General features: G+C 41.9%; 3 protein-coding genes and 1 pseudogene across 53 annotated transcripts in view; 2 read left to right on the plus strand and 2 right to left on the minus strand.

Annotated features, from left to right (window-relative positions):
- Positions 1-16,419: 16,419 nt before the first annotated feature.
- On the plus strand, positions 16,420-117,382 carry DPYS (dihydropyrimidinase). Of its 2 annotated transcripts, none has more exons than XM_040261896.1 (10): positions 16,420-16,706; positions 46,285-46,443; positions 51,886-52,065; positions 53,512-53,701; positions 68,071-68,227; positions 69,032-69,173; positions 72,144-72,286; positions 103,955-104,162; positions 115,444-115,565; positions 116,952-117,382. In XM_040261896.1, exons 1-9 carry the CDS (start codon positions 16,443-16,445, stop codon positions 115,549-115,551), a joined length of 1,551 nt encoding a protein of 516 aa, XP_040117830.1. In that variant the 5' UTR covers positions 16,420-16,442; the 3' UTR covers positions 115,552-115,565; positions 116,952-117,382. The 2 variants fall into 2 exon arrangements, with proteins under 2 accessions (XP_040117830.1, XP_040117831.1); XM_040261897.1 differs by lacking the exon at positions 16,420-16,706 and adding an exon at positions 16,912-17,888.
- On the plus strand, positions 54,956-55,921 carry LOC120879107 (annotated as a pseudogene).
- A 28,396-nt stretch (positions 117,383-145,778) lies between the features above and the next one.
- LOC120878958 (dendrocyte expressed seven transmembrane protein) lies at positions 145,779-152,821 on the minus strand. Its single transcript, XM_040261899.1, has 3 exons — positions 151,786-152,821; positions 147,117-147,425; positions 145,779-146,034 (listed from the first exon to the last, which is right to left on the minus strand). The coding sequence occupies exons 1-3, from the start codon at positions 152,812-152,814 to the stop codon at positions 145,840-145,842; spliced, it is 1,533 nt and encodes a 510-aa protein (XP_040117833.1). The 5' UTR covers positions 152,815-152,821; the 3' UTR covers positions 145,779-145,839.
- A 74,876-nt stretch (positions 152,822-227,697) lies between these two features.
- The window catches only part of RIMS2 (regulating synaptic membrane exocytosis 2), a 592,497-nt gene continuing 531,836 nt past the window's right edge, over positions 227,698-288,358 (minus strand). For 26 of the 50 annotated variants that reach the window (XM_040261916.1, XM_040261900.1, XM_040261912.1 and 23 more), the window contains 5 exons: positions 237,442-237,583; positions 233,251-233,363; positions 232,831-232,932; positions 231,328-231,467; positions 230,298-230,564 (listed from right to left, as the gene is read on the minus strand). In XM_040261916.1, coding sequence (XP_040117850.1) covers positions 230,346-230,564; positions 231,328-231,467; positions 232,831-232,932; positions 233,251-233,363; positions 237,442-237,583 — 716 coding nt within the window. In that variant the 3' untranslated portion in view covers positions 230,298-230,345. Of the gene's footprint in view, positions 230,565-231,327; positions 231,468-232,830; positions 232,933-233,250; positions 233,364-237,441; positions 237,584-288,358 lie in introns of all 50 variants that reach the window. The other 24 variants (XM_040261950.1, XM_040261948.1, XM_040261945.1 and 21 more) reach the window with 1 other exon arrangement.

Here is a 288,358-nt window from a genome sequence, read left to right on the forward strand (position 1 = left end):
CTTGGCCGTTCCCTCACCCTTCCTCCTGAATTCCAGGGAGAAAAGGACCACAACTCGACCCATTTTACTCAAGTGGGCCCCTGTTTAAAAACAGATGGACATCTCTGCACAAGCTTCTTAGGACCTACTCTCAGAAGGGCCAAAATATCACTTCTACCGTGTGCTGTTGGTCAAACAAACCACTAAAGCCAACCCAGATTCCACAGAAAGACAAATAGACTCCACTCCATAGTAGACCTAGCAAAGAATTTGTGACATCTATAATCCATCTCAGGAGAGTACCTGATGCGTAAGAAACACCAAATTGCCAGAATTAATATCTTAAGCAGAAAAACAGTGCGACAGTCCCAGTAAGAGGGTCACTTGTGAACTTCCCTGGTGGTCCAGTGGCTGGGAGACTGCCAGTGCCAGGGACACGCGTCTGATCCCTGGTCCAGGAAGATCCCACATGCTGCAGAGCAACTAAGCCCGCTCGCCACAACTACTGAGCCCACACACCGCCACTACTGAATCCCATGCTCCAAAACAAGCCACTGCAGTGAGAAGCCCACACTCCAAAACCCAGAGTAGTCTCCACTCACTGCAACGAGAGAAAGCCCATGTGCAGCAAGGAACACCCAGGGCAGCCAAAAATAAATCATTTTTTTTTTAAAAAAGAAACTCATTTGCTAAAAGGATATCACATTAACTCAGCTCCTCTGTCATACATCAAGTACATTAATCGTGCATATCTTGGTTATTAGAAATACAACAGTGTAACAATTAGCCTTAGTATATTTGGATGAGAAATCAGAGCATTGATGCAAATTTAGATAAGCATATTTAGGCAGTATGAATGTTAAGGTTAATAATATTTTTCAACTAAGTTTATATGTTATTGTAACCTACAGGCTTCCTTCATAGCTCAGTCGGTAAAGATTCCACCTGCAATGCAGGAGACCCAGGTTCAGTTCCTGGGTCGGGAAGATCCCCTGGAGAAGGAAATGGCAACCCACTCCAGTATTCTTGCCTGGAGAATTCCATAAGCAGGATCGTGGCGGGCTACAGTCCATGGACTTGCAAGAGTCTATAAAATATTTTTAAATTTTGAGAGGCAATGTCGTGGATAAAAACAGAGCCGCATTGCCTGCCCTACTTCCTATCATGCAATCTTCAGTAAGTCCCTTAATCACTCTGCACTTTAGATCTTCATCTATCAGTGGAGATGACGGGCCTCTTGGAATATTACTGTATGTAAAGCTCTTGAAGCAGTGCCTGGCTCATCGTAAGGACTACATCTTTGCTATTACTGTCATTGAATATTAAACAGAAAACGTCTCTGAAGCTTGAGTTAGATGAGATCTTGTATGTGAAAAGTCCAGAAATATTCATGGTTTCTGAAACCATGAAGATGTGCTTCCTGGGTGCTTCTGAGGGCAACCACTTCCCCTGGGATCATCATGGACAAGAACCAGCAACCCACAATAAATGTCAGAATGGAGCAAGAAAAGGGGAAAAGAACCTAGCAGCCCATTTGTGATGAGTTCAAGGGAGTTCCAAGACCCAAGAGCCAGGACCTTGCTGAGCCTGGGATCTGAGGAAATTGCCATAGTGACTGAATCTGAAGAAGGGTCTTCTCGGGTCTCCTAGAACAGCAGTAATATTTTGATCACTTAGTCTCCTGTAGAAGGATCATTAGGGGCTTCCCTGATGGCTCAGGTGGTAGAGAATCTGCAATGCAGGAGACCTAGGTTTGATCCCTAGGTCCCTCCTCCCTGGAGGAGGGCATGGCAACCCACTTCAGTATTCTTGCCTGGAGAATCCCATGGACAGAGGAGCAAGGCGGGCTACAGGTCATGGAGGTCGAAGAGAATCAGACACGACTGAGCGACTAACTCTTTCACTTCACTTTCAGTCCCCTCACTGGAGCAAATGTGTGTACTCAACATCCAGAAGGAGAGAAGCCTCCTTCTGAGGGTTTGGGGAAGGAATAAAACAGGCCGCTTGTCTCTGAGCAACTGCACCAACCTTGGCCTGACTCCTTTGACTTCCTTTTCCGAGAGGCAAGTGTGGTAGGAGTCTCACTCACCCATGGGGTGGGACATTCCTAACTCCTCCACAGGCTCTTAAGTTGAGAATCACAGCAGTGGTTGGGAGGATTAAGTGAGACAATATATGTAAAAGCCAGTTAGAAGAGTGACTGTGAAGTGCAGCGTGAGTGCCCCACAAACAATAAAGGCGGCTACATGACCGTGTTATCAGTGCACTGCTCACCCTGCTGTCTTCCAGCACCAACTGTCCATATCTTGGACTTTCCCATAAGCTTTTGTTTGAAAAAAGTGGTTTGAGAATTAATAAATTTTGGAAACCAGTGCTAGAACATGACAAGACTAAGTTGCCCTAATTTAGGGCATGCATGGTTTGTTGTTATCGTTCAGTCACTAAATCGTGCCCGACTCTTTGCAACCCCATGGACGACAGCACACCAGGCTTCCCTATCCGTCACTGTCTCCCAGAGTTTGCTCGGATTCATGTCCACTGAGTCGCTGAGATATCTAACACATCATCCTCTGCCACCCCCTTCTCCTTTTGCCTTCAATCTTTCCCAGCATCAGGGTCTTTTCCAGTGAGCTGGCTCTTTACATCAGGTGGCCAAAGTATTGGAGCTTCAGCTTCAGCATCAATCCTTCCAATGAATATTCAGGGTTGATTTCCTTTAGGATTGTCTGGTTTGATCTGTTTACTGTCCAAAGGAATCTCAAGAGTCGTCACCAACACCACAATTCAAAAGCATCAGTTCTTTGGCACTCAGCCTTCTTTATGGTCCAACTCTCACATCTGTACATGACTACTAGAAAAACCACAGTTTTGACCATAAGGACCTTTGTTGGCAAAGTAATGTTTCTGCTTTTTAATACGCTGTCTAGGTTTGTCATTGTTTTTCTTCCAAGAAGCAAGTGTCTTTTAATTTCATGACTGCAGTCACCATCCACAGTGACATTGGAGTCCAAGAAAAGAAAGTCTGTTGCTGCTTCCAATTTTTCTCCATTTTTGCCGTGAATTGATAGGACCAGATACCATGATCTTAGTTTTTGAATGTTGAGTTTCAAGCCAGCTTTTTCACTCTTCTCTTTCACTTTCATCAAGAGACTCTTTAGTTCCCTCTTTGCTTTCTGCTATTAGGGTGGTGTCATCTGCATATCTGAGGTTATTGATATTTCTCCCAGCAATCTTTATTCCAGCTTGTGCTTCATCTAGCCCAGCGTTTCTCATGATGTACTCTATATATAAGTTAAATAAGCAGGGTGACAATATACAACCTTGATATACTCCTTTCCAATTTTGAACCAGTCCATTGTTCTATGTTCAGTCCTACCTGTTGCTTCTTAACCTGCATATGTGCCTTGGAAGGAATATTCCCACGTGGTCAAGGGAGGGTAAAACCCAAAGAAGCTTAATAGCCTCCCAGAAAGGAACATGTAAGCTTTACTAAGGAAAAATAATAGAGTGTAATGGGAAAGCAGGAGCTTTGGAGTCAGACACATTACAGTTTGAATCCTGGTTCTGCTACTTTAGATGTTTTAGAACTGAATGAATTACTTGATCTCACTAAATCTTATTATGCCATCTGGAAAGTGGGATAACATACATGCTTAAGGATTAAATTAAAGAAATAAGAGGTTGAAATAAATTTTAATTGTCATTATTACAGACTCATTATCCAAATTAAAATGATCTTTTTTTCCCAAACTCCCCTCCACTGAGTGTTATGCGTTTTGTATATTAGTAGAGTTTTAAGAGCATATTTCGTATAGTAAGAAATATGTCCTGTTTTTCTTGATTACATGGCTGTATCTCAATGAAAGGTAGATTCACTAAACAAAAGAGTGACATTTTAGCATAGACCTCTTTATTATATTATAAAAAAGGCCAAAATTATGAACTTCCATAGAACCCAGACCAAGCAATATATGGTTACATGCTATGGACTTAGAACATGTGTTGAGCAGGTATAAATAAAAGAAATAGAAAGAAGCTATTTCTATTAAAAAATTATGGTAACAAGCAATTTTCAAAAACTTTTCCCCATTTCACTACAGTATCAAGTTTTACTTGAATATTTATATTTCTCTCATAGCACCTCTATACACCTAGGTCAAGAAGATCCCCTGGAGGAGGGCATGGCAACCCACTCCAGTATTCTTGCCAGGAGAATCCCATGGACAGAAGAGCCTGGCGGGCTACAGTCCATAGGGTCACAATGAGTCTGACTTAACTGAAGCAACTTAGCACTCACAAGCGATTACTCTACAAATAATCTTCCTTATTTTTCAGAAAAGTAGTTGTTTTATTAAATTAGAGACAAAACGTATCATCTTCATCTACTTAGTGGTATAATGAAGTGGTTGGGGGCACCACTGGCTTTGAGATCTGAGTAACTAACTATATTACTTTGGCAATGAATCTCTCCGAGCCATAGTTTTTACATCTGTAAAACAACAGTAATATTGCCTACCTCATGGAGTTCTGTAGAGATGAGATGTCGTATACAAGAGCCTTGCTTAGCCCAGTACCAAGTGTATTAAAATTCAACAAATAGTCCATAAATATTTATGGAGAGAGTATTGTACACTCAGTAATCATGCTCTTTAAATCATAATGTGAAAACTTGGTTAATGTGAAGAATATATTTGATAACTCTAGAAAGTTATCATTTCATAATATGAAATTATACATTAGAGATGTCTATCAAGGATGCATTAGTCGTATTCAAGAGAACAAAGTAGCAAGCTATTTGCCTTTCCAACTTTAAAGGATAACAGCTGTCTATCACAGAGATAAAAGGTCACCAGGAATGGCTTGAAAGAAGTGAAAGTGTTAGGCAGTCGGTTGTGTCCAACTCTTTGTGACCCCATGGACTGTAGCCCACCAGTCTCCTCTGTCCATGAATTCTCCAGGCAGGAATATGGGTTGCCATTCCCATCTCTAGGAGATCTTCCCATCCCAGGGACTGAACACGGATCTCCCACATTGCAGGTGTATTCTTTCTTGTCTGAGTCACCTGGAAAGGAGTGGCTTACTGTTTATTTATAACAAATTGCTGAGCAGACCAAAGAAATAGTTGGTCTTTACAAGAAACCACCTTAGTGGTTTATTTCAGCATTACAGTTATTTATTTTGCAACAGATAATTGATATGTTTTCATAACACTCAAAGGAACTTTGAATTCTTATTGATACAAACCAAGTGCTAAAAAGTCCCTGCATAGAGTCTTGCATGTGATGTTGACAAGGTGAAAATGAAGTTAGTGAACCCCTTATGCACCACTGTGGTCTTGATAGGTCTTGGAATACAAAGATAAATACCATGCAGTTTTCACTTTCCAGAAACTCACAGATTAGTGCTCTTAGGTACACAGTTATGCAACAGATGGGTAGTTGGTATTATCCTTGACCTTAAACCACATTTTCACTGTGTTTGCCTTGTCTGATGCTCAATATCTCTCACGGAAAAACAGTAACTTTTCTCCTGAGATGTCTTTAAGATGAATAAAAGTTTTAATACAGAAGGGAGATTTCACCATACAACCTAATTTCCCTTCCAGTTACATCAGAGAAATAAAGTATAAAATAAGATGGCATAGACAGGACAGACAGGCTCTATTTTAGAGGCCGTGGGCCTGGGTGGGACTGCCACTGTTGTTCAGTCACTAAGTCGTGTCTGACTCTTTGCGACCCCATGGACTGCAGCACGCCAGGCATCTCTGTCCTTCACCATCTCCTGGAGTTGGCACAAACCCATGTCCACTGAGTCAGTGATACCACCCACCCATCTCATCCTCTGTTGCCCCTTCTCCTGGGTGAGACGTGTGCGGGTAAAAGGAGCTGCACCTTGACTACTGTCTCTCTATATCTCATGCTCTTCCTTGAACCCTGATTCCTTCAACATCCAGGGCATCAGTCCATCTACACAACTGGAGACAGTGTCCTGAGGACTCCAGAACCAAACCTACTATCCCTGCTTCAGCTGTGCTCTTCCTTTGAACCCTGATTCCTTCAACATCCAGGGCATCAGTCCATCTACACAACTGGAGACAGTGTCCTGAGGACTCCAGAACCGAACCTACTATCCCTGCTTCAGCTGCAACTGAGGTCACACCCAGGACCCCCCAGGATTCCTGGGAAAGTTGAGGTAAATGCTAGTAAGGGTCACCTTGAATCTCTTTAGCTTTAGACCTTGACAGCATCAAGAGCTGGGCATAGGAAGAGTTTTATACCAAGTTGCAGAACCAAAGAAGGTGAACTTTCCTGAAGATACCCTGCAGCTTACTTTGTATCCAAGTCTCAAGTCAACAAAATACAAAGGACTGAAAGCAGATCCTTGTTGCCAGGGGCCAAGGCTGGAGAGAGAGGACTGACTGCAAAGAAGCCGCTGGAAACTTGGGGTGATGGAAATATTTTCTATCTTGATTGTGGTGCAGGATTACATGAGTGTATGTCTCTCTCAGAATTCATAGCACTGTACACATTAAAAGATGGATTTTACTCTCTATGCTGTATTGTTTGTTAAGAAATTAAATATATGAAGTGCAATATTCAAACCCTATTTGGTCTATGTAGCAAAGTCCAAATACCTTTTAAAAATGATTTCCTCTTGCTTCTTAAAAAAACTTTTTAAAAATGAAATTTCAAAGGTAGTGATTTCTACACCCTCGTGTTCATTGCAGCATTGTTTATAATAGTCAAGACATCAACACACAAATGGATAAAACAATTTGGCATATACTTGTTGTTGTTGTTCAGCTGCTAAGTCTGACTCTTTGTAACCCATGTGTGTGTGTGTGTGTGTCATATACTAAGTCTGACTGAGCATATACCAAGTTGCCATGAGCAAGTATAAATGTGTGAAGACAGTCAAAAGGTACAAACTTCCAGTTATAAGATGAATAAGTTCTGCGGACTTAATGTACCCTAACTATAGCATGGTGACCATGGTTAACGATATTGTGTTGTGCGCTTGAAAGTTGCTAAGAGAGTTCATTTTAAATGTTCTCACCATATACACATACACAAAGCTGTAACTGTGGTGGGGGTGATCGATGCGTTAACTCACTTTATTGTGGTAAACATTCTGCAACAGGTACATACATCAAATCATTCTGTGTAGCCCTTAGACTTATACAATGGTTATATGTCAATTATATTTCAATATAAAAATATAAAATTTTTCATATTGAAAAAATTCTCCTCAAGATCAGTATTGTGGATCTCACATTTTAAAAAGCAAAGCTATGGGGCTTCTCTGGTGGTCTAGTGGTAAAGAATCCACGTCCAAATTCAGGGGACATGGGTTTGAGCCCTGGTCTGGGAAGATCCCACATGCCGAGGGGCAATTAAGCCCATGTGCCACAACGACTGAGCTCACGCCCCACAATTACTGAAACCTGCACCCCGAGAGCCCATGTTCTATAAGAGAAACCACCGAAATGAGAAGCCTGAGCATCGCAAAGAACAGTAGCCCCCTCTTGCCGCAACCAGAGAAAGCCAAGGCAGCAGTGGAGACCGAGCACAATCAAAAATAAATAAATAAACCTTTTTTAAAGTAAAACTATTAATAAGAAGAAAATGCTAGAATAGAAATGAAACTGTTGGCTAAAAATAAAATCTGACAAGCACAATGCTACAGACTTTACATGAACTACCTAATTTAACGTGTACAACACTTATAGGTTGCTACCGCTATTCAAAAAAAAAAAAAAAAAAAAAATCAAGAGGCAAGGTTAACCAAGAATCCACAGATGACAGATGATAAAGCCAGAACTCAAATCTAGAGCAGTCTGGCTCCAAAGTACAAGCTTTTTAATCTTACTTTATTATATTCTTTCCTGGTGGCTCAGACGGTAAAGAATCTTCCTGCAATGCAGGAGACCCAGCTTCAATCCCTGGGTCAGAAAGATCCTCTGGAGATGGAAATGGCAACCCACTCCAGTGTTCTTGCCTGGAGAATCCCATGGACAGAGGAGCCTGGTGGGCTACAATCCATGGGGTCACAAAGAGTCAGACACGACTGAGCAACTAACACACACTCATATTTTTTCTAATCAAGGGGGCACTTCCTTTATTTCCTTAAATATTATTATATTGCTGAAAAATATTTTGCTAAGAAAGCTCAAAATAACTTGGAAGCCATAGCACTGTATGAGTGAGGTCAAAGGGCAGGAGTTTCTGGATGTACATATTAGTGTTGCTGGCAAAAGAAACCTCTGAGCTGTGGCATCTTTTTGTTCAAGGGGGAAAATGATAGGCACTGTCATTAGCTGAATTATGGGCCCCAGAGATACCTGGATGTCCTTCTAGTCCCTGGAATGTTGCTTTCTATGGCAAAAGGGACTTTGCAGAGGTGGCAAAGTGAAGGATTTACTGAAATGGAAAGATTATCTTGCATTATCTCAGTGGCACGTCCTGCAAGTTTCCCCCCAGGGCAGGTCAATGTTGATGTGTTGGACCTGGACCGCCCCCACTCCAAATTTCTTAACTTGTTAGGGGAAGGAGCTTTTTATTCAAGCTCATGCCATTAGCTATCTGAGAAAAAACGGATGACTCCCCAATATTCAGCTAACAGTCTGAATGAGCTTTGTAGCCCCCAGTCAGAAGTGCTAGAGGTGTAAAGAGTGATGGATGTAGGAATTTTGTGATCGTAGGAGTCAACGCTCATCTATTTGTGTAACCTGAAGCCCAAGTGTGGCCAGGATTTGAACTTGGCATTAGAGTTTGGTCTCACATGAGTAAGTTGTGTGTGTGCTTGTTTGCTCAGTCGTGTCCAACTCTTTTCGACCCCCTGGACTGTACCCTGCCAGGCTCCTCTGTCTGTGGGATTCTGCAGGCAAGATTACTGGAGTGGGTTGCCATTTCATTCTCCAGGGGATCTTCCTGACCCAGGGATTGAACCTGAGTCTCCTGTGTCTCCTGCATTGCAGGCAGATTCTTTACCTGCTGAGCCATCGGGGAAACCCAGGCTCCAGAATAAGAGGTTTACCTCCAGCATTTACTGTTATATGACCTTGAGCAGGTCAGTTCAGTTCAGTTCAGTCATTTTACCTCAAAAAGTCCATCTGTTCAAGGGGAAAACAGTACTTACTTCAGAGAGGTGTTGTGGAGGACAAAGTAAAATAATGCACGTGAAGCATTTGGCTCAGGACTGACTTGATTCCAGTACTCAGTAAACCTCAGCTTCCTCTGTTGGTATTTCCTCCCTCTGCCCAGGAAGTTCAGGGAAGAGCTCCCTCTAGAGGTGAGCAGTGGTTAGCTCTCTTTCTCTGGCCCTGCAGAGTCTAGGGACCACGCCAGCTGTCATGCCTATTACTGCTGAGCAGAAAGATGTTGTCCCTGCTTATAGATGTCCCTGTCACAAAGATGTTGGTCCCTGTCACCAAAAGTTCCCACCAATAACCTACAACTGGATTTACACTCTCTATGTGGAACTCTTTCCAAGAAGATCCCCTCTGCCTCAGCAGAGGCCCCAGAAATAAAGTGAAGTCACTCAGTCGTGTCCGACTCTTTGCAACCCCATGGACTGTAGATCCACCAGGCTCCTCCATCCAAGGGATTCTCCAGGCAAGAGTACTGGAGTGGGTTGCCATTTCCTTCTCCAGGGGAATGTTCCTCACCCAGGGATCGAACCCAGGTCTCCCGCATTGTAGGCAGATGCTTTACCGTCTGAGCCACCAAAACCTTGCTCTTTACCATTAAAAATTATGACTCTCCTTGAATGGAATGATCAACACTTAAATCACTATGCTAAATGGTAAAAGTGAACACTCCTCTCTGAAACAAAAATCCTTTGCAAAGCAATACCAAGAGCATAAGACAGCTTCCAGTTACCACCAAAGACTGCAAGAGTAATTCACCACCTGATTAAGTGCACGTGCTGAAGACACAAACACTAGCGGTTGAGGTACAGTCTTAAATACACATGCAAAAACCTCACTAATTTGCATACAGTGTTGAAAAAGGGCTTTCGACATCACCTTAGTTTAAGAGATGGGTTTTGTAAATATGGTTATTACTGAGGTCTCTATCTCTTTGGGAAATAAAGGATCGACATATTTTTTAGAAAGAACAAATATGTAAATCACAATAATAAAACTATAATATTATTCATTTATAACTATGGCTTCCTTGAACCTTTAAAACAATTTTTCCTGAAAAAAATTCATCTGAAACACACTGAACTACATGTTTTCAACATATTCTGATCTTTATCATGAATTAAATCCTTCCATTGTAACTGTACTTCTAAGGCAGACATTTCAGGAATGGTATGCAACAAATCCTATTAGAAATAAAGACGATATTCAATGAATAATAAGCCATCATCACTAAGATCTGATTAATTTTTAGTGCCTTTTTTATCCTGACACTTTTCACTGGGAGTTCAGTAGTAAATTCTAGAGCATATGGATGTCCATAAAGACTGACCTTGTTTGTTGATCTTGGTTAGCTATTCCATAAATTCCTACAGACTTTAAACATCATCAAATATTCTGCTGCGAGACATTGAGAGGTATCGTCCACCAGGCTGATATCTGAAAGGTGGATAAAGAAATGATCTTCCTGATTTAGATTCAAGAGGCTCATCAGTGAACGTTTCTCCATTAAAAACAAAGCAGCCCCAAATGTAGAAGGCAAGTGCTTCTTGGTCTATGATTCACTTACCTAGACCTGAGAAGAGTTTACCTCAGACCTATCCCTGGCACTCTCTGGATGGGTGACTTGTCCCTGTTTGCAGAATCACAGGACTGTAACAGTACATGTAGTAGTAGGATAAGTTGCTCAGTCATGTCTGATTCTCCGTGACGCAGGGACTGTAACCCACCAGGGACTGTAACCCACCAGGCTGCTCTGTCCATGGCGTTTCTCAGGCAAGAATACTGGAGTGGGTAGCCATTCCCTTCTCCAGGGGATCTTCCCAACCCAGAGACTGAGCCTGGGTCTCCTGCTTTGCCGGCAGATTCTTTACTGTCTGAGTCACCAGGGAAGCCTTACAAGCTCTTGTCAACCTAGCTCCTCATTTTTCAGTTGAGGAGCCTGAGAGTGGCTTGCCTAGACTCACACCAGAAGCTGGCATCAGAGCTGGACTAGACTCCTGATTCCCTTCCATGCCACCTACCCACGTTTCTATCGCTGATTCAGGTTTAACCTCATTCCTCTGCCTGGGACTTTGATGCCAGTGAGGGCCAGGAAACCAGGGCTGCCCACAGCTCCCAGCTGGGGCATACTGGAGACGCCCAGCTCTGCTCCACTCTCTCCTTGTTCACTCTGGCTCACACACCCTCATCGTCTCCTCTTTCTGCCCCATGGACAACTTTTCCTCGAACTGGAAACAATGCCCTGAAAACCCCCACTCATAGCCACAGGGGCCTGGAGCAGGAGCAAGGATGGCTGAGGAGAACAGGGAAAGCAAACTCAGGTCCTCCAGGGTTGTAGAAGACCTAAATATGCCTGGACCTGGAAGGTTTGTTTCCCCCAAAACCTGAGCTGCTCAGAGAAGGAAGTCACTCTTTGCTGCTCAGCCTTTCTGTCCCTTGAGACCATCAGTCAGCTGGGAAGGCCTTCCTTTCCAACTGCTCTCACCTACACACTGGAGAAGATCCTGATATTGGAAAGACTGAGGGCAAGAGAAGAAGGAGACAACAGAGGATGAGATGGCTGGATGGTATCACCAACTCAATGGACTTGAACTTGCGCAAACTCCAGGCGATGCTGAGGGACAGGGAGGCCTGGCGCGCTGCCATCCACGGGGTCACAAAGTGTCAGACACGGCTGAATGACTGAATAACAACATGTTTCTGTGGGTTAAGCATCCACAATCCTTGTAACCTCCTTTAAAGTGAGTCCTCTGAGGAGTAATGTTTCCTCAGACACACTTTGGTATATTAGTCAGTCAAACTGATTCTCCAAAAAGAAGAAGGCAAAACAGCAGGATACTTGCTTCCTGCTGTCCTCCAGTGACAATGCCATCAAGTCTGGGGTTGCAGTTTCCTGTCCACTGGGGGCCCGCAGGTCTGGGTGCAGAGGTAGCTGAGTAGGGCAGAGAAAAGGGAGGTAAGGAGTCTCTGAGGACAAGCTCCCCTTCTGAGAACACCTTCTCAGACTCAGCCTCCACCAGGCAAGATGGCGGATATGGTCTAGCATCTGGACAGCGGTGAGCAGAAAGGGGCAAGACCCCTGCTGCGAGCTGGCTTTTTTCCTTAAAATCACCCTCCCTTCTGTGCGGTCAGTGGCTCTCTATGAGCTATTTCCTCCTGCTTCAATGACATTCTACAAATCCCCTTTTCTGATATAAGTTTGAGTTAATTAAATCTGCGTTGGGTTGTGTTACAGGGCGCTTTGTGATATCAAGTGTCTGAGATAAAGAAACCTTTGAAGTCATTCATCTGAGTAGTTTCATAAAGGATGTCATAACTACCCTGACACCAACCAATCTTATCTTCCTAGAGTGTTGTTATGTGTGTAGCTTGGTGGAGTTTCATTATATTTGTAATCATTCTTTTCACCTTTCCACAATGGCCTTTTGATAAAAATCGCATTACCTTCTTGGGTTTCTTGTTCCTGGCTTGACTGCCAAAATCTATGGCACTTCATTGATGTTTCCTAATTTCTAATCATTTTGAGGTTTGTATAATCTGAGACTTAAGGGAAAATGCATTCCATTATTAAAAATGCCATCTCTGAGGTCACATGTGACTACTTAGTCCCCAAACTTGAAGGGTCTTCCCTTTCTCTGTCAGCTGATGGTTGAAAATGGCAAAAAATCCAAAGGAAGCCCACTGAAGCAACCACTGGAGAGTCTGAAAGAGGGGTCATCAGACATGGTTGGTTTCAGGAGTGCCAGTGCGTCATGAGAACGCAGCCCTTCTCCATCTCTCCTTCCTGTTGTCTCTGCTGCTTTTGTTCGTGGGACTATTCCCTGTTGTAGTTGACTCCCTCCAGGATTCAAATCCAACAGGAAAGAAAAATCTTCCCCTCTGCTCAACAAAAACAAGTTAGGATCTGTTCTCACTGAGCACAGTTAGTCTTCTTGGGACCAACGTCATCTCTGAGCACATCACTGTGGCTGTGATGACGTCCTGCCGTGTCGGGAGCGCTGAGGTAAGTAGATCAGTCCCAGAGCCCGAGGCACCATCAGTTCCACCAAGACAAGTGTTCTGAGAATGCACGTGGAGGATTTCCTGCCAAAGAAACTCCACTGACTACCGGCAGAAGGAAGATGAGAATAGACGCTGGAACAGCGCACGTCCTCTACTCTCCACCGCTTCCTTTACAAGGGCGCTTGATCTTGGTGCCCTTGAAAAAATCCCACGTTGCTGTCTTTCCTCACACAGGGCTCCCTGAATTCCCTTCTCTCTGACTGTCCCTCTTTGGTCCCCTCTTCCTGCTCCTCCCTTGAGAAGAAAGGGCTGGTCCGCGATTGTCCAACCCTAACCCCTCAGCTTAACCACATGGGGGTCAGACTCAGCTTGCCATCATCTCCTCTGTGCCTTTTCACCTAGAAAGCCACCCCTCTCCCCTCGCCTCCTCTCTCCACATTCACGTCCTCTATGCTAGAGTTCAGGCTTGCCTGGTAGCTCAGCCGGTAAAGAGTCTACTTGCAGTGTAGGAGACCCCAGTTCAATTCCTGGGTCGGGAAGATCCCCTGGAGAAGGAATAGGCTACCCACTCCAGTATTCTTGGGCTTCCCTGGTGGCTCAGCTGGTAAAGAATCTGCCTGCAACACGGGAGACCCGGGTTTAATCCCTGGGTTGGGAAGGGCCCCTGGAGGAGGGCATGGCAACCCACTCTAGTATTCTTAACTGGAGAATCCCCATGGACAGAGGAACCTGGTGGGCTACAGCCCATGGGGTCACAAAGAGTCAGACATGACTGAGCGACTAAGCATAGCACAGTACATGCCCCAAGTCAAATACTCTTTGCGAATCTTCCATCTCTAATTTTCAAGGCAGAAATAAACTCTCCCTTTCCTCTAAACTCATATATTTACCCTCTCTCAAAAGTAGAAACTTCTGGTTTATGTAGTTATAAATCAAAATATGTGTGTGTGTTACTGTTGTCTCTTAGTTCCCTGAGGGAGAGGATATCATTGATCATTGTTCCTCACATAATTAAGAATATTCAAAACGAAATCCAGATCAAGTGGCCCTTCCAGGCATGGGTATCTTCACTGTTGCAGAGATGTCTGTCTGTCTGTTTCCCTTCCTCCCTCCTTCTGCCTCTGTCTGTGTTTTGGTACAGACACATTTTTCATGAAGAGAAGAGATGAGGTGAATTTCTTTCCCAAAAGTGCCTTTTCTTATAAAGGAAAACAAATATTCCTCACCTTTAAAACTACCTCCATGAAAAGGAAACCCTCCTACACTCCATGAAAAGGAAACCCTCCTTACATTCCTACACTTGGTAGGAATGAAAACTGGTACTGTCACTATGGGGAACAGTATGGAGGTTCCTTGAAAAACTAAAAATAGAGCTACCATATGATCCAGCAATCCCACTCCTGGGCATACAGCCAGAGAAAACCATAATTCAAAAAGATAGATGTACCCCAATTCATTGGAACACTGTTTACAACAGCCATGGCATGGAAGCCACCTAAATGTCCACCAACAGAAGAACAGATAAAGATGTGGTATATACATATATACAGTGGAATATTACTCAGCCATAAAAAAGAATGCAGCAATATGGATGGATCTAGAGATTGTCACACTGAGTGAAGTCAGAGAAAGACAAACATGTGATGTCATTAATATGTGGAATCTAAAAAAAAATGATACAAATGAACTCCTTCAGCTCAGTTCAGTCGCTCGGTCGTGTCTGACTCTTTGCGACCCCATGAATCACAGCACGACAGGCCTCCTTGTCCATCACCAGCTCCCGGAGTTCACTCAAACTCATGGCCATCGAGTCAGTGATGCCATCCAGCCATCTCATCCTCTGTCATCCCCTTCTCCTCCTGCCCCCAATCTCTCCCAGCATCAGGGGCTTTTCAAATGAGTCAACTCTTCGCATCAGGTGGCCAAAGTACTGGAGTTTCAGCTTTAGCGTCAGTCCTTCCAGTGAACACCCAGGACTGATCTCCTTAAGAATGGGACTGGTTGGATCTCCTTGCAGTCCAAGGGACTCTCAAGAGTCTTCTCCAACACCACAGTTCAAAAGCATCAATTCTTCAGCACTCAGCCTTCTTAACAGTCCAACTCTCACATCCATACCTGACCACTGGAAAAACTATAGCCTTGACTAGACGGACCTTTGTTGGCAAAGTAATTTCTCTGCTTCTTAATATGCTGTCTAGGTTGGTCGTAACTTTCCTTCCAAGGAATAAGCGTCTTTTAATTTCATGGCTGCAATCACCATCTGCAGTGATTTGGAGCCCCCCCCAAAATAAAGTCTGACACTGTTTCCACTGTTTCCCCATCTATTTCCCATGAAGTGATGGTGGGAATACCAGACCACCTGACCTGCCTCTTGAGAAACTGAGAAACACTGGGCTAGAAGAAGCACAAGCTGGAATCAAGATTGCTGGGAGAAATATCAATAACCTCAGATATGCAGATAACACCACCCTTATGGCAGAAAGTGAAGAGGAACTAAAAAGCCTCTTGATGAAAGTGAAAGTGGAGAGTGAAAAGGTTGGCTTAAAGCTCAACATTCAAAAAACGAAAATCATGGCATCTGGTCTCATCAATTCATGGCAAATAGATGGGGAAACAATGGAAACAGTGTCAGACTTTATTTTGGGGGGCTCCAAAATCACTGCAGATGGTGATTGCAGCCGTGAACTTATTATCAAAACAGAAAGGGACTCAGAGTTAGAAAATAACAGAGTTACCAAAGTGGGGAGGGAGGATCAGAAGACTGGGATTAACATATACAGACTATTATATATAAAACAAATAACCAAAAAGAGCCTACTGTGCAGCACAGGGGACACAACTCAGCACTGTGTAATAACCTACATGGGAACAGAATCTCAAAGCGTGGATACATGTATAACTGACCCACCTCACTGTAGAGCGGAAACTAATACAACATTGTAAATATCTTACACCCCAATAAAAGTTCATATAAATATGTTAATATAAATACTTTTATATTAAATAAAAGTATCCAATAAAAGTTCATATAAATAAACTTTTAAAAATAAATTAATAAAACTACCCTCAAGATGTTTCCCTTCTAATGACCAAGACCTACACATACACCAGGATTCAGAGCAGCAGAGTCTGAGTTGCACTGACCTTTGGCCCATCCTTTGGGTGCAGGCCCGGCCCCGGGTTGGCGGGACTGTGGTTGGAGGTGGATACGTCCCTTCTCTCCGCCCCACCCCGCCCCGCGGCCGAGTTGATAAACCCGGACGCGGGGCCCTGGGGCTGTCCCCAGGCACCGAGGAGGAGCGCGCCCCTCGCCATGGCTGCGCGGTCGCTCCTCCTGATCCGCGGAGGGCGCGTTGTGAACGACGACTCCTCGCTGGAGGCCGACGTGCTGGTGGAGGACGGCGTGGTGCGGGCGGTGGGGCGCCACGTGCTGCCGCCCGGGGACGCGCCAGCCGGGCTGCGGGTCCTCGACGCCGCCGGCAAGCTGGTCCTGCCCGGCGGCATCGACACGCACACACACATGCAGTTCCCCTTCATGGGCTCGCGCTCCGTGGACGACTTCCATCTGGGCACCAAGGTACCCGGCCCCCGCGCGCCCTTACACCCTGGACGCCCGCCCAGCTCTCGGCCACCTCTCCTGCGGTCCCCGGACCCCGAGGAGCGAGCCGGGGCGACCCCGCAGGATGCCGGCCCCCAAGCTGAGCTCCCTTCTTCTGGGTGGTCCTCCTCGGGGGGTTATCAGCTCAGCTTCGGCCGAGCCAGACACCCCCCTGATCCTCTCTTTGGGTAATCTGACTCGTTTAAAGCAACCTATTCCTTCACCCTCGTTTCTCTACCCCCCTCTCCCAAACCCTTCCTTTTCGCTGGGTGTTCTGTGAAACTCCGGAAGTCCTCCTTAATATCTATACTCTTTATAGTCGACGCTCTCAGCCAAAACCAAGTGAAAAATCCATTCACCCAGTAGTTACCGCCTTGACTCAAAAGTTAGCAGCGCACGGCGGGTGATGGTGATGAGCCCAGGACATCCACATATCTTTGCTGCCACCCGCCAAAAATCCCATGGACGGAGGAGCCTGGTAGGCTCCTAAAGGATGCAGTGCATGGGGCCTCTAGGAGTCGGACACGACTGAGCGACTTCACTTTCACTTTTCACTCTAATGCATTGGTGAAGGAAATGGCAAACCACTCCAGTGTTCTTGCCTGGAGAATCCCAGGGACGGAGGAGCCTGGTGGGATGCCATTTCTGGGGTCGCACAGAGTCGGACACGACTGAAGCGACTTAGCAGCAGCAGCAGCAGCAAGCAGAAAAAGTATTCATGCAAGGCCGACTAGGGTTTCCAAGAGCGCTGTTGCAGAAACGGTCTCCCAGCGCTAGCTCTCGACCTGACCCCGCCCGTCTCCGACCTGCTTGCCTGGGACATCAAATTCAGACCCTGATTCTTGCTGATTGAGCACCAGCGGCTTTCACAGCGGGGTCGAAGCATCAGATTACAGATCTCCCCCGGTGAGGGAGGCCTGGGTTTCTCTAGACACAAAGGCCTAAAAACTCAGCCTATGAAAAGAACTGAAACCAATCTCCAAAGCTCCCGGAAGAAAAAAAAAAAATCAGTAGATGAAGAGGGTAGTTTATAGGAACCTGAAGTTAAAACTGCACGCAGCTTCTTTGGCTAGAGCCTGACCTGCAGCCTTCTCGAGGCTCTGTTGGGGCTGTGGTGGGAGAGCCGGCTCCTTGCAAAATGCAAGGAGCGATACCCTGAAGGTCTGAGCTCTCTGTGCGGGTTATTTCTCATTGACCATGCTCTGATGTGTACGAAGCAAATCGGGCAGTTAGTCCAAGTACAGGCTGTGCAGTTACAAAGCAGTTTTGAGGATTTATCCATTACCCTACCGATTTCTAACAGCTTTACTCTCTCTACACCTCTCTTCCTCCACGTTCCCAGTCCTCTATGATTGACCAAAATGTTTAAGAAAAAAAAAACTATCTGACCCAGAGAGAAGGTCTGGGGCAGGCTGCTGACTCCAACGTTTGCAAAGCTTCCTCTTAGTTACTAATTATCAGGACAACGGTCAAGGTCTTTTATAGGAAAGATCAGTATCTGTTGAAGAGTATTCACTTTTCTCTTTTGCTAAAATGTGAAATTTGCTAACTTTCAACAACATGTAAAATACATTTTTTCAGATATCCAAGCAATTCACGATTGTAGAAAGTTGGGGGAAAAAAGTAGGAAAGTAGAAAAAGGAACAATATTACCCATAATCTCTCACTCAGTGACAATGTTTTGGTTTAATGTCTTTATGGTTTTCATATGCTTTATTTTACATAACTGAGGTGGTATTGTATGTGTGTGTATAAGTGTGTGTACCTGTATGTAGAAATCGCTCACCCTGTTGTATTCAGTTATCGTACATGAACTTTCTGTTGTCACGGACTCACCATTCACTCGGTGCATTGCTGATGGCAGGGCATTTCATTGACACCTCCATTAACCACATAGGGAAATGCTGTTGCCGATCATCCGTCACCAGGCCCACTAGCATCATTCCCCTTCATTATTTCCCTTTCTCTCATCCCAGATGAAGCAGCCAAGAAGGGTTAGGATGCTGTGGGGAAGGCACATTCTTTCTTTCTCAAGATGATTGGTGCATGCCCAAAGATCCAAGGAGGTGGTTCTCAGCTTTCTACATGTTCTTGCCCATTCTGGGATTCCAGTTTGGAGAGGTTTATGATTCCATTATGGTAAAGAATCCGCCTGCAATGTAGGAGACCTGGGCTCGAAAGATCCCCTGGAGAAGGGAAAGGCTACCCACTCCAGTATTCTGGCCCGTAGAATTCCATGGACTGTATAGTCCATGGGGTCGCAAAGAGTTGGACACGACTGAGCGATTTGCACTTTCACTTCACTTCACGCTTCCATACTTAGAAGACAGCTTTTTGTAGCATATTATTTGAAGAACTTACTGGTTGATTCTTTAGGCATTTCTCACTTAAAGGTTGTCAAAACATTAAAGGAAAACATGTTTTTCATGAGCTTAGAATTGGGAGCAGAAAACGATATGGTCAGAGATAAGGTCAAAGATTGAGCAAAGACTGAATGCATGTTGAACATTAAACAGGACTCACAAAAGGGCAAAGTTGCAAAAGTTTACTTCGAAATCCATTGGTTGGATCCCAGGAGATACCCACCCTCCCACCTCCACTCCCTAAACAGATGAGACTCCATAACAGGGAACCAAACAGGTAAATATAGATAAACATGAGCATTAAAGTATTGGCCTGAGTTCTGAAAGAAGGCCATTATGAAGTTATTTTGTCCTCTTTTCTAGAGTCTTCACGATAATTCCCAATGCAGGGTTGGTGGTTTTGGGTTTGGGGAAATAGGGACAAAGAAGTCTTTTGTAAATGCTGGTCATATTTTATACTAAACTTGAAACACACGAGTACTGTTGAGCAGCCTTTGCTTCATCAATCTGTGCGATGTTTTAGGCACCGTGCTAAGCTGTGCTTTGTCTTCCAACAATCCCAGGCGCCACTGTCTACCCTTTGCAGTCAACGAAGCTGAAACATAAGTCACGTGGCCATGGCTGCACACCGAGTAAGTGGCAGAGTGGTTCTTCACATTCAGGACCACCTGCCTTCTATGCTAGATTCTCTTCCTTTCTGAAATGATGACTTTAACAAAAATCTAATGTTTAAATTCACCAAAGTGGCAGTAGGTCGGTGAAAAACCTATATAACTAAGGGGTATGTTATTGTGAGATGTCTTTTGTCAAAGACAGAGCAAAGTCAACCTTAAGATATACAGTAGCCCTTCACCTTCCCAGTGCTGGAGGCAGTTAAGGTTGTCAAAATAAATATATACCGCAGGGAGTGGGTTTGTGAAACCTTTGTACTTGCGTTTATCGCCACAACATCTCTAAGGGTACCTTAAGTACAGAAAGCCATAAAGTAAGAATGATATATCATGCTTTCAGGAGATGGGCCCAAAAGGTTAGACCAATGTGCGCTTCCTGCAAGCACCAGGCTGATCATTTATAATATCTGACAAACAGAAGGGATACTGTTTGTGGTGTTCTATGTATTGATCACTAGGTTGTGATGGAGCCAAATTTAAAAACTGAAATATAGGTCAACCAAAGGTTACATATGTTGGAATCTAATTCATGTCAGAGGTAGGTTTAAAGCTTATAATTGTTGTGGGGAGGGGGGTGGGAGGGGGGCTCATGTTTGGGAACGCATGTACACCTGTGGTGGATTCATGTCAATCTATGCCAAAACCAATACAGAATTGTAAAGTAAAAATTAAAAATAAATAAATTAATTTAAAAAAAATAAAAAAATAAATAAATAAAGCTTATAATTGATTTACTTAGTTACAGGTAAAAGCCTTCCATCCGATATAACTAATGGTAATAGCATTCTGCTTTAAAGAAATCACATTTCATCTTGTTATCCTGTACTAGATATACAGTAGTCTTCCAATAATTTAATATCTGTTGTGAAAAACAATGGGATTCTTTATTCAAATGGGTATTGTAAATTAGATAAACTTGAAGGAACTATGACTGCTTTTACAACATCCTGTGATAAGACAGTGAATTAAAAGAACTCAGTCAGTTTTCAAATATATATCTATTTGTATTCAGACATAGACACAGCTTGGAGTGGGTGGACTCACATTAAAAACATGGCAGCATCAGTAGCTGGCAAAAATATCATTTTTTTTTAAACTGAGAGAATGTAGAATACTTTTTATGTGAAGGACAAAAAGTCCTCAAAATGATCAAGAGAGAAAATTATACTTTGCTCTGGAACTTTTTGGTAAAATGCCATGACGGTGATTACTTATAATAAGAGAGTGGAAGGTATATGATTAAGCACACTTTACGGTTGTATTTATAGAGCTTCCTCACCTTGTAGAAGAGCTGTGATTCAGAGAGTTTGGTTGCAAACCAAACCTCTTTTCTGTTGCCTCTCTTTCGGAGCTCCAGGATGGGTTTCAGAAGCTGTGCGGGCAAGTCAGTTCTTGTCTTGGTGTTGTCGATGTTTCCTTACCTGCAAAACAAGGCAATAATAGTGAGCGCATCTTTGATTAAAAAAAATTATTTAAGTAATGAAAAATATATATTCATCATTCAGGAAAAGGCTGGAAATTATAGTCACTTAATATATATCAGTTGAATGAAGAAACTGCTCTTTTTCTTAAAAAAAAAAAGGAAAATACAGAAGAGTATAAAGAAAAATAATAGCTAGATGGCCTACAGTTTCAACATTTTGCTTTTAACATTTTCCTTTCAGATTTTTCTTTTTTGGGAGGGACATATGAACTTTTTCCCTTGTACTGAATTGTGCGTGTGCTTTGGGATCAGCCTTATTCATGAAACCTTTCCCCAGGATCTTCACTGTTGTCAGAGAATTTGATTTCTGTGCCCCGTTGTCTTGTCCAAGACTGAGTCCCAGGTCTTTCTCTCTGGTCTTCTATCTCTTCTGCATCAGGCTTCCATTTCTGCCCATCTGAATATGTCCCATAAGCGCCTCAGACTTCAAGTCCTCAAATTTATCCTTCTCTTCTAGTGCTTGATCTGTTTTTCTTCCTGTTTCCCCTACTGTTAACTCCACTCTCAGCTTGTTCCTGTTGGACATTTTGGTGGTATCCAGCTTTTTTTTGGCTTGTGTATAACAATGTAACGTAATTCGTTGCTCAGATGCTTGATAATTGACGTGGAAATCACCCCTCAGGGTGAAATGCCTGGGCCAGCATTGGATCCATCTTAAGAGAGTCTAACACCTACATCCAGATTGTCTTTCAGTTTATGCCCCAATCCCCACCCACCTCTACAGCAATACATCCTAATTCCCATCTCACTGCATCCTAGCTAACTGTGGATGTTGACTTTTACAAAATTGATGCTAATTTAACAGGAAAAGCATAGAATTTCTTACTGTTTTTAAACAAGCATTTCTTTAATTGCTGGTAAGGATGAGCTTTGAACATGCTTGTGTTACTAGCTTCCATATTCCAGCTGTAAAAGTGTGTAATTCCATGATTTCCATTAGTGGCTATTTACTGATTACAAATTTGATCTTTGTACTAATCAGAAAACAAAAATAAAACCATCTCAAAGGTTAATTTGAAGCCACTCAGTGTGAAGTAGGGCTTTGGCTCTATTGAGAGTGTTGTGTGTTTGGAAGCCTTTCATTGAATTTTATAGAATCCGGGACTTGCCTTCTTTCAGTTTTCATATTTGTGTTTTGCATGCTTTTCACTTCCACTTGTTTTTTCCTTCATTTATCTGGACCACATGTCTTCAGTGTCTGTCAGAGGTAGTCAGGAATCACGGTTTCCTTGATACTGCTATCAGGAAGGAAAACTTTTCCTCTAGCCACTTACGTTTAGTTTGGTGGGTAGCTCAGTCGGTAAAGAATCTGCCAGCAGTACAGGAGACTCAAGTTTGATCCCTGGGTTGGGATGATCCCCTGGGGAAAGAAACCAAGGCAAACTACTCCAGTACTCCTGCCTGGAAAATCCCATGGACAGAGGAGCCTGGTGGGCTGCAGTCCATGGAATCAGAAGAGTCAGACATGACTTAGCGACTAAAACCATCCCTACGAAATGAACTGACAAAAGATAGATTCGAAAGAGGAAAGATAGATTTTTAAAATTCATGTACATTTAGGCCAAGTTCACAGAAAAATGTGATTCAAGAAGGCAAGTTAGAATTAGGGACTTCCATATCACCTTGGGGCTTCCCCAGGACTCAGTGGTAAAGAATCCATCTGCCAGCGCAGGAGACACAGGAGATGCAGGTTCGATCCCTGGGTCGGAAAGATCACTTGGAGGAGGAAGTAGCAACCCACTCGTATTCCAGCCTGAAAACCTCCATGGACAGAGGAGCATGGCCCGCTAGAGTCCAAAAGGTCACAAAGAGTCAGACATGACTGAGCACAGGCATGCCTATCACCTTAACACGGGAAGGGCACCTATGGGAAGACAAATGGCTTTTAGGAGAGACCGATGGCCTCTTAGGAGAATAGATGGAGATACGATATTTCATGACAAGATCTATTTAGGTGTGGTGCAAGCTTCTAGTCTCAGGTCGTAAGAGTCATTTTCCTGGAAGGGGATTTATGACAATTCAATTCGTTTTTGAAAGGCTCTGCTTTCAGGCAGATAAAGGAGTTCGGGGGAGGCGGCGGGGGGAAGGCATCTATTCTCAGATGCCTTCAGCTCAAAATGATTTTTATGCCACAATGGAATATTCTGGACCTCATCACTGCCATTTAATATGGAATAATCTTAAGCGATGGATTTTTAAAGTTCATAATTAGGTTCCATGAATTCAGGCAGCAAATAATTCTCGGAAACCCCCTAAGTGCCAGGCATTGTGGTTAGGGTTATAGAGATGAAACCGTGATCTTTGTTCTCAATGGCAGACAGACTGGAGGTATACGGGGCTCTAATTTTTCCTGGCTTTGGTAATAAATTATACGCAGTGAGCTTTTGGATGTGTAGGCTTAACTTGAATTTTGTGTGACTGTTTTTGAGTGAACACTTGCAATCTGGCATTTTCCCTTGTGCTTAGTAACCAGTCATAATTGCTGACATCACTGGGCTACATTTCTGATAAGTGAGCTTCAGCACCTGCCCAGAGCCTTCCCCTCAACACTGCTTTGTCCTCTTCTTTTCAGATGTCAAGTAACAATCGAGGAAGGACACCTCACTTTTTCTGTTACATTTCATTGCCTTCAATACAGAAATTGTGTGTTACAGTGATAGTAGTCGTGAGTTCCTGAGTCCTGAGGATCTGTTTAACCATAAATGCTTAAAATAAAGCAAATCATAATCTTTAAAAAAAAAACACACAGGAAATTATTGGAAGCATAGATATAAAAATAGACTAATTCTGTTTTGTTAAAAGTCCTATTTAACACTGATTAAGTAATACGCTTGGGACAAAACTGAGCATTCAGCTTTCAAATGTGTTTAGAGTCTACATTCCATGTTAACAGTTTCATAGAAGGATCTTGGAGACAACGCAGCCAGAGCTAGCAATTTTTTTTGAGAAACGCAATTGCATGTGAGTATGCAATCTGCACAACTTTCCCACTTTGCTATTGAAGAAGTGAATCATCCTAATTATTCTACCTCATAATTTCTGGGAGAAATTCATTGGTCTCTCTTCCTTTCTCCCTTAAACATTTAAAGAATATTTATGTACTGTAACAGGCATGAGGCATATGGTGATGAAACTACATCAACTATATAAAAAAAATCTCTGGAGGATGGGATAAAAGTTCCCTAAAGCAGGCCAGTAGGCAGCCAGGGCTAAGACTCACAGAACTGGGGACTTCCCTGACAATCCAGTGGTTAAGACTTCACCTTTCAAGGCAGCAGGTGCAGGTTTGATCCCTAATCAGGGAGCTAAGATTCCACATGCTTCACAGTCAAAAAACCAAAACATAAAACAGAAGCAATATTGTAACAAATTCAGTAAAGACTTTAAAAATGGTCCACATCCAAAAAAAAAAAATTCTTAAGAAAAAAAGAGTCACTGGATTAGAGAAGAGACAAGGAGAAAAGAATGTGGGTGGCTTGACTCTCTGATATGGAAAGGAACTCAGATCATGCAGAGCTTTATGAAGCTGTGTGATGTCTGTTTTCCTTCATCCTAACAGCATAGGGAAGTCAGTAAAAGATGGGAAGTGTCTAGCGTGGCTGGGGACAAGGTGACAGCACAGAGGCTCACTGCTCTAGTCTGGTCAGGAGATGCAGGTCGCACTCTGAGCAGTGCGGGAAGTATGGTGACTCAGGGTGTATGTCGGGGAGGGGATACGTTCGCTGGCGGATTGGACTTGGTGATACCAGTGAAGAAGAGAGGTAGATATCAAGGGTACCTCCTGAGTCTGTGGTTTGCCCAGCTGGATGAGTGACGGTGTGATTAATATTTCACACCTGGGGAGGCAAGGAGTATGGCAAGGTACTTTGGGGCATCTCTTTTAAAGTATTTTTATTTATTTTTAATTTCATTTATCTATGTTTTATTTTTGGCCTTGCTGGATCTCCATTGCTTCGTTCGGGCTTCCTCTAGTTGTGGTGCGTGGGTTCTCACGGTGGCGGCTTCTCCTGTCGCGGAGCACCGGCTCTAGAGTGCACGGGTTCTGTTGCCCCTCAGCATGAGGGATCTTCCAGGACCAGGGATCAAACCCATGTGCCCCGTACTGGCAGGTGGACTCCCACCCACTGGACCACCAGGGAAGTCCCTGTGGAGGACATCTTTTTACAAAGCTGGTTATGCATCTGAAGTTAGAGTATAGACTAGAATCATGAAATCTGCTTTCCTAAGTCTTAGTGACTATGAGAATGTTGAAAATTCAGCCAAGTGGTTTTCTCCCTAAGGCTCAAATGTCCTGTTGGATTTCTTTTTGATTCATTTGAGTTGAGCAAGTCCTGTGATAAATTTTAATGCAACAAAGTCACTTGTTCCAAGATGAGCTTAGAAATGAAAATTCAGCAAGCCCATAAAAGAAAACACTTGAGATGCTTTCAATAATTATTTACAATCTAATACAGTCTTAAGTAAAATCTTGTGTTATGTAATATCATAACCCTACTGTTGGTTAGAGTTTATCCCAATTTATGTTCAGTCACAGAAAGGAGATCAAACCAGTCAATCCTAAATGAAATCAACCCTGAATATTCATTGGAAGGACTGATGCTGAAGCTGAAGGTCCAATACTTTGGCTAGCTAATGTGAATAGCCAACTCTTTGGAGAAGACCCTGATGCTGGGAAAGACTGAATGCAAAAGGATAAGAGAGAGGCAGAGGATGAGATAGGTAGTATCGCTAACTCAATGGACATGAATCTGAGCAAACTCCAGGAGATGGTGAAGGACAGAGAAGCCTGCTGTGCTGCAGTCCATGGGGTGTCAAAGCGTCAGACATGACTTAGAGACTGAACAATAAGGTTTGCACATAAGATAGCAAGTACATGCTCTTTTCTCCCTAAGAGAAGGTTTTAGACAAATTAGAACATTTTCAAGGGAGAACAGCCAAAGTAATTAGGAGCTGAAGGAACTGATTTATGAGCCAAGATTAGAAGAGGTAAATGCATTTCGTTTGGCTAACTGACAAATAAAGGTGACATCAATCAGCAATAAATATAAAGGAAACAATTAGGTTTTGTATGAAAATATGAAAGGAATTTTCCCTCTTTCCTGGTTCTCCCTCCCCTAAACTCTCTTTATTCGTCAAATGTTGATCCTGGTGAACATGTCGTGAAATGAATGTAAAGCATCTGATGTTAAAAGCAATTCAGTGAATACTGAAAATCTACAAGGTGAGCTAGGAATGCAATGTTCTGATGAGTTTTTTTTTTTTTTTTTTTTGATGAGTTTATCTGCTGAATAAAGTTAATTATCCTATGAATAGTAGCTGTGTGGAGGCAAAAAGCATCAAGATAGGGCTTTTCCTTGTAACTCTTTCAGGAGCACATTACTTCAATGGCATTTCTCAAAATGATGAACATGACATGAGCTTAATAAAATTTCATTTCCTTTGTGAATTTATAATTCATAGTTCAATGGGATTTGTTTTGTTTTGGTATGGTCTTGGGTTTCCTAAATGGTTGATTTATTTTACCAACCTATGCATTTCTCCAAGTAAGGATTCACTGATGAACTGGGACAATAGGCTGGAAACTGTCATACTAAATTGAAGGCTGGGTAAGGGGACAAGGCCTGCATGGGGTTGAGGCCCAGAGTAGGTAGAATATAAGACCTCCTGGCCAAAGCTGCAGCCTCCTCCATGTTCCCAATGAGAATTGCCAACTGTGTGACCCTGGAGAGCCATTTGACATCTCTGAGCCTCAGTATCCTCAACTGTAAAATAAGAAGAGCAATTTCTATCTCTCAAGACTGTAGCAAGGCATCATTCAATGAGTTAATGTACATAAGATGCTTAACATAGAAAGAACAAGATGGCGGAGGAGTAGGTGGACGTGGAGTACATCTCTCTTCACGGATACATCAGGGATATGCCTTCAGACACAGAAGTGCATACAGAACACCAGCTGAGAGCAGACAGGAGTACCTGACCAGTGGAAAAGAAGATACAGGACCACGCAAAACTCAGTAGGATGAAGGAACTAGGGGGAAAAACAGGAGTATTGGCAGGACTGCCCTCGGTGGGTGGGGGAACTGAAGCAGGGGTCCGATCCCCACAGCAGGGCAGTTGTCTGAGTCAGAGGAGAAACGTTTAAGGCTGAGAGTGAAACAGCTGATCTGTGGCAGCCTAAGCGGAATGAGAATCAGACAGCTCCTGCCACAGCCATACATACCCCAGACAGGAACACTGGTCTCCCAGAAGGTGCAGCAGCTGGGAGCTGGAGTTTGGGGATTATGGAGCAATCCCAGGGTGAGGGCTGCTGTTAACTGCAGAGAGACAGGTTGAGGGGATGTGAGGGAGGAGACCGTGTTGGGAAATGCCAGTGGAGGAAAGCCAGGCAGCCATGGAATCAAGGCGATACTGCTGAGTCATGTGTCAGGGCTGGAGCCACCACCATAGCCTCTCTCTTCCCATACGCCAGCATCAGCAGCTGAACAATAGGGAGGCTGGCCCATCAAATGCCTGACACACTCAACTATACAGTAGGACCCCACCCAGGATGCCCCTTTAAGTGCCTTATGAGCCGATCTACGGAGTAGGACCCCAGCCCGGGGGGGTGGGGCTCTATGTGCCTGACATGCCAAACAACAGAGAAGGGCCCCAGACCAGTTCAATTCAGTTCAGTTGCTCAGTTGTGTCCAACTCTTTGTGACCCCATGGACTGCAGCACGCCAGGCTTCCCTGTCCATCATCCACTCCCAGAACTTGCTCAAACTCATGTCCATTGAGTCAGTGATGCCATCCAACCATCTCATCCTCTCTCGACCCCTTCTACTCCCACCTTCAATCTTTCCCAGCATCAGGGTCTTTCCTAGTGATTCAGTTCTTCTAATCAGGTGGCCAAAGTATTGGAGCTTCAGCTTTCGCATCAGTCTTTCCAATGAATATTCAGGGTTGATTTCCTTTAGGCTAGACTGGTTGGATCTCTTTGCAATCCAAGGGACTCTCAAGAGTCTTCTGCAACACCACAGTTCACAAGCATCAATTCTTCGGCGCTCAGCTTTCTTTATAGTCCAACTCTCACATCCATACATGACTACTGGAAAAACCATAGCTTTGACTAGACGGCCATTTGTTGGCAAAGTAATGTCTCTGCTTTTTAATATGCTGTCTAGGTTGATCATAGCTTTCCTTCCAAGGAGCAAGCATCTTTTAATTTCATGGCTGCAGTCACCATCTGCAGTGATTTTGGAGCCCCCCAAAAATAAAGTCTCTAATGGTTTCCATTGATTTCCCCATCTATTTGCCATGAAGTGATAGGACCAGATGCCATGATCTTAGTTTTCTAAATGTTGAGTTTTAAGCCAGCTTTATCACTTTCCTCTTTCACTTTCATCAAGAGGCTCTTTAGTTCTTCTTTGCTTTTTGCCATAAGAGTGGTGTCATCAGCTGAGGTTATTGATATTTCTCCTGGCAATATTAATTCCAGCTTGTGCTTCATCCAGCCTGGCATTTCTCATGATGTACTCTGCATATAAGTTAAATAAGCAGGGTGACAATATACAGCCTTGACGTACTCCTTTTCCTATTTGGAACCAGTCTGTTGTTCCATGTCCAGTTCTAACTATGGCTTCTTGACCTGCACACAGATTTCTCAGGAGGCAGGTCAGGTGGTCTGGTATTCCCATCTCTTTAAGAATTTTCCAAAGTTTGTTTTGATCCACACAGTCAAAAGCTTTGGCATAGTCAATAAAGTGGAAGTAGGTGGTTTTCTGGAACTCTCTTGCTTTTTTGATAATCCAGCAGATGTTGGCAATTTGAACTCTGGTTCCTCTGCCTTTTCTAAATCCAGCTTGAACATCTGTAAGTTCATGGTTCATGTACTGTTGAAGCGTGGCTTGGAGAATTTTGAGCATTACTTTGCTAGCATGTGAGATGAGTGCAATTGTGCATTAGTTTGAGCATTCTTTGGCATTGCCTTTCTTTGGGATTGGAATAAAAACTGACCTTTTTCAGTCCTGTGGCCACTGCTGAGTTTTCCAAATTTGCTGGCATATTGAATGCAGCACTTTCACAGCATCATCTTATAGGATTTGAAATAGCTCACCTGGAATTCCATCACCTCCACTAGCTTTGTTCGTGGTGATGTTTCCTAAGGCCCACTTGACTTTGCATTCCAGGATATCTGGCTGTAGGTGGGTGATCACACCATCATGGTTATCTGGGTCATGAAGATTTTTCTTGTATAGTTCTTCTGTGTATTCTTGCCATCTCTTCTTAATATCTTCTGCTTCTGTTAGGTCCATACCATTTCTGTCCTTTATTGTGCCCATCTTTGCATGAAATGTTCCCTTGGTATCTCTAATTTTCTTGAAGAGATTTCTAGTCTTTCCCATTCTCTTGTTTTCCTCTATTTCTTTGCATTGATCACTGAGGAAGGCTTTCTTATCTCTTCTTGCTACTTTTTGGAACTGTGCATTCAAATGGGTATATCTTTCTTTTTCTCCTTTGCCTTTAGCTTCTTTTCTTTTCTCAGTAAGGCCTCTTCAGACAACCATTTTGCCTTTTTGCATTTCTTTTTATTGGGGATGGTCTTGATCACTGCCTCCTGTACAATGTCATGAACCTCCATTCATAGTTCTTCAGACACTCTGTCAAATCTAATCCCTTGAATCTATTTGTCACATACCTGAGTGGTCTGGTAGTTTTCCCTACTTTCTTCAATTTAAGTCTGAATTTTGCAATAAGGAGTTCTTGATCTGAGCCACAGTCAGCTCCCAGTCTTGTTTTTGCTGACTGTCCAGAGTTTCTCCATCTTTGGCTGCAAAGAATATAATCAATCTGATTTTAGCATTGACCATCTGGTGATGTCCATGTGTAGAGTGTTCTCTCATGTTGTTGGAAGAAGGTGTTTGCTATGATCAGTGCATTCTCTAGCAAAACTCTGTTAGCCTTTGCCCTGCTTCATTTTGTACTCCAAGGCCAAATGTGCCTGTTACTCCAGGTATCTCTTGACTTCCTACTTTTGCATTCCAGTCCCCTATGATGAAAAGGACATCTTTATTGGGTGTTAGTTCTAAAAAGTCTTGTAGGTCTTCATAGAACCATTTGATTTCAGCTTCTTCAGCACTCCCCAGGAAAGGGAGCCCTCTAAGAGCCCTCTAAGTGAACAGGTGGAGCTACAGAGAAAAACTGACCAAAGAGGCCTTCTGATTGCCAACTACAAGAGGCTCGAAAAAAGACTCTGATAGGGCCATAACTTCTGCAGCAGAGGCAGTCTGTGTCCCTACACACTTGATGCCACCAGGGTCCCTGCAAGCCAACTAGCTGCACCATCTTAATGCTCAACTCTCACTGGGGCAGAGCTGCCACAGGCAAAAAATAAGTCTTGCATCTATGCTCACAGGGTCACTTTGGTCATATCCAACTCTGCTACCCTGTAGACTGTGGCCTGCCAGGATTCTCTGTCAGAGAAGGGGGAGTCTCCAGGCAAGAATACTGGAGCATATTGGCCAATACTGGTTGCCATTCCCTTCTCAGTTCAGTTCAGTTCAGTCGCTCAGTTGTGTCTGACTCTTTGCAACTCCATGAATCGCAGCACGCCAGGCCTCCCTGTCCATCACCAGCTCCTGGAGTTCTCTCAGACTCATGTCCATCGAGTCAGTGATGCCATCCAGCCATCTCATCCTCTGTCGTCCCCTTCTCCTCCTGCCCCCAATCCCTCGCAGCATCAGAGTCTTTTCCAATGAGTCAACTCTTCGCATGAGGTGGCCAAAGTACTGGAGTTTCCACTTTAGCATCATTCCTACCAAAGAAATCCCAGGGCTGATCTCCTTCAGAATGGACTGGTTGGATCTCCTTGCAGTCCAAGGGACTCTCAAGAGTCTTCTCCAACACCACACTTCAAAAGCATCAATTCTTCGGTGCTCAGCCTTCTTCACAGTCCAACTCTCACATCCATACATGACCACAGGAAAAACCGTAGCCTTGACTAGACGGACCTTAGTCGGCAAAATAATGTCTCTGCTTTTGAATATGCTATCTAGGTTGGTCATCACTTTTCTTCCAAGGAGTAAGTGTCTTTTAATTTCATGGCTGCTGCTATCCTAGCCACCAACACCCTGAGTACCTGGTGCTGCCAGAACCCCTGGGACCCAAGCAGCTGCACCAAGCTGCACCACCTCCACACCTGGCCCTCACAGGGGCAAACCCAAGCCCTTCAGGGCAGCCTCAGGAGCAAACCCCAGGGTATGACCCACATGCAGAGGTGGAAATAAAACCACAATTGAAACCCAGGGGCAATGTGTCTAAGGAAGAAGATCCAAAATCTTCCCACCAGCTATACAAGCTGCAAATTAAGTCCACATGATCAACTAAGCAGACTCTGTGTCTATGGAATATATAAAAGACCATTGAGAGCTCCCACAAAAGAAAATGCACTAACTCTGATAGCTGTGTGCCAGGGTCCAGCCCCCGCAGGATCCAGGGGAACCTGAAGGAAAAACGGCGTCAGTGGATGATTTAGAGAGGGATAAGGAAAGAATATTATAGATGAGAAAATAGAGGAGAGAAAGAGGCTGATATTCCTTGGTTTACATAGAAAGCCAATAAAACTTCGAGACAAGAAGTTTGCCCTGTTTACGGAGGCCACAGGTGCCTTCCCGGTCTCCCGAGGGAGTGAAGATGCAGAATGTCTTCCCGTTCAGGTCTTAGAAACCAGGGCAGATAAGTGAACGCAGGGAGCCTCTATGCTCCAAGGGATCAGCCTGAAAAAAGAGGGAGGGAGAGAGAGAGGGAGAAAATGATTGACACGGGGTGACCAAGCTTCTTCAAGCGAGGTCCATTGTTTTTATTTTCAAAAGGGTCTTTTATACCTTTACTTGTACATAGAGGGAAATGAAAGATGCAAAGTCATACAGAGTCAGCCCAAACATTATATCTGTTTTGTCTTTATCGAAACCAGGATTTTTCTGCAAACCTTTCCCATGAACAATATTGTGTACATTATCTTCTGTCCTTAGAGGCCTGTGAACATTTTATGACCCTCTTTTGATAAAGGCTTTTCAACCAGAAAACTTATTTTCCCTTGAAATGTTTTTTCCTTATATTTCTAATCTATGTCAGCCTCAAAAAGTATTAAACAGAGTTACATTCTCACGAAACAAAGGTGCAGTGAGTTACAAGAAAGAACCAATTAGCTCAAAAGTCTGATGTGGTTAATTTCAAAGCTACACTTGTTTTTCTTACTTTTCAACTATGTTAACTAATGCACCAGGTGCACAATGGATAAGAGATATGGGAACTTAGCAACAAGCATTGGCCCAATAATGAAATTCTACATTAGCACTACTCTAATGACTTTTAACTCTTTGAAAGGCTCTATGTTTTAGGCTTTTTGTGCCTCTCACAGTTGGGAGGATGTAAATAATCATATGCGTAGCTGCAAGGGTCTGGATATACCTGCTAAGCAAGCTATAATGCTAACAGAGGGGGTTTGATTTGAAATATTTCTCTCATGTCCAGGAGACTTATTAGCTATAGCCCTAAGTTGATTTTCTCCAGAGAGAGGTGGTCAGAAATAGCCCCCTGTTAATATCAGAGGAGTTGGTGAAAGTCATGAAATAGTAAAACAGACAGATTCTGGTTTTGGGGTAGATGCTCGAGAAAGCCTAGGGAGCCCATTGAGTTCTGAAGCCTTGCTTAACAGTTCTCTTCCACATGACCTTGTCATGGGTGGGATCTCCTGTGGTGGCTCCTGGCAGCTGTGGACATTGGAGGCAAAAACACACAGGAGTAGAACCAGATTAGAATCTGTCCCACAGGAGATCCAGAGATCAGCACAGTGTTGAGGGACATCCTAGGGAGAGATCAAGCCCTGAGGATTTGGAGTCAGAGCACTGACTCCAAGACCCTAGACTAGCAAAAAACTACCTGTCGTGAGTATCAAATAGTGGGAGCTGACGCAAAGGAAACCACTTGAATACAAGATCTGGCATCACGCAACCACAAGTAGCACCCTGTGCAGGATGCCTCATCTAAACAACAAACAAAACAAAGATATAATCCCAGTCATCAGCAGACAGGATTACCACCTCACTCAGCCTTGCCCATCAGAGGAAAAACAAACAAATAAAAACTCAGCACAAATCTTATCTTATACAAAGCTCACACAAACCACTGGACCAACCATACGAGAGCAGAAACCAAAAGGAAAAAAGAATTCAACTTTTCTTGAAGCCTCGGAAAAGGAGACCTCAAATACAATAGCTTTAAAAAAATAATGAAAATACAGAGAAATACTGCACAAATGAAGGAACAAACTAGAAACATGGAAGACCAAATAAATGAAGACTAAATAGGCAAACTACTTGAAAAAGAATTCAGAATAATGATAGTAAAGATGATTGAAACCTTGAAAACAAAATGGAGAAAATGTAAGAATCAATTTTAAAAGACCTAGAAAAATTAAAGAATAAACATACAAAGACAAACTACAGAATTACTGATATTAAAAATACTCTAGAAGGAATCAATAGCAGAATATCTGAAGCAGAAGAATGAATTAGTGAGATGGAAAATAAAATGGTGGAAATAACTTCTAAAGAGCAGAATAAAAAGAATGAAAAGAGTTGAGGACAGTCTCAGAGACCTCTGGGACCATATCAAACACACCAACATTCAAATTATAGGGCTTGCAGAAGAAGAAGAGAAAAAAAAAAGGGTATGAGAAAATTTTTGAAGAGATTATAGTTGAAAATTTCCCAACATGGAAAAGGAAATAGTCAATCAGGTCTAAGGGACACAAAGAGTCCCATACAGGATAAACCCAAGGAGAAACATGCCAAGACACATACTAATCAAACTAACAAAGACTAAACACAAAGAAAGAATATTAAAAGCAGCAAGGGAGAAGCAACAAGTAACATACAAGGGAAACCCCATACACTTAACAGCTTATCTTTCAGCAGAAATTGTGCAGGCCAGAAGGGAATGGCAGGATATATTTACAGTACTGAAAGGGAAAAATCTACCACCAAGATTACTGTACCCGGCAAGGATCTCATTCAAAACTGATGGAGAAATAAAAAGCTTTTCAGACAAGCAAAAGTTAAGAGAATTCAGTACCACCAAACCAGCTTTACAACAAATGTTAAAGGGACTTATATAGTCAAGAAATACAACGGAAGAAAAAAAGATCTACAAAATCAAACCCAAACAATTAAGAAAGTGGCAATAGGAACATATATACCAATAAGGTAAGGTAGCAGAGACATTACTCTGCCGACTAAGGTCCGTCTAGTCAAGGCTATGGTTTTTCCTGTGGTCATGTATGGATGTGAGAGTTGGACTGTGAAGAAGGCTGAGCACCGAAGAATTGATACTTTTAAACTGTGGTGTTGGAGAATACTCTTGAGAGTCCCTTGGGCTGCAAGGAGATCCAACCAATCCATTCTGAAGAAGATCAACCCTGGGATTTCTTTGGAAGGAATGATGCTAAAGCTGAAACTCCAGTACTTTGGCCACCTCATGCGAAGAGTTGACTCATTGGAAAAGACTCTGATGCTAGGAGGCATTGGGGGCAGGAGGAGAAAGGGACGACCGTGGATGAGATGGCTGGATGGCATCATGGACTCGATGGATGTGAGTCTGAGTGAACTCTGGGAGTTGGTGATGGACAGGGAGGCCTGGTGTGCTGCGATTCATGGGGTCGCAAAGAGTTGGACACGACTGAGCGACTGAACTGAACTGAACTGAAGGTAAGGTGAAGTTGCTCAGTCATGTCCGACTCTTTGCGACCCCATGGACTGTAACCTACTAGGCTTCTCCATCCATGGGATTCTCCAAGCAAGAATACTGGAGTGGATTGCAATTTCCTTCTCCAGGGGATCTTCCCGACCCAGGGATCAAACCCGGGTCTCCCACATTGGAGGCAGACGCTTTAACCTCTGAGCCTTTAAATGTAAGTGGATTAAATGCTTCAACCAAAAGACATAGACTGGCTGAATGGATACAAAAACAAGACCCATATATATGCTGTCTACAAGAAACCCACTTCAGACCTCAAGACACATATAGACTGAAAGTGAGAGAATGGAAAAATATATTCCATGCAGATGGGAAGCAAAAGAAAGCTGGAGTAGCAATCCTCATATCAGACAAAATAGACCTTAAAATAAAGAAGATTAACAAGAGATAAGGAAGGACACTACATAATGATCAAGGGATCAATCCAAGATGAAGACATAACAATTGTAAATATCTATGCATCCAATGTAGGCACACCTCCATACTAACAGACATAAAAGGAGAAATTAACAGTGACACAATAATAGGAGACTTTAACACCCCACTCACACCAATAGACTGATCATCAAAACAGAAAATTAATACAGAACACAAGCTTTAAATGATACCTGAGATGAGATGGATCTCATTGATATCTTTAGGACATTCCATCCAAATGCAGAAGAATACATCTTCTTCTCAAGTGCACATGGAACATTCTCCAGGATAGACCACATCTTGGGTCACAAATCAAACCTCAGTAAATTTAAGAAAATTGAAATTGTATCAAACATCTTCTTGACCAGAACACTATGAGACTAGATATCAATTACAAGAAAAAAACTGTAAGAAGCACAAACACATGGAGATTAAACAACAGGTTTCTAAATAACCAACAGGTTACTGAGGAAATCAAAAAGGAAATTAGAAAAATTTCTAGAAACAATGACAATGAAAACACAACTCAAAACCTATGGGATGCAGCAAAAGTAGTTCTAAGAGGAAAGTTTATAGCAATACAATCCTACCTCAAGAAGCAGGAAAAGCACCAAACAGAGAGCCTAACTTTACACCTAAAACAACTGGAAAAAGAAGAAGAAGAACAACAACAACAAAAAAAAAATTAGTAGAAGAAAAGAAATCATGAAGATCCTAGCAGAAATAAATGAAAAAGAAGTGAAAGAAACAATGGTGAAGATTAATAAAATTAAAAGTTGGTTCTTTGAGATGATAAACAAAATTGACAAACTTTTAGCTAGACTCAACAGAAAAAAAGAGAGAAGAATCTAATCAACAAAATTAGAAATGAAAAAGGAGAGGTTACAACAGACAGTGCAGAAATACAAAGGATTATAAGAGACTATTATGATCAACTATATGGCAATAAAATAGATAACCTGGAAGATATGGACAGATTCTTAGAAAAGTTCAATCTTCCAAGATTGAACCAGGAAGAAATAGAAATTATGAGCACTGAAATTACAAGCACTGAAATTGAAGCTGTGATCAAAAATCTCCCAAAAAACAAAAGCCAGGACCAGATGGCTTCACAAGAGAATTCTATCAAACATTTAGAGAAGAGCTAATGTCTATCCTTCTAAAACTCTTTCAAAAAATTGCAGAGGAAGGAACACTTTCAAACTCATTCTATGAGGCCACCATCTGGTTTTGATACCAAAACCACAAAGACAACACACAAAAAGAAAACTACAGGCCAATATCACTGATGAACGTAGATGCAAAAATCCTCAACAAAATTTTAGCCAACGGAATTCAGCAACACATCAAGAAGCTCATACACCATGATCAAGTCGGGTTTATTCCAGGGGTGCGAGGATTCTTCAGTATACACAAATCAATCAGTGTGATACACCATATTAACAAATTGAAAGATAAAAGCCATATGATAATCTCAATAGATGCATAAAAAGCCTTTGACAAAATTCAGCACCCATTTATGATTACAACTCTTCAAAAAATGGGCATAGAAGGAACCTACCTCAACATAGTAAAGTCCATATATGATAAGCCTACAGCAAACAGTATTCTCAATGGTGAAAACTGAAAGCATCCCCCCTAACGTCAGGAACAAAACAAGAGTGTCCATTTTTGCCACTATTATTCAACATAGTTCTGGAATTCCTAGCTGCAGCAATCAGAGAAGAAAAAGAAATAAAAGGAATCCGGATTGGAAAAGAAGTAAAGCTCTCACTGTTTGCAGATGACATGATACTGTACATTGAAAACTCTAAAGATAGTATCAAAAATTGCTAGAGCTAACCAGTGAATTTAGCAAAGTTGCAGAATACAAAATCAATACACAGAAATCACTTGCATTTCTATATACTAACAATGAAACATCAGAAAGAGAAATTAAGGAATCAATGCCATTCACCATTGCTACAAAAAAATTAAGTATCTAGGAATAAACTTACTTAAGGAGACAAAAAAAACTGTACTCAGAAAATTATAAGATAATGAAAGAAATTAAAGATGACATAAACAGATGGAGAGATATTCCATGTTCCTGGGTAGGAAGAAACAACACTGTGAAAATGACTATACTACCAAATGCAATCTACAGATTTAATGTGATCCTTATCAAATTACCAATGGCATTTTTCACAGAACTAGAACAAAAAAATCTCACACTTCATCTGGAAACACAAAAGACCCTGAATAGCCAAGACAATCTTGAGAAAGAAGAATGGAGCTGGAAGAATCAACCTTCTTGACTTCAGATTATACTACAAAGCTACAGTCATCAAGTATGGTACTAGCACAAAAACAGAAATATAGACCAATGGAACAAGACGGAAAGCCCAGAAATAAGCCCATGCACCTACGGGTACCTTATTTTTGACAAAAGTGGAAAGAATATACAATGGGGAAAAGACAGCCTCTTCAATAAATGGTGTTTGGAAAACTGGACAGCTACATGTAAAATAATGAAATTAGAACACTTCCTAACACCATACACAAAGATAAACTCAAAATGGATTAAAGATCTAAATGTAAGACCAGAAACTATACAACTCTTAGAGGAAAACATAGGCAGAACACTTGATGACATAAATCAAAGCAAGATAATCAAAGAAAAAATAGCAAATGAAACAACTGACAAAGGATTAATTTCAAAAATATACAAGCACCTCATACAGCTCAATACCAGAAAAACAAACAACCCAATCAAAAAGTGGGAAAATACCTAAATAGACATTTCTCTAAAGAAGACACACAGATGGCTAACAAACACATGAAAAGATGCTCAATATCTCTCATTATTAGAGAAATGCGAATCAAAACTACAATGAGATATTACCTCACACCAGTCAAAATGGCCCTCATCAAAAAGTCTACAAACAATAAATGCTGCAGAGGATGTGAAGAAAGGGGAACACTCTTGCATTGTTGGCGGGAATGTAAATTGATACAGCCACTGTGGAAGACTGTATGGAGATTCCTTAAAAAACTAGGAATAAAACCACCATATGGCCCAGCAATCCCACTCCTAGGCATATACCCTGAGGAAACCAAAATTGAAGGAGACGTATGTATACCATTGTTCACTGCAGCACTATTTACAATAGCTAGAACATGGAAGCAACCTGTATATCCATTGACAAATGAATGGATAAAGAAGTTGTGGTACATATACACAATGGAATACTACTCAACCATAAAAAGGAATGCATTTGAGTCGGTTCTAATGAGGTGGATGGACCTAGAGCCTATTATCAGAGTGAAGTGAGTCAGAAAGAGAATGATAAACACCATATTCTAGTGCATATAGATGGAGTCTATAAAAATGGTACTGAAGAATTTATTTACAGGGCAACAACGGACAAACAGACATAGAGAATAGACTTACGGACATGGGGAGAGGGGAGGAGAGGGTGAGACGTATGGAAAGAATAACATGGAAACTTACGTTACCATGTGTAAAATAGCCAACGGGAATTTGCTGTATGGCTCAAGAAACTCAAACAGGGGCTCTGTATCAACCTAGAGGGGTGGGATGGGGAGGGAGATGGGAGGCAGGTTCAAAGGGGAGGAGATAGATGTATACCTATGGTTGATTCATGTCAAAGTATGACAGAAAACAACAAAATTCTGTAAAGCAATTATCCTTCAATAAAAAATAAATTAAAAAACAAATAAAAGGGATTACAGTTCAGTTCAGTCACTCAGTCGTGTCTTTTTGCGACCCCATGAACCACAGCACTCCAGGCCTCCCTGTCCATCACCAACTCCCGGAGTCCACCCAAACCCATGTCCATCGAGTCGGTGATGCCATCCAACCATCTCATCCTCTGTCATTCCCTTCTCCTCCTGCCCTAAATCTTTCCCAGCATCAGGGCCTTTTCAAATGAGTCAGCTCTTCGCATCAGGTGGCCAAAGTATTGGAGTTTCAGCTTCAACATCAGTCCTTCCAATGAACACTCAGGACTGATCTCTTTTAGGATGGACTGGTTGGATCTCCTTGCAGTCCAAGGGACTCTCAAGAGTCTTCTCCAACACCACAGTTCACAAGCATCAATTCTTCAGTGCTCAGCTTTCTTTATGTCCAATTCTCACATCCATACCTGACCACTGGAAAAACCATAGTCTTGACTAGATGGAACTTTGTTGGCAAAGTAATGTCTCTGGTTTTGAATATGCTGTCTAGGTTGGTCATAACTTTCCTTCCAAGGCGTAAGCGTCTTTTAATTTCATGGCTGCAGTCACCATCTGCAGTGATTTTAGAACCCCGAAAAATAAAGTCAGCCACTGTTTCCACTGTTTCCCCATCTATTTGCCATGAAGTGATAGGACCGGATTTCTAAAAGGGATTTAGAAGACAAAAAAAAAAAGAGTTGCTTAATGCAGGACTGAATGTTTGAACAAGCTCTTCCTTGAGAGACAAATACTTAGTGGGAGGTACAGGCCTCCTTCCTATGTCTGAGTGTCACCTTTAATTGAGATTACAGAATTGCTGCTGTGACACATGGCTCCCTGGACCCAGTGGAAAGAAGGGAGTATTTCAGCTCGAAATCATGTTCAGGATTTGAGATAACTTTGGGCTGCCAGAGGACCCTGGGTGACTAGAGAGATCAAAAAAGGCTCAAGGGACATAGGGAGGGACACTGATGGTGCCCAACCACTGTTGGCCAGGTCCCAGGGTAGCAGCTAGGATCCTTGTAGCAGATGGACGGATGATACCCTCGTGGTTTGCAAAAAGACAGATTCCGTTTTCCATCCATTGCCCACTCTGGCCCGGGCTGTCCTCTCCCAGGCACTTTGTTCCCATTTTGAGATTTGAGGAAATGGAGGAAAGTGGGAAAGAGAAACAGAAAAGAAGAAATGGAAAGAGACAAATGTCTGCTCCTTTCCAGTTCATTAGGGACGCGAAGCATTTGTGATAAATATTTATTCATGATTAAATTATAGCTAGCCCCAGGAATTTTAATTTGCTGTAGTTTTAATAAAAGTGGCTGTTTGACCATCACATCTTCAGTTTCATAAGAGACTCAGCATTACTTAATTTAAATGGCATATATGCATCTATGAGTTTGTATCATATTATGTAAAACCTATACTTAATATAATGCACCAGGCTTCCCTGGTGGCTCAGATGGTAAAGAATCCTCCTGCAATGTGGGAGACCTGGGTTCAATCCCTGGGTTAGGACTATCCCCTGGAGAAGGGAATGGCTACCCACTCCAGTATTTTGGCCTGGAGAATACCATGGACAGAGGAGCCTGGTGGGCTATAGTCCATGTAATCACAAAGAGTCGGACACGACTGAACGACTTTGACTCACACTAAAACCATGTAAAATCTATTTTTTTCATCTTTCGAAAGTTAGGCTTTTTTGTAGAAAATATAGCAACAATGGAAAATAAAAGTTAACTAGAGGAAAATGAAGACCCATAAGCAAGCCATCTAGAAGCAGCCACTGAAAATGTTTCGTACTGACTCCATCCTATTTTGTTTTCTTGCTAAGGGCTGGTATGTTCTGGAGCATTTTGCTGTGGCTTCTCTCTCTCTCTCTGGTTATTTCCACCAACCTCAGGACCCCTCTAACATCCTCTCCAAGTTACTGCCACATCTTTCTCCTTTCTTTCTCCTGAGTGTCATTCAGTATCAGGGCTGTGTCTCTCTCTGTCCGCAACAGAGTGGACCAGTGCCCGAGCACCTCACATGCAGGCTGCTCTCCACGGAAGCCATGCTCTCTCCGAGGTGGGCTGCCCTCCGCTGTCCCTCATCTACCGCCTCAGGCACCCCAGACCTCCATCACCCTTGCAGGCTCCACCGCCCTACCTTCCTCTGGGGCTCACTGCTTCACACATCTTGCTCATCTTTTCAAATGTATTTATTTTTCACTGGAGGATAATTGCTTTACAATATTGTGTTGGTTTCTGTCATACATCAATGTGAATCAGTCATTGGTATACATATGTTCTTTCCCTCTTGAACCTCCCTCCCACCTCCCCCTGCTTTTGAAGCACAGTTAGTTGATTTACAATATTATGTCAGTTACAGGTGTACAGCATAGTGAGTCAATGCTTTTGCAGATTATACTCCATTATAGGTTATTACAAGATAATGGCTATAATTTTCCGTACTGTACAGTATATCCTTGTTGCTGCTCTGTTTTATACATACTTGCTTGTATCTCTCAGTCCTAATTGTCTCTCCCTGATTCCTGCTCTCCTTAGATAACCACTAGTTTCTGTTCTCTGTTCGTCGGTTTCTGCTTTGCAGATACATTCTGCCCTTTACCACTTTTCTGCTGATTCTTCCTCGCGGACCCTTTTCTCAGAACTTCTGCCTGCTCTTGGCTGTTCGCGAGAGCACAGGCTCTGGAACCCAATGACCTGGGTCCAGTCTAGCTTTTGTCATTCTCTAGCTGTGAGGACTAGGCAGTTATTTCATGGTGCTGTTCTCGGTTTCCTCAACTCTAAAACAGGGTCAATGATATGCCCTGCTGTAGAGCTGCTGAGATGGTTTAAACACTTAGAACATCAGAATAGTTCCTGGAACATGATAAGTACTCTCTACCAGTTAGATTTTATTACCATTAGTGGCAGCTTCGAGTGTATGTTCTGATACTAATTCAAATCCCAGCCTCCTCTGACTGTTTCCCTTGGAATTTTCCAGCAGTCTTTTCCCTCTACCTCTTCTAGCATGCATACTAAGTCATTTCAATTGTGTCCGACTCTTTGCGACCCTGTGGACTGTAGCCCACCAGGCTCCTCTGTCCATAGGATTCTCCAGGCAAGACTACTGTAATGGGTTGCCAAGCCCTCCTCCAGGGAAATCTTCCCACGCCAGGGACTGAACCCACGTCTCTTATGTCTCTTACATTGGCAGGTGGGTTCTTAACCACTTAACACCACCTGGGAAGCCCATCTCTTCTAGGAGCTTAGCAGTGTTAACTTCCTTTTAGCAACCCCTATACTGTGTTTACTGTGGAACTGTACTTGCTACCTATTATTACCATCTGATTATTTTATTATAATCATCTCCCCCTCTAGACTGTTTGACTATTCGTGGGTCTGATCATTTGTGTATCACGTGGGGGAGTGGCCAGGTGAACCACTGGTGGTTTAGTTTCTTCTGGTTAGTTGCTTAGTTCTTGCTCTGTGTAAGATCAAGGAATGGGCAATGTCTAAACACAAGAAACTGGTGATGTGTGCTGCTTCCTGGAAGTCAGAATTGGAGGGAAGATTTTTCACTGCATTGTGCGTAACCACCCCCTTCACTCCATGTAACAGCTTACATAGGGTAGACTTTGGGGGGTAATAATTTTATTAAGATGTAATTCATATATAATGATATTTACTCATTTGGAGTGTGCAGTTTAATGTTTTTTAGTACATTCACAGAGCTGTGCAAACATCACCACATTTTTAGAACATTTTCATCTCCCTCAAAAGAAGCCCAGTAACCTTTAGCTCTCCTCCCAACTTCCCCCAACCTCCTTAACCCCAAGAAACCACTAGTCTTCCTACTGTCACTGTGATTTATCCCTTTTGGACATTTCATGTAAATGGAATCATAGGATATGTAACCTTTTGTGACTGGCCTTTTTCACTTAGCATCATGTTTTCAGGGTTCATCTGAGCTGTAGCAGATGTATCAGAATCTCATTCCTTTTTATGGTCAAATAATATTTCATTGTATGAACACACCATCTTTTGTTTATTCATTCAATAGTAGATGGACATTTGGGTGGTTTCCACTTTTTGATTATTATGAATAATGCTGCTCTGATTATCTGTGTACAAGTTTTTGTGCGGACATGTTTTCATTTCTCTTGGTTATCTACCTAGAAGTGGAATTGCTAGGTTGTATGATAACTCTATGAGGAACTGCCAAACTATTGTCCAAAGCGGCTGCGCCATTTTATTTCTATTCCCACCAGCACTGTATTTAGTTTCCCACATCCTGCGAGTGATGAGACTTTTAATATGGACAGAATTGTTCTTTAAGCTTGATTTTCTAGTTCAATAGACACGGAAAAAGGTATTTTCTTTCAACACTTTAATTAACAGCACTTTCTATTAGAAAAAATGCCCTTCATCCTCAAGGGATATCTGTGAGAAGACATTTTAGAAGGAAGAAGGTGAGAAGATTAATCTGCATTCAAATAAAAATACAGAGCCTAAGGAATTTTTTCTGGTACTCTCATTATACCCATAGGGATTTCTTAAGAAATGCAAATATGTATTGTTTCATCATGCATAAGGCAATCGTTATCTAAAGATAGAGATAAAAGTACAGAATCCTGTATAAATAGTGAGATTTTTGAGAGCAGAAAGAGTTGGAGTGGGACCAAATGACTTAAGGAAAAAATAAAAATCCACTGAAGTAAGCATGAAAAGAGAGATGGAATACAGTTGGTGTATCTGCTGGAACCTGGGAGCACTCTGTGTCTGGGGAGGAAGGCTGTAGGGTGGGGGGGTAGGGGAAGGCGACATGCGGGCAAACCTGGGAGAGAAGCTGGTGGTGCTCCCTTCTGTGTTGTAACATGACAACATGTAACTTTGTTTCCTGGTGGTGAGATGAACTGACATGAAAAGTGGGAAAATGCCTAATTCACAAAGGCTCATTGTGAGTTGAAGCTTATAAAGCACTTACCATGAACCAAACACCATACTAAGCACTTTATATGCATCATCTCAACTTAATCTTCCCAGCGACTCTATGGTTTAGGTACAATTATTGTCCTCACTTCACAGGTTAGGAATCAGAGGCACCCGGAGGTTAAGAAGTTGCTGTCTACTTTCCCCTGTTCATTGCAGGATTATCCACAAGTCAAGACATAAATAAATTTACGTGTCCATCTATGAATGAGTGGACAAAGGAAACCTGTGTGTATACAATGGAATATCATTTAGAAAGACTTCAGTTACAAGATGTATAAGTTCTGAGGACCTGATACCCAGAGCAATACTGTACAAGGAAGGGAGGAACAAATGAACTAACAAAGGAAAGAGAACTTCCCTACTGGTCCCATGGTAAAGACTCCACCTGCCAATACAGGCAATACCGGTTTGATCCTTGGTCTGGGAAGAGGCCGCGTGCTGAGAGGCCACTAAGCCCAGGAGCCACCAACGACTGAAGCCCGCGCACACCTAGATCCTGGGCTCTGCAAGGAGAGAAGCCATCGCAATGAAAAGCCTGTGCATCACAGCTCGAGAGCAGCCGCCGCTCTCCAAAACTAGAGAAAGCCCGCTTGCAGCAATGGAGACCCAGAGCAGCCAAAAATAAATAACAAATAAATTTAATTTTTAAAAGGAAGGAAGGAAGGAGTGAGGGAGTGAAGGAATTACTCGGAGTGTAACGTTGAAGCTGAGCTATACCCTGGAACCAGTAATCCTGTGTGGTCAGTGCCCTTAACCCGCGCACTAGTGTATCTCTGCCTGTGTGTTTTTCTCCACCTGCGGCATTTGCACCGTGGTTGTTGTTCAGCTGCCCAGTCGTGTCTGACTCTTTGCAACCCCATGGACTGCAGCATGCCAGGTCTCCTTGTCCCTCACCATTTCCGGGAGGTTGCCCAAGTTCATGTTCATTGCATCGGTGATGCTGTCCAGCCATCTCATCCTCTGATGCCTTCTTCTTCTGCCCTCGATCTTTCCCAGCATCAGGGACTTTTCCAAAGAGTCATCTGTTCGAATCAGATGACCAGAATACTGGAGCTTCAGCTTCAGCATCAGTCCTCCCAGTGAATATTCAAGGTTGATCTCCCTTAACATTGACTGGTTTGATCTCCTTGCTGTCCAAGGGACTTTCAGGAGCCTTTTCCAGCACCACAGTTCGAAGGCATCATTTCTTTGGCATTCTGCCTTCCTTACAGTCCAGCTCTCACAACTATACGTGAGTATTCAACCATTGTTTGACTGCAACAGTTAAAAACATACTTAACCATCTTGAAATAAAATCAGTGTCAATAATTAGTCAAAGACATTTGATTTAATAACTTAATAGTTTTTTAATCCAGTCATAATGTAATGTAGTATAATATGCCAAAGAGACTAGAAGTCTCAAGGCAGATCATGCAGGGCCTTATAGACCATGTTAAGGTTAAAGGCTATCCCAGGGGCAGTGAGAAGCATTCAGTTTTAAGTCTTGGAGTCAAGAGGTCACACTTGTGCTTTGAAATTTCCTTCTAATTGCAGTAAAGGGATTTGTATTGGAGGAAGTAATAGCAAAACTGGGGGCGTAAGGAGCAAGCCAAGGGGTGACAATAAGGCCAGAGCACTGGAGATGGATGAGAGGAGACGGCTGAGGATTAAGGAACGATTCAGGAGTTGCCCGAACGAAGACCAGCTGGGAATCACGTGAGTCTTCTGAGAGTCTGTGTGGAGCCCAGTGTCGTTAGAGATACAGTTCTCCGAGGCTGACTCTAATGAAGTGGATTTTACAGTGATGAATACAGTTTTCTTGAGAAGGAAAATGTTTGAATTGTCTCCTTTTTTCCATTTTGGCTTTTCTTTACAGCCTCCACTCTGTTTTCTTTGGATCAAAGCCATTTTCATTTCACCAGACGTGTCATTCTTTTTGCAGAAGCCATTCCAGCTCTTTTAATGCTTCAGACTTTAATTTACGAAACATCTATTCATGTCTCTCTAGATCTTTTACACAGGTAGCGTCTTTGTGCAAATTCCTGGACCCGTCAAATTTGCCCAAGTGCTTGTAAATGCATGCTGTTCAAGGAGATAAATGACTCAACTGGAAAACCGATGGCTAACCTGTTGAACCTCTATTTGTGATTTCAGGCTGCCCTGGCAGGAGGCACCACCATGATCATGGATTTTGCTATTCCACACAAAGGCCACTCCCTCATTGAAGCCTTTGACACCTGGCGAAGCTGGGCTGACCCCAAAGTCTGCTGCGACTACAGCCTGCATGTGGCGGTGACGTGGTGGAGTGACCAGGTGAACCATGAAGGGGTCCAGTTTCTTCTAGTTAGTCCTTTAGTCATTGCAAAGATCAAGAAACGGGCAACATCAAAACATAAGAAACCAGTGATGTTGGTTGCTTCCGGGAACTCACAATTGGAGGGAAGACTTTTCATTCCATACTCTTTCGTACCATTTGAGTTTTGAACCCTGTGAAGTATTATCAATTGAGAAAACTAAAAAAATAAAAGCATATGAAGATAATAGGATAAATCCCTTATACTGATTCACAATAGTCTTTCCTAATATTTAAGTCATGAATTGTAAATACTTTAAATGCAATTTTTAAAAGTACTGGACTTTTCAACTTCAACATCTCCGGGCGCTTTTAAACAATCTTTTCCCATAGATTAGATTTCAGTTAGATAAATGTTTTTAACATCTGGAAAGAAACCAAGGAAGGGACAGACCAGGAATGTGTTCAAGGGCTTCTCCGAGCTGTGCACTAAGCTGGTATTCTGTTAATATCAACTCCTGGTCAGATCATTTCAAAATAGAGTTTCCACAGTATTCTGTATCTGCTCATTATTTTAGACCATGGCAGAAATGATAACATGACTCAGATAGAAAAGACAGTTTTGTCAGATGTTAAAATATGCTTATTTTCCCCATGAAAACATGTATGTGTACTTTGAAAGAAACTTTTATTTGTGATTTAAATCATAGCATGTTTTCCACATTAGACTTAATTCAGAAATCTTTTTGCTAGAAAGGGCTCATGGGGTGACTTTATTTGAAGTCACCATGTAAATCATGTCCCTCAGTTCAGTTCAGTTCAGTCACTCAGTCGTGTCCGACTCTTTGTGACCCCATGAATTGCCTCACGCCAGGCCTCCCTGTCCATCACCAACTCCCGGAGTTCACTCAGCTCATGTCCCTACTTCCTCCCAAAATTTGGGTTGTAGACCCTAAGTTAATATAAAACAAGTAATCAGATAGCTCAGCAAACATAGTAGCAAGGTTTAGAGAAAAAGTTAATTTTTTTCCAGAAACGGCATTCTAAATGAGGCATCTGACCTCTTTACGCATTTAAGGTCTTCCTGCTCTGGCCCCTCCTTTCCCTTCTCCCTTCCTCCTTTCCTCTTACTCTTGTTTTATAGGATAGAGCAAAGGTGAAGATGCTTGCTCGTACCAATGTTTCTCACATTTTAATATGGAAATGATTCACCTGGTGAATACTGTTAAAGTACAGATTATGTTCAGTGAGCGTATTGGTTTGCTAGGACTGCTTTAACAAGGAACTACAAACTGAGTGGCTGAAACAACAGAAATGTACTGTCTCACAGTTCAGGAGACTCACAGCCTGAGATCGAGGTGTTCGTGCGGTTGGTCCCTTCTGAGAGCTGTCAGGAATAATCTCAAGCCTCTCACCAACTTCTGGTGGTTTGCTGGCAATCAATCTCTGGTATTCTTTGATTTGTAGGAACATCACCTGAATCTCTGCCTTTGTTTCCCATGATGTTCTCTGTGTGTGTGTGTGTGTGTGTGTGTGTGTGGCTAAATTACCCCTTTTTATCAAGACAGCAATCATATTGAATTATTGTCCACCCTAGTGACCTCATCTTAATTGATTACTTTGGTAAGTACCCTACTTCCAAATGTTGACCTGAAACAAAGAGACCGCCTGATATTTTTCCAGCAAAGATGGGCATATTTGAGATCAACCGAAGAACTGCAGTTCAGGGTCTACAAACATGTTGAGCCACGCGCAAGTCCCCACAGGGCAAGGGAAGGCGCAGGCTTTCCTAGATGGGAGAGGGAAGTTGGGAGGGCTCCAGTGAACAGAGCCCATGAGTTTTCATTCTTCTGCTCCCTGCCAAGAAAGAAGGGGACCCTTTCTTCTGCGTTGACATGCAGGTATGAGAGCTCCCCCTTCTGGTCTCTCGACTCTACTTAACTGAGTGAGTGAAAATCACTCAGCTGTGTCCGACGTTTTGCAACCCCATGGACTGCCAGTGTCCTTTGTCCAGGGAATTCTCCAGGCCAGAATACTGGAGTGGGTAGCTGTTCACTTCTCCAGGGGATCTTCCCAACCCAGAGATTGAACCCAGGTCTCCCGCACTGCAGGTGGATTCTTCACCATCTGAGCCACCTTCTATTTATTAATTTTTTTATACAAGTCCGAGGTGGTGCTGGGCTTCCCAGGTAGTTCTAGTGGTAAAGAACTTGCCTGCCAAGGTAGGCGACCTAAGAGATCCCTGAGTCGGGAAGACTCCCAGGAGGAGGGCATGGCAACCCACTCTAGTATCCTTGTCTGGAGAATCCCATGGACAGAGGAGCCTGGTAGGAGTTCACAGGGTCCCAAAGAGTTGGATGTGACTGAAGTGACAGCATGCATCCACAAGGTCACATTTGGTACTGGGGGCTAGGATTTCAACCTATGAATTTATGGGGACACAGTCAACCCATAGCAGCAGGTCTGGAGCAGAGCTTGAGATTCTGCATTTCTAGTAAGCTCTCAGGTGATGTTGCTGTTGCTGTTCAGGTACCACACTTTCAGAATAGCAAGGCTTAAACTACTATGCCTGACCACTGGGACTCAACCCACCGATATGGATATGGGTGACAAGGATGTTTAACAAGGTCATCTGCAGAAAGGCTCTTCTACTCTGGGAGTCATAGGTATTTCACTTGAGCAATGTGGGTTGTAATTGGGAAGCCCGTAGTGTGAATTTTCTAACAGTCTAAAGCATTTTTTCCCCCACTATAAAAACAATAGACTCATGGTAGAAAATTAGAACTTATAAAAAAGTTTTTAAAAGGAGGCACATTATACCAAGTTCTACCCTTGCTGTTGTCACTTAATGCATCTTGAAACTCATTCCATCATTTCAGTGATGTTCACTCTCAACATTTTGGTGTTTTCTGCTCCTTTTCATTCATTATTCATCCAACAGAAAGTTTTTGAGTGGCCACTATGGACCAGGCACTGTTCTAGGATATAGCAACAGATAAACTGTACAAGCTGAGCTTACATGCATGCTCAGTTGTGCCTGACTCTTTGCGACGCCATGGACTGTAGCCTGCCAGGCTCCTCTGTCCATGGGATTTTTCAGGCAAGAGTACTAGAGGGGGTTGCCATTTCCTTCTCCAGGGGATCTTCCCCATCCTAGGATTGAACCCGGGTCTCATGTGTCTCCTGCTGGGGTAAAGACCGATTCTTTACCCCAGAGCCACCTGTGAAGCCCAAACTGTACAAAGCCCCTTCTCATATCAGGTGGAAATTCTAGAGGAGGACGTAGGTCGTCAACAAGTAAATATATTATATGCCAGCTGATAAAGTGCCATGGAGAAAAGTGAAACAAATTAGTAAAAGAGTAAACAGTGATGGAAGTGAGTAACTTAACATATGATATTGTCGTTTTTTAAAACTTTGCTGATACAATAGGAAAAGACTGCTTTGTTTTATTTTGCACTTTTTAATGAGTAGGAAGGTTAACATTTTTTCCATGTTTATTAGTCATTTGAATTTACAGTTTGAACTGTAAATAACATTTTTCATCTAGAATGTTAGGGTTTTTCTTATCAAGTAGAAGCAGCAATAACTCTAACATTTTTATTAACTAAGCAGTAATCCTATCCTTGTTACATATTTTTTATGTTTTATTATATATTTTTGTTTTATATTTATATGTGTATATTTTTTATGTGTATGCATGTGTTTTTCAACTTGTAGAAATTCCAGCAGTTTTATTTGGTCAGACTTTCTGACAGAGAAGCCTGGTAGGCTACAGTTTATGGGGTCACGAAGAGTCGGACACGACTGAGCGACTTCACTTCACTTCACTTCACTTCTGACTTTTCCATTGAAATTATTAGTCATTGTTGAGAGTAGAAATGAACGTGCGAAGGCAATTACTAAACTAGTTTTGATCCTATCTTGTCTTTTATCATCGGTCTGATATTATGATTTATAAGAAGAAATTCACATCTGGTCTTTGTCTCCATTTTTGGCACAGAGCTCCGAAAACCCTTGGAATTTCCTACATGATGAGGGCACTGAAAGGGTCTATTATGTTAAGTGAAGTGAAAGTCGCTCAGTCGTGTCCAACTCTTTTCGACCCCATGGACTATACAGTCCATGGAATTCTCTAGGCCAGAATACTGGAATGGGTGGCCTTTCCCTTCTCCAGAGGATCTTCCCAACTCAGGGATCGAACCCAGGTCTCCCACATTGCAGGTGGATTCTTTACCATCTGAGCTACAAGGAATTAAAGAGGTGATTTTTAGACACCACCTAAGGATAGGGGCTGATTGACCCAGGAGCCAACTGTGTAATTAGATGGTTGAAAATTTCAGTCCCCTCCAACTGACCTGTGAGGTGGGGAGAAGGGCTGGAGGCTGGGTAAGTTGCCTGTGGCCAATGCTTTAATCAGTCATACCTGTGTAATGAAGTCTTCATGAAACCTAAAAGGATAGGATTTGGAGAGCTTCAAGGATGCTAACTGAGTGGAGGTTTGGAAAGAGTGGTGCTCTCAGAAGACACACAAGCCCTGTGCCCTTCCCCCATTCCTTCGCCTATAAAGTATCTCTTCCATCTGATGTTCGTCTGTATCCTTTATCATGTCCTGTTATAGTAAACTGGTGATCCAGTAAGTACAATGTTTCTCTGAGCTCTGTGAACCACTCCAGCAGATTAATTGAACCTGAGGAGCGGGCTGTGGGAACCTCCGATTTATAGCTGGTTGGTCAGAAGTGCAGGTGACAACCTGGATACCCCATAAGACTGAACTCTTAAACTGTGGAACACGGTGCAGTCTCCAGGTAGCGTTCATTGAGTTGAGTTGTAAGATACCTCCTGGCTGATGTCTGAAGAACTGCTTGGTGGTGTGAAAGAATCCCCAGTCTCCCCACTCACACATTGAAATTGGTGATCAGAACCTTTGAGTTGGCAACCCAGAAGGCTCCTGGGGCTTCCCACTGGTTCAGAATCTTTCACCTCCAGGAGCTGCCAGTGGGTCAGTTCACATCCTCCACCGCCTCCGTCTTCTAACTCATCCTGTGGGGTTCAGATCTGACCCCAGACCTTACTTCACATTAGCTCTGATTCCTTCCAGAGACATGACTGCTTCTGTTGCTACCACACGGTTGTCTTTTCATGTTCTAGAATAATTTCTTCCCATCTCAGTACCTGTTTCTCCAGATATTGAGAATTTCATATCTAAGTGTAAAAGTGAAGTATTTGGGGGAGAGGGAGTACTATTAACTCTTTCATGATTTAAAAACCTCATAGCCACAGCAGTTCATCAGATGAAATGAAGTCTGACCTAGGGGAATGATCAAGGCCTTAATTATATTTTTCTGGAGTTCAACTGATGTCCTCATTTTACTTTATTTTCTTCTGAATGCAGCATTTTGGAGAATGCTGGTATTATCTTTAAAGGGTGACATTTTGTTGTGATTGTGGTGCCCTTTTAGGTTAAAGAAGAAATGAAAATCCTTACCCAGGATAAAGGGGTGAACTCCTTCAAGATGTTTATGGCTTATAAAGATGTGTACATGGTGAGGGATGTGGAGCTGTACGAGGCCTTCTCTCAGTGCAAGGAGATTGGAGCCATTGCTCAAGTTCATGCCGAAAATGGAGACCTAATTGCAGAGGTAGGTAATTACCTTTCAGGGCTTCCAGAGAAGGGAAACTGCCCATGAGTTAAGGGGAAGATGACTTGCCCCAAGTAGGTAAATTCATTCAAAGGACTGGAAGAAAGGAAATTCAAGAACTAATTTTCTGTAACTTGGAAACACTTGACTCCAATTACTTGCTGTCCTTGATGAGTTTTTTGCAGGTGGTATGTGCGCTGGAATGAGGAGTTCCCTTTTTCAGAGCAGCCATTAGATCTCAAACAAGGTTTATTCTAAAAGCACAGTTATTTTTCTTTGTGTCCCCAGCACTTTTTTTTTTTTTCATTTAACGTATGCTCAAGCTGCTGGTTCAGAATGCCAAAGTGTGGGCATCAGCATAATCTGATGACTTAAGCAGAGCATTAGGTAGCTGTTTTAAGCCCCACTCTTTTCAGAAATTGGGTATTAAAATGTGCTCTGAAGGAATCTAGATGATATTTATTTCTCATGTTAGCTCCATCATTAATGCCAAAAGGGTACACCATCTGCAAGATTTAAAGAGCTGTCTCTTACCCTTTCTATTGGTTGATCATTCTCTCTCCCTGGGCTCGGTTCCCATTAAAGTCAGTGAGAGGGTGGCCACATGGCCAGAAGGTGGGGGGGATGATACGAGGAAAGCATGGGCTGTAAGCTCAAACAGACTGGGGTGTAAACTAGGCTCTTCCACATCTTAGCTGTATGACACCGGGCACATAGTTTTGACACTCTGTCTTGACTTCCTGCCTTTCTTGTAAGGAAGAAATAACACTTTTGGAGAAGAGAAATACTGATCTAATATTCTGTGGGTTAGAGGAGAAGGCAGTGAAGAGTATGAATTGGTAAAGAATAGAACTAACTACATAATAGCATGAGTCATTTCAAGAAGAATCTAATATGGGGGGCCTGGAATACTTTGGTTTTTTGTTCTGAACCAATGTCTTAAATACAGACACTACTTCTTTTCAAAGGGGCTTCCCTGGTAGCTCAGCTGGTAAAGAATCCACCTGGAATGCAGGAGACCCCGGTTCGATTCCTAGGTCTTTTCAAAGAATGTGATTAGAACAGACCTCAGATCTTCACCTTTTCAATCAAAATAATTTAATTGTGAAATATGTATATGAAAAGTTAAAAACACGCCATCAAAGTAGTGGGGTTCCCAGATGGCTCAGTGAAGAGCCCACTTGCCAAGCAGGAAACATGTGTTCTATCCCTTGGTCAGGAAGATCCCCTGGAGAAGGAAATGTCACAAAGAGTCAAACACAACTTAGCGACTAAATAGCAACAAATCAGAGTTGTAGATTATTTTTTACCAAAAACACACACGTTCACACACACCTATGCCAAACAGATCTAAAATAAAAAGCTGGCAGTGTATTTATTTCACATAATTATGGAATTTGTCATTAGCAAAGCTTTCTCCCATGTATGTTCCTGCTGCCTTTTCAGGGAGCAAAGAAGATGTTGGCATTGGGGATAACAGGTCCCGAGGGCCATGAGCTGTGCCGTCCAGAAGCAGTCGAGGCAGAAGCCACGCTGAGGGCCATCACCATAGCCAGCGCCGTGAACTGCCCTCTGTACGTCGTGCACGTGATGAGCAAGTCTGCAGCAAAGGTGGTGGCGGATGCCAGGAGAGATGGTAATTCCTGGACTGTACCCTCCCTTACGACTCAATACTGTTAGCTGAAGAGTAAGGTGAAATAATGGCAACCCCTATGAGAAAGCTGTCCATGCATTTCCATAATTTTCCTTCCTGCCTTTTAATTAGCATCCTTTCTGTTTTCTCCCAATCTTACACAGGTCTGTCTGTTTTTGCCCTCCTTCAGTCACAAGCCCCAACCTTCACACCACTAACTACCAGTTCTCTAGGGCTTTCCAGGTGGCGCTAGTGGTAAAGAACCCATCTGCCAATGCAGGAGACATAAGAAATGTGGGTTCCATCCCTGGGCTGGGAAGATCCCCTGGAGAAAGACATGGAAACCCACTCCAGTATTCTTGCCTGGAGAATCCCATGGACAGAGGAGCCTGGTGGGCTACAGCCTATAGGGTTGCACAGAGTCAGACCAGTTCTCTAGTGAACTTCAAAGAACACTTCCAATACCTGAGTCAGGGTGATGCAAGGCACGTAGTAGGTGCTCAACACATTTCTTTTGAACCAAATTAATTTGTCTCATAGCAACTTGGGCATTGGCACAATGGAAACAATCATCCAATAGTGTTTTTATGATAATTATTTTAAGATTTTTAACACAAATGTATTTTTACTCTAAATTGTTTAATTGCCTCACTTCTATAATTTAATATGTGCTGGTGGTGGTGGTTTAGTTGTAAGTCATGTCCGCCTCTTGAAATCCCGTGGACTGTAGCTATTCAGGCTCCTCTGTCCATGGGATTCTCCAGGCAAGAATACTGGAGTGGGTAGCCATGTCCTTCTCCAGGGAATCTTCCCGACCCAGGAATCGAACCCAGGTCTTATGCAATCATTTAAAAAGAAAAAGAAAATCTGCTTTTGGTAAGACTTAAGGAAGGAAATAATTTCATTCATTGGCCAGTACTGGGAAAGGAAGGATGAAAAACAAATAAGATATATTTTATTCAACACTTTAGACACTCCTGGGAGATGGTTGTGGTTTCTCTCACTTTTAGGAAACCAGATAACCAGAAAGAATTGTATAACTCATCCTGGCTGCATTTTTATAATATAGATTTTTAAAATCATGAAAATAGATTTGGCATGTCCATAATTGACATTAGGATAAATTTTTTCAACGTTACTTCTTGTTGCTTGAATTTCGCTAAGAATTTTGGGCAAGCTAAATGCATTTTTTAATGCAGTATATCAAATTGAGAGTAATCTCAGTTTCACATAGGAGTTGATAAGATCTGACTACCAGCGCACCCCTCTCTGTTTTCTCTGCACTGGGAACAGCTCTCCTGAAATAGCCCTTTATTCCCTGAAAATGTACACTTGTGCCAAGTTTGTCTCCACTCCCTCCTTGATCAGCTTCCCAGGTAGCACTAGTGGTAAAGAACCCACCCGCTAGTGCAGGAGACACAGGAGACGGGGGTTCGATCCCTGGTCGGGAAGATTCCCTGGAGGAGGAAATGGCAACCCACTCTAGTATTCTTACCTGGAGAATCCCATGGATGTGGACAGAGGAGCCTGGTGGCTACAGTCCATAAGCTTGCAAAGAGTCAGACACGACTGAAGTGACTTGGCACGCAGGCATGCCCTCCTTGATCAGGAGAACCTCTCCACTGTTGAGCCGGTCACTTTCTGCAGGGGTACTAAAAAGACCAGCGACACTGACAGCTGAGGGCCACAGTAGCTTGGCAGCCCCATGTTCCCTGACCACTTCACTTATTCCTAGCCGCAGCTTCCAGACCAGTGCCATTTCAAGGGACATTGACACAGTGGTCAAGTTCATTGCAGCTGGGGCTGCCACAGTAGGGGTGGCTGGCTCCAGGACTGGAATTAGGATTGTGTTTGGGAGTCTCGGGCTTCCCTGGGGGGGCTCAGATGGTAAAGAATCTGCCTGCATTGCAGGAGACCCGGGTTCGATCCCTAGGTCAGGAAGATCCCCTGGAGAAGGGAATAGGAGCCCACTCCAGTATTCTTGCCTGGAGAATTCTATGGACAGAGGAGCTCGGTGGGCTGCAGTCCATAGGGTTGCAAAGAGTTGGACACAGCTGAGCAACTAACACTTTCTACTTTCCTTTGGGAGCCTCATCGTTGGTTATAGGAGGAACCCTTCTCTAAAGCAGCAGCTCTTCTACGCCATTCTGGGCTTTGCCCTCTCTGAGGCCATGGGGCTCTTTTTGCCTGATGGGGGCCTCTGTCATCCTCTTCGCCAGGTGAAGGAGCCATTTCCACCTCACACAGCTCTTTCTCCCGTGTCTCCTTTTCCCGTACTTCTCCAGGCAGCCTGGGGAAAATGGTTGGCTCAGGGCTTGAAAGAAGGAAGACAAAATAAATACTGTATTCCTAAGAAAAGAGATCTTAGTACCAGCCATTTCTGGTTGCTTTTTTTCTGCCATATATAATTTCAGTATTAAAGAACACAGCACTTCAAAAAGAACCTTTACTTCAATTTTATTAATCGTTATAGCTTTAGATTGTGCCACCAGGTGGCGCTGTTGCCGGCTCTATGAAATTGGTTTTCTCTATTTTCTGGTAAGTGATGTACCAGGTCCTATAGCTTGTCTGTGAGGTCTGTAATATATGAATATGATTTAAGAAACAGTAAAATCAGCAGAAATAGTCAATCTTAACCCACAAGCAATCTATGATCTTGACCGTTCTGTCAGGAAACAGTTTCTGGAACCTGAGTATTTATTTTGATTTGGGATAGAATTCCATTAGCTGCAGAATAAGTCTAGGAAAGATTTTAGAACATAAATCATAGGTAGAAATTTATTAAAATTTATTATGAATATCTTAATATTACTTTAAATGTAATATTATATTTTGAATATGTAAACCATTTACCTGGTCCAAAAGTGATACATTAAAAGATGTATTCTCAGAGATGTCTTGCTTCCTTCCTAGCTGCTTCATCCCATAGCCCATAGTTAATTATTGCATTACTTTATTTCTGGGCTACCCTTGCAGTGTGTGTGTGTGTTTTTTTAAGAACATATGTTTCTTATTTTTCTTTCTCTCCTACTTGAAAGGTAAAATAACATAGTCTTCCCTAATATCCCATAGTTAATTATTTTATTAATTTACTTCTGGGCTACCCTTGTAGTGTGTTGTTGTTGTTTTAAAAAAAGAACATATGTGTCTTGTTTTTCTTTCTCTCCTACTTGAAAGGTAAAATACACAGTGTTCTCTATCTTGTTTTTTCCTATTTGAAAATATGTCCTAAAGGTCAGCTCATGTTAGATATAGAGAGCTTCCTCGTTCTTTTTTACAGGTGCAAAGCATACTACTATATTTTTCAACTAGTCTCTAATGATGGATATTTGAGCTGTTTCTGATTTTTAGCTGTTACAGATAAAACCACAGTGATGGCCTTATGCATATGTTATTTCATATATGTGGAAGGTATAGTGGTCTCCTATTACTGCTATAACGCATGATAGCAAGCGTAATGGCTTACAATATAAATTTATTATCATATAATTCTGGAGGGTGGAAGTCTGAAATAGGTAACAATGGCTGAAACCAAGGTGTCAGAGGGCTGTGTTCCTTCTGGAGGCTCCAGGGGGAATGCCCTTCCTTCTCTAGCTTCTAGAGACCAGCTACTTTCCTTGGTTCCTATCTCCCTTCCTCTTCCTCACAACCAGCTGTGGTGGGTGGAAAACATTCCTTTGTTTAAATCTCTCTTTAAGGATCCTTGGATTATATTGAATCCACCTGTTTAATCCAGGATAACCTCCCTATCTGAAGGTCTTTAAGATCTTTGAAGTCTCTCTGCTATGTAGGTAACATACTCACAGGTGGTAGAGATTAGGTCATGGACATCTTTGCTAAGCTGCTGCTAAGTCACTTCAGTCGTGTTCAACTCTGTGCAACCCCATAGATGGTAGGCCACCAGGCTCCCCCATCCCTGGGATTCTCCAGGCAAGAACACTGGAGTGGGTTGCCATTTCCTTCTCCAATGCATGAAAGTGAAAAGTGAAAGTGAAGTTGCTCAGTCGTGTCCGATTCTTTTCAACCCCATGGACCGCAGCCTACCAGGCTCCTCCGCCCATGGGATTTCCGAGGCAGGAGTACTGGAGTGGGGTGCCATTGCCTTCTCCGATGGACATCTTAGGGGCATCATTATTCCATCTTCCACAACAGGGTAGCCTCACTAGAAACGAGACTGTTAGTTCAAATACTTTTTGGACATTGCTAAATCCCTTTGAAAGGTGGTTATGAGTATGAAATACTTAAAATCTCAACCCAAATGCTCTAGTTGAGTCAGACGTACTGTAATAACGCTTGTTAAGTTATTCCAGTATGCAGTTGTCAGGGGCAGCAGAGGTCCAGAATCAACTTGCATGCGAGATTATTCCATCACTGGCACGTAACCTCTCACAGGTGACCAAGCAGTGTCAGACCATTCACATGGTGACCACGTCAGCCAACTGGAGGGCAGGTCCATGGGGAGTACAGAGTGACAGGAGCTGGTGGGCACAGTGGCCTTTTACAGTAGGTTCATTTACTCCGTCCTCATTATCTCACATAATTTCTGAATGTAAAAGAGCAATACGCATCTATTCATCATTATCTTGCTTAAAAAGGAATGATTCAGCCTTCCAGATTTGTAATATGAAGATTTCCTATCAGTAAATCCTTTTGCCAGCCCATTTGGTCATCCAGGGCCTTGCCACTCAGAGTGTGGTCCCTGGAAGACAGCCTTGACATCCCTTGAGAGCTCGTTAGAGATGCAGATCCTTGGACCTCAGGCCAGATGCACTGAGTTGGAATGTGGCCTTATAACCAGAACCCCAGGTGACTCACCGGCATACTAAATGTGAGAATCATTGCTCCCGGAGGCACAAAAGAGATCCAGTTATTAATTGTCTCTATTGTAGTTGCCTAGAAACACAACACTCTCATTATGTTGGATTTTATTGTTATATTGCCAACTATATACCCAGAAGATAGCAACCTGAGGGTTAACGATTATAACAACCAACTTTGTTTGTTGAGTGCTTAATATGTACTTGGCACATATTTCAATGTATCTCGTTTCAAGTTTTATTATATATTATCTCATTAATATACTCTAACATACGTTATCTTTTCAAATTGTCATAACAATGCTTCAGGCAAAATTTTATCACTGTTTCGTGATTGATGAAATTGACGATTGGGAAAGTTTGGTAAATTAAACCCAAGTTCACTTTACTAGTAAGTGCTAAAGCTGGGATTCAAGTCTGTTCAACCCTAAAGTCAACATTTTTTATTACTCTTTACTCTGTTCAAGAAGAAATTGGGTTACAGTGTTGGGAAAAGCAGATGTCAAGTTTATATTTAATTGGTTTTGCTTATTGGCCTTACAATTTTTAGAAACATATTTAAAATGTTATTATCATTCTGTTATTTATCATTGTTAAAAGAAAAAAACGCCAGAAACGGAAATGATGAAGACTGTATTAAGTAAGAAGTAAGCATTCTCTCTCTCAGCTCAGTCTTGGAACTAGAAAATTTTAACCATATCTATTTTTTGTTGTTGGTGGTGGTTTCCTCCAAAATCCTAAGCCCTAAATTTGTTAAGTAGTGACTTAAAAATTTTTGACAGTATCACTTGATTCTAAGTGGTGAAAAAAGAGCAGTCTAACTTACATAAATCTAACCCTCCTGAGTTTTGTTAGTAGTAAATGTCATTTCAAATAATATTACTTAAATTTATGTGTTTTGGCTAATTTTGTGGGGGGGGGATCTCCTTGTTATCTACTAGGTTGAAAAGAAACTGAGAGGCCCAGTATTATCCCCTCTGTCTCCTCCTGACTTGTCAGTTCTGTTATTATCTTTACGTGGACGGGAGTTCCAGCATTTGCAGTTGGCTCTATAACTGGGCTTCCTAGGTGGTGCTCCTGCCAGGGCTGGAGACGTGAGAGACACGGGTTCGATCCCTGGGTCGGAAACATCCCTTGGAGGAGGGCATGGCAACCCACCCCAGTATTCTTGCCTAGAGAATCCCCATGGACAGAGGAGCCTGGCGGGCTACAGGCCATGGGGTTGCTAAGAGCTAGACAAGATTGAGCACTTAACACTTTTTCCTGGATTATCTCTGTTTCTTACTGAGTCAGTTTTTCAGTGTGTGTGTGTGTGTGTGTGTGTGGTATTTTTTTAAACATCTTGGCCCTTCTTTTTGTGTTGTTTGTTTTTTCTTCAAGCGTCCGGGGATCCTGGGCTGTCTGTGTTCATGAATGGACAGTGCAGGGGATAGAGCAGGGAGCTGGTGTGGGCTCCCTCCACTGTTGAGCGGACTCTGCCCCCAGATGAGAGCACTGGCAATGAGACTCTGGGCTTTGCGAGTGTAAATGGGGCATAGTCACTGGTGAGCTTCAGTTTCAGGTGTTGGGGCTTCACTCTGTGGCATCAGCACCACCTTAGGAAGCTTAGTTCGCTGGACAGAGGTGGGGACGGGGGCCAACTGCCCCATCTCATCCCCTGTCCCACGATCACTGCCCTCCCCACCCCAGGAAGAATGTCCGTCATGACCCTTCTGCCCCTCTGAGTTCAGCTGTTGCCGCCACTACTTCCCATTTTAAGCGCTGCAGACCCGTCTGCTCTCTGACTTCCTACAGTCTGTCAGAACCTCCGGTCAGCCATGGCCCCTCCTTTGTTCCCAGCACAGCTCTGGATTTTGTTCATCTGTTGTGCATCTTCACCAGCATTTGATGTGAGCTGGAAAGGAAGAGAGGGGAATACATGTTCAGTGAATCAACTTTCATTCAAAGCCTGACGTTTCCCTTTGTTCATACCTTGATATTTCCTTTTAGGGTTCAGCACCTGCAATAAAAAGTGAAAAGCAGGTTGTAGGAGAAAGAATAAAGCTTCCCTATGCACACCATTGAAAGCTTGAGTTGCCTTTGACAGTTTGCAAGGAATTTCAGTTTTGTGTTTATTTCAAGTCTCAGTTAATCCAAGTTGAGCAACTAGATCTAGCAACTAGTTCCCATCCACTAGTGCAAAAATGAAGCAAGGGGGTCAGAAGGCTGCCCCTAGAGTGTTATCCTTTTCTTCCAGAAGTTGCTCTATACCTCCAGTAAAAAGTTGGGTGAACCAGCGGAAATTGTACCTCGTATAGAAATTCCCAGCTGCCTACTCTCAGATCACTTTCATTCACTGTTCACTCTTTGTCTAAATGGTACATGTGTCAGTATATGTCATTTGCTTCAATGACAGAGGTACTTTTTACTTTGGTTTGAGTAGCTTTGGTTATCCATGTTCCTTTTTTTTTTTGCCACATATTGACATATGGGATTATTAATAGTATTTAAAAATTATTGCTCACCTCTCCTTCCCACCTCCCAGTAGAACATGGGTGCACATGAATTCAGTATTTTCCTGGTGCTTTGCTTAGAATGCTGGTGATTTCTCTCTGCAACTTACTTGATGCTCTCTTTGGTGTATATCTGTTATAATTTGTTTACCAATTAATGACTGAAATTTTTAATACTAATTTCTCTATATAACTTGTTTCAATTTGTCTTAATAAAGCTTAATTCTGTTTTACATCTATATTCATGTCTTTTGGGTATAAATATGACTCTCACTTGAACTTTTTAATAAAATGTTTTGTTTATACTTCATAAAAAATGAAGTTATTGGATGCCTAATATACGCTTGACACTGCTCTTGGCATTGAATTTGCAAAGATGATTAAGATAATTTTGATTCTCAAGCAGCTTACAATGAACTGGGCTACTTTATGGTTGAGTTTTCCTGTTGTTTGATTTGATTTTGGTTTGACATTTGTAGAAAGCTTTATTTTTCAGGCTTATTGCTGTAAAATACAAACTTCTCTTCCAGGGAGGTTTAGATGTCCTATTTTCCATTTTATTTAAACTCTACCTTCCCCTCCTCACGTATTCCTCTTGTGTTTGGGACTAAGGTGGAAAAAGGGTCACACAGAGGCCTCTCTCTGGCCATGTGTTCATGCTGCCCCCTGCTTTTTGGTACTGAGTAGAATGAATCAAATCTCACTTACACAAGTGCAATGAGCTGATGCTTGATAACTGGTGCTTTTCCTAAGAAAAGATGGATGTGTGCCTGAGTCAAGATGGATTTGAATTTCAGACTTCCTTTATTCTTTCCTGTGCATGAAAATTTGAACCCTCCTTGTCCTTTAAATTTAGAACATGGTGATTTACCTTATGTCTAATTGCAAACCAATTCAAGACTGCCCAGTTTAAAACGTTAAAAAAAAAAAAGAAGAAGAAGAGAGAGAGAGAGAACTGACCGTAAGAAAACTAATGTTTGCTGCTGCAGTAAAGTACCACAGACTGGGTGGCTTAAACAACAGAAACTAATTTCCTTACCGTTCTGGGGGCTAGAAGTTTAAGACCTGCGGGTTGGCGATGTCAGTCCTTTCTGCGGCCACTGAAGGAAGGAGTTCCAGACCTCTCTCTTTGGCTTGTAATGCTGCCTCTTCCCTTTCTCTTCACATTGCCTTCCCTCAGTGTGTGTCTGTGTCCATATTTCCTCTTCTCATGAAAACCCCAGTCTTATTAAATGAGTCTTGCTTCTAATGACCTCATTTTAACTTAATTAGCTCTTTAAAGCATCATTATCTCCAAATACAGTCACATTCTGAGATACTGGGGGTTAGGACTTTAACATGTAGATTTTGACAAGGGACACAATTCAGCTCATAACATGAAGTGATTCCAGGATCCCAGGAAGATGCCAAGTACTTTCGTATATGTTAATCCTCGATCCTCACCATACTGCCACACTAGAGGGACACTACAATCCCATTTTGCAGATGAGCAAAACTGAGACCAAGAGCAATGACTCATCTTGCACAAGGTCACCAACTAAAACAAACTAAATCAGAATCTGAATCTAAATCTGTGTGATATACTTTATTATGCTCCTTCTATGTATTATCCTTCTCAATTATTATTTTTTTTCTTTGTAAGTGTAATGTTTTGAATCTGAAGTCCAGTAAGGTTCTACTCTGTCTTTCAAGCTGGGACAAATTTTTTTCATGAAAGTGTTTGATCTTCTGTTTGGTAACCAGTGCTTCCACTCTTGGGCACCTATGCCAGCTTTTCTGCATCTTTCAACCGTTTCTAAAAGATGCCGTGACTTGATTAAATGCAGCTCCCAAATGTAGACAAGATGTTAACATCTGCTTTCTCACTTTCATTTAATAAACAGATTTTATTAAGGTTGTCTGGCCAGGGATGGGGGCAGTTTGGGTTGATCTGACGTTTCATTATTTAGAAATCTTAAGAATCTCTCAGAGAGCAGAACTCCTTCAACTGGGAGATTGCATCATAAGTGCAGATTCTTTGTTGGTTTTGAGCCAAAGGATGGAGAAAGAAGGAGAGAACATGCATGGGGAGGCAGGGTACAACATACTGTGAAACTTGCTGAGACAGTGGGAGGACATTAGTATTGGAGATGTACTCTCTCCCAAGGGTTGCTGAAACCATCTGGTCTCGAATAGAATCAAGAGAGAACAGATCTAAGCCTTTTCATTACCAACCTGTTAAGTATAGTAAATCAAATCAGTAAGTGAAATTGGAAAATCGCTTAACCAAGTCCACAGATCTGATGGTTGACTTTTAAAAATATATGCTCTTTACCAAGAAATGAAAAATAATACTTTCCCTACTAACATAGTGCCTACGTATGGTATGTTATTAGTGTACTCAGTTCAGTTCAGTCGCTCAGTCATGTCCGACTCTTTGTGACCCCATGAATTGCAGCACGCCAGGCCTCCCTGTTCATCACCATCTCCCGGAGTTCACGCAAACTCATGTCCATCGAGTCAGTGATGCCATCCAGCCATCTCATCCTCTGTTGTCCCCTTCTCCTCCTGCCTCTAATCCCTCCCAGAATCAGAGTCAACTCTTCGCATGAGGTGGCCAAAGTACTGGAGCTTCAGCTTTAGCATCATTCCCTCCAAAGAAATCCCAGAGTTGATCTCCTTCAGAATGGACTGGTTGGATCTCCTTGCAGTCCAAGGGAATCTCAGGAGTCTTCTCCAACACCACAGTTCAAAAGCATCAATTCTTCAGTGCTCAGCTTTCTTCACAGTCCAACTCTCACATCCATACATGACCACAGGAAAAACCATAGTCTTGACTAGACGGACCTTTGTTGGCAAAGTAATGTCTCTGCTTTTCAATATCCTATCTAGGTTGCTCATAACTTTTCTTCCAAAGGAGTGTCTTTTAATTTCATGGCTGCAGTCACCATCTGCAGTGGTTTTGGAGCCCAAAAAAATAAAGTCTGACACTGTTTCCATTGTTTCCCCATCTATTTCCCATGAAGTGATGGGACCAGATGCCATGATCTTCGTTTTCTGAATGTTGAGATTTAAGCCAACTTTTTCACTCTCCTCCTTCACTTTCATCAAGAGGCTTTTTAGTTCCTCTTCACTTTCTGCCATAAGGGTGGTGTCGTCTGCATATCTGAGGTTATTTATATTTCTCCTGGCAATCTTGATTCCAGCTTGTGCTTCTTCCAGCCCAGCGTTTCTCATGATGTACTCTGCATATAAGTTAAATAAGCAGGGTGACAATATACAGCCTTGACGTACTCCTTTTCCTATTTGGAACCAGTCTGTTGTTCCATGTCGAGTTCTAACTGTTGCTTCCTGACCTGCATATAGGTTTCTCAAGAGGCAGGTCAGGTGGTCTGGTATTCCCATCTCTTTCAGAATTTTCCACAGTTTCTTGTGATCCACACAGTCAAAGGCTTTGGCATATTAGTATACTAGGGTTCCATAATTCTCATGTACCACTTACTCCTGTGTCTTGGACGAATTAGTCTTATCAGGGGGTCATTTTTTTTTCTTTCAATTTTTATGTGGTCTATTTTTAAAGTCTTTATTAAATTTGTTCCAATATTACTTCTGCTTTATGTTTTGGGTTTTTGGCCATGACTCATATGGGATCTTAGCTTCCTGACCAAGGATCAAACCTGTACCCCCTGCACTGGAAAGCAAAGCCTTAACCACTGGGCTGCCAGTGAAGTCCTGAATGTGTTTCTTTATCTGTCAAACCAGTGTTTGGGTTTCCATGAAGGTCAAATAAGATATATGATCTTGAAGCTACATCTGCAAACTCCAGAGAGCACTACATAAGTTATATTTTTTATTACTACTTTATCTTTGGCCCCCAAATAACAGAACCCACCACTATGCTGAATTATCTAGTTTAATTTTTCAACTTATAAATTACCTAGGCCCCTTGCTTTCTTTTCACTGCTTTCCTGCTGGTTAGTCTTGTGAAAGTGTCTTAGAACCATTGTGAAATACAGGGAAGAGTAATTAGGAATTTTTACTTTTTAAAATTATTTAAAGATACTTAATGGAGAGTTAGTTGAAAATAGCCCTATTATTGGAGAGTTTGTTAAGTGGCATGTCACATTTTAAAGGTGCTAAGCCCTTCCAAGGAAATTGCCTGTCATCTGGTTTCAAAACAACCCTGGCAGACTCCTGGTAGATGCTGACACTTTTAATTTTTCCAGAGAGCTGTTAAAATTGTAGAACTTTTGGAACTATATTCCCATACCACCTTGATGGGCCAAATGATTGAATGGAACATGTGATAAGAATCTTTCCTCTGTGATGAAGCACCATGAAAAATCCTGAGTTGGCAACTTGTAAAGTTATTGCAGATCAAGTATCTGAGTTTCTCATTGTCTAAACTATCCGTTAAGAGTTCTCTTGGACTAGAAAGGTCTCTTTGTACATGCAAATAAAATACCATGTCTGTCCTGTTTTCTCTCCAATAAATAGTGCATTACCTCTTAGTTTGGGGCTTTCCCAGTGGCTCAGCAGTAAAGAATCTGCTTGCAGTGCAGTGCAGGAGACACAGGAGATTTAGGTTCGATTCCTGGTTCAGGAAGATCCCCTGGAGAAGGGAATGGCAACCCACTCCAGTATTTTTGCCTGGAGAATTCCATGTACAGAGGAGCCTGGCAGTCTGCAGTCCATGGGGTTGCGAAAGAGTCAGACACGACTTAGTGGTTAAAAACAGAAAGTTCTCAGAGGATACATTTCATTGACTGTGGTTTGATACTGGGTTAGTTAAGAGGCAAAGTTGGTTAGGCTTCAAGCAGGTTTGCTTTCAGGGTTTTCAAATTCCTAGGCTCACTGTAGGAAAATGGCTTGTTTGGGGGAGAAATGACCTGTGTGATAATAGGATGCTCCGTTCCAATTCAGCACGAATCGGGCAGCTGGTGGCCATCCACTGTCAGGACTCTCTGTGGAAATCAGTGGATTTCAGTTGTATATCAGGATTTTAACTAAGGTCTCGCATCTGGTTAACCAGAGTGAAGTAACTGGGGCACCAGCCTCTCTCTTCTGTGTATTCTCCTTCAAGACAGCTTGGATGTGATCAGGTGGATGCCAGAGAATCTATTATAGTGCTGACAAACACTAATCAGAGATAGGCTCCTGATTTTAAATTTAACTTCAGTACGCGCTATTAACTTTTCTAACATTGTGTGCTTTTGATAGTCTCATTTGCATGATTTTATAAATATGCATTTCTGGCTACAATTTTATTATCTGAGTGTTCTTTTATTTAACATAAGTTTTTAGAGGAGTTTTTTTTTACCTTAAGAGTGTGGAAAGATGATCAATCTATTTGTGGTTGGGCTCTATGTTGTCATTATCATCAGAGTAGTATAGTGCAGAGATTAGGATTGATGGAATCAAAATGCCTGGATTCAGATCCTACTTCCTCCCCCGACTTGTGTTGAGTTGTAATTTAACTGTACAGAGGTTGTTTAACCCTATAAGCCTTAGCCTTGCCTTTTAAAATTTATTTATTTATTGAAATATAGTTGATTTACAATGTTGTGTTAGTTCCAGGTGTACAACAAAATAATTTAGTCATGCATACATATATACAGTATGTATGTATATTCTTTTTCAGATTCTTTTCCCTTCTAGGTTATTTTAAAATATTAAATATAGTTCCCTGTGTTATACAGTAGGTCCTTGGTGTTTATGTACTTTTTACATATACTGGGTTGGCCAAAAGTTTCCTTTGGGTTTTTCCATAAGATGTTGGGAAAAACCTGAATGAATCTTTCGGCTAACCCAATGGGAGTGTGTATTTGTTAATCCTAAACTCCTAATGTATCCCTCTTTTGGTAACCCATACGTTTTCTATGTCTATGGATCTATTTCTGTTTTGTAAATAAGTTCATTTGTATTTTTTTTCCTAAGAGTCCGCACAGAAGCAATATCATACGGTATCTCTTTCTCTGTCTGGTTTACTGCACTTGGTACCATCATCTCCAGGTCCATCCATGTTGCTACAAATGGCGTTATTTCATTCTTTCCTACGGCTGAGAAATGTTCCATTGTATGCATGTACCACATCTTCTTTCTTCTTTCGTTTGCTGGTGGACATTTCTATTGCTGCTATGCTTTGGCTGTCGTTAATATCGCGGCAGTGAATATTGGAATGCATGTATCCTTCTGAATTATGCTAAGCTGCTTCAGTCGTGTCCGACTCTGTGCAACCGCATAGATGGCAGCCCACCAGGCTCCCCCCACCGCCCCCCGGGATTCTCCAGGCAAGAACACTGGAGTGGGTTGCCATTTCCTTCTCCAGTGAATGAAAGTGAAGTCGCTCAGTCATGTCCGACTCTTAGCAACCCCATGGACTGCAGCCTACCAGGCTCCTCCATCCATGGGATTTTCCAGGCAAGAGTATTGGAGTGGGGTGCCACTGCCTTCTCCAATTATAGTTTTCTCTAAATATATGCCTAAGACTCTTCCTTTAATGGAGATAATAATAGCATTTTCCAGATAGGGTTTTTGAGAAGATTCCATTAAAATGGCATATATATATATCAGCCAGCTTTTGCTATGTTATGCTCCAGTAACAAATTAACCTAAAATATCAATATCTCACAGCAGCAGAGATCTGTTTTTCATTCATCCATCATCAGTTGGCTCTGCCCTGCTCCGTATTCTCTTCATTGTGAGACACACCACCAGTGGAAGAAGCAGCTTCCCCTGGTCTCATGACAGAGGCAAGACTCATTGTGGCTTTAATAGCTTCTGCCCGGAAGCAGCACGTGGCACTTCTGTTCATATTTAATTGGCCAAAGGAAGTCATGAGGCCAAGCCTAGTATCAGTGAGTGGGTGCAGTCGTCTATCACAAGCTGCAGTGCACACTGATTGGACCATAGTAGAGGCTCAGTAAATAGGATATTTTAGTTTTTAATCTAGAGCCACTGGAGAGGTGAAAGACAAAGGTACATGATGGTTTAGCTAGTACAGAGAGACTGATACTTAGGTGTTTGTCAATCAGCTCTCTTAAGAGCAAATGGAGGTGCTGATCACTTTCTTTGAACTTTCCAGGGAAAGTGGTCTATGGAGAACCCATCGCAGCAGGTCTCGGCACGGATGGCACCCACCACTGGGATAGAGAATGGCTCCATGCCGCCCATCACGTTATGGGTCCACCCCTGCGACCGGACCCTTCAACGCCTGACTTCCTCATGAATCTGTTGGCTAAGTAATCAATTAGCAGATGACTGTGAAGTGTTTTGCCAAATTAAGATGTTTTTCAAGTCTCGAAATGTGAAGGATTCGCGTGTAGGAGAGTGTGTGATACCATCTGGACCTTCCATTCACCTCCCAGGCTTCTGTTCTTGACCTGACAGGCCCTGGGGACCAAAAAGTATTGGCTTAATTACATTATGATGTGGTGTCAAAACCTCTCCTGACCACAGTGAAATCAGATCATTTTTCCTGAAGTTTTCCTCTGCTTTGATTTTTTTGTTGTTGTCTTTTCTATCTCTTGTTGCTTAGGGCCGGGTCTCTTCCGTATGCCCTAGTTTTATCAGACAGAATATTCTTGAATATTTTCCATGCTGATATAACCCAGGAACTGGATATGCCTGTGGCAGAGATACAAAAGATGATGGTCTAGGGAAGGGCCACAGGTAAAAGGCAAAATCATGCCCTCAGAGCAGGTTATCCCCATGAAAGACCATTCGGACCATTTACAGATGCTTTTTGGCATGGAGGGGGGTGCATTGTGATCATTTTTGTTGATGAATACCCCATTCGTGGGCATTTTGACATTCCCCATTCACAGATACTCAGATCTGAGCTAACAAAGAGCTTTTCACAATAGACTGTACAAGAGTTCACTTGCCGCTTCCTTCCAGCCTTGACAAGCTGCACATTCTCCATTGCGGTTTTCTGAGTTTCAGTTGAGAATGGGGTCAGGAGACCAGGGAAAGGTACGGTGGTTTCCTCCTGACATTTTCTATCTCCTCACCCACCTCAGCTCTCATGTGTGTCTCTTTTACAGCGATGACCTAACCACCACAGGGTCTGACAACTGTACTTTCAACAGCTGCCAGAAAGCTCTTGGGAAGGATGATTTTACTAAGATTCCCAATGGAGTGAATGGTGTTGAGGACCGGATGTCGATAATATGGGAAAAAGGCGTGGTGAGTGTCACGGAATTCAGTTTGTTTTGCTGAATTCTTCAACGAGGATCTGGTCTATTTTAGGACCAAAGTTCCAGAAGCCTTCGTGAGAAGCTTCCTGATTGTTTTCACGGAAGTGGCCACCGGGGACACTGCTGCATCAACACCACCATGCCATCTCCCAAGACAATAACGAAAAATACTTTTCTTCTCTGCATAGTTTAGAGGTGCTTTGTGCCCTGATGCAGACATCAGAGTATAAGTTTAGATTGGGTACCAAGAGGACTATTCTTGAAGTCTTTGAAATGTAATAGCCCTTCTATCTGATTTCCATGCTTGTGAACCCCAGTTCCTCATGTGTCACTGATATAAACACTTGGAATGATTGAAAAGACATGAAGGGTTTTTATTACATTTGTATCCCTTTTTCATATAAAAAGGTAGATGTCCCTTTTAAAGAACTTTTGAATACTATGGTTAAAAAGCTACGGTATGAGGTCACATAAATCATAAATCCAAAGCACAGAGATTTTCTTTTAATTTCACAGTTTAAAAGATTCTACCTGAGGATGAAGAATAATCAAATGGCTAAATGTTCATACATGAGCCTGTCCAGGCAGCTGACGAGTGTAGTTGTAGAGATCAGCGGTGGAGACTTGCTGGGTAGGACCTGAGGTCCCCACTGTCATGCCATTCTCATCTGTCTCTCAGAACCCCTCCCTTCAATGATGTGGTGATCACATCTCTGGACTTCCTTGGTGATCGAGTTGCTAAGACTCCAAGCTTCTGATATAGGAGGTATGGGTTCAATCCCTGGTCAGGGAACTAAGATTCCACATGCATTATGATACAGCCAAAAAAATTTAAAAAAAGAAAAAAAGAAAAGGAATAATCACGTCTATACCCAGAATCCCTTGCACATACCACTCACTGCCAGCCCTAATTTTTTTTTAACCAGGTCTTGTCAATTTTATTTCCAAATGCCTCTTTATTTCCACCTTCATCTCTACCATTCTACTTGGAGTCCCTTGTCTTATTTGGACCATTGTGGTGGTCTCACAGCTAGCATCCCTGCCTCCACTCTCTGGCTTGCTACAATCTATCCTATACTCTAGGACCACCATTGCATTTCAAACACCAGGGTATACTCATGCTACTTTCTTCCCTAAAACCCTTTCATTTTCTACATTACTTCTTGGATGATATTTGAACAATTCATTCACATATAAGGATCTTCAAAGCATCTCTACAGCCCTGTCTTCTGCCCTTTGTCTTCTCCACCCCCTTTTACCTCTCCCTCATCCCAGCTGGCTTTCCTTCTCTTTCTCTTTGCTTAGACTTTCTTGATAACAACAGCCCAACCTTTCATTTTGAACTTGTGTTAACTACAATGAGTAACTTCATTACAGCAGATTTTCATAATATATAAAGTATATTAGTTAGTTAGTTCAGTCGCTTAGTCATGTCCGCCTCTTTGCGACCCCATGAATTGTAGCATGCCAGGCCTCCCTGTCCATCACCAACTACCAGAGTCCACCCAAACCCATGTCCATCGAGTTGGTGATGCCATCCAACCATCTCATCCTCTGTCGTCCCCTTCTCCTCTTGCCCTCAATCTTTCCCAGCATCAGGGTCTTTTCAAATGAGTCAGCTCTTCTCATCAGGTGGACAAAGTATTGGAGTTTCAGCTTTAACATCAGTCCTTCCAATGAACACCCAGGACTGATCTCTTTAGGGTGGACTGGTTGGATCTCCTTGCAGTCCAAGGGACTCTCAAGAGTCTTCTCCAACACCATAGTTCAAAAGCATCAATTCTTCAGCACTCAGCCTTCTATATAGTCCATCTCTCACATCCATACATGACCACTGGAAAAACCATGGCCTTGACTAGACGGACCTTTGTTGACAAAGTAATGTCTCTACTTTTGAATATGCTGTCTAGGTTGGTCATAACTTTCCTTCCAAGGAGTAAGCGTCTTTTAATTTCATGGCTGCAATCACCATCTGCAGTGATTTTAGAGCCCCCCAAAAATAAAGTCTGTCACAGTTTCTGCTGTTTCCCCCATCTATTTGCCATGAAGTGACAGGACCAGCTGCCGTGATCTTAAGGTGTATAAGTGGATCTAAAGTGATCGGAGATTTCTTCATGACATACAGGAATCTATGTTATTTTCTGAAATTTTAGGATGATTTATTTTGGGGAATGTTAACCTTCAGGATGTGGTTCCTAAAGTTTGTTTTGTTTTTTTTTTTTTTTGGTTTTTTTTTTTTTTTTTTTGAGGCAAAGACCCTTTGATAATTAAATAGACCATAAGGATGCTCTTGCCATATAAGTGTGTATAGGGATAAACTCTCAACATTAAAAAAAAATCATTTAGAAGGATCCCACTGAAGTTTGTCCATATTAAAATCTCTTGCAGCAGACTGTCCATGACTATTGGTTCATGTAGATTTTAGTAGAGCAAAAACTGAACCTCTTGGTTGATTTTTCTTTTTTTTAAAAGTGTTGTCACCTGATTTATAGGCCTATCTTATTTTAATTCTATAGTATTCTATATAATATCTACATGATTATCTTATAAGTCTTATCTATAAATCTTAGGTCTGCAATAAATAATCCAGATCATAAATGTAGTAGGTGGTGGAAGTAAAAAGAATTGGAAGTACTATTACCGATATTTAGCTCTTTTCTCTGTGATTCTGGGAAGAATGGGAAAAATCTGAGCAGGTGTTTTGTTAAGCTGATAGGTTTTTGAAAAGTTACTTTCAGGCTTCCATTTTTAACCACATTCATCCCCATCATTATCACTATGATTGTTTAAGATTTATCAGTATTCACAGATGTGTTTGGCCTCACAGTATACAAAATTAGGTGTGGTTCTATTTGGTTCTAAGAGATACAAGTCTCCTACTTTTATTGATAGGAGATTTTTAGTCTTTTATGATTTATCAGAAAAAGAAATGTATTTTCTTCCTTGAATTGTTTTATAGCACAGTGGCAAAATGGATGAAAACCGGTTTGTGGCAGTTACCAGCACAAATGCAGCGAAAATCTTTAACCTCTATCCAAGAAAAGGAAGAATAGCTGTGGGCTCAGATGCTGACATTGTGATTTGGGACCCAAAAGCCACAAGGTAAGCCTAAGTTTTTGTATTACTTGGCTTCTCCATGGAGAAAAAGCACTAACTTGCAAAGAAATTATTCATTGGCCTTAATCAGCCATTTCTTCTTAGGTGATTTATTTAGGCAGGCTCAAGTATTATAAGCACAGGGTACAGATTTGACTGTACAAACATTCTTTTGTTCTCCTTGGCATAGAAGATGCAAAAGTTGTGTTGCTTACCTTCTGTGGAAATGCATATGTGTATAAAACCAATATGACTTTCCCAATTCAGTGCTTGGCAGGCGCCTGAGTTCACAGGGAGGAAAGGTACAGAGCAATGAAGAAAAGGAAAGGCTTAGTTTAAAAAGGGTTGCATTGAAAACTCGAAATAATTATAGCCTTTTTCAAGCTTTCAGATAGAAAAATTCCAGCACAAAGGATGTCACTTTTAGTCCTCCACATTTTCCAGCTGAGTGCATCTTGAGCCTGTCGTTCCCAGTAGACTCCGGCTTTTTGTTTCCAATTTCCATAATTCTATGTTAGTATTGCAGGTTTGGCCAATTCTACCAACTCAGAAAAGCATTCGGTAGAGGCTGAAGCTTTGTTCATTTCTCCTGATAGGATGTTGATGCAGACCACATCTGCATCCTGGTCGTGTTTTTCATAAACTCTGCAGCTGCTAATAGAGAAAACCCCACATACTTTAACATTGCGTGTGTGTGCGCACGAGTGTCGATGCACATGTGTATGTGTAAATGGGGATAGGTAAGACCGTCTACTATTACCAAAGAGACATTTGTTTAAAGGTGTTATGTGGTGGTAAACAAAAGTCTATGTGGACAGACCCTGTTTTATCGGACTTCAGACACCGTGTGTTTGAGGGATTGTGGCAAACCTGCTTGGAGCAAGGCTCCATTTTCCCAACAATATTTGCTCAGTTTGTGTCTCTGCATCGTATTTTGGTAATTCTTGCAATATTTCAAACTTTTTCATTATTATTATATCGGTTATGGTGATCAGTGGTCTTTGATGTCACTGTTGTAATTGTCTGGGGATGAACTGAGGCTATGCAAGACAATGGGCTTGACACATGCTGTGTGTGTTCTCACTACTCTACTTGATGGCCATTTGTTTGCACTCCCCCGCTTCTTGCACCTCCCATTCCCTGTAATACAATGGCATTGAAATTAAGCCAGTTAATAACCCTATAGCAGCCTCTAAGTGTTCAAGGAAAGGGAACAATTTCATGTCTCTCACTTTAAATCAGAAGCTCAAAATGATTAAGCTTTGTGAGGAAGGCACGCTAAAAGCTGAGATAGGCTGAAAGAGAGGCCTCATGCATCAAACCGCTAGCCAAGTGGTGAATGAAAAGAAAAAGTTCCTGAAGGAAATTAAGAGTACTCCTCCAGTGAACACATGAATGATGAGAAAGTGAAACAGCCTTGTTGCTGATATGAAAAAAGTTTTAGTGGTCTGGATAGATGATCAGACCAGCCATAACAGTCCCTTAAACCAAAGCCTAATCCAGAGCTTTACCTCTCTTCAATTCTGTGAAGTCTGAGAGATGTGAGGAAACTGCAGAAGAATATTCATGGTTTGAAGTTAGCAACGATTTGTTCATGAGGTTTCAGGAAAGAAGTCGTCTCCATCACATAAAATTGCAAGGTGAGGCAGCAAGTGCTGACGTCGAAACTGCAGCAAGTTATCCAGAGAATCTAGCAAAAATATTTCGTGAAGGTGGCTATACGCCACAACAGATTGTCAGTATAAATGAAAATGCATTATATATTCCCAATATCAGAAGAAGATACCGCCTAGGACTTTCATAGCTAGTGAGAAGTCAATGCCTGACTTCAAAGCTACAAAGGACAGGCTGACTCTTTTGTTAGGGGCTAATGCAGTTGGTGACTTTAAGTAAAAGCCAGTGCTCATTTACCATCCTGAAAATCTTAGGGCCCTTAAAAATTATGCTAAATCTACTCTGCTTCTACTCTGTAAATGGACCAACAAAGTCTGGATGACAGTACATCTGTTTGCTGAGTATTTTAAGTCCACTCATGAGACCTGCTTCTCAGGGAAAAAAAAAAAGTCCTTTTGAAATATGACTGTACCTGGTGACCCAAAAGCTCTGATGGAGACTCATGTTGTTTTCATGCCTGCTAATCCAACATCCATTCTGCAGCTCATGGGTCAGGAATAATTCCAACTTTCAAGTCTTATTGTTTAAGCAATACATTCGGGGAGATTACAGTTGCCCTAGATAGTGATTCCTCTGATGGATCCAGAAAGTCAGATGAAAACCTCTTGGAAAGGATTCACCATTCTAGATGCTGTTAAGAACATTTGTGATTCATGGGAAGTGGTCAAAATAGCAACATTCACAAGCGTTGGGAAGAAGTTGATTCCAACCCTCATGGATGACTTTGAGGGAATCAAGACTTCAGAGGAGAAAGTAACTGTACATGTGGTGGAAGTAGCAAGAGAACTAGAATTAGAAGCCTGAGGTTATGAATTAATTGCTGGAATCTCATGATAAAATTTCATGGATGGAAAGTAGTTTCTCATGAGCAAGCAAAGAGAGTGGTTTCTTGAGATGAAGTTACTATGAAGGTGTTGAAATGACAACAAAGGATTTACAATATTCTGTAAGCTTAGTTGAGATAAAGCAGAGGCCAGGTTTGAGAGGATCGACTTCAATTTTGAAAAAAGTTCTGCTGTAGGTAAAATGTCATCAAACAGTATTGCATGTGGCAGAGACTTTTTTTTTTTTCATGAAAGGAAGAGCCAATCATTGCAGCAGACTTTATTGTTGCCTTATTTTAAGACAATTTCCAGACTTCTCTTGTGGTCCAGTGATTAAGAATCCAATGCAGGGGACATGGGTTCCATATCTGGTCAGGGAAGATTCCACATGCTGTAGGGCAGCTAAGCCCATGCACCACAGCTGCTGAAGACTGCACGCCCTAGAGCCCATGTTCCGCAACAAGGGAAGCCACCACAACAAGAAGCTCGCTTGCCTAGAGAAAGCTCGCGCAGAGCAGTGAAGATCCAACACAACCAAAAATAAATAAATAATAATAAAAAAGAAATTGCCACAGCTGCCGAAGCCTTCAGCAACCACCATCCTGATCAGCCTGCAGCCATCAACATCCAAGCAAGACCCTCCATCAGCCAAAAGATTAGGACTTTGCTGAAGGCTCAGATGATGGTTAGCCTTTTATAGCAATAAAATAATTTTTCATTAAGGTATGCATAGTGTTTCTTTAGACATAATGCTATTGCACACTTAATAGACTACAGTACAGCGTGATCATGACTTTTATTTGCCCTGGGAAACCAAAAAATTCATGTGACTTGCTTCATTGTGATAATCGCTTTATTCCAGTGCTCTGGAACCAAACCTGCCCTCTCTCCAAGCTATGCCTGTATTCTTCCAGGTTCATTATTCATGGAGTCTCTTCAACCACCTATTCAACCCCATTTCTCACATTCTGCAGTTTTCACATTGAAAAAGATGAATAATGATAGTGCAAAAAATTCTGACTGTGGATTAGAGAAAATTCTTAAAGGGTTGGAGAAGTAAGATATAAGTCAAAGAAATCCAAAGAGAGCTAGATCATTTCAGTACATCCTGCCAAGTAAAGATAACATTTCTCTGTGTTTCAAAAGGACATTAAAATAAGAAAAGTTTGTTATTTTTTTTTTAAGACTCTGAAAATCAGAGAAATAGAACCCAGTATTTCCTTTGCCTCCCTGGTCACCGCAGGCAAAATAGCTGAGAACACCTAAAAATAAAAAGTATTGCAAAGAATGACACCAGCCAAACTAGATAAATGTAAAATAACCATAGTAATACATATCTTATTTTTGTGTAACACTTTCTTAGGTTATAAAACGTTTTCGCATTTCTTATGTGATTCTAAAAAAAAACCATCTGAAGTAGGCATAATAATTATTATTAATATCTCATTACAGATGAGAGAGTGGACATTCAGAGACCTTAAATGATATGCCTGGGTCCTGCAGCTTAGCATTGATGACCTAGGACCAGACCTACACAGCAGGCTCTCAGGCTGTGCTGGTTTTCATTATGCTTAGCCCTTAGTTATATACAATAAGCAGACATCAAGAGAGAAGACTCAGAAAAAAAAATGAAGTCGCTCAGTCGTGTCCGACTCTTTGCGACCCGTGGACTGTAGCCCACCAAGCTCCTCTGTCCATGGGATTCTCCAGGCAAGAATACTGGAGTGGGTTGCCATTTCCTTCTCCAGGGGATCTTCCTGACCCAGGGAATGAACTCAGGTCTCCCACATTGCAGGCAGACGCTTTAACCTCTGCACCACCAGGGAAGCCCGAGAAGACTCAGAACTAGTAATCAAAGGCCAATATGTAACCTTTCCCCAAAAGACACATATATAAAAATGTAAATATTTAATTTTCTGTTATCATTACTGTTATAAAGTGAAGGACAGGTATTATATAAGAAATACTAGAGAACTGATGAAAAAAGTGGTAGAGAGAAACTTAAAAGCACAGAGGCTTTTTGGCTTGACCTTAAGTTAGTTCTTTTAGGCTAGAAATTAGGGAAATTAAGCAAGTAATATATAGATCTTTAAAAAGAATAAGAACTTAACATCTGGATCATTATAGGCTATTATTCTGGAACAAGTTAATAGGAAAGGAAGGACAAAGAATGTTATAGAAATCAGTAGCTAACACTGGTGAGAGAGTGGTCTAAATTTATATAGTCTAAAAACATGACTCAAAGAGGCATAATCACAGCCTATAAATATCTTCCAAGCAACAATAAATGTGTAAGTAAAGGAAGCAAATTATTCACAACCTTGAGTTCAGGTCGTTTTTCTTTGTCCAGTTGTCTAAGGAAGACAATGCTTTACACCTGAGCTGGTGTCGTTCTCAGACATTATGAGAGCCAAGGAGACTCCTAAGGCTGGTACCAACAGGAGACAGATATCCAGGGGAAGGGTTAAGGAGAAGATCCACAGGGACTGGTCTGCCAATGGCTGTCCACATGTCTAGGAATTGGACAGGACAGTCAACACTCCGAATGTTTTCATTTCTCTCGTCTTTGAGGGGCTTCCCTAGTGGCTAGACGGTAAACAATCTGCCTGCAATTTAGGAGACCCCATTGGATCCCAGGGTTGATGAGGAAAATGGGAAAGATTTTCTTCAGCAAAGATTAAAATGAGAGGAAAAGTGAAGAGAACATTATTTCCTCACACTTTTAACTTACTGCAGGTTATCAATAAATAATTGTTGAAAGAATGAATGAATGAAGATGAATTAAGGGTAAAGGATTTTCTGAGCAAAGGAGGAAGAACTGGTTTACAGGTCTTCTTTTCCTTGTGTCCCCTTTATTTTTAGGTTGGGAAGCAATTAGCTTTTTAAGCAACTCTTATAATAGGAAAAGAAAATGAAGTTGACAGAGAGCTATCTTCCTGGTTCATTCACGCATTCACTCAGCAAGGAGCGGCACTGAGAGACAGGCATGAGGGTCAAAGTTATCCAAGAGCCAGGCCCTGCCTTTGGGAAGCTGACAGTCTAGGAATGTGTTAAGAATATCACGTGCTAGGCAAAAACAAGGCACCACTGAAGTTCAGAGAAAGAAAGATCCTTCTTGTATTGGTGCAGTCTTTGGCAAAAGACCTGTAGGCCCACCATTAAGAGAGGAGAGAAAATGAGACTTCTAATCCTGAGCGTGTGACCCAGGGATCGAACTCTAGTCTCCCATGTGGCAGGCAGATTCTTTACCGTCTGAGCCACGAGGGAAGCCCTGACTTGAGAGTCAAGGCTAAACATGAGGTCAGATAAACCGAGGCATGGACAGGAGGGTCTGTCTGGGTGGGGGCAGTTAAGGTTTGGGGTTACGAGGCAGAAAGAACAGGTTCAAGATGTATAAGGGAGCAGAAGGATGAGGAGGCCGTGGGCTGCCTGTCTTCCGGTTTTAATTTTGTTTATTACAGATAAAGGCAGTTTTAAATAGAGCTTGTCTAGTGGGGAAGCATTATTTAATTAAATGAACAAATAGATGTATCTATAGTTTTTTTTCTTTTAAACATATCCCTTTTTATTTTACATGATTTTATTATTACCTGAAGGCTGGTGATGTGAAAGCTTTCTGTCTAACCACACCATTAGAGATTGGACAGAATTTTCCTTCCAAATTTCCCGAAAGGTTTTAGCAAAAGCAATCGCCCAACTATGCCAAATGAAAGCAATGTGCATTTCACCCAAGAGCCTGAAGGGGGAGCACACAGCCCACCCTGAGCTAGGGGCCCCAACGAGGCCAATCTAGCTGCTGGTTATGCAAGAACAAGCCAGCCCCTGGAGGATGGATGCACTTCCTAATGATTTTTGGCTTCATGGTACATAGATGTTTTCCTTTCTTTTTTTCTTTTTAATTCTCATTACTTTTTAATGGCATGTGAGGTAAGTATGCTTGCAACACAATCTGTAACCTTAAAAATGGGTTGCATTAAAGTGACTGAGGGAGATGAGAAAGAAAAGCAGTACACCAAGCTTTTTTTTTTTTCTTTTAAACTTGTAAAAAGCCAGATGATTCCAGAGTGAGGAATCTGACATGTGGTGATAGATGGTGAGACAGGATTGGCAGTGGGAGTCTGTAGAGAAGGTTTGGACATCCTGATGATAGATTACCTAAGACGTTGCTAGCCTGTAAAAATTTCTGCAAAAATCAAGTCCAATAGCTCTTCTGTGTCATCGCACAATCAAAACAAACTGCATTTCGTGCATATGGAGCATTCACCTTTTTTGGAAGTAAAAAAGAGTCTGCTGTATGCAGCGTGACAGCCCACAGAGCCAGGGTCTATTGCTGTGACAGAGGTATGTGTCCTAACACGTCACAACTTGAGTCAGAGCTTCAAATTTAAGGACACATTGCCAATCTAAATGTTTGGCCCATTTCTGCAGGATATCTTGGAACTTAGAATCAGGAGGATGAAATTCAGAGTGTGAGTTTCATATGATGTCAAGACAAAATCTTTCAATATTACGTGAAGACAGAGACCAGCCAAACTGGCCAACTTGTTAAAAACCTTATTAGTGAAGATGGCATGTAAGTTACTTGCAAGCCCATAGCAGCAGCAGTAACTCACGTTCTGGCAATTTGAGACTATCCTATGAGCTTCCGTTCTTCTGTATTCATTAAATAGCACTTAGTTACTATGGCAACTGTCCCTTTTCAGTATTTATGAGCTGCAGGGTATCTCACAGAATCTCAAGCACACAAACACACAGTTAACACACTGTGTACACTGGAACATGTCTTGAAGACTTCTAGGCTGGACTATGTTTTGCAAAGCAGGCATACTTTGCTCACAGTTATTTGTGTGTATTATTTTTTAACTCAATTGTTGCAGGTTTTGACCTTGAATACGCCATGCTTGAAGGCATTGGGCTCTTCCTGCCTAATTTCCTTCCCTTTCTCATTGAAGATAGAGATAAATGAATTTAACTGTATTCAGAGAAGAGTAATGACTTGCAGCTTATGAAAGTGCCCTCCCGGATCTAGAGAGGGCCTTGTGTGCGAAAGAAAGCAGGATAAGAATGATGGTTTCATCCTTGGGCAGTGGGGATTGTGGGACTTGGGGAAAAACACGAAATAGGGAGTAAGGTGCCCTTTGGTAAATCGTGGTGACTGTGGTTGATTATTATAGCTGTGTTGTCAGTGACTATTTCATAGAAGCTACTGGGCATTTCCCCTAAAAGTTGCACAGTGTGTACCATTTAACTAATTTGTACACTATGATCTTCCTTCTCAAAAGGAGTGTCAGCACGCCCACATACTAGCACACATCCACAGACACACAAACACAGCTACCGTGTCTCTGCTTGTAAATGCTGGTCAGCCTGAAGGCTCTGGTTTTAATTCCTGTTTCTAAGACTGTTTATAACTCACGCCTCCTCTAGTCCCCAAACCCACACTATTGCAGCACACATCCTGTGGGAGGAGAGAAGAGAGAGCCAAGCCTTGTACCAGATGGGCGATGGGAAACACGGATGATTTACGCCATGATTTTTCACCGGGTTGCCTTGCAGACATTCATGGGGGCAGCATGGCGTCCAGTGAAGGTGGTCCAGTCTCTGCTTTTGCACAGCTATCCAAGCACCCACCACGTAGTAGATTTACCATAGATTTATAGAGCAGTTATGACAATTCTCTGGCAAATGATAGCAAAGTATCTTGAGGAATAAATGACTTTTGCTAATCCACACAAAATCTAGCCTACCTGCTGGGGCAGGAGCAGAACAAGGTTGTAAAGGGAAGGCCTTGGCTGTTCGGTTCCTTTTCTGTCTGCCACATGCTCACTGGGTGTGACCTTGGGAATGTTATTTAGTTTTTCTGAATGTCAGTCCCTTTATTTGTAAAATAGGGATGATGATGATGTCTAATCTCATAGCATTGTTGTGTTTAAGATAGTGTACATAAAATGCTTGGTATAATAAACCAAATAAAAAACAAACTATTTGAAATGCTCTGTACATAATTAATGTTCATAATTAAATGCTCTGTCCATAATTAATGTGCCTGGTATGCAGGAGGTGCTCAGTACTTGTAGGTAGTCAGTGGCAGTAGATGGTCAATTGATTAAATAAGTGGGAGCTATCGTTAACTATAATTGTGATTCAAAAGCAGACCAAACAGTACTAAAATTATATGAAATTATACTAAAATCATGTGAAAGCTCAATCTCTTGTATTTCTTACTCACCTGCAACTTGCAGCAAAAAGGACTAAAATGAAGATGATTAGATGGATTCTTTTGGCTAAGAAATCTGATTAAATCAGAACTCATGGGCCCCTAGAGCTGACTCCTTTAAGAGATTACTTGCAGTAAAACCGTTTCAACAAACCACAAAGATCCACTCTGTGACCTTCAGAAGATATTTGTTTTTTAAAAAGTTTTGGACTATGTGTGAGAAAAACTAGCTTGCTGATTACATATGGATAAAATTTTCTCCACTATTTATTCCAGGTTGTTTATTTAAACATGTTCTTATGCAACTGAACATTTCAAGTGAACTAGAAATGATTTCCAAGGACTTCACTACTAATAACTGCAATTTTTTTCAAATTATAAAAGAAAAGCAGCTTAGAAACAGATCACAGTAACCCATTCTATTACTGATGTTTTGCCTTTGCCAGAGTAAGCACAGTTTATTTTAAGCATTAGGATTTGGGCAAAAAATAAGCACCAAGGGGAGGTGGTTGTATGAAAGGCGTAGTCTTTTCTAACTAAGCACCTGCTCTATTTTTCTTCCTGCCACACATATATCATACATTTTTCTGTCTTTGGCATTTGCCTGTCTTATTTACAGCGATATCCCTAGGTACCAAAACAGTGCCAGGAATACATAGAAGTTCAGTAGTTATTTGCTGAGTGACTAAACCAGATATTAATTGTCTTGGGCCAGTGAATAAATGTGACTTTAAATTTTTGGTTGGGCCTTGTTGATCTGTTCCTGAAACAGGTTCAAGATCCAGGTTTTACATTTTCCCATCTGAGTTGGAAAAAACAGAAAGATCCCTGGCACTTCTGTCTTCTCCTTCCCCAAGGCAGTGCTCGACAAGGATACATTCCAGAGTCAGGGGCCAGGAGCATTGCCATGAATGTGGCTTAAGCCAGATTGGATTCTTCTGTGGGTTAAATGATTCTGTGTTTTGGTCACAGACTCACCCCTAATTCTGGTTAGTTATCTTAAAAACATGGGCCCTCGGTTATGGAGGGGTCAGGAGACTGAGTGGAAATGGACGGAAGGAAATTTAATATCAGTTCCTGCAAAGAACCCCAGGGTCCTTGTGTTCTTAAAGCACAGCAAAGAGCCATAGCTTCCTACAAAGACCTTTAGAGAAAGCATCAGTAACAATGCACTGTTCTCTGTGGAAGATGATCGCAGTGGAAGTCTATTTGGAGGCAGTGAGTCATTTAGGAAGGCAGTCTTTTTTAATGACCTGAACAAAACTCAACACTCCACCTCCCCCCCGCAACCACCACCACACACACACACACACACACACACACACACACAAACCTTAATGTAAGCTGATTTACCTTTTTTTTTTTAAGAGCTGGGGTCCTCAAAGTGTGGTCCCTGGACCAGCAGCATCAGAATCATCTGGGGATTTATTAGAAATGCAGATTCTCAGGTACCTCCTGGGCCTACTGTCTCAGAAACTGCGTGTGGAGCCCAGCAACCTGTGTTTTCACAAGCCCTCCAGGGACTTCTGATGCTTAGGTTTGAGCAGCACAGATTCTCATAGTGTATGAGAAGACTGGAACTCGAAATCCAATTAACTCCCCAGAGTTCTTTATAGCCCCATTTGATTATTACTCATTTTAGGGAACTTACTACCTAATCAAACTGCTTAGTCTTTCCTGGGATGGTTTTAATTGTTATGATGTTCTTACTTTGGTTGCATTAAAAATTACCTCCTTCTAGCTCCTAACATATTTGGCCTCTGAAGCTACAAGGAATGTGTCTACACTCTCAGGTAATAGTCCATTCATTCATTTATTCAATCAAACATTTGAAGAAAGACATGGGCTCCAATAAGTCATCACATCACCAGATAAGCATCCTCAGATCCCTCAGTGGATCCTGAGGACCATAATTAGCAGAATCCCAACGTCCTGACCACAGCTCTGCTCACCCTTCTCTTGACAGACACCTGTCAATATCCTACAAAGATGCAAGTCCCAGAACTGGATCCAACTCTGCTTGTAATACCACCAGAGCAGGAACTTGTGAAGATGACTGGTTTTATAACTAAGTAAAGAACTCTTCATTACCTTTATGATATTTTTCTAGGATATATTGGGGTGGCCAAAAGGTTCGTTTGATTTTTTTCCATAACATTCTATAGTAAAAGCCAAACTAATCTTTTGGCTGACCCAATACCTTATGAAATTGCCATCTGTAGATTAAAAATGTGAAATATGAGCAATTATATGGAGTTTTAATATCTTATCACATTTATTCAGTCAATAATATAGAAACTTGTGTAGGGCCTTCTCTGGTATTAAAATTTATGTTAAGATGATAGGATTATACTGAATGGTTGTTTTTGATAACACATTCTTAAGTCCACTTGAGCAGATAGTAATTTACAATGTCAATAATCCTTTGAAGACACAATGCTTAACATAAACAAAAGGTACAAAGAACAATGCAAGGAACACTTGCGTATTAACCTTCCCAAACCCATCTCTCTCCTCCCCTAGTAAACACCTTGAATCCTGGATTTGATGTTTATTGCTTCCATGCATTTCTTCCTATTTGTGCAATACATACATGCATCCTCAAACACAGTATATACACAATATATGTATTCTGTGTATTTTTGGCTTGATATGAATTGTACCACATATATCATTGTGTAGCTTTCTCAGTATTATGTTTATGGCACTCATCTGTTTTGAAATGTGTAGGTGCTTCACGCATTTCCACTGCTGTATCATATTCTATTTTATGAATATAGTGTGATTGATTATATATGTGCCAATGCTGGTGGATGTTTAGGTTGTTTCCAGTCTTTCACTATTTCAGACACTGTATCCATCCTTGGTACACTGGGAGAGTTTCTATAGGACATCCATTTGTTTTATATCAAATGCTGTCAGATTTTTGCCAGTACAAATATATGAAATTGCATGATTCTTTGTAAGTAAACGCAGAACTTTCCATTTGTCTGTAGTGCATCTTATCTTGTCCTGCATTCATTTACTCAGTCATTAAGAATGGTATATTGGACCCCTTTGTTGTTCAGTCGCTAAGTCCTGTCTGACTCCTTGCGACCCCATAGACTGCAGCACGCCAGGCTTCCCTGTCCTTCACTGTTTCCCAGAGTTTGCTCAAACTCATGTCCGTTGAGTTGGTGATGCCACCCAACCATCTCATCCTCTGCTACTTCCTTCCCCTCCTGCCCTCAATCTTTCCCAGCATCAGCGTCTTTTCCAGTGAGTCATGTGTCAAAGACCACATTAGGCAGCTGAAGACAAAAGTGAGACATAATCCCACTGTTTACTTGGAGGTAGGGGGAGCAGGGGCAAGGCTAGTGGAGAGGTGGTGGCTTTTGTTTTTTTTTTTTTTGCTGCAGTTACTGTTTTCTGAACGGCAAGTGTGACATTCCAGGGATCAGTCCTCACTAGCAGAGTGGGACAGAATGTGGAGCTGGGGTGTGGGTGGGAGGAAGTGGAGTTAGACAATCTGGGCTCAGGATCATTTCCTGTCCCTTGAGCAAATATCCACCTTGAGACCTGGCCCTGTACCTATTTTGTTATTCTAACTGCAGCCCTCATCCTTGAAATATAGGCTCCTAGCATTGACCCAGGACACACTCACATAGACATATAACTGTTTCCTATTCATCAGGGACTCTGGTTATAGCCTCACATACTTTATGCAAACATACATGTTGGTCCTGATTTCCCCACTCTCATCACATATAAACTGAGATTAAATTTATATTCATATATATACACACATGTATATGTATAGGTTCATGAAGAGCAGGCTGCCCCAGACTTCAAGATCACAGCTTCCTCGCTGGGCTATAGAGAAGCAGATTGCATGTAATGTCATCAGTGACAAGTGTGTGCTTGGCCAGCGAGTGACATCAGTTCAGTTCAGTTCAGTCACTCAGTCGTGTCTGACTCTTTGTGACCCCATGAATCACAGAACGCCAGGCCTCCCTGTCCATCACCAACTCCCAACTCTCAGACTCACGTCCATCGAGTCAGTGATGCCATCCAGCCATCTCATCCTCTGTCATCCCCTTCTCCTCCTGCCCCCAATCCCTCCCAGCATCAGAGTTTTTTCCAATGAGTCAACTCTTCGCATGAGGTGGCCAAAGTACTGGAGTTTCCGCTTTAGCATCATTCCTTCCAAAGAAATCCCAGGGCTGATCTCCTTCAGAATGGACTGGTTGGATCTCCTTGCAGTCCAAGGGACTCTCAACAGTCTCTTCCAACACCACAGTTCAAACGCATCAATTCTTTGACTCTCAGCCATCTTCACAGTCCAACTCTCACATCCATACATGACCACTGGAAAAACCATAGCCTTGGCGAGTGACATAGGTCCCTGCAAATCTGCCAGTGCTCCGGGATCACACTTCCCAGTACATCCTGGTGGCTGGGGGACAGTTGACGTTTTCCATTTAAAAGGTTTCCTGTGCCTGCGGAAACTCTGTGCCCTCCCAGAAGAGTGGCCAGTGCAAAGCAGAGCGAGCTGGGGAAGGAGAGTCAGTGTGCATTAGGTTTATTTTCCAGCTGCAATTGGAGTCACATTAAACCTACTGCCTAATTTCCTTTGTCTAACTTGATTTCTCTTTGGCTGGAAGGCAAATGGATCAATATTGTTTTTTATGCCGAGATTATGTTGCCTGAAGGAAATTTTCCATCAGTTCCCTGTGCCTGCTTTGGGTCCTGTAATTGGGGCTGCATGCTGACCAGGCATCTGGGCACCCCCAGGCATGGACACAAGTCCCATCATCTGCATGGTGCCCACCGAGGGCGGCCTTCTGGAGGGGGTCACAGGAGCGGCGCCTCCAGGCAGAGCTCGGTGCTTATGCCAGGCTTCTCTGCACATTCTCTGGCATATGCTAACACAAACAGCTAGTTTTGTTTTTTTCTTTTCTGTGAAGCCCTTTTCCCCCCTCTACCTTTTCTCTCTTTTCCTATATTTGGAATCCTCTTCACCTCTCCAAAATTTCTTAAAGGTTGTTTCTTTACATTTCTGTGATAATATTTTCTTCCTGTCTCCCTTCTCAACCCCACCTCCAATGTGATTCTGTCCTTTTTTTTTGGTCATCAGGGAAGGAAATGTTTATACTACGCTCTTGGTTCTATTCTCCTACCAAGCATTTAAGAAAAGCTAACAGTCTGGAGGCAGAAAAATGAGAAGGCAGTTTAGTCACACACACAGAATTGGAGCATCCATCTGTGTAGAAGGGTTGCTGAATTCTTTATGCAGTGGAGGTGGGAGAGAAAGACAGTATTGATCAGTTATCTATAAACATGCATGTATTATATGCTCATTCAATAAAAGAAATGGCATTTCTAAACACTGTGGGGGGCATAAATATAAGGTGTAACACCTACCATCTAAAGCTGCATTCTGGTTGGATAGACAAGATATAAACAGGGGAAAGGATAAGGGAACTCTTGGAAGGGGAAAGTTATAACCTATCAACACATCAGTTCAAGAAGAAGGCAGGGTCTCATGCACTTGTTTCCTACTAATGGATGGTTCAAATAATTGTCCTGAGTTGAGGATAGAAGATTGAGATGGGCTTGGATAAGGGCGTAGAACTAACTGAATCCTTGCGGGGAGGATGTGGATGAGTAGACAGGGGGCAGTAAAGCCCTCCAGATGAAGAAGTCTGGAAGAAATGAGGGAAAATGGAAAAGATAATTCAATAGGCAATCAAGAGACAGAAGAGGCTGGGCAGAGAAGGGTCAAGAGGGCAAGCAGCTGGAGACAAGATGAGTCCTGGCCAAACTGCCAAGGGCTTTGAGTGGTAGTTTAAGTCCAGCAGATTTTCTCTTAGGCAGCATGAGCTATTGAATGTCTTTGTGTGAGGATCTGAATTGATCTAAATCTGTGCCTCCCTATTTTTACATGGCATAAGTTGAAAATGGTTATTTGTAGAGTACGTTGCAGTAAAGAGAAGGGGATTTGGAGAGTGGAAGGAGAATATAGCAAAGTCAACTTGTCCTGGTTTGCCCGGAACCTTGCCAGTTTTCCAGTAGCACTGAAAGTCTCACATCCAGACAAAATCCTCAGCCTGAGCCTACACCAGGACTGCTTCACTTGGGAGGATGCTTTTGGTCAAGAGCTTAGGAGCTCTGCCCACACATGGTCACCCTGGGATCTCAGAGTTTCAATCTTGCATCTGGGCTCATCAGTTGGCAAACCTTGTTTAAATAGCATTTTAGGGTCATGAGTGTACAGGTTGGGTTGGAGTCTGGGAGAACAGTCAGAAGGCTATTGGTGGAGTCTGGCTTGAGTGAATAAGGCCTCGAACAAGGTAATGGCAAAGAAAATGGGGGAAAAAGAATTGATTTAAGATATTTTTCCCTGGGGGACATAAAAGTCTCCTGACACCTTGGACAAAGACTGAAAATTGAATGAAGTAGAAATGACTTGAAAACAACCGCAGCTTTGTTCATTTATGACCCAAGCATTTATTGAGTGCCATCTGGGTGTAAGACATCATACTCAGAGCTGAGTGAGAAATGTGTTCCCCTTATGAGCTTAGAACCTAATTTGACAGATTGAAACATATCTCTTCATATTTACTATAAGGTAAAAGGTAAGGGCGTGTGGCACAGTAGTTAAGGGTCATGAGATTCAGAGCAGAACTGGGTCACTAGATTCAAGTCTTAGATACTAGCTACATGACCTTGGATGAGTTACTCACCTCTCCAGGTCTCAGTTTCCCCTCAAACACACTAATGTAGATGTGCATAGTACGAGGCTCTGGGGCTTGGAGGAGGAGATACTTCCTTTCATATGATGTGTGGCATAGGTAAACCTTGAAGCACATTAATAGCTTTATCGGCTTCCTTGGTAGCGCAGATGGTAAAGAACCTGCCTGCAATGCGGAGACCTGGATTCAATCCCTGGGTTGGGGAGATCCCCTGGAGGAGGGCAATGGCAATCTACTCCAGTATTCTTACCTAGAGAATCCTCAGGGACAGAGGAGCCTGGTGGCTAGAGTCTATGGAGTCACAAAGAGTTGGACACGACTGAGCAACTTAAGCCCAACACAGCAATAGCTTTATCATTATCACATACAAAGTGATAAGAGATTTCTCAACTAGCAGAGAAGTATCAAAGTAAATGACTTTTATGATTTGAGAAGCTATGGGAAATGAAAAAAAGCTTAGAAGAATCAACAACAGTTTCAGAATTCCAGTTTGTTTTGTCAATCATAGTTTCGATCCTGTTTACAAATCCTCTTCTGCACATTTAGTTTGTGATTGCCGTGTCACTGGGGTGCAGTTGTTCCTGTGGTTTTTACATAAAAAACCCCTTAGATGTCACATTGCAAAGCAGTATTAAGCAGCGATGGCTGTCTGACCATGTGAGGCTTGTCTCCAGAGAAGGCTATCTGTATAATTTCTTTATGTTAGTTATAACTTGGAATACTTTTACAGTTTTTAAGTCTTTCTTTCTCTCTCTCTCTTTTTTTGTTTTAAATCCAAATTTCTGATTATTTCTATTGGCTGAATTACTAACAGCAGAATCACTACATCAAAGAATATATGAATTTAAGGCTTCTCTGCATATATGGTTACCGCCTCATTGTTCCTGACCAACTCTGAGCACAATCTTTTATTTTCTTTGATTTCTGCTGCTTTTTTGGGTAAAAATTGTTACCTTTCAGCTACAAATTGCATATGTTTGAGCACTAAGGAAGTTGAATATTTTTTCATATTTGTTAGCCATTGGGCTTTTTTTTTTTCCTTATAAAGAAATATCCATTCATGCACTTTGTATATTTTTCATTTGGTAACATATTATTGTTTGTCTCTTCATTTAAATGGTCTGTCTGATTTTTTGAAAACTCCCCAAGTTTCTTTTGAGAAATAAAAGCTATAGTTACATGAAAGTGCTTTGTATAAACTGTAAAACCCTATATGCACATTATTATTATTGGAAGATTGGCCTTGTTCATTTGTTGGTCATACTCATAACAAAGAGGTCCTTGCAAATTCAGATATAGGCTTGAGTAGAGTGTGAGCTTTATTCAGGTTGGAATTTTTGTCTGTTTTATTCACTACTGTATCCCCAGTGCCTAAAACAGTCCATGGCATGGAGTAGTGATCAATAAATACATGGTAAATGAATGAGTGTGAGATAAACACATAGATGGATAGAGATTCTCTACAGTGTTCCACCAAGATGACTTCATTTTCTTTTTCGCCTCAAGCTGGAAGCAAATGGAGTTGTGGATAGCTGGCAGGTCAGAACTGTGAAATAGTATTCTTATCATTCTGGACTTAGGAAACTCATTTCTTAGAACCTAACTTTCTTTATGGTAACATTGTAAGCCTAATTAGTAATTCTACCTCATTTATTTAAGAGATAAACCAGAGACAAGAAGAGTTTAATGACCGAAGCATGGCTTTCAGCAATATGATAAAAGACTCAAGTTGTTGCTTTGTTTTAATATAAGAGCATTTCTAATTCCTAAGTATATGACAAGCCTCCTAGTCTTTCCATGCCTCACTTGTTGTTTTCTGGCAATAATGAGAATAAATTGTTCACAAGGTCTAAAAGAAGACGTGACAGTATGCCTTAAAATTGATTCATTCTTTGATTGCCTAGTTTGGGGGAAAGGTTTTGCATAGAAATTTATGCTAATAAGTTTAATCTCCTGTATAGACCTAAATTCAACTACCCACAGGTGCCTGGGACCATCTTCTTTTCTAAAGTTTCTCTGTTCTGTTTTTATCTCACATTATCCTACCTCACATTATGTTTTCCTTTTAAGGTGCTTTAGTGTTTCTGGAAAACCATGGGGTAAAATTTCCTATAAATGTGCATTTTGCTCCAGACTTGTTTCCTGGATGGATCACTTACAGTGGGAGGCAGTACATGGTGGTTAAGTGCTTTGTGTTTGAGTCACACAGACTCTTATTTATGATCTTAAGTGAGTCACTCAGCTTCCCTGAGCCTCAGTTTATTCATTTACAAGATAAGTATTTTAAAAACCCTGCTCCCATCGGATTGTGAGGATTAAATAAAATAATGCATATAAAGATGCTGGCATAGGGTCTGACAAATAAGCAAGCAGTAAATAGAAGCTGCAACGGCATGTCCTTTATCAATGTCGTGTTCGTCCATACATGGCTTGGCCATGGCTCCTAAGCCACTGAGTGTAAGAAAATCAAGTGAAAATGTCAAAGCAAAAGACAAGGAAAGAGAGAGAGATCCTCGTAAGAAAAGATCCCAGAAGTAGCCCATCTAGGATATAGCAGTCAGGGTTCAAAGAGAGAAGTGGAACCACCTGGAAATACAGATATAGATACAGATGTATACACACAGGCATATGTACACGTAGATATATGCTCACATGTATATACACATACATGGACTTCCCTGGTGCCTCAGTGGTAAAGAAGCTGCCTGCAGTGCAGGAGATACGCATCCGATCCCTGGGTTGGGAAGATTCCCTGGAGGGGAATGTGGCAACCCGCTTGAGTATTCTTGCCTGGAAAATCCTGTGGTCAGAGGAGCCTGCAGTCAGAGTAGCTGATGGAGGCTGATGAAGACAGAGCAGGAGGACCCAGGGGGGCTTCTCACCACTGGAGATGAGGCAGTAGATCATTTGACCTGCAAATTGGTTGCTGCTTCACTTCCACCCTCTAAAGCCTAGATGCCATATGAATGCTGGTGTCTCTTTTAAGCCTAGATACCATGATCAATGCGGGTATCTGCTTTAAGGTAAAAACACTGAGAGGTTCAGAGACGTTATTCATTAGCTTCAGATCACACAGCTGAAAAGGGCAGAGCTGGGATTCAGAGCAGACCTGGTTGGCTTGTGTCTCGTCTCTTAGATACTGCAAAGTGACAGCCTCCCTCGAGGGCAGGGAAGGAAGGCATGCCTGCAGCATAGAGGTTAAGACCTGGTCTCTGGATTCAGACCTCCTTGCACTCATACCTCTCAGGTTTATAATCTGGCTTCTCCACTTACAGATGGTGAAACCTGGGGTGCATTACCTAACCTTCAGTTCAGTTCAGTCGCTTGGTTTGCTTCAATTTCCTCGTTGTCAAATGGGCCTGATTATAATCCCCTAGTCAAAGACTGTATGTAGGTGCATTCTCTGCAACAGTGCCCAGGGCTGTAAGCACCCTGTTGGCAGTTGTTACCCCAGCTTGCTCAAGTCAGCGGGTTTCTGCCTGTCTCTCTGCAGTGGCAGAACGCTTGTCCGGCCGCCGCTGCCTTCGCTGCTTCATAATGGATGAGCTGCCCTGAGGCGGGCTCGGTGGCGGCTCGAGCGCTGTCAGTTTCTCCCGCAGCGCTTTGTGCAGCTTTTCAGCATCACCACCTTGGATTCTGAGCCTCACCTGCTCAAGGAGGACAGAGGTGATGCTGCCGTGACCACAATCAGCTCCGGCGCCTGCTCCTTCGACCTGACAGTGCTCCCTCGAAGCAGCTGCCTTTTGGGTCCGGTCAAGTGGGAGCTAGACTACCATATTGCTAATTGGGACTTTGGGGTTGTGCTCATTCCTCCAAAATGCTCTATTTTTGGAGAGTCGATGAAACGCTCCGGTGCACCCGGACGGAAATAGATGATTAGCTGTCACGAGCATTCTTGCCCAGATGGAAAGCAGATACTCACTGCTGAAAGTCCAAGTGTTCTAGTAACTTTGTCAATGAGTGAAGATTGTGATGCTCTCATCCTTGGGGCAGGGGTGCTCATGGATGGTGGGGTGTGATGATGGAGGGTGGAGTGTGGCGGGGCGGGGTCAGTCTGCCGGGGTTTATTTCGCGCCCTGCCACATGTACTTCCTGTGTGACTCAAGCAAGTTTCTCAACCTCTCTCAGTCTCCATGTCCTAAACTGTTCAACAGATAATAATCTGGGCTGTTGCGAAATGAGATGAGGCAGTGCACATGGAGGAACCTGGAATATAGTTTAATGGACACTGATCACACCTGGAATTTGCTTGGTGGTCACAGGTGTGTTCCCCTCTGCCCACAAGGATTTGGTCACCCTTTTTGTCCTCCTTTGCACTTTTAAAATTATTATTATTTTCTTTACCCCTCTTCTTTCCTCTCTCTCTTTCTCCCCTGTCCTTCCATTTTTTCTTTCTGCGTCTCTCTCCCTTGTCAAGATTTTAGGTCTTTTTTATTTGTTTGTTTCTTTTTGCTACTGGATGCATTTAGAGCTGGAGAAGGCGATGGCACCCCACTCCAGTGCTCTTGCCTGGAAAATCCCGAGGACAGAGGAGCCTGGTAGGCTGCAGTCCATGGGGTCGCCAAGAGTGTGACTGGACTGAGCGACTTCACTTTCAGTTTTCACTTTCATGCATTGGAGAAGGAAATGGCAACCCACTCCAGTGTTCTTGCCTGGAGAATCCCAGGGACGGGGGAGCCTGGTGGGCTGCCGTCTCTGGGGTCGCACAGAGTCGGACACGACTGAAGTGACCTAGCAGCAGCAGCATTTAGAGCAGAGGTCAGTGAACTCTCCTTTTGTAAAGGGCCAGAGAGAAAATATTTTAGGTTTTATGGTTGCTACTATTGTTGCTATCTCTGTTGCTGCCGTTCATCTCTGCTATTGTGATACAAAAGCAGCCACATGCTATTACAAAAGCAGTAATACATAACTGAATGAACATGGCTATGTGCTAGTAAAGCTTTATTTACAAAAACAAGTTGATTTGACCTGCAACCTCTGATAGTTTTCCAAGCCTTGGTTTAGGGTTTTTGGAGATTACAGATTCTTCTTAAACATCCAAGGTCAGCGCTTTCTCTGGACACCTGGGACTCTGGTTCACACCATGACGTCAGGGAAGCCTCTGGTATCTGAGTGGCTCTTGTGGGGTATTATTCCACAGCACACCTTTAGAAAGAATCAAAAAAGTGATGGGGAAATGTTACTTTGTTATTCACAATTCATGTCTAAAAAATTCTAAGGAAATTCCCTTTAGATACTTGGATCATCAGTGACTCCATCCATTCAAAACTGACTAATGGTGCCTGAGCAGTCAGCATGAGGGAAGACTTGCTAGCCCAGGCAGAAATACATAAGCATAGCACTTTGCATAGTTAACGACCAATTGTCTCGGGCAGTGTGTAGAACCTGCATTGCCATTAAATCAAGCTGCTTTTAATCATTACGCGAAAGCCTTTTTACTTCACAGACTGAAGTTCAGGGTCTAGCTTTGCCACATGCTAACTGTGTCCTGGAGAATTTAACCTCTTTTGACCTCAGTTTTCTCATACGTAAAATGGGCATAATGATAATACATCAATATCATAGGCTTACTGCAAGGATTAAATAAGATAATGCTTTCAATGCCTATGGCAGAGTAAATCCTACGTATTTTGGTTATGGTTTTTATAAGCAAATGACAGTTTTGGAGTTTCTGAGGGCCCCTATTTGAAGTGACTTGGAAATGGAATCACGCAACATTCTATTTGCCTCAGGAATGCTGGTGGCCAGGGGTCCATTCTTAGTTTTGTGGAGCTGGAAATTCCCTCTGGCTTCTTCACACAGTTCACTGGCGGCCAGGTCCATGGATCTCTTTCCCGGACACAGACTTAGCTCTTCTTCACTAACACAACTCACTCCTGGTTGTCAAGAAGTTATCTTCCAGTGTCATACCACATTTCATCTGCCAGCATTTCTGCTTACTACCTCCTCTTATGCGCTTCAGCAGGGATGGAGGGAAAATAGGTCATCTTTTTCCTTCCAAAATAAATTTTGAGAAGTCCGTCTGACATTTCTGTTATCCAGCGTTCTCTTTTTCCATCACTTTATTGAGAACCCTACTGTCTTCCCTTTATATTCCAGAGAGTCTTTTTTTATTCCTAAACTATGTTATTAGAGCTGAACATAGTCTTAAGGACCTGGCCTATTCTGATTTTCAGGAAGGATATTATGTGAATTTGACCTAGTGTATTGCTGTGTGGAAAGCCTACACAGCTTCCCCAGTGACTCAGCTATAAAGAATCCACCTGTAATGCAGGAGATGCAGGCTCGATCCCTGGGTGGGACCGATCCTCTGGAGGAGAGCATGACAACCTACTCCAGTACTCTTGCTTGGAGAATCCCATGGACTGAGGAGCCTGGAAGGCTATAGTCCATAGGGTCACAAAGAGTCGGACATGGCTGAAGTGACTGAGAGAGCACGCATTGCTGTGTAGAAAACCCACGTCTTTTTCTGCCCAAGTTGCACCCATAGATAGGCTATCAGTGTCACCTTGCCAGGAGCAAGGCAGCTTCCCAGGAAGGGTAACAATGTAATTACAAGGCCAAATCCACCACCCCACCCCACCCCGACCCCAGGAAGTTATTTTTAACTCAGAACCAATATGTTGAGCCCACAGCCTCGCCTTCTGAAAGCTAACAATCAAACCTCAGCAATAAGCACTTACCTGTTTAACATTCATAGGACATGCATCCTAGAATCATGCTAAACTTTTGCTGATTCACATTCAGCTCCTGTTCCTTTGAGACACTAAATTATTTTTAGTTCTCCACTTTCTGAAAACTACTATATAAAACATGAAATATTTATGTTAAGTAGTAATGTCAAAATTAGCTAATAACTTATTTTCAGATAAACAAATAGGTATGCAAAGTGCTTTCTGTTTGCTCAGTGCTGTGTGAGGCACAGGGGGTGAAAAATGTGGTACCTCCTTCCAAGGTCAGCTTATTGTATTAGTCACTCAGTCATGTCCGACTCTTTGCAACCCCATGGACTGTAGCCTGCCAGGCTCCTCTGTCCATGGGATTCTCCAGGCAAGAATATTGGTGTGGGTAGCCATTTCCTTCTCCAGGGGATCTTCCCAGCCCAGTGATCAAACTCAGATCTCTCCCGCATTATAGGCAGACTCTTTACCATCTGAGTCACCAGGGAAGCCCAAGGTCAACTTTCTAGAGTCTAAATCCAATGTATCTAACTGCAGTCTATACCACTATCCATGACCTGTAGAATATAACTCCAAGGACAAAATAGCTGGCTTACCTGATCAGTTTATTTCTGTAAGTCAATGTTTGGGCAGCATTTTTATGAATCTGCATTGAATGTTTTGCCATCCATGGAGCACCAATAGAGTTCCAAGTGATTGTCCAATTTAGATTTAATAACGTGGCTGAAGCAATTCCCATTTTCTCTTCTGTGGGAGGCGGTGCAGAAGTCTGCAGAGAGGATGGAAGATTGATGGGTGCAGTGAGCAGCAACTTTGCTTAATAATGAGAATGCACTTGAAGCAGCACCATTTAGCATTTCCAGAGAAGTGACTGCTTTGCTCCCCATTTATATAACTTGTCACGTCCAAGAAATTGACAGAGAAGTAGTTTGAAATGGACAGTTGGAACACATGTCAAAAATATATATATATCTTCCATCGTGATCACCTGGAGAATGACCAATTTCAGTTTAAGGAATTTTTAATAGCATCCTAAATCGCTTGTGGCTAAACATAAAACAGACTTAAGAAACATCAGGAAGTATGGGATGAGCTGCTTCCCATTTGTTTCCTGGTGGAGGAAGAATGTTTTCATTGATTGCATGCTTTGCAAGTAACTTCTCATAGAGCTTTCAAGGGGCTGCATTGTCTAGTGGTTAAGAGTCCAACTTCTTATCTCATATGAGCTACATGAACTTACAAGCTGTGTAACAGAGCATGAGTTATTCACCTTTTTGTGTCATCATCCTTGTCTATTGCATGGGAGAAAAAATAGTATCTACCTCATAGTGTTGTTCAGTCAGTCAGTTCAGTCGTTCAGTCCTGTCCGACTCTTTGCAACCCCATGGACTACAGCATGCCAGGCTTCCCTGTCCTTCACCAACTCCCAGTGCTTACTCAAACTCATGTCCATTGCATCAGTGATGCCATCCAACCATCTCATCCTCTGTCGTCTCCTTCTCCTCCCGCCTTCAATCTTCCCCAGCATCAGGGTCTTTTCAAATGAGTCAGCTCTTCACATCAGGTGGCCAAAGTATAGGAGTTTCAGCTTCAACATCAGTCCTTCCAGTGAATATTCAGAACTGATTTCATTTAGGATGGACTGGTTAGATCTCCTTGCTGTCCAAGGGACTTTCAAGAGTCTTCTCCAACACCACAGTTCAAAAGCATCAATTCTTTGGCGCTCAGCTTTCTTTATAGTCCAGCTCTCACATCCGCACATGACTACTGGAAAAACCCATAGCTTTGACTAGATGGACCTTTGTTGGCAAAGTAATGTCTCTGCCTTTTAATATGCTGTCTAAGTTGGTCATAACTTTTCTTCCAAGGAGCAAGCATTGTTTAATTTCATGGCTACAGTCACCATCTGCAGTGACTTTGGAGCCCCCCAAAATAAAGTCTGCCACTGTTTCCACTGTTTCCCCATCTATTTGCCATGAAGTGATGGGACTGGATGCCATGATCTTAGTTTTCTGAATGTTGAGTTTTAAGCCAACTTTTTCACTCTCCTCTTTCGCTTTCATCAAGAGGCTCTTTGGTTCTTCTTGGGAAGCTTTAAATGGTTAATATCCCTTCATGTTCAATATAGAAGGCGTCAGAACACAGTGTAGACAGATGAGGTATATATATATATATATATATTTAAATTAATTTTTATTGGAGTATAGTTGATTACAATGTTGTGTTAGTTTCTACTGCACAGCAAAATGAATCAGCCATACATGTACGAATATCATCTCCCTTTTGGACTTCCTTCCCATTCAGGTCACCACAGTACATTAAGTAGAGTTCCCTACACTATACAGTATGTTCTCACTCGTTATCTATATTGTACATAGTGTCAATAGTATATATGTGTCAATCCCAAACTCCCAATTCCTCCCACCCCCTCCCTTTTTTTGAGATAAGATATATTTTTGAAGAAGCCACTAATAGACCTGAGACGACTCTTTTAACTAACTTTTGGTTCTCATGGTAAGAATCTATTCATGCCATGGAAAAAGTAGCTGAGTTGGAGAAACTATAAGAAAATACCTACACAAGTGACTTCTCTGGGGTCAGGAAGACCCACAGTTATTCTCAGAAATTCTCATCCTCTCCTCAGTGTTCTCTCTGAAAGCACACAGACAGTGTTGCCATCTCCCTCAGGCTTTGCTTCAGTGATTTTCTCATCTGTAGGAGCATGCAGCTCTTTGATAGGAAGCTATTTGCAAAGGGACAGAATGTTTTTCTGTGGCTGTGATGTCAGTGGTATCAAAGTTATTGACTCAGTTGAAAAACAGCTTAATGTTACCTTCAGTGCTTCTGCTCTCCTGTCAGCTCAAGCCTTGGAGATGTGTATAATTGGAACTCGCTAAGACAACCTTGACACCCCTCTGCAGAGAGACGTGCCTGTTTGATACAGGCTCAAAGGTCGTTTGACAGCAAGCAGCTTTTCCCTTGGGGCAGGGTAACCACGGAGAATCTGCTAATGAAGAGTCAATGGTCCAGGAACCCCAGCCTCACTTCCCAGATGGGAAGACTTTAAGCATTCTTATCTTTCCTGTCACCACCAGGACAGACCAAGAGCCTAGCCATCCAATCGATAATCAAAAAGAAGGTATTTCTTATAATTATTCCTCTCCTGAGCTGGCTTGCATATCATTAAATTGAAAAAATGTTTAATGATGAATCTCACAGCTCCTTGGTTTGACTTATGAATGGAATCAGAGCATCACCCCACATTTGCATCTATTCTGTGGACAGATTTGGTGGAAAGTAGCTTCTGATTTCTTTTTGAGTAATAGACCTTTTGAACTGTGTCTCAGACATCGTGGGCTTTTCATTACAAAAATTACTGTCCTAAGCCAAAGTCTTTATCAGTCAGGGTCTTTGGCTGCAAACCAGAGCAAGTAACTTACACTCAGGTGAGTAAAAATGGTCTATGGGAAGGTCATGGGGAGCTCACATATCAGAGGAATAGTCTATGGGCCAGGCTTTGAAAGAGCAGAGCCCAGAGCAACCCTGGACAGACTGTAGCAGAAGTTGATCTGTGTTCAGGGATATACCCTCCAATAACTTTTATTTGTTTATTTTGTCATCCTGCCAAAGATTCTTGGGAAACATTGCATTTTCCCATCTCTTAGCCAGGGAAGACTAGGGCACCATGCGTAGCCATCTTGCCAGAATAACTCCAAAGGGAGAGAGACATTTCTTTTTTTCTTTTTTCTTTGGCCACAGCATGCAGAATCTTAGCTCTCTGACCAGGGATTGAACCCACCACCCCTGCCGTGGACACACATGGAGTCCTAACCACTGAACCACCAGGGAATTCCTGAGAGAGTTTTCTTAAAGAAAAATTGGGGGTGGCTGAAACCAGAGGAAGGGAGAGTGAATGTCAAGGGTTGGAACGACAGTGCTTGCTACACTGTATCTCTCGGAATAGGACCACATGTGTGGCTGAAATACACTGCAAAGCTCCCATTTGTCACCTGCTCCAATTTGTCTCCCGGTGTTGCTGAACCTTAGGATGATGACCTGTTAGTCCAATGACTGAATCCCTTTTAGTCAGAGCCCGGGCATGTTGTTCTTACTTTCTTCTAAGATGGCTAAAAGAAAAAAGTGTATCAGGCAGGGTTCTTCAGCTGCAAGCAAAAGAACTCTAAGCTAGGTGGTTAAACAAAAGAGGAACGTATTAAAAAGAACTGGTGGCTCGGAGAATCTCCAGGAGGGCCAGAAGACCAGGCTGAGAGATGTGTAGCTGGGACCAACGCCCCAGGTCTCCCAGAGGATAGTGGAGAGCCCCAGGGTTGTCCCTGGGCTCAGTTACCGTGGATGGTTTGACTGAAGCAGGGCTTGAACCCTAGTGCTAAACCTCTGTCACAGCTGGCCTGAAAAACAGGATTGATCCATCTCTACCTTCACCAACATGGATTCTGTGGCACCTGCTTCCTGAGCCACCAGCTTGCCATGCAAAGACTGGTGCGGGGGCACCATTTTGGAGGAGGCCAGGTCACGTGATGGGGTCAGCTGCAAAGGCATCTGAGAAGTGTGTTGTGGCTACTGCCTTAGAGCAGAAGGCCTCTGCCTTGGAGGAAGCATGTTCAAAGGGACAAGCGTCCTTACAGTAAAAGCAATTGTGTGACTTTGAACTTGTGCTTATTCCATCAGTGGACCACATCTTTCATGGTGGTAGTTTAGTTGCTAAGTTGTGTCCGACTCTTGTGACCCCATGAACTGTAGCCTGCCAGGCTCCTCTGTCCATGGGATTTTTCAGGCAAGAGTACTGGAGTGGGTTGCCATTTCCTTCTCCAGGGGATCTTTCCAACTCAAGAATTGAACCTGGGTCTCCTGCACTGCAGGCAGATTCTTTACCGACTGAGCTCTGAGGGAAGCATCTCCCATACTGCACTGGTAATAAGTAGATTTTAAATACATTTTGTAATAATTTATAAACCTTGTGATGATACTGTGTTGTATTTTTTTGTTTGTTTGTTTAAAACATATACTGAAAATGTACCACAAGTTTTAAAATCTTCTTACGATGGGGTTAGATAATATCAGTTTACTCAAAAAAAGGCAGTGATTCCAACCTCTCAGAGGTTGCTTCAATATCAAACTGGGCAAGCTCTTACACAGCTGTATTTCAGCCTTGTTATCCAGGACATGGAGTGATAATACTTATCTATGGACTTCATCATGTTGACAATGTTGGTATTGCTAAGTATTGTTAGGTATTGATAAACAAATGTTTCACATAACTGGATACAATCCAACTAAGAATGATAATTGTAACAATGTTTATTTATTTATTACTAATGAGCTTGTGCAGCTCACCAGACATGTTTCGTACACAACAGAACTGTAGGACTGGATGTTTACATTCCATTTAAGTCAGTATTCTATTTCCAACACATACAAAACATAGCAACTGATTTAGATAATGCTAAACCACAGAGGAAAATGCCAAGTTTTACTGTGGGTCATCAGGGTTAGCTTCTAGAGGGACCAGTATTCTTTTTTCTTTCCTTTCCTCTTGTTTCTTTTCATTTCATTTCTCTTCTTTTTCAGCTTTATTGAGATATAATTGACATGGGACTAGGATTTTTGAGCAGAGTCTAGTGGAAGGTCAAAGAAGTTGGTATGGCAGGGGCAGGGAGAGGGCAGATGTGAGCAGTGAGAAGGGCACCCAGGGAAAGAGAAGATTCAGCAGTGTCAAAGCACTGACAGAGCTGGAGACTCGCAGCTCAGCTGGAAGGAAAAGCTGGGCGAGGAATGACACCCTGTCAGACGCCTTCCAATGTGAGAGTGGAAGCACATACTTTTTGCTGCTGGTGATAGTGCCAAGAATTTACATTTTGTGTTAATTTGACCTCATTTACATAATACCTTATTATAGCAAATCACTTAGATGTTGCCTAATTGCCCTCTTTCTCTTGCTAACCCCAACACTGAGAAAGTAAAAAACATGACCTTTATTTTGTCTGAGGCAAAGAAATCTGATTGGGTATTTTGCTGCCACAGATCTTTTGCTTTCATATTTACTTGTTTTTTGCATATTTGTTTTTCCTAGGCCACACAAGCACTTTGTCTTGTATATTTCCTTTGCATTTGTCCACATGCATATGTGTTCACCCATGCTTTCTAGGAAGTTAGGAAAACCCAACTTTTTTCCATTTAGATTATATAATTATCATTTTCTTCTCTTTCCCAGTGTAGTCTTAATTCTAGTCTTTCATAGATATGCAATATTCCATTGAGTAATCATTGGAAAATTGTTATGCTTCAGTTTTTCAATAGTTTAGATATTGGAATGGCAATTTTTGTGTATAGAACTTATTTCTTCTGTTAGATTATTTTCTTAACAGCATCTGTAACTCTTAACTTTCTGCTTAGAGAAATAAAGTTTATAATTTAGAGTTTTCTCTCTCTTGCCTCCCAATCTTGTATGTAAATAACCATTTCAGCATGAATTACTATGCATCTTATTTTCTCTATATAGCAGCCTTACTAATGCATCAGTCTAGACATGCTTATATAACATACTACAATATAAGCCCAAGAGCTTCTGCCATCAGTTTAACCATGAAAAGCAGAAACGCAGTACCAGACTATGGAGATATCACAGAGAGATTGCGATGGTCATAAAAAAGTCACTGTAGCCTGAAGGTCTAAATCTCCTTTATATTGTTTCCTAGATTTATTTTCTTTAAGTCTGTGTCTTTTATCACCAACTCATAACTTATTCATAACTCATTCTCTACCTACTAACCCTTTAACTATTTTATTCATTTCCTCATGTTAATGACATCACTTGCTATTTGATAGGTACTCTTCCTGCCTCCTTAGTGTTTAAAATTATTGTTGCTGTGTTTGTACCCACCTCCCAATCATTAGTGATCTTTTAATGTTTCTCTACATGAGTAAGTTGATTCCTAAGGATACTGAAAGCCGTTCTTTGGCAGTATACACTGGCTATATGACCCAGCAATGCCACTTATGGGAATATGTAGTGGAGAAGAGTTCACAACAAACATGTACATGAATCTCTAACATCTGTATTCATAATCATCAAAAATTGGAAACAATCGAAATGACCTTCAGAAGGTGAATGGAAAAACACTCGGTAGTGCGTCTGTACAATGGAATGCGTGCATGCTAAGTTGCTTCAGTCGTGTCTGACTCTGCTACCCTATGGACCATAGTCTGCCAGGCTCCTCTGTCCATGGGATTCTCCAGGCAAGGCTACTGGAGTGGGTTGCCATGCCCTCTTCCAGGGGATCTTCCCGACCCAGGGATCAAACCCCCATTTCTTCAGTCTCCTGCATTGGGAGGGGTTTCTTTACCACTAGCACCACCTGGGAAGCCCTGCAAAGGAATACTACATAGCAATTAAAAGGAAATGAACTCCTGATACCCGCAACACCTTGGGGAAATCTCAAAATAGGTATGCCAAATGAAAGAAGTCAGATTCAAAAGGTTACCTACTCAATGATTCCATTTATATGACAGTCTTGAAACGAGACAGCTACAGTACCAGAGAACAGACCAGGGTTTTCCAAGAGTTACGGGGGAGGGGAAGTTGTGATTACACAGGGACGGTATGACTTGTGGGAGGTGACGGCACTGTTTTGTGTCCAGAGTGTTGTGAGGATAAGACTTCTATCCAGGTGTCAAAATTCACAGAACTACCACTGAAAAAAGAAAATTTATTGCAGTTAATTTAAAAAACATAAAAAGGTTGCAGTTTCATCAAAGTAGTCATAGGTCTTTTGACAAGTTATTTAATCTCTCTAAATCTCAGTTTATTTACTTGTCAAGTGTAGAAAATACTCTCTATCTTGAAGCAGTGCTATAAAGATAAAATAGGATGTCATAAAGTATCCACCTGGCATAAGGAAGCTCCTCTTTTTCTTTTCTGTGCTGATATTGCTCACTGGGAGCAGATTGTTTTTTTGTGGTTATTATCATCTGGGCTTTTTTAACAGGCTTTTGGGAAACAGACTGGAGCTAGTGAGGGTTTCAAGCAGAAATGTGACCTGATCTGACACTCGTTAAAAAAAAAAAAAAAAAGAATCATTTGAGCAGCTTTGTGGGGAGTGGTGTGGAGTGCAGAAGGGTAGGAGTGGAAATATGGTGGGAGCTCCCTGGTGGCCTAGTGGTTAGGATTTGGTGGTTTCACTGTAGATGCCTGGATTCTATCCCTGGTCAGGGAACCATCCCACATGCAGCATAGTACAGACAAAATGCTTTAAAAAAAAAAAAATAGAGTGGAGACATGAAGAGGTGTTGAGGTTGTCCAGATGAGAGATGGTCGTGGTGTCACTGAGATGACTCAGTGGAACAACAGAGTGGGAGAGAAGTGGGCAGGTTTGAGATTTTGGGGGGAAGAGGTGGAATCAATAGGCTTGATGATGGTTAAGGATTGAGGAAACATGGTTGGAGGTAGCGTTTATTGAGATGAGACACTCAAGAGAGGAGCAAATTCAAGTGTGTGGACTGTAGTCATCATGGAAAAATCAAGAATTTGTTTGGATGTGTTAAGGAGTGGAAACCCAACAGGTAGTTGGGTATGGGGTTCTGGAACCCAAGACCAGGCCAGTGTGATCCCATTCATTTCCACTGGAGGTGGCTCTGTGAAGTTTCCCAGCTCTGACCCTCCAGATTAGGACTGCAGGGGAGCTATTAGCTGCTATTCCTTCGACCTAACCTTGGGATTTTTTTTAACGAATCACTTTTCTTTAATTCACGCCTGAGAGCAAGCACTTGTAGAAACTTCAGGTTATGCTTGTATGGTCCACTGCTGCCAGATTTTCTTTTTCGTTTTCCATAATGTGATTTAGGGAAAGGAGCATTTCCAAATATCCAGCCTGGAAGTCATTAATCATATTGTATATGATTGAGAAGTATTAATAAACTACTGAGACAACTGATGCATATGCAAACATGTGACAAAATATGCTAAGGGATTATATGCTAACATATTTTGTTATTTATATTGTGCTCAAATTTCCAGTTTTGCCACAGACAAGGGAAAGAAATTCAAGATATGATTTTCCTTGAAAGTTACCCATTAACTATTGCCTCTGAGAATGGAATGGAATTTGGGGAGAGATATTGAGGAAGCCTCAACCATGTCTCCAAAAAGTTAAAATTCTGTAGAGTTGGGTATTTGGTCAGCGTGTTCATCAGACTCATCTATTTGAAATATTTTATAATAAATATTTTGTTCTTTAAATATAAACATAAAAATAACTTAAAATCATAAACATGAGAGACAATGCCCTTCTTCCACCCACTCCACCTCTTTAATCATCATAAAGAGTGATCTATTGGGTTTTTCTCAGAAAATGTAATTACTTTGTAATGAAATGTTAATGCTATGTTCTATTCTTAAAGTCACTTGTTCCAGTAATAAAGCTATGGCTTAATAGAGTTGCTAAATTTTCTTCTAAGCCATTCTTTTAATATTTCATACTTGTCAAGTGAGCCAGGCATGATCGGGAGCATCTTTGTTTTTACATCAGGACCATTTCGGCAAAAACTCATCATCAGGCTGTCAACTTCAACATCTTCGAGGGCATGGTTTGCCATGGGGTGCCCCTGGTGACTATTTCAAGAGGCAAAGTGGTATACGAAGCTGGAGTTTTCAGTGTCTCAGCAGGAGACGGGAAGTTTATTCCTCGTAAACCGTTTGCTGAATATATATACAAACGGATCAAGCAACGGGACCAGGTGAGTTTGGGGCTTCAGGGGCTGTTACCACTGGCTGGACTGTCACGTGCTCCTGATGTTGGTGCTTGTATTATCACATACAATGGGGTAACATATTCCTGGGATGTCAGAAAAGGTTACGGACAAATAGAGCTTTCAAAGAAAAATTCATTACTGGATGGATGCATTTTCCTTTGCAGATTAGTGCCTATTCAGGGTTTCCTAATGGATCAAGTCGGGTTTTCCTAGGCAAGTTCAGGGCCCCTGTGGGCCTTTTGGCAATTGCTGTTAGTCAGGCTCGTCTCAGAAGTAGCCATCCAGAAAGATAAAAGTGCCACCGTTTTACACCTGAGAGAAAAAATGGGAGGGAAAGTGGGAAAGACTGTGGAGAGCCATCAGACTGCAACTCAAGCCCAGCCCCAAGGAATGAGAGAGGGAGAAAAAATACAGCGTGAGGAGCATCCTAGAATACCATCTCATTCAGACTAACAAAGGTTGAGCAACCTACAGACAGCCCTTGAGCCCGTTCCTGGGTTCAGCTATGTAGCGTGCTGTCATTGGCTGGGAGCAACAGTGGGAGGCGTGGCCTCCCCTATGAATAAAAACGTGACGTTCAAGCTCAACAACTGCCCCTTGAGAAACTATGCTCCCTGTAGTTGAAGGTCTGCAAGGCGCATCCTGGCTTCCCCAATAGCTCAGCTGGTAAAGAATCAGGCTGCAATGCAGAGACCCTGGTTTGATTTCTGGGTTAGGAAGATCTGCTGGAAAGGGGATAGGCTACCCACTCCAGTATTCTTGGGCTTCCCTTGTGGCTAAGCTGATAAAGAATCCGCCTGCAATGCGGGAGACCTGGGTTCGATCCCTGGGTTGGGAAGATGCCCTGGAGAAGGGAAAGGCTACCCACCCCCGTATTCTGGCCTGGAGAATTCCATGGACTGTATAGTCCATGGGGTCACAAAGAGTCGTACACAACTGAGTGACTTTCACGTTCAAGGTGCATTCATGGCAGGGTTGGGGTCAAGTAAATATGAATTCTACCTTGACTTCACATTTCCTCACTGTGTGGTCAAGCTTCTCTGTCGTCCCTGGGCTGCTTCCTCATCTAGAAAACGAAGATAGTGTTTCCTCCCCAATAGACTGTAAGAGTCAAGTGAGATTTTAAAACAAAAGGGACCAGTGGGAGGTCTATAAATATCACTTCTCTTTGTTTTCCCCCTTTGATGACTGAATTTATAATAAAGTCTTTGTAATAATCCTGTTGTTATAAGAGAGGTATTAAAAGTTATGTTCTTTTACTATGTCTTGTATTTTCACGTTTGTTTGTTTAGCTTATACAGTGTTTTCAACAATTTTAAAAATTCACTTCACTAAATACACTAACATATCAAAAATTTCAGATTAAAATCATCTAAACTGCTGGTTTGGGAGCGATGGAAGGCAACCAGTGCCCTCAATCTCACATGGTAAAAATAGGCTAGAGCTGGGTGACGGAGCCCTGCAGAGGCAGCCTTTATGACTTTCATCTGCAGGCTTCACCCATTAACGTTCCCAACCTGACCACATAACCATTATAGTTTATAACCCTTGGATTAGTTCTAAGGTTTCCTTGTCTTTTTTTCATTTTAAAATATATTTCTCTTTTTCCAAAGTTCTCTAGCTGTTTTCTAATTCATTTCATTTGGATCTTGTAGTCTCTTTGATTTCTTCCCTAATGTCTTATGAAAGTTTTTTGCTTATGGATTCTCAGACTTTGTTATAAATAAGATTCATCCTTTCTTCCTCTTTTTTAAAAATCACTTCCTAAAGCTTTGATTTAGTAAACAAGTACTCTGGAATGCTGTAAATTCTCAGAATGTTACAATTCTTCATGTACTGTATTTCAGTCAAAATATTTAAGGTTGCCATTTATTTTGCTGTGGTTAGTTTGTAAACGTTGATACTGACAGGTGACAGGTAGGTAGAAACCATAAGATTTCCGTGTATTTCTAAATATCATATGGTAAATTACACCAATACTAACATTTTCTGAGCTCTTACTGAGGCAAAGCACAGTGCAAGGGGATCTTGTCACTGTTAACAACCCTGTGGGTGAGGGAGTATTTATTATTTTCCCCACTTTAAATATTAGGAAACTGAAGCTTCAGGAAATAAAGTTCGTCATGTCATACAGGTCATATATGGCAGGACCAAAACATAAACTCTGGTTATCTGACTCCAAAAGCTATGTGCTTAAGCAATAAACCACATACTGTAAAACACAAAGGTTGACTTAAGTGAGTTAAGTAAGTAAGTGTTAGTTGCTCAGTCATACCCGACTCTTTGCAACGCCATGGACTGTAGCCCATCAGGCTCCTCTGTCCCTGAGATTTTCCAGGCAAGGATACTGGAGTGGGTTGCCATTTCCTTCTCCAGGGGTTCCCAACCCAGGGATCAAACCCGGGTCTCCTGCACTGCAGGCAGATTCTTTACCTACTGAGCTACAAGGGAAGCCCTTTAAGTGAGTTCAGTTTAGTTCAATTCAGTTCAGTCGCTCAGTTGTGTCCGACTCTTTGCAACCCCATGAGTCACAGCAGGCCAGGCCTCCCTGTCCATCACCAACTCCCCGGAGTTCACTCAAACTCATGTCCATCAAGTCGGTGATGGCATCCAGCCATCTCATCCTCTGTCGTCCCCTTCTCCTCCTACCCCCAGTCCCTCCCAGCATCAGAATCTTTTCCAATAGTCAACTCTTTGCATGAGGTGGCCAAAGTTAGTGGGAGGTAAATTATTCTGTACTAGGTTTGGGAAAAAATAATTAGAGACATCGATGGAAGCTAGTTCATTCATGACACTCATAGTAGTAATACAAGGAATAAACAGAAAGGCGTAGACTCAGAAGTGGTAAATCCAACAGAAAAAGTGAAAGGGTTAGTCTCTCAGTCGTGTTGGACTCTTTGTGATCCCATGGACTATAGCCTGCCAGGCTCCTCTGTCCATGGAATTTTCCAGGCAAGAGTACTAGAGTTGGTAGCTGTTCCCTTCTCCAGGGGATCTTCCCGACCCAGGGATTAAACCCAGGTCTCCTGTATTGCAGGCAGATTCTTTACCGTCTGAGCCACACTTGGTGGTAAGTTACTTGGTGGTAAGTTATGTGACAGGGTGAGGCAGCTCCTGGCTGTCAATACCTGCTGCTCACCAGCCGGGATGCCAGACTAACTGAGAACACCTCATATCAGTCTCTCTCAGTCGTGTCAGACTCTTTGCAACCCCATGGACTGTAGCTCACCAGGCTCCTCTGTCCGTGGAATGCTCCAGGCAAGAATACTGGAGTGGATTGCCATTTCCTTCTCCAGGGAATCTTCCTGACCCAGAGATAGAACCCAGGTTTATTGATAGACAGTATTTAAAAGACTGACTTTGCCTAAGTCTTCCTCTTGTTGGGAAAATGTTTGAGGCAGCCAAGATCACCACATGACTGGCTTCATCAGTTCTCTATTTCAAATTGTTGTTGGGTGTTTTGTTGGCAAAATTAATGCCAACGTCATTTTTTTCAGAGTTCATCATCAGTTTTGTGAGTTAGTTTCTTAATATTTTCTTCTGATCTCAACTTTGAAGGTATTTTAGTCCATGATTGCTTTTACAATAACAATAAGTAATAATTGTCTTAATTATTACTTAATAATAAACTTAATTATTACTTAACAATAAGTAATAATTATACAACAATTGTATAATATGTTGTTCTGAGCACTTATGATCTGTCAGGCACTGTACTTGGTGTAATTAATAGTTTTTATTTTACTTAATCTGCACAGCAAGCCATGTGAGAGATAGTATCATCCCTGTTTTACAGAATAGAAAACTGGCTCTCAGCAAAATTAGGTAAAATTTCCCTGGGCTAAGCAGTGAGAAATCATAAGAGCCAGAGTTTGTGGTAATGCCTTCTGTATTCTCACTATACCATGGGATTTCAATAGAACAAGAAAAAAGGACATAATTGTGAAACTCAAATCGTGGGGAATCCATGATTTTTAAGAGAGTTAATGTGGAAAAAGTAAATAAAGTGGATAAAATGAGGTTTGAGGATTCTGTGGAGATGTTTCAGATCTTTTTTTTTTTAATCTCCATTAGGCAAAGATAATTTTATAGAGGAAACATATCACACTGAAGTTAAGAAAAAGAGCTGTTAAGAATCCCAGATTTTATATTCACATGAGGTAATGAGAGCTCTTCCCTTAGTTTTCATTTAAAATATTCAGACTTCTTTGTGAGTGAGGATAAGAGTTTGAAGGCAAGCAGGAAGTGTGCACACCACTTCTCCTGCTCACCTGTTATCCTTTCCAAGACCATTAATCGCTCGCCACTCTGGACTCCAAAGCACAGATTGTAGAGAAATGCTAGGGTTTCTCAGTCCCAGAACTCAGCTGGTCTCCTGGCTAGAATGTTAGTTCTTTGAAGAACTTACTTTGTTTATGCCCAATACTTGCCATCTAGTAGGTGTTTGATAACTAGACAAATTGCAAATGGAAGGAATGAAGACTGTAGTTTCAGAGGTCATGGATAGGAATTTAGATAAATTTGCATAGAACATTGTCCCCTGCCTCATCCCAAACAGGGGGGTTATCTGTAAACTTGATTCCTATCGATGATTTTATTACTTAATAAAAAACTTAGTATCATGCTGTGCAGCTGTCACTGTTAACAGATATTATGAGGAAGTCCAAAGGAGAGAAATGACATTTTAATGTAGTTTGACAGCTTCAGGAAATTGTTACTTTGACATTTAAACATCGGATCCTTAAGGGAAAAAATTTAGATCAGGAGATGAAACATCAAACTTTATTTGATAAACATAATAAAATATATATTCCAATAAAATATATATTTCAAAAAATCGTTTATGGAAGAGTACTGGGGGATTCAGGGAAACAAAATAAAAGAGGAAGAACAAAAGTACATTGTCCCCTGGTATCTGTAGGGGTTTTGTTCTCAATATCGGCAGATACCAAAATCCACAGATTTTCTAGTCCCTTATACTGTTGTCCCCTTCTATCTGTGCATTCAACCAACAATGCATATGAAGGCCTCTGTAACAACAACTGAGATGTTCAAGAACATTTTGGAAGAACAAAATCAGTTTATATGTGATTCATTCTTCACCCCCCTCTAAAAGCTAGCTCTTTAAACTCAAATGGTTTATTATTCCTAGACTTTTTGTGTGTTTAGAGTGTTACATTTTTTTTTACCAAAATTTGGAAGTATAGGCATGCTTTCGATCATCCCCTTTTCTCTTTTCTCAGTAGTAAGCAACCCAATCTCTTTTGTAAAATAAGGGTCATGTTGCATTTTCTGAAGAAGCAGGAATAGCTGCATGGAGTCGTGCATGGTTTCAGAATACTGCTGCCCAAGCTTTTAAACTGGCTGTACCTTTGCATCTATGCACATAATTTGCCATTTAGATGCGATAAAATTGAGTGAATGGCTGATCTAATCTTTGAAATGGGTGTCCTCCATTTCTTTTTTTTTTTTTTAATACAAAGTTTCTCTTGAAATGAGTCTTGATATATCAATAGATAAGAATCAAGATGTTATTCACATCGGCTGACCCACATTATTTTTTTGGATAAATCTTTTTTTTAATTAAATTTTTATTTTTACTTTATTTTACTTTACAATACTGTATTGGTTTTGCCATACATTGACATGGATCCACCACTTAACAGTTTTTCAATGTCTTTCTCAATGTGGTAGCTCAAGGAAAATATTAATAATTGAGGTCATCATCAACTGCCATGTAATTCTAATTTTCCCAGATGGATGGCTAGTATTGAATAAAGTAAGTAGATCTCTTCTTACTTACACTTACAAAAGGTGAGCTGTGTGTTGGAGCCACATGTATGTATCCCAGCCCAGCTCCTTATTCAGTGATGTCAATTTGGTAGCTTGAAATCAGCCATGGTGGGAGCATTTACATGACAGAAAGAGGCACGTGCATTAAGTCAGGGCTTTAGGAGTGATGAGAGAAAGGGAAGGTGGGTTGTCAACATTTACCAGCACATCACTGTATACAGGGACTTTATAAATGTTTTCTTTTCATATTTCATCTAACCATTCAACACTCAGTAAATATTTGCTGAAAACCAATTAGGTGTTCAGTTCTGGAGAAATAGCTCACAAAGTATTTTGAACATTAAACAGAAACATTTGGTTGATTATCAAACATTATCAAAATGTGAATTTTCATTGTTATAGATCACCTCTATTGAGTCTAGTGATTCACCATCCCTTGGCAAGCTCAGTTCCATAAGGACCTCTGAGAACCTCGACATTCACGAGGTACTGAGTACCTATCTAAATTCACCAGCTGGGTGTGGATTTTATCTTCAGAGAGTCGCTGTTCCAAAGGAACTGCTTGGGGTTAGGTCAGCATCTGCTTTTTGTATTTGGAAGTTCTGTTGTCTTTATTACTATTTTAATATCTTAACCTCCATGGTCAGCATTGTATTAGGAACTCCATGGAATTCAAGATTCTTTTCTCTGGTCTTACTCGTCAGAAAATCTAGCATCTTAGCATTCCACTCTCTGCAGACAAAATACAGTTAAATTTTCTATCAACTTTAAGTTTCCTCTTTCCCCTGATCAGTTAACCAAAATGCAGTTATGCAGGTATAATGATTACAATTAATATTTATTCTAGCACTGTATATTATGATATAATTCTTTTTTGTCTTTCTATTCACTCGTCATAGTAACAATCGTCATTAAATACTGTGAACTCAAATTGAATTCTCATCTATGTGAGTAAACCACCAGCACCCTGCTGAGTGAGGTGCCATCTGTGTTTCCTATATTACTTAGGATAGCCTTTCATACTGTTTTACTCTCAAGCCCTTCTATTTGGTTGTGAACACATCAAGACAGGAAGAACTGCTGGCCTGGGCTGATCATCCAATTATGACCAGCCTTTACTAGGGGGGAAAGATGCCATCACCCAGGTCAGTCTCCCAAAGGTGTACATTCAGAACCCTAGTCTCTTGAGGTGCTCCTTGAGAAAGCTGTCAAATGATCGTAGATAATGCTACCCTCAGGTGATTCTATCGCCCGATATCATCTACAAAGTTCTAAAAAAAAAAAGTCCTGCAGTCAAGAAATCTCTCACTTAACAAATGTTTATTAAGCCCCAGGTGCTATTTCATCTTCCATGTGCTAGGGACACAGGTACAACTAAGATAGCAGTTCCTGGGCTCAAAGAACTGTAATCCTCCTTCAGTTTCAGCTATAGTTTGTTGCTGCTGAAGTTCTTGTTCTGTTTGAGATGCTAGTTACATCTCCCTGTGAAGAGGTCATTAGCCACTTAGATAAAGGAATCTGGGATTTGGGAGAGATTGGGGCTGGACATAAGATTTAGAAATCCTGGCATATATAAGATTTAAAACCACAAGTCTGAGGCCACTAGAGAAGAAAGAGAGCTTGAGAAAGAGCTCTGGAGCTGTCCACCTTCAGAGGTTGAGGAGAGGAGGGTAAGAGCCAGCAAGGGAGCTAAAGAGAGCTGACAGGTGAGGCTGGAAGAAACCCAGGAGAACACAAGAAGAGAAGAGAAGAGACCTACTTCCTTTATTCAACCCAGAACCCTCTGCTGCTTCATCCTGGCCTTTCCATAAGCTTTACGCTGCATTAACATTCTCTAAGTAATAGGTGTGCCCTTAGTTGGGAGACTTGGGATGGAGTCCCTGTCATTACTGTACTCATCCTGGATACCCAGGAAAGAAACCTGCTTGATTTTGATGCCCACTCCTAGGACAGCCTCTGAAATTATGCCAGATGCTGGTGCCCCTAGGACAGCCTCTGAGGGCATGCCAGATGCCGGTGCCCATGTCCAGGCTGAGAAGGAGATTTGCTGTTTGTCACCAGAGAGAAGCCACATGACTGCTTTTCCTGAGAGCTGCAGTGTCAGTCTACTTAGAAAACAAATGGGCAACTGAACTCTGGAATAACGCAGGGACAGCTTCACATTCTGCAGCACCAGCATCGTCACCTTTCCATTTCATCACAGTGAACATCACTGAGGTTCTAAAATGCACACAGAGTACAGTGCCCTGGGCGATAAACAGTACAAAGATGAACAAGACCTGGGTCTAGCATTAAAAGAGATTATGTAACCGTGTCCGAGGATAAGAAAAGATGAAAAGGTTGAAAGGACTGTGAGGCTTGAGACCAGAACTTGTATTGTCTTTGATTCCTGTCCACTTGTCTGTAAAGGGGAAGGCTGTGAAGTGTGGGGTGGCAGAAAACTCCCCAAAGAGGGTCAGTCTGTGCCCGAGGTGGCCGTTGGCTATTGCCATTCTGGTGGGAAACCAGTCCCTGCCCATCCCGAGCCTCACCAGCAGATGCAGAGGGGAGCTATGTGCAAGTGACACCTGGCCAGTCGGGGCAGAGCTGTTGGATGGCCAGCGTGACCAGAGAGACCAGCCAGGCTGAGAGGGGCCTCATGGCATTGCTAGTACAGTGACTGAGCAGCTGGAACGCAGTCTTAAGACAAGTGCAAAGGGCAAGTGCAACCTGGGGAGCAGCTCAATGGTGAAGCAGAACAAAAGAAGATGAGGGAAACTGAGTCAGCTCTGGCCAGGACAACAGACGCAAAGAAGAAAGAAGCTCAGGTGGGGGATCTCTTCCCTACCAACACCCTCCACCCTCGGTAAGGACTTGTCAACTATTTCCTGAGTACTCGTTATGGAGAAACAGACTAATACACTGTCCCCGAGTCTGCCGGAGGAGGCAGACTATTACACAAAAATAGAAAGCGGTAAGCAAGATACTCTGATGTGGCAGGCAGAGTTAAAGCTTCCTGGGCTGATGGTTGCCTGGGCTGAGTTACCGAAGATCCATTGCAGATATTTAGGTAAAAAACAGGGTGGGCATGCCACAGTGGGAGAAGACATGTTCCTGGCAGAAAGATGTTAGGAAGGATGCTGATTCACCTGGTTTGAGTCATCCCTGAGCCTGCAGTTAGGTCCAGGGAAAGGATCCTTCAAGGGACCAGCCAGCTTGTGGAACAAGCCCGCTCCTGAATGAGGATGATGGGGCCCAGGGTTGACAGCCCGTTTAAATCACCAGCGTTGTCCCTAAGGAGTCCAGGAGAGACGAAAAAGTACAGATGAAAACCACAGACATAAAGCTTTCAAAGGAACTGTTGTAGAAACAGGGAAGTGGGAGGGGGAACTGATGAGGAATACACGGCACAAAGGCAGGTGACACAGATTATCTGCACGCTGATGTCATTTTCTCCAAGGGCTGTGAAAAAGCTGATGATTGAACTGAAATATGCCACGGGTTTTGCCAAGTGCAAATAACGACTGGAAAGGAGAAAGACGTAAGACTTTAGGTTGTCGGTAAGAGACAGTTTGAAGGAAGGTGGAAGCAAATCCTGGTTTTCTTGGACAGTCCTGGATTATGCCTGTTCATTATGTTTAATGCCCTTTATGCTCTCAGAGTGTCATAGTTTAGACGGTAGATTTGTCACTTTAGTTTCAAGTGCACTTCCCCAGTGACTCAGGGGTAAAGAACCTGCCGGCAATACAGGAGACACAGCACACTCGAGTTCAATCCCTGGGTCGGGAAGATCCCCTGGAGAAGGAAATGGCAACCCACTCCAGTATTCTTGCCTGGAGAATCCCATGGAGAGAGGAGCCAAGAGTCGGACAGGACTGAGCGTGAGCATGTTGCAGGTTGCATTACATGGCTTAGGTTTAAGTATATATATACCGCTGGGCTTGGAAAGTCAACCAGGAGAAGGAAAAACCTGGAGACTTAAGACCTGAAAGGGAGATTGTGATCAGAGAGTGAGGAATTACATACGTTTAAAGTTTCAGGAATTGATGGGCTCCAAGTAACCACGATGTCCAGGGGCTGGGTGGCAGCCATGAGAGGTTGGTGTTTCATTTCTCCATGTCGATGTTCGAGGTGATGACAGGACCCAGGGTGAAGGGAGGGACTTAGCTGACAGTGAGCCGAAATGGAGGTTCAGCAAAGCATCCCATCGGACACAGGAAATGGACAGAGGCACGGACTTGTGAGCAGAGGGCAGGGGTCTTCCTATTCACTGAGTGATCAGCTTGTTTCAAATTCTGCAGCTGTAGGGATGGTCTCCATCTTGTTCTCTGCTTTATCCTCTGCGCCTGGGGCTGGTGTGTGCTCAATAAGTATCTACTGAATGAATGAAGAAAATGCTTTGTATCTGGGAAATCTCATGTGCCTGAGATGTGGGTTTTATTCCCTCCATTTCGTAGGTGAGTAAGTAGGCTCAGAGGGGCTTATTAACTTGCTAGTTTCCTCTAGCCAGTAAATGGCAAAGCTATTATTCAGACTTAGACCTGCCTTTCTCTAAAGCCCACACTGTTGATCACTATAAGATATTGGTTTTGATGGTAAAAATAAGACAAACATACACGCATACGTGTATTTATTTGTTAAGAGCTTATTATACACTTGGCATTATTCTAAATGCTTTACATATATTTAATCCTCTCAACATGTAATTCTCATAACCAACTTATAAATTAAGTGTTGTTACCATCCTCAGTTTACAGCTGAAGCACAGTGCTTAGTAACGTGCCCAGGCAAGCTGGCTCCAGAGCCCATGCCCTTAATGATGGTGGTTTACAATTCACCTGACCTGTCAGGGAATTTGTTTCCACACTGATGAAGAATATAATTTACTTCTTATGAATCCCTTTGTTTAGATAGTCCTGATTTCAAAACACTGGTCAAACACTGAATTAACTCTGGCTGAATCCAGGGTCCCACTACCCAGTTGGCCAGCAGAGAGGTATAGATCCAGATGGGAAATTCTGTGGAAGGCCCGTTACAAGCAGAGACGATCAGGAAAATGAGGAAATACACACAGATTGCTAGAATCTGCAGCAAAATGCTGCAAGTCTTAAGACATGTACAACAAAGAACTCTGGGAACGCAGACACCTAGGACCGAAGCCACGGGAAAAGACAGAATGTTTGATAAGCCTGTACGGTGGTTATAGAACCCAGTGTGTGAGGATATGGTAGAAATCCCAGAGAAAGTTGCAGTGGAAAGAATGGTGTTAAGAAGTGTTCCCTGGGCCTTTGTCTGATGCAGCCTGATGTTCCCTGGGCCTTTGTCTGAGCGACCTGAGGTCGCTGGGAATTTCTGTGAAAGGGTAAAGAGTACAAGGCACATGATAAATTCACCGCCTCATTTTTGATCTCACAATTCATTTAGATAGCAGAATTTAGCCTTGAATTCTAAAAGTCAATAAACCACAAGAGAAAAATGAAATGCTCTCTTTCAGACTTGCACACCTACCCCCGTGAAGCGTGAACCCTATAAAGGAGAAGTCGTCACACTGAAATCCAGAGAAGACTCCACACACGGGACCAGGAAGCAGGCCCAGCCCTGAGCCACCTGCTGTGGGTAAGGGACAGTGGGCACAGCAAGGTTTCCTGCAGCACAACATATGACCTTAGCCTATCTCTTTGTTCCTGAACGGTTGAAGAGTCCAAGATCAAGGTCAAAGACTTCCAAGTGACTTAAGATTCAAGGATAGTTTGGCCAAAGGGCAGACTGATAAAAGACCTCTTGACGCAGAACGCCTGGGTGAGCCTCCCAAGTTGAAGAAGGCCTTGAGCTAGCTGGAGATTTATTCTCTGAGATGTTAGGAAACATGGCACAGAGGCTTGGAAAACCAGATATAAGCAAGAGGCTGGTAACACAGAGGGACCTGCTGTTGAAGAAGGTTGCTACTACTTAATACCAAGAGTGCAAGTTTATAGTCAAAATGTATAAGCTTATTAGGATTTTATCTGGAAGTAATAAATCTTCGTATTGTAAAGGCAACCATGTTCTAGAATAAGTGAAAAATGAATCGAATGTTGCTTTAGGTGTAATTTTTCAGGAAAATTATTTGACAGTATATGATAAGCTTTATTTCACACTTAGTTTTAGAATAATATTACAGATATGGTCATTAAAAAATTTTTTTCAGTGCTTCATCAGTTTTCTCTTTTCTCACTCAAATCTGTCCTCTTAAGCACCTATGATCATCATCTTTGTCAATTTTCTTTTTCTTGTTTTTTTTTTTAATTATTATTATTTTTTCAGTTGTTTTCTGGTCCTGCTCTGCCAACTGCCTATTTGGTTGGGCTTTGCTGTGATTTAAACATTTCTCTAATATTTCTAGTGACTTCATGAAATCTACATGTTTTGTTTTACAACTTCACTAGCCTCCATGTTTTTTTTTCTTTTTATTGTGTGATATATTTTCAGATTTGCAACTCGTCACATCAGCAAAAGATTACAGAAGAGGTTGACATGATGGACAGGGAGAGATGTTTGTGTTAATTAGGGACACTGTCCGTCAAAGGATTCATTTTACATACAAATCCAGTTAGGCGTTGCTGGTTTGCACATTATGCTAACCTATGCTTCCTGACATAAACCTTGAGACTGTGATGGGGTGCTGTGTACTCCCAGCCGTGTTCTTTTTCATTTGAATGTTGTTAAGTCTTTAATAATGCTGTGCAGCCAACAGTTCCAGCTTTGTTGTCATTTCCTGATGATTGGAATTATTCTTCCAATCCAGGAAAATTGTATGAAAAGTTCAGAGGAAGATTAGCAAGAGGAAGACATTCTGTTGAGTGGCATAACATTCTATTACCAGCATTTGTAGGAGCGAGATTGGTGTTTACTTTGATTATAACATTTCTTGGGGGTTAGGCTTCGGTTCTGCATCTCTTTGTCGGGGAGAATGTTATTTGTCGGGGAGAATGTTACACTCATTTCCTTTTATTCTGTTCAAAGGTAAAATCAGAGAAAAGGATGCCGCTGTTCCCGTCCCAGTTAAATGCTGTCAGCCCGTGGAGAAGCAAGCCTTATTTCAACTCCCTAAGATCCTTTTGAAAAAATAATCTCTCTAGGCTTCTTTGATTTCCTTTCAGAAGCAATTGCTGTCTTTCTTACTGTGACTTTGTTGCTGTGTAAGATTGAAGATATAAATGAATATTATTGTGAGAGAAAAAGTCTGTGTGAAAATTCATTGATGATACTTTAAAATGTCATCTTTGTTTGTACCAGATTTCTTACTTTGAATTTTTAAAAATCACTTTCCCGTTTAAAGTTTTATAATGACTACATTTATTTTAAAATAGCTAACTCTGTGATTTTACATTCTATTGTAATTCATAAGCATTTAGATCTTTATTATAATTAAAAACATTTAGATCTTCATTTTATATCCTGTTATCCAGTTATGTATGTCTTCTCCTAAGTAATGGGATTGGGAGTCTGGGAGGTTGGTTTTGATTCGAAAGCATAATTTCCTGAGAGACATCTGCTTCCAAACTCTTGGAAATCAGATCTCTCAGCAAACCCCATGTAATCAAATAGAGTATTCAACCTTAGAATACCTCCAAGGCAAATTATCCAATCACACCAATGAACACAGGATTTGAGGGCATTAAATGGAATCGGTTTGGCTGAAAGATGCTACAATGAAACCTTCCCTCCCCATGCTTCCTTTTCTATGCTGTGATCCTTCATGTATGCAGAGAGGCTGAGCTTATATTTCTTCCCCTGGGTAACTAGGCCAAGAGGGATTTTAAAAACATGTGGTAAAATTCAGGCACTTATGTTCTCATGGCAGGCAAATCTGCCCCAACTTACTCACTTAGATGTGGGATGTATTCCCACTTTTGATAAAGGGTGGTAGAAATCCAGTTTTGTGCTGTTGTTCAGTTGCTAAATCACGTGCAATTCTTTGCAACCCCATGGACTGCAGCACACCAGGCCTCCCTGTCCTTCATTATCTCCCAGAGTTTGCTCAAATTCGTGTCCATTGAGTCGGTGATGCTATCTAACCCAGAGAATCATCTCATCCTCTGCTGCCCCTTGTCCTTTTGCCTTCAATCTTCCCCAGCATCACTCTTTTCAAATGAGTCAGCTCTTTGCATCAGGTGGCCAAAGTACTGGAGCTTCAGCTTCAGCATCAATCCTTCCAATGAATATTCAGGATTGATTTCCTTTAGGATTGATTGGTTTGATCTTGCAGTCCAAGAGACTCTCAAGAGTATTCTCCAGCACCACAATCCGAAAGCATCAATTCTTCAGCACTCACCCTTCTTTATGGTCCAACTCTCACATCTGTACATGACCACTGGAAAAACCATAGCTTTGATAATATGGGTCTTTGTCGGCAAAGTAGTACTTCTGCTTTTTAATACGTTGTCTAGGTTTGTCATAGCTTTTCTTCCAAGGAGCAAGCATCTTTTAATTTCATGGCTGCAGTCACCATCCACCAAAGAGATTTTGGAGTGCAAGTAAATAAAATCTGTCACTGCTTCCACTTTTCCCCCTTCTATTTGCCATAGAGCGATGGGACTTCATGCCATGATCTTAGTGTTTGAATATTGGGTTTTAAGCCAGCTTTTTCACTCTTCTCTTTCACCCTCAAGAGGCTCTCTAGTTTCTCTTCACTTTCTGTCATTAAAGTGGTATCATCTGCATATCTGAGGTTGTTGATAGTTTTCTCACCAATCTTGATTTCACCTTGGGATTCATCCAGGCCCACATTTTGCATGATGTACTCTGCATGTAAGTTAAATATACAGCCTTGATGGACTCCTTTCCCAATTTGGAACCAAGCAGTTGTTCCATGTAAGGTTCTATTTCTTTTTGATCCGAGTACAGGTTTCTCAGGAGACAGGTAAGGTTGTCTAGTATTCCCAGCTCTTTAAGAATTTTCCACAGGTTTTTGTGATCCACAGAGTCAAAGGCTTTAGCGTAATCAGTGAAGCTGAAGTAGATGTTTTTCTGAAATTCCCTTTCTTTCTCCATGATCCAACAAACATTAGCAATTGATCTCTGGTTCCTCTGCCTTTTCAAAACCTAGCTCGGACATTTGCAAATTCTCGGTTCACTTACTGCTGAAGCCTGTCTTGAAATTAGTAATCATTCTCTGCTTTCCCATAGTAGCGTATTGGACACCTTCCAACCTGGGAGCTCGTCTTTCAGCATCATATCTTTTTGCTTTTCATACTGTCCATGGGGTTCTCCAGGTAAGAATACTAGATTGGGTTGCTGTTTCTTTCTCCAGTGGCCCACGTTTTCTCAGAACTCTTCCCTATGACCTGTTCAGTCTTGGGTGGCCCTGCTTGGCATGGCTCATAGCCTCATTGAGTTATACAAGCCCCTTCACCACAGCAGGCTGTGATCCATGGTGTGGGGAATCCAGTTTACTCAAACTGCAATTTATCTTGACTACAGAACAAAAAGGATGATGAACTATTGGGTTGGCCAAAAAGTTTGTTCAGGTTGTTAGTAAAACCTTACAGCCAAAGCTGAATGAACTTTTTGGCCAAACCAGTAAGAATGGATACTTTTGATTTAGGGTGCTGGAGAAGACTCTTGAGAGTCCCCTGGACTGCAAGGAGATCAAACCAGTCAATCCTAAAGGAAATCAACCCTGAACATTCATTGGAAGGACTGATGCTGAAGCTGAGGCTCCAATACTTTGGCCACTTGATGCAAAGAATCTACTGATTGGAAAAAACCCTGATGCTGGGAAAGATTGAAGGCAAAAGAAGAAGGGGGGTGGCAGAGGATGAGGGGGTTAGATAGCATCACTGACTCAGTGAACATGAATTTGAGCAAACTTTGGGAGATAGTGGAGGACAGAGGAGCCTGGTGTGCTGCAATCCATGGGGTTGCAAATAGACACTACTTAGTGACTGAACAACAGCAATACATCTACAGAAGAGTCACAGGGATTTTTTTCCTCTGGTGAGTGATAGTGAATAGTGAAGTCACTCAGTCGTGTCCGACTCTTTGCAACCTCATAGATGGTAGCCTATCAGGCTCCTCTGTCCATGAGATTTTCCAGGCAACAGTACTGGAGTGGATTGCCATTTCCTTCTCCAGGGGATCTTCCCCAACCCAGGGCTCGAACCCAGGAGAGATACCTTAAAATATCTTACCACTTTTCTTCTCCATGTTGATTGACAATAAGAAACTGGACAATATGATGACCAAATTCTCTGAAAAGAAAGTATTGTTACTTTCTCATCTAGAAGCCAATTTTCACTCATCCTTTAGAATTCAGCTTAAATATCACCCTCACTCAGAGGCTTCCCCAGACCCAGCATGGTAGGGTTAGGTCCCCTTTCTGACCCTCCATATCAGGGCCACCATGTACCTGATCCCATAGTACCATAGCTACCTGTTTTACTTGTCAGCCTCCTCCAGGAAACTGAAAACTTGTTCAGGGAAGGACCATCTGGCCCACTGTTACTTCCCCAGCATCTACCAGAGTGTCAACCGTTGGGCATCTGATGGATCATTATTGGAGGACCTGAAGGAATTCCTGCTAAGTTCCTAGATTGATACTGATGAAATTAGTGTGAACTCTCAACCAAATGAGGATTAATTTTGTGGAGTATTTGAGTGTGGTGGTGGTGACTGATTTAGTCGCTGTTATGTCTGACTCTTTGCAACCCCATGGACTGTAGCCCTCCAAGCTCCTCTGTCCATGCGATTTCCAGGCAAGAATACTGGAGTGGGTTTTGTTTCCTCCTCCAGGGGATCTTCCCGACCCAGAGGCCGAACCCGAGTCTCTTGCATCTCCTGCAATGTCAGGCAGGTTCTGTACCACCTGAGGGACCAGGGAGGGCTTTAAATGAAGAACACTAATTCATTACTAGTATTTGATGGATTTCTTTGGGAGAATGAAATAACCATAGGATCTGCATCAACAAAATAATTTGAAATGAATGTCAGGATCCCTTTGTTGCTCTCATTAGGTTTTGTCATGATAATGTTTGTAGAAGCATAGTTCTAAATAATGACATAAGGCAATGGAAAAATATGATGCCATGTTTTTCAGGATTGCTTCTGGTACACAAAATAAGGGTCCCTTAGTCACTAAACAATTACATTCTCAAGTCTTGTCCAAAGACTAGAGGGAAGTAGTAGCTTTTTTTTTGTTGTTTAATATTCACTACTTCCTCTGATAAATAGCATGATATACTGGGATGCAAAAGTATAGGATCTAAACTTCTGTTTCCTAGTTTGAGGACTTAAGTGGTTTTTAAAATTAAAATACAATATGAATTTATCAAAACATACAAAAACAAAAAAAAATTGACATAATCACATTTAAGTGAGTGAAAGTCGCTCAGTCGTGTCCGACTCTCTGCGACCCTGTAGACTATACAGTCCATGGAATTCTCCAGGCCAGAATACTGGAGTGGGTAGCCTTTCCCTTCTCCAGGGGATCTTCCCAACCCAGGGATTGAACCCAGGTCTCCCGCATTGCAGGCAGATTCTTTACCAGCTGAGCTTCTATTATCCATTTAAAAAAGAAAAGTTTACAGCTGAAGAGCCCCATGAACCTCTCTATTCATTTCCCTTTCCTCCCCCAGAAGGTAACCAATGTCCTGAATCTGGTGTTTTAGTCCCATGTACAACTTTTATATCTTTGCTATATATGTACATATCTCTAAGCATTGTTTTGTATGTAGTTAAATTTCATAAAAGCATTATAGGGACTTCCCCGGTGGTCCAGTGGTGAAGACTCTGTGCTGCCAATGCAGGGGGTATGAGTTCAATTCCTGATTGGGGAATAAGATTACACATGTTGCTCAGCCAAAAATTAAAAAAAAAACATTATATAGGATGTATAGGTCTTTTCTAGGCTTCTTCTTCTTTTTTTTTTTTTAGTATGTATTGTTTTGCTCACATATTTGGAAGTTATTTGTTCTGATAGGTCTAGCACTAGTTATTATCCATTTTATTGCAATTCAGTAGTTCCTAGTATAACCATACCCCACAGTCTACTTACCCACATTCCTACTGATAGACATTTAGCTTGTTTCCATTATCTTGCTACCACAAACAACACTGCTCTAAGCATTTTTGTACCGATTTCCTTGTGTTCACTGGACATTACTCTAAGGTGAATGCCTTAAGCAAGACTGTTAGTTAGATTCTGGCAAATCCTTCTTCAACGTGGAAACTTATGCCCTCCATAACAGGCTAAGGGTTTCTGTTCTTCCAGATTCTCACCAACATTAGATGTTGTCCAACTTACCAGCTTTGCCAATCAACAAAGTTATCTTATCCTGTCAAAGTTATCTTATTGGAGATTTAATTTGCATTTTCTTGAGTGCTAATGAGGTCGAGCTCCTTTCTATCATGCAGTTTAATTGATCTTACTAAGCATCAGTTCCTTCATTTATAAGATGAGATAATAGCATCTTCCTAATGCACATGGATGCTGTGAGGATCACAAAGCCCATACTGTGCGGTCAACACAGGCTAGCTAGGACTTCTGCTAATAGGAACATGATGAATTAATAAACAGCACACTGCCCAGAGACTGCCAAAGTCTTGACTGCTCCCTTTCTGTGGGGAAGCTCACCAGGCTCAGGAGTGCCAGATCCTTTGACAGCTGGAGAAGCATGGAAGCCAAGGCTGGAAGGGCGGAGTAAATGGGTACAGGGTGAGGGAATAGCACGGGCCTGGAGAGAACTCTGAGGTCAGTGGGCATGCGGGCCCTGAGGCCTGGACCAGTTGAGAAATCAGCAGAGCTACAAGAGGAAACATGGAGGATGAGCAGAGCCTGGCTCTCAGGGATGCCTGCAGGTCCAGCAGATCCCAGGGCTGGCATCTGCGGCTCCACCTGGGACCCGCTTCTCTCAGCGTTTTCTCTTCCCCTCTGCCTGTCCACCGTAGAGGAGGTGGCATCCTGTGGGGGAGAGATTATGGGCCTGTCACAGGCTTTAAAGTCACAGAGCTGGATTTGAACCAGACGATCTAGATACTTGACCTTCTTGAGTCTGTTTCCCCATTGGTAACGTGGGAACAGTTAATAACACTTCCTCACTTGGGACGCCTTTGAAGGGACTAATTGAGATGATATGGAAGGTGACTTCTGTCCTCATTGCCCCTCCCCCACCTGTTTTTACTCTTTTATTTGCCTTTTTTCTCATTTATCTGCTGCTGAACCCCCTTGAAAGCACAAATAGATTAATTAGATTTCTTTGTATCAAGCCCACTTGCTCCCTTTCCTTCTTTTTGGACAGTATCTGTGGACATGTTAAAAGAAAGAAAAAGGCAGTGGGTCTATCATTTACTATTAAACACCTACTGCTTATAGAACACAAACCAAACCCCTCAGTTTTTTGTTTGTTGTTTTTTAATATTTATTTATTTGGCCAAGCCTGTCTTAGTTACAGCATGTGTGATTTCAGCTGTAGCCTGTGGGTCTAGTTCACTGACCAGGGATCCAACCTGGGCCCCCTGCATTGGGAACTCAGAGTCCTAGCTACTGGACCACCAGGGAAGTCCCCCTAGATCCCTCAGTTTTGGCTGCCACTGTCCCTCAAATGTACAGTGAGTAGCACAAAGAAGCGCTCAATGAATTTGTCTCAGGAAAAGAAGACAAAGAAGATGATGGTGATGGAAGAAGGAAAGAGAAATAATTCACAAATGAAGATGAACAGTATAGCAAACCATTATTTGTGTTCAGGGCTCAGGAAGGCATTTATCTCAGGAGCTATCCATAGGATATCAGGGAAGTTTATAAAATTAAAAATGACCAGTTGTGAAATATATTTGCCCACTGTTTAATTTAGCCTATACAATAATCTAGCAGGATAAAATAGCTATGTTATATTTATCGTTCAAAGTATTTGCAACTGCATTGTAAGTTCCTCAAGGGCAGGGACGGTTTCTTAACAGCTCGTGCCCCAAACAACACCAGTACAATGTTTTACTCAGGGCAGACCTTCACAGTGGGCTTGGTGAACAAAAATTAAAGTACTGTGGCTGAGACAATTTAAAGGAAAATGTCTGAGTCTGGAAAGATTTGCTGAAAGAAAAGGATTTTAAATCCTGTTGATGAAGACAGTCACACGTGGCAGAGGAGAAAAAGAAGTACGTTCTAGGGGAAGGAACAGTATGGCAAGATCAGAGGTCAGCTCATCCAGGGCCGTCAGCCGTGGAGGTTCGCTGGGGACAGGCCACTGTGGTTCTATGAGCCAACCGAGGTTTCCATAACAAGCTGTTGGAGTTAGGAATTTTTAACAGGGCTTTTTCAAGCGTTGCTCTTCATCTTAGAATAGGATGCAGTCTCCACAAGAACACAGAACCTTCAGCATTTTCTTTAATGATTTCTATAAACATGCTCGATTGACCATTAACGTAATATTTATTAGGCCCTTATTGAAACCATGCAGGACCCTCTAGGGTTCCTGGGCATAGAAGCCTTTCTGTGCTCCCCTTTTCTTGTTTATAGGGAATAGATGCCAGCCCCCATGACCTTCCTTGAGTTGCAAAAGGCAGATTGGAACTGTTGCTAATCAGGGAAGGGAGGGGATGCAGAGACAAGGGAGGAGACCACCCGAGCCAGATTAAAGGAGCGTAGGCCCTGCACACACCCTGATCCTTATTGGCAACTCCACCCTTGAACCATGGCTATAAAACTCCGCACCAAATCCTCCTGGGTTGGGACACACAGTTTTTGAGGCATGAGACCATTGTGTTCCCCTTTGCCTGGCCAACAATAACGCTATTACTTTCTAAGATTTGATTAGGTACAGGTTCACAGGTGAAGAGTTTTCAGCATCACTGTGAGGTGTCTCGACCATCACTGGAACTCCCCCACACTTCATGTTTATGCCCATCCTAGTCATCACCTAGTGAGACTCTGATGGTCAAGTCTGCATCTTGACCAGGTACAGCCCCCACAGGGCTGAGTGAGTGCCCACCCCACCCCCTCCAGGGGCGTTTCCTCCCATCAGCACCCCGGGAGCTGTCCAAGCTCCACTCACAGCTTTGCAGACAGACATTTGGGGATTATTTATTCTCCACTCCCCCTTCTCTCAGGGCCTGTGTTCTTTTCTTAAGTGGTTTACAATTCTCTGAGTCGCTTTACACCTTTCGGCCAACTCGCCGTCAACTCACCATAAAGCATTCTCTCGTCTGGGGAATTTTAGTAACAAGACCGCTTGCTTTCTCTTTTCTAAAAGAACACGCTGAGCTCCCTCCAATCAATATTTACTGGGTGTAGGTCTGCTGAGAGGGAGAGAGGTTTACAGTGCATTAAGAAGATGTAGACACAGCCCTCAGGGAGCTTATAATGAAAATGTTATGGGGAAAGGAGTCAAAAAAATTACTAAGATTCTAAGGAGTGGATACTATGCCAGTAGTGCTGGGATTTTGAGGGAGTTGTCAAAAAAAAGGATTTTCTTGTTGTTGTTGTTGTTGTTTTCTCCCCCTCCTCCCTTTTCTCCTCCTCCTCTACCTTCTTATAGGCAACAAAAGAAAAATGAAGGTTTCTGAATCCTAGAATCTACCTTTATGTCATGGTTCTAACTAAAGAGGAAAATTGAGGGTATTTCTCTTTATTGAAATTCGTTGGAGGACAATGGTTTAACACTAAGAAGGAAAGATTCTTAGAATAATTTGTGGGGGGTGGGGGTGGTGAAGGCAAAGACTCAGAGCCCCGAAAGCTGTGCCTCACGCACCAGAGGACACATGACATGGACAAGAAGCCCAGGATTCAGGGTGAAAGGACAGCTTTCATCACGGCGTGCGGTCTGGGGCAATTTCTTTGCATCTCAATTTCTTGATCCATAAAAAGGAAATGGCAATATCTGCCCTGCTTACTTTACTGTGTTGAGCTGAGTGAAGCTTGTGGACAATAAAACAGTATGAATGTAATGAGTATAATATGATTATAAACTCAATTTCAGGACCAAGAAGTTAGTTATTCTAGAAGCTGAAAAGGGAAAGTGTTAGTCCCTCAGTCATGTCCGATTCTTTGTGATCCCATGGACTGTATCTGGCCAGGCTCCTCTGTCCATAGGGATTCTCTAGGCAAGAATACTGGAGTGGGTTACCTTTTCCTTCTCCAGAGGATCTTCCCGACCAGGGATTGAACCTGGTCTCCTGCATTACAGGCATGTTCTTTACCATCTGAGCTACAAACCAATTCTGAAAGTTGGTTTGTAGTAAAAAAAAAAAAAAAAAAAAGACTCAGAATGAGAGAGATCATAAAGGCCATGGGAGAGTTAAAAATAAACTGGTGAGATCACTGTCATAACAGAAGGGCACTTTTGAGGGGAGGGTGCTAAGAAAGGGAGAAAATAACTGAGAACTGAACAAGTTTAACAGGACACAGAGAAGGAGGAGGTGTTGCTGGGTCCCACTGGAGGAAGCTGGAGGTATAGTTCACTGCTATGCAGAGCAACTGGGGTTAGGGAAGAGCTTATAATGTGAGCATTTACTATGAGTCATTGTACCAGCCCTACTGAGTGCCACATGCAAAAGCCAGATCCCAAAAGAGGCATGCCAAGTGGAGGCTAGGACAGATTCGAGAGCTCATGGAGAAGATGTACTTAGCTGGGAGGATCAGGACAGTGAAATGAGTTGGACGCTGCAGGCAAGTTCTGAGAAAGCTCAACAGGAGGCCATGGGAGGGAACATGTTAGGACAAGCACGTGGATATCTGAGCCCAAAAGGCTGCCAGGAAGTACAAAGATCTGACGTAAGGATGGAGTTGGAAGCCAAGAAGATCAGTTCGGAAGGAGCTGGCATCCTAGGCAGGGTGGCAAGGATGCTACTGGATCTGGAAGGAAGCTTGGCAGACACCCTGGATTAGGTGCAGAGCTGCCGGGCACAGACAGGCTGGATTCCCAGGAACAGGACCTGAGGACAGTGTTTAGGTCTTGCTCATCCAGAGACCGCAGGCTCCTCGTGACCTGGAACCACGTCTCCTTCCTCTCTGTAGCCTCACCCGCCCAGCATAGTGCCTGGCATTCAGAAGGCACTTGATCAATGTCTGTTGGAATGAACCAGTGAATGAAAGACAAATGAGTAAAGCCAAGTTCAAAATACCCAACAAGCCATGAATTTTATTCCCCTCTCTGGTGGCTTTGGGCAGCCTCTGGCTTTCCACCTAGTGCCACATAGTTCATGGGGAACCACCCTCGTCATCCCTCCTGAGAACTGCTGACCATCTAGCATGTCTCCTCCCCTTCCCTTCACACAGTGTGTGCGTTCGAGATGGCCACGTTCCACTCAGTGGCTTGTTTCCATGGCAACTTGCTCCTTCATTATGCCACACTCACCCTGCCTCTCATTACCAAGCATTGCAGTATCTTTTTCAGATGTCTAACCCTGGCAGTTCCCAGTGTGTTTACATCCTGTCCTGATATAGAATGTCTTACATTAAGGGAACATTGTCTTCTCAGAAAATTAACTTTAAAAATTGCATTTAAACACATTATGGCATGATTTCTTTTTTCCAACTAGAAATAAAAATTTTCTCGACAGCTTCTTTGCCAAGAAACAAGTTCCCTTGTCAGCCAGACTTGTTCATTGATTCCTTTCAAAACTTTTTTTCTCCACGTGTATTGTAAAGCCCTGGAAAAGAGTCTCCAGGAAAAGCAGTTGGCTCCTGAAGTAACATATGGCTCTCAAACTCTCACTTACATCGGCAGACTCTACCTCCTGCTGGTCACTGCCATGGGCAGACCGCAGCGACCTCACCCTTGGCACCGATGAAAATCTGAACACCATTCCAAGAAAAAGGAGGCACAAGAGTCACAGTGCACATAATGTTTTTTCCTTTTGTACCTGAAAAGGTCCATTTTTTAAAAATGTATGTATATATTTTTTGAGTGTAAGACCACTTCTACTTATTTTTGGCCACGCTGGGTCTTTGTTGCTGCGTGCAGGCCTTCTCTAGTTGCGGTGCTCTAGCTTCTCGTTGCATTGGCTCCTCTCGTTGTGGAGCACGGGCTCTAGGTGTGTGGGCTTCAAGAGTTGAGGCTCGGGGGCTTAGTTCCCTCCCCACACCCACCCCAGCATGTGGAATCTTCCTGGACCAGGGATTTAACCCATGTCCCCTGCACTGGTAGGAGGATTCTTATCCACTCACAGTGCACATTTAATTTCATTTTATTGTGTCATTTTTATTAGACTGGCCCATTTGTGTCTTAAGACTCCCGACCTGGTTTCATCACTTTAATGAAGATGGATCTAGCCAATCTGTTCTTAGAATCCATCTTGGTCCCCTCGTAACATGTGTCTCGACCTCAGTCTCTTTCTCAGCTGTCACCTATATTAAGAAACACTCAGAGGAGGCCCACTAATGGTGGTTCAGGATCACATGATCTTTTCTTTTCCAAGGTAGATTTTTACATCTGCAAGGAGAACTGTCTGCCACACACCTGCCACATGTTGCCAGCATGGCTGGGCTTGTCCTTGGTCCAGCAGCTCATCCTGTTCCTCCTTTGGGGCCTTTCACCACTCCTTGCCTTCCTATAAGACACCAGATGGATCGCTACACTTGGGTCTCTCACTTATAAGGTCCCTCAGCTCAGTGGATTGCTGGGCTCTTCCATCTAGAGCTTTTCCTCAACTCCCAGTGAGCCTCTATGTAACAGACCATTTATTGTGGCTAAGACACAATTCCAAGTTCCATAGAGCAACTTTCCTCTGGCTGTACATCAAAAATTCAATTCTGAAGGACCTACTGTTTGGCACAAGTTATTTTTCAATAACTGCCATGGGAAAAGAATATATATATATATATATATGAATCACTTTGCTTTGTGCCCAAAATTAACACAGCATTATAAATCAGCTATACTTCAATAAAAAAAAAAGAAAAAATTTTCAATTCTGATTTCTCCTAACATCTTCATATCTTAATTTAGCAGTAGAGTGCATCAGAGGATAATGTAAAGTTTATCCTAAATGTGTACCTAAGCTATGACCCAGTAAGAGATATCTTTAAAAGTGTTGGTTCTGCATACTGTACATACCATACAAGGGGTAATTCCCTAAATGGGAAAGAGATCCTAAACAGAGCGAATGTATGTAGATGTATAGTTGATTCATTTTACTGAACAAGAGAACTGAACACAACATTGTAAAGCAACTGTACTCCAATAAAAATTAATTTAAAAGTTTTTAAAGGCTTTAAAATAATAGTGAGCTTCCCTAAGCTCTGTGTGTCCAGCAGATCTGGGCAAGTCAGCTGACCTGGGATAAAGAAGGAAGAGCTGCCCTCTATTTGGATGAGGTAGGTGCCCACTGGGGTGCGCCCCTCCACTTGGTCAGCTTCCCCACATATTCTCTACCTGGTCCCTGCCCACCGTGGAGTCTGCCAGCCCTAGGAGGGAAGGAAAGGCAGCGGCCCTGAGCCCGAGCCCAAGCTCAAGGCCAGAGCTGGGATTATTAATGTCAGGGGTGAAGGGAAGCCTACAAAGGAACCGAGGGATGGGGAGGACCAGAGAACCTAGGTCACAGAAGCTAAGGTCTTGTCCAAAGATTCAGGGACAGACTTTTCATCTATTTTTAGATGAAGTAACAAGATGTGGAAACCAAAAAAAAAAAAAGTGGCTAGTTCTCCCATACTGCACAATGGTGATGACTTATGCAAAACATCCTCTTTTTCCTATTTTTAACTAGATCACAGAAGCTGCGTCAGAGAACTGGCTGCTGACTAATCCTGTTGAGACGCCTTTCTCTGAATTGCATAAATGACATCTATGCTAGAGAACATTCGAGAAGGGGGGGGAAACTGTTAAAGACTACTGCACACAGGGCATCCTTATAAATAGTCTTCTGAGTGGGACTGAAGTGTTCTGGGCCACAGCTTTCTGGGAGTTGTCTAGGATTTCATGGCTGAATGAGGCAGACATTCAAAGAGAAATCATTCATTTACTTAAGCTGAATTAATGGTCCCGTGACTTTCTCACATTCCAAAGTACAGTGACGACTGTTTTTCAGATTACCTGGAGAAGAATGCTGGTTTTTCAGAAAAACTATTATCTTGTGGTATAAATATCCCCACACCAGGAACAGATATTTTATTAGAGAAAAGGAGTCAGGAACGAAAGCAAAGGGTTCTCAGTTCTTTATGGATGAGAACCACGTCATAACAATGGAGGCCCTTGAACATGAGCAGAGACCTGAGCCATCATGGAAGGCAGCCCCTCTCCATTGTACTGAAGGGGAGATGGCAGTGCTGGAGATGCTGTGGGGACCAGTTCCTCCTACCTCCCCGGACCCACCACTTCCTCATCATCGGGCAGATCCCCAGCGGTCAGTCTCTGCATCTCTTTGCCTGGGAGCTTTCTTCATAACTGAGGGAAGTCAGATGTGCCAGGAAATACACACCACCCAGAAGCAGCACCAGCCGCTGCAGGACTTGGTGTATAAGTACCCCAGGCCCTCACCCTTCAGTGGGATAACCCCTAGGTATGGGGGCTCCAAGCTGCTAACACAAAGAGAAAGTGGGCTGCAGGCTGTGGTGAGTGGATGTTGGCTAGAAGTTAATGTAATAATGTTGGTTTGCTTTCAAAGTATGTATATGAGTCTCTGTGTATATCTGTATGGGGTGTGTAGTGTATATATCTATATATACACACACATATATGTATAGATATATTGAGTGTATTAATATATATGTAAGTATATATATATATATACAATAAATATTATAATGATGTTTATGTATGTTACATTCTATATACAGAAGGTGATACTGTTTTTCTGTTTGCAATGGTGTTACAAAGTTTCTTTTTAAAATAAACTTATTTAAGAAAAAATGCTGGGTTGATTTAAAGCACATGTAAGTACATGATAGAACATGAATTATGCTAATATGATAAAAAATGGGGAAGGCTGTGCATGAATGACTAAAGTTAGTCTGGTGTCTCCTGCCTCAGATCCCACTGGTGCTGTAGAAACTGTGGAGAGAAAGGAAAGCTGGCTTCAGGTCACCTGCCTCAGTTTCAAGCAGGGCAACTCTGTGTTTGTTGGGTTGGGAATCAGTGATTTAAAGAGTGAATTAGAAATACAAGCTACTAGATATAAAATAGATAAAAAACAAGGACCTACTGTGTAGCACATCAGAGGGCAGACACCCTGAAACCATACTCACAGAAAACTAGTCAATTTAATCACACTAGGACCACAGCCTTGTCTAACTCAATGAAACTAAGCCATGCCCGCGGGGCAACCCAAGATGGGCGGGTCATGGTGGAGAGGTCTGACAGAATGTGGTCCACTGGAGAAGGGAATGGCAAGCCACTTCAGTATTCTTGCCTTGAGAACCCCATGAACAGTATCAAAAGGCAAAATGATAGGATACTGAAAGAGGAACTCCCCAGGTCAGTAGGTGCCCAATATGCTACTGGAGATCAGTGGAGAAATAACTCCAGAAAGAATGAAGGGATGGAGCTGAAGCAAAAACAATACACAGCTGTGGATGTGACTGGTGATAGATGCAAGGTCCGATGCTGTAAAGAGCAATATTGCATAGGAACCTGGAATGTCAGGTCCACGAATCAAGGCAAATTGGAAGTGGTCAAACAAGAGATGGCAAGAGTGAACGTCAACATTCTAGGAATCAGCGAACTAAAATGGACTGGAATGGGTGAATTTAACTCAGATGACCATTATATCTACTACTGCGGGCAGGAATCCCTCAGAAGAAATGGAGTAGCCATCATGGTCAACAAAAGAGTCCGAAATGCAGTACTTGGATGCAATCTCAAAAATAACAGAATGATCTCTGTTTGTTTCCAAGGCAAACCATTCAATATCACAGTAATCCTAGTCTATGCCCCAACCAGTAATGCGGAAGAAGCTGAAGTTGAATGGTTCTATGAAGACCTACAAGACCTTTTAGAGCTAACACCCCAAAAAGATGTCCTTTTCATTATAGGGGACTGGAATGCAAAAGTAGGAAGTCAAGAAACACCTGGAGTAACAGGCAAATTTGGCCTTGCAATGCAGAATGAAGCAGGGCAAAGACTAATAGAGTTTTGCCAAGAAAATGCACTGGTCATAGCAAACACCCTCTTCCAACAACACAAGAGAAGACTCTACACATGGACATCACCAGATGGTCAACACCGAAATCAGATTGATTATATTCTTTGCAGCCAAAGACAGAGAAGCTCTATACAGTCAACAAAAACAAGACCAGGAGCTGACGGTGGCTCAGATCATGAACTCCTTATTACCAAATTCAGACTCAAATTGAAGAAAGTAGGGAAAACTGCTAGACCATTCAGGTATGACCTAAATCAAATCCCTTATGTTTATACAGTGGAAGTGAGAAATAGATTAAAGGGCCTAGATCTGATAGATAGAGTGCCTGATGAACTATGGAATGAGGTTTGTGACATTGTACAGGAGACAGGGATCAAGACCATCCCCATGGAAAAGAAATGCAAAAAAGCAAAATGGCTGTCCGGGGAAGCCTTACAAATAGCTGTGAAAAGAAGAGAACTGAAAAGCCAAGGAGAAAAGGAAAGATATAAACATCTGAATGCAGAGTTCCAAAGAATAGCAAGAAGAGATAAGAAAGCCTTCTTCAGTGATCAGTGCAAAGAAATAGAGGAAAAGAACAGAATGGGAAAGACTAGAGATCTCTTCAAGAAAATTAGAGATACCAAGGGAATATTTCATGCAAAGATGGGCTCTATCAAGGACAGAAATGGTATGGACCTAACAGAAGCAGAAGATATTAAGAAGAGGTGGCAAAAATACACAGAAGAACTGTACAAAAAAGATCTTCATGACCAAGATAATCACGATGGTATGATCACTCATCTAAAGCCAGACATCATGGAATGTGAAGTCAACTGGGCCTTAGAAAGCATCACTATGAACAAAGCTAGTGGAGGTGATGGAATTCCAGTGGAGCTATTTCAAATCCTGAAAGATAACACTGTGAAAGTGCTGCATTAAATATGCCAGCAAATTTGGAAAACTCAGCAGTGGCCACAGAACTGGAAAAGGTCAGTTTTCATTCCAATCCTAAAGAAAGGCAATGCCAAAGAATGCTCAAACTACCGCACAATTGCACTCATCTCACATGCTAGTAAACTAATGCTCAAAATTCTCCAAGCCAGGCTTCAGCAATACGTGAACCGTGAACTTCCAGATGTTCAAGCTGGTTTTAGAAAAGGCAGAGGAACCAGAGACCAAATTGCCAACATCCGCTGGATCATCGAAAAAGCAAGAGAGTTCCAGAAAAACATCTATTTCTGCTTTATTGACTATTGCAAAGCCTTTGACTGTGTGGATCACAATTAACTGTGGAAAATTCTGAGAGAGATGGGAATACCAGACCACCTGACCTGCCTCTTGAGAAATCTGTATGCAGGTCAGGAAGCAACAGTTCAAACTGGGCATGGAACAACAGATTGGTTCCAAATAGGAAAAGGAATACGTCAAGGCTGTATATTGTCACCCTGCTTATTTAACTTCTATGCAGAGTACATCATGAGAAACGCTGGACTGGAAGAAACACAAGCTGGAATCAAGATTGCTGGCAGAAATATCAATAACCTCAGATAGCAGATGACACCACCCTTATGGCAGAAAGTGAAGAGGAACTAAAAAGCCTCTTGATGAAAGTGAAAGAGGAGAGTGAAAAAGTTGGCTTAAAGCTCAACATTCAGAAAACGAAGATCATGGCATCCGGTCCCATCACTTCATGGGAAATAGATGGGGAAACAGTGTCAGACTTTATTTTGGGGGGCTCCAAAATCACTGCAGATGGTGATTGCAGCCATGAAATTAAAAGACGCTTACTCCTTGGAAGAAAAGTTATGACCAACCTAGATAGTATATTCAAAAGCAGAGACATTACTTTGCTGACTAAGGTCCGTCTAGTCAAGGCTATGGTTCTTCCAGTGGTCATGTATGGATGTGAGAGTTGGACTGTGAAGCAGGCAGAGCACCGAAGAATTGATGCTTTTGAACTGTGGTGTTGGAGAAGACTCTTGAGAGTCCCTTGGAATGCAAGGAGATCCAACCAGTCCATTCTGAAGGAGATCAGCCCTGGGATTTCTTTGGAGGGAATGATGCTAAAGCTGAAACTCCAGTACTTTGGCCACCTCATGCAAAGAGCTGATTCATTGGAAAGGACTCTGATGCTGGGAGGGATTGGGGGGCAGGAGGAGAAGGGGACGATGGAGGATGAGATGGCTGGATGGCATCACTGACTCAATGGAAGTGAGTCTGAGTGAACCCTGGGAGTTGGTGATGGACAGGGAGGCCTGGCGTGCTGCGATTCATGGGGTCGCAAAGAGTCGGACACGACTGAGCGACTGAACTGAACTGAACTGAACTGAACTGAACTGAGCTGATGCAACATCTGAATTATATCCAACAACAGAATTATATTCAACATTCCCTTATATAACCTATAATGGAATATAATCTGAAAAAAAACCTGAATCATTTTGTTGTATACATGAGACTAACACAATATCATAAATCAACTATACTTCAATTTAAAAATCCAACGTTGGCATTGAATTGTACATCTAAAAACTGTTAAAATGGCAAGTTTTATGTTATGTATATTTTGCCACAATACAAAATATAACTTAAAAAAAAAGAATGAATTCAAAGAAGGGAGGTTTACTGCTTAAAGGAATATTAGTCGGTATGTTTGCAAATTTCAGGAGTCCAGCACTCAGCTGATCAAGAAATTGGAGCCCAGAGAGATTAGATGACATTTCCTAGTTCCCACACAGACATTGTGACCAAGGCCAGGTGGGTGTATTCTCATCACTCCCTCCCATGCTCTTCCCGCTGTGCTCACTTCCTGAGGTAGGGGGACTTGAAGGATAGGAGGAAGCCAAAGAGGAACAAGGCTGGAGAGCGCTTTACAGGTGCGGAGGTCCAAGAGCTCGAAGGTGTGAAGGCGGAATGCAGGTGACTCCTCCCAAGCCAGGTGGGAAGAGCTTTTTGACTGAAGGGAGGGTTGGGGCAGAAGGGGAGTGAGGAATAAGGTGAGGAAATAGACTAGGATCAGACCAGAGTGGAGCGCAAATGCCCGGAGCCGACTCATTGGAAAAGACCCTGATGCTAGGGACTATTGAAGGCAAAGAAGAGGGCAGCAGAGGATGAGATGGTTAAATGGTATCCCCGACTCAATGGACATGAACAAACTGCAGCACACTCAGAGACAGCAAAGGACAGGGGAGCCTGGTGTGCCACAGTCCATGGGGTCACAGAGAGTCAGACATGACTGAGCGAGTGGACAACAAACAACAAATGCCTGGTGTGTGAAGTTGCTTAGCTGTGTCTGACCCTTTGAAATCCTATGGATTGTAGCCTGGCAAGCTCCTCTGTCCATGGAATTCTCCAGGCAAGAATACTGGAGTGGGTAGCCGTTCCCTTCTCCTGGGGATCTTCCCAATGCTTGGTGAGGAGAATGTTAATGCCCCAGGATTTGTGATCCAAATCTCTGAGCTGGGAATTGAGAGATCAAAACCAGGCTATAGAATGCAGCATGGTAGAAAGTAACCGTGATCAAATATTGCTTCATGAACACACAATTTACTTAGCCTGTCTGTGCCTTAGCGTTTTCATCTATAAAACAGCAGCAGCATCAGAACTTCCCTCTTGAGATTTTGGTAAGGATTAATGGAAATTATACATCCCAAACAATGTCTGGTATCTAGTGAGGGCTCAGTAAATAATAGCTGCTTTGATCTCTGAGGGGCTTCCCAGGTGGGGCTGGGGGTAAAGAACCTGCCTGCAATGCAGAGGACATAAGAGAAGTGGGTTCGATCCCTGGGTTGGGAAGATCCCTTGGAGGAGGGCATGGCAACCCACTCCAGTATTTTTGCCTGGAGAATCCCGTGAACAGAGAAGCCTGCTGGGCTACAGTCCCTAAGGTCATTCAAAGTTAGACACAACTGAAGCGACTTAGCATGCACACATGATTTCTGAGGACTGAATTGACTCTAGAAATGGAAGTGCCTTGGCTGAGCTAGCTCGCAGCAGAGCCAAAATTAGAAGTCAGATCCTATAATTTCTAATTCAACATTGTATTATATTTTAAAACAGCAGATTATTTATTTTCTGATACGATTATTTATTTCTGATATGCATTAACATTTCCACTTGCAAGGCATAGTGCTTTGTGGGCAGTCACTACAATGATTTCCTTTTAGAAAAAGAATTTTGATCAATTTCTTTCATTCTATAATTAATATATTACATTTAGAGTGAGAGCACTGTTTGCTTTGAAAAAGCCACACTTTCCATTTTCAGCCAACTGACGTTGCAGCCTTACTTTAAACCTTATGAAATTATGACATTTAGAATATAATAACTATTCTGATTGTTTCTTTGTGTCTGCGGAGAAAACATTTATTTTGACCAAATGCTATCTTTTCCCTCTTTCATCAAATGAATCATACTTATGACCCAAGTGCATCTGTTGTTCTTTATGATTCATTGATCAACCATGAAAGAACAAACCATGAAACTTGGGTGATAGGTTATCGGTGATTCTCTCCAGGAGACTGCAGTCTCCTCAAGAATTATAGACCTGAAGAGATGGCTTCTCACTGAGGAACAAAAGGTTTAAACTCACAGTGGGAAGCCTCCACTTTTAAGATCTGCATCTAAGACATGGGTTGCCAAGACATCTAGCTTTGAAAACCAATAGGGCTCTGTCCACAAGCCCCATGAGGCTATGGGAGGGAGGTGGGCTCTTAAAGGGTTCCTGTCCTGGGATGCACCAGCCGGAAAGCTCAGGGTGTAGGGCAGAGACAGGGTGCTTGGACTTTGTGAGAGAGAGGCCCATGTGCTGGTCTTGGAGTTGGCCTGGGGGCCGGCATCTGATCTGACAGGCATTTGGGGGCCTGCTGGCACTCTGAGGGGGGAAGTTAAGGGTCTAGTGGCCACTGTCTTGGCTCTCTGCCCACCACCTCTGGACCCTGGGATTCCCCCAGTGGAACTTTTATAGGCATCTGGCTCCCAGTCTTTGCAGCTGCTGTCCAGGGGCCACTCCTTGATTGCCTGGCTCTGATAGGCAGCCAGGCTTGAATGCCTGGATCCCATGGCAATGTGGCAGTCTGCGAGATGGTTCTCGATTGGTAGCCACCCGGGGCAGTGCACAGGTGGTGATCTGAGGTGCTCCCCCCAGTCCCACACGAGGCTGTCTGTCTGGGTGGCCTCTTTGCTGGTCCTGGAGCTTTGACCGGAAGGACAAGGCCACCTGTAAGACCCTGTGGAAGTGGATGTTCTCTCGGGACAGGTAGGCTAGTGCAAAACATCTCTGCGCCCTCCCACTGCCTCACTGTACCTTGCGGGTCTCTCCCAGATGGAAGCGCATATGCTTAACTGGAGCCCCAGTTTGGAGGATTGCTGCCCAGGGGACACCTCAAGATGATGGCAGGGAGACATGCCTTTGCAGGCCTGTAGCACTGGTATAGACTTACAGGCTTTAAAGTTGCTGCCTGCCAGTCTGGCTTCTTAATTACATACCACCACATAGCACGTTCTTATTATTTAGTCACTAAGTTGTGTCTGACTCTTTGTAACCCCATGAACTGCAGCACACCAGGCCTCCCTGTCCTTCATTATCTCCAAGTTTGTTCAAATTCATCTCCATTGAGTCAGTGATGCCATCCAGACTTCTCATCCTCTGTCACTCCCTTCTCCTCTTGCCCTCAATCTTTCCCAGCATCAGGGTCTTTTCCAATGAATCAGCTCTTCGCATCAGGTGGCCAAAGTATTGGAGCTTCAGCTTTAGCATCAGTCCTTCCAATGAATATTCAAGGTTGATTTCCTTTGAGATTGACTGGTTTGATCTCCTTGCAGTAAAAGGGCCATTCAAGAGTCTTCTCCAGCATGAAAGTTTGAAATCATCAATTCTTTGGTGCTCAGCTTTCTTTATAGTCTAACTCTCCCATCCATACATGACTACTGGAAAAACCATAGCTTTGACTATACAGACCTTTGTCAGCAAAGTGATGTCTCTGCTTTTTAATACACTGTCTATGTTTGTCATAGCTTTTCTTCCAACGAGCAGCATCTTTCAATTTTGTGGCTGCAGTCACCAACTGCAGTGATTTTGGAGCCAAAGAAAGTGAAACCTGAGACTGTTTTCACTTTTTGCCCATCTATTTGCCATGAAGTGATGAGACTGGATGCCATGATCTTCATTTTTGAATGTTGAGTTAAGCCAGCTTTTTCACTCTCCTCTTTCACCTTCATCAAGAGGCTCTTTAGTTCCTCTTCACTTTCTGCCATCAAAGTGATATCATCTGCATATCTGAGATTGTTGATATTTCTCCCAGCAACCTTGACTTCATCTTCTGAGTCATCCAGCCCAGCATTTCACATGAGGTACTCTGCATACTAGTTAAATAAGCATGGTGACAATATACAGCCTTGACGTACTCCTTTCCCACTTTTGAGCCAGTCCAATGTTCCATGTCCAATTCTAACTATTGCTTCTTGTTCTGCATACAGATTTCTCAGGAGGCAGGTAAAGTGGTCTGGTATTCCAATCTCTAAGAAATTTCCACAGTTTTCTGTGATCTACTCAGTCAAAGGCTTTACCTTAGTCAATGAAGCAGAAGTAGATGCTTTTACGGAATTCCCTTGCTTTTCCTATGATCCAGTGAATGTTGGCAATTTGATCTTCAGTTCCTCTGCCTTTTCTAAATCCAGTTTATTCATCTGGAAGTGCTTGATTCTGCTGAAGCCTAGCTTGTAGAATTTTAAGTATAATTTTGCTAGCATGTGAAATGAGTACAATTGTATGCTAATTTGAACGTTCTTTGGCATTGCCTTTCTTTGGGATTGGAATTAAAACTGACCTTTCCAGTCCAGTGGCCACTGCTGCTGCTGCTGCTGCTAAGTCACTTCAGTCGTGTCCGACTCTGTGCGACCCCATAGGCGGCAGCCCACCAGGCTCCCCTGTCCCTGGGATTCTCCAGGCAAGAACACTGGAGTGGGTTGCCATTTCCTTCTCCAATGCGTGAAAGTGAAGTTGCTCAGTCGTGTCCGACCCTTAGCAACCCCATGGACTGCAGCCTACCAGGCTCCTCCGTCCATGGGATTTTCCAGGCAAGAGTACTGGAGTGAGGTGCCATTGCCTTCTCTGGGCCACTGCTGAGTTTTCCAAATTTTCTGGCATATTGAATGCAGCACTTTAACAGCATCATCTATTAGGATTTGAAATAGCTCAGCTGGAATTCCATTACCTCCACTAGCTTCGTTTGTAGAATGCTTCCTACTGTTCACTTGACTTCACACTCCAGGATGTCTGATTTTAGGTGGGTGACCACATCATCATGGTTATCCAGATTACTAAGACCCTTTTAATATAGTTCTTCTGTGTACTCTTGCCACCTCTTCTTAATCTCTTTTGCTTCTGTTAGATCCTTGCCATTTCTGTCTTTATTGTGCCCACCTTTGCATGAAACAAAAACTCTAAATGTGAAAAATAATCTTCCACAATCTCACCAGCAATCATTGGCTTTTTCATTCATGCCACTCTCTAATCTGTCCAGTTTATTTTCAGAATCTGTAATGACTTTTGTTTTCTTATATGGTGATTTAAAAATACTATATTGTTCAGTCAAAAAAACACACCTCTCTTAAAAAAAGTTATGCATGTGCTTACTAAACACAGCATTAGTTTCTAATGTGTATGTCAGTGATAAATTTATGAATATCCTGGATTACCCTCCTTCTTTTTCTCTTGTGCTCTCCTGCAATTGTTCCTGGACTGACTTTGGTAACTGGTGCTTGTCAAAATAGATATTTCATATTCACCTCTTCAATTCAAGCTTACTAAACTTCACAGATATAGTGGTTCCGAACCATGATATACATTATTAAGAACAAGCAATTAGCTTGTCATTTTATTTAAAAGTACAAAGTTCTAATTTCAAAAGTTTTGCATGCATTTACCAAAATTATATGAGAATCTTTTCAAAGTTGCTTTTTAATCTTTTGAGTTTCCCTAACTTTGCCAAATACATTGATATTATTAATAAATCTTTACAATAATTATTTTTAAACAAATTTGCTTAGATTTTAAGATGTTTAATTTTTGTAAGCAGTTTTATAAATATAGAAAAATACTGGGAATTCTTGAAAGCAATAATTTAAAAAGCTGACCTAATAAATTCTCTGGTGCATGAACTTTGATGAATTTATATATGGTGTATGAACTTCTATAAATGCACATCACTATATCTTATGTTATCATAAGGCTTAATGATTATGGTCTTAGGGTAACATGAAAGGTTTCTTTTAAGTAATACCCAACATCTTCAAGAGAACAATTAACTTTCTTTACTTGGAGGGAGTGTGAAGGATTGGTGACTCTAATCATTTTTATCAGATTAATTAAAGTAAATGACTTAACCATATCATTAAAACTTATTTTGCCTTTAAAAAGTGCAAGTGAAGTCGCTCAGTCGTGTCCAACTCTTTGCAACCCCGTGGACACCAGGCTCCTCCATCCATGGGATTTTCTATGCAAGAGTATTGGAGTGGGTTGCCATTTCCTTCTCCAGGGAACTTCCCGACCCAGGGATCGAACCCAGGTCTCCCACATTGTAGACAGATGCTTTACCATCTGAGCCACCAGGGAAGTCATTTTGCCTTAAATGCAATAATAATAATTGACCTCAGTGGTCTTTGTCAGTATTAATGACTGGGTGAAAAAGTTAGTTCTTACTTCCTTAGGCGTTAGATATTTTTATTTCTTTCTCTTAGGTGAATTAAGACAAAAATATATGATAAGTGAAGATGTAAACATATCCCATATTATAATTAGGATTGACTAGGTTCTAACAGAAAAAGCAGCAGATACAGAATCTAAGAGGAAAAACAATATTTAACATCCTCAGTATAACAGTAAAAGAAATGTATTAGTATGAAGATTTTTAGAATTATTGTATCTTACTGTCAAAGAGAAACACAACTGACAACAAATATGGAGTCAATGAGGGCATCATAAAGACACTTATGGCAAAATATGGCCACCAAGTACAGATTCATGAGATGAGAAATAGTGATTTAGACCATGTGATACAGTTTTATAAGCCATTAAAATTAGAGGTGAAAGGAAGTTGTATTAAATTACTTAGGGCAATATCTTTCTGCCTCTACAAGATTAAGAGAGTGCACTTCACAATAGATGTCTCCAGAAATTTAACTGACCATTCATTTAAATCTAAAGTGGATAAGCTGAAATTTAATAAGCATTTTATGTCCTACATTAGACTGGCCCTAATAAGCAAGTCTGAATCTTGTTTTCAAGATCAAAATTGCCTTTGGTGACCAGCACCTCTTTGCCTGTCTGTCCTTCCAGTAGGGACAAGCTCTTCAGAATAAGGGCAAGCATGCCTAACAGATAATAACAGCAGGACATTCACCAGGTATCTGGCGAACTGTTCAAAGTCATGGTCCATTAGAAACAACAGGGATTTTGCTACTTCGGAAAGGTAATTTGGTTTCAAGGAAATTAAGACCCCTTTACCAACCCCTCTAGTGCCCTTCTCATAGAGAAGAGGGGTAAACAGAGCATTCAGTTTAGAGTGTTCAGATGAAGGCAGAGAAACAGGCCATTGTTCCCTGAAGGCACTGCCTGCTCCATGCCCTTGGGACTTAGCAAAAGCTGCTGCTGCTGCTGCTGCTAAGTCGCTTCAGTCATGTCCGGCTCTGTGCGACCCCACAGACGGCAGCCCACCAGGCTCCCCCGACCCTGGGATTCTCCAGGCAAGAACACTGGAGTGGGCTGCCATTTCCTTCTCCAATGCATGAAAGTGAAAAGTGAAAGTGAAGTCGCTCAGTTGCGACCACATGGACAAAAGCTACCACATATTATTATTTATTGTCTAAGCATACGTCTGTCTTCCTGACTAGACTGAAAGCATCCCAGAGGCAGGGACAAAGTGAGTTATCTGGGCATCCCCAGCACCTTCTATGTGCCCTGTTCAAATTTTTTCTGTGGATAAAGGTGATATTTTTAGGTAAATAAGTAAGCTAGTTAATTAATAGAATTTAGAAAGGCTGAGGATCCAATTTTCTCTAAAAATTGAGTAGTAGTAGTATTTTAAATTTTTTATTAAAGTAAAATTGATTTATAATGTGTTAATTTCTGCCATAGAGCAAAGTGATTCTGTGATATATACACATTCTTTTTAAAATATTCTTTCCCACTATGGTTCAGCATAGAATATCGAATATACTTCTCTTTGCCATACAGTGCATGTGCGCTAAGTCTCTTCAGTCCTCTCCAACTCTGCAATCCTTTGGACTGTAGCCCGCCAGGCTCCTCTGTCCATGGGATTCTCCAGGCAAGAATACTGGAGTGGGTTGCCATGTCCTCCTCCAGGGGATCTTCCTGACTCAGAGATCAAACCCGCATCTCTTACGTCTAAGCTGCAATGGAAGGAGGGTTCTTTAGCACCTGGCCCCCTGGGAAGCCTGGGCTGTGCAGCAGGACCTTCCTATCCACTCTGTATAGAAGAGCTTACAGCTGCCACCCCCATCTCCCATTCCTCCCCTCCCCAGCCCCCTCTCCCTTGGCAACCCCAGATCTGTTCTATTTGTCCTTGAGTCTGCTTCTGTTTTATAGATACATTCATTTGTGTCATATTTTAGATTCTACATAAGAGTGACATCATAATGTATCTGTCTTTCTCTTTCTGACTTCCTTCACACAGTATGGTAATCTCTAATAGCATCCACGTTACTGCAGATGGCATTATTTTGTATTTTTTATGGCTTAGTAATATTCCATTGTGCTGATATATAGGCACCACTCCATTTTTATCCATTCCTCTGTTGATGGACATTTAGGTTGCTTCCATGTCTTGGCTACTGTAAAAAGTGCTGCTATGAACATAGGGGTGCATATATCTTGAATTATAGTTTTGTCTGTATATATGCCCAGGAGTGGGATTGCTAGATCATGTGGTAATTCTATTTCTAGTTTTCTGAGGAACCTTCATACTCTTTTCCATAGCAGCAGCATCAACTTTCATTTCCAGTAACAGCACAGGAGGTTTACCTTTTCTCCACACCCTCTCCAGCATTTGTTATTTGTAGACTTTTTAATGATGACTATTCTGAACTGTGTGAGGTGGTACCTTATTGTAGTTCTGATTTGCATTTCTCTAATCAACAATATTGAGCATCTTTTCATGTGTCTACTGGCCATCTGTATTTCTTCTTTGGAGAAATGTCTATTCAGGTCTTCTGCCCATTTTTTGACTGTGTCATTTGGTTTTTTGTTGTTGTTGTTGAGTTGTATGAACTGTTTGGAAATGAAGTCCTTGTCATTTACAAATATTTTTTCTCATTCTGTAGGCTTTTTGTTTTGTTTCCTTTGCCATGCACAAGCTTGTAAATTTGATTAGGTCTCATTCATTGATTTTTGTTTTTATTTCTATTGCCTTGGGAGACTGACCTAAGAAAACATTGGTACAATTTATGTCAGAGAATGCTTTGCCTATGATCTCTTCTAAGAATTTTATGGTATCATGTCTTATGTTTAGGCCATTTAGAGTTTATTTTGTGTATGAATGTATTCTAACTTTAGCAGTTGATTTTTTGCCTTACTTAACGTGGGGCAGATCCCTTCTCTAGGAGAAATAAGTGCCAAATGAGTAAAAAAAAATCACATATCATATCAATTTATTAATATATATATTTGTTTATAAAATACAGTAAAGCATAAAATCACTAGAATATTTATAAAATCCCAAACTACAAATTTATCTTCACCACAGGTCTTTTTTGGTCAAAACGTTATGGTAATTACATCAGCACTTATCAGAGTTTGGGCTCTAGAGCTGGTCCTATGTGCTATTAATAGTTATTACAATTAAAATTGTACCAAAGTTTAATAATTTGAGAAAATTTGGGGTGAAACAAAATTATATGATATTCCTCTATTATAGGGTTTCTCAAAGATCTATTATTATAGGGTTTCTTTTAAGTCTTAAAAATTATGCCAACATGTTTTATGGATCTTCAAGTTTGGAAGGCAGCTGATATGGATTTATTAACATCATTTATCTCTTTTATGAAACAACGAAGGGATCAGTGGTTTGAGGAACACACTTTGGGAAATGCTGACTCAGACAGAATTCTAATGTAGCCTCCTTCTGTTAGAGAAATTTCACCATTGACGACCTGTATTGAAAGAACGGCAACGTAAAACTTCGTGAAATGATGGTTCTCAGTGCTGGCTGACCATTAGAATCATCTGGGAACTTCAAACATGCAGAAGCCAAGACCACATCCCAGGCAAGATAAGTCAGGGTTTCTGAGGGTACGTTTTCCCATCAAGAAGATAGAAATAATGCTACCAACCTCACAGGATTATCATGAAACATAAATGAGATCATATGTGTAAAATGCCTACTCCAGTGCCCAAAACAAAAGTTGTTTTTGAAAAAAAAAAGTTTCTCTCTAGGGATAATGTAGAATTTCAATTTAAAAATGTAGAAGATATTATGAAAATAGAAAATCACTATTTGGCTGGCAGTTTTGCATCCTTGAATGCAATAACTAAAGGGTAAATGTATGATGAGAAACAGGATATTTGCCTAGTCTCAAAGTATTTCTTCACAACATACTTATTCATTACAAAGGGAAAATAGTGACTTCAGCAGTGGAAGAATCTGCGGACCCCATCTTAATTAAGCAAAGAAAGGTTGCCTCACCAGTAACGAGGCATGGCAACATGACCTACCCCTGATCTCGTGCATTGAGAAGAGCATGTCAGCACTTCTGTAGTACAGTTGCTAAAAAATACATCTCTGGGGTTTCCTTACTAGGAAACATCAGACAAACCCAAATCAAAGGACATTTTACAAAATAACTGGCAGCACGCTTCAGAAGTGTCAAGGTCATGAAAGAAAAAGAAAGACACGCTAAGGAACTGTCCCTGATCAGACGAGAGTAAGGAACTATGACAAACAAATACAATGCGTGAGCCTGGACTGGATCAAGGACCAGTCCTAGGGACATTAGTGGGATATTAGTAGGACAATTGGTGAAAATCCAATGAGTTGTGTAGATTCTGCATTTTCCAAATGCTATTACCTGGTTTCGACAATTGTGCTGCAGTTATATACGATGGTAAATTTCAGAGATGAGGGGTGATGGGTAGATGGAATGTGGTACTATGTTGCAACTTTTTTGTAAGTCTGAACATTTTTCAAAATGAAAAGTTTAAAAATTTTGCTGTTTATTTCTTTCCTACTCAGACACTATAGAGAAAACAGAATCAGTATTTTTTTCCTTAGGTGTTATAGGGGAAATATGTCTCTGTGCTGCACAGTGTATATTGAGTATCCTGAAAAAGAGGCCCAAGGTGAACATTGTAACCAGTCTTTCATATGATGTTAATAAATGTGTTCTCTAAATAAATGTGGCTAGAGGATTTGGTAAAAGAGGAAAAACCAAAGAGATCCAGGAAAGTAGACAGTAGGAGAGAGGAGATGGTGGGAAGAAATTGGGAGCTGCTGGAGACGGGTTTTGGAAAGAGTTCTTGAATAAGGGTGCAGGAGGCAGACAGACAATTGTGAGATTAGGAAATAACCATGAAGGATATTAAGGAGGGCAGAGAAGGGACAGAAGTGGCATCATACATGTATGTTCTCCTTGATAGTTGCTTGTGAGTCTATAGTAGAGAATTTGATTTTTCCTAATTTTTTTCTTTGAATATTAATCTATGCTGAGACTCATCCTTGAAGGGCCTGGGTTATAGCCCTGTTTCACTGACACAGTCCAGACCACGTGCCTGGTCTGTGAGACAGACAGCTTAACCATTTACCTGGGAGCCCTTTATGGAAAAAAGTAGCTTGACCCTGCAAACTTAAGCCGCTGAAGGATCCTGCTGTGCAGTTCTCTCTTGCTGGGGATGAGGAAGGGCCGCCATCTGTAGACTTGAGAAGAACTGCTGGCACAGGGTGGATGAAGAGCTTTGTGGGGTCTCTTCTGGGTTGTCTTCACTGGCAATGTCCATTTGTTTCTTCCCAATCACTTCCAAGACTGGAAGCCAGAAATGAATCTGAAAAGACATAAGGTTGGATGAATGAGCATTAGAATTATTTCAGCTGCCACTGACATAAACTTTTCAAAAGACTGTGAAAATGGCCAGAAAAGCTTATCCTTACTTAAGGATTGTCTTGGTCTTTCATTGTCTATGAAATATTTTCCGATTCTGTAAGTTGTAGATGGCTGATGGCAACAATGCAAATGATTCTCGTCCATAGGCATGCAAATGAATTTCACCCAGTAGAATACAACTCATCCTCCCATCCACCCTGGTGGAACAAGCCTGTTTTGCATCTATTAAGCAAATTAATTTTGGTCTTCTCAGTGGTTTGTGTATATGTGTGTGATTTAAATTGTTCTTTGAATTGGTTGGAATTTCTTACTGTTGCCTTTTAAATGAATAAGTTGAATAAAGTCTTTGACAAGTGTTCATTTCATATATGTGTGAAAGTCACACATATGTATGTTATCATACATATGTATAAATATACATATATCATATAAATATAAATATCATCATATATTTTTTAAAAACTTTAATGTTTATTTATGTGGCTGTACCAGGTCTTAGTTGCAGCATGTAAGATCTAGGTCCCTAACCAGGAATCGAACTCGAGTCCCCAGGATTGGAAGCTTGGAGTCTTAGCCACTGGACTACAAGAACAGTCCTTATGTCTTTTAATGCTGGACAATGAGCAAATTCTTTGGAGTTTACCAAGTTGTGGCAGATACTTCCCTTCTGTTCTTTATTTACTCTGGTAAAATAACTCTCTCTGGGCATTGTCTTTTAGCAGCCCTTAGAGAAGGCATTCCCAGTAGCCTCTCTTCGATAAGACTGAAAAACTCACTTGGAATCAGCGTTTTGAAGGATTATTCTTGCAGAATCTTCTGGAACAACCAGCATTATTGTAGAATCTTCTGGACTTAGCCATGTGTGTCTATTCCTCATCCTCGCCCCCTCACCCTTAGGGTTTCCCCATCTGTTGCTGGGGATATAAGCCTTAATGTAAACTTGAAAGAGTGCTTTGAAATTCCATTTGCCCTTGAAGCTCAAAATTTCCCTAGTTACAGGTTACACCCCCATTTCAGCTTTACCTTTGTAAAGTACAGACTTAGTTTCCCTTTTACTTCTCCCACTGGCTGCTTTGATCTTTTCTTCAGTATCTTCGCGTGGAGGTATTGCACACGCTCCCCCTGCACGCTTGGGTAGAAGGATGCTGACACCAGGATTTTAAGTTGCATCAGGACAGAGGACAATAGTCCTAGCATCACTAGTATCACAAGAATGATGCTGAGAGGAATCCACGTCTTAGATAGAAGGAGCTTTGGTTTAGGGATGCAGGTCGGTTCAAATAGAGATATATTAAAGGAAGAATCATGGATGATGTCTTGAGTCCCTTGTTCCTAAAATAAAAGAATAAAAAATCAAGATCCATGCCATTTTCATACCCTGCCCTAGTCTTTCTCTATACAGCTAGCAGCAGGTAGCATTTATCTTAAAACATGCAGGGAGCTTTGGTGGAAGGAGCTATTCCAACTCCTTTTATGTGCAATGGTTGGAGTAAAGAAGGAAGGAGTTTTGTTGTAGCTACTGCAGTGTTTTGCAAAGTGGATTTGGGGAATTATAGATTTCCTTGAGAGAAGGATATCAGGTAAGTTTATTTGCTCTGTCTCTTCTTTAGAGAGAAATGATGCCCACGAGACTGTTGAAGGCTCTGAGAAGAAAGCAGAGAAATTTGTTTGCTTCAGCAAATCCTTCTCCTAATAACATCTGAAAGGATTTTAAAATTATATATTTATTTTATTTTTGGCTGCACTGGGTTTTTATTGCTGCACACTGGCTTTCTCTAGCTGTGGCAAATCAGGGCTACTCTCTAGTTGCAATGCCTGGGCTTCTCATCGTGGGGCTTCTCTTGTTGCAGAGCATAGGCTTTAGGGGACTGAGGTTTCAGTAGCTGTGGCACACCCATGGGCTTGATTGCTCTGCAGCACATGGGATCTTCCAGACCAGGGATCAAACCCATGTCCCCTGCACTGGCAGGCAGATTCTTAACCACTGGACCACCAGGGAAAAGAAAAAAGTGAAAGCCACTCAGTCTTGTCCGACTCTTTGCATCCCTTGGACTATGTAGTCTGCCAGGCTCCTCTGTCCATGGAATTCTCCAGGCCAGAATACTGGAGTAGGTAGCCGTTCCCTTCTCCAGGGGATCTTCCCAACCCAGGGATCGAACCCAGGTCTCCTGCACTTCAGGCATGTTCTTCACCATCTGAGCTGCCAAGGAAGCCCAGACCACCAGGGAAGTCCTCTTCTAATAATTTTGACCTCATAACCCACGTATGGAACACCTGTTTCTATACTTCAGAGGATGTGGGATTCATGAAAGATGGTTTTAGCTCAACTGGAAGGGATTTTTTGTAGCAGAGCCCATCAAGACCCAGTCATAGTCTCTGCATCTTGACAAATACCCCGTCAGCAGACCACAAGGTCATAAAGATGTGTAGGCATTAAATTATGTTCTCAGTCACCCTTCTAGAGCTTGAAGTGGTGGGGATGGGGTGGAATTATTCTTGATGCAAGGATACTAAAAAGAGTATATTTACTGAAAGTGGCTCTAAAATCCTATTTATAGAGGTCTCAAAATAGGACAATTTCTCATCTCTCTTGGATGCTAGGACGGGTGCATTCCTTCCTGCTTGAAGGCAACAGAATAAACCAGCTGCCCTCATCAAACTGACCTAGAGGGCAGATGACATTGAAGGGCCACCCAGACAAGCCACCAGCAGGAGACGTGTGTGCTGATTCAGCTCTTACTTTTCCCTGACCTGAGAAAGTCACATCGTCTCTCAGTGGATCTGTTTTCCAATTTGGTAAAACAGGAATTAATGGACCAGATCCTGCCCACGAATAAACTACTCCCAGTGTAAATTAAGCACCTTGGGGATGGAGCATTAACCTTACAGACTGGAATACTTAGTAAGTTATTATCACCCCAGCGCCCCAGAGCCCTGGGGCCCAAAAGCCGGCAATGACTTCTGAAAAGAACCCAACCACACCCAGAGAACACCGTCCACCTTGGATTCACCCCAGTACCAGTCAAAAATCTGGAAACCCCAATCCAGGGACTTTAACACAAATGTCAAGTCCAATCTGCAATTTCCCCAGCACTATAGCTAGGCAGGAGAAAGCCTTCTTGTTGCCTCTCCTCTTCTCTTTTTAAAAAAAGACAGTTTGCCTGAGATTAAGTAGAGAGTTTTCAGTCCCCAGAGCAAAGGCATGCACTCTTTTTAGTACCGTTGAAGAAACAAACACATCGATTGAGTCAGTGATGAGAAATCCTGCAATAAAAAAGCAGCGGGTGTCCAGTCTGGAAAGAAGTTATTTAGTTTAGGAATCTAACCGGGGATTTTGCAGTTGGGAATCAGGATTGAGTCAACACTTTTGTAAGGGCTTGATAGAGGGCAGTGTGGAAGACACTCTCAAAATACAGAGCCATGTATTAAATGGTATCCCAATATTTTAAAATGTGTTTGCCTCTCCCAAGTAAACAATTTGCCAGAATGGCATCAAGTCACAAACGAAAAGATTCACTCAGGTAGCATACAGTCCTAAAAAGTTAATGCAGCCTGGTGCTGGGCACACAGTAGGTGCTCAATAAGTAGCGACCTAGTAGCTACTTTTTTCTTATAGTGCCCAGCCATCCAGCCAGGTCACATCATCTCCCATCTTTCTTCTTTAAATAAATCATACAAAAGTGGGAGGAAACTTGAGCCAGTGTTTCTCCTCTTGCTTGCTGCTGCTGCTGCTAAGTCGCTTCAGTTGTGTCCGACTCTGTGAGACCCCATAGATGGCAGCCCACCAGGCTCCCCCGTCCCTGGGATTCTCCAGGCAAGAACACTGGAGTGGTTTGCCATTTCCTTCTCCAATGCATGAAAGTGAAATCGCTCAGTCCTGTCCGACTCTTCACGAGCCCATGGACTGCATGCAGCCTTCCAGGCTCCTCCGTCCATGGGATTTGCCAGGCAAGAGTACTGGAGTGGGTTGCCATTGCCTTCTCCTCTTGCTTGACTGCTTTGCAAATCTGCCCCAACAGAGGGACCAGAAATCTCCAAGGACATCCAGGAACAAGAGAGGCACTGCCAGTCAAGTGGAAGCCAGCCGCTGCAGGCACGGTCTCCCAGGCTCCGCAGCAGAGTCATACTCAGGTCTGTCCCAGCGCCCACGGCCCTGCTGTTGTGAGTGTCCGAGGCGGCCTCCCCTCGCCAGATCGTGAGCAGCCCTCACGCTTGAGACATCTCTGCATCCCCAGGACCCCCGCAACAACACTCAAAAATGTATTTGTCAGGACACTGTCACTTGGAAGTTTCTGGGCCTTTTTCAAAAGGCATAGATCGCTTCCCTCTCCCACTCCCGTCTCCCCACCGTGCCCCCGTCTAAAACAGTGAGAATTCACAAACCAGGCATGGGTTTTGGCTGAGAGAGAAACAGATGAGAGAGGAACCAAAAGAGAAAGAAAGAGAGGAGCTGGTTAAAAAAGGGACTACGGGAAGGGGATGGACTGTGAAGGAGGGAAGGAGGGGTTCTTTTACCAGCTGCCCCCCAGGATCCAGCCAGCCTGAGAAATCTTATTTGGCTTCCATCTGAGACTCTGCTTCCATTATCCACTCTGCTCCAGATATCTTGAGCAACGGGGGGTTCTTGTAATTAACTGAAGTCTTCAGGGGAAGGGAATGCTCAGAGTAATCAACTCTGAGACGCAGCCCAGGAGTGGGAGGGACAGGGGCCAGACGGCACCTGCTGACCAGGAGAAAGTGGAGGGAGAGTGTAGACACCACAGGCGGAAATGGGGTTTCAGAGGAGGGTTTCCAGGTCCCCTTCTGCCCTTGCCCTCTGAGATTTCCCCCAGCAGAGGCACAACCTACTGTAGCTCCATAAAGAGGGAAGAAAGTCCGACACACGGCAACAGGGGATGGTGTTTTCACCAGCCCAGGCTAGTGTACACCACCCAGGATGCATGACATTCCTGCACACACGCATGTGCAAACACACACAGCTATACACATTGTGTGTGCACATGCACACAGACACATACACTAGACACACAAGGGCACATCCCACCTAGCTCAGCTCCACAGCGACTGGGTTTAAACACAAGTAAGACAAGTATCTGACAGCGTGCACATCCTCTGAAATGTCCAGAATGGGCTCAGTCGTGTCTGACTGTGACCCCGTGGACTGTAGCCCTCGATGCTCCTCTGTCCATGGCAAATATTCCAACCAAGCCTACTGGAGTGGGTTGCCATTTCCTCCCTTAGGGAATCTTCCCAACCCAGGGACTGAACCCAAGTGTCTTGCATCTCCTGCACTGGTAGGTGGATTCTTTACCACTGTACCTGGGAAGTGGCAAGGGAAGCCCCCTGGGAAGCCCCCTGAAATGTCCATGTAATCATAAACTGCCACAGGGAAAAAATGGAAAAGAGGAAAGATGGGATGAACAAAAACCATGGTCTTTTTTGTTGGGACATGGCTGCCCCAGAAAACTAATGCCGTGATCAAAGATGTTCAGAACGTTATCATATAACGCTGGGGTTTCAACTCAGTTTAACCAACTTGTTTGGGGCTCTTCCTATATTCCAAGCTCCATGCCAGGCACTGGGGATCCAGGAAGGAAATAAAACACTGCCCTTCCTTGGGATGTTCACTATCTTTTGCAAAGAAACAGCAAGCAGCTAGGATACCAGGTGAGATGGGCCTATGAGCACCTACCTGTCTGTGCAGTTTCAAGTGCACCTCGAGCCCTGGCAAGCTTTGGAAATGTTTGCTCATGGAGAAAATGAGCGAGTATAGCAGGTAATCTATGGCTGCAAATAGCAGCCAGATATAGAGGTGGGTAAGAACCGGGAGGAAAAACAGGCCCAGGTTCCTCCTGTCTTTAGGAGTCAGCCAGAAAGACGGGATGACAACATACTTCTTCCTTTCCTGCTTATTCAGCGGGAGGACACAGGGCCTCTGTTCACGCCTCTCCCTTTCGTCCAGCTGAACAAATTGCCTGGTGAGGTAGATGTTCTCAAATTTCCAGCCACAAGGGTCCAAGAATCGCTTCATGAAGAGGCCAGTGCCAAGCAGCACCAGCAGCAGCCCTGTGAGGGCAAGGAGCTGCCGCCCCAGGGAGCACAGCACCTCCGTCGCCGTCACCATCTGGTACAAGACACCCAGGGCTTTGTCCGTGGTGTCGTTGAGTTGAGCCTCCAGGGCTTGGCTGGGACTGATAAGAGAGACCTCCAGGGTCTGGTTCCAAGACACAAGATCATCAAATAGACTCAGGTGAGTGACAAGGCCGTACACCCACCGAATTGCTTCGATATATTTTTTCAAAAGTGGGAAATGGATGGAAAAGCTCTTTGCCCTCAGGTTGCAAGTCATACTGTCCAGGAGCCCTTTAAAATTGTGAAAGATATTTTCCACGTGTCCGAAGATGACCACCCCCATGCCCGCAGCGATCAAAGCGTTCCTGCCTTCACGCAGGCCGCATGAGAGGAAGAAGAGCAGAATGAAACACCGTGCGTGCTTGGAGCAGCACAGCAGAACGCACGTGGCCATCCAGGAGGTGATGAAGGCGATGAGTGAGGACAGGAACCAGTAGAAGGCCCCAGAGAGGAGGCCCACGGAAATGAAAGCTACAAAACAGCAAACCCCCACGTGCTGGGTAAAGGCCATCCATCCAGGGCTTCTTGGAGACACATATGTCCCCCAAAGGCTTAAGAAGATGTCGGTGCCTGAGGTCCAGACGCCCATGTTCCCTGTGTCCCTGGAAATGAAAAACAAACCAGGGTCAGATGCTGCTTTTAAATGTCCTCTGTCACTTTGCAAACAGCACAGTGATAGATTGATTGCAAAAAGAATGGCCATAATTCTTTACCCTTCTCAGTCTCCATACTGTTTTCAAACTTAAATTGGGTCCACTTGCCTGAACACAGTAAAGCTAACCCACTGGCACCGGATGGTGGGGAAGGGAAGTAGAGTTTATCCCAAGGTCCCCAGTGTGGGGCCAAGCAGGAGAATGGGCAGCTAGTGTTCAAAAGACCCAAACTTGATATAAATGAGCTTATTTACGAAATAGAAATAGACTCACAGACACAGAAGACAAACATTGTTACCAAATGGGATCATGGGGTGAGGGGTGAAGGAGAGATAAATTAATAGTTTATGATTAACATATATACACTTCATGTGTAAAATAGATTACAAATACAGACCTACTGTATAGCACAATTAACTGTATTCCATGTTTTTGTAATACCCTAGGGAAAAGAATCTGAAACAGAATATATATATATATATATATATATATATATATGTGTGCGGTTGTGTGTGTGTCTGTGTGTCTCTAAGGACCCTATCCTGCCAGGCTCTTCTGTCCATAGGATTTCCCAGGCAAGAATACTGGAGTGGTTTGCCATTAAATTATGTATATACATACATATATATATATATATATATAACTTAACTTGTATATATATAGCTTAATCACTTTGCTATATACCTGAAACTAACACATTATAAATTAACTGTCAGTCAGTCAGTTGGAGAAGACTCTTGAGAGTCCCTTGGACTGCAAGAAGATCCAATCAGTCCATCTTAAAGGAAATCAGTCCTGAGTATTCATTAGAAGGACTGATGCTGAAGCAGAAACTCCAGTACTTTGGCCACCTGATTCAAAGAGCTGGCTCATTTGAAAAGACCCTGATGATGGGAAAGATTGAAGGCAGGAGGAGAAGGGGATGACAGAGGATGAGATGGTTGGATGGCATCACTGACTCAGTGGACATGAGTTTGGGTGAACTCCAGGAGTTGGTGATGGACAGGGAGGCCTGGCGTGCTGCAGTCCATGGGGTCGCAAAGAATCAGACATGACTGAGAGACTAACAGTTCATGTCCGATGCTTTGCTGAACCTCAATAAGAGGTAAGTAATTTTAAAAAAAGGCCACAACTCCCAATGGCTTTTGGGGAAGGGCTGTTAAAGGCAAGATAGGGGAGAGGCTTGCAGGTGCCTGATCAGCTCATGTAGCTCTTGATTGCTCAGTGGTGAGTGTGACATTCTGGGAATGAGCATCATCAACCTGGTTCCAACAAGTCTGAGGTCCACCTGATGTGGTCAGCCTGCAATTAACTTCTTTCACCTGATGGAGGTTTTAATGTCTGCAAAACATCTCAAGGATATGGTGCTGAATATTATCTATAGCCTGTGAGGAGGAACTAAAGGGCCCTGACTTTTAGGGCTAAACTCATTATTTTGTTTTGCTTGACTGTCTTCCTTTGTTTCTGTAGTTTCTCACTTTTCTGATTAAATTTGCTCTTTGGACCTGGAGAAGGCCTACGAGGGTGAAGCTCTTCTACAAACAAGAATTGGGGCACATGGGATTGGTTCCTGGGACGGCCCTGCAGGGTACTGCTCAGTTTCAATGCCTCCTTGCAAGGTGACTTTACTGCTTCTCCCATCAGGAGGTGAGAGAAATAGAATCCGGTGGTGGGGTTTATCTGTCTGGCCCTGTGACACCATTGGCCAGCAGAATGTGGCAGAAGTGACAGTGTGTCTCTTCTAAGTTTATGATTCCCTCCTGGCCTCTCTTGGAACCCTGCTACGAACTTGTTAACAAGTCCAAGCGTATTAGCCTCTATTACTGTTAAAGCAAATTTCCGCAGCTAGTGGCTTATGAAAGTGTGAAAGTATCAGTCGTTCAGTCATGTCTGATCCTTTGTGACTCCATGGACTATAGCCACCAGGCTCCTCTGTCCATGGAATTCTCCAGGCAAGAACACTGGAGTGGATGGGTTGTCATTCCCTTCTCCAGGGCATTTTCCCAATCCAGGGACTGAACCTGGGTCTCCTGCATTGCAGGCAGATTCTTCACTGTCTGAGCTACCAGGGAAGCCCTTGTTAACAAGTCCAGGTGTATTTGCCTCTATTACTGCTATCGCAAATTTCCATAGACTTGATGGCCTATAGCAACACATATTTATTCTCATACAGTTCTAAATGTCAGTAGTCTAAAACTGGTCCAGAAAGCTGGATTTTCCAGGGGAAAATCCATTCCATTGCCTTTTCCAATTTATAATGCTGCCTATATTCCTTGGCTCATGGACTCTCCTCCATCTCAGAGAGAGCAATGATTCATCCTCTTTTCTCTCCGACCTCTGCTTCCAGCCTTATATCTTCTCTCAGGACTCTGATCCTCTTGCTTTCCTCTTGTAAGGACCCCTGTCGCTATACTGGGGCCACCCAGATAATCCAGGATAATCCCTCCATCTCAAGATCGTTAACTCAAGCACACATGTAGAATCTCTTTTGCTACAAAAGATAACATAGCCACAGGTTCTGGGCATTAGGACATGGACATCTTTGGTTGGGGCTCGGGGTGGGGGCTCATTCTGCCTGTGATACAGGTTGGACTGCTGAATGACAAGAGGCACCTGACCAGTCTGTTCCATCAGCTCAGCCAATAGCCAGTCCACTGCCTGACATGTGAAGCAGGGTATCACATATCACATAGCCAGTCCTCAGCCACCAGCTGATCACAGATACTTGAACAATAATAAGAAATGCTTGTTTACTCTCAGGCCCCGAATTCTGCGCTGCTTTGTTAGGCAGTGATTGTTCACTGATAAGAGCAGTGGGACTGTGCCGTGGGTCTTATTAATTGAAACCAACCTTAGGTTGATGGACAGGCTGCAGTTTCCACAAACTGCTTGAAGTAAGATCACTTTCAGATAATCGTCTATTTTCTTGTGCTCTAATTTTACAAAAAAGGAAGCAAACTGAAGGCATCCAAATTCAAACGTGGCATTGGACTGAGACCAATGTAGTCATCTCTGTGACACTGTGCCTTCCCTCCCTAGCTCTCACCCTCCAAGTGCCGCTTTCTCCTGAGAATCTTATAAGGAAAATGAGAATAATTTGTCACTGAGTTAATCATCTTTTCTTTTTTCCCAGATCTGGCATAATAAAATGAAGGTGCTAAGGGGTTGCTACTGCCCTGACAGTCGTGCAGATTTAGGAACATGATGCAATCAGAGAGCCTTGGGTTTACTTGGAACAGGATAAAGTAAATTTCAGCTCTCTTGATTGACATGAAAATATCTAATGAGCATTATACCGTATGTATGGAATTTTAATGAAGACGTTGATCAATTATTAAACCCTCTCAAATAAATCCCTTCTCACATCAAATATTGTTGGGCTGGATTTATGGAGTAGTTTAATATCGTTCCAGCCAGTGAATTACACTCGCGTTGTGAGAAAAGTGTCCAGGCATTGGCTGGAGGGCATGACCTGAAATGAGGATATGACTTTCTTTCTGGGTTCAGGCAGAATGAGGTTAATGTAGGGCAGAAGCGAGATGGGAAAATAGGCAGATTAGGAACAAACCTGTGGAAATTTCTCCAGCAATAATATAGAGGACTTGCAGCTCTTGGCACGTAATCTGAATGGGAAAGTTCTGCACAGAGAAGAGAAACGGGGAGACATTGTGTTGAAGAAGGGGCACTACCATGCAGGACTGGCCTTAGGGGAGATTCAAGATCCTCCCCTCGAGGGTGTTCTAACTCCATCTGGTGGAAAGGGGATGGGAGAAAATGGTCATTAGAAGGGTAACCAGCAAAAGAACAGAGTTCTTTTTTTCCCCTAAGCTTGCTTCCTTTAAGAACTGGAGGTTGGTTTGGAGGCTGGCAGTGAAAAATGGCAACCCACTCCAGTACTCTTGCCTGGAAAATCCCACGGCAGAGGACACTGGTAGGCTGCAGTCCATGGGGTCGCTACGAGTCGGACACGACTGAGTGACTTCACTTTCACTTTTCACTTTCATGCATTGGAGAAGGAAATGACAACCCACTCTAGTATTCTTGCCTGGAGAATCCCAGGGACGGGGAAGCCTGGTGGGCAGCCGTCTATGGGGTCACACAGAGTCGGACACGACTGAAGCAACTTAACAGCAGCAATAGCAACAGTGAACTTTCCCATTCAAATTACATGCCAAGAGCTGCAAGCCCTCTATATTATTGCTGGAGAAATTTCCACAGGCTTGTTCCTAACTTGCCTATTTCCCCATCTCATTTCTGTCCTACATTAACCCCATTCTGCCTGAACCTAGAAAGAGAGTCATTTCCTCATTTCAAGTTGCTCAGTCCATGCCATTTTGGAGGCTAGAGGACTGATGCTGAAGCTGAAACTCTAGTACTTTGGCCACCTGATGTGAAGAACCGACTCATTTGAAAAGACCCTCATGCTGGGAAAGATTGAAGGTGGGAGGAGAAGGGGACAACAGAGGATGAAATGGTTGGATGGCATCACCGACTCAATGGACATGAGTTTGAGTAAACTCTGGGAGCTGGTGATGGACAGGGAGGCCTGGCGTGCTGCAGTCCATGAGGTCTCAAAGAGTTGGACACGACTGAGCGACTGAACTGAACTGAACTGAACTCAGTGATCCCATGCTTCCCTGGTGGCTCAGATGGTAAAGAATCCATCTGCAATGCAGGAGACCTGGGTTTGATCCCTGGGTCGGGAAGATGACCTGGAGAAGGGAATGACAACCCACTCCAGTCTTCTTGCGTGGAGAATCCCATGGACTTCAGAAGAGCCTGGCAGGTGGCAGTCCATGGGGTCACAAAGAGCTGGACACGACTGAATGACTAACACACACTTTGAGTGCTCCCACGCACCGACTCCATACCCACGCCTCTCTGACCCTCAGAAATCATGTATGGCCCCTGTGCTCCTAAACCATCCCCAGCCTTGCCAGTGTGAGTCAGCCCGGCTTCACTGCTGGGTGGGAGGACTTGATCGGCCAGCAGTGAGCAGGTGGGGAGTTCACACAATGCCCAGCCCCAGTGCCATTGGGAGGTACTACCTCTCCTCCTGGGCCTGGCCCCAGTGCCTTCTTTGTTAGGGCTTTGGATTTGACCTCAAACCATTATGTGAGTAATTGGTGCACGAATGGGTATTAATTGCCTTTTGTGTCCTAGGGGCACTTTACAAATAGCCTCTCTGCATCCTCTCTGAAGCTTCTGGGGACAGATGTTCTTTGCATTTCACATAATGGACGCTGAGGCCCAGAGTGCTTGCTGAAATGTGTCAGCGACCACACAGAGCAGGTGGCACAGCGGGATTCAGGCCCGATCTCCCTGTCCCCCTGAACCATGCCCAGATTCCACGGCTCTGGGCTCTGTTGTGTGACAGGGTGCTCAGTTCACTCTATCTGCTGGAAACTCTTCAGACTTCCTGTCAGTTACTCTTTAAGACATTGTCTGTATATCACAAACCCGTTTCTGACTGCTAATTTTTTTTTTTTGTATCAAAATATTTGACCCTTCGGGCTTCCCTGGTGGCTCAGACAATAAAGAAATCTGCGTGCAATGCAGGTGACCTGGGTTCCATCCCTGGGTTGGGAAGATCTCCTGGAGGAGGGTATAGCAACCCACTCAGTATTCTTGCCTGGAGAATCTCCATGGACAGAGGAGCCTGGCAGGCTGCAGTCCATGGGGTGGCAAAGAGTTGGACACGACTGAGCGATTAAGCACAGCACAGCACAGTTGTCCCTGTAAACATGTTTCTCAAATCAGCAGATTTTTCTCTACAGCAAATCACAAATCCCAGCTGTTTTATGTTTTCTAATATCCGTTATGAGGTACCCTGTTGCTTGCTTCCTAAAAAATTAATAATGCATATTTTAGATTTGTTTTCCCCTTCTCTTGCCTTTATCCTTGTACAGTTTGTTCTTAATAAAGAGATTTCTCTGCAAGTGAGAAACAGATTTATGGATCCATTAAAATTTTAACATTTGCCAATAAAATCTAATAACAATTATATAAGATATATGCCTGCAATTTTGTCTTGTAAGAGGCACATGTTTTCTTAACAAGCAACAGATCTAATATTATTCCCATTTGTTTTGGGGTTGAAAACAGCACGTCACCAAAAGACACCAAAATTTTCTGCAGCAAGAGACCATATGCCTTCCCTCCTATTTTATATTAATGTCTCAAGCCACAGGGGAGAGCTTTGGACCACGAGCCCAGGACTGGTCTTCCACTCTGCCCTTCCCATCACTGTTGAATGTGGCCTTGATTTCTTCACCAATCTCTCTTCATTTTCCCTACTTGAATAGAAGACATGCCTGAGCTCCTTCCTGGTGAGGTTTAAGGAGAGGAGCTTTCACAAGGAGGTTAAGATGCCCTGGAGATAAGGTACCCAGTAAATGCAATCTGTTTTTTCTTGTTTCTTTGCTGCCACAGAAAATTGAACCTCTGTCCTCTGAAGCTCTTTAGGCAAGGCTTGAACGCCCTAAAAATGGGAGGCTCAGAGGCAGGAGCTGGACTGCTCCGCCTTCCCAGGACTGACATTTGACACAGTGCCTTTATTAATAGACGTCTGTTCATTTCTGTCCTCTGGTCCTGCAGAGGTACAGTCATTCAGTTCATCTTTCTTCCAATGGCCCCAGTCCTCTCTTTTTAGAAAACAAAACAAAACAAAACAAAACAAAAAAACAGGGAATCAGGATTTGGACAAGCCGGTTGCTTATTTTTTCTCAAAGACTTTTTCAGGCAGATACCAGATTTTTTTATTTTATTTTTAGAGCTGGAAGAAATCTTATAGGTCAGAGTTTCTTAAACTTGAGTATGTTATTGCGGGGGGAGTCGTGTCAAAATGCAGATTTTAATCCCAGACGTCTAGAATGGCACCTGAGAGTCCTCACTCCTAACAAGTCTTGGGTGGTGCTGATGCTGCTGATCTGAGAACTGGACATGGGGTCGCAGTGTCTAGAATTCAGCACTGCCTGACAGCACCTTGAGTGATGATCGAGATGTTCCATATCTGAGCTGTCGGACGTGGTCAGCACTGGCTCTACGTGACGACTGAGCACTTGACCTTGAACTAGTGCATTCCTAACTTTAGTTTTAATTCATTTAAATTTAAATGGTCTCACGTGGCTGGTGTCTGTGCACTGAACAACACAGCTCTAGATGACTAACACCTGGCCAGCTGGTTTCCACAGATGAGCAAATGAAAATCCAGAGAGGCTGCTGGACTTGCCAAGGCCATTCCAATGCTGGAAGCAGAGGTGGGAGGCGGACCCCAGTTTCCTGCCACAGGGTGACACATTTCCCATTCCATCAACATCTCATTTCTGACTTCATGAAGCCCATTCTAAAATCCCTACCAGGTTCCTAAGCAACAGAGTATCACATTTCCCACATACCAAATTTGCCTTCAGCTATTACTAAATAAATAATTAGAAAAGAGGAACAAGGAAAATAGTAATAATAATAGATAATATTAATAGTGATCAGGTTGTTACCGAGAGTCTGGCCACTGTTATGGCATCTGAAATACATTATTCCCAATCTTCACAGCAGCTCTGTATGATTATATTGATACGGTTTTGATGAGACAACTCAGGCTCAGAGGCTGAATAACTTGTCCAAAGTCACACAGTGAATAAGCAAAAGAAACAGAATTCTATCTTATGTTTAAGTGGTACTGAGGATTCAGGATAGGCAAGCTTCTCAAATTCTCTTTCACACGATCCTCAAAGAGTAGTTTCTAAGTCTGATTGAACTTAAACCCCAAACCCCCAAAACTCCAATCACTCATGCATCATGAAATGCGTATTCAACAACATGGGCATACGCTCTCCTTGCCTTCTCATCTACATTGGGTGTCCTCCGCCTTCTCTGCCAGCACAGACTAGCTGAATGCTCCAGAGCTGACAATGGATTTCCAGCCGGGGGTCAGGCCCATCCTGGTCTGAGGTCCAGGCTGCAAGGCACTTGTTCTCCTAGGGTCAGGGGATGAGATCTGCATTCAGTGTTGGCCCTGCCTTCTCTGTCGGGCTGGAGGTCAGGGTCGGGGGTTTTCCCTGAGTTAGGGCATTAGGGCAGCTTGAGCAGCACTGAGGTTTTCAAATGCCTGCAGGGGTCAGACAGGCACCATAAAGAGTGAAGGAAATCAGAGGATGGAGACTTCTTGGGGCGGGCAGGGGTGTGGGGCAATGGGTCTTGGGGGGTTATGAAATCCACACCCTAGTTGAAGTTTCCAGAGCAGCAGCCCCACCCCAGCAGGTTTACTTCGAGGTTATACACAGACCCTGTGTAGTCAGATTTTCTGATTTTTTTCAAAAGAAGCCAGAAATCTCATTTCCTTTGGGTAACATTTCCTGAGTTTTTCTTTTTCTTTTTTTAAAGTTAGGTCAATTTATTTTTAAATAGTCTGACAATGCAGACACTGGTCATCAGTTTGCAATCCTTGGCCTTTGGGGAATCCGCACCTGACTTCCTCCTCCTCTCTCTGCTCTGCCTTCCTCCTCCTCTTATCCTGCTTGTTCTCCCATCATCTGAATTGCCTTTCTCTCTTTTTATCCCCTGAGATATTTTTCAAAATCATGCTGTAGGCCAGATTCCAGTCTCATGCATAAAGGTTTTTCTTTACGCCTTGGGAATACTTATTTCTGCCAAAGATCTCCAGCTCTATTTTATTTCCTTCTCTTGTGCTACTGGACTGAGCCACCCCCTATCCCCCGCCTCCATTGCTTCTTCAACACCACCTAAAAGTCTCACCCAACCTTTTTCACCTGTGGTTCCCCTGTATCATGTCTCCATTAGCAACAATGTTTGTCTCCTGACTCAGTGTCTGTCTCCCCACGACCATGAACCTGTCCTTTGCTTTTACCAACAGCAATATCCCAAGAATAATGACCACTTTCCTGCCTTTACCCCTAAACTCCAGTTTCACCATACCCTGGGGCCAGGAATCCACAGCTGTAGTCCACAGGAGACTATCACTGAGGACCCATCTCTCTTTCACAGGATGAAAGTCATTTTTGTGTGGCTGGGTTGCTGTGCTTAGTCGTCGCTCAGTCGGGTTTGACTCTTTGCGACCTTATGGACCAGGCTTCTCTGTCAACAGGGATTCTCCAGGCAAGAATACTGGAGTGGGTTACCATGCCCTCCTCCAGGGGATCTTCCCAACTCAGGGATCGAACCCAGGTCTCCCTGGGTTATAGGCAGATTCTTTACTGTCTAAGCCACCAGGTAGGAGGGAATAAGTTAAGAAGCAGGGGCAGTGATGAGAAGCACTTGGTCCAAGCAGGGAGCCATGCAGAATGTGCAGTCTGTGTACTCAGCCTGAGCCCACACTTATCTACTTGCATGCAGAGCTGAACCGTTGCCATGGGAAACAGAAGCAGCCAGGCTCCTCCATCAACCTGCACAGGCCAGCAACCACTAGCATGGAGGTGCATTCACAGTGGATTCGATGGTCTTTCCAAGGGGGTATTAAATGTCAGGGGTCGCAGCAAAAGCCCTGGCATGGAGGGCATGGGCTCCCAGCTCCCAGCCCCTAGCCCCAGAGCTCTGTTTACCCACTTTGTTCGGGTGTCAGGGAGATGAACATTCCAGTGTTGTCCTGTGATTCCTTGGGGCCCAGATTAACTCGAGAGGTGCAAAGTGTGCATCATTGTTTCAGATTCGAGGCCCAATCAACAGCCATGACAAAAACCATTAAAGCCTCTGAAATGGCCCACCCTGGGAGCCTTCTGGATGGAAGGGTATTGAAGATGCATACATGTCACCAGTGCCGTTCTGGGACTGACAAGACAGAAACGCACAGGCTCTCTGCTTTTGCAAGTGCCAGAGAAACCAATGCAGCCCTCTTTGGGGAGAAATCCAGAGGACGAGCACCTCAGCGTTGTCCTGTTTCTCCCCTCATTCCCCACGAGCACTCATCTGGCCTGACATCACGAGATCTCCAGTAAGGGAGACAAGCTCCAGTGGCGCCTGCCCACCAGGCCTGCTGCTGATGCACTTTCTCTGTTCCTCCAGCCCGTTCTGCTAATCCCCTGAAACCTGATCTGCACCCATCGGCCTCTCACTGACTTCAGGGTTTGGTGGGAATCTCATTCCAGAAGCAATCTGGAGAAAGGGCAGAGGAGGCATAGAAAAAGAGCGTGAGGCTGGGAGACAGCAGACCACTGGCCTGGCTTGCTCCCCTGACCTCGCTGGGGACAGCAGAGAGGACATGGGCTGGCTGAGAAGCTCAGTTCTAAGGCTCCTCTAGCCCATGTTCTCAGGAAGGAAGGCAAAGGAGAGCAGCCGAGCCCGCCCTGGGCACTGGCATTCTGCAGCCGCCCAGGAGCCCCCAGAGGGGAACATGAGGAGAATAGAGCATTTCTTGTCCTTTCTCTTTTTCCTTTTTTTCAAACTCTTGCAAACTTCATAAATTGGTTGGGAACACACTGTTCTCTGAGCCTGACAAAATAGCTCGAGCAGCGCCGAGAGGTGGAATGAGCTCCTCATCGTTTTGTTTTCATCGCTCTTGCCTTGGGAAAGCCAGCAAACACCTTCCTCTCTGAAAGCAACCTTCACACAAGAAAGGAAAGATTAATGAAAGCTATCAGGGTAAACCGAGCCGCGTCTACAGAACAATTCAGTCCAGATCGGCATTGTCTGTGTGGCTTCGCAGCCATTTTGCAGCCAGCCCTTCCCTGTCCGAGCCTTGGCTAACGGATCAATTCTTCAAAAGCCTGGGGTGGCGCAAGTCCATGCAGCTGTTCTGTTAAGAAGATGCTCAAGCTGCTGTCCTCCCTAAGATGAGGGATTCGGATCCCTCAGACCACTGTTAACAAAAGCTTTCTTTCTGCTATTTCTGTTCATGGTAAACTGTCAGGGAGAGAAACAGGGACTTCAAGTTTCCTCTGGTCTCATCTGTTTATTCCAATTGTCTAACACTTAATTTTTTCTTTAAAAAAAAGCAATTTCAAAATCAAGATTATTCTGAAAGTTTACTTACAGGTTCCTTGCAGGTTCTTCTCTGAGTGCAGCAAGGCCCTTCCCAAGGGCTCTGAGTCTTGATAAACAAGAGGGAAGAAGGAAGCAGAAGTAACAGGAGGGTCACATCGCCATGAATCAGCCTCTTTAATTCCCCACAGAAGTGACTAAGTCATTTAATATTAACAAAGGGGTTAACTGATGCAAAGGAAGTACTTCTTTCTTTCTAGTGTTTTCCTCAGAAGAGATGTTGCAGAACTCAATTCTCGAAAATAATAAAATAGGATATTTTCAAACACCAGGGAGTGAGTTACGAAAACTTGGATGGTCTCTTGCCTCCTTCCTCTTCTTTCATTACTCATACTCCCCACCTCCATCCCTACCCCAGAGAGGGGACTGGACATTCACCATCCCCACCCCATCCACAGATGAAGAGGCAAGAAGGAGCCGCCTCTGTTGTGATGACCCAAGACAGCTGTAGAAATCTGTGTCATATGTTTCCATCTTGCTGGGACTTCCCATCTTAGACATTTAGCTTCAATTCAAGAGAACCAGCTTGTGGAGTTGCAAGGAATTAGTAAAGCCCAAAACCCTTCCACAAAAGTGCTCTTCTCCTATTCACTGAAACCCACAATATACCTGTAAGAACTTTTATCTTAAAAACGCACACATTCCGGCCAAAACGCAAGCATTCCAGAGAAGGGTCAATGCAAAGGAAAATCTAAAACAAGTAACTGTAGAGCTGACACATTGAAAACTCATGTCAAGTTCAGTGAAGATACACCAACATCTGATGTTTGGGAAACACAGCTGTCCATCAATAAGCAATGGGGATTCAGCAAATTTTGTGAGTAAATTAACATTACAAAAAGCCAGTGAATCTTGCTGGAGAAGGTTGGAGGGGAGTAAACACAGGAACAGGGAGCTGAGTTAGGAGGTAGGACAGTGTATTAGTCAGGGTTCTACAGAAAAACTGAACCAATAGGCTGTGTGTGTGGAAAGAGGTTTATTTTGAGGAACTGACTCACATGATTGTGAAGCTGGCACCTCTAAAGTCAGCAGGGTGGGCAAGCAGGCTGGAGACCCAAGGAAGAGTAATGTTGCAGCTGGGGTCCAAAGGTGAGTTGCAGGCTGAATTCCCTCTTCCTTGGAGGACCTCAGTCTTCTCTCCTAAGACCTTCAACTGATTGGACAAGGCCCACCCACATCCAAGAGGATAATCTGCTTTACTCACAGTCTACTGACTTTATTGTCCATCTAGTCTTAAAAAAACATCTTCAGAGTAATGTCTAGATTCATGTTTGACCCAATATCTGGGTACTGTGGCCTAGTCAAATTGAAACAGAAAATGAATCATCACAATCAGATCGAGTAATACTAAGGAAAGACAAAAACATAGGGCTTTGCTTGTCACTTGTTTAGATTGTAAAAGGTGAATGGACAGAATTTGGTATCTGGGGGAGAGGAAAAAAAGGGAATCAGTGATAATCAGAGCTTTCCACCTGAGCCAGGAAGAGCATGGAAGCACTGGTTCCTAAGGAATGTGGCTTGAGTAACAAGGTCCCAGACAGATGACCAAATGGAAATATCCATCTTCTGAACAGGCAGGAATGTGGGCCTGGGCACAGGAGGGGACATGAGGTGGAAAGGCAGAGCTGAGAGTTAGCCAGACACAGGCTTGCGGGCTCGGCAGGCTTCTCAGGCACCACAGTGATACAGAATCTGCCTGCCAGTGCAGCAGATGCAAGAGATGTGGGTTTGATCCCTGGGTTGGAAGGATCCCCTGGAGAAGGAAATGGCAACTCACTCCAGTATTCTTGCCTGGGAAATCCCATGGACAAAGGAGCCTGGTGAGCTACAGTCCATGGGGTCACAAAAGTTGGACATGACTGAGCAACTGAGCATGCGCGTGTTTACACACACACACACACACACACACACACACGCTTTCAGGGTAGCATCCAAGCATATGGAAGCGAAGTAGGGATCTCTGTTTGTTGTGTGTTGGGTTTCATGGTACCTTCCTGGTACTCAAGGGGCTGGGACTGCTGCTGAGTCATTACGCTCATAGAATACACTAGGGAAAGCTTTAGGAATATGGCTGCCTGCATCGAGGAGGAGAGGTGAGTGCAGTGGGAAGGGAGGCATTCCAGACAGAGGAGATGGCGCCTGCAAATGCAGGGAGACCAATGAGAGGATTGCCAAAACTCTGGATGTGACTGAGGTAGAAGTGGGTAGGGACAAGCGGGCACAAATGATGCAGGCAAGCCTGCTAGGGACACATCCTTGACGGCCCATCGTGTCAGAGGGCCGACTTATTCCTGAAGGAAATGGGAGCCATCGAGGCAAGATGTTTTCATTCAAACAAGAAGGTCCAGACTGCAGCGCGAATGCCTGATTGGGTAATCCAGGAGCGATGTAGGGGCTCCAAGACAGGGATGCGTCAGAGAAGGGAGAATCGGAAGCTGGCTGGAGACTGTGAGGGCAAGAAGACCTTGAGGTCCCAGAAATGGCCCTTCAGTAGAAGGGGTGGGGGCAGGAGCCAGAGGTGAAGAGGGGAGGGGCAAGCTGAAGGTTATCACGTAGTGCTAAGGATGCAAGCAGAGAGGTGAGGGCAGTAGTAGAGAGGGAATGATTTTGGTTTTTGGAAGAACGGAGAAAATTCAGCATATCAAGCTCACCAAGGAGATCAGATTGGGGGAAGGAAGAAAGCTGATGACGGTGGTCTCAGCCCTCTTGGGGAAGGAGAAGAGGGGGCCTTCTGCTCAAGGAGGAGGGGAAGAAACAGAGGTTGCCGGCTTGAGCAGAGCAAATGTGGGAGCAGGTGCTGGAAAAAGCCCTGGGAGGAGGGGGAGGAACCCAGCCCCCAGGGGCCATCACAGGGAGCCTGGGAGCATAGTTTGGAGAGTTGCCTGGCAATGCCCAAGCTAGGAGTGGGAGAAAACGGCCATCTGGGTTTAGACCTTAGAGACTCCTAAAACTGGGTGCAACTTGAGATTGGGGGGCTGGAATGCAGATGGATAAGATTCAGCTGTTGCTGCAAAATTTCTTCCTGGTGCATCCATTGAACTTAGAGAATAGAAAAGCTATGCTTAGCTAGGTGGTTCAACCTACCTAGCTTATATGTTCCTCAGTGGCTTTGAGTCTGCAGTTAGTGGGCTGGACTCTTCGAGATTGTCTGTACTTCTCAGATAAATGGCTTCAGAACAGCAATGGTACTGATATGCAGAAGCCATCTGATTTCAATGCTAGGGCCTGCCGGCCAACAGCCAACTAAGACTGGAGCCTGAACTTCCAGGACATCTCTAGAATTCTGGTTGGGATGGAACAGTCAGTCACTGCTGAAATGACTATATAGTCCTAGAGTCAGGAGCATCTCCTGTTCTTTCTCCTGCATCAGGAATGTCTGCCCCACAGAGGTGGGTTTCGTTTGGATGAGTCATGACGCACGGATACTCCAGGGTTCACTTGAGACTCGTGTGAGTCATCCAGCCCAGGGATCCCTCTGCAGAAAGAGGGTGTTTTGTGAGGCTGCAGGGTCTGGCATGGACAAGTGCAGTCAGTTTTTCCATCTAGTAGCTTTTAACCTCTTAAAAATTGTGGCAGTCTCTCCTGAACAACCTATTGAGGTAATAAGTTCCATACGTTGAATAAATAGAATTCTGTCCCATGAGGCCAGCTACACTATCTCAGCTCTAAAACTCTCTCCTTTTCATTTCACAGTGATATTCCCAGGTTTGTTTTTACTGCGCTTATCCCAGTGATGTCCTTTCTAATTCCAGATCTCGATCATGTCTGCTGTTTCAATACTGGAGTCTTACAGCATTTAGTACTCACTTCTGTAAGGATGCTGTTCCTCAGCCCCCACTTCCCACCCCCACCTTTGCTTTATGTGTCCTCTCCGGGACCTTTTCTGGCTCCATCCGCTTTTTCTTCTATTCAAGTTCACTTTTTCAGGCGTAACTGGGCTGGGACCTGGGACTCTCCTGATGAAAGAGGCATGATGCTAAAAGCTCACATCTGGCCGTTAAGACAGATGCAGGCATAAGGCAGTCTAGACAGAAGGACAATGATGCTATATAGAAAGACCTGCGGGAACCTGGATGAGCAACCCTCTCAAGGGTAGAGGGTGGCATCAGAGAGAGCCAGCAAGAGGAGGATGAGGCTGAGTGCTGCAGCTGGAGAAGTGGGAAGAGCACAGGCAGAGCCACAGTGCCCTGGAGGTGCCAGCGGAGCCCAGGTGGATGCCCATGGGGAAACACTCCCGCTTCCCTTTCCCTGACTCCGCACAGTCAGACCCTGGATATGGGACCCCGCCTCAGCCAATGGGACCCTAGGAGAAATCTATGAGGAGCTCACAGGAGAGTTTTCCTCTCTCTTAAAAAGATGTATGAAAGAAGAAATAAGTTCATCTTTACTAGACCTGGCTGGGCCTGCATGTGACATCTTGAAAAGCTGCATCCATTTTCATAACACGAGGGGACACAGAGCCAAAGATAGGAGGAATCTGTGTTGTCAACAGCATCTGCAGCCCCTGAACGAACCCTCGACGCCCTCTGCTCCCAGAGCCCTGGTATGAGAGCCCAAACATATCCCAGTTGTTCAAGCCAGTTTTTAAAAAAGTAAACTTTACTTTCTAGGGCACTTGTAGGTTTACAGCAAAGCTGAGCAGACAGTGCAGAGATTTCTCCTCTACACCCGGTCCCACATACCCCTGACCGCCCCCACCGTCAACATCCCACACCAGGATGGAAAAATGTGTTACAATTGACGAATCTGCACTGACACGTCATAGCCACCCAGAGCCTGTAGGGTAAATTATAAATCACTCGGGTCCTACATTCAATGGGTTTGGACACATGTGTCCACACGTACAGTGAACACTCAGTCAGACAGAGTAGTTTCACTGCCCTAAAAATTCTCTGTGCTCTACCTGCTAATCCCTCTCTCCCTGCAAACTTTGGCAACCACTGTTCTTTCTACTGTCTCCATAATGTTTTGCCTTTCCACAACATCATATAGCTATAATCCCATAACATGTAATTTTTCAGATTGGATTTTTTTTTCTTCACTTAGTATTATGTACTTAAGTTTTTTCCATCACTTTCCAAGGTCAAGTCACTTTTAAATACTACTTTATTGAGGTATAATGGACTTACAACAAACTGCACATATTTAAACTGTATAATTTGGTTAGTTTTGATGTATGGGGACACCTATGAAACCATTGTCACAGTGAGGATAGTGAACACACCCACTCCCTCAGAAGTTTCCTGGCGCAGCCTGTGAACCCTCCCACCTTCCCCTCCCCACACCACCCCATTCATAGGCCACCACTGATCTGCTTTCTATCACCATAGATTAGTTTGTATTTTCCATACTACACAGTATGTAGTCTTTATTTTTTTTTGTCTTTTTTCATGCAGTGTAATTATTCTGAGATTTCTCCCTGTTGCAGATACCAATACTTCATTCCTTTTTATTGCTGAGTAGTATTCCACTTAATGGACACACTACAGTTTGTTTGTCCATAAACTGGTTGATGGATGCTTAGGCAGTTTCCACTTTGAGGCTATTAAAAATAAAACTGCTATGAACTCGTGAAAATAAGTCTTTGCAGGGACACATGCTTTCATTTCTTTTGGGGAGATACCTAGGAGTGGTATGACTGGGTCATATGGTAGGTGTGTGCTGTCTTTCAAGCTTTCTAAAGTGGTTGCACCATGTTACACCCTCCCCAGCAGAGCCTGAGGGGTCCAGCGGCTTCATGTCCTCATTAGCATCTGGTATGGCCAGTCTTTTTCATTTCACCCACTTGAATAGGTGTGCAGTGGTGTATCACTGTAGTTTTAATTTGCATTTGTCTAGTGACTCATGACGTGGAGCCTCTTTTCATGAACCTGTTTGCCATTCCTATATCTATCTTTGGTGAAGTACCCATGCCTGTCTCTAATTTATTTTTAATACAGCTGCCACAATAACAATTTCTTTCTGTTAAAATATGAATCTTCTTTAAAAAATATGCACATTCATTATAGAAAATCACCCTTAACTTTACCATTCAAAGTAACTGTCTGTTCCTTTTATACGTTTCAAATAGTTTTCCAGTTTGCAATTTGCATGTTAATTTCATTTCCAGGTTTATTTTTTAATATATAGAGATTTTTGAAATGCTACCACTCTTGTCACTGAGGCCATAATTATAAAATTCTATCCTCCCTACAAGGTTTGTTTGTATGGTTTGCCTATTTAAATATTTAATTGACCTAATATTATTTGATGTTATAAACTGGATACTCATACTCGTTTTCTACAGATGTAGCAAATGTCCACAAACCTAGTGGCTTAAAACAATAGAAATTTTTTCCCTTATAATCCTGGAGGTCAGAAGTCTGAAACAGGTTTTAGGGGATTAAAATCAAGGTGTCAGAAGTGCTGTTTTTCTTTCTAGAGGTCCCAGGGAAGAATCTGTGTTCTTGCTTTTCTAAGCTTCTAGAGGCTGCCCACATTCTTTGGCCAGTGTTTGGCTTGATCTGCAAAGCCAGCAATCACATCATGCCAAACTCTGCTCCCATCCTTACATGTGTTCTTTCATTTTGAGCCTTCTGCCTCCCTTTACAACCCTTGTGACTACACTGGCCCCTCCTGGATAAACCAGTATAATCCTCCAATTTCAAAACCCATGATTCAGTCATATCTGTTTGCCATTGTAAAGCAGCACGCACACAACTTCCAGGAATTAGGACACACAACTCCGGGGCGGGAGGCGTGATTCTATCACAGGATCTAATATTGCTTTTTATCCAAATGGTTCACTTGTTAGCCCAACATTCTTTACTAAATAATCAATCCATAATTCTCTACTGATTAGAAATGTCAGCTTCATCATATAAGAAATTCATACGAGAAAACATATATTTATTTCAGAGCTTTCTATTCTGTTCCTCTGGTCATTAGAACACATCTTTTCTAACATGGGTACATGGTCCCTATTGGTACAGGTCACATTTCAAACTCCTCTCACAACTCTTGAGATCTCCACAGCCCACTTCTGTCCCTCTTCTCAGCCTCATTGCTGACCTGGGCTCCAGCCACAGCTAGGGGAGCCTAGTAACATGGTGACCTGTCTATCCTGCAGGTGATACAACTGTATAAGAGAACCGCCTTGTAAAGGGACACCAAAGCGAAAATACAAGATCTACGAGACGTGTAATAATGGAATGCCACCTCACACTGTGTGAAAAATAACGAACTGTATTTTGATGTTTTGGACTTCCCTGGGGGTACAGTGGTAAAGAATCTGCCTGGCAATGCAGGAGACAGGGGTTTGATCCCTGGTCCCCAACTTTTTTGACACCAGGGACCGATTTCATGGAAGACCTTCTTCCACAGTCGGGAGGAGGGGATGGTTTTGGTGCCCCTCACCTTCCACCACTCACCTCCTGTTATGTGGCTCAGTTCCTAACAGGCCACAGATCGGTCCATGGCCCTAGGGTTGGGGACCCCTGCTATAAAAGGAATAAGCTATCATCTTTGACTTCAAGGCATTCCCAATCTGGTGGAAAGCTCAAACACATGAAATGAGAATTTTAGTACAGAGAGAGAGCTCTCACGAGGAAAACAGCTCACCCACCAGGGTTGCATACTTGTTTTTTTTTTTTTTGATGTTTCCTTTATGCTATCATTTATTAAGAACCACCACACTACTCATTTTGTCAAATAGCAGAATCTGTCAAAATCACAGAGTGTTTTTACTAACATTTGGCTGTAATAATGTCTTACAGTGGTCATTGGTAGAATTACTAATGAATGCCCTGAGCTCACATTGAGAAGCTGCCTGGTATTTGCTTCCTCAGCCACAGAAGCTGCCTGGGGGCATAATGTCCAGCAGCCAGGGTAAGAAACGCTATGATCACTGTTCTAGTCATTGCAGATACCTCTGCCATTGACTGCCAAGCAAGACGCTCTGTGTTTCTGTTTTTCATTTGCAATGTGGCAGGATAAAACCAGATGATCTCTAGTGTCATTTTCAGCTTTAAAATTCTATTCTACCAACTCTCACTTATTGCTGATGGGAATGCAAAATGGTAAAGCTACATTAGTGAGCAGCTTGGCAGTTTCTTACAAAATTAGACATACTGTTATCATATAATCCAGCAAACACAATCCTTGGTATTTACCCAAAGATGTTAAAAACCTAAGTCCACACAAATACCTGCACAAGGATGTTTGCTGCAGCTTAATTCATAATTGCCAAAAACCTGGAGTCAACCAAGATGTCCTTCAGTAGGTGAACAGATAAAAAAAACCTGTGGTACATCTGGACAATAGAATATTCAGTGTTAAGAAGAAATAAACTATTTAGCCATGAAAAGGCACGAGGGAAGCTCAGATATACACTACTAAGTGAAAGAAGCCGCTCTGAAAAGGCTACACACTGTATGATGCCAACTATATGACATTCTGGAAAAGGCAAAACTATGGAGACGGTAAGAGATCAGTGACTGCCAGGGGTTAAAGAGGAGGGAGGCATGAGTAGGTGGAGCACAAAGAATTTTTAGAACAATGAAGCTGTATGATACTACAATGGTAGATATATGTCAATATGTTCAAACCCCCTGAACGTACAACACCAAGAGGAACTTATAATGGAAACTATGGACTTTGAGTGATCATGATGTATGAATGTAGGTTCATTATTGATTATAACAAATTTTCTCCTCTGGTGGAGAATGTTGTTAGTGGGTGAGGCTGTGCACATTTGAAGGCAGAGGGTATAGGGAAACTCTCTGTATTTTCCATTCAAAAAATGGAAAATAGTTTTGCTGTAAGCCTAAAACCATTCTAAAAAAATAAACCCTATTTTAAAAAATTATATTATTTCATAATCCCTATTACTGAGAAACCATGAAATAAATGGCTCTGAGTGACATCGAACATTACGGTTATTTCCCAATATCTTTTCCCTGAACTCATAAGACTTTCAGTCTTGAAGCTCACTGACTCCTGAAAACCTGGTTTCTGCATATAGGATAATTCCCAGATGGAGACAGCAATGAACCCAGTCCATGGGAGGAGCTGAGGAGCCTTCACTGCAGAAAGTGAGGACTACAGTTTGTAGAGCAAGCCAGACTGAAGCTGGGCAGAGACTCTGCAAATAGCACTCACTCAGGGTCAACCTGGCATCCATCACCTCACTGCCGGTTATTCTCCAGCAAGAACCAACCAGCTCTTCAGCACTGGAAATTTACCCTAGACCCAGAAGATCTGGGCTCAAAATGGAAAGTTCAGTTAGACAGAAGAGGAACTTTTAACATAAATACATAAAATAGCAGAGTGGAGAAGCATTTGCCTCTTGAGATTAAAACATAGTTGAATTTAATATGTCATCTTCATAACATGGATCCATAAATAGAAAATGTGCCACCTCTTTATGCACTGAAGTGGAATGATCTCCAAGAAATACTGATTGGGAAAAAAATGAGGAGCAGAATGATATGGTATGCACCATTTGTATAAATAGGGGTAAAAAGAATAGGCATATTATTTTTATCTATCCCACTGTCTCTGAAAAGACACACAAGAAACACATCAACCATGATTGCTGCTGAAGAGAGAAGGAACCTGGGTGGCTGAAGGACAAAGATTGAGGTGTGGGGACTTTTTACTGCATTCCTTTGGTATATTTTGAATTTTGAGTCAAATGCACTACTATCTGAAAAACAAAGAACACAAAACCTCAACAATAATGAAAGTTTGAAGCCAGTTACTCGCTGCGTGCTCTTGGACAAGTCACTTACCCATTCTGAGCCTCTCAGAATCTAGTGGACAGTTGGTGCGAGGGCTGGCACTGGGAACGTGCGGGGAGCTGGTGGCTGGGATGTGGATCAGCCCTGGGACCTACTTTCTGTGGGGTGATGGGCAGAGGACCAGAGGGTAACAGAACACAGCCCTCCTGGTGCGAGGAAAGCATCTCTGACCAGTGTCCCTACTCTGGGAAGCAGTCCTTCTGGTTTCAAAGGCAGCCCTGGCCCAAATGCCTCAGCATAGGTCCGACTGGAGGACCTTCTTTGTCCCTGGCCTTCTCTCTGTCTTGTTCCTGCCAGCCATCAACAGGATAAACACTTGAAATTTACATGGCCTTAGGCGCCTGTCCAATCCAGTCCTGATTGCTTCCTGGCTAGGGTGGGTGGGCAATTGAGAAGCCAGAGGGTTGCTCAAGCCCCCTCCCCATGGCTGAATTTCTCCTTCCCACAGGAGTTGGAACTCCTTCTTTTCTCAGTCGGACCCTCCCTAGGGTGCAAGGCCGCCTGTGCCTTCCCACCAGTTAGTTCTTCATTCCCCGGAAGGAGAGGGGTCATGAATCAGCTCGTGGGTTGTGAGTTAGGGAAGTGGCTTCTTCTTTCTTTAGGTTTGGTCATGGATAAAACTGGACACCAGAAGTCTTGTGTCACAAGAGCAGGACAGGGAGGCTAGGCTGCAGGAACTCCAGCCTGCCTCGACCTGTGCTGTCCTTCTAGTCCCTAAACCATCTGAAAAAAATCGAACTGCTCACAGATAGAAAGAACAAACCAGAGGTTACCGGGGGCGGTGGGGGCAACATAGGGGTGGGCAGTGGGTTTCAGATAGGCTCAAGGATGCACTCACTGTACAACACCAAGAACACAGCCAATATTTTGTAATAACTGGAAGTGGAAAGTAACCTTTTAAAACTGTATTAAATTTTAAAAATTAAAAAAGTACAAACAAAATTAAGTAAAAGGAAATCAAAGATGACTTGTTCTCATCTGGTCTCTATATCCTCCCCCGGGCCTCCCCCTCCCAACCTCTTCCCTAATATAGTTGTTCAATTGAAACCACCAAGCTATTTATCAATAAGCAGTAGGAAGATGGAAATGTCTTAATTTTTCCTTCTCGGTAGCATCCCTGACTCACTCAGACTGGCCTCCCTTAGTGCCCTGAAGAGAGCTAGATTTAGAAGAAATATTACTTCAGCTCTCGGGATGGAAAATATCTAGCCAGGAGGCAAAGACTCTGGAAAATTGCTAATAAATTGTTACTGCCTGCTATTAAAAGGATCGATAAGATAAGGCCAGAAATAACTGATGGAAGGGACTTGTGCCCTGCGTATTAAGCAGGGAAGTGGCGCCTGGTGGCTCAGCACCTCTCTGGCCAGGCTCAATGCATGTCCCACCTTCTTCAGCAGAGCCTTGGGCATCTTCATTCATTGCCTTGGAGATCAGTAGTTACTGATGGAGGTTATGAATAATTAAATCAAATATCATGGGGGAGGGAAGTTCAGGTTTCAGGGAAATTGCCTACTTTATGAGTGTAGCATGGGAAATGCACCGGCATCCTCTTCTGTGATTTGATTTGGGATGTTTTCATGAGACAGAACTGGGGTAGGGAGTACTTGATCTTTGGGAGGCTTCCCCAGAACAGGAAGGAGCCTGGGTGTGCCACTGGCTCAGCGTCCCCTGCAGCCCTGCCTGCTCTGCATGCCTATCCAGCTCATGTATCTTCTTCCTTGAGACTTCCCTGCCTTTCTGCAGCCTTGGGAGAGGCACTATAGGCCCTACAACAGGACAGACGTGTAGTAGACCAGGCTTCTCTGTGGGACTAACCTCTCTTCCAGCCAGCACACCTCCTCCCAAGATCCAAGAGGATGAATCCATGCATTCAACAGCCCAATCTTTCAGTCACACACATCTTTGTTCATCTTCTCACTTTTTTTTTCCTGGTCACCAAGTGGGCCAGCAGAAAGGCCTATGGTGGGATTCCAAGGTGCCCCAGGAACCTTGATAGCTGAAAGTCCTGCCTGCCCCTTCCCCAATTCTTCCATAGAATTCTCGTTCTTTAGAAGCTTCAGAATGCCTTGAGCAAACCACATCTTTCTGCCAACTACCCTCCCAACACATGGAAGTGTTTGCAGTCTCAAGGATTATCTGTCCCTGCAAAGAGCAAGGCCACGAGGTGCAAAGTGAGGGGCCAGGGCTACAGAAGGTGGGTGGTCAAGAGACTCCACAATCCAGAAGTTACATGAAGGTAAGCCATCTTTGGGAAAAAAAAAAAAATCGTTACGTTATGTGTGGCTCTCTTGCTATCTCCCCTTCACTTTCTTTGCCAATGCTCTTCAATGTCTTGCTTTTCTGCTCCAGGGAGCTCTGGATAATTTTTTTTTTGCTTTGCTTTTTCAGGAGGCATCCAGGTTAACGGCCATTACCTTCCCTTTATCCCAAATTCAAACAAGTCCAGCATCCTTTCAGCAGAAGCCCAGGTTCACCAGCGGCCTGGTGAACCTGGTTATCCATTGCACAGGGCTGCTCAGCATCCCAGTTCTGGAGCCCAGATCAGGCCCCAAAGTCAGGCTCTATCCTCTTACCTCACCCTTCCTCAGGGGCCTCAGGAAGATCAATCTCTTAACAGGGGCAGAGAAAGCTCCAGAAGGGTAGGCTCATGACTTTGGGGCCCAGATCCTTGACCTTTGCTGATAATGGCAAGTAAGACTCTCAGGAAAGCCAGGACCTGAGGAGGTTGTAGCTGGGAAGTGACCAACACCAAAGCCTCTGGCAATTCCTTAGATCAATCTGGGGCTGCCTGGCCTGCCTGGAGCAGTGCTAGTAAACTCCTGATGGAGGGAAATACAGCCTAAAACAGCCGTTCTCCAGGCGACACAACCAGAGAGTGACCGGGGAGAGACTCACAGGCAGACACAGGGCCTGGCCTCTGGGGAGGAGTCCAGGCCTTGAGAGGCCAGATGTGGGGCTGGGAGTCAGGTTGCAGAAGTGGATTTCGGATCACACACTCCTGGGGTTCGCCAGACCCACCTCAGCTTGCTAGAAGCCAAGTGCAGCCTGGAGCACTGATGTGCCCACAGACTTCAGTTGGCATTTCTACACCACAGAGCAGCCAACTTGGGCAGCCAGCAATGTGCCAAGAAACAAGTTAGAAAAATGCCGGAGGGGGCGGGAGCAGGGGCTGACAGGGACAGCTGCAGGTCCTCCTGCCTGGGACCTCATGTGGTGGGGACAGAGGATTGATCCACACACGCCCACAAGCGAGGCCACTGGGCAGTCCCAGGGCGCAGGCTCTGGGGTGAGGCTGGTGGTACTGGCCACTGGGCAGGGGCACAGATGGGTGAGGCGTCTGGTTCCATAAGGGGGACTGGTGGCCAGGCATTTCAGGAAGAGGCTCTGTCCTCCACGCTTGGCCTGAAGGTGGCAGCTCATTCTGTGTCTGGAGCAGTTGGGCGCTTCCTTCTCTGAGACCTTTAAAGTAGGCCAGCTTCTCGCTCCTGGAGCGTCTCCAAACTCTGGAGGTTATGAAACAGCCTTACTTCTGTTTTCAGAGATTCGTTGGTGGAATTAACGGCATCACTCAACACTCCACAGCCTGGAATGGCACAGAGTAGCCCCCTGGTTAAAGGGTCATCACCCCAAAGGGCCTTGCAGTCAAGCGTGTCCCCGGGGAGTCGAGCCAGTGTCCATGTGAGCCCCTGAAATGCCACTGGCTTGTGGAGTGGCCTTGTCCCAGCAACGGAAACCCTCTGAGGATGAGAAAATTCCTGTGATTTCCTCCCTCCCTGCCTGCCCTACTCACATAAGTCATATTCCAGGAGTCACCAGGCCAAGTAGTTTGGAAGGATAAGGCTGGAACCAGTGAAGGAATGGAAGCACCCATTGGTCCAAGAGAATCCAATATGTGGGTACAAGGCATCCAGTGGAAGAAGCAACGATGGCTGCCCCCCTCACACGCTGTGCTGCTGAGATGCAGGGCACACCCTGCTGGGCATTCTGGGAACTGCAGCTACAGCCTATGCATCCAGGCAAGCCCCAGGAGACACTAGACGCCAGTAGTAAACAGTAGTAACTAGACGTCACCGCTGACAGGCTCTGCACTCCACACTCCTGCAAGCAATTTGTATCTATTATAAACTCATTTTTGGAGAAGACTCTTGAGAGTCCCTTGGACAGCAAGGAGATCAAATCCATCAATCCTAAAGGACATCAACTCTGAATATTCATTGGAAGGACTGATGCTGAAGCTGAAGCTCCAATATTTTGGTCACTTGACGCGAAGAGCCGACTCATTGGAAAAGACCCTGATGCTGGGAAAGATTGAGGGCGGGAGGAGAAGGGGGCAGCAGGAGATAAGATGGTTGAATGACATCACTGACTCAATGGACATGAGTTTGATCACACTCTGGGAGATAGTGAAGGACAGGGAAGCCTGGTATGCTGCAGGCAGTTCATGGGGTCGGCCCCAAGCAAAGAGGCAGACACAACTTAGCAACTGAACAACAACAAATTCATTTAATGCCAACAACAGCCTTGTACCATTGGTACCCGATCTATAGATGATGAAACTGAGAGGTTAACAGAGAAGTTAAAGAACTTGCCCAAGGTCACATAGCTGGTAAGTGGCAGTTCTGAGATTCAGACCCAAGCAATCCAGCTTGGCTTGAGAAGGTGCTTTTAAGGACTAAACCGAGGTGCCTCTTAAAGATGCAGTGAGCACCATGGTCAACAGAGGCGAAGTGCAGATTCATGGAGGAGCTCCTCTTGGGGACCCAAGTCTGTTCTGTGTATAGAGCACAGGGCTCTGTACCAGTGTAGAAAGGCTGCTCCAGAGCCCAGGTGGCAGGCAGCAGAGCTAAAGGAAGCCTACTTCTGGGGCTGGGAGGAAAGCATCCATGGAGTGCAGCTTCCCCCGGATGTTGGGCCCCTCCTGTGCCCTTACATTGACCCTGAGCACTGTTATTCTGCTCCAAACCCTTCAGTGGAGATGCACAGGCTCCTGACAAACCGCAAGGCCTGGGGAAGAATAGCAGCAGTTATGGAGCTACGTAAGCATTAGAATGGAAATTAAGTTGGAGAAGAGAAAGCTCTAATGGACTTTGGGAAGTGTTGGTTTTCCTTCTCCTCCCCCTGCCCGCCCCTCCCCCCCATTCCAGATTGCCTTTCAGAGAGAAAATTAAACACAAAGCAAATGTTCAAGGGAAAAGGGACTCTGTTTTCTGATTGGTCGCCCAATGCTCGGGGCTGGGCCTGCCTACGTGTCCCAGCCACCTTCTGCAGACAACTGTGGGCGTGGGGGCGTGAGGAGGGCATAGCTCTACAGAACCAACCTTCAGTGAAGGGAGTGGGGGTGGGACAGCCATAACACATCAGCTGAAGCTATTAGAGCCACTAATGGCTGCCCCACTAAGTGGGGCTTTTATGAACCTGCGGCATCCCAGCGTCCTCCTGCAGAGAAGCGGCAACCGTTACACTAATCCCCGCGTCCTCAGCCCACGGCCCTCCCCGCCCCCGCCTCCTTGCAGTTCCTGGCCTCTTGCACCCAAATTATTCCTGGAGGTGGGAATGCAGAGGTTGGACTCTCATAATTATATTAAAGGCTTTTGACAGGACCAACCTTTCTGTCTTCTATTTCTGTCTTGTTGAAATTCTAGTGCGCTGAAATAAATGTGAGGGGAAGGATCCATCAACTCTTTCTGGGCACAAGGACGACAGCCGAGTGTATTGCGTGCCCAGCACTCGCGTCCACGGGGAGATTTATGGCTTGTTCTCCTAACAGAAAGATTGCCCAGACTTAGGTCAGCTGGGGGGCGGTGGGGGGGGGGGCGACCACGTTGTCTCACTTAGACTTAAATTTACTGCATGCAGTTTTATGCAAGCATCAAAATATAGGCTGAAAGGGACCCCCAAGGTGCCTCTGAACTAACCCCCTCATTCCTATTTTACGGGCTGGCTCTCTCCTTGCACCCCTGTTTTTGTCTTGACCTGATACTTGGTAGCTTGCCTTGTCAGGTATAAAAGAGTTAGTGCTGCCAAAGTCAAGGCCATTCGCCAGAACCTTCAACTGGCGAGTTGGCCAAGGTTCTGACTGCCTTCCATCCCCAGCCACCTGCTTCTCTGATCTCAAGGGGAGTTAAGAGCTAGGAGCCTAGTGGCCGGCACTGCCAGACTCCTGAAGGGAGCAGTGGAGCTGGGAGGCATGATGCTAAAAGGTCAAGAAAAACACCCTGGACAAATAGTCACCTGCTCTCGCTGAAGACTCAAATAGTAACCAACATTAGCAATTATATGCCATATGCTAGGTGCTGAATTAAACTCATGGGCATCTCATTTAAGCTTCATCACAACGCCATTAATGAAGCATTATTAGCCGAGTTTAGAGATGAAGTAGAGGTTCAGAGGGTTTAAATAACTCATGGAGTCATATGGAGAGTAAATTTCATGATTGGAATTATATTCAGATGTGAACCCAGACAATCTGAAGGCTACACTCTTGGCCCCTGCGTTAAATTGCCAGTTATACACCCAACTGTTAAAAGGGTGGAGGAGCAAGGAGGTGTGAGGCCCACCTTCCCATATCTCTTGGCACCCCCTGGCAAATATCTCTTGGGATCACAGCAAGGAACCACAGCCCCTGACAACTGTACTTTCTGGAGGTCCATCCATTTCAATTCACATTCTGTGCTTGGTCCTTGATCTGCCCTTCACACATTTTAGTTTGGGAAATGAAACACCATATTTATCTGAATCTGGTAGTCATTTCCAAGAGTTTCATAGTCACATCTAAAAGCTTAATTCCTGGTAAATGCATGAATTCATATTTTGGTACTTACTAATCAATAGATGCAACATGACCAGGCCATGTACAGGCTACTGTACATTCTTGCCTATCAGGACCTGCATCAGCCAAGAGTATGCTGGGCTGCAAGGGACAGAAAATTAGACTTACAGAGGTTTACACAAAGACATATATATTTGTTGCACACACCAAGAAGTCTTTGGCAAGGTAGCTGATCAAGTTGATTCACTGATTCAATGATGTCAGGGTCAGCTGCTCTTGGCCTTTCTTACAGGGTTGCCGGATGGTTGATCAATCCCAGCCTTGACCTTGCTGATCTGGAACAAAGGTCAACAGAAAAGTAGGCGTGGGTTTGAATCCCAGCTCTGTCTGCTTGGCCTGCCCTTTACCTCTTTGAGCCTGAAATTGTTTCCCTGCAAGATAAGGATATCCTTTGGTTGCTGGCTACCTGGGGGAACAGGAGGGGGGACTGGAAAAGGACTGAGCACAGAGTCAGGTGCAGAGGAAGTACTCAGTACACTCAGTGTACTTTGTATCCCTGGCACATTCATCAGGGCTGCCAGGCTGTGATGTTCATGGCTTGAGGCACAGAGGTACTTAATATCTCTTCAGAAAGACAGCTGAGAGATTTCTTTGGAATTCTTTGACAAGGTGCATGCCTTATGAAATGGGACAACACCACAGGCCCTGGGGCTCAGCCAGTTAAGCAGAGAGGAATGGACGTGGGTGGTCACTCCAGCCCTGCCCTCAGGGGCCCGTGCTGGGAAGTGAGGCTGAGAGTGTCAGGAGTCATTGGCAGCCACACTGGCTCCGAAGCTCCAGCATTACATTTTATAAATTTTCCCACCGTAATCTGGGCCCCCTATCAGTAAGGGGGGCAGGCAAGCAAGATGGTTTCTCTCTGAATCTCTTTCTGCACACAGATGAATTTTGTTCTATGGGTCAGGTAAGTCTCACTGTCATTCCCTGTGATTTAAAGGAGGAAGTGATGTGGGAAAATAGAGCTTTGCACCATTTAGCCAGAAACAGCTGTTTTATTCCTAGGGCTCAGTGATTTCTGCTGAGAGTTCATGGGATGACTCTTGCTGCCAGGACAGGGCATTGGAGGACCCAAGGAGCCACCAGTCCAAGGAACGAGATACAGGTTTTGTTTGCAGGATATAAAGGTTGAATCTGATGCTGTTTTATACCCCCTCCTAGAAGCACTGTTTTTCAGCTTATCCATTGTTATGCCTTGCTTCACCAGCAGTTAAAATGGACATCATTAGTGTCTGTGGTATTTATACAAGCTAGGAGGAGTTAACAAAAGCTTTCCACATCTATTTTCCATCCAACATGCCCATGGACTGGTTGGTAGTATGAAGATTGGAAGAAATGAAGAAAATGGGGTGCAAAGAATTATTATAAAATATTCCTAAAGTCAAGTGAGGAAATTGAAAAAAGAGCTTAAGCCTAAGTCCTCAGACCAGCTCCTTTAGCATTTTGATTTATTCACTAGCAAGTTTTGCACCCATGCATGGGTAAGTCACGATTTGTCACCTATGCGTGCTTCGTCTTCTTCACCTGGGGCCTCACAAACACAGATTCCAGACTCAGACCTGTGATGGGCCTGCTACTACTTTGTGACCTTGGCGCCTCACAGCTGCTTTCTGTCATCCAAATAGGGACAGCACCTCCCATAGGATAATGTCACCAGGCACATAATAGGTGCTCAATAAATGGTGTTGTCCGCCATTATTGTGGGTTCCCCTGTTGGCTCGGTTGGTAGAGTGTCTGGACCCATGGACAGAGGAGTCTCATGGGCTACAGTCCATGGTGTCGTAAGAGTCATACAAAACTTAGTGACTAAACATCAATTACATGACAGAAATAATACATTATTATTAATAATAATAATATCTCTGGAAAGTGAAAGTCCCTCAGTCATGTCCAGTTATTTGCGACCCCATGGACTGTAGAGTCCATGGAATTCTCCAGGCCAGAATATTGGAGTCATCCCCTTTCCCTTCTTCAGGGGATCTTCCCAACCCAGGGATCGAACCCAGGTCTCCCGCATTGCAGGTGGATTCTTTACCAGCTGAGCCATAACGGAAGCCCAAGAACACTGGAGTGGGTAGACTATCCCTTCTCCAGCGGATCTTCCCGACCCAGGAATCAAACCGGGGTCTCCTGCATTGCAGGTGGATTATTTATCAACTGAGCTATTGGGGAAGCCCAATAATAATATCTCTAATTCAGTCTTCAGTTCAGTTCAGTTCAGTCGCTCAGTCGTGTCTGACTCTTTGCGACCCCATGAATCGCAGCACGCCAGGCCTCCCTGTCCATCACCATCTCCCGGAGTTCACTCAGACTCACGTCCATCGAGTCCGTGATGCCATCCAGCCATCTCATCCTCTGTCGTCCCCTTCTCCTCCTGCCCCCAATCCCTCCCAGCATCAGAGTCTTCTCCAATGAGTCAACTCTTTGCATCAGGTGGCCAAAGTACTGGAGCTTCAGTTTTAGCATCATTCCCTCCAAAGAAATCCCAGGGCTGATCTCCTTCAGAATCTGGTTGGATCTCCTTGCAGTCCAAGGGACTCTCAAGAGTCTTCTCCAACACCACAGTTCTTAACTGGAATTAATAACTATCAACAGGAATGACAGTGTTGTACTTTATGCATTTATTTAAATGAATCTATTTAAACATTAGATGATTACTTCATTCGAATGGAAGCCTCTGAAGTCAGAGATTCTCATAATTCTCTTTGAAGCCCACCCTCTCCCATTTCCTTATCTTCATAGCACCTGTCTTTTGCATATTTATCAATTTGATCTAACTTAGGTCACAGAGAGTTGAAACTACTGAGAAGCATATGTATGAATGCAGTCAGTACAAACAAATATCCACAAGAAAACCCACCAAAACCAAGGTGAATTTGTTCTAACCACTTCCGGGTAGGGAAAAAAAAAAAAAAAAAAAGACCAGGTTGGAAAGACTAGACCCAGTGATTCTGATAGAGCCTTTTACTTTGGTCTGCAAGTTTTGCCCTCAGGCAAAGCCTGCAAACATTTCTGGCTGAATCTCTGTACTTCCTGGATTCTACAGCTGTGTCCTATGAAAAGGAAATGGTTTATCGGACAACCCAATAACCCACCTCCCACTGTTCTGTCTATAGAGTATCACGCAGGCACGTATTTAGGCAGGCAGGGAGACAGCAAGCAGAAGTGAAGGCATTCCTCTTTAAGGGTGTATCTCCTGGAAAATCATAATCAGGCCTTTGGAAGAAACCTCATTGGCACAGATGGTCCTGCCTGACAAGCCCCGCCAGCCTTTGGAGTGAGAGTTGAGACACACCTAACGTAACAGGACTTTCCACCAAGGTGAACAGGAGGTTGTGTTTCAAGGGGAAAAGATGTTTTAACCCTGAATATTCATACTCAAACCACTGGACTTCCATTGTATTTTTTCCCCCTTCTTCTTCTATTGGATTCATTTTTCTAAGGTCTGCAGCCATTTTCTTGAAAGTGAGTTTTTAAAACACTGCACCTTATTTGAGGTCATGGGGAAAGGACTTTTTTTTTTTCCCTAAATTGGATCAACCATTTTGGATTATATTCATCCATTATATTCATCCCTCTTGCCTCCAGACACCTCTCTCTCTCTCTCCCCCCAGCTCTGGGACAGGCCCAGAGACAACCACCCCCACGAGGAGCCATCTCTGGGTCAGCATCACTCCCCAGCACCATCTCATTCTCATCTCTCCTTGTCAATGATGGTGGAGAGATCTCAGGGCTGATACCCAAAGGATGGAAGGCATGGGGTGCACACCGATGCCTGGGTTTGTGTCTTGGCTCCCCGCTTAGAGCTGTGTGAGCTTAGGCAAGTTACTTAACCTCTCTGGGCTCCAGTTGCTTAGCTGGTAAAATGAGGAATGAGAATTAGGACAATTAAGAAATACAAAGCATGCTTCCAACAGTGGCCGGCATGTGGGAACTACTCAGTGAGTGGTATCTATTATTAGTAGCTATTATTAGCTATAGATTCATAACATAATCTCATAGATCTCCTTACATCATCCCAAACACAGACAGTGTGTTTGGGGATTATTACCTGTGGGCATAAGAACTGGTCATTATACACTACACCATATGTACACACCATATCATGTATACACGCCACATAGGGTGGGCATACCACACCGTGAGATCTGAAAGAGGAGTTCCCTGAGGTCTGGAGGGACACCTTTGCTTGGCCAGGTGAGGCCAGAAGTGGAGATCAGGCGGCTTCATCCTCAGGCTGAAATTCATTAATCACTTTAAGATGTAAATATTTTGGCCAGAGAAGAAGCACTCTCGAAATTCAAATCGCATGAAGCTGAGCCCGGGTATGTGTGTTGTGCTTAAATGAAGCAGCTTATGACGTGGGTATTCAATTTCTGTAATCTGTTCTAAATTTAATCATGCGAAATGTCAAGTTATCTCACTATTTTGTTTCAGTTAAAAAAAAAGTATTTAGATTTATGGCTGGATGTTATAAGAACGGCTGCTTCATTTCAAATCTTGGCAAGGCCCTCCAAAGCAGCAATTGACAAGAAGCCACTTCCTGAGCTGAAGGTCAGTGTGTTGGCCTGGAATGGATATCGACACATCAATGGTAGGAGCCAAACCCTCTTTCCCGCCATTTTGGGATGGGGGTTGGGTGAAAGCCTTGAGGCTCCAGTTGCTCCTGGCACCACTGAGGCTCCCCGTCTAGATCCCTAGCTCTTCCCACAAAGTGCTGCTGCAGAGCCCCATGGCGTACGCCTCCAAGACTTGGGAAGCTCCATTCCCTTGGACTTGGTCCCTCGGCAAAGGTGTACCCATCTGAAAGGGTTCCCCAGACTTAGCGCTGGGGCCTAAGGGACAGAACCTGGCTTGGGGATCCCAAGTGACTTAAAAAAAGTAATTAATTAGACCCAGTCCCCCTGCATTGGGAGCCCAGAATCTTAGCTACTGAGCACCAAAGAAGTGCCCTGCAACCCAAGTCACTTTTAAATGTCCTTGCATGTCTGGGAATTTAGAAAGGTACCAGCATAGGTTAAATATGTATCTCCTGGTTTATGTTCTTAGGTATCAAATCGCTTATGATTATACAGTGGAAGTGGGAAATAGATTTAAGGGACTAGATCTGATAGACAGAGTGCCTGATGAACTATGGACGGAGGTTCGTGACATTGTACAGGAGACAGGGATCAAGATCATCCCCAAGAAAAAGAAATGCAAAAAAGCAAAATGGCTGTCTGAGGAGGTCTTGCAAATAGCTGTGAAAAGAAGAGAAGTGAAAAGCAAAGGAGAAAAGGAAAGATATAATCATTTGAATGCAGAGTTCCAAGCATAGCAAGGAGAGATAAGAAAGCCTTCTTCAATGATCAGTGCAAAGAAATAGAGGAAAACAATATAATGGGAAAGACTAGAGATCTCTTCAAGAAAATTAGATACCAAGGGAACATTTCATGCAAAGATGGGCTCGATAAAGGACAGAAATGGTATGGATCTCACAGAAGCAGAAGATATTAAGAAGAGGTGGCAAGAATACACAGAAGAACTGTACAAAAAAGATTTTCACGACCCAGATGATCATGATGGTATGATCACTCACCTAGAGCCAGACATCCTGGAATGTGAAGTCAAGAGGGCCTTAGGAAGTATCACTACCAACAAAGCTAGTGGAGGTGATGGAATTCCAGTTGAGTTATTTCAAATCCTAAAAGATGATGCTGTGAAAGTGCTGCACTCAATATGCCAGCAAATTTGGAAAATTCAGCAGTGGCCACAGGACTGGAAAACGTCAGTTTTCATTCCAATCCCAAAGAAAGGCAATGCCAAAGAATGCTCAAACTACTGCACAATTGCATTCATCTCACATGCTAGTAAAGTAATGCTCAAAATTCTCCAAGCCAAGCTTCAACAATACGTGAACTGTGAACTTCCAGATGTTCAAACTGGTTTTAGAAAAGACAGAGGAACCTGATATCAAATTGCCCACACCTGCTGGATCATGGAAAATCAAGAGAGTTCCAGAAAAACATCTATTTCTGCTTTATTGACTATGCCAAAGCTTTTGACTGTGTGGATCATAACAAACTGTGGAAAATTCTTCAAGAGATGGGAATATCAGATCATCTGACCTGCCTCTTGAGAAATCTGTATGCAGGTAAGGAAGCAACATTTAGAACTGGACATGGAACAACAGACTGGTTCCAAATAGGAATAGGAGTATGTCAAGGCTGTATATTGTCAGCCTGCTTATTTAACTTCTATGCAGAGTACATCATGAGAAACACTGGGCTGGAGGAAGCACACGCTGGAATCAAGATTGCCGGGAGAAATCAATAACCTCAGATATGCAGATGATACCACCCATATGGCAGAAAGTGAAGAAGAACTAAAGAGCCTCTTGATGAAAGTGAAAGAGGAGAGTGAAAAAGTTGGCTTAAAGCTCAACATTCAGAAAACGAAGATCATGGCATCCGGTCCCATCACTTCATGGCAAATAGAAGGGAAACAGTGGAAACAGTGTCAGACTTTATTTTGGGGGGGTTCCAAAATCACTGCAGATGGAGACTGCAGCCATGAAATCAAAAGACACTTACTCCTTGGAAGGAAAGTTATGACCAACCTAGACAGCATATTAAAATGCAGTGACATTACTTCGTCAACAAAGGTCCGTCTAGTCAAGGCTATGGTTTTTCTAGTGGTCATGTATGGATGAGAGAGTTGGACTAAAAAGAAAGCTGAGCACAGAAGAATTGATGCTTTTGAACTGTGGTGTTGGAGAAGACTCTTGAGAGTCCCTTGGACTGCAAGGAGATCTAACTAGTCCATCCTAAAGGAGATCAGTCCTGAGTGTTTATTGGAAGGACTGATGCTAAAGCTGAAACTCCAATACTCTGTCCACCTGATGCAAAGAGCTGACTCATTTGAAAAGACCCTGTTGCTGGGAAAGATTGAAGGTGGGAGGAGAAGGGGATGACAGAGGATAAGATGGTTGGATGGCATCACCGACTCAATGGACATGGGTTTGGGTGAACTCCGGGAGTTGGTGATGGACAGGGAGGCCTGATGCAAAGAGTCCAACATGACTGAGTGACTGAACTGAACTGAACAGAACAACCTTTTAGAATATCCCTTTTCCTTATCAAAGTTCTGATAAGAAAATTTCCAGATGGCTAAAAATCCTCTTTAAATAGACAAAGGAAATGGGACCTGGGAGAACTTTTTATTCATTTTTTAACCAGGTCTGGTTATACCTTCTGTCTGGTATAGATAAAAAAAAAACTTATTTACTTTTTTGTAGCTTAGAGACAAGAGGGCAAAACTCTGTGGTGTATCTTGAACTTTCAGAGCCTAAGTAAATGTGTTGTCAATCATAAATTGTCAATTGCTCTTGAATCCCAAGAGTTGCACTCAAGGCCACCCTATCTAAAGCCATCCCTGATCAATTGCAGTCTCATTTTCCCATCTTATTTCTCAGCACGTAACTCCCTGATAATTTTCTTGTTTGCTTATTTTCAGTCTCCAGAGCACAAGATGTCAACCTCAACCGCAGCTGTGTCCACAGAGATGTGTCCAGAGCCCAGAATGGTGAGGTGTTCAACACTGAAGGCTCTTTGCTGCATTAACTCCTGTTATGCAAGAGAGACCAGGAAACAAGTGGAGAACCAGAAGAGGAAGGAGAGCCCCACGCGGGGAACATCTAGATATCTACAAACTAAAGGAAGCTGCTTCCAGGGAAAATCCCAGGAGGGAAAGGTCCAGAGCCTGATGACCATGTGGAGGTAGAAGAGGCTAGGAGAGCTGGCTTCCTCCTTTCTCCATCACTGGACCTACAAAAATAAACAGTGGCTTCAAGTCTCAATGGAACGCTTCAATCAAGCTTTTCCTCTGCAAGCTGCTTGATGTTCATGTGATCCTCTTTTGCATTCTTGGCTCCCATAGTCTCAGACCAGCTGCTGGAATTCATCTTCCCTCCTGTTCCCATCACCCCACATCACAGCCACAGGTCCTGTGGCTATGCTAGGCAGTGTTGGGAGCATAACAAACTTCATGGTTGCCCATGCCTGCTACCTAAGCTGAGAAGACAGCAACATGGACTTCACATGATGTTTTAGAGCTATCAGTCAAGAAACAGCCCATAGAGGGCAGGAGGGGGTGAGGCCCGAGGATAGTGGTCAGGGGCACTGCCAGATACAGACAGAAGGGGCTTTGAGCAGCGGATCGGTCAGCTCAGGCTGCATGACAATACACCACAGCTCCATGGGTTTAACAGCAGAAGTTTATTTTTTCAGTTCAGGAGACCAGAAGCTGAGGATCAAGGTAGCACCAGGTTGGTTTCTTCTGAGGCCTCCGTCCTTGGCTCGCAGATGGCCAACTTATGGTGTCCTCACAAGGTCTTTCCTCTGTGTGTGTGCCTCTCTGGTGTTTCTCTGGGTGTCCAAGCTCCCTCATTTCATAAAGACATCAGTCACATTGGATTATTAACCCATCCTATTGAAATGGGAATCCGAGTTCTTGTTCTTGGAGCCGAAGAACGAACTTCAAGAACACACAAACACTCATAGTAGCAAATGAATCGGATTTATTAAAGAGAAGGAAAGTACAAAATTCTCAGCACAGACACTGAAAGGGGGTAAACAGTCCCTCAAAAGGTGGAAATTACAGCAGCTCTATATCTTTACCACAATTAATCTGTACAATTTTGATTGGCTCCTGTCCTTAAAATGTGTCATATTTAACCAGTTTAAAGGTCAAGATGCTTAACATCTTTTTGGCTTCTTTTGCTCCTCAGATTAAGTCACCACCCTTTTTTATGCCCCCCTGGCCATGTTTCAGTGGACCAGAAGTATGGGCTTAAGATTAATGATCACCAGTTGTTTTTCCCTCAGGCACATGGAACAGAAGTTAATCACTGCCCTTCCCTGGATCTGAGTGCTAATTATTTTATCAGACCAAGGGCACACTCAAGGAATTTGGGACAAAGGGTATAGTTTTAGGCTAATTGAAAACAGATCAAGGTCTGAGAGTTCTACACTGCCTAGCAATTCCTACCTCACTATTGACTTCGTTTTAACTTAATCACCTCTCTAAAGTCTCTGTCTTTAAATGCAGTCATCTTCAGGAGTATTGAAGGTTAGGATGCAACATGTGAATTTAGTGAGGACACACTTTAGCCCATAAGAAGCAGTGTAGGAAGATGAAACCATGCTGGGCACCACTGGCCTGGGACGTTTGAAAGGATGCGAGGTGGAAAGGAAAGATACAGTAGTAATTAGAATCAAAGGTGAGGTCTTGAGTTTAAAACCACCAGTTAGAACTGAGATTATTTTATGGGTTGATTTGTTCCTACTGCCCCTGCCCCCGCAACTAAATATCTTGAAATCCTGTCCTCTACAACTCCAGAATGTGACTTTATTTGGTAATCAAGTTAAAATGAGGTTATTAGGATAGGTCCTAATCAAATTTGACTGGTGTCCTTATAAAAGGGGAAATTTGAACACAGAGACACACAGAGAAGGAAAACGATGGAAATATGGAGGATTAGAGGGAGTGATCTATGAGTGTACTCGGTCACTCAGTCGTGAGCGACTCTGTGACCCCATGGACTATAACCTGCCAGACTCCTCTGTAATGGGATTTTCAGGGCAAGAACACTGGAGTGGGTTGCCATTTCCTTCTCCAATGCATGAAAGTGAAAAGTGAAAGTGAAGTCGCTCAGTCTTAGCGACCCCATGGACTGCAGTCTGCTAGGCTCCTCCGTCCATGGGATTTTCCAGGCAAGAGTACTGGAGTGGGGTGCCATTGCCTTCTTCGAATCTATGAGCTAAGGAATGCCAAATATTGTCAGTAAACTACCAGAAACTGGGAAGAACACAGAAGGAGTCCCTTAAAGTTTTCAGAGGGAGCATCAGCTTGTTTTTTGCCCTCACAATTTAGATATTATTTTTCATAACATCAAGGTTAGATTTTTCTAAATTTGGAATTAAAAAAAATTTTACTTACTCTTTTTCCTTGTATCTCAAACCTATTGAGGATTCTTACTCTCTCTCTTTATAGTATAGACTTTAGAATTTCAATTAGTAAGAGTTTGGAGGTCAACTTCCTCAGTGTTTATCTAAAAATGTCTTTATTTTGCCCTTGTTCTTGAGAAGTTCTGCGAAGTATATCTATCTAGTATGACAGCTGTCTTATCTTAGCATTCTGAAGATACTTTCTTACTATTTTCTAACTTCCATTGTTGCTGCTAAGTCAGCTGTCACTCTAATTATCACTTGTTTGTGGTTCTTTACTTTCTCACTCTGGCTGTCCTAAGGACATCATTGCCTCTGATTTCTGCAGTTTTGCTATGATGTATCTGCTAAGTCACTTCAGTCATGTCCGACTCTGTGAGACGCCATAGACGCCAGCCCACCAGGCTCCCCCGTCCCTGGGATTCTCCAAGCAAGAACACTGGAGTGGGTTGCCATTTCTTTCTCCAATGCATGTAAGTGAAAAGTGAAAGTGAAGTCGCTCAGTTGTGTCTGACTCTTAGCGACCCCTTGGACTGCAGCCTACCAGGCTCCTCCATCTATGGGATTTTCCAGGTGAGAGTACTGGAGTGGGGTGCCATTGGCTTCTCCATGATGTATCTAAGTGCCTTCTTTTGTCTACCTTCTTTTTAGTTATTCTACTTGGAAGTCATAGGAATTCCTGAATCTGAGGATTTCATAGTATTTGGAAAATGACTTTGTCTCTCTCTCTCTTTTTCATGGGGGAGGAAATGTGCTAATCTAAGCAAAAAACTAAGATCATGGCATCTGGTCCTATCACTTCATGGCAAATAGATGGAGAAGAAATGGAAGCAGTGACAGAGTTTAGTTTCTTGGGCTCCAAAGTCACTGCAGATGGTGACTGCAGCCATGAGATTAAAAGATGCTTGCTCCTTGGAAGAAAACCTATGACAAACCTAGACAGCATATTAAAAAACAGAGACATCACTTTGCCAGCAAAGGTCCATCTGCTCAAAGCTATGGTTTTTCCAGTAGTCGTATATGGATGTGAGAGCTAAACCGTAAGCAAGACTGAACACTGAAAAATTGTTGCTTTTGAACAATGGTGCTTGAGAAGACTCCTGAGAGTCCCTTGGACTGCAAGGAGATCCAACCAGTCAATCCTAAAGGAAATCAACCCTGAATATTCATTGGACGGACTGATGCTGAAGCTGAAGCTCCAATACTTTGGCTACCTGATGTGAAGAGTCAGATCATTGGAAAAGAGCCTGATGCTGGGAAAGATTGAAGGCAGGAGGAGAAGGGGATGACAGATGATGAAATGGTTGGATGGCACCATCACCTCAATATATATGAATTTGAGCAAACTCTAGAAGACAGTAAGGGACAGGGAAGCCTGTTGTGCTGTAGTCCATGGGGTCGCAAAGAGTCGGACATAGCTGAGCAACTGAACCACAGAAACGTGCTAATAAATTTTTTATTTTTAAACAGTTTTAGGTTTATAGAAGCACATAGACAGTGTAAAGATAGAAAGTGGTACATCTACCCCACATCCAGTTTCCCCTGTTGTTAACATTTTACACTGGTGAGGTGCATGCTCGTTGGCTTTAAAATTCTGCTTCTCATCAGTTCTTTTTGTCCTCTTTTCCTATAACTCTCATGAGCTGTACATTGGCATTTTACTCTATCTTAAATGCTCTTAACCATTGTTTCATAGCGTCTGTCTCTTTTGACACCTGTCCTGCCGTGTAATTTACTTAGACCTATCTTCCTTCTCACCAATTCTCTCTTCAGCTCTGTCCATACTGCTGTTTAGCCCATTGATTAGTATTTTATATTTCATATATAGTAGTCTTTACTTCTATAAGTTCTATTTGGATATTTTTCAAATTTTATCTGAGTATTATCATGGATTGCCTGCTCTCTTTATTAATATTTTTAACTCCCACTTTTTACATTTGATAATCCAAATACCTGAAGTCTTTGTCATTCTGGTCTTTATTTTTAATACTGATTTATTCATAAAATATTGTTTCATTTTCTGTTTTGTGATTTTTTTTTTCTTTGTAAAAATATGTATTTGCTACAGCTCTATCAATGACAATTAAGGCCTGGGTTGAGAGTGCGACTAATGTTCGCTTATGCCAAATGGAGGGACTATAGACAAGAATCACCTTAAGTGACAATACTTGGGATGGGAGAGGAGGTTACTTGTCTCAGTCTGAGATAGACAGTTGTCCCTGTTGGCTTTCTCTGAGTGCCATGAAGGGTTTTGTTTTTCTAATTTCCTCTTCTCCAGTGGGTGTAACTCTTTTAAAAACCTATAAATACCTGTGATGGGTTTTGATCTGCCTCCCGGCTTTGAATTCCATCCTTCTGAACACTGATGTTCTAGATCAGTGGTGCCCAACCTTTTTGGCTCCAGGGACTGGTTCCATGGAAGACAGTTTTTCCATGGATTGGGGGAGGTGGGGCAGGGGATGGTTTCGGGATGATTCAAGTGCATTACATTTATTGTACACTTTATTTCTATTACTATTACATTGGCTCCACCTTAGATCATCAGGTATTAGATCCTAGAGGTTAGGGACCGCTGTTCTAGTCCAGTGCCCCTAGGGTGTTCTTGCTTCTCCATTGTGCTGACTTACCTTCCTGAATTCCTGCAGTTTTGTACCTGGCCACCACCACAATGCTCTCTAAACCATACATAATGTATATACCATATATTTATTATAAAACAGCCCCTAGAGTATATTTATCATTTATATTATCATTTATCATTTATATTATACGTACATATTTGAATAACATATAGCACATGTACATGTTTATGAATGAATACAATTGAGTGGTTATTAATGTTATGCTGAAGAGGATACGGAAGGAGAGGGAAAAAAGGATGGGTTTATTCATACTAGGGCAGCAACAGCAAAATAAGAGAAACAGCAATTTGTCCCATATATTTACACTCATGATGTAGGAACACCAGTGGGATACCTGTTTTAGCATTTGGCAAGTTTTAAGGTAAATAAGAAGGGAGAACTTTCATTAAGAATTCCAAACATGCCAGCAATAATTTTTGGATGTCATGATTTTCACTCAAGGGAGGGGAGAGAAAGGCTGGAAGGATGGCAGGGCAGTTTCTCCCCTGACCCCCTACCTCCCGCCCCTCACCGCTCCTGACTTTGCCAGCACTTGATCCCTGACAGGAAAGTAAAAGAAAGGTGACGTTAGCAACCTCAGGCACGTGACTTCTTAATCCACTTCTTGGCTCTGTTTTCAATCACACTTAGGAAAAGGTACACTTTTACTTTACGGCTCATTATCTGAGCTGCCATTGTTCCTGTTTCTCTCAAAGTTGGTCTCCAGTTCTCAGAATCTCTCTTCTCAACTCTCCTGACAGTCCTTTTCACAGATATATAGATATATTTCTCTGCTTCTTCCTTGGATCTGTGTGCCCAAGCGACCAAGGCAGCACACAGCTGCAGAATTGGCTGTCCCTGAAACAGGGTCAGATGATGAGAAAGGAGTGTGTTAAGGCCTCCAGTGCCTGGGGATACAAGGGCAGCCTGTCTTTCTGTGCGACCTGAAGTCAGCTTGCCTTTGAATGAGACAGGTCTGAACCATCGCTGGTGCTGAAATAAACTCTTTGTTTACTCCGAGCCCCAAAGGAATACACATTCAGCTTATCTCTGTTGAGAAGACTACAGTCCTGTGGCAATCAAAGAGCCTTCACTGTTGGCAATGAATAGGAGGTTCTGTTATGGTGATGATGGTCCAGGACTTTTATCTTCCATTCGTGGCATCTCAAAGCTGAAATCCTGGTGAACTTTTCCTTTCTTTTTCTAGGTCATAAAGAGGAAACCTGGATTCTAGATGACTGCAAAGAGGTAAAATACCTCAAAAAAATAAAATTCTTTCTGAAAGAATGGTGCTATATCTTGTGAAATCGTATTACAAAATGAATTTTGCTACGATGGAGACACAAACAGACTAACAGCAACAAAAGCACAGGCTTACCTTGAAAGACAAAAAGATAAACCTTCCTGGCCATTTGTAAACTTCTATAAATTCTCTGTTTATTTCATTTTTGTCTTTTATTTTACTTTTAAAAAATTTATTTATTTGGCTGCGCTTGGTCTTGGTTATCGCACTTGGTTTGTTGTTGGCCAAAATCTTGGCTTTCTCTGCTCACTGAAGCTGAATAAAAAGTACAGAGACAGAGTTTGGAGGAAGTAGAAAGGTGGCTTTAATTCTCAACCGGTGGAGAGGGGAACAAAATAGACTCCTGCCTCAAGAACTGTGCCCCTGCCTCCATGAGGACTCTAGGGGCTTACATAAGATAAGGGCTTGTAGTCAGGAGTCTATGACGAGGAAGAAAGGTATTAGAATTTTGATTTCTTCTTCTAGTGTTGTTTTAGAGACAGTATATATAGGCTGGAGTCAGTAACCCAGTAATTGGGTCTGGCACTTTGGGGGCTCTGTGATCTTTCTGATGTGTAACTACTAACTATGAGAGGAAGGATGTTGTAAGGGTAAACACCAGATAGGGGATGTATTTAGCATAGAGTCAAAGGAATATAGGTGCGAAGTGCAACTCCTGCAGAGTTAGGGGGCCGAAAAGCAAACTTACATACATGTTAGGAGCAGTTAAAAGTAAAAGTAACAGAAATGTTCAGGCCTGCTTCTTATTCTCTTTATCTTCTTTGTTCTCAGGAAAAGGAAAGAAAAAAAAACTTATTCCTCTTTTTTTCCTTTTCACTGTTCAATCTTCCTGCAGTGTGCGGGATCTTTTTAGTTGTGGCTTATGGAATCTATTACTAGTTCCCTGCTCAGGGATTGAACTCTGGCTCCCTGCATTGGGAACATGGAGTCTTAGCCCCTGGATCATCAGGGAAGTTCCTATGTCATTTTTAAATTTTTTTTTTTTTTTTTTTAGGTTCAGTTCAGTACAGTTGCTCAGTCACGTCTGACTCTTTGTGACCCCATGAAGCACAGCACACCAGGCCTCCCTGTCCATCACCAATTCCCGGAGTCCACCCAAACCCATGTTAGGTTATCTTTTTTAAAAATTCACCTCTCTTACTGATTTCCATCTATTTGGATAATATTCTCGAACTTGGTGACTTTTTCTTTTTGAAAGACCTTTTTATTTTTTTACTAGAGAGGTTTTTAATTTTATAAACTCAAATCTGTCGATCTTTTTCTTTATGCCTCCGGAGTTTTTTGGGTTTTGGTTTTTCTTGTTTAGAAAGGCCTTTCTTATTTCAGGATTACAAAGAGATACTCTAATTATCTAGGTTTTCTTTTTACACCTTAATCTTTAATCTATCTGGAATTTATTTTTGTGGATGGTGTAAGGATCCAGCTTGATTTTTTTTCCCTTTATGAATATCCCTCATTGCTCCTTACTGGCCTATTTGGCTGCCTTGAAAAGATAAGCCTGGGAATGATCAGCCTACAGTATATTCCTGAGGTCAGCAGCAAGAATCTATTCCGTCATCGCTGTGTAAGTGGTGGGGTTATTTTCAAGTAGAAAAAGTGCAGGTGAAACCAACCATAGATGTTTAGTTGTAACAAACATGAATAACTTGCTGTTTTTCTTCCAAAAGATACTCTGACTATAGGACTCTACTGCTTCAAATTCATTTCCTTTCAATTTCTAAAGGAATTATTATACATTTGCTTTATACCCTGAACATTGTGAATGATCATACAAGATAACAGCTCCTCTGCTCAAAATGCTTAGTCTTATGGAAAAACCAATTGTATATCAATATCTGTATCTATATAACATAACTATATACACATGCAGCTGAGTTGAACAAGCACTCTAAAGCAGTATATATTAATGTACTGTGAGTGATCTAATGAGTTCCTGTATCCCCTCCAAGTCCTCAAGAGGGTAGGATGTCACTGTCATTTTCATTTGACTGGAACAAAGTAGTAGGTAAGTAACTTTAGGTTGAATGGAATTGAAATAGTAGGTAGCATCAGATCTGAGATAAGAGATAACTTCATAGTTTTAAAGGTCAGAAGATGCTTCCTAGAGACAATGCTTTGCTGGCCTTACGGATCCAGGAAGATAGAAAAGAGAAAGGAGGGGCTGCCAAGGCCATCTGACCCTGAGTATTCCAGTGGTCATGTATGGATGTGAGAGTTGGGCCATAAAGAAAGCTGAGCACCAAAGAATTGATGCTTTTGAACTGTGGTGTTGGAGAAGACTCTTGAGAGTCCCTTGGACTGCAAGGAGATCCAACCAGTCCATCCTAAAGAAAATCAGTCCTGAATATTCACTGGAAGGACTGATGCTGAAGCTGAAGCTCCAAAACTTTGGCCACCTGATGTGAAGAACTGACTCATTGGCAAGGACCCTGATGCTGGGAAAGATTGAAGGCAGGAGGAGAAGGGGATGACAGAGGATGAGATGGTTGGATGGCATCACCAACTCGATGGACATGAGACTGAGCAAGCTCTGGGAGTTGGTGAAGGACAGGGAGGTCTGGCTTGCTGCAGTCCATGGGGTTGCAAAGTGTCGGACACGACTGAGCGACTGAACTGAACTGAATTGTCTCCCTTGAAACCAATTTTCACTGTTCTCACATATTAGTTCAGGTTGTCTGGGAGAGAGCTGAAAAGCTGCGAACATGATATTGATCTCCATCAATCATCAAATGCTCCCAGAGCCCCGTAGCTTTCCAGACCCGTGGAAATAAATTCTCTGGGAGCAACTTCCCCACTGATTCTCCTCTCTGCAGGAGTGACCAGCCAAGCATGAGGCTCATGTGGGACTCCATCTGTCACAGGGCATTAGCGCTGTGAGTACACGTCGTGCTCACTGAGCAGAAGATACAAAACACCCTCGGCCGTCTCGGCACAAGCCTGAGTCTGACCGAGCCAGATCTAGTGTCAGTCACCCAACAGCAGCAGGCTTTCTGCCCAAGCACAGGAGCAACACAGCTGGCCCTGAAGATGCTGACCCTGATGTCAGCTCTGAAGGGAGCAAGGAAAAGATGCTGCAGACAACAGAATGGACCTCATGCCTTAGGTCAGAGCCCCCTGAATTTGCCCGGGACATTTCCTGGGACAGCGGGACCCTGGGACAGGAGGAGCATGGCCGTGGTCTAAGCCGGGAGAATACAGGCCCATGCAGATCAAGAGGCATCCTTCTCTGCTAATGAAGACCCTGCACCCAGCCTGTTGGAGCAGGAAGGTGGAAAATTGGACATCCTCCTTGCCTTAATTCATATCATCATGGCCATGATGGCTGCTCTCCTAAGACCCCTGGGGCTGCTCATACTGTTCAGGAGTATCATTTAAGCTCCTCTTAAAAAAAAAAACAAAACACCCAGAGCAGGCCCAGGAAAATCTGCCCTCTGCCCATGGTCACATGTGAGAAAGATTGACTTTATACAAATATTTGACCTTCATTTGCTGGAGACACTTCCATGCAAACACACACACATGCACACACAGCCAGCTACTTAAAATGTTTCTTCTAATACCTATTTTTTTTTATGAGAAATTGATCTCAGCTTCAGAGATTCTTTTTTTTATTTAAGTGTTTTTTTATTTACTTATTTGATTGAGTCTGGTCTTAGTTGTGGCACACAGGATCTTCCTTGCATCATGTGGGATCTCTCGTTGTGTTGCATGGACTTGTGGCACATGGGTTTAATTGCTCTGAGGCATGTGGATCTTAGTTCCCTGACTAGGGATCGAACCCATGTCTCCTGCAAGATGGATTCTTAACCACTGGGCCACCAGGGAAGCCCCTCTTTCAGAGATTCTGCTTGCCACGGAGCACTCTGGCCCCGAATCTTTCTTTACCTGATGCTTCTTGTCCTCCGGGGCTTCCCTGCTGGCTCAGACAGTAAAGAATGTACCTGCAATGTGGGTGACTCAGGTTTGAGTCCTGGGTTAGGAAGATCCCCTGGAGAAGGGCATGGCAATTCACTCCAGAATTCTTGCCTGGGAAATTCAGCTTATATGTCACCCCCTTCTGAGAGTCCTTTCCTGTCTAGTCTAGGACGTACCCTTCAGCCCAGACTCCCCACCCACCCTGTGACTTCCTTTTTGAAGGAAAGGAAGAACTAGATATAATTTATTTCATTTTATCAGAACTAAATATAATTGGAAGTTATCTCTTTCACTCGCTCATTCCTCTGCTCACTTGTTTATCAGACGCCTGCCTCCATCAGAAGATAAGCTTCATGGGAACAGAAAACTTATCTTACTCACTCTCTTCCCAGCTCCTAAAACAGTGTTTGGCAAGAGTAAACGTTCAATAAACATTTGCTGAATGAACAAATGAAAACCTGTCAGACTCCATTTAGCAAAGCAGCTTTGATTTTGCTGCTACCTCAAGCGAACATCTTATTTCCCTTCCTTTTTTTTTTTTTGTTTTCCACAGCTCAATGCTTTGTCTCCACTTTTGGTAACTCCTTCCTCAGCCTGGCTTCATATCTGGTCCCACTGCCTCTGTAAAGCAGATCTCTTGAAGGTCACCTATGTCTCCTCCATGGTCAGACTCAGCAGCCTTTTGTTGGCCTCTGCTTATTTGACTAATCTTCAGATTTGGCAGTGAGGACATCTCTTGCGAGGGTTTCCCAGGTGGCTCAGTGGGTAAAGAATGCAGGAGATGCAGGCAGACTCGGGTTCGATGCCTGGTCAGGAAGATCCCCTGGAGGAGGATATGGCAGCCCACTCCAGTATTCTTGCCAGGAGAATCCCCATGGACAGAGGAGCCTGGTGGGCTGCAGTCCACAGAGTCGCAAAGAGTCGGACGCAAGTGACCGAGCATGCACGCACACCCGTCTTGTGATGCTTCTCATGCACGCAGCCCTGGTAAACGGAGCCCTTGCTCGTCTCTGCGTTTTTATTTTGCCGCTGTGTATCTGAGCGCTCCTTTGCCTTCTGTCCTTACCGCTTTGTTTCCCACTCTCCTTCTTCCTTACATCGTAGGTGGTATCTACGACTCTGTCTTCATCACAGGTCTCAGTCGTGGGCAATACGTACGGGAGTCAGAATAGCAGTTCACAGATGGCATTTCTTTCTAGCACAAGTATGGTTGTTTTTCTGCATTCTCCTGAGCCCAAGGATGATCATGGGGCTCACTTTTGCCGACGACATGTGAAGGAAAGAAAGGCGCGTGTCACTTCCAGGCAGCAGTGTTCTGAACTGGCTCCTGATTGTCCGTGATCCCTTTGCCCAGCCTCTGTGACCACTGAGAACACCCTAAAATGAAGCCACCATGAAACTGCATCCCTGAGTAATTAGGGTGAACGGAGCCTCCCTGCTGAATTGCTGTGGCCATGGAGTGTGAGTTAGAAATAAGCACTGTTGTTTCGTCACTGGGATTTTTAGTGCTGCTTCTTATAGCAACATAACCTGGCTATCCTGACTAATACGACAACTCAGTCTGACTTTTTCCAGAAGCTCAGTGCCCACTTCTCCAACTGCCTTCAAGATTTCTGTCTGCTTTACTTAGAGAAGTATATGCCTAAAATATCTGTATTTATATTCATCATTTTCTTTCCCAACTCTGAAACATCCTTCTTCTCTGACTTTTCTTTTTTGGCTAATGGCACCAATACACTTCTCAAAACTTAAACTTATACAGCCAGTTACCACATGTTGTCCATCTTTTATTTACACCCTGCTGTGTTGTTCCCATTGGGCCCCCCCGGGTCTTAACCTTGGCGAGTACACTGCAGGGTCCACGCTAGACAGGCACACTACTGGATCAGCCCTAGACTAGTACACCTCTTGATCATCTCACTGTTTCCATTCTCTTTACTTTATAATCAACTCTTTTCCCTTTATCATTGGCTATTCATGAATATGATAAAAGTAAATATCCAGATTGTATTCCTTTGTTCAAAAACTTCAAAGTGCCACCACTGTCTACTGAATCAACTCTCAGTTCTTGGTCTAGCATTTAGACCCCTCTTTTTCTCACCTGTAATCTGCTCTCTGACTACTCCTTTGCATGGATCTTACATTAGCAATAAACCACTTGACTCACTATAAATGAAATATACTCTGAGCTAGTTTGCCTCTGGTATTCTTAGAATTAATTCCCTGTCATTGCTTTTCTTTCCACATGCCTGTTGAAACCCAAATCCACCTTCAAAATCCTGCTGAGATGCCATTTTCTTCATAGAATCTTCTCTGATCACTCCAACCAACAGTGACTCTACTGTCTTCTGAACCCTCAGGTACTTGCTTTGCTCAGCTTCTTACTGTTGCAGTAATTTCTGCAGGATTCTCATCTCTCCTATAGTAACCTTTCCTCTTTGAACTCACCGTATCCTGAACACCTTTGACTTCCCCACAGAGCACAGTTCCTAACTTTTGTTGTTTTTACATAAACACTAGTTGAGTGAAGAAACTCCAGGACATGACCTCAATTCGCAGAAAAGTTGTGTGACTAAGCGAATTGAATGCCTGTGGGAATTTCACAATTTGACAAAATGGAGAGCTGTATCAAGTCTAAGCAATAATCAGTGTTATTACTGTTGTCTTTTTGGGTCTGCATCTAATACAAAAATGGGCCATCACTGGGCTATGAAATTTCATTTGATGTGAATTAGAGAAGTATTGCTGGTGGTAATGACCACCTAAATATTAGAAACATCTGTGGCTCACCATCATTAGCTTTTCCCAGTGTGGTTTATTAAAGAAATACTGTCAGATCCCAACTGTATACTTAGGCTGTTTATTTATAGCACAGTAAGTACTGGAGAAGTAACTGGAAACCCTCAAATCTCCCTGCAGTCACTTGTTACAGGGAAAAAAAAGATCTTATTACTGAAATGACTCCTTTATAACCTTCTCCTTGCTCTTGGATATCAGCTTTTCTTCATACCCATCTAACCCTGGGAATATGGGTGACATGCATTGTAAAGTAATGAGTGACCAGAGAGCTCATGACTCTAAAGGCGAGAAACACACATACAGACAACCATGAACATGAACTTGCTCTGTGAACTCTCCACATCAGTGGCCCTTTAAAGTGTAGTCTCCAGACCAGTAGCACCAGCAGCACATGGATCCTTGTTGGAAATGCAGATTCTTGAGCCCATTCTCGGACCTACCAAGTCAGGAACTCTGTCAGTGGGGTCTAGATATTTGTATTTTAACAAAGTCTTCCTGTTAGATGGACACTCAGGTTTGAGAACCACTGCTCTATACCGTGTGTTAGGATCTCAAGTCAAGAGAACTGAGTAAAGTTCATTACTAGCGGGGTAAAAGATATCTCTGGGTTTTAGATTATTTATCTGTTCTTAATATATTAGGCCTATTGCTGCACTGACACAATTTGTGTGTATGTGTGCTTAACGAAAGTATCCATATGAACATTTTTGATGAAAATACTGATGTCACAGCCTAACAGATAATCTGAATTGTACATTATGTCACAGTTTTAGCTTGTCTCTTGGGTTAAATAGAGACTCATTCAAAGCAGCTTAAATTGGGGGGAGGAAATTACTGTGAGCAATCAGGTGAAGTGAGTAGGAGGTCCTTTGGGTATCTCAGAAGAGGAGATCTGAAACAGGGTAGAGCCTCACGCAGTCTGTAGCTGGCTGATGGTTCTGAGTTTAAGTTTGGTCAAAGTATCCTGGAAGAGCTGCAATACCACACCATGACTGTGATGCAATTGCAGTCTCATATGTTTGCTTTTTAAAAATCCTACTATCAACTTCCTCTGTTTAATCATGTTTTTTTGTGCTCCACAATTTTGGGTTGTAGGGTTAATTCTTTCAGTGTTTTTCTTTTGAGAGAAAGAGTATGACAGGATCAACTTGTCTTTTGGGTCTCGCATTATTGGTCATTTTTGGTGAGAGTCAAATACTTACTTGATAACTTGTACTGTGCAGACTAAACCAATCAAAGTGGAGAATCAATGTATTAGAAAAGATGCCAACCAATTAGAATGAGCACTGACTGCAAACACCTGGCCTGGCCATACCACTGCATACCTGCTGAATATCAGGCTGAAAAAGAGCTGTTTAGATCTGTCCCTTTCTAATGGACTTTGGTCAGAGCAAAAGGATCAATATAAGCAGAAATCATAGGGATTTTAATGCTCAATAGCATAACCACAGAGCTCAGCACAGTGCCTGGCACATAGTAGACACTCATTAAATGCTTATCAGGGCATTTAATTTGGAAACTATGCTTCTAAATATTTAAATAATACCTATACTTAAAATTCAAGCTCTGAGTTAAACATTTTGTTCCTTTCTTACAATTGGCCCTTGAGTCTGCTTATCTATTCCTCTTGCCCTATCCCCTGCCTCACCAACATCACATGGACCATTTCAACAACCTTTTAGTTCATCTTCTTATCTCTAGAATCTTTCTCTCGGATACAACTTCTATATTCTCTCCAAAGCATCCCTCTGTTGCAATGTTTATGTATTCCTGTCACTTATCCATTCTTCTGTTTGAGGATATGGTAATGAATAGAAAAAGTATAAAGACATAAAGATGACAAACAGAAATACAGGATTGTAGTTGCTTCTCGAGGTATAAGGAGTTAGAAAAAGGTTCAATCAGCTAATGTAATTCTTTATATGCTATAAATTTAAAATTAGTTCACATACGTATCCTTATAAAACAAAAAAGAGTTGATTTTTTACATTTTATTTTTATTTTTTTATTTTTGGCTGCACTGGATCTTGGTTGCTTTGCACAGACTTTCTCTAGTTGCAAAGAATGGAGGCTACTCTTTCTTGCATTACATAGGCTTCTGAGTTGCACAGGCTTAGTTGCTCCACAGCATATGTACTCTTCTTGGACCAGGGATTGAACCTGTGTCCCCTGCATTGGCAGGCAACTTCTTATCCACTGTGCCACCAGGGAGTTCCAAAAGAGTTGATGTTATTGTGCTATTATTAGTAGTACTACCATTAGGAGAAGGAAATGGCAACCTACTCCATTAAAATAATTAAATAACATTTTAGCTGCAGATTTCTGCTTCTAGTCATAAAAGTAATGCTGGACTTAACTTCCTTCTAAAAACAACTATAAAACTGAACAATATATATAACTTCCTTCTAAAAACAACTATAAAACTGAACAATATATATGAAGCAATGCTTTCCAGGTATGAAACAACACTCAGTGTAGAACTATGAGCTTGAGAGGAAGAAATTCATGGGCATTCTGGCTTTCTCTCTGGGGATACTTTCCTGGCTCAGCATAAGGAGGGGCAGACCAAGCACAGTTGTTGTCCTGCTGAGCTAAGGAGTCAAGGAGCAGCATTCTGGGCTGCTGAAGCAGCTGGAATTTTTGGACAGGATACCTGAGAAAAGGAAGCTATACAGAGAGGTGACCTTAGAAGTCAGCATGTTAATTCACCTCAGTTCCTAGGCTGAGGACACTACTGTGTACAAAAAAGCTAGATTTTAGAGATCAAATATTTTGAGGAGATTAGCTGAGAGATAGTGCTGGGAGATGTTGAATTGTAGATCAGCCAGAGTGGAGACTTCTCCTTGAGTAATTCGCACATTCAGTTGTTATTCCAGAAAAATCATGACTTAAGAAGGAGAGTCATGCTCTAAGACTAAACTCAAAACTGAAACAGACCTGCCTACCATGGAATAAGAGAAGTCTGATGTGACCCAAAGACTTTACCAATGACTTAACAGTAATTTAAATATAAAAAAAAGCACATCTAGGTAGAATGTAATCAAACCACTGAAAACCAAAAATGAAGAGAAAATCTTTAAAGCAGTCATATTTTTTAAAATGTGTTTAAAAATCAGAAAGAAGAGTACAAATAATGGCTGACTTCTCATCACAGATAATGGAGGCCAGAAGACAATGGAATAATATCTTAAAGTTGTACAAAACAATACACAGAATTCCTACAATGTAGTTGTGATGGCAGGAGCTGTAGCTACCATTTTGTAACCAGGAAGTAACCTTGAAGAAAAAATAGGCCTGTATTTTAAGGCTCCTTTTATTGGGGACTCTGTTACCTATGACAGAACACAATCTCTAATTAATATAGGAAGTAACTTTGGTTGAGCACTTATATACTGAGCTATGTTGAATGTGGTCATTTCTTTTGTCATTTAAACCCCCAAAGCCCAGAAGTGGGCTTTCTATGCCTCTGTTTACAGATGAGTAAGTTCAGTTCAGTTCAGTCACTCAGTCATGTCCGACTCTTTGTGACCCCATGAATCGCAGCACACCAGGCCTCCCTGTCCATCACCATCTCCTGGAGTTCACTCAGACTCACGTCCATCGAGTCCGTGATGCCATCCAGCCATCTCATCCTCGGTTGTCCCCTTCTCCTCCTGCCCCCAATCCCTCCCAGCATCAGAGTCTTTTCCAATGAGTCAACTCTTCGCATGAGATGGCCAAAGTACTGGAGCTTCAGCTTTAGCATCTTTCCTTCCAAAGAAATCCCAGGGTTGATCTCCTTCAGAATGGACTGGTTGGATTTCCTTGCAGTCCAAGGGACTCTCAAGAGGCTTCTCCAACACCACAGTTCAAAAGCATCAATTCTTCGACTCTCAGCCTTCTTCACAGTCCAACTCTCACATCCATACATGACCACTGGAAAAACATAGCCTTGACTAGACAGACCTTAGTTGGCAAAGTAATGTAACTGAAACAGAAAAGTGAATAGTAAATAGAAAAGCTCATCTCCTTTATGCAATCTTCCTAAATTAACTAGTTCTTCCTCTGTATGCACCTGTCTAGTTATATCTTATCTAGCAACTGACATATAGACATAGAATAAGACATTTGGGGCATATCAGAGTATTGCTTTGCAGCCTGGAATGGTATCTGATTCACCATGGCATTACAAGTGCCTGAACAGAATTTAATGTATATTTTTTAAAAGTAAAATCAAGAGAATACACTGTCTTGTAGTATATTCTCTGAGTTGTCACTGTTAAGAAGACAGTTGTGTAGTGGAGACAAGAACCAGTGGCAATCAGGGGAAAGTTTTACCACTGGGAAACCAAGAACTGAGAAGTTTTTACAATCTTCAGTCTCCCACCAGGACCACTGCTTGCTGATGTCTCAATGCTTCTTAGACCCTTGAGTTCTATTCTATTTCTACCAGTGTAATCAACAGAATGTAGGAGAAAAAAAAGCACAGACCTATCTCAGTTGAAGGAAAAAGGCATCTGACAAAATTTAACATCCATTCGTGACAAAAACCCTCAGCAAATTAAGGATAGAAGGAAGCATCCTCAATATGATAGAGAGCACGTGCAACAATCCTACAGCTAACATAGCACTTAATGGGTAAATATTGAATACTTACCCCTGCCAAGACTGGAAGTCTTGGGCAGGACTTCCAGGAAAGCTTTCAAAATAGAAGTTTCTGCCACCAAAGTAGAGCATTCCTATGAAATCTTATAAGCTGGAAAATGACTTAAAGCAAAGGAGCGATTACCTTAGGACCTGTTTTGCTAAGGGATGCACAGAATAAATGGAGGTAAAGCAAGGTGCTCCCAGACACAGTTCAAAGCTGTGGCAGCTTGATGCTGAGACAGTGAGTGCAGTTCCTGGGGAAGGAGCTTGGCAGGGTCGCTCTTGCTGCTTGGTGTGCCTACTGACTTTAGAAGTGAAAGTGAAAGTCACTCAGTCGTGTCTGACTCTTTTCAACCCCATGGACTGTACCGTGGAATTCTAAGCCAGAATACTGGAGTGGGTAGCCTTTCCCTTCTGCACAGGATCTTCCCAACCCAGGAATTGAACCCAGGTCTCCCGCATTATAGGTGGATTCTTTACTAGCTGAGCCACAAGGGAAGCCCAAGAACACTGGAGTGGGTAGTCTATCCCTTCTCCAGTGGATCTTCCCAACCCAGGAATCGAACTAGGGTCTCCTGCATTGCAGGCCGATTCTTTACTAAACTGACCTATCAGGGAAGCCCACTGACTGTATAAGGGCACTGCAAACAAATGCTGAACACTATTTTTGCTTCCACTAAAAGTGAAAAGAGTACTAATGTAGGTTTTTCCTAAAGGTGAAGTGGTACCAAGCGGAGGATGCCTGTATTTCCCCGCCTGACTGTGCCCTTTACTCCTCCTGCAGAACTAGATCTTCCGTTTTGTGAGTTTGGAATTCTTTCTCTAACAGTCTTGAGGCACCAAGTTTGTACCTAAAGGTTGACTGCATGGTCAACCTTGAGTGCTCGGCACCTCTCAGAACTCAGAACTTTCAGGATCAACCAGTCCTAGCTCTGGCCCCCATGTCCCTATATCACTGGGGATTTGGGGGGCTGCTTTGATTTCTCTTTGGTTAGTTTTGTTTACTATGTCACAAGCAACTTACATAAGCTTCCTGGCTGTTATCATCAGGGCCCCACTGGAGTCTTCAGGGATCCTGATGTTCTTGAGTGGGCACCCAAGAAGTCTTTAGTCCCTGGCAGCCCATCAGCCAGACTTACGACAGAGGGGAGCCCAGACTCTGGAGGTGAGACCCAGAAAAGAGCCTGACCTACTTCTTGCTTAGGAAGCATCCAGAGAAGCTGCATGAGCAGGAAAGTGAGGATCTGCCCACAGGGATCCTGAGGTCGCCCTGCTCCCATCTAGAGTTATCTTCCAAGAGCCAGGACTTCGCTTCCCATTGCCGATGCTCCGGGACACACAGAGCCAGCCCATATGGAGTGAACTCTCCCAGGGTATTTTTAAAGTCCTAGCTTTTGGATGACTGCCCAGCTCTGCCTGCCCAGATGCTCCCATCTGAGAAGGCCCTGAGCTACCTTCCTGCTTGAGATTTCTCACTGTCATCTTTCTTGCATGCAGCCCTGACAGTGGGCTGCTGAATCCACTGGGAGAACCTTCATTTCCAGGAGGGGAGTTGGACAAAGTCAGCTGTTAGCTCAGCAGAACCACCTCCAAATTCAGCAGTTAGTGCCCTGAATTTCCAGACAGACCTATTTGTTTCCTTAGGAGCACTTGTAACTTCAACAAGACAGACCAGCTAAGAATGAAACAATTTTCAAGGCATTTTAATTAATTGCTTACACTCATAATAGTTAAGTTGGTGACGGACAGGGAAGCCTGGCACGGTGCAGTCCGTGGGGTCACAAAGAGTTGGATACGAATGAGCGACTGAACTGAACTAATAATAGTTGAAATTTGCAAGCCCTTATTTTATATTTTCATGGTGTTGTGTGTTCTACATACATACTCTCATTTAATCCTGATGACAAGCCAAAACATTGGATAGTTTTACTATTTCTATTTTGCAGCAGTGGGTACTGAGACTCAGAATATAAATGATATTGTCAAGGACAAACACTAAGTAAGTGGCAGAACTGGGAACCAGCCAATAGAATGCAATTCTAAAACACATCAACAAACAAAAAACCCCAAACTAGTTTGTTGAGTAGAAGCTAGTCATCTGTACTCTTGGGAGTAAGCCACAATTTCATTTCATAGTTATCACAGTGAGGAAGGAAGATACTGGTTATGATCAGACAGTGCCCTAGAGCTTTTAATTGATGTGTTGAAAGATTCAGAGGATATAAGGATGATTCTCTGGCAGGTGTGGTAATGGCCAAGAAAGCATGCAAAAACCAAGGAAAAACAAATCATCCTAATATTCCAACAAGAAAAAAGGGAAAGGCAGGCAAAACAGAAATATATAAACCAAACATATAAGTGAAAAGTCTAATTACAGAGAGGTTCCACTGATGAGCTCTGATGAGAAAAGGAAGAGGCAAGCGTCCATCAGGAAGGCAAGGGGCATCTGGGTGAGTATCTATGGGGAGGGTGGCAGAGGCTGGAATATAGTGAACCAGCAAAAATGCAGACGGCAATAAAAATGGCTCTTTTAGGGCGTTGGGGACAAGGAGTTTTCAAAGACCCGCTGCTCAGAGGCAATGGTGGAAAAAAGTGAAAGCATTTGCTAATTCTCTCGTTTCTTTTGTCTGAGACTGGGAGGAGAGTCTTTAACGGGAAATGGCAGGACAAAACAGAAAAACAAAAACAGCTGAAGAACAGGAGCCAATGCCCATGATAAGGAAAACAGCTGCCAGGAAATGGCAACCCACTCCAGTGTTCTTGCCCGGAGAATCCCAGGGATGGCGGAGCCTGGTGGGCTGCCGTCTATGGGGTCGCACAGAGTCGGACACGACTGAAGCGACTTAGCAGCAGCAGCAGTTCACGCCCAAACCCGTATCCATGTTCCCATCAGACTCAAATAATAACGCAGAGAAGTAGGTACTATAACCAGCAACCCCTTCCTCCTTCCGCATCTCCCCTCCCACCCCTGCGCTTTGCTAGCACCTTGCAGTAGGAGGCACATATGACAAAAGTAGTAAGCCTGTACTTCAGTAAGTCATTCGAGAATGGCTCTGTGGATTGCCTGAGGATAAAGAGGGAAGATGCGTGGTGGGTGATGGTAAGGTGACGTGATTGCATAACTGATTGAACAAATCTGCTGTTAGAGGACCCCAGAGGTTTGCATCTTGGGCTTTCCTGGTAGCTCATCTGGTAAAGAATCTACCTGTAATGCAGGAGACTCCGGTTCGATCCCTGGATCAGGAAGATCCCCTGGAAAAGGGATATTCCACCCCAGTATTCTTGCCTGGAAAATTCCATGGAAATAGTCTGGCAGGCTACAGGCCATGGGGTCCCAAAGAGTTGGATATGACTGAGTAACTAAGCACAGCACAGCATACTCCTTATCAGATGGGAAACTTTGTTCACATTATTTAAACTCTCTGAGCTGCAGTTTTCTTATCTGCAAAATAAAGATAATAACACGATTTACTTCACAAGCATTATTAGATTACATATATTAAAGACATCTTGTGGCTCAGACAGTAAAGAATCTGCCTGCAATGTGAGAGACCCAGGTTCAATCCCTGGGTCAGGAAGATCCCCTGGAGAAGGGAATGGCAACTCACTCCAGTATTTTTGCCTGGAGAATCCTAAGGACAGAGGAGCCTGGCAGCTACAGTCCATGGTGTCACAAAGAACTGGACATGACTGAGTGACTAACACGTTCACATTCATAAACTATAATGTATTACATGTCAATAACTATTAATATCCAGCAATATTATCAGTAGAGGGTCAAAGCTTTGATCTTGACCCTATTTTAGTGAACATTTAATAATGGAATAAAACAGAGGAAACACCTTTATCAAATTTTCAGGTAACCCGGAGCAGGCAGTGAAAGCAGATACATTTGATATTCTTAATAATTCAGAGTTTATGGTAAAGTTAGGCTGGAATATTCAAAAAACCCAATAAGAAAAGATAACTTATCGGGAATGAACTTTTAGGGACTTCCTTGGTGGTCCAGTGGTTAAGAATCTGCCTGCCAATGCAGGTGACACAGTTCAATCTCTGGTTAGGGAAGAAAGATTACAGCATCTGGTCCTATCACCTCCACTTGCTGCAATTAGAGAAAGCTTGGGCACAGCAATGAAGACTCAGCACAGTCATAAATAAATAAAGAATGTGGCTTCTGTGGTTGGCCAAAAACAAAATTCCACAAGGACAGAATGAGGAAGCTGTTCACTGAAGGAGGGCCTGGGAGAGTTGGCTGACCTCGAGCCCCGTCTGAAAGAGCTAATGAGGTGGTTGCATAGAAAAGCAAGAGAATTATAAGCTGTGTTTATACAAGTAGAGGCCATAGTATAGTATCCATAAGATTGTTGGGCTAGTATCCATTTGGGATCCTCTGTTTAATTCTAGAGACCATTTTAAAGGACAAGCATTGATTTCTAGTCAATGAGAAATGGTTGAAAGGATTAGAAGTGCCTGGGAGATAGGAGTAAATAGTGGTAGTGATAATTATAATCACCATCACCACAAAATGGTTAATGCTTACTGAGTACTTACTGTGTAGAATTAATATCTGTTATCTCATTTAATCCTCTCAAATACTTTGGGAGCTGGGTACCGTTATTCTTGTTTTCCCATTTATTAGCTGATAAAGCAGACTTGAGAGGCTAGCAGCTCACTCAAGGTTATATAACTGGAAGTGAAGGAGCATATATTTGAATCCAAGCATTCTTATCTAGAGCGGCTTCCCTAGTGGCTAAGTGGTAAAGAATCCACCTGCAATGCAGGAGATATGGTCTGGAAAGATCCCTTGGAGAAGGACATGGCAACCCACCGCAGTATTCTTGCCTGAGAAATCCCATGGACAGAGGAGCCTGGTGGGTTACAGTCCATGGGGTTGCAAAAGAGTCGGACATGACTCAGCACGGAGAAGGCAAGGGCAACCCACTCCAGCACTCTTGCCTGGAAAATCCCATGGACGGAGGAGCCTGGTAGGCTGCAGTCCATGGGGTTGCTACGAGTTGGACATGACTCAGTGACTTCACTTTCACTTTTCACTCATGCATTGGAGAAGGAAATGGCAACCCACTCCAGTATTCTTGCCTGGAGAATCCCAGGGATGGGGGAGCCTGGTGGGCTGCCGTCTATGAGGTTGTACAGAGTCGGACATGACTAAAGTGACTTAGCAGCAGCAGCAGCAGCATGACTCAGCAACTTAAGAACAACAAAATTCTTATCTAGAATGTGTACTTTTAGCCAACTTGTTATGCTGGTTTCTAAGAGCTGGGGAAAATTACAATAGCTAACTTAAAATATTCTGTTGTGTGGAATAGAGGTCAGCCCTTGGTTATATAGTTCTAGCATGCATGCATGCTGAGTCACTTCAGTTGTGATTCTTCGTGACCCCATAGACTGTAGCCCGCCAGGCTCCTATGTCTGTGGGATTCTCCAGGCCAGAATACTAGAGTAGGTTGCATGCCCTTCTCTGGGGGATCTTCGTGACCCAGAAATCTCCTGGGGTTCCTGCCTTACAGGCAAATTCTTTACCGCTGAGCCACCAGGGAAGCCTGTAGTTCTGGAAGATAATGCTAATACAATAGGAAAGAAACTTTGTATTCTATCACAGGTTAATCACTACAGGGATGTTGCCTATAAGCTTAAATTATACATAATGGCATATCTCTGGGAACCTGCCTCCTAGGTAACAAGCTTTAAGCTGAAAGCTTTGTTTAGCTCACAAGAAACATCCCATCCAGGCCCACCTGTGAATGACTGCAGGGAGGAAGAAATTAACACATTCCCTCCAGAGGCTGCTGGAAACTAGGAAGTGCTTGACTTTACACCCTCCCCTTTTAGTATGTGCCTGTGCTAAGTTGCTCTAGTTGTTTCCAACTCTTTGTGACCCTATGGACTATAGCCCACCAGGCTTCTCTGTCCACAGGATTCTCTAGGCAAGAATACCAGAGTGGGTCGCTGTGCCCTCCTCCAGGGGATCTTTTAGACCCAGGGATCAAACCCGAGTCTCTTTATGTCTGTCTTGGGAGGTGGGTTCTTTACCACTAGCCTCAATAAAAGAAGCCTAAGTTCTAACTCAGGCAAGATGGTTGTTGGGGGCATAGGTTCACTGTCTTGCTGGTCTGCCAGCTCTCTGAATCAAGTCACTATTCCTTGCCCCAACAGTCGGTCTGTCATATGGCAGGCAGTATGAGCTTGGACTTGGTAACACTGAAGCCCAGCAGGTTTAAAATTCCAGAAGAGAGATTTAGGCTAGGTTTTAGGAAGGGGAATCTAACTGTTAGAGACTATGAGATGGGCTGCATTGTTGAGTTGCTCTCTCCAGTCACTTGTCAAGCAGAGGCTGAATGGCCAGCAGGGATTGGAAAATTTTCAGTTATGACCCTAGCAGCTGCTGGGACCACTTGTGAGGATCTTCACTTCAAAATTCCCCAAATTAGCAGTGACTACTCCAGTGCTTGACACTTAGAGCAAGGAATCATTTGGTTGCTGACGAGCTCCATTCAGCAGGTTAAGTCACTCCAGCGTGTACAGCTGGGAACTTTATGTTTGGGGTGTTTTTTTTCGCTAGTATAAGCCAATTTGTTTTACATTTGAGTGGGGTGTCCTGTTGGAGAGAGGAAATAGTTGTTGGATTTCTACCCGATTTGTGAACCGGTTCGTTTATGTCTTTGGATGCTAGCATTTTCCGTACGAGATTTGTGTTTTGTGTGTCTTGAATTTCCATCTTTAAAAATGGGGAATGTTTTGTCTATACCTAAAGTCCTCTGGGGCCCTTTTTGGATAAGTGATCTGATTTACAGCTGTGGACCCATGGGTAAGAGGATCTCCACGCGGGGTTTAAGCAGGATCATCTTGAGACGCTGTGCAGCATGTGCTACTCAGCTCGCTGTGTTGATCACGTTGTTTATGCTCTCCCGTGGGGTGGGTGTGTGTAGAATCCCAAGACCAAATGAGGTTTTATTTAGGATTGTCTGTTTGTCCTTTATTGTTTCTCCACTTACAGCCAAATCAGTTGTGATATTTAAAATTTTTACTAATGTCAAATGGAGGAAAGGAACAGTAAAAAAAAAATAAGAAACTTGGCTGCTCTTGTCCAAGAGTGGGACATTCCCAGGAAGAAGAGAAAGGTTCCACTTGGTTCCTAAAATCACCAAAATCTACAAATAGAAAAAGAAATATCTTTTCCATAGATATTACTAAAAAGGGTTTAGTCATTCAGAAAGGTGACTTTGATTTGTTCCATCTGTCAGAAACCCAATTTTAATCCCGCTTCTTTAGTAACTGATAGGTTTTTCATTGTTGTACTCGATTCAGAGTTAAACTCTGGAATGGAAACTATGACGTCCTGTTTTTTTTGTTTGTTTTTATTGGTTACTTTATATATATTTATTTTAGTTTATAAAATGTAAACACAAAACTAGTTCATTTTCAAAAATAGGTTAATAAACATCTCAGTATCAGTGTATCATGCCTTGTATTTCCTTTGACATTCACTGTCAAATCATAAATGAACTTCTTCTAAGATGACTTTGCCCCCTTATATAACAAAATAGCTATTAAAATGTTTATGTTTTGTGAAAATAACAACATACATTAATGGCAAACAATAAAATATAAACTAAGACATGAATATATATTTATATGATATATAATATTTATATGATACATAATGTTTATACAGTATACAATATTATCTTCTATTTGGTATAAAGTTAGTTGTGTAAATTTTAAAAATGCTATTAAATGTCTATCAATCTTATATCTCACATTTTACAATCCAAACTTTGCTTGAACTCGAATTTTTTTCCCAGTAGAAATGGGAAAAAGATTTTCCCTAGCTAATGGGAAATTCTTTAAAATATTGACATAATCTCTGTATGTTCTTCATTATGAAAATATATTTAGTATTTTCCCTTTGACCTCCACCCCAGCAATTTGATTAAAGCATCATCAGAATCCTAGTTTCCTGTGGTGCATTTTGTGTACTGGTATTGACCCAAGAGATTGTGTTTCTGTTAGCCCTTTTCAAGAAGTCCAGATCTGTTTGCTTTCATATTCATACAAAAATATTATGAGAACTCTCCAATACACAACTAACAAAAATGGTAATCATAATATCAATGATTCTAGTGCACTAATATAGCAGAAAACCTGTATTTCAATTAGAGTCCTTACCTTTATTTTGTCATCTGTAAAATGAAAGGTTATAGATCTGTCTCTCTGCTCATCTTTCTTCCTCTCATTAATTCTCTCTCTCTGCAGCCAACATCTTCAGAGAAAGATGCTCATTAACAGATGAGCATGCCCAGAGAGGATTCCATAAACTCATTCCAAACTCCCTTGCTGCTAGGAGAAAGACGTCTTTCACTGACTCTGTCAAGTACGCATGCTCAGTTGCTCAGCCATGTCCAGCACTTCTCTGACCCCATGCACCGTGGCCTGCCAGGCTTCTCTGTCCATGGGGATTCTCCTGGCAGGAATATTTGAGTGGGTTGCCATTTCCTTCTCCAGGGGATCTTCTCACCTTAGGGATCGAGCCTGTATCTCCTGCATTGCAGGTGGAATTTTTTACTGCTGAGCTACCTGGGAAACCCCTGTCAAGTACACATATGCATAAAAGAAAAATATGGGGAAGAACCTAATGCAATTTATAAACTCATTTTGTAGCAAAACGCTTGGGGCAATCAACTCATGTTTTTATATTTACTACTAGTTTATATCACACTTCCCAAATGCTCAAATTTTGGTACTTTCTGGGAGACAATCTGAATAAATTGGAATAAATGATCTGCATCAATAAAAATCTACGGTGACATTTTTTTCAAGAGTCAAAATATGTGGATTTAGTAAAGAAGGTGGAGAAGTATAAAGGATACCTGTATTACTTCTGATCTATTCATCTATGAATAGATGAATTTTTTTGTTCTTTATTGCAGCACTTTGGACTCTACTCTTTGTATGGTTGGGGTGTTTTTGCTTGGTTGGTTGCTTAGTTTTCACTGCCTTGGCAGTAATTGCAGTTAGCTTAAAAGGTTTTTTTAATCTTATATTGGAATGCAGTTGATTTACAAAGTTGTGTTTCAGATATACAGCAAAGTGATTCAGTTATGTATGTATCTCTTCTTTTTCAGATTCTTGTCCCATTTAGAGTCTACAGAGTATTGAGTAGAGTTCCTTGTGCTATGCAATAGGTCCTTGTTGCTTATCTATTTTATATACAGTAGTGTGAAAATGTTAATCCCAAACTCCTAATTTATCCCTTTCCTCCACCTTTCCCCTTTGGTAATCAAAGTTTGTATTTAAAGTCTGAGTCTGTTTCTGTTTTATAAGTAAGTTCATTTGTATCATTTGTAAGATTCCACATGTAAGTGGTGTCATGTGATATTTGCCTTTCTCTGTGGATTTTGCATGATAATCTCCAGGTGCGTGTTGCTGAAACGGCATTATTTCATTTTTGATGGCTGAGTGGTATTTCATTGGATGTGTGTGCCATATCGTCTCTATCCACTCCTCTGTCGATGGACATTGAGGTTGCTTCTGTGTCCTGGCCATTGTAAACAGTGCTGCAGTGAACATTGGGATGCCTGTATTCACCTTGAATTATAATTTTTTTTTTCTGGATATGTGCTCAGGAGTATGACTGCTGGATCATATGGTAGCTCTATTTTTACTTTTTAAAGGAAACTTCATACTGTTCTCCTTAGTGGCTGCTCCAATTTACATTCCAACCAACAGTGTAGGAGGGTTCCCTTCTCTCCACACTGTCTCCAGCATTTATTGTTTGTAGACTCTTTGATGATGGCCATTTGACTGGTGTGAGGTGATGCCTCATTGTAGTTTGGGTTTGCATTTCTCTAATACTTAATTAACAATGTTGATCATTTTTTTAATGTGCTTTTGACCATCTGTTTGTGATTTTGGAGAAATGTCTGTTTAGATTTTCTGCCCTTTTTTTTAAAAATTGGGTTTTTTTGGTGTGTTTTTTTTTTTTTTTGGCCCTGAGTTGCATGAGGTTTGTATATTTTGGATATTAATTCCTTGTTGTTTGCATCTTTTGAAAACATTTTTTTCCCACTATGAGTTATCTTTTCCTCTTTTATGATTTCTTTTGTGCAAAAAGTTTAATTAGGTCCTGTTTGTTTATTTTTGTGTTCATTTACTTTACTCCAGGAACTAGGTCCAAAGAAATATTGCTCCGATTTATGTCAAAGGGTGTTCTGCTTATGTTTTCCTCTTAAGAGTTTTAGAGTATCCAGTCTTACATTTAGGTCTTTAATCCATTTTGAGTTTATTTTTGTTTATGATATTAGAGAATGTTCTAATTTAATTCTTTTTTGTGTAGCTGTTAAGTTTTCCCAGTATTACTTATTGAAGAGACTGTCTTTTATCCACCGTATATTCTTGCCTCTTTTGTCATAGATTAATTGATTATAGGTGTGTGGGTTTATCACAGGACTTTCTACACTGTTCCATTGATCTAGATTTCTATCTTTGTGCCAATACCATACTGTTTTGATGGCTGAAGCTTTTAGTATATTCCGAAATTAGGGAACCTGATTCCTCCTGCTTCATTTTTCTTCCTCAAGATTGCTTTGTTTATTAGGGGTCTTTTGTGTTTCCATACAGATTTTAAGGTTTTAAATATATATATACATTTTTTTAAAAAAGTTAAGTTCTTTTTGTTCTAGTTCTGTGAAAAATGCTATTGGTAATTTGATAGGGATTGCATTGAATTTGTAGATTGGCTTGGGTAGTATAGTCATTTTGAAAATATTAATTCTTCCAATCTAAGAACTTGATATTTCTTTCTTTCCATTTATTTGTGTGTTCTTCAATTTTTTCACCAGCATCTTATAGTTTCTGGAGTATGGGTCTTTTGCCTATCTAGGTAGGTTTATTCCTAGGTATTTTATTATTTTTAATGCAATAGTAAGTGAGATTGTTCCCTTAATTTCTCTTTCTTTCATTATTAGCATATAGAAATGCAATAAATTTCTGTATATTAATTTTGTATCCTGCAACTTTACCAAATGCACTGATGAGATCTAGTAGTTTTCTGGTACCTTCATTAGGATTGTCTCAGTATAGCATCATATCATCTACAGTGACAGTTTTACTTCTTTTCCAATTTGGATTTCTTTTATTTCTTTTTCTTTTTTGATTGCTGTGGCTGACTATGTTGAATCGAAATGGCAAGAGTGGGCACTTCTGTCCCTTTTCTGATTTTATTTAATTTTTGGCCTCCCCATATGGCTTGTGGAACTTCCTGACCAAAGACCAAAGACTCCATTGGAAGCATGGAGTCTTAACCACTGAACCACCTGGAAAGTCCTTATTCCTGATTTTAGAGGAAACGTTTTTAGTTTTTCACTGTTGAGTATGATGTTTGCTGTGGGTTTGCCATATATGACCTTTATTATATTGAGGTATGTTACCTCTATGCTTGCTTTCTGGAGAGTTTTTTAATCATAAATGGGTTTTGAATTTTGTCAAAAGTTTTTTCTGCGTCTATTGAGATAACCGTTTGGGTTTATTCTTCAATTTGTCAATATGGTGTGCTATACTGATTGATTTGTAGATACTGAAAAATCCTTGCATTCTTGGGATAAATTCCACTTGATCATGGTGTATGATCCTTTTAATGGAAGGTTGGATTTGGTTTGCTATATTGTGTTGAGGATTTTTTGCATCTATGTTCATCAGTGATACTGGGCTGTAATTTTCTTTTCTTTTTTTTTTTTTTCTGGTTTTGGTATCAGAGTGATGGTGGCTTCATAGAATGAGTTTGGGAGTGTTCCTTCCTCTGCAAATTTATGAAATAGTTTGAAGTTTGGTTGTTAACTCTTCTCTAAATGTTTGATAGAATTTGCCTGTGAAGTCTTCTGGTCCTGCACTTTTGTTTGTGGGCAGTTTTAAAACCACAGTTTCAATTTCAGTACTTGTGGTTGATCTGTTCCTATTTTCTATTTCTTCTTGGTTCAGCCTTGGGAGATTGTAACTTCCTAAGAATTTGTCCCTTTCCTCGAGATTGTCCACTTTATTGACATATAGTTGCTTGCAGTAAGTAGTCTCTTAAGATTCGTTTTTGAGTTGTTTCCGAGCTCTGTAGCGATAGGCAGGTAGGAGTGGAGTGCTCCCACTGAGAAAGCAGCCCCTGAGTAGCCCTCTGCCAAGCTGTTCAGCAGTGGGTGTGTGCTGTTGTGTCGCCTTTGATCACTGTATGGGCTCACAAAGATGCACCGCCCTTAGCCCTCCTCCGCCTTAGGAATGCCGGCAATTGGCCCTGGTGTCCCTCAGGCATTCATGAGGCCACCAGCACAGATGCACTGAAGTCCAGTAGTCATGCACTTTGACCTTCTGTGGGAGCTATGGAGGCAGTTTAAACCCAAGCCTGGCCCCGCCCCGATGTGGCCCATAGCAGCCAGATTCCTCCCAGCTGTGGAAGCGCCTGTTGTCCATTCGGATGTCCTGCAGACAATGAATTTACAAAGCCAGTGGCAAAAGTGTGAAATAACGGCTCATGCAGTCGTAGGGAGAGATTTCAGCCCTACTTCCTAAGTCACCCAGCCTTGGGGCTCAGGTGTGATTCCAGCCCCACATCTGTGCATGGACAGCCTGCTAGCATCCGGGCCCCCACCCCGGGTGGTGGCTGGGACAGGGGCACTGGTGCAGGCCGTGGCTGGGGTGCATCCTCCTGGAGGCCACGGAGGCTGGCAGGTAGAGAAAGAGGCTGCCGGGGGGCTCCTGCCCCTCCCTTCACTTGCCACTTAACAATGGTGCTTTGCTTTTATGGTGGGCCTGGGCTTCTTCCACGAACACTCCTGTTGTGGCCACACCACGCTCCAGCTCCTTCAGGCTGTCTCTGTACCACCAACCCCAGTCCTCCCCACAGGTCTGTCCTGTAAACCCCCAGTTCCAGCCTCCGCTCACCCCAGCAAACATGTATCTCACCCTGGGATGCCAAGGGCAGTGGCATGACCAGCGTCTATGCAGGTCACCCTCTGTTCTGCCTGCCACAAACCAATCATTGCATTCTCCTCTGAGCCTCTGAAGCCCCCTTCTCTGTCCTGACTGAGCTCCCTGCCAGTGAAGGGGCTTCCCAGGGAGCAAGGACATTTACGCTTTTTCAGCTCCCTCCCAGGGCCACAGGTCCTATCTCACTTCCTCTTTTTTTATCCCTTTTGTCCTGCCCAGTTCTGTGGGATCTTTCTTGTCCTTTCAGGTATTTGAGGTCTTGTGCTAGTGTTCTGTATGTGCTCTGTGAGAACTGTTCCATTTGTAGATTATTTTTGATGCTTTTGTAGGAGGGAGGTAGCCTCCATGTCCTTCTCCACCATTTTGATTGAAGCTCCTCCTGAATCTGGTTCTCTAAGAGGACAAAGTCTTCTTAAAATACTGAACTGCTTTTGGTAATTGTGAGTTTCTTTAACTTGTCTGCATTTGTCATTGAGATCTTTTATTATCATTGGTTAAAACCTTTGATATTTTGACAAACTTCCCCAAAATTAAATTATAAATAAAGATTATTTGACCTCTAGAGTTGGACACGACTGAAGTGACTTAGCAGCAGCAGCAGCAGCAGCAGCAGCTAACTTTGAGGTTTTCCAAAGGGCCCCTGGAACACCTCAAATTATTTCTTTTCTCTCTCAGAGAGAGGAATATTACTTAGGCTTTTTTATTATGTTAAATTGAGTGGGAAGCATTGTCAAGTAAGTGGTGATAAAACTTCTTAGATTGTATCATATGGGTAAACATTATTAATGTACACATTCTAGAAATTATAACTCCTAAAATTCTGGTCTCTCCTGGTAAATGGTATCATTCATAATTTTATTTTATTTTTAATATAAATTTATTTATTTTAATTGGAGGCTAATTACTTTACAGTATTGTATTGGTTTGGCCACACATCAACATGAATCTGCCACGGGTGTACACGTGTTCCCCATCCTGAATCCCCCTCCCACCTCCCTCCCCATACCATCCCTCTGGGTCATCCCAGTGCACCAGCCCCAAGCATCCTGCATCGAACCTGGACTGGCGATTAGTTTCTTATCTGATATTATACACATTTCAATGCCATTCTCCCGAATCATCCCACCCTCGCCCTCTCCCACAGAATCCAAGACTGTTCTATATATCTGTGTCTCTTTTGCTATCTTGCATACAGGGTTATCGTTACCATCTTTCTAATTTCCATATATATGCATTAGTATACTGTATTGGTGTTTTTTTTTCTGGCTTACTTCACTCTGTATAATAGGCTCCAGTTTCATCCACCTCATTAGAACTAATTCAAATGTATTCTGTTTAATGGCTGAGTAATACTCCATTGTGTATATGTACCACAGCTTTCGTATCCATTCATCTGCTGCTGGACATCTAGGTTGCTTCCATGTTCTGGCTATTATAAACAGTGCTGCGATGAACATTGGGGTACATGTGTCTTTCAATTCTTGTTTCCTCGGTGTGTATGCCCAGCAGTGGGATTGCTGGGTCATAAGGCAATTCTTTTTGCAGTTTTTTAAGGACTCTCCACACTGTTCTCCATAGTGGCTGTACTAGTTTGCATTCCCACCAACAGTGTAAGAGGGTTCCCTTTTCTCCACCCCCTCTCCAGCATTTATTGCTTGTAGACTTTTGGATTGCAGCCATTCTGACTGGCATGAAATGGTACCTCACTGTGGTTTTGATTTGCATTTCTCTGATAATGAGTGATGTTGAGCATCTTTTCATATGTTTGTTAGCCATCTGTATGTCTTCTTTGGAGAAATGTCTATTTAGTTCTTTGGCCCATTTTTTGATTAGTAATTCTGTTGGATTTTGTACATCACAACAGTAACCAAATTTCTTTTCAATTGTACTGTAATCTTGGTTGGGATGAAAAAAGCATCCTGCTAATGGTTAGAGATGATCAGTTATTCTTTATGGCTTTACGGTGGCTTTTGATGACTCTGTAGCTATTTTATGAAGAAGTAGGGAAGAATGATAAAATCCTTTATGTGCAAGCACTTGTGGGAAAATAAGAACTTCAGAGAAAATAAGAAAAGGGAGGGAATGACGGTGAAGATATGCTTCTTCAGACCTCAACTCTGGCTGAGTTACCCTGCCCAGCTGCTCTGGCCGTTAGGCCAATCTATACATCCCTTCTCCCATTTTTCATTCTTTTCTAGGCCCAAATGCTGACACTGGGGCTCAGGACTTCCCCTCCTTCTGCAGACCAATTAGAAAATCCTGGGTTTGTTTCTGGGGTGCAGGGACTTATTCTGGTATGGCAATACCATCTAAGACAGGACACGGCGCTCAATTTGAGTCAGGAGCCACTTCCAGAGCAGGGCAACTTTCACTGCTGCTGTCTCAAAGGGGGCTAAATGCAAATGACCAGACAGCTAGCTTTCTCAGACCTCTTTAACTAGAAAGATCACAACCTTCCTTTAGAGAGAGGATCTTTTACACCTGAGCCCACTGGGCAGTACTCACATCTGAAACAAATTGGGACCTCAGTGAGGAAAGAATGCCCTTGAAAAGTGAAAGTGTTAGTCACTCAGTCGTGTCAGACTCTTTGCGACTCCATGGACTGTAGCCTGCCCAGATCCTCTGTCCTTGGGATTCTCTAGGCAAGAGTACTGGAGTAGGCTGCCACTCCTTTCTCCAGGGGATTTTCTTGACCCAGGGATCAAACCTGGGTGTCCTGCATTGCAGGCAGATTCTTTACCATCTGCACCATCAGTAGTACCCTCCTGGAGTAATATTAATTAGTACATATTGGCAAGGCAGGGGAAGGAAAGCAAAAGAGTTTAAACAGAAGTCAGGAAATTTAGCCAAGCAAATGAAGACTTCTCTGAATTTTTGTAAATGATGTATCAGGCCTACAGACATCATACTAATGTATATCCCGAAGCCCCTGAAAATATTATAATGGTAAATTTGACTTTTTTTTTTCACTTGGGGCAAAGTGTCTCAAATATCAGGAGAATGCTGCAAACACTAGATGATACATTTGGAACGAACCATTCTTAATTGGGAGATGTTGCCCTTAAAGTGTTCAATAGGGAACAACAACAGAAGAAAGATGATGCAAATGAAACACTTGTTTTTGGCAGTGGCATGGGAATTTCCTGAAGGACAGTAACCTGAAGAGAGGTAAGCCATGATTGGGGAAGGAACAATGTGCTTACTATAAGGAGGAAGAACATTAGCAAACAAATTGCCCTAGGCTGAAACATAAGAAAGACAGTAAAAGACAGAACCTCATAGAAACCTCATAGAACTAGAGGAACACTTGATGAATGAAGAGGCCCAGGGCCTCCCTTGGACTTGGGCTATTTCCCCACACCCAGAGCCCCAGGTAAACGACTGTGGGGAATCAGCTGCAAGGTTGCTCAGCTGAAGTAGAAGACTGATCATCATCCTGGGAAAAAGCTGGAAGATGGCACCAAATTCTTGAAATCTGGTGATGCTGCCATCATTGATATGGTTCCTAGCAAGCCCATGTGTGCTGAGAACTTCCCTAACTACCCTCTTCTTCTTGGACCACTTTGCTGGTGGTGACATGAGGCAGATGGTGGCTGTGGGTGTCGCTTAAGCAATGGACAGGAGTGTGGGTAGAGCTGGCAAGGGCACCAAGTCTGCCCGGAAAGTTCAGAAGGCTAAATAAATACTATACCTGCCACCCCAGGCTTAATCAGTGCTGGAAGAACAGTCTCAGAACTGTTGGTCTCAATTGGTCATTAAAGTTTCATAGTAAAGGACTGGTTAATGACAACAATGGATTGTAAAACTCAGAAAACGGAAAATGTTTTGTGGACTATTTTGTGTGTGGCAGTTTTAAGTCATCAGTTTTAAAAAGCAGTATCTTTTAATTAGTTGAAGCCCTTTTAAAGGCAATTCTCCCCTGATTTGGATTAAGGTATAGGAATTATATATCCTGGAGACCACAATCAACAGGAAGAACTGAGAGAATGAATACTAATTTGAGATAAGATGGACATGAGTTTGAGTATGCACCGTCCAGGAGCTGGTGAAGGACAGGGAAGCCTGGCATGCTGCAGTCCATGGGCTTGCAAAGAGCTGGACATGACTGCGCGACTGAACTGAACTGAAGGCCTTGCCAGTTGCCCTGCTATAGATCAGTGCCTTCTGGGTGGTTCCCAGAAGCAGGCTTAAATTAAGCCTCTTTGAAATGGTGAATGGTTGGCCATTCCAGGTGTCTGCCCAGGCGAGAGAATCTATAGATGATTTAAAAGACCTGCTGCTGCTGCTAAGTCGCTTCAGTTGTGTCCGACTCTGTGCGACCCCAGAGACAGCAGCCCACCAGGCTCCCCCGTCCCTGGGATTCTCCCCTAGCAGTTGCCAATCATGCTAAAACTTTGGGCACTATACTAATCTCTGTTTATGAGCCTTCCACCAACAGGTCTGCCTATGCAACTGGAGTGATATCACTGTAGCTGGAGAAGGGTCAACCAATTTAATTTTGCTCAAATATAAATAGCACAGGAATTTAGTATATGTATTGTGAACTGGAATCAAAACCCCTAAGTTCAATTACAAATTAGACAAAAAAGTACTAAGGGGTTTCATGAGGTTCAGATAGCTGTATTAAAAAGAGGACTGATAAAGATTTTAAGGAATATTCGTTACCTCTGGAAGTAGCCAGGGCAGTATTTGTCCTTTTACCACCAGATGGTGGAGTGAACACTGACAGTGAGGAGTTGTGATAGGAGAGAAATTTTGTATTCTATTACAAGTTAATTGATAAAAGGACATTGCCTATAAGTTTAAATTATACATAATGGCCCAACTCTAGGAACCTTGCCTCTCAGGTAATGAACGTTAAGCTAAAGAACCTTTGTTTAGCTCTCAGGAAACATCCTCCCACCTGTGGACGACCGCAGGCAGGAAGAAATCAACACATCCCCTTTGAAGGTTGATGGCAACCAGAAGTGTTTGACTTTCCTCTCTCCCCTTTTACTATAAAAGAAACCTGAGCTCTAACTCAGGAAGATGGTTCTTCAGAAAATAAGTCCACCACCTTCTCAGTCGACTGGTTTTTGAATAAAGTCACTAATCCTTGCCCCAACAACTTGTCTATTTATTGGCCTGTCGTGTGATGAGCAGTAGGAGCTCGAACTTGCTGCCAGTGAGCCCAGGAAGTGTAAAATTCCAAAAGAGAGATTTAGGCTAGGTGTTTAGGAGGGAGAGTCTAACTGTTAGAGACTGTGGAATGGGTTGCTTTGCCGAGTTTTTCTCTTCAGCCACTAGCCAAGCAGCGGTTGGATGGCTACCTCTTAGGGTTTTTGTTAATGCTATGAGTTTGTTCTTGAAGACTCCTTCAAGATTCTACGATTCCATCAGCCTTGTCCTTGGCCAAATGTATTAATTAGGACTAGTGACTTCAAATAGCAGACACCCAACTAATCAACAGCTAGAATGGAATGGGCTTTCTTAAAAGAGCAAAGATGCAGCCAGTCTTCAATCATAATGGAACCAGGAACATGGAACCTGCAGGACTCTCAATTCATGCCTCCACTTAGCTTTGCTGACTTTCTATCAATGCAATTTCCATCATATAACAGAAAACATAGCCACTGATAGCTCTTGGTCTTTTTTTTCCATGAAATTTCTATATGGGAGATGAGCTGCCTCTTTGGTGTCAAGGCAAAACAAGACAAAAATAAGAAATCTTCACAAGCAAGGGTATAGACTGACCCATTTTAGGAGTCTGCACCCACTATACCACCATCAGTTGAAACCAGGAGAATGGGATTAGTTAGGAAATGGCAGATCTCTTGGGACCTCTGTGGATGGATCAGAAAAGGAGGCATACTGAACAAAATGACACCCTACTCCAAAAGCACAATTACAGGGAGCTGGTGCTCAGGCATTAAGAACAGGACAGGTTTAGTCTTTCTGATTCAACCATATGCAAACTATTAACAGAAATTTAAGGACTCAGGAATTATCCATATTGATAGCAGCAATCTTTCCAAGAATATCAGAAAGGGATATTCACTGTTAAGGCTGAGTATCTGAGACCTGTAATCGCTTAGTGCTGAGCTAGGTCCTATGCTGTGTACAGAACTATAGGCTATGGTTCCTATATTCAAAGGTTTAACAACTGAATGGGATTAGGACTGTGCATTCTGAGAACTATTTTAAATACAATTAAATAGAGGATTCCTGGGTAGGAAATGCCAACCCGCTTCAGTATTCTTGCCTGGAAAACTCCATGGACAGAGGAACCTGGCAGGCTACAGTCCATGGGATTGCAAAGAGTTGGACATGACTAAGCGTGCTGCTGCTGCTGCTAAGTCACTTCAGTGGTGTCCGACTCAGCAGCCCACCAGGCTCCTCCATCCCTGGGATTCTCCAGGCAAGAACACTGGAGTGAGTTGCCATTTCCTTTTGGAGAAGGAAATGGAGAAGGAAATGACTAAGCATACATGCACGCAAATAGAGGATTTACAAACAGTTCTCACATCAAATTTAGGTTATTCTCAACAAAATGCTCAGTGGTTCAGAAATAGCTTAGGCTGTAGGAATCTGCATTCACTCCATTTATTCATTTGTTCACTTGTATGCATGTCTTATGAACTCACCTTTGCTTTAGCCACACTGTGTAATCAAAATGGTAGAGCTGCAGTTCCTTCTCTCAGATTTCTTAGCTGCTGTTCTCTGCCTGGAATATTCATCTAGCTCCCATCCCCCATGGCCACTATTACCTTGTGTTTAACTCCTGTCCATTTTTATAGATACTAGCCTTCCTTGACTCTCTCAACTGGTTAAAACACTGCTGTATATTCCCATAGTATTTTTGCCCTGGGAAAGGTATCTTATTTGTAATTTTTCACTCAATGTGTGTCTTCTTTATTAGAATGAAAGTTTCATGAGGACAGGGCCATGCTTTTTCTGTTTACGATAATGCCTAAAATCGTGTCTCAAAATAGCAGGACTATAGTAATTAACTTGGCAGATATTTATGAAGCATCTTTGTGTACAGCATTGAGTATATAAAACAGGGGAGAAAATAGGTATGGTCTCTTTCTTGAAGGAGCTTATAAAATAGTCAAAGTGTAGATTTAATGATGGAAGAATGTCTAACTCAAACTCCTTGTGAAAGTCACTCAGTTGTGTCCGACCAGGGATTGAATCCAGGTCTCCCACATGGCAGGTGGATTCTTTACCATCTGAGGCATCAAGGAAGCCCATAAATATGGGAGTCGGTTGCCATGCCCTCCCCTTTTCCAGATAAAGAACTGATTGCCAGAGAGACTCAGTGACTTAAATCACATCATACGAAGAATCTGAGTGTCACAAATTGTTTTTGTTCCCTCTTACACACTGCTTCTCAATACACATTTCACACACCAAAGGTGGACATGTGAACTTCTATTCATTCGTGCATGGATGTTAGAGACTGTTGAGGAGGCATCATGGACTGTGTGAGTGGAGACAAACATTCAGACTGTGTTCTTATGTCAAAAGTTAAGTCGGCACAGGCAGACAGCTTGGTGATTTCTTGGCCAGTTCTCCCAAAGCCCTTGTGATGGTGATCAGGAGGTACTTTATCATTGCTTTTGAACCCTTGGTGTCTAGAGTTGCTGGGAAAATGAAGGTGTTGGTGCCAAGAGCATCCATGTGTTTAGGATTCAGTTTGGAACTGCTATAGAACTGTCTTCAGCTGGGAATTGCAGGAAGGAACTAACATGGATCACTTTTGAGAAAGTAGAAGGGCTTTTCAGGAGAGGGCATATAAAAAAGGCAAGGAGAGTTTCAGAATAGGAGTGTATGAATAGCAAAGAAATAGCTCACTAGAGCAGAGAGTATATATTAATGAAAAGATAATTTGGGCAGATAGGGGCACTGGGGTTCCTTGGAAATTGAAGTTATGGCTGGTTCAGGGGATGGAGAGAGGACTAAGTTTGGATTGCAGTTGGATTTCTTATTTATCAAGTGAAAGCATGAGCCGCTCAGTCATAGCCGACTCTTTGAGACCCCATGGACTGTAGCCCGCCAGGCTCCTACATCCATGGGATTCTCCAGGAAAGAATACTGGAGTGGGTTACCATTTCCTTTTCCAAGGGATCTTCCCAGCTCAGAGACTGAACCCAGGTCTCCCACATTGCAGGCAGATTCTTTACCATCTGAGCCCCCACGGAAGCCCATTCTAACCAAACTCATTTTGCAGTTTGAAGAATCACCCTAGAAGGTATGGAGAGACCCTCTCTTCCATTCACATGTGACAGAAGCCAGTCTCTGGACTGGTTGTTATATGTCAATCATAGTTCAGTCGGTAAAGAATCCACCTGCAAATGCAGGAGACCTGGGTTGATTCCAGGGTCTGGAAGATCACCTGGAGAAGGAAATGGCAACCCACTGCAGTATTCTTGCCTAGGAAATCCCATGCACAGAGGAGGCTGGTGGGCAACAGTCCGTGGGGTCGCAAGAGTCGGACATGACTTAGCGACTAAACCATCATACGTCAGGTGACCACAGATAATTCCCCAACTGAAAACGCACCTCACCCTAGTCTCCCACAAAGCTGGACTGACTCATCAGTGGAAACACAACATAGAGCCAGCTGTCACCCTTGTCATCTCCACCCAGGGAATGGCAGAGCTTGAACATGATTCTGACCCTGCTGTCAGTGGAGGCCACACGGACTCAGAAATCTCATTCATTTAAATTTGGGAGTTGCCAAGTCACTTCATCAGAAAGCACCTCAATGTGGAATGACCTTTTGAAAACCAACAAGTTTAATGATGTGAGCTGAAATCCTTTGGTGTTTAAAATAAGTGCTCTGCTGAGGGCTACTTGCTAAGAACCAGCGGTCTGCTTCTGTTATGGAGAGGCTAGAAGATGATTTCAGTGTCTCTAAGTGATGCGTGGGTTCAGGAAATGAGCTGCAGCAGGTTTGGGGATGCGTGGAGAGAAGAGAAGTCAGAAGGCCATGCATACAACGTCTGTAAAGAAAATGTTTTATTTAAAGTGTTAAATACCATCACCAGAATGAATTTGAGTTTTACATTAGTTGGTGTTCATCACAGGACTAATCTGCCCTTTTTATTTTTTTCCAACTGGAATTCCCTTTACTTTTAAAACATATTATGTACAGGGCAGAAATGGTCACTGGCATAGTGCTATTTACATGACTAGGTCACAAGTTGAGGTGCAGACATGTGAAAATTAAAAAAAAAAAAACCACCAACTTTAAAATAAATACTGCATAATGACAGGTATGTACAAATATTCCATACAGTCATGTCCTTCTTATTAAAATTAGAAATAATTTATATAGGAATATGCACAAAAGATTATGTGACTGCATCTTAGTATCAGGAAAATGTTAAACGTTTATTCTAAGGGATAGTATAGACGCTATAGGTCTATTAAATCAATTGTTGCTGGTACACAAGTGTCTAAATAACTTTATTCGTTTATTTCGCAACTTTACCTGGGTCCATCGCAGGTCTCAGAATGTCAAGACACAGTCTTGGTGTATTTCATATTGCACCACATAAAGAGAAGGCATTTTTAGTGATACTCATTTTTAACTTTTGCACCATATCAAGCATGATAGTTTTTAATGGTCAGCACTGAATTTAAAAAGAACACAAAAGAGCAGTTTTTGTGCATGGCATTAACTTAAACAAATGGTATGTATGTAGATTTCAAAAGTTGTTGCTAGAAGTTAAAATCAATCTATAAGAACATGTTATCAAAGTGTACAGAAAGAAACAGAAACTATGGGTGGCTTATTACATTACTCGGTGACTTTTCCTCTAAATAGGGAAACTTAAGAGAAATTTGACCTTGCAGCACCACCCAATGGTAATAACTGTCTGTAAAACCAAAGGCAGGGGTTTGATTTTAGGGCATTTGTGTGTAGACTTTTGGTGATGGCATCAAAGAACTGTTAACAGGCAGATTGACTTTCTTTGAATTACCTAAAAATTGGAGCTTTAAAATTATCTGTTGCAAATTCATGTTTGCTATGTTTCTTTAGAAATATAATTTGTGAAAAATTGAGTTTTACTACAGAAAAATGAATTAATAAACTGCCCTTTCTTTCAGGGCTCCAAATTTTTAGCAGTGCTTTTATTCACATAGTAAATGGAAATTGACTAAAGAAATTGCTTTTAACTAATTAAAAACAAAACCTAAGACCTTCTAGAAATAATACTTTAACCCCTGTATGAATAATGCTGGTGCTAAAAACAAATTTATTAGACATTACAATGGCCACATGATTTTAGGATTTTCCTGTAAACTGAACTTGGAAGGTGAAAATAAAATTACCATGCACTGTACAATAAATTGCAAAAGTTCAAATATCTTCTTTATCAAACACATGCTGACTTACTTTAATGTACTCCCAAGTCATGTTGCAAAATCCTTTTCAACATGCTTGAAATAAAGAAAGCTCTTAAATAGTTTTTTCCCTCCTTGAGAAATTCAGAAGTATCTACAGCTCTGAATCAAACATGGGGTATTAAGAGAGTATCAGGTCAAAAAACTGGTCATTTTTTTTTAGCATAATGTTCACTCTAGTAGGGAGAAAGAAAATAAAAAGATTAAAAGAGGGAGAAGAGGAAAAGTGAGAGAAAGGAAGAAAGATGTGAACAATTTGCACATGTTGAACTTTGTAAGATTTGTATATTTACCATGGAAATAAATTGAATATATTATACTTATTTGTCACATAAAGAGAATTTTAAGTATTTTCTAGAAAGTATTTTCTTCTGCAATGTCTGCCAAAACACAGACTGTGATTAAAGAATAAACATGGTGTGTCTTTGTATCACCCTGCTGCATTCTCTCCCTTTTTTAAAACCATGCACTAGTGAAATTTATTTTTAAAAATAATATAAATTGTCAAAAATGGCTGATTTTTATTTTTTTTTGCAAGTTGCAGCCCCAAGAAAATAATTTAAATATTCAGCTAATCTGTCCATGCAAAAAAAAGTTTAATTTCATTCAGTACAGTATAGCCACAGAATTTTGTTTTTCAGAGTCCAACACAACTTGGCATTAGTGAATGACATGCCTGCTGGAGCTCCGAGGTCTGCCACTGCTCACGTCGTCACTTTGGACCGGCTGCTCCTGTCCAGTCCAGGGGAGGGCTGACGTTCTGTCCTAGACCTCGTCTTTGGTCTCTTGCTTTTCACCTGATACTTCCCAGGACGTCAGTCCTTCACTTATAACATGGCTTAATGGCTGGATAGCTCCATTTCTGTGGCATCACAGGACTTTGGGGGTCAGAGAAATGAAGAAAAAGGAACAATAAAAATATAAAGGTGCCATTGAAAAGGGCTTTTGTTGCATGAAACTGACTGATTCTTTGATATTAATCCATGGCTTCAGATTGGACCAAAACTCGAGTGTTACTGAACTCCAAACCTGATAGTTCTTCATAGCTCCGCTCCTTCACCTGAGGGCCTCCTTTAGGGCACAATGTGTGCAACTTCCTCTGAGAACACAGGATCGCTTTGTATCCCTAGGAACAGGCTCAGAAGACACAACATTAAGCATGCAGTGTTACCAGGGTTTGCGACCTGTGATTTTTTTTTTTTGTAACGCTGGTTGCTATGACAACAGTTTTACAGCTGCTATGAACGAGAGTAAGAAGGTCCAGTTGAACTTTCCAGAGATGATTGGGAAGCTCTTCTTGTCAGAGGGGCCAAGGTTGGATCTACTAGGGAGGAAGGGGGGAAGAGTTTGAACCAGCCAATCACCATGTTGGATAGCTCCAGTTCATCTAAAAGTATCTGGGCCACTCCCATGAAGGATTTGTGATCCATGCGGCCATAGTCTCCCCAGACAATGATCTGTTGGCAAAATTAAAAGAGCAATGTCAGTACAATCATGTATGTAAGAGCCTGTAAACCAAAATACAATCGATTAGTGATAGCTCAGCTGGCAAAAAATCCAACTGCAATGCAGGAGACCCCGGTTCAATTCCTGGTTCGGGAAGATCCTCTGGAGAAGGGATAGGCTACCTACTCCAGTATTCTTGGGCTTCCTGGTGGCTCAGCTGGTAAAGAACACACTTGCAATGCAGGGGACCTGGATTTGATCCCTGAATTGGAAAGATCCCCTGGAGAAGGGAAAGGCTACCCACTCAGTATTCTGGCCTGGAAAATTCCATAGACTGTATAGTCAGTCCATGGGGTTGCAAAGAGTCGGACATGACTGAGCAACTTTCATACAATGTGCTGACACCAAACATCAAGTTATGTAGTTGTATTTAATTACTGGGATAGTTATCTTTATTGGAATTCAAAGGTATAGTCGGAAAACTCTACAGGAGTGTTAGGACCCTAAGCCATTAAGGAAGACGAGAGCTAATGTGTAACGGGGGTTTACAAGTCTATAGTTCACTTTAAAAGAAACTGTGTATGGCTTTTTTTTGTATTTTTTTTCCACTGTGGTTTATTACATTCAATGTAGTTTCCTAGTGTGTACAGCTTTATAGCACTGGCCACTGCTTGGAAGTTTCCCAAGAATTTCAGCTGAGGGGAAGATTGGAAGAGAATGTTTGACTCCATGAAGACACCTTCTTAGGTAAGGAATATATAATTCAGTAAATACCTGTAAAACTTTTCCTTGGGGACTTTCTTCAAAAGATAATAGTTGCTGGTAAAGGGGTTCCAGCGTTTTTCTTGCCACTTTTGTTTTCTTTTTGGCTATGCAGACTCCATTATCTAATAGATACACCTTTACATATGGTGCTTGGGAAAGAAAACACACAGGAGAGTTAAGTGATGAGCTATGGTTACAGAACACCCAACTTATGGATGGCACCTGCCACAGCTTAGTCTGAGGTTAAAAGAGCCAGCAGTCAAAAATCACTGGCCTTTCCACATTATTAGATAAACAACAGATAAATTATTAGATAACAATAGATTAGATATCAGTCATTCAGGTAGTTTTAGGCAGTTAACACAGCCTCTGAGTTGATTACTATTTTGCCATCAACTGGGTTTATATACTGCTTTAAAAAAAGAAATCCTTCTAGTCCCTAACAATATCCAAGAAAGAGGTCTCACTCGAATTTTCATGTGTCAGTTCATAAATCTAGTTAAACGTGCTCAAAATCATACTGTTTTACCCGTCCCCATGGACCATTTATCACTCAAAAGGACTTCTTTATTGATGGTGTGGGTACAAGACAAGGGTGGGGTTTGATGTAATATGTTCAAATTAGCTGGAAAGAGGAAACTAATTATAAATACCATGGATTGATATTTTTCTGACAGACTCTTTATAAAAGCATTTTCATGCATGTACAAATTGCGGTATTCTTTCTAGCAATCAGCTGACTGAACTCTGAGACCTTTATGAACACAACTGTCTTAATCACCACTGCAAAGCTGTACAGTAGGTAACACTGGGTAACAACACGAACTTTCTAGGTTAGAGATTCAAAATTACAATTCGTTTAGTGGAGGTGCTGAAGTGAGAAACCAAGTTTCAGAATTGTTCTGTACATCAGGTCTGAAGTTGTCTACATCTCGGCACCAGGCATCTGGAATCTCTGGCATTCCCTATGGCTCTAAGCACCTTAGATTATAATATTTTGGTACAAAATGTGAGATTGCAATAAAAACTTATAATGGTGCCTCTCTATACACTCCAGGAAGTAAGAGTCTTCTAGCTAGAATGTCCTTTGTCTATGGGTTTATGCTATTTTGGGGACCTATATCTTTCTATATTTATTCTAATTCTAGAAATCTAAGGATTTCTAAGGAGACTTTTGAAGCTCATATAAACAGAATAACACAAAATACCAGCTAACAAGAACTTCTTAGGTAATTTATTTTGTGCAACATGTACATAAGTGTGATAGTTTTTATTCTGGAGGGTTTCTACCACATATGTGCTTATTAGCTAATGACTTCTCCCCACCAGATCACCCTCACTGGGTGCTCACTCAGGAGAAATACAAACTACTATAGATAACTGACTCATTTATCAGTAACCTTGATTATCTAGAAACAAAGTTTTCAGCATCTCTTGAAAAACAAAGCCTCTGAATGCATCTGAAAAGTGCAGATTCTGAACAGTCACAGAAGAAATCTCTTTTGTTCTTACCTGGCAGTGTCTTGGAACCTGGTTTTACAACAAGGCCACGGGCCCGAATTATTTCCACCTCCAGCTGTCCCTTTTTGTCCATCATTCCTACCTGAATGTCACCTAATAGTGAGTGAGGAAGAAACAAACAGGCCTTAACATACAAAAGCAGACAGAAAAACGCTTGTGTCAAAGATCTTGGCTTAACCTTGTTGGATCATTTCCCATGTATCTTCCTAAATTCAAATATATTTAAAAATGTATCAATGATATCTTACTTTAAAAAGCATATAAATTAAAATGGAAAAAGTTGAAGTTTACATTGTTAAAATTAAAGATAATCATTCCAGATAATACTCCTAAAGATCTTATGAAATTGGGGAATGTGATTTTTCAATAAGCTAAAAGGAAAACAGTGAATCACATGACAGAAATTCTTACCCATTGCGGGCGTGGCCAGAGTTTGGCGCCCCACTAGCTGGGCAGGGCCAAGGCCATCCAGAAAATCACTGAATTGGCTATCCGAGGCCAAGCGGACACCAGGGAAGATTAGACTAAAAGCAAACAACACAGGATTATTTTGTGTTACCCTCAACTCCTGTTTCCATCTAGCCCCCTGCCTGTGGCAGGAGAAGTTGGTATTGCCATTTTATCACATATTCATTGGATCCCAAGCGCCCCCTGCACCTCCACGGCCCTCCTTCCTTCTCCTCCAGCAGCCCTCGTCCTGTACTGCACGCACGCTTCTGTCTGTGTGCCTTTCTCTTCCTTGTCTGGAGGGCACGAACTGTGAGTTCTACGTATGGCACTCCTACATGCTGAGCACTTATTCTGTGACTGGCATGAGCATACTGAATCTCTTAGCTGCATTATGAGACAGTCTGTTATTTAATCCATTTTTATCAATGAAGAAAGCCTTCAGATTACTGCCATCAATACCCAAACACACTATTTCTTCCTCCTTAAAGAAATTAAAAATCCCTTTCCCAACACCCTTTCCTCTCTAGCTACAATCTCATTTCTCTCCCTGGAATTTCTTGAAAGAGATGTCTCTATGTACAATCTTTTCACTTTCTTTAACTTATTTTTTTTTTTCCTGCTGCACTGCACAGGCATGTGGGATCTTAGTTCCTGACCAGAGATCAAACCCGTGCCCCCTGCTTTGGAAGCTCGATGTCAACCACCGGGCTGCCAAGGGAGTCCCGATCTTCAATTTCTTTCCTCTCATTCTCTAGTGAAACTTTAATCAGTTTTCCCTTGCTCTCTTCCAAGCTTTGTTTTTCTCTACCCCACCAAAACTTCTCTGATCAAGGTTATGTAATAGCCACAGTGGTAAATCTTGACTGTTAATACTCCGGACTCGTCTAATTGAACGTATTGGTCTCATTTGATCCAAATCATCACTCCCTCTCACTTGAAACACTTTGCTTCCTGAATTCTCTCGTCTTCTGGTTTTCTTCTGTAGCTATTTCACTGTTTCCTTTGCTAGTTCTAGCGCTAAATATAGCTGCTCAGTCGTTTGACCTCTTCCCTGTATGTCCCAATTCCCTTGGCAATCTCATCCCATCTCCAGGTTTTAAACATTGTCTGCAGTGACATTACCTTGACTGACATCTCCAGCCTGGGCTTCTCCCATAGGTCCCAGACCTGTATTCTAACCGCTCTACTTACCTGCTTGAATGTCTAACAGGCAATCAAAACTCAACTTGTCCCACACTGACACTCAACCCCCAAACAAACAGAAAACCAAACTCTGTTCTTCTCAAGAGGATTCCTATCTTAAATGGCAACTTCATTATTTCAATTGCTCAGCCTTGCAGTTGCCTTTCCTTTGGACAGACTGCTAAAGCTGTAATTCCCAGTATGACTGTATTTGGAGGTAGAAACTTTAAAGGGATAGTTAAGGTTAAATGAGGTCATAACGGTGGGGCCCTAAGCTAATATGATGGTGTCCTTAGAAGAAACGCCAGGGGTACATATGCAGAGGGAAAATACCACGTGAGGACCTTGTGAAAAGGTGGCCATTTGGGGGCCAAGAAGAAGAGAGGTCTCAGGAGAAGCTAAACTTGCCGACATCTTAATCTTAAGCTCCAAAACTATGAGAAAATAAATTTCTGTTGTTTAAGTGGTATTGTTTCTGTGTTTTGTTTCTTTTTATTTTTATTTTTTAACAGTAGCCCTAACAAACTTCCCAGATAGCTAGTGGGTAAAGAATCTGCCTGCAGTGTAGGAGTCTCAAGAGACACAGGTTCAATCCTTGGGGCGGAAGATACTCTGGAGAAGGGCATGGCAATTCACTCCAGTATTCTTGCCTGGAGAATCCCGTGGACAGAGGAGCCTGGTGCGCTACAGTCCATGGGGTTGCGAAGAGTCAGACACGCCTGAGCACAGCACAACAAACCAATATACACACTCTTTCTCTCACATTCACATCAGATGCATTATTGAATCTTACTGGTTCTCCTGTCAAAATGCACCCAGAATCTGACCTCACTAATGCTACCATTCAGGTCCCAGCCATCATTTGCTCCTTCTGAATGATCCCCCTGTTGCCACTTTTTACTCTCCACTCCCACAGCAACCAGACCGATCTGTTAGAGCTGAAGTCAGATAATGTCAGGTGTCTGCTCACTGTCCTGCACTGGTTTCTCATCCCAATCGGAGTAAAGCAACGTCCTTGCAATGATATGTAAAGACAACACCAGCCGTCCACCCCTGCCCACCATACCTTAATGTCTAATTTCTTACCACTTCTGCCTCACTCCCCAGGGATGCCCTTCCCATTGTGGTTGCCAGGCAAGCTCCGGCCTCAGCACTGCTTCAGCCTGAAATGTTCTTCATATACCTACATGCTCACTAACTTCCTTCAGATTTTTACTCAGATGTGCCCCTTTCCCTGGAGAAGGAAATGGCAACCCACTCCAGTGTTCTTGCCTGGAGAATCCCGGGGACGGTGGAGGCTGGTGGGCTGCCGTCTATGGGGTCGCACAGAGTCGGACACGACTGAAACAACTTAGCAGCAGCAGCAGCAGCCCCTTTCCCTGTCTGTCCTTCATAATACCCTACCCTTAACCTACCATCTCTCTTCCTACCTCTTCTCCTTAGCACTTACACCACCCCAGTCTATTATATATTTTACTAGATTTTCTTATATATGGACTTAAATACATTTTATAGTTTATTGTCTATCTTATCTATTAGACTGTGAGTTTGATGAGGGTAGGGTTTTTTTCCTTCTGTGTTTACTGCTATATCTCCAGCACTAGAACCGTGCCTGCAATACTGTGTGTACTTATTAAACTCAATTAATGAATAAAAGAAATGAATGATAAAAAATCAAATAAGTGAATCTTAAAAAATTACATAACTTGCCCAAATTTGTATAGCACCAAAAAGAGATTAGCACTTAAGTCTATATGATTCTAAAGCCTATGTCAAACCAGCAACTGAGTTTTGCTCCCTTGTGTGATTTATATCCCCAACTCATAGTGAAGCGCTTAGAACATGAGAAGGTATGGAAATACCTGTTGAGAGAATTTATGCATATTAACCCCATTTCTCCAATAAGACCATAAGCATCTGGAGTGCAGGGGTCATGGTTCAAACATTTAAAATCCCTAACAGTATCTAACACAGCACTTTGCAGTGATGAGTGCTCATGCACATTTCTTTTTTACTTGACTCTCCATCTCTTTTAAGACTTCCTTTATTAATGTCAAATCTGTTTCTTCCCCCAAGCTTAATTCCCCAATATATAATCTGAACATTTTTAATGCTTCCATAACTATCACACATAACCTTATTTATAGATGTATGAAAACCATATACATCTCTTGTATTTACATAACTGTGCTATGCAAATGATTCCTCAGGCAATATCATCAACACTGCCAGCCGCTCCCATGGCCACACATTCGTGAACTTGACTACACACTATGTTGCCTAAGCATCTGCTGCTTCCATAGTGATGACAGATGAGGTCACTAAACCCCCCTTTCCTCTATTAATGTCCTTTACATATCCGTCTACAGCTCTGCAGTTGCTAATTACTGTTAATTCGTGGGTGACAGGGCTGTACAATCTTTACGAATGCCTTAAAAATATCTCAGACACAGTGGAGTCAAGGGAAAGCTACATGATAATTACATAAAGGAAAGGCTCAGCTAAGTTTGTGGCGTTTCTTTTTTGTTGTTACATTTATCCAAACTGTTACTGGATGGAACTAAGCATGTATCAGTTTTCTATATTTTTTAGTAATAACTGTTAGAGCAAAGATTTTCAAAATTAGCACTGTACATGTTGCATGGGCATAGGAACTTTAAGTGTTGCTGTGTTTTTATGTATTATTTCAAGGTAGGGCAAGCTTCCATTTGTGACAGTTATATTTTAGCATCTTGCCTTTAAAGTGAAACACTTTATCCCCAAACCTATTTCCATTGATATAAAAAGCCAGGCACGTCACATTTCTCAGTGGCAGGTAAGCAAAAGTTTTCTTCATAGCAAATCAGCCAGTGAAGGTTAAAACAGTGCCCCAGAGTATGCAAGTTAGCTTTTGTGAAAGCACAGAAAGACGAGGAGAGAAGGAAGACTACAGCGAGGTGTGGAGACCACTACTCAGCCAGCATCACTCACTTTCCTTCTGAGCTGTAGCTGTTCATGCTGCCGTCGGTAGACTCTCGGCTTGCTTGTCGAGTCATCCAGTTCCTCATTTCCACAGCCAAGCCTGTTTCTGTACTTCTCTGGACAGTGCTCCGTAGCTTTTTACCTCCGGTTTCTGCAAAGACAGAAAACAAAAGAGGTGATAGTTTTGTTATCACCATCAGGTATATCAGCCAATGCACTGAGGTTCTCAGATGAAAAAAAAAAACTGCGTAAATCTAAAGTGCTTTTATGAAGGAGACAAAAGGTATTTCAAATCTTGTCTTGTTGAGTGGGATGAAAATTTTCTAAAAAATTGTCAAGAAACACAAAATACCATTGTTTTATTTCCATTTAAAACAGTGTTCAAATAGGTAACAAAAGGAACAAAAAGGTTCAAACTATGTAAAATAAAATAAGCTTTGTTTTCATTGTAATATTTAAATCAAGATTTAATTTATGCCTGTCTTTTTCTTTTTTCTTTCTTTTTGTCACAGTCAAAGAAGTAGGCCTTCACATTATTTCCAAAGAATAGGTAATGAGTAATCCTCAATTCTACTTTCAACTTTCATATAAAAAGTTGTTTTTGTAGCGTGATCAATATTAGAAAGTATACATTATAAAGAAAGCTACACTAAGGAGACAGCCCTTCCTGAAAACAATTTTCACATCTGTTGGCAGTTTTCAGAGAGATTCTCATGCTGGGTTTTGCATTCCCAACTGAAAAAAGAGCTTTTAAGTTTTTGGTCATGGATACCCACTCCAGTGTTCTTGCCTGGAGAATCCCAGGGACGGGGGAGCCTGGTGGGCTGCCGTCTATGGGGTCGCAAAGAGCCGGACACGACTGGAGCAACTTGGCAGCAGCAGCAGCAGCAGCCGTCATGTTCTTAGGGCTTCACAGGTGGCTCAGTTGGAAAATAATTCACAGAGACCCAGGTTTGATCCCTGGGTTGGGAAGATCCCCTGGGGGAGGAAATGGCTACCCACTCCAGTATTCTGGCCTGGAGAATCCCATGGACAGAGGAGCCTGGTGGGCTCCAGTTCAGGGCGTCGCAAAAGAGCCAGACACAACTTAGCAACTAAAGTACGATCACCACCAAGTCATGTTCTTAAGGATCTTTAACAACAGTCTGACTAGGTTTGCTCATGGAAGCCCACGAGGAGGCCAAATAGGAAAGAAATGGAGTCAAGGCCACAGATGGGGCAGAGGCACAAACTGCCATCTGCAGAGGACAGGAGGAAGGAGCTCCTGCTCACAGAGGGCGTGGGATTTGAGATGGGCTTAAAAATTGGGCAGGTTATGATCCAAGAAACAGCCCCAATTATCAGAGACCTTGTGTGTGTGTTAGTTGCTCAGTCGTGCCCCACTCTTTGTGATCCCATGGACTGCAATCCACCAGGTCCTCTGTCCATGAGATTTTCCAGGCAAGGATACTGGAGTGGGTTGCCATTTCCTTCTCCAGGGGATCTTCCCAACCCAGGGATTGAACCCGGGTCTCCTGCACTGCAGGCAAATTCTTTACAGACTGAGCTACAAGGGAAGCCCACCTTACAGGTTAGAATGTGGAGCTGAGAGAAAACTAAAGCTGCAGTAACAGGGGGATGGCTCAAAATACTTATATTAATTTATACCCTGTCAGGCCTAACTATTCATCCACATTGACCATACATATCATCAGTATTTTGGGAGATGGTAAGCTCTTTTATTGCCTGGTATTAATAACTTCCTTTTAGATCAATAAATATTTGGTGATATTGCCAATGACTTGTGGAAATCCTTTCCATCAAACCTCTTGAAATATATGCTCACCATTTTGAAACACTGCTTTAAATTTCAACTGTTCTCCACTTCCAACTTTAATGTACATCAAAATGCTTTAATAAGTACATATAAAATATGTAATGACTGATCTACAACTCAGTTCCATAGATCAGTAGATATATAGACTGATCTACAACTGAGGCTGATATTTCAGATAACTGATAGTAAAACATGTTGTACTGATATGAACTATTAAGAGGAGATACATCACCATCCATAGATGAGGGAAAGCACATCCTTCCAGAGAAATGATTAGTTAATATGTGTACAAAATGATAAAATGTTAAAATTACTCATTTGCAACCTCCAATGGAATAATTCAAATAAGACATATCAATGGATGATAATGCTAATATAAATAAAATTATATTAACATAAGCCAAAAAGTCATCCTACAAATCAGCTCTAATAACTAAAGGAGAATACGTATTTAATACTGGGAAACCTGGCTATTGCCGTCTTAATCATGGGAGCGAACTTAGTAGCACTAATAATGTGGCAATCACTGTAGTACCTATCAGGTTGATCTGGACAAAAATATACAACCTGTTTCTAATGAGGTCTTTGTAACAATCTTCTAAGTTTTCAGAAATAGGATAGAATAATAGGATAAATGATATATACACACAAAACCGGATGAACCCAGAACATGGGATTTTGTTCAAGAATCACTTAAAATTAATATCATGAAAACTAACAAGGTGGGAAAATTGTCCCAGATTTAAACCATTAAATGCTATGAGTATACTTTTTTTTTTTTTTAAAGAAACCCTAAAAGCAAAATATTAAAAGGAATTTTAGGACAAATAGGGGAAATCTGAGTATGAATTGGATATTAGATAGGATAAGAAAATTGTTAATTTTCCTAGATAATGGCATGTATTATATAAAATTTCCTTATCATTAGAAGATACATGCTGAAGTATTTAGATCTCAAGTCTTACACTGTTTGCAACTTACTTTCAAACAGTATAGCAAAAAATATGCATATTCATAAAACAAAGAATGAAATGTTAACAACAACAAAAAGGATGGGCATGAAAAGTAGATCTTGACAGTCATACACTCAATATTTGTGCTTTTATTTGAGAGTGATTCTCAGAATGGCCACATTAAATTGAGTGAAGTTAAGTCAAAGACAAATATCATATCACTTATATGTGGAATCTAAAAAAATGGTACAAATGAACTTATTTACAAACAGAAATAGAGTCATTACCAAGGAGGAAGAGGGGGAGGGATAAGTTGGGAGATTGGGATTGACATATACACACTATTATATAAAATAGATAATTAATAAGGACCTGGTGTATAGCACAGGGAACTCTACTCAATCCTCTGTAATGACCTATTACAGGGGAAAGAATCTAAAAAAGAGTGGATATATGTATAGTATATATAACTGATTCACTTTGCTATACAGCAGAAATCAACACAACTTAAATTAATCAAAAGAGTAGTAAAACTTTGTACAGGTATGAACTGGAATCATGAAAGGTGCTGGGCTGGTGTGAGGGAGTCCCGGCCCCTCTGTGGAAGCTGCACTGTTCGCTTCGGGTGAAGAATGCCTGAATGAAAAATCACCACCAACTGAGACATACAACTTCAGTGACATCTGAAAATTCAGAATGAGGGTATGCACAGAAAACATGACTTCCCAAAGGCCTCAGAACACAGCCTCTGCAGTGTCAAAAATCTACTATTTTTTATTTAATGTCTGACTCATCATAGCAAAGTGACTTGAAAACCTGCTATTATAGGGTACAGAGAACTAGCCACCATTTGACAAAAAGTTAACAGCACAATCAGAGAAGGCAATGGCACCCCACTCCAGTACTCTTGCCTGGAAAATCCCATGGATGGAGGAGCTTGGAAGGCTGAAGTCCATGGGGTCGCTGAGGGTTGGACGCGACTGAGCGACTTCTTTCACTTTTCACTTTCATGCACTGGAGAAGGAAATGGCAACCCGCTCCAGTGTTCTTGCCTGGAGAATCCCAGGGACGGGGGAGCCTGGTGGGCTGCCGTCTATGGGGTAGCTCAGAGTCAGACACGACTGAAGTGACTTAGCAGCAGCAGCAGCAGCAACAGTACAATAAGCATGTAATCCTCTTGTTTACATATTGCTTTTAACATGTCCTCTTTAGAATTTTCACAATCCCCAGTTTACAGATACAGTATCCAAGGGTCCTATTTGTGACAAAATCCCCTGAAGTCATACAGAAAATAACCAAACCAGAGTTTATACACAGTTTCCTGACTCCCAGTTCTCTGCTATTCCCTGATTTGTTGTCAGAATATAACTGATGAGTAGCCTGTACAGCTGTTCAGGGAGAGGATACTGAGCTGTAAGAATATATGGAAGGCCCTACTAGAAGCAACTGCTGGGATGGAAAGAGCAGAGCACAGTGAAGACATTGGGCCCAGGTATACAACTGCTTCTCTTTGAATCCCTTAAAATCCTTACATTATCATGTACCAGCTGGCTGACATGAAGCAAGCTACCTTTTCTGTGACTCAGCTTTCTTTAACTGTAAATGGCAATGATAATAATAATGCCTACCTCACAGAATTTGTGAGGGTTAAGAAAAATACGATTAAAATGCTTAGGATAGTGCCTGCTATATAGAAAACCTTCCATTAATGACACTTATATGCAGAGTACATCATAAGAAACGCTGGGCTGGAGGAAGCACAAACTGGAATCAAGATTGCCGGGAGAATATCAAGAACCTCTGATATGCAGATGACACCACCCTTATGGCAGAAAATGAGGAAAAATTAAAGAGCCTCTTGATGAAAGTGAAAGAGGAGAGTGAATAAGTTGGCTTAAAACTCAACATTCAGAAAACGAAGATCATGGCATCCAGTTCCATCACTTCACGGCAAATAGATGGGGAAACAGTGGAAACAGTGTCAGAATTTACTATTGGGGGGCTCCAAAATCACTGCAGATGGTGACTGCAGCCATGAAATTAAAAGACGCTTACTCCTTGGAAGGAAAGTTATGACCAACCTAGACAGCATATTCAAAAGCAGAGATATTACTTTGTCAACAAAGGTCCGTCTAGTCAAGGCTATGGTTTTTCCAGTGGTCATGTATGGATGTGAGAGCTGGACTATAAAGAAAGCTGAGCGCCGAAGAATTGATGCTTTTGAACTGTGTGTTGGAGAAGACTCTTGAGAGTCCCTTGGACTTCAAGGAGATCCAACCAGTCCATCCTAAAGGAGATCAGTCCTGGATGTTCACTGGAAGGGCTGATGTTGAAGCTGAAGCTCCAATACTTTGGCCACCTGATGTGAAGAGCTGACTCATCTGAAAAGACCCTGATGCTGGGAAAGATTGAGGGCAGGAGAAGAAGAGGAGGACAGAGGATGAGATGGTTGGATGGCATCAATGACTCAATGGACATAGGTTTGGGTGGACTCCAGGAGTTGGTGATGGACAGGGAGGCCTGGCGTGCTGCGGTTCATGGGGTCACGAAGAGTCGGACACGACTGAGCGACTGAACTGAATGATACTGTCATTAATACTGAGGCTTCCCTGGTGGCTCAGAGGGTAAAGAATCTGCCTGCAATGCAGGAAACCCAGGTTCTGTCCCTGGGTTGGGAAGATTCCCTGGAGAAGGGAGTGGCCACCCACTCTAGTATTCTTGCCTGGAGAGTTCCATGGACAGAGGAGCCTGGCAGGCTACAGTCCACAGGATCACAAAGAGTTGGACACAACTGAGCAACTAACACTTTAACTTTTCATAAGTATACATATGGGCTTCTAGACAGGAAATCAGAAAACATGTTTCCCAGGCCAATCTCTACCACCGACTAGCTGGCTCTACGTTCTTCTCTGAGTCATTATTCCCCTTCTGAGTCTCAGATTCCTCATTTATGAAAAAAAGAGGAGGGGGAGGGTGACAGATGATCTCTGGTCTCTTAGCTCCGAAGTCTGAGTTTCTATCATTCGTGTATGACCATGACTATGATTAACAGCATACACTGAAGAGAGAAGGCTACTCATTGTCATCTGATGAACTCTAGGCATATGCTGCCGTCTATGGGGTCACACAGAGTCGGACATGACTGAAGTGACTTAGCAGCAGCAGCAGGCATATGCTATGCATTTATAATAGCTTTTAAAAATATGTCTTCTAAATGTACTTTTATCTGATATATTCATAGACTTATTTAAAAAGTTAATGTATTTTTCAATACTGCAAATCCTTTACATCACATTCACAACAAAAGTAATTTAACCTAAATACAATTCATTATGATGAATCACATTTAATGTTTCAAATGCTTTATCATGTTATTCAACCAAAAAATCTATATAACAGGGAATGCCTATATTAAGTATATTAGGCAGAATTCTAAGATAACTCCCATGATTGTGCTACCTTACATGGCAAAGGGATTTTGCAAATATAAGTAAGGTTACTAACCAGTTGACCTAAAGATAAGGAGCTTATCTCAGTGGGCCTAACATATCCACATGAACATTTTGAAAGCAGAGTGCCATCTCTGGTTCCAGAAGAGTCAATCAGGGAGATCTGGAACACAAGAAGGATTCAGTGTACCTTTGTGTTTCGAAGATGGAGGGGACCATGTGGGAAGGACCTGAGAGCAGCCTTTAGCAATGCCCAGCTGAAAGGCAAAAAGAAAATGGAGACCTCAAGGCCAACACCTGCAAGAGTCTGTTCTCTGCCAATACTCAGCCCAGCCAACAGCCTGATATCAGCCATGTGATGTCCTAGGCAGGAACCCAGCCAGGCCAGATGTGTCCTACAGAACAGGGAACTGGCAAATGGGTACTGTTTTAAGCTGCTAAATTTGTAGTAGTTGTTAAGCAACAAAATGTAATTCTTTAGATTAATTTTTTAATGGGATATGTATAAAAATAACCTGTTGTGACCACAGGAGTAGACCAATGGAAATTATTTGTAAGAATTCAACAGCCATAATAAGGAAAAGTATATATTTTAAAGTGAAAGTGAAAGTGAAGTCGCTCAGTCATATCCGACTGTTTGTGACCCGTGGACTGTAGCCCACCAAGCCTCTCTGTCCATGGGATTCTCTAGGCAAGAATACTGGAGTGGGCTGCCATTTAAAACACATATATAAATATCTACAAATGTGTACTTTGTCATGTCCATCTCTTTGCAACCCCATGGACTGTACCGCACCTGACCCCTCTGTCCCTGGAATTCTCCAGGCAAGATACTGGAGTGGGTAGCCACTCCCTTCTCTAGGGGATCTTCCTGACCTTGGGATTGAACCCTGGTCTCCTGCATTGCAGGCAGATTCTTGGCCCTCTGAGCTACCAGGGAAGCCCCAATATTAATAACATTATCCTCTGGAGAAGGGAATGGCTTCCCACTCCAGTATTCTTGCCTGGAGAATTTCAGGGACAAAGGGGCCTGGTGTTACAGTCCACTGGGTTGCAAAGAGTTGGACACGATTAAGCACACATTAGTACGTATATATACATATATACACTGCACAACTATCATATACATATATATGATATGTGTGTGTGGGTTAAAAGATGTTTAAAAATACCTAGGTAGCAAACTATAAAACTAAGGTCCAGATTATGTTGCTGCAGAGCTCTTAAACCATTCACTCTAGTGTTGGGTATTTTAAGACAGTGTATTTGGAGAAGGTGCCTGCAGGTAAAAATCAAATTCTTGAAGGACAAAACATCACAAGCAGAAAGCAACACAGGAGATGTCCCTGTTATTCTTCTTCTTGTAGTCTGATGACTCAATTGCTTGGTACCTTCTGAATTCAAAGAAAACCACTTGATTAAATAAACAAACAAAGTGTCAGTTTCCCCTAATAATAACTGAAAACCAGGAAACCCTTTCCTGGTGACTTAACAACAAAAATCAAAAAGTCCTTCCTGCTGCAGATTTTAAAACTCTCCCAAGCCCCAAAAGGAGGCTCACAGTCAAATGCCTAACAATCTCAGAGTGACTTTCCAAAACCTGTGTCCACAGAACCCATTCCTGCTTGCTCTTATCTGGAAATCTCACCCCTTTTGGCAGACAGACTTATTTTAGAGTCAGGATTTTCCTGATGTTAATATGGAAAATGATTTATGAAAACAGGTTGAAGATAGATTGGTAGATCCTGAAAAATGACTTTAATTTTTGGTTTTGACCACAAGAGTTAATAAGCCTATTTACATATTTTATTGAAATATTTTGCAAGTATAATTTAGAGAATCCATTTGCATTTCATCTAGAGATTTTTTAAATGCATTAAAACATGAGAATTTCTAAAATTACTGATTTATAGAATCTCAAAAGCTATTATAGGGATCCAGTGTATCGTTGTAATTTTATGTACTTCCTTCCTTTAGCAATGAGCAAGTTGAGGTTCAGAGTAGCTACTTTCTCTTTAATGAAAGATTTTTATCTTTAAAAACCAGTAATGATTTCGAACTGTACTTTAGCTGTCTTTTATTAATAACTTCTCTAATTTCTCAAAATTTCAAGTTGCCTCCAGCACTCTGGCTGGCTACTGTTTAGTAACTTCACATTGGTAGATATATCAGGATGTGAAAGAGGTTGGTTTATTTACCCACTTGGCCCAGCAAGACCTCAATATATGGATATTCCTAAGTAGATTACTATATGGTGTATGAAAGCTTGTTCACTTATATTTATGTTTGCTAGGGCTTCTTCGGAGAAGGCAATGGCACCCCACTCCAGTACTCTTGCCTGGAAAATCCCATGGGCAGAGGAGCCTGGTAGGCTGCAGTCCATGGGGTTGCTAAGAGTCGGACATGACCGAGTGACTTGACTTTCAGTTTTCACTTTCATGCATTGGAGAAGGAAATGGCAACCCACTCCAGTGTTCTTGCCTGGAGAATCCCAGGCATGGGGGAGCCTGGTAGGCTGCCGTCTATGGGGTTGCACAGAATTGGACACGACTGAAGCGACTTAGCAGCAGCAGCAGGGCTTCTTACTATAATAAACATAATTCAAGTCTCTGAAAGTCTAAACAAAATAGGGACAAATATCTGACAATTTCTTTTGGGTTAATCCAAGATTTGCATTAACAACTAAAATAAAAGAAATTAATAGAAATTAACCATTGATTTTCAAAACTGTTTCAGAGTTTAACACAAATTCATTCATTTTCAGCTTTGTCTATTATGAAAGTTAAATATTAATAGCTTCAATACAGTAAGCTACATGTAGAGATCACAGTTATGGTAGACATTAGGGCTGTTAAAATATATTCACATTTCTCCCACTTATGTGGTCATGTGACTTGCTTGGCCAATGAAATGTGAGCAAAACTGGCCCTTGTAACTTTAGGGCCAACAGAAGCTTCAAATCCAACAATGTGTGAAAAGAATATACATCATGATGAAGAGGGATTTATGTCAATTATACAATGCTGGTTCAATTTTCAAAAATCAGTTAAGGTAATCCATCTTATCAACAGGTTAGAATAAAAATCACATGATATCAACAGGTGTCGAAAAAGGATTCAACAAAATCCAGCACCTATTCATCATATTTCCTTGGAGAAGGAAATGGCAATCCACTCCAGGACTATTGCCTGGAAAATCCCATGGAAGAGGAGCCTGGTAGGCTACAGCCCATGGGGACGCAAAGAGTCGGACACGACTGAGCGGCTTCACTTCTTCTATTCATGATAAAAAACTCTTAATAACTAGGAATAGCAGAGAGCTTCCTCAACTTGATAAGGAGTATCTACAAAAAGCTTACAACTAACATCTTACTTAATAGTGAGAAACTTGAGCTTTCATACCAAGATCAGATACAAAGCAAGAATTTTCCTTCTTACCACTCCTTTCAGCATCACACTGGAAGCTGTAGCTAATACAGTAAAAGAATAAAAGGAAATAAAAGGTATATAGATAGAGAAGGAAGAAATAAAACTGTTTTTGTTCACAGATGGCATGATTGTCTATGTAGAAAATCTGAAAAGAATTGACATAAAAACTCCTGGAACTAGTAAGTGACTGCAGCAAGGGTGCCAAATACAAGCTTAATATTTAAGTCAACTGCTTTCCTATATAACAGCAATGAACAAGTGGAATTTGAAATTAAAAATATAATACCATTTACATTAGCATCCAAAAAATGGAATACTTAGGTATAATAGCTAACAAAATATGTACACGATCTATATGAGGAAAACTACAAAACGCTGATGGATAACATCAAAGAGCAACTAAATAAATGGAGGGATATTTTATATTCCTGGGTAGGAAGATGTAATATTGTTGAAATGTCAGGTCTTCACAACTGGATCAGCAGACTGAATGCAATCCCAATCAAATTCCTAGCAAGGTATTTTGAGATCCTGACAAACTGACTATAAAGTTTACATGGAGAGGCAAAAGACTCAAAGAATAAAGCTGGAGGATTGACACTATCCAACTTCAAGACTTACTATGGTGTTACAGTAATAGATCAATAGAACAGAATATATAGCCCCCAAATAGACCCACATAAATATAGTCAACTGATATTTGACAAAGGAGCAAAGGATTCGAATACAATGGGGCAGAGACAGTCTCTTCAATAATGCAGCTAGAAGTACAACTGGATGTCCACATGCAAAAAAAACAAAACTAGACACAGACTTTAAATCCTTTACAAAAATTAACTTAAAATGAATCACAAGCCTAAATGTAAAATGCAAAACTATAAATCTCCTAGAAGATAACACGGGAGAAAGCCTAGATGACTTTGGGTATGGTGATGACTTTTTAGATACAACAATAGCATGATACATGAAATAAAGAACTGATAAGTTGGATTTCATTAAAATTAAAAAGTTTTGCCTTGCAAAACACTCTGCCAGGAGAATGAGAAGATAAGCTATAGGCTGAAAGAAATAGTTGCAAAAGACATATCTAATAATGGACTATTATCCAAAGTATAGAGAGAACTCTTAAAACACAACAATAAGAAAACATACAACCTGATTATGAGATGGGCCAAACAGCCTGACACCTCGCCAAAGAAGACAGGGTACAGATGGCAAATAATCATATGAAAACGTGCTTTAGATCATGTCATCAGGGAAATGCACATTAAAACAATGAGATACCAGGACACAACTATTGTGTGTGTGTTAATTGCTCAGTTGTGTCTGACACTGTGCAACCCCTTGGACTGTAGCCTGCCAAGCTCCTCTGTCTATGGGATTTTCCAGGCATGAATGTTGTGAGTGGGTAGCCATTCTCTTCTTCAGAGGATCTTCCTGACCCAAGGACTGAACCCAGATCTCACGCATTGCAGGTTGGTTCTTTATCATCCAAGACACTAGGATTAGAATGGCCAAAATTTAGAACATTGACAACACCAAATGCTGCTGAGGAAATGGAGCAACAGGAACTCTCATCCATTGCAAATTGGAACAGACACTTTGGAAGACAGTTTATGCTTTCTTACAAAACGAAGAGATTACCTCAGAGAATCAGAACACTCAGCTCCCACTGTTATTACTTGTTAATATTGTTAATAATTATTAATCCTGATTTTAGCAAGAAATAAAACCAAGCTTATGACTCTTTTGCAGTAAGATCATTCTATTTTTTTCCCATAAAAGTTGAGGCTTACCACTTTGGTATTCTTAACACTTTAAGAAATTATAGCTCTCACTCTTACTCTTTTGGGAGTTGTCATTTCTATGGTACCTTCTTGTTCCCACTATCTGATGTTGCTATGATGACAAATGAAATTTATTTAGAAAATTGCTCCCCTTGCTTTTTTTAGCTGACAAGTCTGTCTTTGGTCACATATCAGTCCACTGATATTTGTGCCTGTTTCTCTCTGAAGAATGGACATGAAATATCATCAACCTCATCTTAACTCTCAAGTTAGCTATTTTAAGGCAGCATTTTGTGGTGAGAAGAGCATGCCATTTTAGAATCAGATGATATGTGTTCAAGTTTTTATTTGATCATATGCAAACTTGAGATCAGATTTAGCCTATGTCACAGAATAAATGAAATGCAATGGTATTTAATGAATAGTGATAAATAAGGATTGGATACTGTAATCTATGTGAAAGCGTTTTGAAAACTGTAAAACGTTATACAAATCCTTCTTTGAAAAACGACTGGAATAATGTGAGATTATCCTAAACTTAAAGGGAGAAAACTATATGTAAGTAAGTGGAGTCCTGCCATAGGAAGGAGAGCCTGCTGTCCAAACTGGATTTAGGGGTTGCTTTCTCCATGCAAACCCACTGTTTTCCAATGATATCAAGGCAGTCACCATTAAGTTGAGACCAAAAGAAGTGGGCAGGGCACAGAGGCTGGAAACTATAACAGGATCTTGAGGCTTAAAATTTTTGTCCAATGAGGTATTTGGTTAGAGTCACTTACACTTGAAACTGACTGGAATCAAACAGCCTTCTGAATTTCTGAAGGATCTGTATAGAAAAAAATAATTACCAGTCCATTTATAATACAAAAGGTAACTACTTTTTTCCTAATCTGTACTAGAGAGAAGTGGGCTATGAAGTGGGCTATACCTTCTCTCTAAGGGAAAGCTTTGCGGCCATAAAGAATAAAGGACAAAGAAACACTTTCTGAAAACAGAAACCAGGGTCCCAGATATGTAAACCAAGAAATGTAGTCTACTCTCAATCTTCGCCATTCCCTCCAAACGGGATTTGAAAATTCCTGTGGATGACGGATTGCTTTGTGTTTCTTATACTCTCCTTTAGAAATGAAAATGTTTGCTTTGGCTATCCTGTTGCTACCATTTAAACAGGATGTACTGGAAGCAGATAATATGTCTTACAGTTTACAGGTCACTATAACATGAAAAGCCATATGTGTTTATGAGGTAGAGGACTATACATCACTCAAAGATCCTAGACTTCAACCTGCAGCTAAGTGGATGACAGTTTAACGGCGTCTTTCTTAGAGACTGTCTATGTTCTATATGCAAAATAAGAATGTCCACAGATATCTGGTGGCTCACTCTGCTGGAAAAGTTAAAATGAAGAGAGCCATACATATCACCTTAGGTTTCTTCCATGGATTTCTTTTACCATTCCTGTCTGTTTATCTTATTGAACAAAGAGGAAAACTACCAAATAACAAGCTAGTATTTTAAAAAATTAAAAAATAGGTAATTAGGCTGAGCTTAATAGTTTTTGTCCCCCACTGGTAATCATATCACTAGGTGGATATTTGTTAGTGTTTTGGGCTCACCAGGATTTGAACCTTCTTCCTGTGTATGAGAAACAACCCATCCTTTAACTGTAGAAGCTAATACTGTCACCTGTCATTTTCTCAACCTGCCTGCCAATGAGGACATGAACAAATGGCCAAGGTTCTGCTGATCAGACATCATTGCTCCAAACTTACTGAATTTGGAGAGGAAGAGCCAAAAATCTTAGTTTTACCGAATCACTGGGCTACTACAGGGCTTTGGAAGATAGGGAAGCTAAACTGTATGTAAGAACCAGATTGTGAAAGATTCTGAATCTCAGGCTAAAGGTTTTATTTAGTAGGAGATAGGAATCTATTAAAGTTTTTGTAGAAGGAGTAATGTCAATATTAAGATGATGTTTAAGAAAATTGATCTGGGGACAACGAAGTTAGATTTGAGTGGGGAGATCAAGAAATGGAAAAGAGCAGGTTGGGAGATTCAGATGATTTCAAAGATGAACTAATACAGTCCTAAACTATCAAGGTGACAATGAAAATGGGAAGGAAGAAAAAACTGAGGAAAGCTGAGAAGGCAGCATTTCCTTTGTAGAAGGTGCCAACTGGTGGCACAGTTAAGCTACACATGGTCAACGTTGGCTCAATTATTGTTTAAATTTTTTCACTTAGGCACCAACATTTTAAAATGTAAAGGCTTTAAGTAAACTGTCAGATTTATAGCTTCTCTTCGGGAAAAGAGAAGAATAAATTGCCAGCCCTGGGCTGATATTCAATTTGGCATCAATTAGCTAGAACTGAGTATTCACCATTCATTTTTGGATGGATAAGCTTTCTCCAGCTTTTCAGAGTTCCCGCATTTTCCCTTTTGTCTAGTATCTGGCCTACTTCACTGATGTATCTTACCTTCCTGGCCTTTGACTTACAGGAATAATAAGAGAACAAATGATCACTGGAATAGCTAAAATAAATGTCCCTTTCATTTTAGTCTAAATACCATAATCTAAACCTTAAATGATTCTTCAAAATTAGAACTGATATTATCACTTTTGTGTTAGCTTTTTCAACTGGTCAAATAGTATATATATATATTTTATATATATACTATATATATATGTCATCTTGATATATATATGTGTGTGTGTATATACCCCCACTCCAGTACTCTTGCCTGGAAAATCCATGGACAGAGGAGCCTGGTAGGCTGCAGTCTATGGGGTCGCTAAGAGTCAAGCACGACTGAGCAACTTCACTTTCACTTTTCACTTTCATGCATTGGAGAAGGAAATGGCAACCCACTCCAGTGTTCCTGCCTGGAGAATCCCAGGAACAGCGGGGGAGCCTGGTGGGCTGCCGTCTATGGGGTCGCACAGATTCGGACACGAGTGAAGTGACTTAGCAGCAGCAGCAGCAGCAGCAGGTAAATCCTTCCTCCCCAAACAAACATTACCATATGTAATAGATTATACAGAATGATCTTCTCTGATCAATAATATGGACCTATGAAGACCAGCAAGAGAGCACTTACTCATTGTTCTTGGCAGCACTGGGAAGCTGCCACTATGACTTTCTACTGGGTTTCTTTTATAAGTCATTACACATAACATGTCTCAATAGGGAAGCTTGTCCCCATTTTCTAGCTTTGAATTTAGTAAACCTGCTGAAGGAAGATAGCAAATTGGGGTTTAACTTCACTTTTGTATTAAATTTAAATTACTTTAAGGGTATTATTTGGACACTTGGCAGTGAAAGATTTTTAATTTTTGATTAAAATGCAATATTTGATAAGCATTTTGAGTGGACTGTTCTTTGATTTACCTGTTTAAATTCCAAAGTCTTTTGCCTCACTTTAGTCCATGGGGTCATAAAGAGTCAGACACAACTTCGCGACTAAAGCAGTAACAATAAGCCTAAACGTAAATCTTAATATAAAAACTGTGCTATTGTTGAATATGATGTGGACTCATGTAAGAAGTGATTTATTACATAGAACCAATCACAATCTAGGAGATATTATATGTATAGTATCCTCTAAGAAAAGATATGTATCAGGACTAGTACTGTCTATTCATGTCCTGTCCCCAACACTGGCATTGTGAAAATATATAAAAACTATGAATGGTGAATTTTAATAAGTCTAGATCACACACTATAATTTTAAAACAGTGTAAATATAGTGGCTAGCAGTCAGTTGCACCGATATTCAGCTTGAAAAGAATGGTAGAACTCTATACTGTTGTTATTAATAGTGGAATACCTACAGTGCTAGACATGATGTTTGTATTTAAGAGGATTATATTTAAGTGTATGAATAATTTTTCGTTCCAATGGAGCACGAGTAAAGTGCTAAGCTCCATTTTAATCAAATGGGACTGCTTATTAAGAATTAAGTACACAGGGAACTATAGTCAACATCCTGTGATTAAACCATAATAGAAAAGAATATTAAAAAGAATGCATATATGTATAACTGAATCACTTTGCTGTACAGCAGAAATTAACACAACACTGTAAATCAACTATACTTTAATAAAAAATAAAGTTAAAAAATAAATATATTACTTAAGGATTAGAATAAGATAAGGTCTTTTACCGATTGTACAGCCTCTTTAAGAGCGGAGGATAATTAAACAGGTCTTCTGAATACAGTCTATTTAGTTCCTTTTATATTAATTCCTCATAGCTTCACTGTCACATGCAAAGACACTTTCCTGCATTCTTCTGGTGATTTTTAAACTATTCTTATTTCTTAGATGGTTTTCCAGTAACTTAACTTTCAAAACAGTGGCATGTAAAAGAAATTTAATAAATTAATTTATTCTGTTAAATAGTATTAAGTTGATAGGATCTCTCCTGTAGGATTGACAAGTCAAACTTTAAACAAGGAAGAAGGCCACAAAATCAAGCAAATCAAATTCGTCACATACTACACATACGTAACTGAACAAAAATCACTAGCCCAGAAACGAGTAACTTTAAGATATCTTGAAAAACCAGATCTAAAAATATTAGGATACATGCCATTTCCCTACATTACATGACCATAACCATTGCCCCTGGATCTATGGGTGGGAGACTTGCTTATCCTACATGGAATGGTAACCATTTCAATGGTTTCTTCTTTCTCATAATTATTATAATGTTAAAAATTCTACAAACAGTAATATCCTATATTGGGGTGGTAGACTCAATGCTGGGGCCAAGTGGCTTACATAATGATGCTAATACTTAACTCAGAGAGTTCAATGATAAATAAACATAATTTAGAAATAGTTAAATAACAAGTAGATGCTATTATCATTACTTTTATTTAAAATAAAACTATTCAGAGATTTGGAGAATAGTTATCTGGAATATATCCAGGGACAAAGCAGCAAAAAAAAAAGAAAGAAAGAAAAAAGGAAAGCATACAAAAAAAGTAGTTACAAAGACCAGTCAACAATCTTATTTTATTTTGCTTATACTAATGACCCCTTCCTCCTCACTCAAGTCAGCCCTGTTGAGATTTATAATCTGTGGCCAAGTTCCTTAACTATTCAGTCTCAGTTTTCACATGTGTAAATTGATAATAATAAGTTCCTTGAAGAATTATTATGAAATCAAAGGAATGTGGCAAAGGAGAAGGTGCTCAATAAATGGTAACCACCATAATTGTTGTACTTGATTTTCAAAATATAGCACGTTGCAAGGAAATGCAGTAAAATAATGAAGAGACAATACACAGAATAGTTGGGATTATAAACTTCAGAGCCAGATTATGGGTTTGATCCCAGCTCCACTTACTGGCTGTGAACTCTGGGTAAACTGCTCTCAAAGGTATGTAAGAGGCACTGAGAGCTATCACGGACGCCTGAACCCATGTTTAACCCTCATTTCTCAGGATACCATTTCTGTGAGTCCTCAGTTAGGCTTTCTTATCATCTTATTGCACTCTGTACTTCACCTTCTTAAGCCCTGTCACAGTTTTAATTACATAGCTATTTCCTATTAATATCTCTCTCCATTAGACTGTGAGTTCTAAGACGATAGGAAGCATATTCAGGAAGCTAATTAGGGACTACCACAGTGACTAACACATCTCAGAGCCTCAGGAAATATTTGTGAATGAATGAATGAGTAAATAATAGAACACAGCTCTCACTAAACGTCTCAGTACTTCTTGTGTAAAGTGATAATGCCTGGATGTGCTGTCCAAGAGAGAAATGAGAATATGGAATTGGAAGGCAGAGTACATTTGAGACTAGTTAGCTGTTGCACTATTTCTGAAAAGACCAAAAAAAAAAAAAAGAGAGAGAGACTAGCTTTAAAATCAGACCGACTACTGAACTGAGCAGCTGAAAGAAGCGAAAATGTTAGTCACACAGTTGTATCTGACTCTGTGATCTCAAGGACTGTAGCCCGCCAGGTTCCTCTGCCCATGGAATTCTCCAGGTAGTAATACAGGAGTGGGTAGCCATTCCCTTCTCCAGGGGATCTTTCCAACCCAGGGATGATTACTTTAGTTAAATCACACTGGCTGGTAGACCACTGCTCTCTCTTGAAAATCATCTGCTGAGATGGATTTTCTTTATAAACTAGTACGGTTTCACAGTTATGACTATAGTAACTTGGTCCTGAGTAAGCTTATGAGAGTATGTTATCCACATGAATTTTATGTGTCCTGTGGGGGTGTCTCAAGAGAAAAAAATTGCAGAGAAGCACCACTCCAGGCCAGTGATTTCTAACTTTTATAACTCTTCAGGGCATACTGAAAAACCCTCAACAATCTCAGCACTTTCAAGGGTGGTAGGAGTATAGCAGAACCAAAGAAAGGATTTCTTCTCTTGGCAGTAAAATGACTATAACCCAGTGGAAAGACCTCTAATTTATGGGGAGTGCCTCCTCTCTGGTTACTTGTACAGAACTATATGTTTCATTTTAAAAATGCTGGCTTCCTTATGGAACATTTTGTCTTGGCAACTCAAGAAACCATATTAGAGGACAGAAACCTGTTCCAATTTCCCATGTGTAGATGTAGGAATTTCCTTTGGGATTAGTCTGCAAGAGTCAAGGTTAAGTCAATTTACTTAAAATTTAGAAAAATTTTCATTTACATAAGTTTATTTTTTGTCTCAAAAAGGCTTTTAGGACAAAAAAGGCTTTTAATCCAGTAATTGTAGCTACTACTTAAGAAAGAATGATGATAGCTTACCTGAAGCAAAGTCAAGACTGAAGACTTGGTGTAAAAATTCAGATTGAGAAATGAGTTTATAACAATGTGTCTTATTTAAATATGTATCTTTACATACACCTAGATTTGAGTTCTAGTTTCAGCACTTACTAGGTATGTAATTGTGGCCAAGTATATGCAAATAATAAACTCATATAGCTTAGTTTGGGTAAACAGGTTGTGGGATTGAGTTTATATGCTGACTATTACCTACTATCTGGGTGACCTTGAGCAAGTTTCTGAATCTCTCTGCCTAGGTTTCCTCATTTGTTAACTGGGGATTATAGAAGCACTGTCTCATAAGACTGCTATGGGCCTAAAAGAGTACGTGAATGTCAGGTTTCTAGAATAGTGCCTGGCTAATAACAAATACTGAAAGTTTTAGGCTACAATTATGATCATTCCTTTACCTAACTTGATTTTCTAATTTCTTGACTTGTTTATATCTCCTGAAATGTTAATCATTTAATAACAGAAAACATGTAAAACATAAATGTACAAGAACAGTAAAAGATTAGTATGAAAATTAAAAGTTACATTTATATAGGGATGTAGTACCATACCATTAAACCTGTATTAATCTAATGAAAACTGATACTGCAACAATAAGCTAGAAAAAACCTAGACAGCAATAACTAGCAAGTTATTCTGAAAAACACTTTTTAGATGTATTTTTAATCAGCCATTTTCCACCTCCTGTCCTCCACTGGGAAAAATGGAAAAAAAGTTATTTCTACCTGTTCTCAGAGCAGGTAATTTCTTTCAAATCAGGGCTCACTGCAGATTTACAAATAAGAAGTCATTGATTGTCACAGAATAAAAGCAAAGTAAATCCTAAAATAGAGGTAATATGATGATGATAACAGATCTACCCTAGTATATGTGCAAAGATGAACAGTTTACAACTAGCTTATCAATAAATTGATAAACGGCATTTCAAATGTTGGGACATTATTATTTAGCAGCCAATTCTTAGTTTGATTTACAAATCTTGTTCCTAGTATTAGTTGTTAAATCTTCTAGGAAAGTTTTTCACAAAGAAAACCTATGTTGTGTTATTGAAAACTTTATGAAGGACTTCAAGTCACTTGGTGAAAAGTTTAAAAGTTGAGTCCCCTTCAGCTGTTTTTCTCATTATCTTAATTAAAATGACATCACTCAAACACCAGAGATTGACAACCAATGGTCATAGTATTGTGCCTGCCAACAAAGTTCCAAGTGCCCAGAGCACAAACCAGCCTTTTGTACTGTCAACCTTTGACCCGTCCGTTGTATTACCCCCTCTCCTCATTCGGATCGTGTTTCAAAGCTCTGCTACTGCTTTTCCCTTTATTTTTCTATTATTTCTGCCCTCGAAATCAAATGCTAATACCAAGACGGCGGGTGGGAACGGAAACAAGACCAAGTGGGTTGCGCCCAATAGGGCCACCCTGCCACCCACCCCATCCTCATCCAACTCTCAAACACTGTTGAAGTCAACTTCATTAGGAAAACCAAGTCAGTGCCTGTGGAGCTCTCCAAACCACCAATCAACAGAACTCCTCGGCCAGCCGGCGCTCTGAGGGTATCTGGCCCCAATCACAGACCCGAGAGGAGAGGGCAGGAACACTGCTACCTGGAGTTCTCCAAACCCTGCCAACCCTCCGACCACCGACTTCTCGAGACGGGAGATGTACAGGCTGAAACCCCCAACTACAGCCTCACCTTCTTCCTCCAGGGAGTTCATACAGGGAAAGTAGCCGGCCAGTGCCTCGAAGGAGGCGGAGAGGCTGCCCCGGCTCTGCGAGCGCTGCATGCAGCGCCCCGCGGCGCCGGCGCCCCCTAAGCCCTGCCGGCCCATCTTGGACGAAGACCCGCTCTTCCCGCGGTACAAGATACGAGGCGTCTTGGCGGCTGGGGCGCGGCGACCGCAGCGCTTCGAGGGCCGCGATGGTGCCGCGGGACCCCAGGAAACTGGCCCCTGCCTCCCTGACCTGGTCCGGACCAGACGTGGCTTTCTTGGCTGCAGGGGGTCTCCACTTTTGGGAGGGGGTGGGGGGCGGGTAAAAGGAAGGGACCCAGGCGGTGGCGAGCGGGGACGCGGTTGCTCGATGGGAAAGTCCGAGGTCTCGCCAGGAGGGAACGGAGGTTCCCGGCGGCTGTGGCTGCGACTCAGTCTTGGCGCCCTCCCCTCTCCGGGAGATGCTGCTGATGCTGAGGTCCCCGCCAATCAGCAGCCGGAGGGGGAGGCGGCGGCGGCGGCGGCGGCGGCGGCACCTCGGAGGGCTGGCGGCTTGGAGCGCGCACCCCAGGTTCAGGACAACTGCGACCCCCAGTAGCTCCAGCTGTTTCCGCTTCTCTCCCCCGCCCCTCTAAACGCGTGATGAACGCCAGAGAAGGGTCGTTAGTTAGAGACAATAGGTTAGGCATCGCAGATGGGTATTATCTCAAATTTTTGGTAGTCACTTTCCCTCTCCTCGGTTTCACTTAAAATTTATTAACGCTCCTCAAGCATAGACAGGGAATACTGAAATTTTCTCCAAATCATAAAACAAAGGCTCCCCAATTTTCAACAGGTTCCATAAAAGCCTACAATTAGCTTTCTCCTTTATCTTCTTTCTTTATTAAAAAGATAAAAAGTCAACAGAAGGTAAAAAAGGTTTAAAAAAAAATCAAAAGCCTGAAAAAGCATCAACACAAAAAATGGACTGTGATGTTTACCAATTTTGCTTTAATTTTAGGAATTTTTAATGTTTTTTCCCCCAAATTAATTTGCTACCTATTGTTGCTAAGAATGACAATGAGCACTGTTAGGCTTTCAACGGTAACATCCTCTTAACATAAATCTGGAAGCAACACAGACATACCAGAAACACAACAGTTTGTAAGTGAAATAACATGCCATTCAGCAAATCGCAGATCTCTATTCCAGAACATAGAGCAACCGTAATTCCATTTTGCTGCTGCTGCTGCTAAGTCACTTCAGTTGTGGCCGACTCTGTGCAACCCCATAGATGGCAGCCTACCAGGCTCCCCGTCCTCGGGATTCTCCAGGTAAGAATACTAGAGTGGGTTGCCATTTCCTTCTCCAAAGCATGAAAGGGAAAAGTGAAAGTGAAGTCACTCAGTTGGAGAAGGCAAAAGACTGTCCTACTTTTTGTAACCTTACACAAGCCCCTTGACCTCTCAGTTCCCCCATCTAGGCAGGTGGGAAGTCAGGGAACAATGATTCCAGACCCAACCATGTCACAGCTTGATGCTGGCTGTGTGTTTTAGGGGATTTCAAAAGTGTATGTAAAATGTAAATTATGCCATCTAAAATGGTTCTTTCATAAGTATTTCCTGATTACTACATATGTACAAGTTCTTTGCTTGATATACTGGAAAATACGAACACTCATTCAATTAATAGTAACTGAGCTCCTAGTGTATGTCAGGTACCTTTGTAAATACTTAGGGCATATGGTGATCCAAGCAGATAGAAATCCTTGCTCTCACAGAGCTTGTAATCAAGTAGGGGGGAAAAGACATACACACACAAATCAGTAAATTATATAGTGTTTAAGGAGGGGATAAGTGAAAATGGCAAAAAAACCCCCAAAAGGGGGTATACAGCAGTCTGCAATTCAAATAATAGTTGTCAGGGTGGATATCATTGACAAAGTGACATCTGAATAGAGGTATAAAGAAGCTGAGAAAGTAAGCCATTTGGGTATGTGAGGGAGAGGGTTAGTTTGAGGCAAAGAGAGCCTCCAGGACAAGCTCCCTAAGATATGATGTCCTCATGTGTCCACAGAATAGCAAAGAGGCCAGGGTGGCTGGAGTGGAGTGAGTAGGAAGGAATGGAGGTCAGAGACATGAGACAGAGAAGGGACAGATTACACAGGGTATGTGAACAACTTTGGCTACAGCACATCACCATTTAGAGAGTACAAAAAATGCACTCATAGAATAACCCTCTCAAATCTTTCTAAAAATTAGGACGCTTCCAGGACAACTAAGAGTGCTATCATATAATAACAACTTTTTGTTGCTTAGATTTAAGATCGGGCTTCCCTGGTGACTCAGACGGTAAAGAACCCACCTGCAATGCGGGAGACCTGGGTCAATCCCTGGGTTGGGAAGATCCCCTGGAGGAGGGCATGGCAACCCACCCCAGCATTCTTGCCTGGAGATTTCCCATGGACAGAGGAGCCCGGGGAGCTACAGTCCATGGGGTCACAGAGTCAGACACAACTGAGCAACTAAGCACAGCACACAGACTTAGGATCATCCAGGTTTCTTGCTTCTGTTTTTCTGATAGACTTTTTTTGGTCCTTCTTGCTACTCTCTTAGTTCAATTTCCTATTCATTATTCACCTTCCTAAAATACCAGTGTTTCAACAGAACATTGATAGAACTAGGAACTCTATGAGTATTTCTCATACCATATTGCTTTTATTCAGAGATAGAAATGTTTTTAATAAATGAAATTTTCATTAGAAGAATAAAGAGAGTCATAGCATTTTGAAAACTGAAAGGAGTATTGGAAGTCATCTAATGCATTTTTTAAAACCGTGGGTCACAAATTTTTGGTAAATCACAAAAATAACTTACTATTAGAATGAGCCACATTCTAAAAAATAAAATCAGAGTGCAGTAACTAATACAATGCAGTTTTTGTAACAACGGCAGTATTAGGTCATGAATATGTGTGCATTTCTGTGTGTTTGTGTGTTTACATGTGTGTACTAAGTTGTGATCAAGAGAAAAGTTTCAAGAAGAAGGACTAAGTAGGAAAATCCTAGGAAAATAAATTGGCCAAGGGTGGAAAAGCTGTATTTTGGTATTCAGGACATCATAATGAGAGTTGAAAGTCGTTTAGGAAGGGGGTTATCTTGGGTTCCTACCAGTGACACAATAGTGATAGGAAATCTAAGACCTGGATCAGTGGTCACACCAGAGTTGCTTGGGTCCTGCCTTCTCTACATTAATAACCTGGCTTTATGCTCCAAGATGCTGAAGCTGAAGCTCCAATATTTAGGCCACCTGATGCAAAGAGCTGACTCTTTGGAAAAGACCCTGATGCTGGGAAAGATAGAAAGTAGGAGGAGAGAGGGACCACAGAGGAATAGATGGCTGGATGGTATCACCAACTTGATGCACATGAGTTTGAGGAAACTCTGGAAGACAGTGAAGGATAGGAAACCCTGCTGTAACAGTCCATGGGGTTGCACAGAGTCAGACAGGACTGAGCGACTGAACAACGAATGGGCCAAGAAGAGTTTAGTCTGGAATAGCCCAGATGCATCTATTTATTCATGAGCATTACTTCTCTCTTGCAGATTCAGAACAAAGTTGTCCTGGGAAGCTTTTTGATAATTTTTCCTATAGTTGGGATTTGAGAGATATAAGTAAGTGATAGAAGAATGCCACAAGGAGAAACAGGAAGTATAAAGAAGGAAGAAGGAAACCACCTTATTTCAGGGAAGGAAGCATCAAGGAGAAAGAAGACCATTGACGCACAAGTATCAGAGAGACAGACAATAATGGCCAGGGACCTCTAGTCTTGAATGATAACATGTGGAATATATGGAACTTATTGAGAACATTTACAATTCCTCTTTTCTGGTCCTATGCTCAAATGTTTTCATATATAATAAATATATAAATAATATTTCTGGTTTATATGTTTTTAAAAGTTGATTTACTATTCCTTATTCCATTTTGAAAATATGTACTACCAACCCCAAAGGAATTTAAAATTTACATTAAAAGTATTGATAAAAGTATTGAAAAAGTATTGATAAAAGATTGGAAATGTCATTTCCTCCATACCAGAAAGGACATTCAAATGGCTTTGGATGTAGTTTTCAAATGATGGGCTACTATATTGTTTCATTATGTAAACTAAACCTAATTTCAGAATCATTATAATCTAGTATTCAAATTATTTATACTATACTTGTAACTTGCTTACTCATCCAAAGATAATCAGAGAAAAAGTGAGTCACAAATGTATATACTAATCACTTCCAGTACTCTTGCCTGGAAAATCCCATGGACAGAGGAGCCTGGTAGGCTGCAGTCCATGGGGTCGCTAAGAGTCGGACACGACTGAGCAACTTCACTTTCACTTTTCACTTTCACGCATTGGAGAAGGAAATGGCAACCCACTCCAGTGTTCTTGCCTGGAGAATCCCAGGGTTGGAGGAGCCTAGTGGGCTGCCATCTATGGGGTCGCACAGAGTCGGACACGACTGAAGCGACAGCAGCAGCAGCAGCAGCACTTTCTAAAAGCAAATTATGGCCTTGAAAAAAATACCACCATTATATATGAAAATTATATTTTTGAAGAAAAGATATATAGATTGATATAGCTTGCATGTAATATCATAGCATTCTATTTGATAAATATGAAACATCACACCAATTATGCCACTTAATTCTTACATTAATCCTGAGTGTCGTCATTATTTCTTCTTTATAGATGAGTTAATGCTCAATAATACTGAGGTTCAATGCCCTGTATACTATATCACAGGTGTCTCACATACACAAAAACACAGATGAAACATATAAAACAGAGATGACAGATACAACATGAACTATGTAGTAAATTATTTGGTTCAAAATAAATACTGAAAAAATATATTTAAAGCTATAATGTTTCTTCTAACAATATACTAATATTAAATCCATATTTGCTCTTTTAATCAAAACATATTAATATTACATAGCTGTATCAACCCTGAATATTCATTGAAAGAACTGTTGCTGAAACAGGTGTTCCAATACTTTGGTCACCTGATGCAAAGAGCCAACTCAATGGAAAGGACCCTGATGCTTGGAAAGACTGAAGGCAAAAAAAAGGGAAGCAGAGAATGAGATGGTTGTATAGTATCACCGACGCAATGGACATGAATTTGAGCAAACTCCAGGAGATAACGGAGGACAGAGGACCCTGGTGTGCTACATTGCATGGGGTTGCGAAGAGTTGGACACCACTTAACTACAAAGACAACAACAACAACATATGTATTTCCACTCAATTCTAATGGGACCAGAAAGTTACATGTCATTTATTGTATATATTTATTATTATATACATTTATATGTATCATTTTTTATAATAGTTTCTCCAAAAAAAAAAATCACCAAAATTTTAAAGAGGGGAAGAATAGAGATCTCTTCAAGAAAATTAGAGATACCAAGGGAACATTTCATGCAAAGATGGGCTCGATAAATGACAGAAGTGGTATGGACCTAACAGAAGCAGAAGATATTAAGAGGTGGCAAGAATACACAGAAGAACTGTACAGAAAAGATCTTCATGACCAAGATAATCATGATGGTGTGATCACTCACCTAGAGCCAGACATCGCGGAATGTGAAGTCAAGTGGGCCTTAGAAAGCATCACTACGAGCAAAGCTAGTGGAGGTGATGGAATTCCAGTTGAGCTATTTCAAATCTTGAAAGATGATGCTGTGAAAGTGCTGCACTCGATATGCCAGCAAATTTGGAAAACTCAGCAGTGGCCACAGGACTGGAAAAGCTCAGTTTTCATTCCAGTCCCAAAGAAAGGCAATGCCAAAGAATGCTCAAACTACCACACAATTGTACTCATCTGACACGCTAGTAAAGTAATGCTCAAAATTCTCCAAGCCAGTCTTCAGCAATACATGAACTGTGAACTTCCAGATGTTCAAGCTGGTTTTAGAAAAGGCAGAGGAACCAGAAATCAAATTGCCAACATCTGCTGGATCATGGAAAAATCAAGAGAGTTCCAGAAAAACATCTATTTCTGCTTTATTGACTATGCTAAAGCCTTTGACTGTGTGGATCACAATAAACTGTGGAAAATTCTGAGAGAGATGGGAATACCAGACCACCTGACCTGCCTCTTGAGAAACCTGTATACAGGTCAGGAAGCAACAGTTAGAACTGGACACGGAACAACAGACTGGTTCCAAATAGGAAAAGGAGTACGTAAAGGCTGTATATTGTCACCTTGCTTATTCAACTTCTATCCAGAGTACATCATGAGAAATGCTGGGCTGGAAGAAGTACAGGCTGGAATCAAGATTGCCAGGAGAAATATCAATAACCTCAGATATGCAGATGACATCACCCTTATGGCAGAAAGTGAAGAGGAACTAAAAAGCCTCTTGATGAAAGTGAAAGAGGAGAGTGAAAAAGTTGGCTTAAACTCAACATTCAGAAAACGAAGATCATGGCATCTGGTCCCATCACTTCAGGGGAAATAGATGGGGAAACAGTGGAAACAGTGTCAGACTTTATTTTGGGGGACTCCAAAATCACTGCAGATGGTGACTGCAGCCATGAAATTAAAAGACGCTTACTCCTTGGAAGAAAAGCTATGACCAACCTAGATAGCATATTCAAAAGCAGAGACATCACTTTGCCAACAAAGGTCTGTCTAGTCAAGGTTATGGTTTTTCCAGTGATCATGTATGGATGTGAGAGTTGGACTGTGAAGAAAGCTGAGCACTGAAGAATTGATGCTTTTGAACTGTGGTGTTGGAGAAGACTCTTGAGAGTCCCTTGGATCTCCCTTGGAGATCCAACCAGTCCATTCTGAAGGAGATCAGCCCTGAGTGTTCTTTGGAAGGAATGATGATAAAGCTGAAACTCCAGTACTTTGGCCATCTCATGTGAAGAGCTGACTCATTAGAAAAGACTCTGATGTTGGGAGGGACTGGGAGCAGGAGGAAAAGGGGACAACAGAGGATGAGATGGCTGGATGGCATCACCGACTCGATGGATGTGAGTTTGAGTGAACTCTGGGAGTTGGTGATGGACAGGGAGGCCTGATGTGCTGCGATTCATGGAGTCGCAAAGTCAGACACGACTGAGCAACTGAACTGAACTGATCTGAAATTAGCTTATTTCTGAAATAGAAGCTTGGTCACTGAAGTGAATGCATAAAGAGGTTATTATGTGAAGTAGTTACATAGTGTCTAGACCAAGGATTAGTTCAACTGGGAACACAGTTGTGCTGTTGGCAGCCTTGCTCTTTTCTATGCTAGAAATGATGTAGGCAATGATGATGAGAATGCAAACTACTAATAAAGGATAGGAAAGAGGAAGTAAGTCATTCTGGAAAGTAGGGGGAAAAACAAGTACTAAGGCCCAGAAATGCATCTGCTAAAAAGACATCGAACTCTTATTGCTACTCCATCACTATTTGGTGTATTCAGTCATCCCAGAAATGGCTGGTTGTTAAAAGAGATAGGAATTACTCATAATAGGTATAAAGCCACATTGCAGACTGAACTAACCTTTTTCTTCTTGATACACCTTTGCTCTTGATAATATAGGAATTCATCTCTACCTCAGTCTTCACAATAGATTTTAATTACCTTTGCCACATTGGACCATTCCTCTCTATGACAGCAAATAATCCTATACTAAATAGGAATATTTGTGGATATATTTTGGTTTGTTTTATTCAAAACTAACTCTCAAGATATTTGCAAACAATCTGATTGACAAGGGATTAATCTCCAAAATATACAAACAGCTCATGCACCTCCAATATCAAGAAAACAAACAATCCAATAAAAAAAAAACGCCGAAGATCTAAGTAGACATTTCTCCAAAGAAGACATACAGATGGCCAAAAAGCACATGAGAGGATGTTCAACATCACTAAGTATTAGAGAAATGCAAATCAAAACTACAGTGAGGTATCACCTCATACCGGTCAGAATGCTGCTGCTGCTGCTGCTGCTTAGCAGCTTCAGTTGTGCCCGACTGTGTGCGACTCTATGGACAGCAGCCCACCAGGCCCCTCTGTCCACGGGATTATCTAGGCAAGAATACTGGAGTGGGTTGCCGTTTCCTTCTCCAACCAGTCAGAATGGCCATCATCAAAAAGTCAACAAACAACAAATGCCAGAGAGGGTGTGGAGAGAAGGGAACCCAATGACACTATTGAAGAGAATGCAAATCAGTGCAGCCACTATGGAGAATAATACAGAGGTTCCTTTAAAAACTAACATATGAACCAGCAATCCTATGCTTGGGCATGTATTTGGAGAAAACCATAATTCAAAAAGATACGTGCACCCCAGTGTCCACTGCAGCACTGTTTACAACAACCAAGACATGGAAACAACCTGAATGTTCATTGACAGGGAATGGGTAGTAGGATATACATACAAGGGAATAACACTCAGACAGGGAAGAATGAAATGATGCCACTTGAAGCACATGGGTAAACCTAGAAATCAACATACTGAGCAAATTAAGTCAAAAAGAGTAAGACAATATCATATGATATCACTTACATGTGAAATCTAAAAAATTATATAAATGAATTTATTTACAAAACAGAAACAGACTCATAGACTTAGAAAACAAACAGTATTACCAAAGGCAAAGGAAGAGGGAGTTTCCCCAAATTAGGAGTTTGGGATTAACATAAGACACACTGCTATATATAAAATAGATAACCAACAAGGACCTACTCTACAGCACAGGGAACTCTACTCAGTACTATGTAATAACCTATATGGGACAAGAATCTGAAAAATAATAGATATAGGTATACCTGAATCACTTGAAACTAATACAACGTTGTAAATCAACTACATTCCAATATAAAATAAAAATTAAATTAAAAAAAACCCAGTTCTCAGAGTCCATACATATATGCGTGTGTGTGTGCGGTGTGCACACAGTCCTTTAAAAGAATGGTCATGGCAAGGATGGTTTCCAAGTTTGAGAAACTTCCTGTGCCAGTATTCTCTTCATTATTCCAACCAATGCTTTGTCTTTGTGATAAATTTAAACAGTCTTCATAGTAACATTCTCAAACATATGAGAGAAAAGAAGAAATATTTCTTATAAACCCCTTGAAATTCTAGATGAACATCATTTAGCTACTTCTCATATCATTATGAGATCAACAGCATTGAGATTTTGTGAGTATAAACATTCTGCACAAATATACAGCAAGATTTAAGAATTTTATGTACATTTCAGGTCCAATGCCAATAACTATACAATATTTATAAACTGTGTGCATTTCAACTGCTTTATTCATTTATTATTCATTCATTCACTATTCACTTACTCATTACTCATTTATTTCTTAACCACAGTGTGATGAGAATAATATTAGGTATGCATGGAAAATAGAGGGAGTCTCTTAATCACAATGAAGTCTAATTCCTATTTGTTCATGTTTCTTCTTTTTCTTTATTGGCTAAAGCGTCACTTATTTATTTCAACATACATATGAGAAAAGGCTTCTGATTACCATTCAATTTAACTGAATTGTACATTGATTGTACATCAGCGGTTATACACTGTTTAAACTGGGTGATACCATGCTGACATAAAAATTGAAAATGGAACATCTTTCACAGAAATTTGGCTTAACTGTCTGGTTGACTTTTAAATAGGCATTTTGTTTTTCATTATATATTAAGGCATAAAATTTATAACAAAGTTACTTAAAGTTGTTAAAAATCAAAGGCAGTAAAGAAGATGAAGATTCTCTTAAAGCAATAAAAATTGCAGGATTTTAAGTAGTATATTGCAAAAAAAAAAAGAAAGAAAGCCTGTGGAAAACATTCATGGTATACAGATCCAGGTCAAACATCACCTAGATTGGGCATAAGTGAATTGCTGCCTGAAGGAAGTTCTATTTGGAGCTCTAGTACATTAGGTAAACAGTTCAGACTGTGCAAAGTGGCCAACCTGGGAACCAAACTAAGCAACTCATCATCAGCTGACTCCCATTTAAGGCCCTCAGTGTTACAGACACCTTGAAAGTAACGGTTTGTCTGTCTTGTTGATATGAAACTTCATAATAGGAAGTAACAATATAGATGAAACATGTTTTCCTCCTAAAATCCAATTCAAAATGGTTCCATCTAATATGCTTTAGTTTATACTCCCCAAATAAGGTGAGAAGCTCAGATCTAACAAGACAGAGGCCTCAGGAAGAGGTCAATTTGTGGTGTCATACAGAAATTCTCTGAGATACAAGTAATTATATAAAGAGGCAAATCAGTATGTGTTCTAGTTACAGGAATATTCTGTGATTCCTTGACCACTGCTTTATAACCTGGATTCTTCTGCTTGGCAACTCTTTCTGTAACTCAACCTAATGGAGTGCTATTTCAGATCTCAACCTCCTTTCCCATACTTGACACCAAATTGAGAAAAGACTTCTAGAGAGGACCCAAAAGTCTCGATTAACAGCCTAAACAACAACTAAATATGCATATATATACACACACATATGGGGCTTGCACCCCACTCCAGTGCTCTTGCCTGGAAAATCCCATGGACGGAGGAGCCTGGTAGGCTGCAGTCCATGGGGTCGCTAAGAGTCGGACAAGACTGAGTGACTTCACTTTCACTTTTCACTTTCCTGCGTTGGAGAAGGAAATGGCAACCCACTCCAGTGTTCTTGCCTGGAGAATCCCAGGGACGGGGGAGCTTGGTGGGCTGCCGTCTCTGGGGTCGCACAGAGCAATGCAGGAGAAGTAACAGATGTGGGTTCGATCCCTGGGTTGGGAAGATCCGCTGGAGGAGGGCATAGCAACCCACTCCAGTATTCTTGCCTGGAGAATCCCATGGACAGAGGCACCCTGCAGGCTATGGTCCATAGGGTCACAAAGAGTTGGACACCACAGAAGCTACTTAGCCTGCTCGCATGCATATATACACATATATATTTAAATTGGCAACACCATTCAAAAAGCCTTTCCAAAAATGTTTATTTGTAGTCTAGCCACCATGTATCAGCATTGGAACATAGAAAAAGTGGTGGAGAATTTCTCAGTTCCTTTATTTTCTGTTCTGCATTACTTTTTGTGTGTGATTATCTGTCATTTGATCTAACATCTAGAAAAAAGGCATTGCTTCATAATTCACTGTTATAAACTATTAATTTCAAGTAATACTGTATTTTACACTATGAAGGCAGCATTTTATGGGTTCTCTGGATGAGGCAAAAATACAAACTTTATGTCTTAATGAGTCTTGTATTGCATCTGAATAAACACCAAAAGATACATTTTCAAGGACAGTGATCTTAAAAAATGTAATTATTACATATTTTATCACAATTCAAGGTAACTGCAATTTTAAACACATATAACATTTTGAGTACTATTTCTCATTTCATTTATTAAAAATGACTCATTTTTGTCCTCAATTTCAGATTATAGGTTAAGATCAGCTGACAAAGGGTACGGTTTCTGGCTTCTATAACCACTTAGAAGGTGCTTGTCAATAGAACTCTAGTACTGGGGAGTAAATAGAAAGTCACAGCATGAGTGAACAGCCCTTTGTCAACACTGTAAGACACAGTCTGCTCCTGTACCTTGCAGAACCAGAGCTCCAATCACCCCCTTATAGTTAGGTCTGAGGCCCACCTCCATCCATATTCTTATCCCAGCTTTACTCTCAACCTCTCTCATTATCACTCTGATCCTGTGATTAGCCCAGACTTACCACACTGTGTCTCCTTTGCTTATACCTCTCTGCGGATGAACTTCTGACATAAATGACAGGATGGTAATGTCTCCCTATAAATGAAGGTTCTCGTGGCCTCCATATATTATAGTACTCCTTTTGATACAAGGTCTCATGAGAGAGAAAGATAATTTTTTTCCATAGTGGAATATGTTGAGAAAAACGTAAAACAACATTGGAGACTAAACCGCTCTATGAGACACTATTATCAACATGTATTTCTCACTATAATGATCACAATAATTATGAGAGAAATTCTCTAAATTATGTTTTCTGTAATGTTCTGAGTGCGTGCCAGTTGAAGAAATTAATGACAATGAAACAATTGTTGATGGTGTGTCAAAACTACTATAAGAATCTCTATAAAAACTTTTCCTGTAAATGTCTTACTTGTGCTGGCCTCCATTCATTGCTTGTGACTACTGCTTAGAATTTTAATAAGTTTCACGTTAAACACTTATTAGCACTCATTCTTTCAGAGTCATTTTAGAGGGAGCAAAATGACTCCTATATACTCCCTATATACTCCTTGAGGTTACTAACATCATCTAGTATAAAAGAAAATAATTTGTTCCAATTTTTAGGGCACAATCCAAGAAACAGAACAACTACTTTAGTTTACTGAAAGCTCCATATGCAGCTCCAAATACTCAGCTTCTGACACTGATTCCCCATAGTGTAGTTTTCCCCAAGTTTTCCATATTATGTTTGTCTAATGCATAATACTTTTTTTTTTCATACAGTGACTTTCTCTCAAGTATTGTTTTCAAAAACCTATACATTCATGTCTAAAACATATCTATGTAACTTGTCAGTGCTAGTTCCCATTTCATATGTGCTAAAGCATAAGGAAGATAAAAGGTTACAAATCCATTAGTGATAGGATCTGGTGAAGCCTGGGCAGTTCAACTATAGGTTTAAAACTTTTTTTACATTTCTGCACATGAATAATTGTTCACAAAAATATATGTCAAGGGTTAATGAATAGTTCCTATTAAAAGATAATCTATAGAAAAGGTTTAACAAAGACAACTGATTGTTAGCCTCGTAGAACTAATTGACCACTCAACCATTTGATATTAAACAGTATTAAACAAATATCTATTGACTGCCACCATATGCATGCACAGTGCTAAGCATTTAAAGTAGTAAACAGTGTCATTTACTGATTATTGACTAAAGCTCCTCATTTCACTCATTTATTATTTTTCAACTGATAAATATAGAAATGCTAAGGAAATAGGTCAAGTAATGCTATGCAATTAAAAATAAAGACTAACATCGTAGACTAGCATGTATTTAGAACATGTGTACGCAGCTCAAAAGCTTTTAACATATGAGCACCAAAGCAAAACAAAGACAGCTTAAGTACTCCTGTTTTGACTAGAGTAATGCTATACTTTCAAGATCATAAGACATTCATTTTAAAAATTATAGTACTACCACATTCTAAAATACAAGTTTGGAAAAGCACAGTATTCAACAAGGAACATGGGATTCCCTGGTGGCTCAGATGGTGAAGAATCTGCCTGCAGTGTGGGAGACCTGGGTTCGATCCCTGAGTTGGGAAGATCCCCTGGAGGAGGGCATGGCAACCCACTCTAGTATTTTTGCCTGGAGAATCCCATGGACAGAGAAGCCTGATGGGCTACAGTCTATGGGGTCGCAAAGAGTCAGACATGACTGGGCAACAAAGCATAGCACACAGCACAATAAGAGCACAGAACCAAAGGGGAAATCTGAGAATAAATTACTTTGGTTATTATACACAGACATGCACACACATACACACACACACAAGCATTAAACTGTGGAGGCACAAATGACTCAGAAAGAATAAACTAACAAAAATACGATGAATCAAAAATAAATCTAAGAGCAGCATTCTACCACTCTTCTGGTCTGAAAGCATTATCTTCTCTTGAATTCCATTATATTCTTAGAGTTTTACTCTCATTTCCCTTGCATCTCCTCATTAACCCTCATGGCTGACTTCATCTTTTCTATCAAATTTGTACCTTTAACATCTTTAACACATCCTGGGCCACCTTCTCATATTATACTTGCTTCTTTCTTATCATCCCTCCCTAAATAAATTGACATCATCAGCCAAGTGGTTGCTTAAACCAGAAGTTTGGACATCCTGTCTTATTCCTTACTCTCCCATACTGTATGTCTCTCTCATCCAATCATCACCAAATTCTATTGATTCTATCTTTAAAATAGATCTCATATCCACCCATTTCTCTAATCCTATTGCAAGCCACTTTCACTCTTACCATCCAGATATTATTCATAAAGCAGCCAGGATTATCTCTTTAAAATTATGTTGGGTCACGTCACTACCCTTCTAAAAACACATCAATGTCTTTTCACTGCAATTACATAAAACACAAACATATAGCCTGACCTCCCTCTAGGGTTCTATTAACTTTTTCATATCAAATAGTTTTATTTATTACCCAGTAAGACATCCATGTGGTGTCTGGTTTCTGTTATTTACTCCAAAAATCACTGAGTATCTTTCCCTATAGTGATTTTTCTTGTTTTGTTATAGTGATATCCACTACAGAAAGTATTCTTCAATTTAAAATAGACCTTTTCCTCCTTGTTTCTAATACTTCAGTCTAAAGGGAGCTATGTAAAGGTTAGTCAATTCCTACCAAACATTTTCCCTGGTCTCATGAAATGCACTGTGTCTCTGGTCAGGAATTCTTCACAGCTATATCTCAGCTTGGTGATTATTTAACACAACAATAACTTGTTGGAAGAGGATTTTGAAATTTGCACCTGCCTCCCTGAGGAACCTGTGACTTATTTATGCAGTGAATTGCTATTACTGATGAGAAAGTACCCCATTCTTACAATAAAAAACAGTGGCTGTAGACTCAGAACCTCAGGACCATGATATAGGCCATCAAATATTACATATTAATACTTAACATTTCATAATTTAATAATATAATTATATTATTTGATCCCATCTACATAGCTATTAGGAATTCATTAGAATGAATTTTAACATTATAAATTTTTAAATTTCATCTCTCTTGTCCCCTCCAATAAAACTTGCCAGTCCCTCTGTGCTAGCTCTGCAGTTGGATGAAGAGGATGGTTATCCCTGAGGGAAAGTTGATTTGGACTAGCACTAATGGCCATGCAGGCCCAGCTCTTGAAACTCTGCAATGCAGAGTCGTCATCCCTTCTTTTAGGCGCTTGGCAGACATTTCAGTCTCATGTCAAAACGAAGTCTGATTTTTATTCTGAAACTACAATTAAGTATCTCATTAAGAAATGTGTAATTTTAGGCAAGTCATTGAATCTCTCTGTCCCTTAATTTCTTTCCTAAAAAGAGGTTAGATAATGTCTATATACTTTTATATACTTCCTTACACTGTTTAATAGAGATGGTCACAGCACTCCCCACCCCGCCTCCAGCTTTAATAATTTGAAATTTTACTTTCTGCTTTGTTCCACAGAGCACTGACTCTCCACCCTCCTTCCTCCTTTGCATTCTACATCCACTCCTTACTCAGGAGACATGAAGGCACAGTGGTAATGGTGTGAACTCTGCAATTAGACAGGCTTGGGTATATATCCTAGCTCTTCCAGTTCTTAGCTGTATGACCATGGCGAATCACTTAAACTCTCTATGCTTCAGTTTTCTCATCTGTAAATGAGATATAATAATGTCCTTGTAGGTTGTTGTGAGAATCATCTCAATTAACAGTGAGCGTGAAGAAAAGGATGGGATGGTTAGATAGCATCAACGACTCCATGGACATGAATTTGAGTACACTCTGGGAAACACTGAAGGGCAGGGAAGCCTGGTGTGCTGCAGTCCATGGGGTTGCAAAGAGTTGGACACAACTTAGCGACTGAACAACAATAACAACGAAGTTCATAAATTCCAAATCATCAGCTCTTCCAATTAAGACTTCTATTCCTGAAGCATTGCAACCTTCCGGCTGGTTTTAAGATTAAAAGGAACTGGTGAAATATACTTGTCTTTCAGAGATATTTTCATTTTCAAACAAATGCTAAACTAATTGGTGAAACTTCAGGCAGTGCTATAAGTGATTTTTAAAAATACCTAGGCAAACCCAGGAAAGAACTGGTATGTTTTCTCACAGATAAACAAGCCTCTCCTGAGATTTTTCTCTGGGCATAGTTCTCTTGAGTACCAGCTTTGTTACAGCTTTTCTCTTCCCCCTAAAAATGAACAAAGGTCAAATAATTTTTTAAAAAACATCAGGTGTTCTAGAAGCATTCTACCAGTGGAGGTTGAGGCTGGTTTTTCAGACAGGCATTTGTATGTTAAAGAACTATCTGTTCATATATTTTTCAATATATTCAAATTTCATTAATACTACGTAAGAAATTTACCACCAACCTTTGTGACGCACTCCTCTGAGGCAGAGGGAGAATGCCACACAGAAATATAACACATTAACCTAACAGCATTATGTCAGACAAGATGGGTTTTTGATTCAACCAAGCCTGACAAAGCAGTCATCTCAAGGTGATTCATTCCATTTTCAGGATATAAGTGTATCATGTAGTTTGCATTACCACATGACTATGATGTGAACATCACAAAGATTATTAAAGTGTCACAAGCATTTACAGAAATTCAGAATTTCACCCTAATATTGTATACATACAGAGACAGGTCCACAATACAGGACACTGTACAGTACATTCATTTATATTTTAATGTAAGTCCATATGTGAAAACTGCTCAGATTTTATTTTATTCAAGTGGCCAGATGGATTCAGGATAAATTTATGTCCCCAAATGATTTTGCTATGTTTTATCCAGCATTTTCTTGTGGGTGGAGTGAAAGGCAGAGGGTCTTACGCATCAACTACTCCTGCTGTACTGACTATGGAAGACCCTCAAAGATGTGGGAAGTGGCAATTCAAAAGATTCAAACTGTTGGTTTTGTGTCTTCCCTTACTCAGTGAGAAGCAGTGATAGCTATTCTCTATTATAAATCACCAAAGCAAAAAGGCGAAGTCTGAACTGAATGCTTCTGAAGTCGTTCCTAACAGATGCATTCTTTCAGTAATTTATTTAGTGTAATTAAAAGTATAGCTCCTCGTTGCATGAAAAAAACTTGTACAACTTGTATTGAAAATTCAATTGATATTGCATGGTCGAAAGTTGCTCTCTTAACTTAGAACCCATCTGATCATTTAAATCGGTTTCTGCCTTTGGGTCACAATATATTTACAAGACATGATAACAGTATAAGAAATTTACTATTTAAAAACCCTCTCACACACCTTTTCTAATATAATTGTTTTGAATATAATAACAGATATATATTACATAATGAAATTTTGTGCTATTAAAACTGTGTAAACTTCCATTCTCAAAATTAATTTGTTTCTGGCAAAAGAACTGGATAATAATATTGTGTTACTATCACAATTTTTTTTTTATAGTGTCTAGACCTGATAAATAATTTTGTATTTAGGGGACTGGGAAGAATGACAGTTAACTTTAAGATCTGAAAATATATTCAGAAGGTTCTTATATAATTTCTGTCTGCAAGTACAACTTGACTGAAGGCAATCAATTATTTTGTTGCTGTTGTTCAGTTGCTTAAGTTGTGTCCGACTCTTTGTGACCCCATGGACTGCAGCATGCCAGGCTTCCCTGTCCATCACCAACTCCGGGAGCTTGCTCAAACTCATGTTCATTGAGTCAGTGATGCCATCCATCTCATCCTCTGCTGCCCCCTCCTCCTCCCACCCTCAGTCTTTCCCAGTATCATGGTCTTTTCTAATGAGTTGGCTCTTTGCATCAGTTGATTGGAGCTTCAGCATTAGCCCTTCCAATGAATATTCAGTACTGATTTCCTTTAGGATGGACTGGTTTGATCTCCTTGCTTGTTCAAGGGACTCTCAAGAGTCTTCTCCAGACCACAGTTCAAAAGCATCAATTCTTTGGCACTCAGCCTTCTTTACAGTCCAACTCTCACATCCGTACATGACTACTGGAAAAATCATAGCTTTGACTATACAGATCTTTGTCAGCAAAGTGATGTCTCTGCTTTTTAATACACTGTGTAGGTTTGTCATAGTTTTTCTTCCAAGGAGCAAGCATCTTTTTATTTCACTACATCAGTTATATTTCTAAATATTTGAAAAGATGCTTCCCAATCTCCTGTACCTCCAGGGTCATGGAAGTCTTAGAGACACTATCCCTTACATTTCATACCAACCTTGGTCCTAGTAAATTGAAGAAAAAGTATTGTGATTCATATCTCTTATACATAATAGCACTACACAGGTGTTACAGCTGCACTGTGTTCCCGAAAAATTCATATGTTGACATCCTGCCCCTAGTAGGTCAGCATGTAATTGCATTTGGAGATAAGGTCTTTAGAGAGATGATTACGTTAAAATGAGGCTGTAATGAAGTGGTCAAACCTAATCCAGTATGACTGGTGTTCTTATAAGAAGAAATTTGGACACACACATTGACACAGGGATGTGTGTGTACTGAGAAAGGACCATGTGAATAGGCAGCAAGAGGCTGCCCTCTACAAGTCAAGAAGAAAGTACTTCCAGTCTTCAGAACTATGAGAAAATAAGTCTGTTGTTTAAGTCATGTCATCTGTAGTATTTTATTATGGCAGTCCTAGCAAAGTAATATAATATCCCTTGAGATCAATTAAGTCCCCTATAATCTTTAGCTTTGCAGTGTTTTCAAAAGCTTTCATTTGTTTTCTAAAAAGTTAAGTTTTACTTAACATTATTTAGATCTATTCTAAGTTTTTAAAACCCTTTGTACAATTTTGATGTCTTAATGAGCCAGGTCTCTTTGTATCTTAAAAGTTTAACTGTAAAGTGAATTTCCATAAATCAAATGGTATTTTCTAATTTACTCCTGCTGTTTTAACAATTGTATATTTTGCTCAGCTTAAACAAAGGTAAATTATTTACACAGTCTCTTAAAAAAACACACTTGCCAAAAAACTCCCTCACTTGTCACTATAATTTTTGTATACATAAGACTTTAAGTTTCTTAAGGGCAGAAATTGTACTTTATTGACGATATTATTTGAATTCCTACCACAACGATCAAGGCCCAGCACACTGATTTGCTTCTAAGGACACTATTTACATAAATTCTGATAAAGGAGCTGTTCATTAGTAATAGATATGCTCTAATTCTTATTTCGCTATGGTAAAGAAAAGGGTTAAAATTAAAACTGTTAATACCAGCTCCTGTGGTGAATGTGAATGAATCACCTGACTACTATGTCTATGGATGTGGCTCTGGAAATTGATTTTTCTTCATTAGCATTCCAAATCATTACTTACAAATTACATTTTTTTTTAATATTTAAAATGCTCTACCAAATGCAATTATAACTTATCCAATCCACCAAAGTGAATGGATGCACTGAAAACATCATTTATTAGGAAGCAAATCAAAAGTGAACATATGTTTCTTACTTTCATCATCTGAGGTATTCAGTACTAGAAGCCGAGCTACCCTCGGGTTCTCCATTTCTTCCTTTTCTAGTTGCTTTAGGTGTAGAGTTAGGTTATTTATTTGACTTTTTTCTTGTTTCTTGAGGTATTCCTGTAATGCTATGAACTTTCCCCTTAGCACTGCTTTTACAGTGTCCCACAGGTTTTGGGTTGTTGTGTTTTCATTTTCATTTGTTTCTATGCATAATTTGATTTCTTTTTTGATTTCTTCTGTGATTTGTTGGTTATTCAGAAGCGTGTTGCTCAGCCTCCATATGTTGGAATTTTTAATAGTTTTTCTCCTGTAATTGAGATCTAATCTTACTGCATTATGGTCAGAAAAGATGCTTGGAATGATTTCAATTTTTTTGAATTTACCAAGGCTAGATTTATGGCCCAGGATGTGATCTATCCTGGAGAAGGTTCCATCTGCACTTGAGAAAAAGGTGAAATTCATTGTTTTGGGGTGAAATGTCCTATAGATATCAATTAGGTCTAATTGGTCTATTGTATCATTTAAAGTTTGTGTTTCTTTGTTAATTTTCTGTTTAGTTGATCTATCCATAGGTGTGAGTGGGGTATTAAAGTTTCCCACTATTATTGTGTTATTGTTACTTTCCCCTTTCATACTTGTTAGCATTTGTCTTACATATTGCGGTGCTTCTATGTTGGGTGCATATATATTTATAATTGTTATATCTTCTTCTTGGATTGATCCTTTGATCATTATGTAATGTCTTTCTTTGTCTCTTTTCACAGCCTTTGTTTTAAAGTCTATTTTATCTGATATGAGTATTGCTACTCCTGCTTTTTTTTGGTCTCTATTTGCATGGAATATCTTTTAACAGCCCTTCACTTTCAGTCTGTATGCATCCCTTATTTTGAGGTGGGTCTCTTGTAGACAATATATATAGGGGTCTTGTTTTTTTATCAAATCAACACATAGAAATCCCTTGCATTTCTATACACTAATAATGAGAAAATAAAAAAAGAAATTAAGGAAACAATTCCATTCACCATTGCAACGAAAAGAATAAAATACTTAGGAATATATCTACCTAAACAAACTAAAGAGACCTATATATAGAAAACTATAAACACTGGTGAAAGAAATCAAAGAGGACACTAATAGATGGAGAAATATACCATGTTCATGGATTGGAAGAATCAGTATAGTGAAAATGAGTATACTACCCAAAGCAATCTATAGATTCAATGCAATCCATATCAAGCTAACAGCAGTATTTTTCACAGAGCTAGAACAAAAAATTTCACAATTTGTATGGAAATACAAAAAACCTCGAATAGCCAAAGCAATCTTGAGAAAGAAGAATGAACTGGAGGAATCAACCTGCCTGACTTCAAGCTCTACTACAAAGCCACAGTCATCAAGACAGTATGGTACTGACACAAAGACAGAAATATAGATCAATGGAACAAAATAGAAAGCCCAGAGAGAAATCCACGCACCTATGGATACCTGATCTTTGACAAAGGAGGCAAGAATATACAATGGATTAAAGACAATCTCTTTAACAAGTGGTGCTGGGAAAACTGGTCAACCACTTGTAAAAGAATGAAACTAGATCACTTTCTAACACCACACACAAAAATAAACTCCAACTGGATTAAAGATCTAAATGTAAGACCAGAAACTATAAAACTCCTAGAGGAGAACATAGGCAAAACACTCTCTGACATAAATCACAGCAGGATACTCTATGACCCACCTCCCAGAATACTGGAAATAAACAAAAATAAACAAATGGGACCTAATTAAAATTAAAAGCTTTTGAACAACAAAGGAAACTATAAGCAAGGTGAAAAGACAGCCTTCAGAATGGGAGAAAATAATAGCAAATGAAGCAACTGACAAACAACTAACCTCAAAAATATATAAGCAACTACTGCAGCTCAATTCCAGAAAAATAAACGACGCAATCAAAAAATGGGCCAAAGAACTAAATAGATATTTCTCCAAAGAAGACATACAGATGGCTAACAAACACATGAAAAGATGCTAAACATCACTCATTATCAGAGAAATGCAAATCAAAACCACAATGAGGTACCATTTCACGCCAGTCAGAATGGCTGCGATCCAAAAGTCTACATGCAATAAATGCTGGAGAGGGGGTGGAGAAAAGGGAACCCTCTTACACTGTTGGTGGGAATGCAAACTAGTACAGCCACCATGGAGAACAGTGTGGAGATTCCTTAAAAAACTGGAAATAGAACTGCCTTATGACCCAGCAATCCCACTGCTGGGCATACACACTGAGGAAACCAGAATTGAAAGAGACACGTGTACCCCAATGTTCATCGCAGCACTGTTTATAATAGCCAGGACATGGAAGCAACCTAGATGTCCATCAGCAGACGAATAGATAAGAAAGCTGTGGTACATATACACAATGGAGTATTACTCAGCCATTAAAAAGAATACATTTGAATTAGTTCTAATGAGGTGGATGAAACTGGAGCCTATTATACAGAGTGAAGTAAGCCAGAAAGAAAAACACCAATACAGTATACTAATGCATATATATGGAATTAGAAAGATGGTAACGATAACCCTGTATGCAAGACAGCAAAAGAGACACAGATGTATAGAACAGTCTTTTGGACTCTGTGGGAGAGGGAGAGTGTGGGATGATTTGGGAGAATGGCATTGAAACATGTATAATATCATATAAGAAACGAATTGCCAGTCCAGGTTCAATGCAGGATACAGGATGCTTGGGGCTGGTGCACTGGGATGACTCAGAGGGATGGTATGGGGAGGGAGGTGGGAAGAGGGTTCAGGATTGGGAACATGTGTACACCATGGTGGATTCATGTTGATGTATGGCAAAACCAATACAATATTGTAAAGTAAAAATAAAAAAAATTAACTGTGTCATTTTCTACCTAGTTAATTAAGTATAATAGAAATGTAAAATCTTGCATTTCTACAATGTCTTAATTCAATATCATCACTTACACCCGTGATGTTGAATTCTTTATACCCCTCAGTTGTTCACTTGCTTTCACAGCCATCTCTTTCTCCTAGATGTCATTAATGACATATATCAAATTGAAGTGAGTTAAAGTTTATTTTGAGACTATTTTGAAAATTTCGTGATAGTTCTAAAAGAATACAGAAACCCTGAGTGTTATTGCTAAATTAGAGTTGGAATGCACTGATCCTTCCATCTGTTTTGAAATTCTCATAAATTTAAGTATATATTTATGATCCTAAATCTTTATCATGAATATATCTATATCTATATATATGGGCAAAGAAATATATCTAATTATGTTCTTGAAATCATTTAGAAAATCAATTCTTATGCTAGGATTAAAACTTTGTTTCAATGTGCATTGGCTAAGATAAATCAACTATTAATGCTGGTACCAACTCAGATTTAAAGGAAGAAACAGTAAGTATTTCTTCTTTTCAGCTTTCTGTTCCTATGCCCTGGCCCCAGCCCTTCTTACTTGTGTCTGGATCTTTCACAATCCATTCACTGGCATTCCCGCTTCCAGTCCCTCTCTTTTAATCCATTCTGAACATTTTTGCCAGGTTGATTTTCCTAGAATAGATTTATTACCAAGGATCTTATTAAAAAAAAAATAATGAACCAACCCTCAGTGTGTTGATAGGACGAAATGTATCCTACCAATCTTGAAATTCAGGGCTTCCAACCAAGAGAACGTTCTAATTTTACTCTCATTTTCCAGATACATACAGTTTATCAAACTTTGCTATTCTATTTAGTGTGCTCCCAGCATACCTCTGCTTCTCATTTCTTATTTCCTTTCCTGTGGGACTGATGATAGTGTGTGGAATTCATCTGCTTATCCAAAGCCTCCTGTATGCTGTGCCAGAGCTGAATGCTCCTCTGACTATTCCTTTATCTCAGACCTGGAAGCTACTGGATTCCTTATTCCCTTAGCCTCTAGATGCTCAGCATCATGACAGAGCTTCTAATCCAACTCTGAATGTTGTAATCTCCAGGTAATTTCTCCTGTCATGCCCCTCCTCCTTTCCTTTTGCCAGGTGGGTCCCAGGTTCACTTCCCTCTTTTAGCAAACACTCTTTGGACTGTGGGTCAGGGTGCTCAGGAAGAGGATCCAGCTCTTCAGCATCTCCAGCACCAGCCAGTTCAGGTCTCTTTCCTCCCAGGTTCCAGCAGCCTTGTAAAGTCAGAGCCTGTTAAAGCCCCTACTGTGTGCTGCTCAGAATGCTCTCCTGCCTCTCTGCTTATATACACTGCCAGTCCGTCAGGATTCAGTTTTATTCCACCAGCTCTCTGAATCCCCTGGTCCACAGTAATGCCTTCCTACTCTGAAATCCCTTTATCTCATTCACTCCTTGGGTGCTTATCACAGTCTACCTGCATTATCGAATTTTTTCTTTTTCAACCACCTACTGCATATCTTTACTTGAAAGTTCTAGAGATATAACAGAACATCCCCAAACACCTCTCCTCTGTCTAACTTGCTAATTCTGTGTTCCCTCTCTTAGCTGGTGACAGGGCCATTCATTCACTCAGTCCCTCAGGCAGAAAAGTGTGATCAACTGTGACTTCTCCCTTTTCTTCACACCCTCATCCATCTCCAATCAATCATCAAGTCCTATTTAAGACCTAAATATCTATATGAAACAGATTCTTCTTCATCCCAAGCTTGCAGTCTTACACATTCTCACTTCTGTTATATAAAGTGAAGTGAAGTGGCTCATTCATGTCCGACTCTTTGCGACCCCATGGACTGTAGCCTACCAGGCTCCTTGGAATTTTCCAGGCAAGAGTACTGGAGTTGGTTGCCATTTCCTTCTCCAGGGAATTGTCCCAACCCAGGGATCGAACCAGGGTCTCCCACATTGCAGGCAGACACTTTACCGTCTGAGCTACCAGGGAAGACCTGTTATGAACTGAATTTGTTGTTCTGGACTTGCCAGGTATCTCAGTGGTAAAAGAGTCTGCCTGCCAGTTCAAGAGCCACAGGAGATGCGGGTTTGACCCCTGGGTCAGGGAGATCCTCTGGAAAAGGAAATGGCTACCAACTCCAGTATTCTTGCCTGGAGAATCCCACGGACAGAGGAGCCTGGCGGGCTACAGTCCCTGGAGTCACAAAGAGTCGGACAGGACTGAGCAGGCATGCACACAATTTGCTGTTCTCTCTTCACTCTATGAAGCCAGATGATCTTACTTAAACAGCAAGTTAGTCCATGTCAACACTTAGCTGAAAAACTTTCCAGTGCTTTCCCTTCCCCTGGCCTAAATGGCACACCTACTATCCTTTATCTCTTGCTTCTTCCTGCCTCTCACTCCCAGCTGCAGCGGTACTGGACTGGGTGAGCTGCCCTGCACACTCCAGGCTACTTCTTACCTCCCCCGTGTATATGAAGGTAGGATACCTGAAATGTCTTCCTATCTTTTCTCTTTACCTAGACATTTTCTGGGAAGCTACTTATATGTTCAGGTATTTCCCAGGGAACAAGTTCTAATCTTCTGAGGAAGCAAATGCTCCTCTGAGATTCCACAGTATCTGGACTCTACCTCTGCTGCTGCTGCTGCTAAGTCACTTCAGTCATGTCTGACTCTGTGTGATCCCAGAGAGGGCAGCCCACCAGGTTCCACCGTCCCTGGGATTCTCCAGGCAAGAACACTGGAGTGGGTTGCCATTTTCTTCTCCAACATGTGAAAGTGAGGTCGCTCAGTCGTGTCCGACTCCTAGCAACCCCACGGACTGCAGCCTACCAGGCTCCCCCGTCCATGGGATTTTCCAGGCAAGAGTACTGGAGTGGGGTGCCATCGCCTTCTACCTCTGCTACACAATATTAAAAGCAATAATTATGTTCATTCACTCATTCAAGTACTTACTGAATACCTATGACGGGTCAGACACTTTTTGTGCTATGTAGTAGGTATTCAATAAATGATTTTTGCTAATGAATGAGTGAATTTGCCCAGCTGAACTTTAAGAGGAACACTGTTATGTTTTATGTATTTGAATTTATTTCCACTTACCCTCATGTCCTTACTCTATGTCTATCATAGTATTTTATATATAGCAATAGCTTAAGAAACACTTTTTTACATTTATTTTTACATTCAGTCTTAAAATAAAAATGTTTTTGAGAAAAAATTATCAATGATTACAAAACACCATGAAGATTTTGAAAAAGTATATAATCATACACATATAAATAACACACAATAACATTTGTGAAATATTAACTGCTCATAATTTTGGTAAACTATGGCAAATTTTTGCAGAAAGCTTGCTTGCTCTAAAATGTGAATTTTGGAACCACAGTATCTGAAGATTACAGGCAATCATCTGTAACAAATAAATACAAAGGTGGAATACAGGAGCATTTTGGTAATATGAAAAAAGAAAGCTCTTAAAATATTGCTATCTGTTAAGCAAATTTAATCTGAACAGTCTGGAAAATACTGTAGCTATTGAAAAAGACAATTTAAACATCCTCACAGGCTTTAGGCCCTATGCCTATACTACCTAATGGTTAAGAGTCTAGATTTGAGGGGTTCTAGAGTCTTTCAGATTTTACCCCATCATATTCATAATGAAAAAAAAATCTTCCAGATGATAGATTGGGAGAAAATTTTTGTAATATCTTACACTAAAAATGGAATTAATATCAGAAACTCTTGAAAACCAAAATGATAAAGATTGCAATCCCAACCAAAAAAAAAAAGAGCACAAGTTAGATAATTCACGTAAGAGCAAACAAAAAGATTGATGTGCATAAAGAGATTTGCAAACTCATTAGTTACAAGAGAAAGGCAAGTTAACACAACAACGAGAAATCACTCATTGCTAATATCACTAATGCTAATAATCACTCACAGTAATATCAGAAGTACTTGTATTAGCATATTAAAAATTAGGAAGTAATGCCAATTGTTGGCATGAATGTTGGGATATAGAGACTTTTCTTCACTATTGTTTGGAAAGTAGACTAGGGCAGGAGATCTGGTGAAAAAGCTGGCAGAACCTGGCCAAGTTAATTAAACACACACTGAATAACTTGCTAATCTAGTTCTGGGTATATATAAATATATGCAAAATAAATTCTCACCCAGGCTCATAAGGAGACATAAATGAGGATATTCATCTCATGTTATTTGTGGTGGCAGGAGTTGGAGTCTATCTGGATGTCCAGCATTGCAAGAACAGAGAGGAAAAATGTGGTAAATGCAGACCGTGAAGTACTACACAGCAATTAGAAATACAGGAATAAATGTACACACAGGTACTCTGAAAACCATAATCCTCAATGAGAAAAGAAGGAATGCAAATTTAAAATGCACAAACACATATACGTGTCTATAAAACAATAATGCACATTTTATAAGAGCACATACATACATTGAAGGTACACATTAAAATAGCCATTCTAACAGACGGAGGAAGAATAGGGATCAGAGGGCATTCAGTAAAGAGAGAGAGAGAGGAGAGAGAAACCCTTCTCTCAGTGTGGACGCGCATGACCCTTCTCCACCCTGTTTCTCAGTGTCTCCTTGTGTTGCCTCCTTTCAACTAGTCCACAGTATGAGAACAGGTTACATGTCTTTATAGCCAGGTCTTAATCCACATGATGGTTGGTGCCATGTGTGTGTCTCTTTCCTGCTTAGTACCCAGTACTATGCTTGCACACAGTAGGTATTCAAGGAATATTTGTTGAAGGAATTAATGAATGCATAATTTTATGTTGACTGACCCATGCTATAATAACAGAAAGAAAGCCAAAAGCTGAACTTACGATCTTGAAAAAAATTTTCACATAGATCTTTTCAGTGTTAAATTCCAGGCTTCATGTCAAGAAAGAAAAGTTCTTAGATTTCATTAAGGTGAAGTGTATAGAGCAGCAGTTTTATTTTCCATGATACTCATATGTGGCACTGGCTGAACCACTTTCATATTAGGTAATACATTTAAAATGGAGAGAATAAAGATTTTTATCTTCAGCTTTTTTTTTTAATGTCAGCAAGGTAAAGAGATACTACTGTTCAAATGGCAAGAAATGCCTTTCTCTTTTAAAATTTAAAGCATGCATGTTATAATTTTCCTATCAAAACAGGATTTTTATGTTCTTTTATATTGGAATTTCTCAGTGAGTTTTCCTTGAGCCTGTAATATAACATTACAACCTGATTCAGAATCACATTTGACCTACAAGTATGTATTTACAATGTATTTTACTTATAACCAAATAATGTATTGACAAAGAGATATTATAAAGGACAGAACAAATGATCCTATCCTTTCAGTGCAGGTATTGTTGATCCTTGATTTTTCCACCAGAATTCATAAATGCCCATTCACCACTATCTGCAATTGAAGGAAGTCTTATCTATGAATAAACTTTCCGAACAATCTTTTAACTGCTTCAATATCTTAGCTTCTCTTTTACGGTAAAACTGTATTTTTTTTGGCTCATATGTATTATAGTGAAATTTTTCATTAGGCTTAATTCTTCTGGGAACAAACATTTTTCTAGGATAACTACTCTTCTTGGGAAACGAACACATTTTCCATTTCTAAGATGTAAGATAATTTACTTAAATAGAAGTCTCTCATAGGGCTATGCTGATCAGCTCTAAAGTAACAAGACTGCAATGCACCATTTGATTGCTTATAAACTGATTAAAAAGAGTCAAATATTATAGGTTAAATACTAATTAATGCAAGATAATTTGGAACTGCTAAAGTATCTAAATAATCTCTTTTGGCTTTTAAGTCATGTGTTACTTTCATATGCTTCCTTCCAAATCTCTCTATTTTATGGTCTTAAGCTCAATTCTTTCTTGGAAAAGCACAGTACTCACTCTAGTCTGCATAGTGCCTCACTTTACTAGATCAGCTCTTTACTGATCTGAAAAGCCAGGGCCTGAGATTGATATATGGGATTCCCAGGTGGCTCAGTGGTAAAGAATCCACCTGCCAATGCAGGAGATGTGGGTTTGATTCCTGGGTTGGGAGGATCCCCTGGAGGAGGAAATAGCAACCCACTCCAGTATTCTTGCCTGGAAAATCCCATGGACAGAAGAGTCTGTCTTAGGCTGGCAAGGAGTAGCAGCACATGAGATTTATATACATGAAATAGGTAATTAGAAGAGGACTTATTTCACCACAAAAAAACATCTGTTAGGTAGAGTGTGCTGATTCATAATAATGGAAATTTACAAACAGGTATATTCTGTACAGAAGCCTAGTCATTGCAAAGGCAGAAGCCAAGTCTTAGAAAAGTAAGACTTGAAACGATAGGATTGATTGCCACTGTCTTGAAAAGGCCACCACAAATCCTATAGCAATACAGACTACATTTCACTTTATAGATTAATTTGTTTAGTATCATATAATGAAAATTAGATCCTGCTAAAAGAGAGACTCCAAAAAAAGCAGAATGTTTTAGGTATGAAACTCTTTGTCTACTCTGGTTTTTAGAAGTGATAATTAAGAATTTATTGCATATCTTCTGCTTGATTCTATATACTACCACCTTTCCTACTCTTTCCCACTCCAGAAAAGAGATTAAAACATGCTCACAAGCAGGAAAAAGAAAGATTAAATGTAACATTTCTCAAATATTTGAGAAAGTGAGATACCTGAGGTATAGGCTTCTAAAATCACTGCAACTCTCTAGAACAACACAAAATCTGATAACAGCAACTGCTTCTTTCTTGATACATTTTTGACAGTTTGAAATTATCTATGAAGTGGTAGGATTGTTAACTAGATACCCCCAAAGTCAGCGTGCTATTAGGCTGCCAAAATATCTGCATATTCTCAAATCGATAGAGAAGATGATGACATCACTGGTATTGTGCACCAGTGTAGTCACTGCACACTCAGAAACCTCCTCACTTTTCAGTGCTAAACTTGAGAAATATAGGCAGACTTGAAATTCACTTGGAGGAGTAGAATCAAAGTATTTGGAGACTTGAACAGTAAAGGCGAAAAGGAGAAAGACTGAAAAAGAAACAGGCAGGATATCAGAACTATCTTTGAAGATATGGAAAACCATCATAGGAGAGTTACATGAATCTGACGAGTAGACCTAGACCAATCGTTGGAAGCCATGGCAAGTAAAAAACAAATCATAACCAAAGCTCTTGAAAAGACGAAGTAAGTATCCTTAACTTTAAGTACTGAATTCCCTGTCCCCGGATGTGGTTAGCATAGTACAATGGCCCAGGAAACTGATAAGAGAAGATTCAAGCAACAAATGGGTAGTTGGATTAGATGGTACCTTCCAGTTCTGGCATATGATCTCTAAAGCAAAGTGATGAATGAGTCTCTTGTTTTCAAAGGGAGACTCATATTAAGAACTGGCTTGTTGTGAAGCAGGGACCCAAAGCCGGTGCTCCGGGACAACCCAGAGGGATAGGGTGGGGAGGGGAGTTCAGGATGGGGGACACACATGTATGCCTGTGGCCGATTCATGTTGATATATGGCAAAAAACATCGTAACATTGCAAAACAATTATTCTCCAATTAATTTTAAATGGCTTGTTTCACAATTTAATAATTAATAAAAATATACTACCTTGAATTATAATTTCACACCTATTATTTAGTATTAATTATATATGTGGATATATATACATGTAGAGCATATATTTCTTGCTTTTCATGTAGGACTTTAAGGAGTTTATGCTAGAAATCAAAGAATGCTATGATTTCATTCTTTTGGACCACTAGGGAAATAATAGGTCCAGTTCAACAATAAGGGGGCATCAGAGGTAACGGGAACACCCTTAGGGAGTACACAATACTGCCACCCCCAAGTCAGGAAGATGGACCAATAACCCCGTGACAAAAGCCCAACAATTTATCCCCCATCAAGATCTAAGCATGTACATGCTGGGATGTTTCTCTAATGCCAAAAGTTTTAAAAGTTTTAAGAGGGAAGATGTTCCTTTCCAGTTCCTTTTTCCCATTTCTGCTTCTGAAAACACACTGGAGGCTTCCTTTCCTTTCTTTGATTTTCATAGAAATAGCTATCCTGTAGAATAACTTATAAAAATTCTGGTTGTTTACTGTTCTTAGAATAATAATCAAAAAGCTGGTTCACAGTTAACCTTTTGAAAGATAAAAATATAATTTAATTTAGAAAGCAACTAAAGTTAAGGAAGACTGAGCAATTTGTAGACATGGGCAAACCAAAAGAGGAATGCTTAGGAAAGGCCAATATTTGTAATTCCCAAGACTAGTTAGGCTCACTAGCAATCCTATACAATTGTTCTTTTTCTTTCTCTTTTAAGACTGTAAAAGAATGCATAATTTTAACATATGATTTGTTTATTGTAGAAAACCTGGAAAGTACTGAAAAGCCTAATGAAAAATAACCTTCATACTTTCACTACCTGAATGAAGGAAACTGTATTTTGGTATATTATTATCTGTAATTAAATTTAATGAAAACTGAATCATGCTCTATAATTTTAAGCCCTTTAAAAAAATTTACACATTGTGAGCCTTTTCTCAGGCAAACATTGCAAATTCTCATTTGGATATTATATTTCTCCACAATATCCACTGAGATTTTAATTATTCCACACCTCTCAGATTGGGCACATAATATATCTCACTTGATAGATTTTGAGTGTTTCATGCATGGGAAATATATAAATTTTATGTACATTTTGCAATCTAGGACTTCTATAATGCCTGGCAGATAATGGATACTAGATATGTTTATTATTTACTCTTTGTGAATTGAATACA

The sequence above is a fragment of the Oryx dammah genome, unplaced genomic scaffold, assembly GCF_014754425.2.
Source record: "Oryx dammah isolate SB20612 unplaced genomic scaffold, SCBI_Odam_1.1 HiC_scaffold_19, whole genome shotgun sequence".
Taxonomy (NCBI): domain Eukaryota; kingdom Metazoa; phylum Chordata; class Mammalia; order Artiodactyla; family Bovidae; genus Oryx; species Oryx dammah.

Excerpts from the sequence above, each read along its gene's own strand:
- DPYS (XM_040261896.1), top strand. The coding sequence starts at position 16,443 with ATGGCTGCGCGGTCGCTCCTCCTGATCCGCGGAGGGCGCGTTGTGAAC. Across the intron at positions 69,174-72,143 it reads TAATATGGGAAAAAGGCGTG|CACAGTGGCAAAATGGATGA; the intron begins GTGAGTGTCACG and ends ATTGTTTTATAG. Across the intron at positions 72,287-103,954 it reads TGGGACCCAAAAGCCACAAG|GACCATTTCGGCAAAAACTC; the intron begins GTAAGCCTAAGT and ends TTTTTACATCAG.
- LOC120878958 (XM_040261899.1), bottom strand. The coding sequence starts at position 152,814 with ATGGGCGTCTGGACCTCAGGCACCGACATCTTCTTAAGCCTTTGGGGG. Across the intron at positions 147,426-151,785 it reads ACTTGAAACTGCACAGACAG|GAACAAGGGACTCAAGACAT; the intron begins GTAGGTGCTCAT and ends CTTTTATTTTAG. Across the intron at positions 146,035-147,116 it reads TAAGTCTGTACTTTACAAAG|ATTCATTTCTGGCTTCCAGT; the intron begins GTAAAGCTGAAA and ends ATGTCTTTTCAG.